We start from the raw sequence: 235,809 nt of genomic DNA, 5'->3' as shown, positions 1-235,809 counted from the left end.
GATAAGGATAATACCAAACACTACTCCAGCCACTCTCATTTCTCTTGGTTCTTAGGCCCATGCACTCAGGCTCCAGGGAACATGGCACCAGATATTGTCCACTGGTTTAAGGTAACTACTTGTAAGGAATTACCTTCATCAGACCATTCCAGTAGTCTATCAAGCCATCTGTTTCTGGGTGACAGGAGAGAGTAGTGAATGCCAAAGTCAAGAGCCTTTTGCCACCCCTCCTTCACCACCAAATAAGTGCCTTAGATGGCTGCAACATTTTGTGAGATACCATGTCAATGGATAGGGCATTTGTAGGCCCATGAGTGGGAATGCCAGCAGAAGCACTTAGAGAAATGAAGGCAAATGTGTATCTGGGATATATATCTATTCCTCTGAGGACAAATCATTGTCTACTTTGGGGAATGGTGTTTTATTAGGACTCAAAGTTGGCCTCTGATGTTGGAAAGTTGGGCAATCGGTAGCAGCTCTCTCCAAATCAACCTTGGGAATGAAAGTCCATGTTAAGCCTCCATCTTTGCCTCTATTGCCACTCTCTACATTAGCTCATTGAACAAGCACCAATGTTGCCAAGGAAGGACAGTGACCAACAGCCACCTTTCCCACTGTCTATCGAGAGCATTTGCATGTCAGTAGCTAAAAACCAGGCACCAGGAGTAATTATTAATTTGCTTCAGTAACGATACCACATCCAAAATCTCAACTGTGATTTCCATAACCACCTCCTTAAGTCTGGGACAAACTACAATTATTATCTAAGACCATCTGGTATTTGCACCTGCCAAACAGACTAGTTAAATGGAAATGCAGTAGGTATAATCACCCCTGCACCTCCTGAGTCTCTGATGATGGCATTAAACTTTGCAGTTCCTCCAGGGATGCCACATTACTTTAAGCTGATTATTTTGGGGCTTCTACTTGGCTCTTCCTATCAATATAATCTTCATTCCACACCATAGGGAACTAATGTGAGTATTCTGCCAGTTGAGTACATCAGTTCTCACTATACTTTTAGGAGTGGGAAAATAACTAGGGGGTGAGAACTGGGTAAGAGGAGACACTTTTGCATGCCAAGGATTATCTGTGTCTTATCCCTTTCCCTCTCCTCCCATCGTGGAAATTATCTATACCCTCCTCAAATACAGGCAACCCAATCACAGAACCTCATTTTAAGAGGCTGTGTCCCAGCGGCACTTCTGTCAGTACTAATTACTATGTAATTCAAGATTCTGGCAGGAAACAAGTAGTACATTCAAATTGGGGTAATTAGAGAGTGTAATAAAGGGACATTTTACAAAGATGTGGGCAGATTTAATAGAAACCAACAAGGGATAGAGAAGAACAACAGGGTTAGCAACAGTGGGAGCACCCCTTGGAACTCAAGGGAGGGAACCTGGAAAGAGCTGTAAACTTCAGTAAGGACTGTAGCCACTGCCAACCTGTAACCTAGCGAGGAGGTAGCCAGAGGAATAAATACCTTGACTTCAATGCACTACCGCCTTCCAATGCCCTGCCAGTGTCATCCTTTGGCCCAACTCAATGGGAAGTCAGAGAGTGAGAGGGCCCATTGGTGCAGCCCATATAAGTCATCCTCCCAGGGCACAGAACAGGATGAAAGGCAAATAATAGATCTGGAAGGGCTAACGGAGACTATCCAGCACATCATCTTCAGCAAGAGACCCACCCTGAGAACTCTAATATATCAATACGTCCCCAAGCCCTGGAATTCCCCCTCCTCTGTATCTTGCTCTTCTACTTTTCTTTTCCCATGGCATCATCAGCATCTACCATATGTGATTTACTTATTTATGATATTTGTGGTAAATTCTCTCACTATCTCTCTGGTAGAAAGTAAGTTCTCCTAACATAGATATCTTCATCTGGTTTGTTCCCTGATGCCTCCAAATTACCCAGAACAATGCCTGGTACAAAGTAGTGTTCAATAAATATATGTTGCTGAATACAAATAATGAGCTGTGGATAATGGGGAAGAGCTAGACAGAGAAGAAGGCAAACCTAAGAGCTGATATATAGTGATAAATCTCTAATCCTCCATAGGTCTTAAAGAGAGGATTTGGGACAAATCTGAGGTATAGAAAGAGGAGAGAAAGAGGGAGGAAGATTTAATTTATGTCAAGAAAAGAGAGAGAGACAGTGAAGAATTTGGTTGTTATTCTAGTAAATCTCACAGAAGTATCAATGTAGTATTTACCCTAAGGATTAATGAGGAAATGTGACCAACACTTGAAATGGGCTCACATGGTCCAGGTGATAAACCTGGGTCTCCCCCACCTTGCTCAGAATCTATTTTTCTACTCTCAGCCTATAGTATTACAGCAGAGGAGGGGGTGAATGGGTCTGAGATTAACTGAGAAGAACTATAACTCCTTTAGGCTCTCAAATCTCTTCCCTCAACCCTAATACATTTATACCATTAAAAAACAGAATTGTATCAAAAAAAAGTTTTTAAAACAGCAGGGGTTGGGCAAACACGTTTGTGTTATGATGAGGGTCCAGAGGAGCAAGTTTGGAGCCATCTGTTGCTCTTGCCTACCTGGAAGCTTTTTCCCCTTCATTTGGTGACAGCAGCACATCTTACTTTGGAGTGTTATGGACTGAATGGTGTCCTCCCAAAATTCATATGGTGAAGCCCTAACCCTCCGGTGCATCAGAATGTGATTGTATTTGGAGATAGGGCCTTTAAAGAAGTGTAATTAAGGTTAAATGGGATCATAGGGTGGAGCTCTAATCCAACAGGACTGGTGTGCTTATAAGAAGAGGAACAGACACCAGAGAGGCCCATACTCAGAGAAGAGGCCATGTGAGAGCACAGCAAGAAGGTAGCCATCTATAAGTTAAGCAAAGAGGCCTCAGGAGAAACCAAACCTTTCAGCACCTTGATATTAGACTTCCAGCCTCCGGAACTGTGAGAAAATACATTTCTGATGTTTAAGCCACCCAGTTTGTGGCATCTTGTTATAGCAGCCCTAGCAAACTAAAACGGGAGGACTAAACTCTCCCATCACCCATGGCATGACAAAATCAACATATGGTTCTTTTTTCCTGCTTTTTGAACAAGGGGTCCACATTTTCTTTTTGCACAGGGGCCTGCAAATTACATAGCTGTAATTTGCAGCTATCCTGTCCATGATTGCTTGGGCCATCTCAAGTGGCTTTGGGATGTTTTGGTTGTGACCTGATGGAGGCAGGAGTGGAGGCTGAGAAGAAGGTGCATGAACGTCATTGAAAGGGATGCAGGGAGAGAGAAAAGGGTCTGGAAGGGAGATGACGGCATCAACCAGTGTCCTTTAGTGGTGTAATCACACAGCCTGCGAGGAACAACAGGGACAGTATCACTAAAGGAGGGGTGCTTAATGTTAAAAGGTACGTTCCTCCTTTTAAGCTGTGTGGATAAGAGCAATTCAGGGCTAAGAAGTGTTGTTGGAGAAAGGTTCTTTTCTCATATGATCGCTGATAACCTCTTATCACTCGAGCCCAATACTGGGATATATTTGTACAGAAAAGCTGAGAGCTTGCTTTCAGGAAACCCAGGGAACAGTGAGATAGATCGATTGATTTGTCAAGCCCGGGCAGACAGAAACAGTTTTCTTGACTAGACTTAGTTAATGCAGATGGTAGTTTCCTTCACCCTTTAATACACCTCATCCTGGGCTTGGACGTGTTCCCAGGAGGATGTCACAGTCTCCCTGGAAGGGTCTGCACTTTTTCTCTAGGCATTTGAAAGAAAGAGGAGGTAAAACAACACAGCAGGAGTCGAGAAAGCTTTTAGCACAAGGTGAGTGTGCCTGTCTCCGTTTAGTGCGTCCAGTCATCCACTGGTGCATCTGAAGCTTTTGCAGGGAAAGAAGGCAAAGAATATGCCAACCAAATGCTGATTCTTTACACCTGGAGCGTGGGCTCCCCGTCTCTGGCCATTCCATTGAGACACTGGATTGTCAGGAAGTGCGTGAAGATGCAGAGCCTAGCAGTTTGGAACCTAAGTGAACGGGAGCCTGATCACCCTGCTTCTTGCCTCTTCTTCCCCGCACTTACTCTGACATCACTGATCTTACTGCTTTGAAGGCAGGGAAGAGAAGAGCAGAGAACACCTCCCACCCACCCTGTACAAATACTCATTTCACTCTTCCCATTAAATGCCCCAACCATCTCTATCCTATGCAAGGCGGAGTTCGGGGGAGAGGGCGGTTAGGGCTGAGCACTGTACCACAAGTTTCCCATCTCTAACCTCTGCTTTCCGCGAACATTTCTGACAACCACAAATGGCTTGTAGTTCCCTGTTTCACCTGTTTTCCCCCTCCATGCCTTCATTTATGCTGTCCCCTCTACTGGAACGCCTTCTCTACTTCTTCATTGACTGGTGTTCATCAAATCCATTTCCTCTTCTTCCTGGCCACACAGGTAAGACTATAATTCCCAGCCTCCCTTGAGGTCAGCTGTAGCCATGCGACTGGGTTCTGGCCAATAGACTGTGAGCAGAAGTGAGGTGTGCCACTTCCTGATCTATAAGAACCTCCCAGACAAGATCCTCCAAGCTCTTTCCCTTCTGCAGACTATTGCCAGGGACCACAGTACCTGGAGAACTGAATGATAAAGGTGATGGGGACACAGGAAGGAAGCAACCTAGGTCCTTTAATCTCCACTTGGAGGAGAAACACCCGCTGATCATCAGAAACACCTATTTTGGAAAGTGAGAAATAGACTTTTATTATGTTCAGGGGTTGTTTCAGCAGCCAGTGTTACCATAACTAATACAACTGACTTCTAATAATAGTCTCCCACCTCCTGAGGGTTATAACACAATTGTAACCCAGATATTAACTGCTCAGATGTCCTCCAGCCAGCTTTTCTTAGCATGGGCTCCCTGAAATCCCAGCCTCCTGGCCTTCCTGGGTCCTCACTTGGACTCTTGGACTCTCCCTCGAGTTGCAAAGAGGCAAAACCTAAAGATTTAGACCAGTGGCTGGCAAACTATGACCCATAGACGAGATCCAGCCTGCTGCCTGTTTTTGTATAACACACAAGCTAAGAATGGTGTTTACATGTTTTAATGGTTGGGAAAACATACAAAGAAGAATAAGATTTCTTGACACAGGAAAATCATGTGACATTCAAATTTCAATGTCTATAAATAAAATTGAACAGAAACACAGCCTACTCACCCGCTTGTGTATTGCCTACGGCTGCTTTCACAGTATAGTGGCAGAGTTGAGTAGCTGCAATGGAGAACAAAGCCTACGAGCTTTTATTTATTTATTTATTTGCAGGATCTTAGTTCTCCAACCAGGGATCCAACTCGGGCCCATGGCAGTGAAATTTCCAAGTCTTAACCACTGGACCTCCAGAGAATTCCCAAAGCCTGCAATCTTGACTACCTGGCTCTTTACAGAAGACATTTGCCTGGCTTAGACACATCACAAGTAGGAAGGTCCCCATGGACACAAACCCTCTCTCATATGACTCTGCACCCTCTGCTTTGTCTTCTGCAATGATACCTGTCTATACCTGCGTTTCCCAAACTCTTCTGCAAGATGGTAATAGGACAGAACACAAATGGTTCTTTAATCTAATGAATAAAATCCTGGGCTCTTTTTTTATTTAATTTTTTAACATCTTTATTGGAGTATAATTGCTTTACATTGTTGTGCTAGTTTCTGCTGTATAACAAAGTGAATCAGCCATACATATATCCCCATATTTCCTCCCACTTGCGTCTCCCTCCCACCCTCCCTATCCCACCCCTCTAGGTGGTCACAAAGCACCAAGCTGATCTCCCTGTGCTATGCGGCTGCTTCCCACTAGCTATCTATTTTACATTTGGTAGCGTATATATGTCCATGCTACTCTCTAACCTCTTCCCAGCTTACCCTTCCCCCTTCCTGTGTCTTCATGTCCATTCTCTACATCTGTGTCTTTATTCCTGTCCTACCCCTAGGGTCTTCAGAACCTTTTTTTTTTTTTTTTTTAGATTCCATATATATGTGTTAGCATATGGTATTTTTTTTCTCTTTCTGACTTACTTCACTCTATATGACAGACTCTAGGTCCATCCACCTCACTACAAATAATTCAATTTCGTTTCTTTTTATGGCTGAGTAGTATTCCATTGTATATATGTGCCACATCTTCTTTACCTAGTCATCTGTTAATGGACATTTAGGTTGCTTCCATGTCCTGGCTATTGTAAATAATGCTGCAATGAACACTGAGGTACATGACTCTTTGAATTATGGTTTTCTCAGGGTATATGTCCAGTAGTGGGATTGCTGGGTCATATGGTAATTCTATTTTTAGTTTTTTAAGGAACCTCCATACTGTTCTCCATAATGGCTGTATCAATTTACATTCCCACCAACAGTGCAAGAGGGTTCCCTTTTCTCCACACCCTCTCCAGCATTTATTGTTTGTAGATTTTCTGATGATGCCCATTCTGACCGGTGTGAGGTGATACCTCATTGTAGTTTTCATTTGCATTTCTCTAATGATTAGTGATGTTGAGCATCCTATCATGTGTCTGTTGGCAATCTGTATATCTTCTTTGGAGAAATGTCTACTTAGGTCTTCTGCCCATTTTTGGATTGGGTTGTTTGTTTTTTTGATATTGAGCTGCATGAGCTGCTTGTATATTTTGGAGATTAATCCTTTGTCAGTTGCTTCGTTTGCAAATACTTTCTCCCATTCTGAGGGTTGTCTTTTCGTCTTGTTTATGGTTTCCTTTGCTGTGCAAAAGCTTTTAAGTTCCATTAGGTCCCATTTGTTTATTTTTATTTCCAGTACTCTAGGAGGTGGGTCAAAAAGGATCTTGCTGTGATTTATGTCATAGAGTGTTCTGCTTATGTTTTCCTCTAAGAGTTTTATAGTGTCTGGCCTTACAATTAGGTCTTTAATCCATTTTGAGTTTATTTTTGTGTATGTTGTTAGGGAACATTCTAATTTCATTCTTTTACATGTAGCTGTCCAGTTTTCCCAGCACCATTTATTGAAGAGGCTATCTTTTCCCCATTGGATATTCCTGCCTCCTTTATCAAAGATAAGGTGACGACATGTGCGTGGGTTTATCTCTGGGCTTTCTATCCTATTCCATTGATCTATATTTCTGTTTATAATCCTGGGCTTTTTAAAAAGGATAAAATTATTTTGTTACTGGAAATGTTTTCAGCTCTTTAAATATGTTTTGTGGCCATCCAATTTGGGGATGTTTGCTCAAGCTTAACATTACTCAAGTTTATTTCATCACTCAACAATTTTTTAAAGAATATCCATTATTCTTTAAAACTATGTTATGTTCCACATAACATAATTTTATCCATGCTACTCTTATACCTTTACCAAATATCAAAAAATTGTCTTCTAAGTTGGAGCAAATAAATCCCCCTTCTTAGCGAATCCCCTTGGTCATTCACTCCCCTCTTCAGGCACAGAAAGTCACTGTGGTGATTGCTCATGCTGCCCCTTTCCTCACCACGGACGTGCTCACTCTTTCACTCCCCGATCTGTAATCTCATTCCCCTCCCCTACACACACATCACCCCCTCAAAGACATGGGAAGACAGGAATTTTCAAGCTGCAAGTTATAACCGAGCAGTGGGTCATAAAATCGATTTAGAGGGTCAGTGACCAGCATTTTTAAAAAATAATAAAATAAAAGAGGATATAAAATATCAGAGTGCATCTCAACAGTACTTGATGACATTTTCGTACCTGTTCTGGGTCACAGCATAAAATGTATTTCTTCCTTTGGGTCATCGTTAAAAATGTTTGAAAGCCACTATGCTAAGGTGCAAACAAAATAAAAGAACACAGCAAAGCCTTATAGCTAACATTTGATTAACAGAAATGTTGTACATCTGTCTTACTATTAATCCTTCTTATGTGTTTCCATTTTAAATTGTAAACATAAGGCCCCAAGGACTGCATCTTTCGAATAACCTCTGTATCTCCTACCCGTCACTGTCTGTGGGACTCACTTCCCTCCAGAGGCTGCATAAATATTTGTTGTTGATAATGAAATGGAAGTAAAAACTAATAGGGAAAACTCTTCGGTTTCTACAGCCACTGTCTGTGTAAAGGATGGAAAGTAACCCTCTATGCCTTGTCCACTTCTGCATGGTCTTCCAGAGCTCCCTACACACAACCTAAGGTGACCGAAGGGGCAATGTTTCTCCTTTCTTCTGCAGAAAATGCACACACACGGCTCTAGATTCTTCCCATGCTGCCGTCTTCCTACATTCCACTCTCAGCTCTGCCCTCTCTTCCTGGGCACCCTACGTTCCAGCCACTGTCTTCAGGAATCCTCCATGCATCTGCATGCAAAGCTTCTCCCTCCACGCTTTCCTCTTACTGAAATCCTTCTTACCTGTACAAGTCTGCATTGCATAGACCTCTGTGAAGCCCCAACACATGGAGTTACTTGCATCCTTTTTTGTGATCCCACAGGACTTATTCATGCATCTGTACAGCAACAATGGCACTGGATTCTAAGTTCTGATGTGCCTATGGCCTCCTCCTGCCCATTGGCTTCTCCAGGACACAGGGTGTATTTTAATTCATCTCTCAGTTGTCCATGACTGGCATGGCATAGCACAAAGTAGGTACCCAATAATATTTTCAGTGCGAATGAAAAAGAAGAGATAGTATGAAATATCAAAGGGATGCAAAGTTTACTTATGGGGTAGACCATATTGCTTCCTCTCATGACCAAGCCCTCTCTAGCACCTGAGAAAAAGCTTGCTTGCCCACAGGTTGCATAACCTTTAGAGCTGTTTGTGGATGGAGGAATGGAGAGCAGATGGGTGCAGTCTTTCCAGGGATCTCAGGTGGAGAACTATCGCAGCTGCCTCTTCTACATGGACCAATCCTCCTGAGCTTTATAGTCAGGCCATTCTACATGCAAGGGGGAAGTTTTAATTGCTCGTGAAGTTCTATGTGATCACAGAGCCAATACAGCTAGTAGGGGGTGATTAGTAACTTGTAGAATTAGCCCAAATGTGAGCTTTATAATAGCTGTGAATATTGGAAACTGCAGAATTAAGTAGCTTTTGTTCTGAATTTCCTGCAAGCTTTTCTGTTCAGAGCCATCCCTCTAACACCCGCTGCTCCACCCACTCACCCAACAACCCCCTCGCCTTTGTTTTCCCCCAGAGTTAGAACACTGTCTCTCTCACCCATCAGCAGCCACAGGATGACCTGCAGCTCCCCGCAGTTGCTGTGTGGCAGTGGCGTTTCATGTCACTGCTGATCAGAGCAATACCTTCTCTAGGGACCGTCTAATTTCCCTGAGGCTGAAAGAGAGTTCACAATGGGTTGCTCCACCTGAGCCAAAGAAGTTGCTGAAGATTAAAAAGGGGCGAAAGCCACTTTTTGGATTCTACCAGGAAATCCACGCAGAGCCATAGAAACACTGACCTTAGTCAGGAAAGCCACACAAACCCCAGAGTAGAAAAAGAAAGGAAACAAAGGCCCTAGGAAGGTCCTGGCCCTCAGCCAGATGTAAAGGGAATGTCACTTGTGACCTTTATTCTCTTTGGGATCTGTGGGTTCCAAAGAAGCAGAACTGAGATTATTAAAATTAGTTGTGAGGGGCTGGCACCAAGCACAGAGGTCAAAAGTCACCAAGGAGGAGAACACCCTACTAGATGCAGGCTGACGATGAGTTCAAGTAAACCCAACCCCCTGGGAAATTCACCACGTGCCAGGGACTGAATTCAGCTGAGGGCTCTGAAGGCCCATTATACTTGGGTGTTGCAGACAATGCAAAGATGATACACTACGTAGTGCTCATCATCTTCCTCCCAGGCATGCTTCCACCTGGTGGCCTTCACCTAGTTCAAGGCATCGCTCTCCACCTCACTGCCTGGGCCAGACGTCCCTCACTCTCACATCCCTCATCTAGTCAGCAAAACCTGAAGACTTCACTCCCGAGATATTTTTAAATCCTTCCCTCTTCAGTAGAACCTCTGAGGTCCTTTGCGTGAGCAGCCAGCCCTTAAGCGAGCTGGCCTGTGCCTGACTCTCCAGCCTCAGCTCTCTCAGACCCTCCTTCCTGCTTTCCACCCCATGCTTGGGGCTCTGCAGTGCTGACCTGTGGTGCTTCATGAGAACTGCAACAGCAAACACAATCCGAAGGCAAAAGACAAACAGGGAACAGTGTCTGTAACATACATAAAAGTGCAATGGTTTCCATATATATAATATATATATGTATATATATATATGTATATGTATATATAAAATATATAAACTGCTATTACAGATCAGTAAGAAAATACATGAGCAGTCCAAAAAGATAAAGAATACATAAACAAGCATTTTTCAAAAGAAAAATATATGTAGAGAGAATAAACATAAAGGGAAAAGTCCCAACCTCAACAGAAAAAAAAAAATACAAATTAAAACAATGACATATTTTCTGCCTTTAATGAGGAGAGAATAAAGACCTATCCTATGCATCTGATGAAGCCCAACTGTCAAAGAATTTCTCATGGGAAAGCTTGCTACCTGAAAAAGTCTTTAAAACAATGTATATAACACTGACTAAGCAATTACTCTGGTATGATTTTATCCTAAGGAAATAATTAGTAGATTGGAAAATGTTTTCACTTTGGGGATGTATAACATAGTGTGGGTTTTAATAAAAAATATATGGAAATAATCCAAAGTTTCAACAATACGGTATTTTTTAAGTAAATTCCATGCAATACGCTGTATGCATTATTTAAAATGGAAGTGTGGACACATAACTGTGGATATAAGACAAATGTTTATTGGTAAATGTAAAGAGAAAACAGTTTATAAAAATGTATGACAGTATTTTTATTTAAAAAATTTATAGGCATAAAATACCAGGGAGAGTATGTACCAAACTATAAATATTGGTTATATCTAGAATAGAACTGGTGAGAAAATTGGTGGGGAAGCCTTTCTACATTTTTTTCATCTTTGAACAATAAAAATGATTTACTTTTATAATAAAAAGTGGTTAAAAAATAACTCAAACAAAATTGCCAAACTTAATGTTATTTATTACTGAAGGCAAAGACTCGGGCAACTTAATTTTAAAAATAAAGCCAACAATTTACTTCAATCTAGAAGACATTTATTCATGTTCTATGAGCCAGGCATGGTTTTGTGCTTGGTGTAGGGAACATGACATTAAAATGGTAATTCACATAGTTGCTTCAATAAACCTCATGAAATTCCAAATCAGGAAAATTCATTTGATTTATGAATCTTGACTACTGTGCCAAAGCTATTTTAGCGTTCATTAAGTTAGGTCATATAAAGAAAAAACATTTAAAAATGAAGTGATACAGTTACACAAATATACATGTGTCAAAACTCACTGAACTGCACGTTTAAGATCTGCACATTTTGTTGTGTGCAATCATACCTCGAAATGTGAAGGCAGAAAAATGAAAACATCCATAAAGTGACACAAAATATTTTACATTTTTCACCTTGAATTTTGAATGGATCTCTGATATTGAATCAATTAAAAACCAAACACAGGAGTACTTCCACTTCTGGCTCTGATGGAGTAGAGAGAAAGCCCCTCTTCCTGGCCACCTCTCACTTTCTCCCCACACTTATCTTCTCCACCCCCTTCCCCTCAATTCTCAGACACCTCAGCACTTATACTTTTATTTATGCAAGCTTCTTAGAAAAATGAATCATTTTGCATCATGAGAAGCTTCTCAGGCTGACCTGAGAACAAAGCAATCAAAATCACATTAAAATTATACTACGAGTTTTTCCATAAGATTCATTAAGGATCCATGAGAAAACCAGTACCCCAACCTGTTGTGAAATCCCAGTATAATGTTTAACCAATTTTCTGTCTTTGGATTATTTCCCCACCATTAATTTCGTTTTCCTCACTGACAGTTTCACTTAATTTCTTCAAGGTGATATAATAAACAAGTGAGAAAAAATGTGCCCGTGGTCCTTTAGCCACCCCCTACTGCTCTGTTTCCTGACTTACCATGAGAGTGCTGACTCTTGCTTTCCCAAGTCCGTGGGTACCGGGCTCTCTTCTGCCCACTGCCACTCCCCTCCTCCCGGCCATTCAGTCTGCGCTCTAGAATCTGCTGAATTCAGTGGCGAGAGTACCAGGAAGGGAAAAGGAGCCTAGCCCCCTTATTCATACCCGGCCCCTCCCCTCCCCTCCCCTCCCCTCTCATCCACAACATTGCTTTGGGAGCGGTTTTGCACTTGATCGCCCTCTCTCCCAGCCAGAGTTGATGGGTCTAGAGAAGGCAGATGAGTCCTTTTGTGGAGAATTGTAACTGAGTTGGAGAGAAACTTGGCTCTGCAACATGTAAACTCAGATGCTCTTGGTGGCTCTCAGGGCTGAACCTGGGAAGGGAAGATAGTCCAAAGTCAAAGGGAAGAATTGAAGGGGAGGCTCAGAGAAAAACAGCGAGGATACCGTTCTGGATTTCTTACAGTTCCCGGTCCTATGTCTTCCTAAGGCCCTGTGGCTTCTCTGCCCTTGGCATCCATGAGCTACTGTAATACTCTTCCACTGAAATTTAAGTTTTGCTCAAGCTGGTTCCCACGAATTCCGGTAACTTATAACCAGAAGAGCCTAAGGAAGGTGCCAGGCTTCTGCAGCTCAGTTTCGTGGCCTCGGAGAGCCTCACTCCCTGTAAGAGGTGAGCACATTCCCTGCCCCCAGTAACTGCACCGCCCCCCTCAGAAAAGCCCCCCTGCTGCCTGAGCTGAGTTAGCCACCTTTTGGCTCTGTGCCCCCCGGCTCTCCTGGCATAATTCCTCCATGGCCTTTAGTCCTTCAGCCTGTGGTCACTCACAAGCCTGAACTAATTGATCTTATTCCAGGGCAAGAACTGGGTCGCCCCATTACAAACCCCTTCATTCTTGTTATCATTGCCGTGTTAACTGGGGTCAAAAATTGCACACACTGGGCTTCCCTGGTGGCGCAGTGGTTAAGAGTCCGCCTGCCGATGCAGGGGACATGGGTTCGTGCCCCGGTCCAGGAAGATCCCACATGCCGCGGGGCGGCTGGGCCCGTGAGCCATGGCCGCTGAGCCTGCGCGTCCGGAGCCTGTGCTCTGCAACGGGAGAGGCCACAACAGTGAGAGGCCCGCGTTACCGCCAAAAAACAAAAAAAAATGTTGCACACACTGCCAGCTTTTGTGAATAAGATACAGCTTCCTTATTTTCTACAAATGATGGAATCTTCCTTTCATCCTGTGGATAATGTGCATTGAGGTCACACTTTAAACGTGCCAATGAGTAAATCTCAGTCTCTGTGAGTTTCAGTTATCTTTCTGGGGTGATCAGGTCTGTTGGATAAACACTCAACCTTCCAGATCCCCCTACCTTCTCCTTTTCAAGATGGCATCTGGGTGTGAGGAAATGAGGAGATTTCAGGGTGGTGGGAAAGAAACTGGGGAATTCTAATTCAGACCTCCTCCCTTGCAGACCTGCTGCATCCCACGTTTTAGTCTGCCACAGTCACCTCATGCAGCTGAGACATTCCTGTGATGGGGTCTTCTCACAGTCCCAAACAGCAAGCAGAGTGAAAACCTCTCTGCTCCCGGCTGCCCCCGCAATCTTTCTAACACCTAGGACCCTCAGTTTGGCTGGAGGGAGAGAAGTTGTATTATATATGTCTGACTGCTTGTTCACCTGTCTCTGCTGTCCTTCTCCTCTACTTTGCTGGCCCAGAAGGGACAGGCTTCCCCTTCTCCTTTTTGTCTGATCTGAAACCCTCTTATGTCATTTTCTTACCTAGGCCAGTAAATCTCGAGACCTGGCTGCCCTAGACAAAGGGTCCCTGGAAGGAGTTACATGCTAAATTCTCTAGGTTTCAATCAATATGAAAGCTGCAGGACAATTAAGAGTTAGAGATTATCAAAAATAAAAATAAAAACATGCCCAGCTAGTACTAACTGAATAAATGAATGATGAAAGAATGGATGAATGAATTTCTACCAAACAACCTAAAGAAAATCTTGATATATCCAAACACTAGTACACTAGTAGAGATAAACAAAACTTTCACTGTGACTTTTGATATCAAGCATTATTCTGTCACACTTTGTAGCTAAAAATAATAGCACTTTCGTATAATATCTCATCTGGTAGTTGTAAGAATCAAGTAAAGAAGAAGAGAGAGAAAGTGCTGTGAAGCTCATTTTACAGAGGGAGAAACTGAGGTTCAAGATTGCATCAAGATGCACAAGCAACACAAGGTAAGCAGACTTCCAGTTAACTTTCTCTTCACCTGCGTATGACATGGCACCATAGTAATTATTGATTGATGTAAAATTACTTCTGAGATGTATATCTAATAATACAGAGCTAACTCTTGTTTATTTGGGGAATGCTTATCCAGAATATCAAACTATTCTGAACATAGATGACAAACTACAGAGCCTTTAGGGTCAAAATTGAGGCCACAGTAAAACCTTTAAAGATCATATGGTCCCTGGGACTTCCCTGGTGGCGCAGTGGTTAAGAATCCGCCTGTCAATGCAGGGGACACAGGTTCGAGCCCTGGTCCGGGAAGATCCCACATGTCGCGGAGCAGCTAAGCCTGTGCACCACAACTACTAAGCCTGCACTCTAGATCCCACGAGCCATAACTACTGAGCCCGCGTGACACAGCTCCTGAAGCCCACGTGCCTAGAGGCTGTGCTCTGCAACAAGAGAAGCCACCGCAATGAGAAGCCCATGCATTGCAGCAAAGAGTAGTCCCCACTCGCCACAACTAGAGAAAGCCCGTGCACAGCAACAAAGACTCAACCCAGGCAAAAAATAAAAATAAAATAAAATTAGAAAAAAAAAGATCATGTGGTCCTTTGATAGATTTCCTTGAGCTCTCATTCAAAGCCTATTTTCTCTTTTTTTAAAGAGAACCATAATTTGTTTGGTTTTTAGCCCACAAAAGAATGAAGGTATCAAATGAGAGCAAGGAAGCATGTACACTGTCTGTAAGAAGTGAGGGAGGAGACAAAAAGACTATGAGAAGCGCACACAAGAACTATGAAGGCATAGCCATCTAGAGTCAGCCAGTGAGGAGAAACAACCACATTCACCTGGGCGAACTCCAGGCACCTTGTAGTCCAGACGTTTTAGGGGACAGAGCCCAAGTGGGTTCCTCAGGAAGGCTGATCTTGCTTCTACTTTACCTCTTTGTTCTTTTTGAATGACATAGTCAATGATTGTATTAGTTCCCTATTGCTGCTGTAACAGATTACAACCAACGGTAGCTTAAAATAACACAAATTTATTGTCTTACAGTTCTGAAGCTCAGAAATCCAAACTGAGTTTTGCAGTTTAAACTGAAAGAGTTGGCAGAGCTGCATTTCTTGTGAAGGTTCTTGGGGAGAATCTGTTTCCTTGCCTTTCCAGCTTTTAGAGGCTGCTTGTATTTCTTGGCTTGTGGCCCCTTCTTCACATCACTCCAACCTTTGCTTCCATTGTCACATCTCCCACTCTTACTTTGCCCTTCGGCCTCTCTCTTATAAGGACTCTCGTAATATGTTGGCCCTATTCAGGTAGTCCAGAGTAATCTCCCTAGTTCAAGATCTCTAGCTTAATCACATCTGCAAAATCTCTTTTGCCATGTAAGGTAACATATTCCCAGATTAGGACATGAACATCTTTGGAGGGCCACACTGAAAAATGAATTTCATAACCAATTCTAAATTAATGTCACCATTTCATCCTCTGAATGTATTTCCTCATGGCAGGGAAAAGGGAGGCAGCCCAGTACCTGTTCTCCAAATGGCCAAGATAAGGTGTTCAACAGATTTTACGAAAGGCAAAAAGAGGAATACAAACTGAAATAAAAGAGCTCGCTCAAATATGTAAAGTAAATATACAAAAGAACTTTGGCTTTACTGTTACAAACCGGAAAGAAGAAATGAAAGCCAGTATAAGGCATCTGGAGTGGGGAATGATCAGCCCTTGGGCTGGGGTTTCCCACACGTTGCCTCATGGCAGCAGCCAGACGCAGGGCTGACGTTGGCTCCGGTGCTCTTGCTCAACAGTAAGAGCTTATATCATGATGCTAATAAGGAAATAGGGGTGCCCCAAACTTTACACAATTTCTCAATCCAAGGGGATAAGTTTAAAGAGGAAAATGTCAGTTCATGGGTATTTCACATCTGTGGAATACGGAATAAGAAGTTGAGAAAAGTAAGATCTTACAAACCGTGAGCTCTTCACCTAGGACCCATGAACCCCCAGAAAATAAATAAATGGGTTTCAAGAATCCATGATGTTTTAAAATTCACATGTACAAATTAGTGTGCTTGTATATGTGCTTTTTTCCCAGGAAGCGGATCCATAGCTTTCATCAGATTCCCAAACGGGTCTGTGAGTGTATAAAATAGAAGATATTTCATATCAGGTGATCAATAAGGAATAGAGAAAAGGCTGCATGTCATTAATTACTCATACAAGAAGTAGTTTCATTTTATCTATGAAATGTACTTAAAAGTCAACATAGGAACCGACCTATGCAAACTCTAGAGCTCTGCCTCAGCACCCGCTCAAGGGCAGAGTAATACAAAGAATGCCAGCTTCCTGCCCCGGGGAACTGGTAGGTTTGTGAATTTCCCAAGGAGGGGCTTTCCATACAGCTGCCTGTTCTATCATGTGACTGAATAATGACAAAAAGCAAAAGTGATTTAACTATAATTAAATAAACTGATATACCAGGTGGCTCTTCGAGTCCCCAGAATGTAAACTCAGAGAGGGTGGGAATCTTTGTGAGTTTTCTTAACTTGATGGCTACAACCTTGCCCGGCCATAAGAAGGTCAATAATAGGTGATCAAGAAATATGCATTGAACTAAAGAATCAATAAAGAGTTTTCTAGAACTCTATGAATATTGTGAGCCTCTCACTGTTGTGGCCTCTCCCGTTGCGGAGCACAGGCTCCGGACGCGCAGGCTCAGCGGCCATGGCTCACGGGTCCCGCTGCTCCGCGGCATGTGGGATCTTCCCGGACCGGGGCACGAACCCGTGTCCCATGCATCGGCAGGCGGACTCCCAACCACTGCGCCACCAGGGAAGCCCTGATTTTTTTTTTTTTTTAACATCTTCATTGGAGTATAATTGCTTTACAATGATGTGTTAATTTCTGCTTTATAATGAAGTGAATCAGCTATACATATACATGTATCCCCATATCTCTTCCCTCTTGCGTCTTCCTCCCACTCTCCATATCCCAACCCTCTGGTGGTCACAAAGCACCGAGCTGATCTCCCTGTGCTATGCGGCTGCTTCCCACTAGCTATCTATTTTACATTTGGTAGTGTATATATGTCTATGCCACTCTCTCAATTCGTCTGAGCTTACCCTTCCCATTCCCTGTGTCCTCAAGTCCATTCTCTATGTCTGGATCTTTATTCCTGTCTTGCACCTAGGTTCTTCAGAAACACTTTTTTGTTTTGTTTTGTTTTACATTCCATATATCTATGCTAGAATACAGTATTTATTTTTCTCTTTCTGACTTACTTCACTCTGTATGACAGTCTCTAGGTCCATCCACCTCACTACAAATAACTCAATTTTGTTTCTTTTTATGGCTGAGTAATATTCCATTGTATACATGTGCTACATCTTCTTTATTCATTCATCTGTCGATGGACACTTAGGTTGCTTCCATGTCCTGGCTATTGTAAATAGAGCTACAGTGAACATTGGGCTACATGACTCTTTTTGAATTATGGTTTTCTCAGGGTATATGTCCAGTAGTGGGATTGCTGGGTGGTATGCTAGTTCTATTTTTAGTTTTATGAGGAATCTCCATGCTGTTCTACATAGTGGCTATATCAATTTACATTCCCACCAACAGTGCAAGAGGGTTCCCTTTTCTCCACACCCTCTCCAGCATTTATTGTTTGTAGACTTTCTGATGATGGCCATTCTGACTGGTGTGTGGTGATACCTCATTGTAGTTTTGATTTGCATTTCTCTAATGATTAGTGATGTTGAGCAACCTGTCATGTGTTTGTTGGCAATCTGTATATCTTCTTTGGAGAAATGTCTATTTAGGTCTTCTGCCCATTCTTGGATTGGGTTGTTTGTTTTTTAAATATTGAGCTGCATGAGCTGTTTATGTATTTGGGATATTAATCCTTCGTAAATTCCCTCTATGCTTACTTTCTGGATGGTTTTTATCATAAATGGGTGTTGAATTTTGTCAAAAGCTTTCTCTGCATCTATTGAGATGATCATATGGTTTTTCTCCTTCAGTTTGTTAATATGGTTTAGCACATTGATTGATTTGCATATATTGAAGAATCCTTGCATTCCTGGGATAAACCCCACTTGATCGTGGTGTATGATCCTTTTAATGTGCTGGTGGATTCTGTTTGCTAGTATTTTGTTGAGGATTTTTGCATCTATGTTCATCAGTGATATTGGCCTGTAGTTTTCTTTCTTTGTGACGTCTTTGTCTGGTTTTGGTATCAGGGTGATGGTGGTCTCATAGAATGAGTTGGGGAATGTTCCTCCCTCTGCTATACTTTGGAAGAGTTTGAGCAGGATAGGTGTTAGCTCTTCTGTAAATATTTGGTAAGATTCACCTGTGAAGCCATCTGGTCCTGGGCTTTTGTTTGCTGGAAGATTTTTAAGCACAATTTCAATATCAGTGCTTGTGATTGGTCTGTTTATATTTTCGATTTCTTCCTGATTCAGTCTCAGAAGACTGTGCCTTTCTAAGAATATGTCCATTTCTTCCACGTTGCCCATTTTTTTGGCATATAATTGCTTGCAGTAATCTCTCATGACTCTTTGTATTTCTTCAGTGTCAGTTTTTACTTCTCCTTTTTCCTTTCTAATTCTATTGATTTGAGTCTTCTCCCTTTTTTTCTTGATGAGTCTGGCTAATGGTTTATCAATTTTGTTTATCTTCTCAAAGAACCAGTTTTAGTTTTATTGATCTTTGTTATTGTTTCCTTCATTTCTTTTTCCTTTATTTCTGATCTGATCTTAATGATTTCTTTCCTTCTGCTAACTTTGGGTTTTTTTGTTCTTCTTTCTCTAATTGCTTTAGGTGTAAAGTTAGGTTATTTTTGAGATGTTTCTTGTTTCTTGAGGTAGGATTTTATTGCTATAAACTTCCCTCTTAGAACTGCTTTTGCTTCATCCCAAAGGTTTGGGTCATCGTGTTTTCATTGTCATTTGTTTCTAGGTATTTTTTGATTTCTTCTTTGATTTCTTCAGTGATCTCTTGGTTATTTAGTAGTGTATTGTTTAGCCTCCATGTGTTTGTATTTATTACAGATTTTTTCCTGTAATTGATATCTAGTCTCATAGCATTGTGGTCAGAAGATATACTTGATATGATTTCAATTTTCTTAAATTTACTGAGGCTTGATTTGTGACCCAAGATATGACCTGTCCTGGAGAATGCTCCATGAGCACTTGAGAAGAAAGTGTATTCTGTTGTTTTTGGATGGAATGTCCTATAAATATCAATTAAGTCCATCTTGTTTAGTGTATCATTTAAAGCTTGTGTTTCCTTGTTTATTTTCACTTTGGATGATCTGTCCATTGGTGAAAGGAGGGTGTTAAAATCCCCTACTATGATTGTGTTCCTGTTGATTTTCCCTTTTATGGCTGTCAGCATTTGCTTTATGTATTGAGGTGCTGCTATGTTGGCTGCATAAATATTTACAATTGTTATATCTTCTTCTTGGATTGATCCCTTGATCATTATGTAGTTTCTTTCTTTGTCTCTTGTAATAGTCTTTATTTTAAGGTCTATTTTCTCTGATATGAGATTAATACTCCAGCTTTTTTTTGATTTCCATTTGCATGGAATATCTTTTTCCAACCCCTCACTTTCAGTCTGTATGTGTCCCTAGGTCTGAAGTGGGTCTCTTTTAGACAGCATATATATGGGTCTTTTCTTTGGTATCCATTCAGCCAGTCTGTATCTTTTGCTTGGAGCATTTAATCCATTTAAATTTAAGGTAGTTATCAATATATATGTTCCTATTACCATTTTCTTAATTGTTTTGGGTTTGTTATTGTAGGTGTTTCCTTCTCTTGTGTTTCCTGCCTAGAGAAGTTCCTTTAGCATTTGTTGTAAAACTGGTTTGGTGGTGCTGAATTCTCTTAGCTTTTTCTTATCTATAAAGGCTTTAATTTATCCATCAAATCTGAATGAGATCCTTGCTGGGTAGAGTAATCTTGGTTGTAGGTTTTTCCCTTTCATCACTGTAAATATTTCCTGTCACTCCCTTCTGTCTTTCAGAGTTTCTGCTGAAAGATCAGCTGTTAACATTTTGGCAATTCACTTGTATGTTATTTGTTGCTTTCTCCTTGCTGCTTTTAATATTTTTGTTTGTATTTAATTTTTGATAGTTTGATTAATATGTGTCTTGGTGTATTTCTCCTTGGATTTATCCTGTACGGGACTCTCTGCGCTTCCTGGACTTGATGGACTATTTCCCTTCCTATATTAGGGAACCTTTCAACTATAATCTCTTCAAATATTTTCTCAGTCCCTTTCTTTTTCTCTTCTTCTTCTGGAACGCCTATAATTTGAATGTTGGTGTGTTTGATGTTGTCCCAGAGGTCTCTGAGACTGTCCTCAATTCTCTTCATTCTTTTTTCTTTATTCTGCTGTGCGGTAGTTATTTCCACTCTTTTACCTTCCAGGTCATTTATCTGTTCTTCTTCCTCAGTTATTCTGCTATTGAATCCTTCTACAGAATTTTTAATTTCATTTATTGTGTTGTTCATCATTATTTGTTTACTCTTTAGTTCTTCTAGGTCCTTGTTAAACGTTCCTTGTATTTTCTCCATTCTATTTCCAAGATTTGGGATCATCTTTACTATCATTACTCTGAATTCTTTTTCAAGTAGACTGTCTATTTCCTTTTCATTTGTTTGGTCTGGTGGGTTTTTACCTTGCTCCTTCATCTGCTATGTGTTTCTCTGTCTTCTCATTTTACTTAACTTACTCTGTTTGGGGTCTCTCTTTTTGCAGGCTGCAGGATCATTGTTCCTGTTGTTTTTGGTGTCTGCCCCCAGTGGCTAAGGTTGATTCATCGGGTTGTGTAGTCTTCCTGGTGGAGGGGACTAGTGCCTGTGTTCTGGTGGATGAGGCTGGATCTTGTGTTTCTGCTGGGCAGGACCACTGGAGGTGGCGCGTTTTGGGGTGTCTGTGAATTTATTATGATTTTAGGCAGACTGTCTGCTAACAGGTGGGCTTGTGTTCCTGTCTTGCTAGTTGTTTGGCATAGGGTGTCCAGCACTGTAGCTTGCTGGTCTTTGAGTGGAGCTGCATCTTAGCGTTGAGATGGAGATCTCTGGGAGACCTTTCACCATTTCATATTACGTGGAGCTGGGAGGTTCTGATGGACCAATGTCCTGATCTCGGCTCTCCCACCTCAGAGGCACAGACCTGATGCCCAGCCAGAGCACCAAGACCCTGTCAGCCACACGGCTCAGAAGAAAAGGGAGGGAAAAAAAGAAGAAAAATAATAATAAAATAAAGTTATTAAAATTAAAAAAATTATTAAAAATAAAAATATTTTAAAGTCATGAAAATAAGAAAGAAAGGAAGAAGAAAGCAACCAAACCAATAAACAAATCCACCTATGATAACAAGTTCTAAAAAGTATACTAAAAAAAAAAATGGACAGACAAAACTAGGACAAATGCAAAAGCAAAGCTGTACAGACAAAATCACGCAAAGAAGCATACACACTCACAAAAAGAGAAAAAGGAAAAAATATATATCTATATATATAAAGAAAAGGAAGAGAGCAACCAAATCAATAAACAAATCTACCAATGATAATAAGCTCTAAATACTAAACTAAGATAAACATAAAACCAGAAACAAATTAGATGCAGAAAGCAAACCCCAAGTGTACAGTTGCTCCCAAAGTCTAGTGCCTGAATATTGAGATGATTTTTTGTCTCTTCAGGTATTCCACAGATGCAGGGTACATCAAGTTGATTGTGGAGCTTTAATCCGCTGCACCTGAGGCTGCTGGAAGAGATTTCCCTTTCTCTTCTTTGTTCGCACAGCTCCTGGGGTTCAGCTTTGGATTTGGCCCCTCCTCTGCGAGTAGGTCACCTGAGGGCGTCTGTTGTTTGCTCAGACAGGACGGGGTTAAAGAAGCAGCTGATTAGGGGGCTCTGGCTCACTCAGGCCAGGGGGAGGGAGGGGTATGGATGCGGGGTGAGCCTGCGGCGGCAGAGGCCGGCGTGACGTTGCACCAGCCTGAGGCACACCATGTGTTCTCCCGGGGAAGTTGTCCCTGGATCGCGGGACCCTGGCAGTGGCGGGATGCACAGGCTCCCCGGAAGGGGGGTGTGGATAGTGACCTGTGCTCACACACAGGCTTCTTGGTGGCGGCAGCAGCAGCCTTAGCGTCTCATGCCCGTCTCTGGGGTCTGCGCTTTTAGGCGCGGCTCGCGCCCGTCTCTGGAGCTCATTTAGGTGGTGCTCTGAATCCCCTCTCCTCACGCACCCCGAAACAATGGTCTCTTGCCTCCTAGGCAGGTCCAGACATTTTCTGGACTCCCTCCTGGCTAGCTGTGGTGCACTAGCCCCCTTCACTCTGTGTTCACGCAGCCAACCCCAGCCCTCTCCCTGGGATCCGACCTCTGAAGCCTAAGCCTCAGCTCCCAGCCTCCGTCCATCCCAGCGGGTGAGCAGACAGGCCTCTCGGGCTGGTGAGTGCCGGTCGGCACTGATCCTCTGTGCGGCAATCTCTCCGCTTTGCCCTCCGCACCCCTGTTGCTGTGCTCTTCTCCGCGGCTCCGAAGCTTCCCCCTCCACCACCACCCGTCTCTGCCCGCGAAGGGGCTTCCTAGTGTGTGGAAACCTTTCCTCCTTCACGGCTCCCTCCCAGAGGTGCAAATCCCATCCCTATTCTTTTGTCTCTGTTTTTCCTTTTTTCTTTTGCCCTACCCAGGTACATGGGGAGTTTCTTGCCTTTTGGGAAGTCTGAGGTCTTCTGCCAGCGTTCAGTAGGTGTTCTGTAGGAGTTGTTCCACATGTAGATGTATTTCTGATGTATTTGTGGGAAGGAAGGCGATCTCCAAGTCTTACTCCTCCGCCATCTTGAAGGTCTCCTAGGCTGACTTTTTAATTTCTTTTACCACTAATAAATTTATTTGGTTTTATTAAAAGCCACATATTGTAATTAAATCAAAATTTTTTATAGTTTATTATAATTGTTTTCATTCTGAATGTCTGAAAGCTGTTCATTGAAAAATTTCATCTTTCATCAATGCAGTATTTCCTTATTTTTTATTAATATTTACATATGAAATAAAATGGGGAGAAAGGGCCACTACCTGATTCTTTGCATTCATAATCATGTAATTTAGGACCTCTGACTCCATGGAAATAAAAGATCTAAGTTTCAGAGCTAACAATGACGGGATGAAAGGCTTCTGCTGTTGCTGGTTGAGAATGAATTATTTCCCTGCATGGAGGAATTCAGGGATGTCCTTCATCGTGCTGTGTGTTAATTGGATTGTCTTTGGTATAGCTGGTTTAAGCGTGGCACAGATCATTTCCACATGGGTATCTTGAGTCAGGCTGGCCTTCTAAACCCACAGGTCTGTTTTAAAGTCTGAGCACTTTCTCACATCAAAGAGCAGAAGGGAAGTTTCTGAATCAAAAACTAAGTGGATTTCTTATCTCATGGCCTGCAGCCATAGGGTGTGCTAACTTCCTGGGAGAGATGTCTCACCAGAGCTTTTAAAAAGAGGCATTGGCTGGGTGCTTTACCTTCATTGGTCAGTTTGCAGGGAGATGCCTTCAAAGGAGCCATGTTACAGGAAACACCCAGTTAGATGGTCTCATTCTTTTTGGCTTGTATGCTGGGAAGGTAGATGCATTGCTGCTATAGAGCAGTGAGGAGGTGGTGTCTCCAGAGAGGCTAAACCACTCCTAAAATGTATTCCAGCAAAGCAGGGAACACCAGGGTAGCAGATGGTCTAATTAATGGCCTTCAAGAGTCTAGTCCCAGGAGAAGATAGAGGGATGAGGGTCTGAAGAAGGGTCACTCTTGGTCAGAGCAAACTGGGCAGGTCTGAAGTCTGCAGGGAAATCAACTTTGCCATCTTATTACAAAAACCATGACAAACTGGAAGAAATTGCACAACTCTAGACTTCACCCCCAGATAACATAAGACTCTCACTTCTTGTTTTCTCTCTGCAGTTATGGGACTGCATCTCAAATTCTAACTTGGATGCTTGGCCCTTATTGCATCCTTTGCTGATCTGATTCCACAGCATTTGCACTAGGATTTAGTACTAAACCCCGAATTTACTGCCTTCAATGCTTTTCCTTTTGCATAATAGTCCTGAGAGCATTTTTAAAAATAGCTTCTTCTGTTTCACTGTACTGCCATAATATATCTTTAAATTTTTCATAAAATTTTTATAATATCTTAAATTTTTTTGCCTTTTGCTGGCTCCTTTCTTTCCCCCATGATCATTTATTGAATACCTGCCATGAGTCAGGTGCATGTTCTACGGTGATGGAGCTAAATAACTTGGATGCTGATGTCGTTAGCATCCAATGGGGGGTGGGGGGGAATCAGGTGCCCACACTAATGGCCATGCCACAGAGGCAAGGGCCAGTGGAGGCTTGCCTGAAGTGTCCTGGGAGCACTGAGGATGGAGCAAACACTTGTGCTTGGCAAGGGACACAGAAGGCTTTTGAGAAGAGGAGAACTTGAACAAAAAGAAGTTGTCCTGGAGACAAATACTCTTATCAGGTGAAGGATATTTCAGGATGACAGCTCATGCAAAGGCACTGAGGCATGAACAGCTGGGCATGTCTGGGGACATCACTGGTAATTTGGTGCCACCAGAACATAGGGCACATGGGAAAGTGATTAGAAATGTGGCTGGAGGGATGAAGTCTCCGGACGATGAGAAGACTTGTGGGCCGTTCCAAGGAATTCACCCTTTATTTGGTGGGCGATAGGGAGCTTTGATGGGTTGTAAGCATCAGGGTAATATGATCTATTGTGTTCTTGACTAAGATTGCTAATTTTCTTCAACTCTAATTTTACCTTTAATTGTACTCCCTGTATCTTTCTTTTTCTTTAAAACCCATAATACTTATTCTGGTTATCTATTTTCCAAAACCTATAAAATTATATTCATCCCCACCCTGTCTTCCCTTCCATCACCCTCCCATTGGAAGCACTTGGCAGGAGTTTGGATGTGGATGTGCATACAACATTTTAAGCACTTGCTCTGTGCCAGGCACCGTGTAAAGCAATTTCATGATCTTCTCTCCTCTCCCCTTACTGTCTGTCCACTACCTCTTAACACAATGACTGGGAATATTGGGGAGAGAGCTTTGAACCGAATGAAGAGCTCCAAAGAAGCCTGTAATATACTGCTCTGAGCTCACCCTGTGCATCTGGGGCTCGTGCAGTAAAATAGTGTACACTCAGCTCAAGGCAAGTTCTTAAGGTGATCTTATATTTAGGCACTTCACCTCTCAGACCATATGACCATGACTGCTCTAGTCCTCTGCAACTGCAACGTCCCATACCTTCCACACGCACCTTGAAGCTGCGTTTTAGCCTTTTGTTCACAGTTAGCGTGAAGCTTAGTTCATTTTACTTAGGCTTCCTCCATGAAAATATCCCCAGAAGAGATTTAACTAATCCATATTTTTTAATATAGTGGCAAACTCCCCAGTAAGTCAGGACCTTGTCTTATTCATGATAGTCCCCTGATCACAGGTTAGCCTGTCTCATTTCAGTCTCAGCTGTGATATTGGTTTTTGCCAATTTGTGTTTCCATGAGCTGTCCAGGACAAGAGTTGGAGAGGAAAGTGCCTTTAGGGAGCATCTGCTGCCCATGATTCAAAGAAAACCCCACTGGGAAGAATAGGACAGGCCAGTGTGCCTCATTCCACCTTCCAAAAACTCATAATGCAAGGTAATCTTACATATTCAATTCAGAAAGAAAAATATTCACATGTATTTATGTATAATATACATGGTAGGCAGTTGCCTCCCAATATTCTATTTCTCCTTCTGTTTAGAACCCTGATTTTTAGCAGAGCATGTTGCCATCAGAGTAAGTGATGGCAGCCTCCCTTAGTTAGGAGTGATCATATGACTCTATTTCCCAGCACCCCTTGTAGCCAGGTGTGGCCACTGAGATGTATGCAGAAGTGTTGGGAGATTTGGGGGAAGAAGCTCTTTATAAGGAAAGGTGTGAATTTCACTAGCCATCTTCTGCTTTCTTCTACTGCTGGCTTGGAACATAGACATGATGGCTGGAGCTCTAGCAGCTATTTTAGCCATCTAAGGTCTAAAATTTTCTGTCCTACTAGTTATAGGATAGTAGGACAGAAAATAAAAAGTTTTGGCACCTGAAGACACCATGGGACAACCATAACAGCCTTGAACTGCCTACCCCTGGACTTCTTTTATCTAAAAATGAATAAAAGAATGAATGAATGAGCTTCAAGCTTATTTCAGCTATGTTTATTTTATTTTGTTCCATATGTGCATTCAAACTCAAGTTTACATGTTGGAGATCTAAGTCAAAGTAGTTTAAGTCTACCTTCCTCCCGGTCTATAGCATATGGGAGTCTAAAGCATATGAGAATCAATCTATGATTGATATATGAGAGTCCAAAGCCCTCCCCAAGATACCCGTGAATCCCTGAGCATGTAAGCTCCTAGTCCTTCAGCTTCTGGAGTTGTTATTACCTGTGCTTCCTTTGCTCTGCCCTGCTCTGATCCAAACATGAAACTCATTTCCTCATTGATTTCCACAAGAATCCATTCAGGACCTTGGCAAAGTATCATCTCTCACATGGCACAGCAAACAACTTACTGATCTATGTTGAACTTCCTATTAGCTCAGGTCTTTTCGCCACCCCACTTCCCAGCACTTCTCTTTTGGCGCTTCAGCCAGGAAGACCCGAGTGTTTCATTTGATCCTGCGTCTCCCTTCTCTGCCCCTACTTCCTTCCTTTTACATCCAAATTCTACTGCCTCACTTATAAAAAGCAGCCCATGTGCCACAGCTCCTTTACCCAAATTTACTCTTAGGTGCCAGGCAGACAAAAGAAGTTCTATTTAATAGAATTCACTCTCCTAAGAAGGCAGTTGTCGTTGTAAATGGCATAGCTCTGCCAGTGAGTGTGAACGTAGCTCTAAAGTCTTAAGAACCTCAGAGTGCACGAAGGAGTGGGTGGGGTGTATGGGGAGCAGGAAAGGAGTGTTGGAGCAAAGATCTGCCTGTGTGTCTGGATCACGCTGCACCCTTGCCATTGCTACATTGTTAACACATTGAGGATCACTGGTTTATTTCCTGGTGCGTGTCTCTTCCTGCTGGAAACTACCAGTGTACCTCTTGGGAGGTGGGTTTCCACATTCTCTCTCACCATGTGGTTATTTTCTACATTACATCTGCAAGTTTCTCTCCTACCAGTGATAATACGCTTGGGTGGCCACTCCTCTGGGGTGTTCTGAATTTCTACTTTGTATCTACTTAAGTGCATTACTAAAATGGACATTCCTTTAAAGATTCCGAGAAAATATATAAAACATGTTAAAATTCCAATACCTGAGAAGGATAGTGTTAATTCATTGTTAGCTTTAAATTTACCTGACATTTACTCTTAGGTTTTTTTTCATTCATGTTGTCTCTTTAATCCTCCTAATTTCCCTATAGTATTGGCATCATATACCCCATTTTGTAGTTAAATAAACTGACACCCAGAGAGGTGGATCCGCTTGCCCAAGGACACACAATTAGTAAGTGATGAAACCATGATGGAGATGAAAGTGTCGCTGATCCTAAGCCCAGAACCCTTTTAATTAGCCGACACGCACCCTTGTCACGGATTAATTTACCGTTTCCCTAGCAGAGAGCAGAGACCTGAGGTAGAATAAATAAACCCTGGCTGGGGAGGAGGGGTCAGCAAAGGATCTGGGCTTGGTGTGAACCGAGGGTCACCGCAGAGAATCCTGGGAAGCCAGAAGCAAGGGGAGGGATCCTTGGTGTCCGAAAGAGGAGGAAGTCAAAGCGAAGAGGCGCTTTTGAGGGAGCACCAGATCTTACAGTATCTCCTGTCACCCAGGTCAGTTGTTTTTGTTTTTTTGTGTTTTTTTTTCTGATTAAGGAACTTGCTGTGAATGAGATGGTTGAGGCCAATGCAGTTCAATATATAGTCAGGAAGCATATTCAAACAGAACAAGCCAGAACCACCGGTGTAACATTTGAGAATTATAAACCCTCAGCCTTCTGTAGCAGCTGGACAGACTGTGATTTGAATCGAAACTCTCCGAGTGAAGTAAGCAACAAAGTGCTCCAAGGAAGAAATCTCATTTCCCAAAAGCAGATTTTGAGAAACTCAGAATTGGAGCATCTGACACAGGTGTCCTCAAGGGACATCGTACAGGGTCCAACAAGTCGTTAGAAACCATTGGCAGGTCCAGGGCCTTTCAGCAAGTTGTACAGAGATTCTAATAGGTCATGTGCAGTCAATGCTCCAGGAGCACAGGTAGCCCTGTCGGGGAGATGAGACCAGGCAGTCTGAGCGATGCCTGTGCAAACAGTAGGAGCCCTGCACCTTTGCCTCGGCGACCGGAGGGACGGTTTGTTAGTGGTACATGGGCTCATGCACTCCCTTCAGCATCAGTTAGTGAAATCACTTCCTGACTTCTGTGTTCCTCTTTTTTTTTCTTTTTTTGCGGTACGCGGGCCTTTCACTGTTGTGGCCTCTCCCGTTGCGGAGCACAGGCTCCAGATGCACAGGCTCAGCAGCCATGGCTCACGGGCCCAGCCGCTCCGCAGCATGTGGGATCCTCCCGGACCGGGGCACGAACCTGCGTCCCCCTGCATCGGCAGGCGGACTCTTAACGGCTGCACCACCAGGGAAGCCCTGTGTTCCTCTTTTGACCCTGCCAAGTAAGAACTCACCTTTCAAGCATGAAAATCACTTCCGTTTAGGGAAAACCTACTATATGTCAAACACTACCATGACATTCCCCCACAGCTGAAGAATCTCAGCCCTGGAAATGGTAAAGGACTGGCTCAGTGCTATACAGCTAAGCCCGGGGTTCCCAGGGCAGCCAGCCCTGCCCGAAGCCCCAGCATCTCAGGCTGCCTCAGGACCGCCGTCCGTGTGGTGCTTGTGGGTGGAACTGCCTGGGTCACGCACACATGACCAAGGGCCTAAAAGTTGCACACAGCCTAACAGTGAGAAATGCCTCTCACCCTGAGGTGTCCCAGTCCTGCTTGCAGCTATAGATGTAGACCAGGAGACCCTCAGGAGGCCCAGAGCCAGGGCCAAATGCTTTTGCCGAAGCTGTGTGAAGATTCCTCACCCACCTATGGGTTAACAAACTAGACTCTGCTCCTGGAGGGCTGCCCTGCACACAGACGGTGTTCGATAAATGCAGCCTTCAGTAAATGCAGCCAGTGTCATTTTCCTATACCTTGGCCTGCAACTACCATGGGCGTCTTAGAATTCTCTCGAAATCTGGCCTGGGGTGCAGATTTCATCATACTCCTGCTGGGATAATAACCAAAGCTTTGATTTACCAAATCTTCTTGCTGGACACACTGCTTTATAGTATGAATACATCGTCTATTTTAGTCCTTCCAGCAACCCTGACAAATATTATTATAATTCCAGTATAAATGAAGAAGTAGAAGAAAGTATAGAAAGGTTCCATCACTGGTCTAATACATGACTCAGAAGTGAACAATGGATAGGATAGTTGAACATGTGTCTTTTTGTCTTTCCAGTCAGTGCTATTAATAACTCTATTATCCTGCCTGCTGAGGAATTCCCTGGAATTTCTCTAGGCCCTGAACCCTCTGTTGGTCGTGGTGACCTCCAGAGCTTCCCTTGGCCACAGGGTCAGAGACCTTGTGAAACAGCAGCTCAGCCTCAAAGGAAGCCACGGGTCCATGGTGACCAAGGACATCCATGGCATTCGCTGGCCTAACCAGTGCTGGACCCTTAAGTAGGGAAATACTCTGGTGTGTGATATCTCTGCTGCAGGTTCAGAGATTTGACAAATTGGCATTTGTTAAACTAATGCTCACCCAAGAAGTCTTCAAACCATAAAAATTGGTATTTCCTACATCCTGGAAAGAATACAACTCTAAAATTCTACCTGCTGCTTAAAATGCTGTTCCTTAAGTAAAAGCAGGAGGAGAAGAAATGTCTACCAATTTTGATAGCTTTTATAATATTCTGTAAAGTTTATCATAAGCTTTCCTCAGAGCCTAAACAGGGAGAATATTAATTGCATGATCCCGCAGGCTTATCTAGATTGCGGCCCTTTGCCCCACTCCCCTTATCTCATCGGAGAATGGCTTGTGACTTTGCTGTATCCTATTTTAGGACAAAGCATTTAGATTATATGTCTTTTCTCTATCTATGATCTGGTTTAGTTTTCAGTTTGTTTGTTTGTTTGTTTTCTTCTTGGAAAAATAGCATTCAATTCTCATCTTCAAAATAGAAAATCAGTCTTAAAAATGAACAAATCTTTCACAGGTGAGGGATGTAAACAGACTGAAATTCTGGAGGAAAGAGATGCATTGTGCACAGTCAAGTAAATATGAATTGGTTAATTTCAGCTCATCTTTTTTCTTATTAGATTGAAAATCCAGCCATTTTGACTGCCCCTTTACTGTCTCACTGTTCATTTTCTGAACACCAATGAATGGCCTCGGGAAAACTTGACCCTTCAAGGAATAATCCAACTTCTCCAGAGGAAAATAACTACTTGACCAGAATATTCTTTAAGAACAAAATAAGGAGCCCAACTTCACCATATAAAACTGTTTAGAGCAAAACTAAACTTCTGAATACAACGGATTATAATTTCTACAGCCTGTGAACAACTGCTGATCAAATTGCTAAAGGCTGCTGTTTTTGTGGTTGAGGCTTTCTTCTTTGGTTTTACTTTTAATGTAGTTTTGTTTTGCAAGAACGAAAGAGGAAGGGCCGCCTAACCAGGCTGCGGGACGATTCCAGCAAGCCTCGAGTTTCCTGGGGTTCACAGCCGCGGACTTCAGCCAGCAAGTGCAGAAGCGCTGTTGCTGCCTCAGCTGCACCTGGGGTTTTCCTTGTCTTGCAGTTTGTAGCTTAGAAGAACGGTGTGCAAGCGACTCCAGCTCTTCCCACACCCAGGCCAGTGTGGCTCTCTCTCAGGGCTCTGTCATAGTGAGAAGTGTGTACGTGAGTGTGGTGTGTGTGTGTGTCAGAAAACGAAAGAGAAGGGGAGAGAGACTGATCGATTCTTCGGCCTCAAGTTCAGCATCCCTTAGTTGTCCGCTTCTGTCCCCAGGCTGGTGTCTTCTGGTGCAGTAGCTCCGAGATGAAGCCACCCTGGAAAATCCTTATGGCCACTCCTCTGTTCTTTCTCCTGACCCTTCACACCTTGGCCTCTCCAGCCTATGACCACCAGCCCAGCACCAGACGCTCCAAAGTCTGTATAGGTACGTAAATATTCTATTTTTAATGTGGATATCATGGGGTCAAATCCTTGACTTGCATAGTAAATCATCTATTTAATGGCATCCATAGCTATAAGATTCCAAGTAAGACACCAATAACCTTACCAGTGTAGAAAAATTTTGCTTCTTAGAGTAAGTGTTCACACTACATGCACATATGTGTGTATAGAAGCATGCTATATAGTTGCTAGTTTGAATTAAAAGTCTTCCACCTCATTGGTGATTGGAATTTTTTCCCCCTGGATGGGCAACTATAAAAGCCTGAAATTCTTACCTGCTTTCGGGACAGTAGACAGCATTACACAGTAGAAGGAAGGTGGACTTTGACCTTTGAATTGCTGCCACCTCCTCCCCCTCTGTTCTGTCCCTTACAGTCTGAAGCTTTGAGCAGCTTAACACTTCCATACCTCTGTGTTCTTATGGATGAAACGAGGCTTATTATACGCACTTCATGGCGATGTGAGAATTGAGATCATGCATGTAAATTTATGGTATTTGCACACAGTAAGGATTCAACAATCTTAGTTTTCTTCCTTCTCTCAGTGAGTCCAGAGATGGCAATAAAAGGACAGTCACCTGGAAACATTGAACTTTGACTGAGCTATGGCTTTCACTTATCTTTTATTGAAGTATTTTACTTCAAAGTAGTTGTTGTTGTTTGGTGTTTGGGGTTTTGTTTTTCGTTTTTTTGGGGGGGAGGGTGTTGTTTTTTTGTTTGTTTTTTTGGAGAGGAGTAAAAGTAGGGTAAGACCTTTGATATTCATGTTATACCTGGAGATTCCTGAACAGGGCCAAGGGCTTTCAATGGGTCAGTCCATGGAGCCAAGGATACTCAGAAGTCTGAGTAGTAATTATTCAATGAGCAGATCTCAAAATAAAATCCTGCTTTAAGAAGCCAGAAGAAGAACTCGAGGGATAAGTATGGTGGCCATCTCTTACAAATGAAAAGTTTGGATACAGATTATGATACATACGAATTATTTCTGGAGACAGTACAGAAGAATATCTGAATTAGTCCTATTTCCTGAAAAACCATGATTTCCAGTCTTTATACATGTTAAGGAGCACATCTCTGGTTTCAAGGTCTTCTTTTAAATTAAAACCTTAAGACCTGGATTCCCTGCGAATCTATTCTCCACAGGCCTGGAAGCAGAGGTGTGGCCCCATTGGAGCCATGCCTGGGAGGTTATCCCCACCACTGTTTGGTTCCATCAGATAACTATTTACCACCTTCTATTTTCTCAGAACAAACACCTAAAGCTTGTCAAGCGGAAATGCACTTGAGAAAGGCTTAAGTGGAATCAGTTCTATTTCTAGGATGGTTGCATCATCTGAGATACTTGGCCCTCCACCCCTATAAAGTAGACATGAGATACTCGTTCCCTTCCCTGCCCCATTCCCACTGAGGCATAGAGAATTAGAAGGAGGTGTTGAGGGGATTCTAGGATGCAGTTGTTCTGGCTATCTATTATTGCATAACAAAATTTAAAATAACCATTTTGTCATACCATGATCTTGTGGGTCGAGTGTGCACTTTTAGCACCAGCACGCCCAGCAGCTGTGGCGATTGGAGGTGTCTCCTGAAAGGGGACCTGGGGGTGCTCTTAGGCACTGGCCAAATGTGGAAGTGTCTTAGGAAGCAGCGAAGTAAGCTTACTCGCAGCTGGTGGTAAGAGGAAGAGCCTCATAGAGGGGCTGGGAGAAGAGGAGGAATTGTCATTTGGACTTCTGTTAATCCCAACAACTTTCAAATGAAAAGCAGGACTACATGACTTCCAACTCATTGGCTCCCATAGTCCAGAGTTTGCACGTAAGAGGTCAACCTACACAGAGAAGGACTTTTCTTCTGGCTGTCATCTAACATCCTGGCACAGAGAATCTGGGCTAAGTCTTTTAGCTCACTGAACAAGAGGCAGGGGAGAGTGAGGAGAGCTCCCAGTGCAGATGTGGCTGCCAGGGTCACGGAGGGAGGGGACAGCTCTCACAGAAGTGGGAACTCTTGTGACTCGAGAGATACTCCACAAGGAGCCACTGTAGAAGTTATTGAGTGATTGAGCCAACATCCCCATCATAAACAAACAACCCCAGCTCCTGTACCAAGAGGAACCTTTGCAGTGGGGAACTAACCAGCAGATCTGGAGGGCCTGGCCTTGAACATATTCCAAAATCAGAACTAAGCTATGCAAAGCCCCAGTGGCCTCTTTCCCAATTTACCATAATTCCTTTGCACTGAACTGTACGTTCATTTGATCACTAAGTAAACTCTGATTCTACTGTGCTGGAACAGCCAGGGCCTCTTTCTGCCACTTTTCAAATGTTATGAAATCAATAATAAGCCATGTTCATTTTTGCAAAACATTATTTTCTTTACATGGCTGATTTAGGGGCAAAGTAATCCTTATGTTTCTAAGTCATTGACATTTAAATTAATTCACTGAATTTTGGTTTTTTTTTTTTTTCAAGGAATCTTTTTAAAGCGCTTAAAAAAATTTTTTTTTCCCTCATTCATGTTTGGTTAAGTATATAAAATGCCTTCAGAGTCCGATAAAACCTCCTCCCCACCGAACCACATCACACACACAGTGGTCAGAGATGACTTTATAGTTTGAAAGATAAAGGGGAAGACGTGATCCTAAGCTTTCAACCAGCATGAATGGTAAAATGACAATGTCGCTGACAAAAATAGGAAAGATTTAGACAGAGCCAGCAGAGATTGAAAATTTATGATCACAATTTACATGTACAGAAGTTTCATTTTCTCTATTTCTCTATATCTGAACACTAGTTCATAAGCCACCACCATTGCTGCTGAGGGCAGCAAACATTTCATCTTTCCACTCATGTGTTTAAATTTAGTCTCCTCTGGATAATTCAGGGCTCTCTTCTTTTTCCCCTCTCTGAGGGTTGCTCTCAGTCCTTGGGGAGGTCTTTTGTATCACCCTGACACGGTTCTCGGCCCTCAGAACTCCCACAGTGAAGTGTCACGGCTGGTGCAGCTCATGGGCTGTTCTTAACAGAATCCACGGTCACTCCCTGCTGACAAGCTGCTCACCTCCACCCTCGTGGGCCCTGCAGACCCTTCAGGTGTAGCCAGATGCCTGCTGGTTCCCAGCTGCAGCTGCAGCCCTCTGCACTTTGTCCCCCACACTTCACACTTGCCCTCTTCTTAATCCCCTACTTTTGTTTTTAGATTATCACAGAATTTAATCCCAACCTTGGCACAGATGGTAGGTTTCTGATCATCTCAATTTTCACTGAACTCACCTTTGCCTTTTTTTCTTTTTTTCCTGGATTGTTCTGGGGCATAACCCTGAAGAGAAGGACCACAAAGGCACTCTAGAGAGAGGTCCACAACTCTGTGAAAGGTCCCAAAGTGAGCAAAACCAGAAGAATCCAAGTGGGCAGTATGCTTTTCCTTAAGGAGAAAGTGAAAATTTTCTTTTTTGGAGGGAAGGGGTGGGCAGTAAACTAGATCATAGTTTAAATGTACTATGAGAAAGAGGGGAAAAAAAGAATGTTACAAAGCATTAAGCAGAGTAAAATCCCCATAAAATTATATATAATGTGCCTATCTCTCTACTTATATAGCTGTCTTCCCAGATAGGATGAACAGCAAAATGCCAATAGTTGGTGTATGGTTATCTATGAGTGACGAGGTTACAAATGATTTGTAATCTCTTTTCAGTGCATTTCTGAATTTTCCACATTTTCTAGATGAGCTTGCAAAAACAATAGTAAGACATGGTGGTTAAGAGCAAAAGAGCTTAAGCTCTGGGGTCAGACTGCCTGGATTGGAATCCTGGCTCTGCCACTCTGTACATATGTGACATTAAGGGCACAGTTTCACCCTCTGTACCTTGTGTCCCCCATCTGTAAGATGAGATTACATGGGGCCTGCATCCTTGGGTGGTGTGGAGGGCTAATGAGTAAACACACATGAAGGACTTAGAACTGTGCTTGGGACATACTAAGTACCCAAAGGGGTTGTGATAATGTATTCTTTTGGAAATCAGGAAAAAAATATTGAAAATGAGCTATGGAAGTCCTGCATTTAAACCTATCATAAGGCAAAGAGGCCTGAGTAAACTGAATAATTACATGGGAATCTACATCTTATGCAAATACAAATTCTCAAATCTTGGATATCTTAAGGGAAGATTCACTTATGAAAAAAGATTTCATAGTGTATTAGCTTTCTATTGCTGTGTAATAACTTGCCACACATTCATCAGTTTAAAACAACATAAATTTATCATCTCACGGTTTCTGCACATGAGAAGTCTGGACATAATATAACCCGGTTCTCTGCTCAGAGTTTTACAAGGCTGTAATCGAGATGTCACATGGGGCTGCGTGTGATGTGAGACTCGGGTTCTCTCGCAAGTTCAGTAGTGGTTGGCAGAATTCAGGTTCTTGGATTTGCAGGGCTGAGGTCCCATGTGCTTGCGAGCTGTCAGCCAGGATCACTCTCAGCTCTGAGAGGCTGCCCCTTTGCAAAGGAAGTTAATAACGTAGCTATTTCTTTCTTGTTTAAGAACTGCTGGAGCAAGCTCTCTACATTTAAAGGGCTCACCTGATTATGTTGGGTCCACCCAGGATAACCTTGAGTAACTCAAAGTAAACTAACTAGGGTCCTTAATTACATACGCAAAATCTCTCTTATCGTAGAACATAACACAATCACAGAAGTGATATCCAATCACATTCACAGGTTCTGCCCTCACTCAGGGGAGGGGATTAAGTAAGGCCTCTACAGCAGGAGACAGTAATCTTATCATTCTGCCTACCACTCATAGAAATACTTCAAAAAGAAAAAGTCTTCAAACTAAACACCAGATAGTATTGCAAAAGAGAATTGATGTGACGTGGTCCCAAAGTGATTCACCAAATAGGCACGACTATATAGTAGAAGTTCATAGATGAAGAGTAAGCTGTGGGTTGAAGCATTTTTTGTTTTATTTTGTTTTTGAGGGAAAGGGGCTTGATATTCAAGATTTTTCTCCTGGCCTTCACACTCAGAATTTGGAAAGGAAAACAAATTACTCCACTACCATACCCTTTCTCTCATATAGTATTTGTTTTTCAATGTTAGTGTAGAGGACAGAGTCCCCACCTGAATCCTTCCCTGGACAAAGTCCATCTAAGACCAAGCATAAAACTGGAAAGACCGTCACAAGCAACCATTTCAGGACACTAAAAATCAACCAATGGCACACAATGAATTGAGGAATGTTTATTCTTGAAAAACTGCTTGAACTTCAGGAAGAACAGACTCTGACCTTTTTGCCTGAGGCTGCTCCGTCTCCACTTGCCCTCAGCTTAGTGAGAAGGTCTAAAAGGGCAAAAGGGAAGATGCAAGGCCTCTTGAGGTCTAGGTTTGGACCTGACATGCTCTCACTTCTATATTCTACTGATCAAAGCAAGGTCACAAGACCAGATTCAAAGCCTGGAAAATAGATATCACCTCTTCCTGGGAGGAAGTATAAAAAGTCTGTGGCCATTTTTAATGTACCACACAAGAGGGCTTTATTTTTCTATTCTGTGGGTGCCAAAATCTGGGTTCAGAGAGTTTAACCATCCTGCCAAATACAACAGCTCATAAGTAATAGAAGCAAGATTTGAATCCAGGTCTGTCTGAACCACAAATTCTTCAGTCTCTGCTGTACCATAACTTCTCCCTTCTCTTTCCTCCCTTCCACTCTCTTTTCTTCTCCTACCCACTCTCCCTATCCATGTCCAGACTGAGAGTAGGATGCAGAAGAAAAAGTGAAGTTTCAGTGTTCATACCTGGGCTGTGTGCTGCCATCTCTGGCTTGATAACTAATATCTTAGGGAAAAAAAGCTGGCTGTAGGATCATTTTGGGTGATTGTTTTCCTACCTTTCTTTCTTATTTCCTTTTCTCTTCACCAACATGAGAAAGATCTGGGATAAAAGTTGTTGATTAGAATTACAACATATAAAACTATATCCTCTGCTCCCACCCGATTAGCGAAATCTGAGAACAGAATTTAGGTGTTTGTGGAGGGGCATTGGGTGGGGAGAGAGGGATCAGGTGAGGAATGCACTTGATAATGTCATGCTGGTCCAACAGGGGTGCAGGGGCCCAAATCCAGGTGTGGTGTGACTCTAAAACCTGTGCTCTACGCTTCTCTAGGGCCCAAACCAGAAACAAGAGTCATCCTTGATTCTCACATTTCTCCTCAATTTATTAATAAATCCAATCGGGTCAGCCTCCATAACAGATTCCAGATTTGCCCATTTTCCTCCATCCCCACTGCCACTCATTACTCTATCCAATCAGCGATCACCTCTCTCCAGGACCAAAATAGCCTCCTTCTTCATCTCTCCGCCCCCAAGATCCTTCCTCCTCATGACAGCCAGCATGATATTTTAAAGACACAGATCACATAGTAGCAGCCCTCTCCACAAAGCCCATTCATAGTTTCCCATTCCTCTCAGGTTGAATCCCTACCTCTTTTGCCATCTACAAAACCCACAGACTTGACCTCCACCTGTGCCTGCATCGCATCTCCTAATGTCAGGTTTTCCCAGTCTCATTGCCGTAAAGTAGGCACCAGTTCCTCCTACCTACAAAGCCTGCCTGGCTGCTCACCCTGCTTGCTCCTTTCCATTATATGAGCCGTTTTTGTGTGTGTTCTTCAGAGAAGCCTTCTCTCTCTATCAGCTCTAGTTAATGTTCATACCACCTCGTCCTTGTTGCCCTCTGTTACTTCACCTTGTTCCTTTTCTTCATAGTACCTAAAATTATTTATAATTGCACGCGTGCTTACGTGTTTACAATCACTTTTCCCTAATAGAGTATGATCTCTGAGAGGGCAGGAATCGTATCTGTTTGTTCTCTGCGTGTACTCATAGCTCAGCATGGTGCCTGGACTCAACACATGCTGTGTTCCAGTCCCAGCTCCCCTGCTCACTAGCTCCATAATTGGCAAGGCATCTGAGCTCTCTGAGCCTCCGATTGCTGGTCTATACGATAATAAGAACAGTAATTCCTGCATCTGTGAGTTGTTCAGAAGTTTGAATGAGATGATAATGTATGCAAAACCCTTTGAAATCTGCAGAGAACATTCTAGCCATGTGATGAATTATTTATGCCCTGACTCAGGGTCAAAAATGGAGTGTAGTCACGCCGACCCTGGTTCTGACAACTGCCAGGTGCTTTCAAGGCTTCTCAATGAAGTGTAGGCTTCAGACAAATGAGAAATCTACTAGACTGCTCTCTGCAGTTGGCTGAATTTCCAGCCAGCACAGATATGATTATAATTAGAGTTTCAAGAGTTCTGTTTCATTTCAAAAGGATTCCGTGGTACAGTCTGCAGTCTACCTGAGATGTGTGTCTAGAAGCTGATTGCGGTGGCAGGTGTTTTTATTCTGGCCTATTTGCTTCTTTTCCTACAATATCAGGGGTGTCTGTTTCTATTATACTCATTATTTTCAGTTGCCAGGTGAGAAGAGATTTTCCATATCTCCATATTTCCATTTCCATAATTTCACTATCTGAAATTTCAGATAGTGACCACTGAGCAAAATACATAGTTCTCACCCACTCTCATCACTTCCTAAATGAACAGTTGCTTGGACAAACTTGCTTTAGCAGACCCAGGCCTTTTATTAGCAGCCAGAGAATAGTCTATAAGGGGAGGAATTACTCTGCACATGCATTTCTCCAAGGAAAAACATTGTTTTAGCCTGTCAAGACAGTAAAAGCTCTTATTAGAAACTATAGCAAAGTCAATGTCTCCATTCTTGCTGCTAAAGGATTCAGGACGCACCTCACTGCAGACCCTAAATTCACAATCCAATGGGAGTTGAGCTCGCTGGAAATGGGCAGGGATGTCCAGGTGAGCAGGACTCAAATCAAAGCTGAGCCCAACATGGGCGTTTACATATTTCAAGCCCCATTACCTGCTTTTCTGCAGGGTCCTTTTGATCATAATAACTCTTCACTAGGCAGAGTGGCGATGGTGGCAAGATCCACCCAATCTTCAGAGACAGCTGACTTTTTCTTGGTTCCTTTTTATTTACCTAATGATCTCCAATTTTAGCCAGCAGTGCTAAGGAGTCACAAAAGTCATGAGTCCTTGTTGGCATTGCTCTGAGTGAAAGAAAAGCCCACGTCTGTAAGTACAAAGGAGCAGGTTGGTCTCAAGCAGCACAATTCTCTTTGCATTCATCCTTCCACTCCAAGGATGAAGATAAATACATACCTGTGTTTCAAGTCCATTCTGGGCGCCAGATGCTGCAGCTCATTGATGAGACTCCGTATGAAGTGATTGCTATTCAAGGTCTCAACCCAGTCTCCACCGCGTTCTTCTTTGATCCTGAGCTACACACCATGACCATTTGCTATAGAATCTGCTGGTTGACTTAAGAGAGGGCGCTGGTTGTTTCACACCAGGATGAAAAGTGGAGCCTTTTCCTGTAATGAGATGGAACAAACAGTAAGCAATGTCGTCAGTGGGATGACCGAGCCAGAACACAAATTCAGTTGCATCCATTAACCGTTTCCCATGGAGGTCCCCAGCAAGTGACAACTGAAGTGTCCCCCGGTTGGTTCTCCAGTCAGTTGGCTTCAAGTCAGCCAACATCTCTCATCTCCTTCCTCCAAACCAGGCTCTTATGTCAGGCACTCAAAGTTAGAGATACTAAGACCCCATTCCTGCCCTCAAGGAACTTATGCTCTAACTCTAAATTCTTAAAAAGAGGCTCCAGAAGGGTAGGTAACTTGTTCAGAGTTACACCATTTTAAGTGACTGATCCAGTATTTGAACCTTGTTTAAAAAAAAAGTTTATTTTTTATTCCAAAGCTTCTCCCTTTTCAACTATACCACATTGCATCCTCTTGTCACATTGCAGTATAATTACTTATAATTATTTTCAATTGCAGTTATTAAAATGTATTTTGCTCCACCTAACTTAGCAGGTGATTAGCAGGGACATAAATCAAGGTGTAATAGTGCATTATAAATGTTGAAAATATTCCCATATATTAAACATATTTTATATATTTAAAATAAAAGTGAAATTGCTTTATCTCTGGGTGATTTAAGTGATGTTTATCTTTTTTACATTGTTGTGTATCTTAAAATTTTTCTGCAATGAGATTGCATTGCATCTATCTTTTTTGAAAAGTTATTTTTAAAATAAAACAAAATAGATATGAAAATGCTTTTTAGGCTGTAAAGTGCTAATAAGTATCAGCTACTGAATTCATTGCAATGTAATAAAACCCTCAATGCATGGATTAGGCTAAAAGCACATCCAATCAACCTTGGTAACTGATGTTGATAAATGTCCCAGAAGTAGGTGCTCCCAGAGCAGTAAGACTATGGTTATCACAGATTTGGTGAGCCCAGCTTTGCCCAGCTGTACCAGAGGGTACAGAACAAATGAGGCCAGAGCCTGCTCAGGTGTTGCAGTGTCTAGAAAGGTGGAAATCTCTCCCTTTTTGTTGCCAATCTCTCATTTTATGGGAGGTTTAAAGAAATGCCCAATTGTAATATTCACATCTGTTATCAGCCACTTTCCCTCAAGGATTCCTAGTGGGAATTTGGCTTTAATGACACTGCATGTGAACTTGGGTCCCCAGCTCCTTGAGCAGGTGGATAGCAGTGAGCTTACTTCTGGGCCAGGCACCCTGGAACTTCTTTACTTTGGATGTAATCCTTCTTTTGCCTCCTTGGAAACCAACCTCTGCCAATAAGTGCTACTCCTCCTATCCAAATGAAGCCTAACAATTTCTTCTCAGGCTTACTTACCTTTGACCAACCAACCTCTTGCGTATAGAAGAGTCCCCTCCCTTTGGACAAAGGAGGTTTGGGCTTCCCTAGCAGTTTAGGAGATCAAGGTTGGTGATAGAAACTTCTAGGGGTATTAGCCTAGCAGTTCTGAGCCTTCACACTTATCATACATCAAGGTAGCTTAAGGAATATATTCCTAATTTAATCCAAGGTTCCTTCTAGACACTTATCATATTGGTACATGCTTTCAAGCCGAGTGCTTTATAGCTGGGAGGTAAAATAATATTTTACAATAGTGTATGATTTCAAAGGACCTTCACTTGCACTTTTATTTCATTTAATCATCACAGCAGCCCTTTGGGAAACTATTTACTTTGCAGTGAGGAAAACAAGGCTTGGAAAGGATGGGTGGTAAATCCAGGATTCAAGGGCAAGACTCAATCCCAGGTCTTCTGACTCCAAATGTTGGGCAATTTCCGCTGCTTTGCTACAATTAAAAATCTGACCGTAGGTCACGGGCTGAGAATGTGTAGGGTGAGAATGATCTTACTCACAGTGAAGCTGTCCTGCAGAAGGGAAGGAGAGGGGACAGGAAAGGAGCCGCTGTCCACTGAGCTTCTCCTCAGTGGTGGCTGTCCTCCATGCACCATCTCCTGTAAATGTCTTCCGTGCACTATCTCCCCATTTACAGGAGATAGTGATCAAAAAGGAATGGAAATAAAGCAAGATTCAATTACTTCCCCGAAGTCACATAGCTTACAAGTGACAAAGGTAAGCTGGTAGCCAGTCTTTCTGACGCCCAAATACACAATCTTCTTACCACACTTCATATTTCACTACAACTCAGTGCATTCACGTACATGGTTGATTATAAAAAGCATGGCAAAGAAAAGTTCTCTGTTTTAGAAAGGTTTGTGTTTTTAAGGACACACGTATATCCCCTTTCTTTCCCCCAGCCCTCCAGCACAGCTTTCTATGTGACGTGGCTGATTTCTGCTCCCTTGCAGGGTGTGTGCTGGTGGTGTCTGTGATTGAACAGCTTGCTCAAGTTCACAACTCAACGGTCCAGACCTCAATGGAGAGACTGTGCAGCTACTTGCCTGGTAAATACAGAAAGGCTCACTTGGCTGTGGGTCTGCGTTTCTTTTTCATTCATGAGCCATCACGAGTGAGTTGATACCCTACATGTGCTCACAGAGGAGAATCTGATTGTGTTATTTCTGTGAGTTGATATTCTTATGGAACTCATAGAAATTAAAAGGAAGACACAAAAAAATACTTGAGGCAGTTGTTTTCCCCTGACATTCATTCTCTCTCATGGCAGAATGAGATTGTTGTGGACATTCAGGGAATAAAATGTAGAATGGCCGATTGTTGTTTTATGTGTCACATTTATAATGATTTGCCCACCTGGTGGTCATGGCCTTAAGTACCGAGAAGGTCAAAATTATGAATAATGAATAATTTTCAATGATTTATGTTAATTTAACCACACACACATTCTCAGATGCAAGCATCTCCTTTCTAACACAGAGCTTTATTTAGGCGGAGGAGACAATGGATCTTAAAACTCCAAATGGGAAAATAATCTGGGGACATTCCATTGATTTGAACTGGATTTCTATAAAATCCTTTACACATCCTGCAAAAGAAGGAAATGATTGGTGGTTTAAACAAATTGTATAGTTTTTTACACTCTCAGCAGAAAGAAAATATTGACGCTCTTTCTCTTATAGAATACTGTTAGGTGTACAATCACAATGAATAAACTTCTTTGAGAGTCAAATTTTCATTCACTTAATGTTAAGGAACTAATTCTTCAAAGATGCCTACATTATTATTTTTAAGTAAGGTAGTTGGACTCATGACGATTTTATATTTGATTTAACAGACGTTGTGTCAATGGCATCAAAACATTTTCAGAAAATTTATTGCATGCAGTCTCAATGTATACTCATAAGCTCATTTTTTTAGAATTCAAAAATAAAGACTGGGAGAGGATAATACACAAATACATGTGTTTGCAATGTCCCAGTTTGACCATTGCTAAGATTTTGACATATTTCCACAGAATTAGAAGGTAACGAATAAACTTGAAATGCCCTTTGGCCTCCCCCACTCCCAGTTACATTTTCCTACCTCCTCCCTAGATGGAACCACTCATAGGAACTTGATGGGCATTGGGTTTGGCAAATTTTATACTTTTACATTCACTTGTATGAATCCATAGACTATGTGTAGTATTGTCTGTGGATAATTTTTTAACCTTTTCTTGATAAAAGGAAACAAATTAAAAAAACACAAAATAAATGTAGAGCTTTATCAGTTATTGAAAGAACACCCTTGTAAACATAGCACAGGTCAGGAAAGAACAGATAGGTAGCTGCTCCAAAAGTCCCATCCACATGCCCCAACCCATCATAAATTCCTCCTCCCCCCTAAAAAAACAACATCCTGAAGATTACTATAATCATTTCCTCGTATTGCTTTATAGCTTTATCACCCAACTGTGTATCTCCAGACACCATAGTCTTGCCCAGTTTTTAAATTTTTGATGTGTCTTTTAAGTCGATTTTAATCTACCAGCTTCCTTTCCATCCCTTCCTTTTCCTTGTAATTTAGCTGTGGAATCTGTCGTGTAGAGTTTCTGCATTTTGCTGATGGCATCCCTGTGGTATGATTGAATATGTTTCTCTGTGCTCTGTATTTCCTGAAAATTGGCAGCTAGATCCAGAGGCTTGATGAGACTCCAGTTTGATTTCTTTGGCAAGGCTATAAGTGATGGTGTTTTCTTTCAACAGGAGGCCATCATAAGTGGTTTTCTCTTTTCTATTTTTGTGATATTAGCAGCTGTTGATGCTCTATGACTAGGTCTATCAGTTCATTGGAGGTTGCAAAATGGTGCTATTCTAATCTATCAATTACATTTCCTTTAGTAGTTGAAATATATTAGAGACAGTTTCCCTCATCATCATCATAGCTTAGGGATGTTTTTCCCCACAGTTCCTAATGGTACTATTATTCATTCTAAGAAAGGCAGGATAAATGCTTGATTCTTTTGTTTTACTTGCCAGTTTTCGAATAACTCATTGCCTTTATAGTATCATCCCAAAGTAGTCACTTGGTTTTCTTTAAAGTATCATTATGAACTCATGAATTTATACACATTTGATGAGTTTCAGACTACTTCAACTATTATCCCTTTAAAGCTCAAATTCTCTCATCTTTGACCAGTAGGAACTTCAAGTTGGCTCCTGGGTCCTTTCGACATAAGTCTAAGTAGTCTTTGTAGCTTCCTCACTAACTAGTGTGACAAGTTGTTCCAGCCTGTCTTGTACATTTCCAACCCCAGGCTTGAAATCAGTCATTTCTTAGAAGCTCTGGTTTCTTTTAGTGGGAAATAGTATTAAGACCATGATCTGGGTGCATAGGAATGTCATTGCTACTCAGTTGGTCATTCTTTCTAGACTTCTTCTGTTGCCAATGATAGAAAATATACATATATACATTTACATATATTATTTTAATATAAAATATATGAGTTCATTCTGACACTTCAAATTCAAATTCAGGACTGCAGGATTTTTTTTTTTCTTAGTTTCTTCTGTATCATATCTGTATCTTCTTTCCACACTCAAAGTCCTAACTCTCAAGGACCGGGGGATTGATAGAATTAAAATATCTCATAATTACTCATTTACCTATCCTTCTTTACACATATGATAGCCTCATTTCTCCATTATTTGAGTATATGGCCATTACGTACAATATATACATTCCTTTTCATCTTCATTTAGTTTTAGTTCCATCAGCAACTGTAAGATTGATGTTCACCACCAGCCCTTATGCAGATGTCTCTCTAGTCGAGGTGCTGTCTAAAGTTCATTCCTCAGGAAGGACTCATGAGAATAATATTCCCTGAATTCTTGCACGTTGATAACAAGCTGGCTTGTCCTTTACATTAGAAAGTCAGTGTTTTTCCGGATATAAAAATCCTTGGCAAGGACTTCCCTGGCAGTCCAGTCGTTAAGGCTCCACACTTCCATTGCAGGAGGTTTGGGTTCAATCCCTGGTCGGGGAACTAGGATCCCACATGCCACAGAGTGTGGCCAAAAAAACCCCCCCAAAAAAACCTTGGCACAGTTTCTTTCCCTAAGTGTCTTAAATATGTTATTTAAAAGCGTAATGATAATCTAATTTTCTTTTTCTTATAAGTCACTTTGCCTAGTTTAAAGGAATTTTTTTTTCTTCTATAAAATTTAGTCATCTAACTAAACTATGTCTTGGCGTCGGCTGTTGTATATTGACATTCTCAGGCATGCAGTGTGCTCTTATTCTCTCATTTTGAAACTAATATGTGGTTTCAAATACATTTTTTATAATTTCAGGAAAGTTTTTAGCATTTGGTCAGTTTCCTTGATTTGGTTTTCTTTGTCTGGGTTTCTAATAACCATATTTTAAATCTTCTTTGCCTGTATTCACGATTTTGCCTATCTCTTGAATGAATACTTTTTATCACTTCATTTATTTTTTATCTTGAAAGTTTTCCTCTTTTTCATATTCTATTTCTCTTAAAACGTCAGCTATTGTATTCCCTTCCTCTTGTGTTCATTCTAACTTAGATTTCATTACTTTTACAATCTTGTTTTCTTCCCTGAGTTCTTTTATTTCCATACCTGCGTTTTTCCAATTCTGATTTCTGTTGTTCTTTCACGTCTTATACCATTTTATTAATGCTTCTCACTCATTTTAAAATACTGTTATGTTTTAATCCTTTTTTTGGCATGATTTTCTGGCATGCTTTTGCTATCTGTAAGGATGTGTCTGTTCCTTATTCTTTTTTTTTTTCTTATAATAACTTTGTATGGGAGTTGACCTAGATACATATCTGTTGCTCATTTTTATGTGAAATTAGTTTTCAAAAACTCTTAGAAAGAGAAGTGGCTCAGGGTAGCTTCTGCAAATGCACAGAGCCCCTTCTTCCATTGTTTTGTGTAGTGTTAAAAAGTAAGTAAAGAAACACATGGCTGCTTGCATTTTGAAATTTTCTGGTTCTGTCCCTCTGCACACTTTTGCCTGGATTTTCTCTTTACTTTGCTTCTATCCAACTCAGTTTTGATTCCAAACCCGCTAGTTTCCCCTCAGTGTGGACCCTGTCCTGGAAGGGAGGTCTGGTAGATCATTTTCTAGAATTTGTAAATGCCTGACCACTCAAACCCCTTAGTCTTTATAACCTTGAGTCCTTTGCACTCATCTGCTACTGCAGTGGGCAAACCCCCTCCCAGTTTCAGCTGATTTTAATATAAATCTGGGGCTGTTCTTCATTGGCCCACCACACTTTGTCGTCAATACCTGTGGGCTATTTTGGAGATTCTGCTATTCATCCCTTGGCTTCCCTTTACTTTCTCCCACACTGATGTTGATAACCCTTAAGTCTCATGATTGTGAGTGTTTTATCGTTGCCTTAATTGTATTCTGGGGTTCGTGGAGATATCTAGTTTTGTTGTAAGTATCGTCCATGGGGTTTTGGTTTTCCTATCTAGAAGCTGTATTTTTTTTTTTTTTTTTGTAGAGATTCAGTGAAATTCCCAAACTCTGCTGCCTCCACCATCATCTTTCCAGAATCCTCCCTTGTGGGGACTGTAGTTTTATATCAATGATTACTGTATATACGACTCTGTAACTTCTGCTTTTCACTCACCATTATGTTTTTGAGATCTATATGTGTCAAGACATATATAGACTCAGGTCAAGCCTCTTAATTACTCTATAGTCCTTCACCATATAAACGTCCCATATTTTATTTATCCATCCCCATTTTTATTGGACATTCAAAATCTATTATAAACCTTGCTTTATATTTTCACATCTCTGAATTAGAGAAAGAAGAATGTTATTACCATTTTACAAAAAGGAAGAAAAATTAAAAAGTCATAATCGTCATTAAGACTTGTTTTGATTGTTGTCATTTCTGTGTAATAGACCACACTGACAGATATCACCATTTTTACCTTGAGTTTGATTTTCTCTTTTTAAGCAAAGTTGTGTTGTTCAAAGATGAAAGGCTGAGTAAAAATCTTATTTCTCAGATGATCCTGTCCCAAAGTACCAGCAAAATACAAAACAACATGAACCAAGATTGCTGGTGTTCAAGGTTCCACCTTGGCTCCTTTTGACTCATAACAGAAAATTTTAGTCTGCTGAGGTAAAGTGAGAGGTTGAAAAGTCAGATGCTGGCAAAAGAGAGGCTAGCACTTTGCCAAGGGAAGGAAAGTTGGTATTTCAGTGCAGAGTTACCTTTTAATTGGAGGCATTTCAAAGGATGAATAAGGCTATTTGGAGTTATTTTCATTTTATTAATTAATATTCACCTCTAGATAGAAATAAAGTACTCAGTTCGGATTAAAGTCTCTTTCACCTGACAGACATCAGGGCAGGGTTGGCGTTACTGTTTCCATTTTGTGGATAGGAAAGGGTGCACAGAATGGTCATGTGAATTGTATAGGGTGACAAAGATAGTCTGACCCTTAGCTAAATATTTCTCCTTCTAGAAAACATAATAGGCCTGGTCCACAGTGGCTGCCTGCACCCAGTATTGCCTTCTGTCTGGTGAGAATGGGAGAGAGGGAAAGCCAAAATGTGCACAGCAACAAACAGTTATTATTTTAAAAATTATTTTTAAGTAGTACTGCTTTTATCTCCAAAGCTAAACAAGTATATAAAACGTAACCTTAGCAGAGAAACCATGCAAGCAACATTCTTGAGAATAATCACTCAGTAAATCATGCAGGCCTTTCTGATGCCTGGGAAGACAATTTTTTCGAATTGTGCAAAGTATTTCTGACCTTCAGTTTCACCCACTGCATTTGCCTCTGGCTCTCACTAGTAAACACCTTGGAAGAATCTCAGAATTGTTAATGGAAAAATGATTAATGGAATCATTCTCACCAGGGGTCAGTAGACTCATATGCCCTCAGATTCTTGCTAGAATTTCAGTTTCCTGGGTCACCTGTGCAGAAATCTTATCTCCGTGGAGTATGATAGCTAAAAACTCATGTCGTCTTAAAATGAGGAAGGCAACTCTCCTCACATTCTGTAGGTTCTGAAAATCTACATGCAGCCCAGAACACATAGCTACAAAACTCTCTCAGTGGTCAGTTCACCTCACTGTGCTGCAAACTTCTAATGAGTAGTTAGTGTATACCTGCCATACCTGAGGTAGATGAGGCATCAAATAACATGTCCTAAGTACGTTGAAATGCATACTACAAATAGTTTGGGCTTTTGGGGTAGAAGACTTTAATCTCTTACTGAACCACAGTGCTCTTGGGCAGCCTTACCTCTCTAAACCTCAAAGTTCCTTCCCATAGAATGAGGGTAAAAATAACCACCCCCTCAAAAGTTTCTTATGAGAAACGAAGTGATGATAAACATAAAAGTGACTTACAGCTTGGGATGTTCTAGATTTTATTTACACCCACATATGTGGATACACCTATCGTTCCTTTTTTAACCTTCCTTTGCCCTTGGGAATAGCCATACTTTTTTTTTCCCTATGCTGTTCCAAGTCCTTTTGATTCTGTAGAAATTAAATGCTCTTGTACCTTCCTGGTTACGGGCAAGGTTTAACTGTATACAATTTATATCATATAGGTTACTAGCACTATGTTAGTGCCAGTCTTTTCTTCAGTTGTAGCAGTAACAGGTTACCATCTGATCATGGCTGACTGGGCCCTGTCTGGCTTTTTCTAGAGACTTTGCCTCTCTCTGCTCTGCACCCTTCTGTGTTGATCTAAAGTTTAGCTCTCAGAGGCCCATCTCTTGTCCCACATTAGCCATCTCTGCAGGAGCCTCTCATTCTTAACCATCACAGAATCTGTTTGAGAAAACTGGTTGTTCAGATGGCCCTGCACAGAGGGTGAGGAGAACATTGCTGCCACTCACTTCAACTTGAGCAAAATAATGTTCTATAAAAAATACACACACACACATGCAAATACCTCTTATTTTACCAGAAAAAAGAAAAATGTTCTCTGCCTTTCAGGCAGCACTGCAAGTATATCAAAGAACACCCTGGTGTCGATTTTTAAATTGCTCTGCTCTCGGCTAAACTAGTTTTACATTAACGATACTGGAAACTCATTTCCAAAGTACTTTGCAAGTTCACGTAATTTTGAATGTCAGTTACATAATCCTCCAAGCTTCCAAGACAGTGAAGGGAACTGAACTGAATCCTACTCCTACATTTTTCAGATGAGGAAACTGAAACCCAGAAGGGGAAGCAACCTGACCAAGGTCAGAAGCCAGCTAGCTGGTGCTGAAACCCTGGTGTCTGAGACTTGGGACATCAGAGCTTTTTTGACACCCCTAAGGAGGAACACCCAAGGGGTGCTGTTTTTATTTTATAACAGTTGCATTGATATTTAATTCACATGCCATACAATTCACTCATTTAAAGTGTATAATTCAGTGGGTTTTAGTATATTCACAGAGTTGTGCATCCATCGACACCATTAATTTTAGAACATTTTCATTAAACTGAAAAGGACCTCCATGCCCCTTAGCCGTCACCTCCCAAACATCCATTCTCGCCAGCGCTAAGCGACCACTAATCGACTTTATGCCTCTGTGAATTTGCCTATTCTAGGCATTTCATGTAAATGGAATCGTAGAAATGCATTTCTTTCACTTAGCATAATGTATTTAAGTTCATCCATGTTGTAGCATGTATCAGAAAGTCATTACTCTTTATAGTTGAATAATATTTTGTTGTGTGTAGATAGCCCATTCTGTTCATCCACTCAGTAGTTAATGGCCATTTGGGTTGAGGTATTTCCACTTCTTTGCTATTTTATATAATTCCTCTATGAACATTCATGTATAAGTTTTTGTGTGGGTATATAAATATTGAATTCTTTTGGGCCTAGGAGTCGACTTATTGGCTCACATAGCAACTCAATATTTAACCATTTGAGGAACTGTCAGACTGTTTACCAAAGTTGCTGTACCATTTTATACACCCACCAGCAGAATATGAGGATTCTGATTTCTCCACATCCTCAACAATACTTGTTATTATCCTTCATTTTATAAAAATAAAAGTAACCACCTCTTTTTTTAATATAAATTTATTTATTTTATTTATTTATTTTTGGCTGCGTTGGGTCTTCATTGCTGCACATGAGTTTTCTCTACTTGTGGTGAGCGGGGGCTACTCTTCGTTGTTGTGCACGGGCTTCTCATTGCAGTGGCTTCTCTTGTTGCAGAGCACGGGCTCTAGGCACGCGGGCTTCAGGAGTTGTGGCACACGGGCTCAGTAGTTGTGGCTCACGGGCTTAGTTGCTCCACGGCATGTGGGATCTTCCCAGACCAGAGCTTGAACCCGTGTCCCCTGCATTGGCAGGTGGATTCTCAACCATTGCGCCCCCAGGGAAACCCTTATCTGTCATTTGTATTCTCACATATCATCGTGGGTATCAAGTGGTATCTCACTGTGGTTTTTATTTACATTTCCTTTAACGGCTGATGTGTTTCATGTGCTTATTGGCTATTTGTATAACTTCTTTGGAGAATATCTATTCAGATGATTTTTGAAAACGTTTGGTACAATTCACCAGTGAAGCTATCTGGTCCTGGACTTTTCTTTATGGGACATTTTTGATTACTAATTTAATCTCTTGTTGTATGTCTATTAAGATTGTATATTTATTCTTGAGTCAGTTTTGGTAGTTTGCCTTTCATTTGCTGCCATGCAGATGTCATAGTATTTCCTTATCGTTCTTTTTATTTCTGTAAGGTCAATAGTAATGTAAGATTAGTTTTAAGTTCCTACTTCAAAAGCATAATGTGTTTGAAGTCTCATGCTTTATTGCAAAAAAAAGTCCCATGAAACTATCTATTTTAATATAAAAGTAATATTTACATTATTTACCATTGAGTAAAATTGAAGTACCAGAGAGTTTTCCCATATTTATCCTGAATAGTGCCTATTCTCCAAGCAACTGGTAGCCCAGTTTGAGGTAAATATGACAAGAAAAATTTTTCTCAGGGAGGGTCTCCCATTTGTCCCCAGGACAGTCCATCCGTCCTAACCATGCAAAAGCCCTCCATAGAATTACCAGGGTTCCATAGTCGGCTGACAAACTGGAGAAACAGGACCAGAGATTTAACAGGTTTCCTTGTCCAAACAGACCAACCCATAAAGCCTTCCTGTATTTTCATAACAGGGGAAGCAGGAGAAGGAGGTTGTCTAGGCCATGGGTTTGCATGTGTGCGTGTGTGTGTGTGTGTGTGTGTGTGTGTGTTCTCTGGTGTAGATGGCAATGCAAACACCTGTGACAGTTAGTATCCTTTTATGTCTGGAATACCAACAGCAACAATTAAATAGCCAAAGTAAAGTCTTTTTTCCCCAAATGAACATCAGAGAAGAATATTTTTAACAAAGCAATAGTTCAGATAATTTACTTTAAAGCAAGTCCTGTTTCTGTCATCATCAACAAATGAGATCCTTTCCAACATTCAGACATTCCCTGCTGTACAAAAGAAAATGAGACTCCAGAATTTAACTATTTTTATCAAAAATTAGTGGTCTTTAACATCTACAGTAAACAAAGTGCCGTTTACATAAACCTGAGATGGAAATGATATTTTCATGCGTATATTAACTGTAACATTCCTCCCAAACCTTTACAATTAATCGCTTGAATTAATAATAAATTAAGCACTTAGCTTCAGTTCCTAGTAAAGATCATTATTAACTCGTGTGTTAAATTCATCATAATGAAAAGTAATTTATTTCCCCTGATTTTTCTTAGAAAAACTGTTCTTGAAGACCACCTGCTATTTAGTGGTAGGCATATTTGGACCAGACATCATAAAACTGTGAGTATGCCAGCACATTAATCTGATTTGGTTGCTGGGACATGATGGGGGGGAAGCAGGAAAACTGGGAGGTAGCTGGCTCCATTTCCAGTTGGATGTACTTTTTGTAAAAGGGCGTAATATCTCTCCAGTTCTTGTTAATAGTGGAAAATTCAAACCTGACTCAGATCCTTTGTGATCCTAGGCAAAGGCTCCCTTTGAATTACAGTGTGGCAACCTGGCTCAGTTTCTCTCCAAGAGGATTTCAGAAGCAATTTCACCAATAATGCCAACAAGTGACAAGATCCTAGTGGCGGGACATGGGAATTTGACCCTTTCTCCCGAGCTTGCCCTACACTCCCTCCTGGGTTCTCAGGCCACGTGCTTCTCAGGTTCTTTCCTTCTCTCCTCCCACCTGCTGGTTTCCCGGCCTTCTCTCCAGCCCCACCCCTCAAGGTCCTGTATGTGCGCCCTTATCATTACCTGTCTGCTTCCTTTCTTTCTTTTCTCTTTTTTGAGCTCAGAGCACTGGATCAGATAAATCATATTCCTGTTCATGGCGCTTTCTCATCAAGGATTCATACATGGCTTTCTTGTATTTCTTCTTTAGTTATTTACCTAGTTACTTTGAATACTGTAATTAGCTTCCAAATTACCACCCAAGGCAAATTCTAGGTCCTTGACAATAACTTACCCTGACCACACGGTCCTTCTCTTCATTCTCAAGCTTTTCTCCACCTGAGTAATAAATCCCATGTTTATCTTTCTCTTGTTTCCTTTTTCTATAGTCTTTATATATATGTATATTTTTATTAATATGATAAATTATAATCATAAAAATAATATATGCTAATACAATAAATAATTATTAATATATTTATTTTATATATTCCTTTAAAGCATATTTTAAAATTCTGGTTATTTCTTTACTTTATGAAGAGGGTATCACATTGTTCATAATCTTTGGGGACTTCCACTTAAATTTGTATGTCTAAGATTCATCCATAGATTTGTGTCACTGCTGTAGTTCATGCACTCTGACTGCACACAATATTCCATTGTGTCTCTACAAGAGTCTATTTCTTCACTCTCCCATTGACGGGTGTTTGGGTTGTTTTCTGGTTTTGCACTGTCCACATGTGGCACTTGTGAACAGTGCTACTGTGAACATTCTTACATGGTTCCTATTTTATATGCCTCATATTAGCCTCAGAGCAGAGTGGCTCAGAGAAGCTAACCCCACAGAAGGGTAGCCTGCAGTTACAGAATTCTAAAGACAAAAGGAACTTAAAATGATACAGACCCGAGGGATGATCAGTGTTCCATCGTGCTGTGCACCTGCCTCTGTTTATATTGCCCTCCCTTTACTGTGGTCAGTGATTTTTCCCGAGCCCTGGACTGGGAGTTTTTGGAAGGCAGGGACCCCTTCTTCTTAGCTCATATCTCTATTACTGCCACTGCCTCCTAATAGGACCCCAGCCCTGCAGGATTGCCCATTGCCTTGCAAGTCCATAATCCACATCCTAGCTGGCTAGATAGCTTTTTAATGCAAAACTAATTATGGCAATCTCCAACATAAAATTTTCACACCCTTTGCAGGATTCCTTAGCCCCCTACACAAAGCTCTTTATGAACTGACCCCTGAGGACATTTTCAGACTCATCCCTGGCTGCTCCACAGCACACCATGCTCCAAACCACTTGTAATTCTCCCCACACATCAGAAGGTTTTTGCCTCAGGACATTTGCATGAGCTGTTCACTCAGCTTGGCACATCCAAAACCTGTACCCCAAAAATATCTTACTTCTTTGGACCTCAGCTCCAGGGTCATTTCCTCTGGAAGCTTTCCTGACCCTCCCTAGGCTAAGATAGATACCCCCAACACACACACACAGACACACACACTCTTCCTATCCTGTGCAAACCCCTAGCACTTGCAAACAGCACTTATCATGTCTGTTTGTACTTTAATTCTCCATTTACTTTTTTGAGTTGATAACTAGATTGAAAGACTTCTGAGAACTAAGACTACACTTATTCATCTTAAGCAAAATACTGAATATGTGGAAGGAAGGAAGGAAGGAAGGAAGGAAGGGAGGGAGGGAGGGAGGGAGGGAGGGAGGAAGGGGAAGCAGGGGGCTTTGTATCTCCAGGGCTTGGTGCAATACTTGAGCATAGAAAGCCTTTAGTAAACATTTGTTAAATTGATTAATTCTTTATAAAAATAAAATTATCACTACAGATGAACTAAAGAAAAGAAAACAATTTAGCCTATTCAATGAATCTGTTTACACACCTAGTCTGAGCCAGGTGCTCTGGGGGAAACATCAGCTTGGCCAGAGAGGTTTTCCTGGGCCTAGATCAGGGAACCAGAGAAGTAAGTGGAAAACAGTCACAGAAAAAATGGGTCTGGCAAGCCACTGAAAGAGGCTGAATAGGTGGTGGGGAGGGGAAGAAAGTTTTTCCTTTGAGAGTCATAAGTGACTAATTCTCATTAGTATGGGGGAGGCCACTTTGAAGAAAGATAGATATAATAAATGATCCCCCTTTGTGGTTCCGTCCACTATTAGTTTTGTTTGTGTGTAATTTTCCAGGACCCATATTAGTTGTTTGCTGATAGCAATTTCTCTTCCTATGGTGGCCTCTTCTTACAGCTTATTTTAATCAATCACATGCAGTTCTGGGCTGATGTAGACCCTGAACATGACAACCTTACGATTTAGTTTTACCTGAATTTCAGGCTTCCAATACTAAATGTTTCCTAACCCAGAGGGCATCCCTCCTCATTATTTCATAGGTCAATTCTCAATGATTCATGGACTAATTATTCAGCAGTTACATTTCCTACCCACAGGCGAACCACAGGATGTTGTTAGGAAGTGGGACACCTGAGTACTCGGGCATTCATTATCCCAAGAACCTGGGTCTGGCAGGGCGGGGCTACTTCCGGGAGCAACCAAGCCTAGCCAGTGACCACGTGCTCGGTCTTCCTTGTCTAGACTTCTGTTGTGCCAGAGGTTGCCATAGCAAAGCTGATGCTGGTCTTCTGTTCATCTCACCTTGCTTCATGGTATCTATTTATGCTCTCAATCATAAAATCTTATATTTCAAACTTAGGGAATATAAGGTTTCAGAAATCAGGAGAGGCCTAAACTACTAACATGTTTAGAAGAAAAATGCAAAACAGGGTTTAAAACAATTTTGGTACAACTTAAAGGTAACTAACGTATATTTAAATAGCAAAAATATAAAGTACAATAATACAACTGAGCCATTGACAAGGTAATGACAAGATTTATAGAAATGATTAAATTCCTAGTACACTCCAAAGTGTGTGGTCCAGAAGTGAGATAAAAGTGTTAAGTCGTATGAGGAAGATCTTCTTTCAATGCTGTGAGTGTATCTCTGTGGTTATATATTAATGTATAAATTCTCCTTTGAAAGTGATGTCAAAGGTCTAAATCTGAGAGCTTCCTTGTGTGAAAGGCTCTGTCCTTGCTCCCTGCCATAAGCTATCACTCTACCTGTCTGTTCAAACTTAACCCTGACCGTGCTCCCTTCTTTTGATTTATGATGATGACAGTCATCAGCATTGACTTCCTTCTACCATGATCCTAATTAAACTTGTTAGTTAGCTCTGCCGAATGTGTTGAAGCTTCCTCCCCACGTGACTCACTCCTGTACAACTCTGTTACCTGTAAAGGTAGTAAAGGATGTCAATTGAAATGTGACCATTTTGGTCTTATTTGCAGTTCCGGGAAAAGGAAGGCAATGTTGGATGGGAATAGTTATTAAGGGTTTGGAGATTTCCTAAGGATTTCACAAATTATGTATAGCCTAAGCCTTCTGTCCCAAGGTTGGTTAAGAGCGCACATGCTACTTTGCCACTTCTTTGCATCTTGCACATTTCATGGTCTTACACTTGTCTGGATGTCTGAGGCTCAGCACTTTCTATTCTTGTGCAAAGGGGTGCTTCTCAATTCCAGTCTTTTGATGATAAAGCTCTGATCTTAGAGGATTGGGGAGGGAAACCACATACCCACTTCCCCTCTTCTATTTTTCAGTTCAGAGAACACAAGTCTCACTCGCTGAATGAGGGGCCACCACCCCCACTCCCATATTCAAGTTCACTTACTTGAAATTTTGCTCTGTTTGCAGGGGAAAGAGAATAGATCTTGGACACCATATGATGAGTTAGCTCTGGTGGTTCTGAATTGCCACAGATGGGATATTGGCCTTAGGTTGAAAAAAAAAAAGATTAAGCAGAGCCCTATTTATTACCCTCCTGAGTCCACAAAATACCAGATCTCCCCAAAGACAGCAGTCATCAATTAAATAAATGAACCATTAAGTTGAGAACAGATGTGTGAAACCAGCCACCCTCTCCTGATTTACTGACCCTTGGTAGGCATTACTTTGGTAATGGACCTTGTGTGTCACAAACTGCTTGTTCCACAGCTTAGTCACCTTTACGTTACCTTCCCCTCCACCTCGTATGAAGGAACCCTGGGGCCAAGCAGATGACTCTCATGATGAGCTCGTTTTCCTGTCTTAACTCAGATGCTCACAAAAAGCTGAAAAGCCATCTAGCCAGTCACATTGTTAGTCTCATTCAGCTGGAATGAAATTTGAAAGCCATGATCCCAGCCTATGTTTTCACATACTAGTGACCATCAAAATATTTTCCCTTTTTTTAATTGAAGTATAGTTGACTTACAATATTGTCTTAGTTTCAGGGGTACAGCAAAGTGATTTGGTTATACATATATTCTTTTTTATTATTTTCCATTATAGTTTATTACAAGATATTGAACATAGTTCCCTATGCTACACAGTAAAACCTTGTTGTTTATCTGTTTTATATATGGTAGTGTGTATCTGTTAATCCCATATTCCTAATTTATCCCTCCCCCTTCCCCTTTGGTAACCATAAGTTTCTTTTCTATGTCTGTGAGTCTATTTCTGTTTTGTATATAAGTCCATTTGTACTATTTTTTAGATTCCACATATAAGTGGTATCATATAACATTTGTCTTTCTCTCTCTGACTTACTTCACTTAGTATGATAATCTCTGGGTCCATCCACGTTGCAGCAAATGGCATTATTTCATTTTTTTATGGCATTGTTTAATTCTTTTTTATTCCATTGTGTGTGTGTGTGTGTGTGTGTGTGTATAGACACACACACACACATATCACATCTTCTTCATCCATTCACCTGTTGATAGACACTTAGGTTGCTTCCATATCTTGACTATTCTAAATAGTGCAGCTATGAACATTGGAGTGCATGTGTCTTTTCAAATTAGAGTTTTCATCTTTTCCTGATAGATGCCCAGGAATGGGATTCCTGGATCACATCAAAATATTTAAAGATCTCTGAGATGGACTCTCTTTCTCCGATAGGCTTTTCATTAATATTGCGGCAGTTCTTTCTGCAAGAAGGTTCATGATATAAATTAAGACTCAAGGCCCCTCCTCGCATTTTTTGCTTGGCAGTCCAAAGTTAAGATTATTAGAGCTTTTAAAGATGTTTCGATGTTCAGCAACTATTAAAAGTGCTACTTATGCACACTAAGTGAAACCAGGATGCGTTTCTGTTTTATTTTGTTTTGTTTGCACCTTGCTTTTGTTTTATGTCTCTAAATCTAGTTTTTTATTCTGCATGTCCAGGTATAAAACTCCCTTGGAGGAGTGGACAACCCAATGGAGGGTCGCTGGAATGGTTATTGGAGGAATAAAGCAGAAATAGGAGTGAAGCCAGGGAGCAGATCCAATGACTTACATCCAGGCCCTGGTCACAGGGCCAAGCATTGCCAGGCTCACCAATGCTTCTCAAGGGCTGGCCCATGCGTGGGCTGTGACTGCATTCAGTCAAAAAAAACAAAAAGACAGAAACAACTTAGCTTTGCTTGTGAAGTAGAAGGAAGAGGAAGAGGAGAAGGGTCAGGGAGAGAAGAATGGTGGTAGTGATTGTAGTAGCTGTAGAGATAGTCACTGTAATAGTTGGAGGGGGAGCGTGTTAGAGTAGATTTATTACAAGGGCACCTAAAGCATGTCATGGAACTTAAAGACAGGAAAATATCCAGGCTTCAGACAGAGCTGGAAACAGGACTGGGAAGTCACCAGGAACAGAGTCTCTTCCTCACTGCACACGTTGGGTTCTGCCGCCTGAACCCCATCCTACAGACTAGCTTTCCAAATGCTCTGTCCTCGTGGCAGGAAATGACATTACAGTCCCCAGTCACTATAGCTCCTGCTATTCTTGGAACAGCCCAGAATGAAGTCAGACTTTTTAATACCAATTCCAAATTTCCCTGAGAGAGAATCTGATTGGTCCTACTTGAATTGCAGTCTAATGAGGACCAATCAACTGGTGGGAGATATGAAGTATATACACAGTTGCCAGGAACCCACCCCTACAAGTGAAGGGGGACAGTTAAGTGATCTTGTGAGTTGAGAAGAAACCCCTCAAAATAGCTTCTAGAATCTATAACTGTCCTTCCAAGATTAGTCTCTAGATATTACCAACGTATGTTTCTGGAGTCTTTGTTTTTGTTGTTTTGATTTGAGTTTGAGTCAGTAGTTTACTTGGAAAAGTTACTAAAGGTCCACACATGACTTGTTCCTTCATTTGAAGCAGCACATTATCCTCATTCTTCTTGGTTTAAGAGTGTTGGGGGTGGCATGTAGAAAATGAATATGGAAGGTTTGTTTTAACCCCTTCAAACCCAGACATAAACCAAAATGTTTGAAGAGCACTATCCTTACACCATACTCAGGGGAAAAAGTCAAAGATAAATATATTTACTTTAAAAGGAAAAGAGGTGATTTGGATTACATCTAAGAAGATAATTTTAGGTGTTTAAGGCTATATCAAAGATTTTTTGCTATAAGGCTCAGTAAACATTAAAATGTTGTTCTGGGATTTCCCTGGTGGTGTAGTGGTTGAGAGTCTGCCTGCCAATGCGGGGGACACGGTTCGAGCCCTGGTCTGGGAGGGTCCCACATGCCTCTGGGCAACTGAGCCCGTGTGCCACAACTACTGAGCCTGAGCTCTAGAGCCCATGAGCCACAACTGCTGAGCCCACGTGCCACAACTACTGAAGCCCATGCACCTAGAGCTCGTGCTCCGCAACAAGAGAAGCCACAGCAATGAGAAGCCCACGCACCACAACGAAGAGTAGCCCCCAATCGTCTCAACTAGAGAAAGCCCGCGCGCAGCAACAAAGAGCCAACACAGCCAAAAATAAATTAATTAAATAAGTAAATTAAAAAAAAATAATGTTGTTCCCATGAAATTACACCTCTGTCCATTTTTCCTTTCTCAATTTTATTTGCGGCTTCTCCGGAAAAGCGTCACAGTGCCCGTGTGAGAGGCCGGCTCACAGCTCAGTGCTGTGAGTCCCCAGGACCTTATTCTAAAAGTAGGAGAAAGCAAGTGGCAGGAAATCGTTATGATCCAGCAGCTGCATGGAACTGGACTCAAAGGCCATACTAGAATTCATTCTGGGAGTTGACCTTCTTTTGAAATAGCTTTTGTTTCCTAATGCCTGAGAGCTTTTAAATATCCTTTGTTTTGCCCTATTTCCCTCCAGGCTCAGAGCGGATGTAAATGCGGATGTGGTGTGTCACACCCTGGAGTTTTGTAAACAGGACCCTGGCCAACCCTTGTGTCACCTCTATCCCCTTCCCAAGGTGAGTGCTTTTTCATTCTGAATGCCAGATTATGGTGATATGCAAGCCCTTTGGAAATCTGGTAAAGGGAGGTTCAGCTTCACTGGCTCAGTGGTCTGGGGACAGGGACTGGAAAAATGACATTTTCCATTACATCGCCTGGAATAATATTCCCAAACTTCAACTTAGATCCCTCCCCCATGCCATCAAAGAACGTCTTTGCTGTTTATTTTAGACTGTAATCTAGAGCTGGGCCGGCAGTACACAGGAAATCTGACCAGCCAAGGTGAAAAGAGGTTAAATCCCTCTCTACCCTTTAAAAATCAAGCAAGTTACTTTTATAGAGTGACCAACTCATGCAGTTTGCCCAGGACTTTCCTGGTATAAGCAGTTGGAAGTCCCACATCCTGGGAAAACTTGGGTAGTTGTTCCCCCTACTCTAAGCTTTATTGTTCTCACCCATAAAATTGGTCTAACAAAATACCTAAAAAACCTCCCTCATAGATTTGTTGGGGGAAGTAGGTGAACTAATATATATAAAATGCTTAGCACAATACCTGCTGCATAGATAAATATTAATAAAAATGGTAGCTAATATAATTATTACCAATATCATTATTATTCAGAGGTAGCTTTTCAGAATACCGTGTGTGCATTATATCATGTTGGACAATTTTTAATTTTTATTTATTTATTTTTTTAAATATTTATTTATGTATTTATTTGTTGGCTGCATCGGGTCGTAGTTGCGGCACATGGGATCTTTCACTGCAGCGTGTGGGCTCTTCATTGCAGTGCATGGACTTCTCTCTAGTTGTGGCACACAGGCTCATTAGTTGCAGTGCGAGGGCTCTCTAGTTGTGGCATGTGGGCTCCATAGTTGCGGTGTGTGGGCTTAGTTGCCCTGCGGCTTGTGGGACCTTAGTTCCCTGACCAGGGATTGAACCGGCATCCCCTGCATTACAAGACAGATTCTTAACCACTGGACCACCAGGGAAGTCCTGACAATTCTGAATTGGAATGCAGATGGAAACAGACAAATGTGGACACAATTTCCTGCTCATGCTATGAATGAGAGTATGATATTAGATCTGGTTAGGCCTCAAAATAATGATTTTCAGAAACTTCCTATAAAATAAAATAAAACAAAATAAGTAAAATAAAAAAATAAAATTCTATGCCCCCTTTCCCAGAATTATAGTCTTTCTATATATAACACAACAGGCTTCTGTTTTATTTGTAATTTCCTTTTTATTCTTATTGAAATAAAGTCATTTTAACACTTTTTGGCCTAACCAATGAACACGATTTGGGTTACTGGTAATAGTAAATATCATAAGGCTGTCTCCTTGAGCAGGAAGAAAGAGATGCAAATACCTGGGGTACATGTGCATTTCATGCTACCTCGATTATTGACTAAGTGCCAGTTAAATTTCCCTTAATTCTACCTGAGAAGATGTGGTCTCCACTGATTTCTAGAAGAGTTAATTTTAATTAAAATATTTTTTCCACGTATTCAAATAGCATGCAAATATAATAATATTCACTGTTTGATAATGTACAGAAGTAACGTGTCTCTATGTACAAAGGCAAGTGATATGGGTTTTTGTGATTTCCTTAAATAGCATCATTTTATATATTTTCACACTCACAGCTATACATAGTCACAAAATGTTCAACTTTAAACTATCCCATTTAAAATGACATTCTTTATTTTTATACTCTGTAGAATTTATACTCGAAATAGCATTTCCTTGTCCTCCCATCACCACCCCCTTTTCAATTCCCAACTTGGGAACATTTCGACCATCATTTCTGGCTGGGAGGAAGTCGGAGGATTTCATCTCAGAAATGTTCAGCTTCCACCCCAGCTGGGCGTGCTCCCTGGTCCCTCCACCCTCCTCCTCAAATCCCATCGCCAGCCTCCATCTCTACGGAGGACACAGAAAAGAGGGGCAGTTGGTGAAAATGTGGACAGCTTCATCCTCTTCTGCCTCCACAATTTCCTTTAATAGCAATAACTGATATTTACTGAGCATTCACTGTACTTACGCTTCATCCTGTCTAGTCCCCCAAATAGCCCCAGCGTGGAAGCACCATTATGACCCCTTTTCTAAGACTGAGGAAACTGAGGGTTAAAAAGGTTACAGAACTTGCTGAAAGTCACTCCCCTGAGAAAGACCAGAAATGGGATTCACATCCCTGTCCTTTGCTCAGAGAGGTTGGTTGGTCTCTCAACCTTTGTGTCAGCGTTTCTTGAAAATACCCTCGGGATATCTCTTCACAGTAGTCAACTGAAATCCCACCACCAGAAATAACCGATATTAAAATATTGGAGGGCTTCCCTGGTGGCGCAGTGGTTGAGAGTCCGCCTGCCGATGCAGGGGACACGAGTTCGTGCCCCGGTCCGGGAAGATCCCACAGGTCGCGCAGCAGCTGGGCCCGTGAGCCATGGCCGCTGAGCCTGCGCGTCCGGAGCCTGTGCTCCGCAACGGGAGAGGCCACAGCAGTGAGAGACCCGTGTACCGCAAAAAAAAAATATATATATATATATTGGATATTTTCCTTTTAATTTTTAAATAAATTATATTAATTTCTTTGAGAGTTATGATAATGTTATATGTACAAATTTTTATCCTACTCTTCCCCCTTAACATTACATTTTGAGTATGCATTTTTTTAAATCGTACATATCAGACCTACTTTTCATTCCCATGGCACACAAATTACACCTACAAAGCAGGTGTGAATTAGAAGTAAAGATACAGATATAATTTCCAGCCTGCCAGAGCCTTCCTCATGACCCTTCCAGTCAATAACCCCCCCGCCAATACAGCCACTATTCTGAAATCTACCACCACAGATTACTTCATTTATATAAAGTTTTACTCTTGAATTTCATGTAAATGGAAGAATACAGTATATTCTTCTTTGTGTCTGGTTTCTTTTGTCTGTGAGAGTCATCTGTGTTATTACAAGTAACAGTATCATTGCATGAAGTTTTCACACAATCATCTTTTGATGTTACTCCTGCTATAGCTTCCCAACTAGTTCAACCAAATCTGCTCTTGACCTCTTTCTATTTCTTTCTTTCTTTTTTTTTTTTTGCGGTACGCAGCCCTCTCACTGTTGTGGCCTCTCCCATTGCGGAGCACAGGCTCCGGACGTGCAGGCTCAGCGGCCATGGCTCACGGGCTCAGCCGCTCCGCGGCATGTGGGATCTTCCCGGACCGGGGCACGAACCTGTGTCCCCTGCATCTGCAGGCGGACTCTCAACCACTGCGCCACCAGGGATGCCCTCCTGACCTCTTTCCAATAAATTTTCCATACGGATGCCAGAAATGTCTTTCTATAAAATAGATATGATCTTGTCCACCCCAAAATCTTTGCCTCAAGGATGAGGAAGCCATCCCTGACTCCTTTTACACACTCTTCTTGTCAAAGCTCCTGTAGCTTCTTTCTTTGAACTTGCCTTGTCTTGAATGATATACCTGCATGATCATCTGTGAGTCTCTCCCACTAGGCTATAACCTCCAGGAGGTCAGATTCTATCTTGTTCATCTATGTATACTCAATGTCTAGGATGGTGCCTTATACATAACAAAGAAATATTTGTCGAATGAATAAACGACGTGCCACTAGTTTCTCATTTGCATTGCTGATGGAAATTCTAATTGTCCTTACTTCATGGCCACACTAATTTTCCTGTTGCATACCTCTAATCATATTATTTCCCCCAGCCTATGACCTCCACATTGCCTGCACAATTAAGTACACATTTTCACTTAGCATTTTAGGATTCTCAAAAAGCCTTCCTGGACCTCTACTATTATCCTTGTGTAGCTCATGCTGTAGACCAAAAGGAGTGATTGGCTCCCCCTTGAACCCATCTCAACCTTCCCAACCCTGCACCTTTGCACCTCTTAATCATTCCTTCTACCCAGAATGCCCCGTCAACACCAAGCGATCCTTCTAGCTCATCTCATTGTCACCTTCTCTGTAAAATAACTCTTAATCCTCTCCACAAAATGTTAACTCTCCTCTCAACCAACAGCATGAAATACCTTTTCAAGTACTACAATGTGCCAGTACTTTTCTAAATGTTTCATGTATATTAATCATTCAGTCTTATGAAATAAGCATTGTCGTCACCCACACGTTATAGATGAGGAAAGGGAGTCACAGAGATATTAAGTTTACATAGATTTCCTTATTAGAATGTAAATATAGCAGGCAGCAGCTCTGCATCTTGCCCATCTCTGTCGCCTCCATCTTGCCGGGCACATATGTGGTATGTGAGTAATGTACCAGGCACTGCAATTTACATACGTGATCTCATTTAGCAGTGCTCTTGGGGGTGTATTTATTTTGCAGATGAGGAAACTGAGACTAAAAGATAAGGAGTTTGCCTAGGTGACACAGCTAGTAAGGGGCAAGGAGAGGATTCAGCCCTGGGTCTGTTTGTCCTTAAAGCCAAGTTCTTACCACTGTGCTCTGTGCCTCACTGATACCCCTGGGGTATTGGTATTCTGAGTCAAACCACTGCTCCTGGGCCAGCTAGTTCCTCACAAGCAGGACTCTGCACCCTCAATGTCCTGCTTTTCATGTGTTTCAGATTCCAGTAAAATGCAGTATGATGCAAGCCATCGTCCCTGCGAAATGCATGCTATGGAGTAGAGGGACAAAGGGGTCTCTCTGCTCCAGGGGCCTGCAGGGGCGAAGCCCCGCAGTGCAGAGCAACAGGTGCCTGACTTTAGTGGGGCCAAAAGCAAAAGGTGGGACAGCATGTAGGGACTGCAACGAACCCGTGTTCATTATCTACAGCAAAGCTGAAATTCCAGCCTGCTTCTCGCCAGTCGTTTAGTCACATCTCCATATCCTTCTCTACCATGCGTTCAAAAATGACAAACTCCTTCCATCATTAATTGAAGCAAGAAACAGTCTACAGTGTTCAGTGGGCACGAGGAGGATGGAGTGGGAATAGGCGGCGTGGAGGGAAGAAGAGGACAAGACAGGGAGAAAGGAGAGAGGAGGGGAGGAGAGAGAAGAGGAGAGGAAAAGGAAAAGTGCAGACTGTGTTGTAAAGACCACCCAGATGGTTTTGTGCTACTTTGGGGGGATTATTTATAGCATTCCTCCTCTCATTTGCACACAAAGCAAGGCCCTGCCTGCTGCCAGTGTGCATGTGCATGAGCACGATCCCGACACCACAGCTCTCCAGCTGAAAACTGTATGTGGTTTCTTCAAGTGTGCCCTGTTGCTTTAAACCTCTCATTTTTAGATCAGAGGGTTACCATGTACGAGCCCTGATTGGGCCTAGTGCAGCCTGGAGCCTCCGCAGTTTTATGCTGCTCCCTCCTGGGTCCCTTGACTCTGAGATCCCCAAGCAGACTCTGTGGCTTTGAACCGACCTCCTTCCTCACCAACCCTGAGCTGGAGGGACGGGCCGTATTTAGCAACATCTCTAAGGCATAGTCAAGACTTACTTCACACCACTTTGATCTACATTACAAGAGAATTATGTTCAGAATGTGTGCGCTAGTGGAGATAGATTCTTCTGTTTCCCTGGGGCCTCCAACCCATTTACACGACTGCAAAAGAGACCTGCTGCCTTAGGAAAGCAATCCAGACTTTGCGACAGCTTTTCCCACAGTAAATCCGATTTCTGCAGGAACCAGAAGCTCTCCAGTGCTGAGTGTGTGGGCGTGTGTGCATGTACACGGAACTCGTGTTTCCCTGGAATCAAACTACCAGGAAGCCGACATAAGGAGAAAGTTAGCACTTTTTATGAGAAAGTGACACAGGACAAATTCTCGTTCAACTGAGGAATAAACAATCTGACCTCAGGAATTTATATTTTTTAAACATTAAGTGTCAGATAAAATATCTGGTGTCTCTTTTAATGGGAGGTAATAGGGTTTAGGAAAAAATTATAGAGGGATAGGAAATTTAACATTTTCTAAGATTTACTAATCATTGAATTTCCTTCTGTACAATGGACAGTGCCTTTCCGTTCATAATGACGTGCTGCGCTCTGTGAGCCTGCAATGTGCTTTACCGTTTAATCGCCCCCAAACTCCGTTTTTTTTTTTTAATAAGATTTTTATTTTGGAATAATTTCAGGTTTACAAAAAAGTTGTGAAGATTCCATAGAGAGCACACCCTCACCCAAGTTTCCCCTAATGTTAACATTTTAACATTACTTGGTCAAAACTAAAGAAGCCGACATTACCCTTGTAATGTACGTGACTAGTAACCAAACTTGTACGTGACTAGTAACCAAACTTCAAAGTTGATTTGGAGTTCACCAGTTTTTCCTCTAACGTCCTTCCTCTGTTCCAGGATCTAGTCCAGGACACACATTGCATTTAGGGTCTCCCTAGTCTCCTCTAGTCTATGATGGGTTTTCATTCTTTCCTTGCTTTTCATGACCTTGACAGTTTTCAGGAGTACTGGTTAAGTATGTTCATTAAATGTCCCTCAAATTGGGATTTGTTTGATGTTTTTATATTGATTAGACAGAGTCTTTTTTTTTTTTTTTGGAAGGAACACCACAGAGGTTAAGTGCCCTTCTCATCACATTTTATCAGGGGTACCTGATACCCACATGACATCCAGGGGGACGTTAACCTTGATCACTTTGTTAAGGTGGTGTTTGCCAGGCTTCCTCATGGGAAAGTCACTATTTTTCCCTTTTCCTTTTCTCTGTTCTTTAGAACTGGGTCACTAAGCCCAAACCACACTCAGTAGGATGGGGGCTCTAAGCCCACCTCCTGGAGAAGGGAGTATATTATTTGGAATTCTTCTGCAAAGATATATCTCCCCTTCCCTATTTATGTATCCAGTTATTCATTTATGTCAATATAGACTTGTGTATATGTATTTCATACTTTGAGTTATAATTCAGTACTACATTACTTATTTTCTTGCTCAGATTTTTTCAGCTTTGGCCACTGGGAGCTCTTTCGGGTTGCCCTGGGTCCTTTTGACACAGCTCCATTCCATTCCTTTTTTTTTTCTTTGCTTGTTGTCTTTCTTTCTTTCTTCCTTTCTTCATTCCTTCTTTTTTTCCTTTCTTTCTTTAGAATTTCCTTACTTTCTGGTAATGCCAGATGATCCAGGGTCATCTTGTATTTTTCCTGCCCCAACCCTACAATCCACCACTTTTGAAGGTGACCTGGTTCCTTTTATTGGAGAATGGTGTTTAGAAACTGAGATCTGGTTGCTGGGTGTGCCTGTTGTTACTAGGATGGCATTGCTTCTAGATCCTCCTAGAGGAGAGTTTAGTAAAGTATATTTGTATGTATGTAAGCCATGAATCTACCCATCTGTGTGTGTGTGTGTGTGTGTGTGTGTGTGTGTGTGTGTGTGTGTGGACATGAGTTCATACTGATGTCTCCAACTTTAGTATAGTATCACAGGGCCAAACTCTATTTTATAGGTATAGTTATCAAACATATTTTACATCTGAGGCTTAAGGTCTTGACCCAGGTCTCATACCTAGTGAGTAGAACCTGAACTCAACCTGCAGCTCTTCACATCAGCACACCTGTGTTTGGCATAAATTATGAAGCACATTCAGAGTAGCCAGTCCTCAGTGTCAGAAAGTAAACACGGCTCTGGTTTTAGCTTTAATGAAATATTATGAAGAGCTTAATTTCCAAGAACCTTGCACAAGTATCCCAACTTTCTCATTACCAGTTAAATCATATAGTCAGTCACTCACATAGTCAGTCATGCCTCAACAAACATTTCTCGAGCACTTACTGTGTGCCCGCCCTGCTGCGAGGCACCCTGAGTAAGCTATCTCTTTTAACCATCACATATCTGCAGGACAGATATGATTCCCCCATTTTATTTATAAATAAGTCTACTGAGACCTAGAGGATTAAAAGACTTGCCTAAAGTCCTGTAGCTTCTACAGAATGATTCTGTTTTCTTTTTTCCGGCAGCAAATATTTATAGAGAATGAATTATGTAGGACAGTATTCCAGCAAATGAGGTGGGCAATCACGATGCAAAGAGTGATTCTAGACAGGGAGACCAACTTGTAAACAAACTATGATGAAGAGACAAGTGTCCCAACGGTAGGTGCAAAGAGGAACAGAAAGCTCAGCAGAGAAGGGCTGGGCCCTCCCTGGGAAGGAGTGGAGGTGACTGTCTTCAAGGTGGAGTAAGTGTTGACGCGGCACTACAGGCCTCGCCTGTCTCAGCACCTTGTTCTTGGGCCCTTTGCCCAGAACACTTCCAGTTCTCTGCACGGTCAGCACCTTCTCCTCCTTCAGCTTTCTGTTGAAATGTCCCCTCCTCACAGGTGCCTTCCCCAAACCGCCCATCTGAAGAAGGTCTCCTTTGCTCTCACATAACACCGTTTCTTTCATAGCACTTGAGGGCAGGGACCATGTCTTTCTTGCTCACCATCATGCTTCCAGGACTGTGCAATGCCTAGAGCAGTGTAGGTGCTTCATAAGATTTGTTAAATGAAAGCTAAGACGGGAAGGGCAGTTCTGAACATGTATGTGCTTTACTTCCTCTCTTGTGAGGATTTATCTGGTCTCAATGGAATATACCAGAGTGTAAAATGTTTAGCTTGTTTTAGAATGTGAAGCAGTTTTCAGAAATATGTGTGGAGTCCCACCTCAGTGCATCTGGTTCAGTATTTCTGGGGTGAGCCTATGCACTTCTACAAAGCTTCTGATGAGCATTAAAGGGTGAGAAGTGTTGGCTCAAGCCTGAAAGCTGCCATCAACAAGCCTGAAAGTATTGTCTCTCCTCCTGCTACTGGCCTTTTCTTTGTCATCTGGTAGCTTCCACGTGTCTCCACTTATCCCCTAGCATTATCCTTGGTTCCTTGATTTCTGCCCCTTTTCTCATGGATTCATTAACAAACTCTGTTTGTGGGTTTCTAGTCTCCAGTCCCCTGGGAATAAGGCCTCATAGAAGGGCTGAGGGAACTGGAGGTTTTAGAAATAATCTATTTAGAGTTCACTCCTTTTTTATGGATTTTCTCATAACAGTATGCTAATTGGGCAAGGTTGCACTGAAATTATCTACACCCAAGGAAGAAAATGAGGATACCTATTAACCTGCTCAGGTCTCTCCCATTCCAAAAATTAAATTAAAAAATAAACCTCCCAGAACCCCCATTCTTCTCCAGCTACAATCACATTTCTCTGCTGCCTCTAATTGAGGGGCAGTTCAACAGGGTGGTTATGAGCACAGGTCTTAGAGCCAGACCACCTGGGCTCAAAGCCTGGCTGCATTTCTTACTCTGTCTCTCCTGAAGCAAGTTGCTCCATCACTCTGGGCCTCAGTTTCTTCATCTATAAAATGGTGATAATACTCAGACTTCATACGGTTGTTATGAATATTTAACAATTTAATATATATCTCTATGTGTATTTATACGCATACGTACATATAAGTGTGCATGTGTATTGTCTGAGGGGGGAGGGGATTGAGTTTTAGGACAGTGCTTTGCTTATAATAAGTACTAATAAGTGTTAGCCGCAGCAGCAGCAAAATCCAGCAACTTTTTAAAAGAGGAGAGCTTTTCTTCACCTCCCATTTGCTTCTCAAGCTACTGCAGGCTGGCCTCTAGCTCCATCACTCTAATGAAACACCTCTCCTTAAGGCCACCAATGACCTCCTAAACATCAAATCCAAAAACCTTCTTACCCATCATCTGCTGCATTTGACACTGCTTGCCACTCCCTTCCCGAGAAACTCCTCTGCCCTTTCCTGGTTCTCTTTGCACTACTCTGTCCCTTTGAGGGTTACCCTTCCCTTCCTAAGCACCAGAACCCACCCAGCCAAGACTCTGCTCACTCTGGGCTTTCTCCCTGAGTGATTAGAGGCAGGACAGCCTGGTGGCTAAGCACAGAGGTTCAGATGCCAGCCTGAGGGCGTCAGTGACCCTGGCTCCACCGTGTACTTGCTGAGTGATTTGAGATACATCACCTAACTTCCTTGTGTTTCTTCATATGTTAAATGGGGAATACAGTAGAGCCTACCTCCAAGGGCTAGTGTGAGGATTACATAAATTAATATGTGTGGAAATTCTTAGAATAGTGACTCATCATTATAAACATACAGAATGTTTGCTCTTGTAAGCCTCACAAGTGAAGCCCAAGACTTTCCTCAGAGCTTCTGCCAGTGCACACAGCTTCCAGATAAATATCCTCATTTGTAGGTCCCAAAGACGCCTTGAACATAACATGTCAGAAACCGGACTATCGTCTTTTCCACACATCAGCTATCCCTCCCATATTCCATATCTCAGTTTTGAAACCACCTTTCACCCACCTAAATGGTTCTTTCTAGTCTATTCCCCTTCTCCATCCTCAATTCCACCCGCCTAATGCAGGGGCTTTTCATTTCTAGGACGGAGTACTGCGACAACGTTGTAACTGATATCTCTACCTCCAGCCTTGGAATCCTCAAATCCAGGCACCAAAGTGATGTTTCCAAACGCAAATCAGACTGTGTTCCCTTTCCTGCTTAAATCCCTCAGAGCCATCCATCAAGGTCAGGACGAAGTCTGAGTTCCATTAGTTAGCCTGTCCCTACCTACCCAGCCTTGTTCTTGGAGAAACTGACTTATCTACTTCTCTCCAGCAGCTCAACACTTCTTATCATTTCCATCACATCCTGCTGGGTCTCACCTCCCAGCCTTGCTCTATTTCCCCCTGTACTTATAATATACCCTTTCCCTGAGTCATCCTTTAAGACCCAGATCAGTTGTCACCTTCTGCTAGAAACCATCTGACACTTATGCTCCCACTCCAGTGAGGATTAGACTCCCTTCCTCATTGTCCCCAAGATATCGTGTCCTAACAGCTATCATTGCACTTTCGGTGTTGCATTTTAGTCATTAGTTTAAGTGTCTGGCTCTATGAGACTGACTGCTGGACTACGAGTTGTAAAGCTGGGACTATACCTGAGCCCGGTCTCTCTCGCCACTGCCTGGTATGCATATAGGAGGCTGGCACACTACCTGTGCACAATAAATGTGTATTGAATGAATGGGCTTACATTTGAACCCAGTTCTTTCTATAAAATAGGACAGTAATGCCTTCGTAATACCCTTCTCTCTACATTCCTTCCCATCACTCGCTGGAGTCTGTACTCCCAGAGCATCTTCTTCTTTATCTTTTTTACAGACCCAACCTAAGCCTTAAGATGTCTTGATCCCATTTTTTTAACAATAAAGTATTTTTTAATTAAAAAAAAAAGATGTCTTGATCCATCTATCTAGACTTGGGCCTTTCCTGCCACTAATCTTGCAGATGATTCATCATGGGCATCCACTCTGTCCTTTCCAGTTCTCCACTCTGACCAAGGCCATAGTTATCTCCCAGAAATGCATCTCTGCATTATTCCCCTATTGAGACAGCCTAGAGTTCATTATAATAGGAGCCTCAAACTTGAATAGTTTGGGAGGCATATTCTCAGAGGCTACCACAGTTCTTGGAATCAAGTATATGTTCAATAAATGGTGATTTTTTTTAATAAAATGAATTAATGAATGAGCAGTGAGGTCGAATTGGCAAGAGGATTGGAGTTTAGCATCTCCTCTGTTTAAAACCAAACTGTTCTCTAGTAACCATCAATTATTCCTTTGTTCTTGTTCAAGAAAAGTAATCTCTGACCCCGAGCTCCATTTTGTTTAACAGTGTGTGTGTGTGTGTGTGTGTGTGTGTGTGTGTGTGTGTGTGTTTGGGTAAATTTCTTTAACCTATCTGTGTTATGACTTGGCTTTTTTTGTGGCAGGTACATAGAAAATAAAAATGGTTAAGTGTTCTCAGTTTAACAGAATCTCTGTGACAAACAAGGAAAGGAAATTTCTTCCTCTGTCATCATGGTTACATTGGAGCCTCCAAGGTTACTACCATGGACAACTCTAGCAAAATAGTAGCTCAAAACCTGAACTAAATAGAAAAAATTAAGCTTCTCTTCTCCTTCAGTTGTCTGGTCAACCTACCCAGCTTGTATTTGCTCTTCTCCTGTTCTCCATCCTAACTCTGTATAGTACGTGAGTGTTTTCTCACAAATCCAGGCCTACGAGAAAACAAATTATTAAATAAGAAAGAAGGCATTTGTGTGATCGTCAGAGTTTTAGGTTAAGGAAATTTCCTTCTTGAATGATAGCTATTCTTCAACTGTGACTTGGCAAATCATTAGAAAATCAAATGTTATTTTTGAAGGGAACAAACATCCAAGAAAGAATAACCTACAGGGCCTCCCTGGTGGCGCAGTGGTTGAGAGTCCGCCTGCCGATGCAGGGGACACAGGTTCGTGCCCCGGTCTGGGAGGATCCCACACGCCACGGAGCGGCTGGGCCCGTGAGCCATGGCCGCTGAGCCTGCGCGTCCGGAGCCTGTGCTCCGTAACGGGAGAGGCTGCAACAGTGAGAGGCCCGCGTACCGCAAAAAAAAAAAAAAAAAAAAAAAAAAAGAAGAACCTACAGCTTTGGAACATTTTTTGTGTACCTTGATATTCTGGAAGACTTAATAAAGTTTTCCAAATTACCTCACTTAATAAACTCATAGCTGTGTCTGGAAGACAACCATCTCTCTGATAACTGAGGCCAGAAATGATACTAAGGTGAGAAGAGCCTTGGCTAAACCTGACAGGCTTTCAAGGCACGGACAGTCATTCTCTTAGTCTCATAATATGCATTTACTAAGCCCCTGTTGTATGATAGGTACACATTAGGGGCTGAAAAACAAAAGGCAATTGACAACCACAATCTGAGTGGCTATAACATACCCGAAGCTGGACTGAGTACTTATCATACATCATCTAAAATCCTCCCACACAATTGCAAAGTTATTCCATTATCCCAATTTTATACATGAGAAATCAAAATTCAAGTAAATTGTTGGTTGTGGAGTTGTTTACTTGACAATATTTCTAAGGTTCCTCTTTAAGCAGCTCAGGAAATTATGAGCAGTGAGATAAATTACAGGGGAATATAGCCATCTAGATGCGAAAAAGTCAGCTTAAAAGCTTAAACTGGAACAGAATATAGTATCTAAAAATAAACCCCAATGCAGTTGAGATTCTTGTTTTTGATTAAAAAAGATAGCCTTTCAGATCAGTGGCAAAATACTGGTTTATTCAGTAAATGGGTGGGATTAAAGACTAGCCATCTGGGGAATAAAATTTAAGCTAGGTGTTTATCTATTCCTTATGGCAAAACACATCCCAAATAAATTAAAGGTTGAATCATAAAGAATGGAACCATAAAACAAGAAAAACCTGAGCAATTTTATTCATAATTTGCCCAAAGTCACAAAGGGAAATATGAATACATCTAACTTATAAAAGCCTGGCATACACAAAGTCAAAAGACAAATGGCAAACTGGGAAATGTTTTTGTAATATGCCATACTACAAATTATTTTCTCCATGATTCAAAGAGCTCTTACAAAATCAAAAAGAAAAACCAGAGCAAAGGCTGCAAAAAAAATTGGTCTATAGAAGAAGAAGATCAAGGGGCCAAAAATGACGGGGGGATATGATGATCCTTTTCTCATAATTAAAAAAGTGAAAACTAAATGAGATTCCATCTACCTCTTATGTATTCTGCAAAACTCTCTGAAGTTCATTAGACAAGAAATTATCACAGAAGGAGAAAGGCTGTAAGTATCAGAGACCACTAAATTAAATTGCTCTCTGAAGACTTGAAGGTTTAAAACTCTAACAGAACTTAGAACAACATTTAACGCCATACTTGGATGTATAGTCTGCTATTCAATAATTTCCCCCAGCATTTCAAAGGATTTGACAAACATTCCAAGCCGTATATTGGTTTAAGTCTATATTTGGAATCTTGGAGAATGTATCTACTCAGACTTATTTAAAGTCTTATTTGGGGGTCATTAAGCTCTTAGCAATCCCAAGAATCTTCAGTGGATAGTACTAACAATGCAAATGTTAAGTTATCCTTGACTTCTGATAAGTAGAAGAAATCAGATAACTCCAAGGAAGGTACCTACTTAGATGGTATTCAAATTTGGAAATGTTTCTTGCCTTCTTTTGAGAAGTTAAAAAATAATGACAACTATATATCTCTTGAGAATATGCTATCTTCCCTTAGCTCAAGAAAAGCTAATGACCCTATTGAATTTGAAAAGTTCTAAAAGATACTTACCTAAGGTATCTAAAAGATATCTTACCTAATTAATCACCCACATCTGAGCTCAGATCAGAAGTCATTTATTTCTTCTAAGAAGTTTTCCTTGATGCCCCAAGTTAAGTTAGGTCCTCTAGGATTCCTCTTCTTTCATGGCATTCCATGCTTCCAGAACTTATCCCAGTTGTAATTAAACGGTTGTACAATAAGATAAATAACTGTAACATTATTATTTAATGTCTGCCCCGTCTGTTAACATGTAAGTTCCATGAAAGCAGATAATCTGGCTGATTTATTTCTCAAGTTCCCTGTGACTTCCCCAGAGCCCGGCACATTTCACTGCATATATTAATTGCTCAATAAATATTTGTTCAGTGAGCAGTATTGTATACAGAATAATGGCCTCCCCAAAGAGGTCCACATTCTAGTCCTCAGAATCTGTGAATGTTGCCTTACATGGCAAAAAAGACTTTGCAAGCATGATTAAGTTAAGGTTCTATAGATGGAGAGATTATCCTGAATCATCTGGACGAGCCCAGTGTAATCACAAGGGTCCTTATAAGAGAAAGGCAGGAGGTTCAGCATGGGAGAAGAAAATGTGACAACAGACGTATTGGTCAGAGTGATGAGGCCATCAGCCAAGGAATGGGTGCGGCTGCTAGAAACCGAAGAGGCAAGAAACAGATTCTCCCCCTGGAAAGTACAGAAGGAACCAGCCCTGCTGACACATGATTTTAGCCTCCTAAGACTCATTTAGGATTTCTGGCCTCCAGAGCTATAAAAGAATAAATTTGTGGGGACTTCCCGGGTGGTCCAGTGGTTAAGACTCCGTGCTTCCACTGCAGAGGGCACGGGTTCGATCTCTGCTCAGGGAACTAAAGATCCCACAGGCTGAGTGACATGGCCAAAAAAAAAAAAGAATAAATTTGTGTTGTTTTTAAGCTACCAAATTTGTGGTAATTTGTTATGGCAAAAGTAGGAAACTAAGATGAAGAAATGGATTAATTGTGTAACATAAGGCAAGACTGATCTAGGAACCTGAACACAAATAGAATAACAGTAAAAAATTAGAATAGCGTGTTACAAAGTACTTGACCCAAGACAACCCAATGACTGAACCACACCCACTATCTGACGAACTCAGTTATTTGCCAGAAATCATGTGTTTAAAGAGTAGGACAATATCAAATAATAAGAAAAACCCATGGAGTCCAGCCATGGAGAACTTGGGCACATGCCCAGGTACTAGGGAAGAAACTGTCAAAATGAAACAAAATTCATCGTGAGGCCTTGGACAATTCACTTAAATAGTACTGGGTTGTGGACTGCTCAACTATAAAGTAAGGTTAAGAACTGTTCATTCCTACCTTGCTGAGTAGGTGTATGGTATATACAGTGCCTGATAGAGAACTTGATACATAGAAGAACCTCTGTAAGTATGTAGTGATGATGGCAGTGGCGGTGGTTAGAGTAAAATCAGTGAATTATATCAGGAAAAGTTGTGGGGTGGGAATAGTGTTATTTAAAATAAGACTTTTTTTTTAATAGGTGTTTCCTATAGAAAAGGATAAAAAGCATGTATCATGTATCATGTACTCATGATACTAATAGCTCCACAGTGCAGAATTGGTCCAGGAGAAGAAAAGGAGGAAATTTAGCTAACGGTAAAATATGTATGAAGAAGAGACATTTAGTGATATAAGGGAATGCATTCAAAAGTGGTGGTGTTTTCTGTTACTTTTACAGTTCTTTCTTTTTCTCTCTCCTTTTTTGGTCTCTGGAAGAAGAAAATGACATGAACAGATTTCATTTTTTTCCACGTATCTTAAAGTCATAAAGCTGGGAAATGTGGGAACATGAAAATCAAATTGGACTTTGGTAGAGCTAAATCCTATGCATTGGAAAATAGCCACTGTAGGTTATGGTGGAATGCAGATAAAATAATAAACCAGCAAATTCCAGCCAGACATGCCACTATTTGATAAAAACTTATATGAGCAAAACCATCATGGGTATATGCTGCTGTGTGCTCTGATGATCACGCAAAGTGTCGACCTCTCCCCTTTTGTAGACTGCTAGGGAGCCATGCCATGTTGTGCTTGGAATTTTCCAAGTCCTTGAATAAAGAAGTGCAATATACATATCCATGTTCTTTGGGCTGTAAGACCCTAGGCTGAGGGCTTATATCTCTGTAAGCCTGTGTGATGGCTTCCTCTGCAATTCACTCATGAGAGTGTTGAATAGACTCTGAAGGGGATTTGAAACTGGAATAAGGAAACATTACAATCAAAGGGAGAAAGTAATGAGAAGCTGAAAAGATTTGACCATAACAGATTGCAGGATCAAATGAGTACTTCCAGAACCAAGCCCCTCATTGTTGATGGCGAATCTGCTTATGCCTCAGATGATTGCTCTCAGTGAGTCAGAAACATCATTACAGATTCGAACTAGGAGAGTTTTCTATCCAGCTCACAATCTATTCCCCAACTTTCTCTCCAACTACTGATTACAGTTGCACCCTCCATTCTGAAGTTGTAATTTTCAGAAGATGGAAGCGTGGTCTTCATACTTTAGAAACAATGGCTTAAACGCTAGATTGTGGACAGTGAAAAGTTACCAAGGAGAGAGAGCGATTATCTTCATTTTCACATTGCTTACAATTTGCCCCCTTTGCCTGTCATTGAGACAAGCAAACAAAATTAGCTTTAACAAATGTCTTTGAGTCCTTCCATCCAATTTTACAGATAGAAAGCAGAGGCTCAGAGGATACATAATTTAACCGTGGCCATCTGCAAGCAGAGCTGGTTGTTCAGGTCTCTGGACTCCAGCACCTTTCCCACCATTGCCACACTATTTTCCAAGAAGGAAGTATGCCTGAAATTTTAATACAAGCCAGATAATATGACTCATGAGGTCATTTAGGCTCAGGGGAATGGCAAGTGTAGCTCTTATGGAGTGTGGATGACTTAATGCAGAGAATCACACGGTTGGGGGAGAGCTCTGGCTCTGTACGCCAAGCACCTGTGCAAATGTGTAGAAATTCATGTAACGTAGGGACAAGTGCAGTTGTAAGCATATGATTGATAACGAAAGGAGAAAGAAATACTCATTCAGCCAGTCATTTCTCTGTGTAATCATTCATTCTATTCATTCATTTCACAAGTACTTATTAAGTATCTATGTCATGCCATGAATTATATATTAGGGATGTAATAGTGAATGACACATAATCCTTCTCATCAAGGGTTTTATAACTTGGGAGAGAAGATTGACAGCAAACTGTGATAAGACTACAATGTAGAAAGTGTTAAGTAATAATTACTATTATCCCTATTTTATAGATGAGGTAACTGGGTCTTAGAGTGGATGCATAACTTGCCCAAAGTCACAGAGCCAATAAGTGGCACAGTCCAGATTCAATTCAGACCTGTGTGACACAAAAATCCTTGCTTTTACTCCCACTCTGGGAGATGCTAATAGGTGTGCTAGAGAAGAAAATTGTTGTTGTTTTAAGTTTTAAAAGTTTGGGAAATCTGTAAACTAAATGTCCTGCTGGGAGAACCACAGCACATATTAGCATATTCAAGGGTTTGAGCCACTTTGTGGTAAGGAATACTATGTAGAAAGGCATTTCCCAAACATTCAAATGTTTCAGCCAAAGCACACTGCACTGTATTGACAACGATGGGAAAACAGGCAGAGAATGTAGTGTGCAGGGGATGCTCCGTTACTCAACACAATGTCCCTCGACTTTTCAGGAGTATTGGTGAATTGGACAGGACACATTCACAAAGTGGGCCTTCTCAGGTTCTGTGATGTTAAAGAATTGAATTCTGGTACGCTCAGGAGTGAAGGAAATAAAGAAAAATTTTTTAGGCATGAGTTTCTACAGGGAATAATTTTTAGTGATGGGGTTATCTGCTATCAATTATAGCAGCAGTAGATTTGAAAATTACAGAAAGTGCCTTTTGTTCACGTGGTACTTTGACAGCAGTGACAGGCTCCACAAAGGAGAAAGCCCCTGGGGCGTGAAATGATTTTAGACGTGAGTTTCTTATTGTCAAAGAGCAGGCATTTATGAGGGGGTTTGAGGGTGGGGAGAAGATCTCTGATCTACTCCAGATCTTTTCTAGAAGTTTATTAGGACAGGCTGTTCCTCTCCCCCAGATTTCATGGCGTAAGTTGATTTACATATGGAGCACGGTTTGAACGAAACCATCCCCATGGACTTGACTGCCCCCTGAAGGCAGTAAGTACATAAATAACTCCAGCAGAAGGCAGCCCAGAAGAGTTAAGAGAGAAGGACAAAAGCGCTTTGAGGCCATTTCTGTTAGGTACAAAGACAAATGTCAGAAGCTCCGCTGCTTCTAATTTTTTATCAGATGGTGGAGTGTCGGGCCTTTGGCTGGAATTTGCTGGTCTATTATTATATCTGCTTTCCACTGTATCCTACAGTGGCTATTTTTCAATACATAGGATTTAGCTTTACCAAAGCATTTTTTAAAAGCACTTACGATTTTTTTTTTTTTAATGTTGGTATTAGTGCACTTAAGCTGTGGGAGACAGTGGTGCTCTGGTCAAGCCAAGACCAGATAAATCTGCCCTCAGCATTCCAGGGAGGACCCCAAAAGCAGCAACTGTGCCCAGCACTAAAGGGATCAGAAGGCATTTGGTGAAGCCCTTGTCACTTCTTCTTCTTCTTTTTTTTTTGGTTGTCTTTATCCCTCACTAAACATTGATCTCCCCTGAGAACTGAGCTGGATTAAAATCAAATCAGTTATCTCGAGGGGATCCAAGTGGCCTCTCCTAAAAAGACATTGCCAATGCCCTCTCTCTGCTTCATCTCACTTCTATTTACTGTATTTACTGTACTAGTTCCTGGTGTCTCCTTGCCAGCCCAGAAGCTATGGGAGGGCAGGCGTGTCTGTTCACCCCCAGATCTCCAGGGTCCTCACCACATCCCTGTGCTGGGAACAAATCATTTTCTTCTTCAGTAAGAAACAGGGCAACATGTATTGAGTTCTTTTTTTAAAAAAAGCATGTATTGCTGAATGTGTGTTCATTATTGAATATTTAGAAAACACAGAAAAGAACCAAAAGGAAAAGTTATCAACAATAGTTGTTATGGCCTATTTCTTTGCAGAATTTGTTTTTGTATGTGTAAAATCTGATAGCCTGTTTTTTTCTTGCTTAGCACAATATCATAAATGTTTTCTCTTACTTTTATTTCTGTATGTATTGAGCACCTACTGTGTAGCAGGAACTGTGCTAGGCCCTGTAGATGCTTGAGATGGACCTTAAAACGCAAAGGGGTATTTCCAAAGCAGAGAAGCAGGGGACCCATAATTAAGGCAGAGGGACTCCACCTTCAATATTGTGGACAATGAACTTTAAGCTAACAAGGGCAGCCAAAAAGGACACCATAATAGAAATTTGCAGCTAGATCTAGTGTCTTATAATGACCCTACCAGAAATACTTACTTGATACAATAGGAAATTTTCCAGGATTTATCAAAATCCCAGAAAAGGACAAAATTGCAGTCAGTAAGGTCAGTGTTTGAATGGGGCCATTTCCTAAGCAGTCTTTCTGTTAAAGACATCGATGTCTTAAAAATGAGGATTGTGATGAACTGTCTTGGCCCTGCTGTCAGCCAATCAGAATGGACACTGGGTGCCATGTTGGATCAAGGTCTGAAGATGCCCACCAGACTGTACCGTGACATTGGTCCCTACGTTGACTGATCACAGGGAGGTCTGGGGAGTCCTAAGGAGAGGCTGGATGGCCAAGGCAGTGATGGGGAACACTCAGGGACACAACTGCTCACCAACTGGAACAGTAGTGCTTCAGTGGTTTAAGAAGCATACACTGTACAAGTGCATCCTGGCCACAAGACCTACCTGGAGAGCAACTTCTTTTCTCAAGTTGCTAACGTGCGCTCTTAGCTGTCAGCGGGCCTGCTGCCTGTGACACAAGAGCCGTGGTTTGCCGTCCTTTGAACTTGAGCAAGTGGAATATGATTTGGGGCAGACACTAGGGAGAGGGGTTCAGAGCCAGTCCATGCAGCTGGCTCTGCCCCCCTCCTTCCTAAAGAACCTCCTGGAAAATTCACTCTAACCCAGGCTCCCACTGAGCAGTCGCACCTCCACTCATGTACACACAACGTGGCTGAGGTCTTCAGAACACACGGGGCTCCATGGTGGAGGAAGGCATCTCCCAGGGTGAAGAACACGCAAAATGGTCATGTAGGGACTCAACTCCTGAAAAAGGCCAGCATCTCCCAAGAGGCCTCTCCTGCTGACCAGCCAGCTCCAAGTCCTATCCCAGTACCTGTATTTTCTGCTTAGGTGAAGGGACAACGTTCCCAGTTACCTGGACTGAGAACTATGGCACTCTCCCTGAACCTCAGCTTCCCTACTGATTTGGGTGAGGGGATAGCTGGGGCTGAAAGACAGTTTTCCAATCAAACTATCAATGACTGAGCAGGGGCTATCAGGGTAGGCCCTGGACTAGAGGCCTGACATGATGTCCTGTAATCCTCACAGCACCCTATGAGGTCAGTAGCTATAATTCCCACATTGCAGATAATGAAAATAGGGCTTTCGTATATGTCAAGGAATTCTGGGGATACTGAGGGGCTCAGAATATAACTTGCTTAAGGATTCACAGCTAGTCAGCAGCAGAGCTGGAGTTTGAACACAGACATGTAAACCATCACCCAAGTTCTATTAGGGCCACACAGGAGACAGCCTGAGGAGGAGTATGGCAGGGTCAGGACATTTGAGGAGGGGGAACCAAAGCTCTGGGAAGCAGTGCTGGAAGCGAATACTTCCCCTCCCCCACCCCCTGCCCCAGGTTACTTTTCTCCCAACCCTCCCCAAAATACACAGATATGGAGCTCCACAACAAAAGTTATTGGTAATAATTAGCTAACCCTTTATACTTGCAACATAAACTCAGAAGATACCCTTGGATGCTCTAGAAATGGGGATGTCAAAGCAGGAGAAGAAGAGGTGAACAAGAGGTGGAGTCAGCTCGAATGGCAGCTGTCATCCGTGCTTCTGTCCTGCAGCACAAGGCACTCAGATTGTCTGTCGACCGCCTCCTGCCCTGAGGCTTTCAGATCCAAAAGCAAGTTACTGAGTTTAGCATAGCGGGCAGGAAGACGGAGGTTCAGATGGCATCTCTGTCGGACACTGGCTCTGAGATCTTCAGACAGCTTCTTAGCTTTTCTGCATCTTAATTTCCTCATCTGTAAAAAGGTCATATATCTCAGAGTTGCTGTGAAGATTAAATAAGATAATATTTGTGAAGTGCTTAGCGTGGCATCTGGCACAGTGCAAATCCCTTAATAAAGAGAGTTATTAACATGAAATTGCTTTCTTGTGAATTATTTTATCAGAAATTTATGGAATAATTCCTTTATTACTAGGTTACGAACTTAAAAAAACCTAACTTTGGAAAACACGGAGAAAGGAAAGATGAGTCACAAGTTGTAATATTGTCTAACTTAATTTTTATAGGAGACGTGGAAATTGACACTAGAGAAGGCAAGACAGATTGTCAAGAAATCCCCAACTCTGGTAAGCAACCAACGGGGAGAATGCCAGCATTTTCCTTGGCACGTTCACCTCCAAAGACCAGGGGCTACCCCGGACGCAAACCCACAACACAACACGCCACAGATGAATTGGGTTGGAATAGGAATATGAGCCCCTACCTCTTTTTTCTCCTCTCTTCTCTCTAGAGCAGCGTTTCTCAACTCTGGTTGTGGGCACCGTCCTGGGCCTTGTAGAATGTTAGCAGCATCCCTGTCCTCTACCCGCTAGGTGCCAGCACCCACCCCCACAATAGTCGTGACAGCCAAAAATGTCTCCTGGCATTGCCAAATATCCTCTGGTACTCACTGTTGAGAACTGCTGCCCTCCGGTAGACCGCATTGGAGGAGGCTGTATGCTCCTGCTTCTCCACTTTCTATATATGTGATCTAGGCTGAGCCTCAGTTTCCCTATCAGTGAGGTAGGGACAATAACAGTGTTCCTTTCTCAAAGCATGGATGTCAGGACTAAGAGAGTTGATGTGTGGGGGGTGTCTGGTATCATGCCTGGGACTTATCAAGCACTCTATATATGCCAGCTAAAATCATCACCATTATTATTCTTTTCCTCTAATTTTTCCTCTTTGCAGTCATAGTTTTATTCAACAGAATGCCTAGTTCAAATCAGTTATCATTAAGTCAAGTATTTGACTTGGGCCCTGGTGGCCAATCAGCCCCAGTTGAAGAGGAAGCAGAAAGGTAAACCTTTAAAGAACACTGTCTCCCTAATGCTAGCAGTCCTGGCAGGAAGGAAGCATTCATCAGAGATGAGAGGGCATGGCCTTCGTCCTTGGCTTCTCTCTACTAGCCCTGATTCCATACATTCAAAGTAGTATTGATTTGGCAACATGGAAATAAAGGGGAGGAAAATTCCTCATGGCTTGGTTTGTCAGACCTAACAAATAAAAACAGAGGATGCCCAATTAAATTTGAATTTCAAATAAATAATGAATAATTATTTAGTGTAAGTATGTCCAGTACAATATTTTATTTGGCAACCCTACTTGTGGTGGGCACATGGGTTTTGACGTACAAGGCTGATACATGTTGCATGACAGTATGTGGCATTTCTGCACAATTGATTAATCAATCACACTGCCTGCATCTCCAATTATTATTTAATTCAGTGAGTAATTAAAGGCCAACCATAGCTGGTTCAGCTAATCTTCTTAAGTTATTGAATAAGAAACTGAAACATCACATGAAACCCTTGACCACCACCTTCAGAACTCTAAACAGACTGGAGAATAATACCGTTTCTCTCTTATTCTTCTCAACATGCATCTAAAAACTTATTCTCAGGACATCGTTTACTTCACTAGTACAAACTGCCTTGGCATTAACTCAAAGACTAATTAGGACTTTATAATTTTTCATTTCTGTCACCAGAATTGTGAGCATAATTCATGGGGCAGGATTCCAATCATGACTTGCAAGAAGCCAAAAAAAAAAAAAAAAAAAATCAACTGAACAATTCACCAATTAAAAAAAAAAAAAACTCCTCAAAAACCTCCTCCAACTTATTTACTCTCTAGATTAAAGCTATCAGGGAAAAAATAATCAGGAAATGCAAATAAGCATCTTGAAAAACTGCTCAGAAGATATTGGCTGCAATTAACTCCATTGTGAAGGTTGATGTAACTGCCGACCTAGCCAGAATGTGGAGAGAAACAGAATAGGTTGCGTGTCATTTCAGCACAGCCTGTCAGATGGGGAATCCAGACTGGGGAAGTGTTTAGTGTTACTGAAGGGAATGGAATGTTCCAGAGAAGATCTGCCTCTCAAGGAGGTCCCGAGAGGCTCCTCGGGGGGTCTTCGTGGATTTGGCAGAACACTTAGCATCTGAGGGTTTAGAACACCTGAGTCATGGCATCAATTTATTTAATTATCACAAAAACTCCTACAAAGTAGATAGCATATTTCTGTTATCAACCCTATTTTACAGATGAGAGGACTAAGGGTGAGAGGTTAAGTAATTCCCTCACTCCACATAGCTAATAAGTGAGAAACCCATCATTTACATCCAGATTTAGCTTCTTCCAAGTTTCTACCCCTTCCACTATTCCAATAGCTCTCAACCAGACCTCCTCAGTACTGAATTTCAGGAAGCACCATTCACATCACAGGTTATGTGAATATTAGAATCTTGTAGTGCACAACCTGTACTGCTGTACGTGATGGTCCTGATTTCCAACCTACCTACTCAACAGAACCATCTGGAAAGCCTTTAAAAATTGCTGCTGTTCAAACTTGCCCCAAGTAAAATAATCCAAGTAAAATTCAAGTAAAATAATACACAGCAATGGTTTAAAAGCACTTCATCACACAGAAATTCAATCTTAAGTTGGCTGTGTACAGAAGAGATGTTATGCTCCCGCTTTGACCCTCTATTTACCCCATTCACCTCATTCCATTTATTCAACCCCTGTTTGTTGTTCTGTATTCATTTAACATCCTGGGGTGGGAAAGCTCCAGATGCAAGCAGAAGCTGGTTAAATAGATGGCAAAATAAAGATGCTGCCTGACTCCTGTGCCCTGGGACAGCCCGGATTTGAGACTTTCATTTTAGATGGGATTACATGCAGTCAGATGTGATGTTTTAAATCCATTGCTGAGTTAATAACAGCCCACATTCTGCCTCTATCTAGTAAGGTTTGAATTGAAAGGAAGGGGCTGCCAAACGTGCAAGTGAGGACCTCTGTGCTGTTGCTCTGTGTCCATCTAAGTTCCCTTTGCAAGTTTATAAGAAGAGGTTAGTCCTTCCCGTACTGTGTGATGAAAAGGCTGCATGATCAAACAGAGGGAATTCTGGGGGTCCCTGGACAAGTTGCATCATCTATTGCCCACATCCTAGATCTAATTTCTGCACAGTGAATGTCAAAGACAGCTGCAGCCTTCAGGCTGAATTTTGACAGTGAACAGCTGTGCAATTATAACATTTTATTCCATTGTATCCCTTGTATAGTAATTATCAGGCTGTTGTATAAATTTTTTAATGTATTGGTTATCATCAGTGTTAAAATCTACATTGCCATTTCGTTCATTAGACCAAGGCCTTCAGACTAAAGTAAATATTAAAAGAAGTAGCTCACACATTCAAATGCAGTCTGACTCTGGGTCTTAGAATGTATCTCTTTCCAAATTGCCACCGATGTTGGGTATAATTGCACGCTGTTGTTTATTTTACAGTGTATCTACACGGCTCATCTCAATCAGTTACCAGGTCTCTAAACACCCCTCCTTTGCACCACCATCCTCCCCCTCCTACCTCACATCTGTGGTTCCCAACCAGGGGCAATGTTGTCCTCCCTCCGCCTCTCCTGGAAACGTTGGCAACATCTGGAGACATTTGGGGGCTTCTGGCATATAGTGGCTAGATGCCAGATATTCTGCTAAACATCCTACAATGCACAGGACAGCCCACGACAAAGAATTATTCAGGACCCAATGGCAGTAGTGCTGAGGTTAGAAACCCCGGGATCACGTCTCGGATCCTTATCTGCCAACAGGTCTCTCTGTCCCATATTGCTTCCTCGAGGTCTTCATGTCACCTGCAGAGATACCTTTCCAAAATACAAATGTGATCCCTCTGCTTAAGACCTTCCAGGATTCCCCACTGTCCTCAAGATAGCATGTAGTGCAGTGTCCTAGGCTTGTCCTAATGTCTCCTTCCTTCCATGGTTCACCGTGTTCTCCCAGTTCCTTATACTCCAGCCAGGTTGAAATGTTTGGCAGTCCCCCAGGACTCCAGCCCAGCTCATGTGCCCACAGCACTGCAAGGGAGCTCCCTCTACCAGCGGCCGTGCTTTTCCAGCTTTGGTGTGTACTCCAGCCACCTGGGACCTTGTTAAAATGCAGATTCTGATTCAGCAGGTCAACTGAATCTGGGGCCAGAGACTTTAGTCCTGAAAGTTCCCAGATGGACTCAATGCTCCTGGTTTGTGAACACACTTTCATCAGCTAGAACCTAGAGCAGTGGTTCTCAAACCTTAGTGAGCATCAGAATGACGGGGAGGCTGTGAAAACACAGATTCCTGGGACCTACCCCAGACTTTCTGATTTACTAGATCGGGGCGAGCCCATGAATTACATTTGTAACAAGTCTGCAAGCTGTACTCGGAGTTGAAAAGCATAGAGCATCTGTCTCTTCCTTCCCACCTGCCTCCTATCTGATTTCTGGGTCCTTGCCTGCCTCCTCCTCCAGTTCCCAGAAAGCCATATTAATGCCTGGACCACCACGGACATCACAGAGCATGCTAAGAGCTGGGCTATTCACCCCGATGCTCCACTAGACAGTAAGCTGCATGACAACAAGGACAGTCTTTTCTGTCTCCAAATCTTGCATGCTAATCAGCGTTTTTCCTCATCCTAGAAAGTTGGGCAGGCATCCTGAAGATCCTTAAAAACCTCATTTATAACCAGAAAAGGTTACCTGTTCACCTTTGCTAGTGTCAAAATATTACCAATGCTGTTAATACCACTCACAGCCATCTGAAGAACTTTTTGGGCTAGAGGGAATCACTACAGGTTTCCCCGCTATCCAAAAGTAAAGCATTCCTATGAAGTCTTTCCTAAGGCAAAGAAGCAATTACCTTAGGACACATCTTGCTAACAGATGCACAAAATAAACTGAGATCAAGCACAGAGGCTCACAGACACAGTTCAAAGCTATGGTGGCCTGATGCTGAGATGCTCAGTGTGGTTTCTGGGGAAGGAGCTGGGCAGTGCCCCTCTCACTGTTCAGGGTCCTCGCTGCCTCTCCACTGGCTCCTGAAAAACAAACGATGAACGTTATTTTTACTTTGTTTTTTTTTTTTTTTGCGGTACGCGGACCTCTCACTGTTGTGGCCCCTCCCATTGCGGAGCACAGGCTCCGGACGCGCAGGCTCAGCGGCCATGGCTCACGGGCCCAGCCGCTCCGCGGCACGTGGGATCCTCCCGGACCGGGGCACGAACCCGTGTCCCCTGCATCGGCAGGCAGACCCTCAACCACAGCGCCACCCAGGGAGCCCTATTTTTGCTTTTGGCATTTTTTTTTTGTGAGAGCAAAAAAACTACTTTGGATTTCTTTCAGTTCGTGAGGAGGTAGTAGCCTAGGTCTTTCACAGAAACAAAGTGGTGTGAAGCGAACTTTTGAAAAGCGCACTATCTCTCCCTTTGCTGATAAATGCTGGTTCCTTACATTTTCTACCCTGTTGATTTTTTCTTTTGTCTGAGAAAAGCATCAAGGGAACTGCAATCTTTCTAAAATCATTACTTGGTAAAAAGCCAGGGCTTTTAATTTATCCCACAAGCTAGAGTCTTATGGAAACTGCTGTTTGAAATCCCTTTGTTCGGGAAGCTTTGAGGGGCTTCATCTATACACCCCTCCTTCCTCTACCCCGCCTCCCCCAGGGAAGGGACCTTCCTTCTTCCTTCTTCCTAAGCCAGTGTCTCTCCCGTTAGTCTTTATTTTATCTCATAACAGGAAGGAATTATTTTATTTGAAAACAGTCTTTATTTTCAAATCCTTTTTTAAAGCCACTGAGGGCAGTGAGGAGAGGAACGTTGTCTGAGTAGAATGGACCAAGATGGGCCAGACCCTTTTGGGAAGAGGTGGAAAAGAGATGAAGGTGGGACTAGCTGGCTGGGGGAGAAGGGGAAGCCTTCAGGCTGAGGAGCCGGCATGAACAAAGGCACACAGGTGGAATGAATATGGAGCGTGGAAACAGGAACAAGAGGTAAATTTAGTTAACTAAAATGACCCAGATTCTGGAGAAAGAAGAGTCCAGAAATCCAAACTGTGGAGCCAAGAGGAGAGGAAGGGCCTTGAGAAGTTGGAAAATCATCCCTTGAACTAAACAACTCTTTTTTTGTTTTTCTCTCCAGACATATTCCAGAAGTGGTTCTGATATTTGTTCACTCCCATTTTTGGCCAAGATCTGTCAGAAGATTAAATTGTACGTATACAAGTTCCCCTTCCTAAGCACTGGCAGGGGATAGCATCTTTGGTTGTCCCTGTTTTCTAATGACTAAAATGAATTTCAAGTTAAAAGGCATCTTTCTGAAAGTGAAAGTGTTTCTTGCTCATGACTTGTACAGAAACTAGAAGACAAATTAGCTCAGAACAAATCATTTTGGAAATATACTGAATACCAGCATCTTTGAACCTCCAGCCTGACTTACTGCCCCGGACTGGAATGCAGCCTGCCTGCCAGTGAGACTTGTGAGTGGCTCAGGGCATGCTCGCACCGCACCTGGGGACAGGACAGCTCCTCCTTGCTGTGTAAGGTACAGACAAGGTTGGCCAGGGACTCTCTGAGCATCTTTAGAACCAGGCACTCACAAGGCTGGAAAAGGACCATTTTTTCACAGAGCCCAACCTATTACCTAGAAAATCTAGCTCTGCTATGTATGAACAGGATTCCTAATACAGAGACACGGTCCAAAGTTCCCAAGCCCTCCTGTCTCCGTTTAAAATCCCATGCTCCCTCCAGCTGCACTCTGAGTCTGAGGTTATGCTGGGTGTTATAGTAATCACCATCCAAAACATTAAAAGGTGGAACAGTCCTGCGAAGCATGTTGGACTAAGCGGCAAAATAGCGTAGGTCCACCTTCCACTCGGCTGCTCCCCGTGCGACTGTGGCAGAGGCTGCTGCCAGGCAGTGTGTGGCACTGTTCTGGGGTCCAGATGCTGAACTTTCAATGCACTTCTGCACTGAGTTCTCACAATTCCATGAAGTAGGGATTATCATTATTTCCATTTTGCAGAGAAGGAAACTGAGTCTTACAGAAGTAACTCCTCCCAGCCATGAGGACCCAAGATACACCCCCAAGTATATTGGACCCCACTTGTTCTTTGGAAACATCCAGTTTCTTGACTCTTGTGCAACGCTGCCTCTTGAGCCAACTTTGAAGACTTGAGCCACTTAATGTCTCTGAGCTTCAGTTTCCCCATGTTGAAACTCAAGCTATAGACCCATTTGGAAAGTTTTTAAAATGCAGACTCCTTGGCCTGAGACCTGGTGGGGCAGCGTGGCATGTTCCTAGGTTCCTGGTTGACTGTGTCCTCCCTAGCGCTCTCACATTCTATTGCAGGAGGCAGACCGCAGATGCTACCTGTACAGATGACGCTTTAATGACTCAAAATAATGTTCCTTCACTGTGAGACATTCACAGAGACCGCTCGGTCTGCCCTGGCCCCGCTGCTTTTATTCTCACTCTCCCATAGGCAGTTCCTAGCACTTGAGTGCATTCCGGTCCAGCCTGGCTCTCATGGTGGGGAGTTAGAGGGAAGAACTCCCCAGAGGTGACAGTCAGGCTGAACATCTGGACTGAGAGGCTGTATTGGTTTCCGAAGGCTGCTGTAATAAAATACTACAAGCTAGGTGGCTTGAAACAACATAAATGTATTCTCTCCCCATCTGGAGGCTGGAAGTCTGAAAGCAAGGTGTTGGCCAGTTCCCTCTGAGACTCTGCTCCCTCTGAGCTTCCCTCGGGGACTCTGGGTCGAATCCTTCCTTGCCTCTTAGCTTCTGGTGGTGCCCGTCCATCCTTGGCAACCCTGGGCTTGCAGCTGTGTCATTCCAATCTCTGCTTCCCTCTTCTTATATAGCCGTCTTCCCTGTGTGTCTGGTTTTCCTTTTGCAACCAGTCATATTGGATTAGGGTCCACACTTATGGCCTCATCTTAATTCAGTAACATCTGCAAAGACCCTTTTTCCAAGTAAGTTCACATTCACAGGGAGCAGGGGTTAGAACTTCAACATTTCTTTCTGGTGAACACAGTTCAACCCACAATAGAGGCCCTTTTCCTATGTTCCTCCATCCTTCATCTCATGAGCTTCATGGACGCTAAACTCATTGAACATCCCCCGTCTGCTTTGAAAGTATCTCAGGAGAGGAGGCGGCTGTGCATCTGACCCACATTCAGAGCCTCTTAGGGATCCAAGAGTTTAAAAACTTTTCCTGGTTCATCTGCCCACATAAGCTCCTGCAAGCCAACTGTGCAAAGTGCGGACTTGGATCCTGGAACATTTATCAATCTCGCTTTTCACGAATAGAAGTGGAGGCAGAGACCATCAGGACATGAGGAGTAGAGGGTAAATATCGGACATGAAAGAAAGTGAAGGAGGCTAAGATGCAGCCAGGTCCCAAGCCCCCGACCATTTCATCATGCTTAACTCTTGTTGAATCGAGACCCCTGTCCCCTCCTTGCTGAAAGCCTCATTGCATTTTCTGTGTCAAACCAAACGTGGGCCCTCAGGACCTAAAACGACAACTCTTCAATTGAACCACCTTTGAAAACCTGAATTCAAGAGCATCTGTGGCCAGGGATTTTCCTGGCCCAATTTCAAAGGGAAATTTTTTCATGAAAAAGCAAAAGCAGTATGTTTTTCTTCTTTCTAAAAATCATTGTGCTTCTAGTATAATTCGTACCGGGTCATGAATTATTCAGTGCTGCATGGGTTATAAAGCACATTTAAATGCAGCCTCGTTTATTCTTTAAAACAACCTGTGGCTCAGTAATAATAATGACAAGTAAAAGTTATCTGATACTGTCTCTGCAGCAGGAACTCTTATAAATGCAACCCTGTTAGACAACATTTTTTTGGTCCCCTTTTTAAAGATGTAAAGCCGTTTGTCCAAGGTCACAGAACTAGTCATGGATAAATATGGTGTTTGAACCCAGCAGCCTGGTTATAAAAGTCAGGCTCAGAGCCACAACATTGCCTGTCCCTTGACTCAGAGCCTCACTTTCAGATGAGCAAGTCGGTTCTAGTTTATTTAATGCTTGACCCACTAGCACAGTCAGCAGGAGGTAGAGACAAAGACCTATGTGTCTTCTATTACATAATCCTTCCCTAAAATCCCCTCCAGTAAGAATGCCTTTTTGGCTCTGTGCCTCTCTTGTCCCCATCCTGTTTGGTCTAATGCCTTCATAAACAAGACGAAAAGACAGCTCTCAGAATGGGAGAAAATATTTGCAAATGAATCAATGGACAAAGGATTAATCTCCCAAATATATAAATAGCTCATGCAGCTCAATATTAAAGAAACAAACAACCCAATCCAAAAATGGGCAGAAGACCTAAATAGGCATTTCTCCAAAGAAGACATACAGATGGCCAAGAAGCACATGAAAGGATGCTCAACATCACTAATCATTAGAGAAATGCAAATCAAAACTACAATGAGGTATCACCTCACACCAGTTAGAATGGGCATCATCAGAAAATCTACAAACAACAAATGCTAGAGAGGGTGTGGAGAAAAGGGAACCCTCTTGCACTGTTGGTGAGAATGTAAATTGATACAGCCACTGTGGAGAACAGTATGGAGGTTCCTTAAAGAACTAAAATTAGAACTACCATATGACCCAGCAATCCCACTACTGGGCACATACCCAGAGAAAACTATAATTCAAAAAGACACATGCACCCCAATGTTCCTTGCAGCACTATTTACACTAGCCAGGACATGGAAGCAACCTACATGCCCATCGACAGACGAATGGATAAAGAAGATGTGGTACATATACACAATGGAATATTACTCAGCCATAAAAAGGAACGAAATTGGGTCATTTGTTGAGACATGGATGGATCTAGAGACTGTCATACAGAGTGAAGTAAGTCAGAAAGAGAAAACAAATATCGTATATTAACGCATGTGTGTGGAACCTAGAAAAATGGTACAGATGAACTGGTTTGCAGGGTAGAAGTTGAGACACAGATGTAGAGAACAAACATATGGACTCCAAGGGGGGAAAACTGCAGTGGGGTGGGGATGATGGTGTGCTGAATTGGGCAATTGGGATTGACATGTATACACTGATGTGTATAAAATTGATGACTAATAAGAACCTGCAGTATAAACAAACAAACAAACAAAAAGACAACTAATACTAAACTTTCTTTGGGTTATTTGTATGGAAATATGTTAATATAAACGTTTCAGACATTACATGAAATTTCTAAAAGTCTTATATGTTCTGGTATGATGTTAAAAGTTATAATTCTAGTTATTACTTTAAAATATATATCTCAGAAATAACTAAATTTCCTTGTCAATTGCAAAAAAAGAAAGCCAATGGAGGTGTCTCCACCCATGGGCAGCTTTCCAGCTCCCAGCCTAGCTCCGGTCGCTTGGCTAGCCTCCTCCATACTCCATGCTTGCTGGTACCTGCTCCTGCACCCTGTTCTTCTCTGGCTGCTTCCCCATCAGTCTCCCACCCCCACCGACAGCTCTTGGAGAGCAGGGATACCATTTCTTGGTAAACTTTTTATCCCTGGTTCCTACCACAGTGCTTAGTTTTAGTAGAGACTCTGTAGAAACAAGGGAATAAATAAAGAAAAAGCACTACTTTATTAGAAAAACAAATGTTTAGGATACCAGGCTACTACCATGGGGCAACCAAGTTTTTGGTTGTTTTCTTTTGATCAGAATTCACAGTGCCTATATACTGCCTATTTTCTATTGTAGCAGTGGTAGGACAGGAGGGTCCCCTCTTAATAATTTAGTCTTTTTATTGAATTTCCAAATGCATGAACCCACATATGTATTATTTCACATAAATTCACACAGACTTACCTTAACTGTGGTTTGTTTTTGGTTTTTTTGCGGTACGCGGGCCTCTCACTGTTGTGGCCTCTCCCGTTGCGGAGCACAGGCTCCGGACGCGCAGGCTCAGCGGCCATGGCTCACGGGCCCAGCCGCTCCGCGACATGTGGGATCCTCCCGGACCGGGGCACGAACCCGTGTCCCCTGCATCGGCAGGCGGACTCTCAACCACTGCGCCACCAGGGAAGCCCTAACCATGCTTTTAATTCGTCATTCTTTACCTTTTTTCATTTGTTCCTTCTTGCCCCTGCCCTGCTCTTTCCTCCCACATCGTCCTTGTCCCCACCACAAGGTGAGCCGTGTAAATACGTCAGGATGTGTCCTTCCATGGTTTTCTCTGCTCTCATTTTATCTTACAGGGATGCACGTAACGCATCCACACGCATATGAAACAGAGTCATGCTGGCCCTGGAGTACTGCCTGGGACTCAAATATGAGGCAGATACACATGGACATTTTATTCTCCCTAGTTTTCTTTTGTTGTAATGCCCCAGTTTCATGACATAATTTTAGGCACTTTGAACTTGAATAGCTCACCATTATGTAACGAATGCCATTCAGCTGCAATCACAATTGCTCCCTGGGTCAAGGCTGCTAGCCCAACCCCAGATAGTCATAGGGCAGGAGCAACAAGCAGGTGATTAGCTGCACCAGCCAACGTGGTAACTGGGGTTCTAGGTATTTTCACTGTAAGTTTCTCTGCCTTAGACAGCCTTGCTGCCAAAAACATTTTTGCCACGTAACTAATTAGCCATGATTTTGCTGTAAAGATAAAACAATGAAAAATAAAAGAGACATTAAGAAGGACATCATGAAACATGAAAAATGAATTACAAAATTAAAGAGACTTTATTGCTAAATACAGAACATCTGAATATATTTAAAGTGTGTGTATATTTCATGGCGATACTGCGCAAATGACTGATCTTATTTCGTGACTTGTACATAAGCACTTGTCTTCCAGGTTTTTCATTCTTAGTATTTTACACACTGTTTTTTCTTGTCGATTCTTCTCCTCGTTTGGCATCACACTTTTTCTTTTTTGCTAAGATTTCTTCCTTCGTTAGGAGAGGTATCAGTTTCCAGATACTAGGATGCATGTTTATACCTAAGCTTTGTATTGTGTTGTGAAAGCCTCTACACCGTTGTGTTCTTGGCATCTTGTAACATGTCTGTTGATACACATTCCAAAGTTCTATGGGAAATGTGAGTTCAAATCTGCAACTTTCAGGCCCTCAACCTCTTTCTCCTCCATTGTAGTGTGCTTCAAAATCAGAAACCAATTCCTGGGGCAAATCATCATCATCTGTCATGACTTTTGTATGATATATATCAAAACAAACTATCAACCAGTCATTTTACCTTTTATGGCAAAATTGTCTTATGACCAATTAGTTATGCAGTGAAAATGTTTACAGCAAAAATGCTTGCTGCAAAGGTGCTTACGGTAAAAATACCTAAAAATAGTGGACACGCATAACTGGACGGAACATTGTGTGGCTGGGAACCTGAAAATCTGAAGAGAGTCCATGGATTGGATTCGAGATGTCTCCAGAAACTAAAATGTCATAAGAGCAGACACCTGATTCCTGTTTGCCCAACCCTAGAAACCATCCTTGGAATAACTGTTACCATTGCACATAATAATGAAAAGAGCTAATATTTTGTGAGTACTTATCACATGCTTGGCACAGGTCTTCCTTGCTTCATACGCAACAATGCTATTAGTCTTCGCAACAGCCCTAGGAAGCAGGTACTGACACTGGCCCTATTTACAAATGAGGTAACAGTTGTACAAACAGATTAAACAAGTTGCCCAAAGTTACATACCAAGTAGATGGCAGACCTGGGATTCAAATCCAAGGAGTCTAATTTCAGAACCTAGAGCTATGTTAGGGGGCTTCCCATACTTTTCCTTCCTACTAGAGCACCCACACCCATCACCCAATTACTTGCTTTGAAAATGCTTTCTCATCCTTTAGCTTCCACCTTAAGATCACCTCCTTCCCTGTGTAGAGTTAGGAATGTTTTCCCTCTGGGTGCACAACCCTCTTATAGAATTTTCTCCATAGCACTGTGGTTATCTGTTGATGCCTTGTTTCCCGCCACCCATCATTAAGCTCTTCTAGCATAGGAAATGCATCTTATATTCAGCCCTGATATCTAATATGATGCCTGGCACATGCAAGGACTTCAAAAATGGCTGTGGAATGAATGAATGAATGAATGAATGTTTCAGCATACAACCAGATACCTGTAAGGATACACAAGGTATCAAGTTTAGATCCAATTTTGCAGAAGTAATAGTAGTGAAAGTCAACAATGCTTTATCCAAAACAGAGCCAGATGTGATTTCGAATTCAGATTTTAAGAAAGTAACATACTATATACCATAACTCACCTAACACTCCCAGCACCTCCTAATCAGACAAATTTATATGTCAGCAATGAAATATATGGATAGTCACACTAAATAAGGTATAGCTTATGAATTGCCTTAGACCAGTTTGGGTCAAGTTTTGCCACCAAATGTGTTAGCTGCAAAGTTGAAAATAAGAAACAACTCTTGGTGTTCAGACCTGTTTGGATCTGGGGGCTATGAATAAGGGATTGTGGAGTTTATGTAAATTGCAATTTATGTGACTTATGATGACCAATCTACCCTCTCGTGTCTAGAATGTATGGTTTTGGTTTGTCACTCTGAGCCTTTAAAATAAGCAGGTAAAGGTTAATTTAATGAACTAACTTTCTAATTCTAGAGACAACTCATTGTTCCTTCCTTCAAGGACAAACTCTCATCCCCGAGATGGCAAAGGTGGAAAGGGGTAGCTTTGTCATCCTCAGTGAGACCTTTCGCCCAGAACCTTTTCTCAGACTGAAAATATAGCTCTTTGGGTCTGTTCGTCCTCTCTTTCTCTCTCTCCATCTCCCTCTCCCTCTGTGTCTTCCCTCCTTTTCTCATCTAGAAACATAAAATAGCTATCCAAGAGGTCAAATATGTACATGGGAGAAAACTACCTAGTCTTACAGGAGATGTCATCTCTCAAGAGGTCTATTAATGTGGACTTGTGGTGGGTCCACCATCTCAGAGCTCATAAGACAGGCTCCATACCACCAGTTAGGCTCCATGCTGGCTTTGGCTGAATTCACTTGACTTGAGACTCTCAGAACTGCTGAGAAGCTCTTGATTCAAAAGACCATTTACTAAATCCTATAAAGGGTCATGTGACTCCATCTATATTCTAGGCTCCAGGAATAACCTCACCCTGCCATATGATGGCACTTCCCTGCTACTCCGTAAGTGATTTTCCTAGAGGGAAACAGCATTTGCCTGTGGAAGCTGGGAAAAGTCTGGTAGTGAGATCTCAGGGGAAATCCTCACTCGGGGGTGTGTCCATGGTTTTGGCATGAATTGCTTGGTCATCAATCACAACAGAGCCCTTGGTTCCCCAGGCTCTTGAATGGGAGTGACAACTAAATTTTCAGATTCTCAGAATAAGTGGTTTAAAAGAGGAGAATCTTAAGAAAAGATTTCCATCACAGAATGTGTAAACTGTGTAGTACTGAGCTCGTTGACTGGACCAAAAACGTAGGTTCTTTCCTGAGGACCTCAACAGCCATATCCCGTGCCCTCTAAAACTTGAGTTCATTATATTTTAACTCCCCGTATAGGTCAAGTAAAAAGTCAGAGAGAAAATAGTTCTGTTGAGTGGAGAGCAGGGATGAGCAAAGTTTGACTGGTACTCTTCATTTTATTTTTATTTTATTTTTTAAATTTTTATTTAGGTCCTTAATTTTATTTTTAGAATGGGGTTCTGTCACATAAACTCAACACAGCCATATCTAAAAATGTCTCTATTTGTTTTCACAAACACCATTTGTTTTTTCTTAGCTCACCAGGTGTTTCTTTTCTTTTAGGGCTATACAAAATTCTTTACCATTCAAAGATGCAGATTCAGACAAATACAGTGTTTTCCCAGTAAGTATCATTAAGACTAACCAGATGTTTGCTAAATATTGCGTCGTTTCCTATAAATTTCTTTCCTTTAATAAGACAAGATTGAATGCCATTTGAATGTATTATTAATGTGATAATACACCATTTTATGATGTTTACAGACTTTTTGGTATCTTACTAATACATGGACCATCGAAGTGGATCTTAGTCCTAGACTGTTTTCATTTCCTAAAGCCATTCCCAGCTGGAATTCTCCACGGGGATAAGTTATCTTGAAATGTGTTGGGAATTGTTTTCAAAATTCTTAAACGTATTTTAACTTAAAGTGTGTGTGTGTGTGTGTGTGTGTGTGTGTGTGTGTGTGTTTATGTCTGTGTACACATGTTAGATTTAGAACAGTTAGGATGTCAGAATGTTCTCTGCGAAATTCAAGCAAGCAACAGATGTCACAAACTCTCCAAAGTAGGTGGGATCTCAAATACTCTACCTGGGAATGTGAGAAATAAAAACATTGTTTGACATTATCATGACTCTTGATTCTTTCAAATCAGACATGTCAAAAATATAATAAATCCACACAACTAACCAGTTTGGCTAGAGGTCTTTTAAATTATCCAGCAAAATGATTAATCACTGGACCAAATAAACCAATTGTTTTGGAGCCTTTGATAGAGAAAGTTCAGGGAGTTGGACGGTCCTGCTCTTTGTGGAAGTGCACATAGACGCATACACATGAACACACATGTACACAGACACGTGTACAAAACATGCATTCACATAACAACCCATGTGAATGCACACGTGCCCACGTGCATGCACATTCACACACATGCACCCCCATACACTCACATATCAGCACGCACCCAACAACACATATACACACGCATACACACACTCTCACATACACACACACTTCATCTGTGATTGGCCCTGGTACCATATTACATTTCACCTCACACAGGAGGTCTCAGCATATCATCTTAATTTTCTTAGTGATCTCTAGTGTTCCTAGACTGTATTTGGATTTAAAATGGCAGATGTCAGCACCCCTCAGACAGCTCTGATTGGCCTTCACTGTGGATAACGTCAAAGCAGAACTGACCCTTCCTGTGTGTGCTCTTCAATTTCAGACACTGCGGGGCTTTCACTGGCGAGGGAGAGACTGTAACGACAGCAACAAGATGGCATACCCAGGCAGAAGGTAACGGTCTCTGCTGGTCACTGATGTTGAAAATTACCTTCTGAAAGGGAGGCAGAAGGCATAATTATCTCCCTCAGCCTAGGGGATTCGTGCTTACAGAGAGAAGGGACCTCCATGTCCTAATTGAAGTAAAGCGCAATGAAAAAACAGTGTTTGTTCATTCATTTGCCCAAAAAATGCTCATCGAGCGTTGCCAAGCCCTCTGCATCATGCTGGGTGGTAAACCAATAGAAATAGGCCTCCTCTCGAGGAGTTCACAGTCTAGTGGGAGAAACACGTGAGCAGACAGGTTATTGTGGACGTTTATCCAGCCTCCTGCACGAGTTCTACAGGCAGCCCTGGGCCCAGAAAGAGTAGCCTCTTCCACCAGGAGGAGGGCGACGGGGGCAGAAAGCAGAGCACAGGTCACATTTTAGTCCCAGGCTGATCACATCTCAGACTTCAGACTGGGTATGCCAGCCTTCATCTTAGCTGTGACTACAGTGTGGAAGCGTTAACCAGATGTTTGGGACTTTAGAGGCATAACTTTAATGGTGCCACCTGTCTAAATGAAATGGACTGCAGATGTGTTCATTATTCCTATCAACATCATTCCACAATAATACCTCCCATGAATATAGTCAATTGTGAAAAGACTGCATTTGGTCCACAGTTCCCAGCAAACATCCAAAGCCAAGAGAATGGCAAAGAGGCCACGTGAGGCTTCTGTTGCCACAACACGCAATGGTGTGCATCACTTTTCCCTGAAGAAACTGTCGTCTATCGAAGACACTTGGTGTAGCACTCATTCATTCGTTCCTTCATTTGTGAAGCTGACATTCAGAGTGATAAATACATGCCAAAGACCAATGTTGATGTTTTCTTCGTAGGCCAGACAACTGGGATACACATCAGGATTCAAACTGTAATGGCATTTGGGTAAGAGACTAAATTCAAATTTAACCCTGTTCTCTTGCTTTCCGCCCTCCTCAAAAGCCCATTGCCTGTTTGCTTCAGTCAGACCTAAGGAAGAAGATGGTAGATTACAGCAACTCTTTTTCTGCTGTTGGAAGAGGGGCATAGAATCCAATCACATGTGAAGAGTGTCCATGATGTAATGAGAGTTGAGGCTGTCTCTGTCACAGCCACTATAAGTCTTGCTTAACGTAATTCACATCTAATCCCTTTATTCTGTTTGGAACAGTGTGAAATTAAATGGAGAGTGGTGTTAGCAAAGTTTTACAGCAACACAAAGAGCTATTGGAGCAAACCGCATGCTGTCACCATTTCATTGCAGCTATTTTTTTCTATTTCATAAGGCTAGTCAGGCAGAGCGGCAGTTATCTGTAGTTACCCCACTACCCACATCCTGAGGCACCTAATGCTGGTGCCCCAGTTCTCTATGAATAATAAATTAGCAGCTTCCAGGTAGAGAAAAGGAAAGGAAAGAGAAAAGCCAAACACTTAATCTTAGCACGGCAATGGCAGCAGATCCAATTTTGTGAGGTCTTGAGCTTATAGGAGTTGAGGGGTCCTCATGAAGAAAAAGAATACCAAATACAAAATCAAGAATAAAAGTATAATTAATTAGAACAATAAAAGAAATCTTAACAAATTCCTGGAGTCTTGGAAATTTAGGTCTCTTTCTTCTGAGATCTCTTTTCCAATTTACCAGGAGTGCTTATGTAGAAATATTGTTCTGCGTGCAGCCTGGCTCCTCTCCACCTAAAACACTCTATAGCTCCCAGCTGCTCCCAGCACTCACACAGGCAGGGATCGTACAAACAAGGAGCCTTGAAGTTTAAGATTCTCCAGCTTCAAGATAAATTGCCTCTGAATGGTTGCCTAATTTGTCTGCTTGGATGAAGAGGAGAAAGTTCCTGTAAATAGTTTCCTCTCTCCAGGACACTGACAGTCCATTTCTTCTGAGATATGGAGAGCAAGACAGATTGTATCCTGGTATAGCCCTACCCACCCACCCTATCATCAGTCACACTGCCTTTTCATGAGGAGGGGAAGACATGTCCCCTAGATCTTAAGGTGTTAAGGTGTCAAGACCCCCAAGGCAGCTCTTGTTCGATAAAGTCAAGCTTAGTTGTCATGTTGGAGGACATGGGGGGTTATTAGTGTGTGAAGCTGCTGTCTTGGTTCCATGACCCCATCCCTGCCTCTGACATGGGAGCCCACCTACATAAGGAAAGCCAATAAGAGACTGTACTAGACCAGTGGAAATCCACCAGGAGCCCAGGGAGCCAAGACTCAGCGTTTATCATCAGTAATAGGAGAAAGACACACGACCTTCATACCTATCCCTTTCCATGGAGGAAAAACGACTCACAGAATCACAAAATCATAAACTCAGAGAGGACTTTACAATCACTAAGTCCAACATTTCCCAAACTGTGTCCAAGAACTCCAGTGTTGAGTGGGAGGTTAAGAGGTAAGGGAGGAGGGGTGCTATAGCAAAGTTTGGAAAGTACTGGGTCAAATAAGCCTGAACAGTTTTCTTTACTTCCGAATTTCTCAGCACCTTTAATGTTTTAATGCATGTTGGGAGTCCCCAAGACCAAGACAGTGAACACACTGTTTCCAGTACATCTCTGACCATCAGCTTCTTTCTTCCTAAAATACTGGTAATACCATTAATATCTAGTGGAATGCCAGTGCTCTCCAGACCAGAGTTTGGCAAACAAAAGAAAAAAAATTATATATATATATTTTAACTTTTTTAAAGTTATCCAGACTCTGCTCAAACCTTCCAAGGACCAGCTGCTCCACTAAGGCACAGACTTAGCTTTAAGTGTTTGGAAGTGCCCTCAGCTGTGGTAACTCTGTCCCACTCACAGGCTCAACCTCACTTCTGGGTTTCTCAGTCTCATCATATCAACATTTGGAATCATTCTTTACGGTTTGGGCCGCCTTGTAAATTGTATGATGGTCAGTTGCATCCCTGCCTCTCCCCACTAAATGCCGGTAGCTCCCCCTCCCCACATTGTAACAACCAAAGATGTCTCCAGGCATTGCCAAATGTCCCTTTGGATGGCTGTGGGGCAGGGGTGGGGGAGGGGTGCCTCAAAAGCAGCCCTGTTGAGAATCTCTGCTCTAGAAGCATCAACCCTTAGGCACCAGAGGTGTCAGGACACTTAGAGCTCCAACTCAGAGACTGCTGAACCCAGTCTACCCCTGTGTCCCAGTCACTGAATGGACCCTCAATGCTCCCTCCGGGTGATACTACCAGCACCCAGAGCCCTGCCCGGCATCCTTCTGAACAAGATGGCCCAGTTTCTGGATCTCTCCTTATTCCTGCCCCCAGTTCCTTAAAGCCCAATTCACTTACCTAGGATGTTGCTATGTTGGATTAAGGGCTCAAGAGACTTTAAAGGATTTTATCTACTGATTTGTTTTTGTGCTTTTAAAGCCATTTGGGAAGGATTTCGTGTTTGTGTCTCATAAATTTAAAAGCAAGCTGCTAATTTCATCATTTCTCTTAAAGGGTGTTGATCCAAAAGATGGAATTCCATACGAGAAGAAATTCTGTGAAGGTATGGATTGTAAAAGTCAGTGTACTTATTCCAATAGAATATTCTTTTCTAGTCTGAGTCAGATTGAAGCAAACAGACCATCCAAGTGAGGAAGTGCCTGATGCTACAACATAATGTTGACCAATTTACATTTATTTTCGTGACAAATTAGAAAATGACATGAAAAAGATTATAGACAAATGAGGCAGAATCAAGACAAAGCAAAACTGAATTTGTTTAATAGATTCCTTTTTTAGGGAATTGGAAACTTTAATGATAATATTAGAAAAGGCTGTAAGATAGATAACAGGGTAACTGAAATCCAGCACTTCTCCAAATAAGAAAATAAGTGGAGGTGATAATTTTCAGTCTTCTCTGTGTCCTCCTCAATACACTACAAGGTCAGACATCTAGACTTGTACTGACAGAGTCCTTGTGTTGACTGGGCTAAAGACTCATATCTGGGTGACTTGACGGAGACCTCCAAGCAATAGCCATTGAGAGTTCCCAAAAATACCTGAGCAAAAGCTCTGTATTCTAAATGCCCAATGCCACATACACCTGGGCTACCAGTGTTCTTAGGAGGAACCTATTACCACCCACATAGTACTGAAAATATGGTCCTGGTGATGCCCGAAGAGTCTCAAACAAGACCCTATGGTAGCATCACTGTTTTATGTTTAGACAATGCTTTCCCCTAACATTTAGAAGCATTTCATTCATTCATTCATTCAACAGATCTTTCCTGGACACCTATTCCTATTATGCACCAAGGGCTATACTTGGCTCTGAGTTTTTATGAGCAGACACGATACAGTCCTTGCCCTCAATCAACTTAAAGTCTAATTGTCTGTAAGCTATTAGAAGGACAGGATGGAGGTAGAAAATGTAAGGACCTGACACATAGTAATGCAGTTTAGAAATGCTTGTTGGATGATAAAGGAATGCATTAACAAATAGACAAATGAATAAGTAAACTCAGATCTAAGTGAAATCCTGGTGTGAGGCTCTGGGTTCACTGTGGGAAGCCTCTTGGATTCCCCAAATCCCAACCCCTCCTCAATGTCCTGGGCCTTCTCAGTCCCCGTGTGTGTGGCCAAGTGCTAGCTGTCACAAGGTCCCGAGATAGGGAGCCGCTGGAGTGAGGTTGGGCCATCCTCAGCTTGATTTGGGGCCTTTGGAGGTGGAGGAAGTAGGCTCTCCTCTCTGACTCTGAGAGGCACTGATTGATTCTTTCAGGATCTTAAGGGATTTGGAAGAGTTCATGCATCACCCGTGGATGAATGATTCGTGTAGATGGGCCTTAGAATCCGATTAAGTGATTCTTAACCTCCAAACATATAGGGCTGCTTAGAGATTTTATCTCTCCATCTCCCCACTAATCAGCCATAATTGTCCATCCAGTGCTTTTGTATATATAGATTAAGGACGTTAAAAGACCATAACATCTTTGAAAAAAATCAAAATTGCTCCATGAGATTACTAATTCCTAAAGTGGATATTAACAGAAATGAGTGTGTTTTCCAAGGAAGCAATTTTCAGAACCAAAATTTAGGGCATATTTCTGAGTTCAGATAAAGTTTTGATGCTTTTATTCATCTATCATTCACTCAAGATGTTGCACAGGAGTTTGTTTTATGCTGAGCTAGGAAGCACACCTGCATCTGCATAGCTTAGCTGGCAAGTTTCGATGGCCTGGAGATCTCATTCAGCTCCTAAATGCTATGCCGCTCACTCTCCAACACTAGAAAAGTGGCAACGCATCACTGTTACGATGCTCTATGCACAGAATACACACCAGGGTATGTGCTCACCTAACTACCCAAGCTGGAGGCTCCAAACTACTTGAGTGCATAAATAATGCAAATAAATTGTGCCACCTAGGTTCACAGCCCAGGGGAATCATTTTGCTGGGAGACTCAGCTGGGGCTCATTTTCACATCCCTCCCGATTGGATCACAGCTTCACAGATGTCTTTGGTAAGTAATTTGGGCAGTAATCATGTGGGATGTGCTGGCCTCTGTGTTTGTTTCCCCCTTGCTCTCTATAAATGTGATGCCAGATCCAAACAGGTGCAAATTTCCCTTCTCAGCACAATCTGCCATCAAAGGCGCATGCATAGCCATTTCAGTTCAGTTCAGTTCAAGCACTGTGGTAAGAACAACAGGCTCATAACAAGAGCTGTCTCGTCCATTAGAGAAGGAGGATGGTGCCCCTGCCGGGTGGAAAGGAAACCTGGGCATAGTGGGGAAGCCCTTGTTGTACAGCCACCTCGGGATGTAGTTCTCTCTTCAACCTCCTGTAACATGAAAACGCTGATCCAGGGAAGTTAAACTACAAGAATTATACATTCTTCTTCGATCCCTTTACTCACACTGAAGAAATCAGACATGAACCTGAATACTCTCTGATGGAACCTCTCCCAAGTTCTAAAACTGGGCAAACACAGACCTCCCTTGTAAAATGAGCAAACAGAGAAACATTTGAACATAGAAAAAATGTTCATGGTCTCCAAAGAAAAGAACTCTTGAAAAAAGCTTGCTACAGGAAAGTGAATTTTGTAAGATATTAAATCCAGATTCTCAACAATAAAGTGAGGAGATTATACTCATGAAAAAGGAACAATCTGAGGTTAGGGAAGACTACTTTTAGGTGAAACAATAATGGCCTGATGTAAAAATGCGATGGCCATACTGACTAGCAAGTTGGACAATGTAAAAAACAGGGTGAGAAAACCAGTCAGCCAAATTCTGGAACTCACATAAGAGGCATATAGGATAGGTTCAGGAGATTGAATAGGAAACCCAGGGGAGGAGAACACATCAGACAGAGAGGAAGTGGTGACCAAATAAACAACAAAAGATAATTTTCTTGAGTTGAAGAAATCCTTGACTTTAATCCAAAACCTCACTGAACTCCAGAGAATATAAGAGACTCTCCTTGTCATGTCTTTCTTTTCCATTATATTCCAAATATAAAGAAAAATCTTGTAATCATTCAGCCCAACAAACAACCAGGGGACATACTAGGAGGAAAAATCCTTTTGACATCAGACTTATCTTTCAATGATAAATTTCAGAAAATAGTGGAATGGCCTCTACAACATTTTGACGATAGTGTGTCAAAACTGCTCCAGCTGCCAAGATATGGTTCCTACATAAAGGCCACAGAAATGTATTCTCAGTCATTCAAAGATTCAGAAAATATAACAGACTTATGCTTTCCTGAAAAAGATTATTTTAAGAAGTATTCCAATCTCTCTGAGCATGGTATTATAAAAGCAAAGCCAAAAAAAAGTATTACTGGATTTAATTACATGAAATCTTCAAATGTATACGAAGTCCAAAAATTCATAAAATTAAAAGACAAATGAAAAACTAGAGCAATATTTATAACATATAAGACAAGATTTAAATTCTCTAATAACAAAGTGTTCCTGCATATCAATAAAGAAAAAACAATTTAATTTTTTAATGATCAAGAACGCGACCAATAAATATAAAAAGTTTCATCTTCAGTAGTAATCAAAGAAAAACAAATTAAAACAACAATGAGGTATCATCTATCATCTGTCAAATAAGCAAAGTGATAAAGGCCTACTTTTAGCAAGAATATGGTGAAAGGGACATGTTCCTTCACCACTAATGAGAGTTTAAGTTGCTAGAACTTCGCTGACAGGCAACTTGACAATACGTATAAAGTGACATTATAATGTTTGTGATTTTAACAAGTAATTCTGCTTCTGAAAATTTCTCTTTAAAACTAAGCAGTCATTTGTTCGAGAATCTATTTACATGAGTATTCATCAAAGAGTTATTTATAAGAGCAAAAATGAAAAAAGAAATTCAAAAAACAAAATAGGGGATTAGGGGTGGAGTCAAGATGGCATACTAGGAGGATGCGGAATTTGCGTCTCCTCACAACCAGGCACCTCACAACTACCAGGCACCAGTGGGGGACCACAGACACCTAAGGAGATGGGAGGACCCCCCAGCAACCGGTGATCTCTCCTTTTGGCTTGTTGCCCGCCCCCCTTTTTTTTTCTTTTTTCTGCTTTGGTTTTATTTTACCTTGTTGCAGTTGTTTCAATTATAGTTTTGTTTTTCCTAATTTTTTTTTTTTTTTTTTTTTTTGTGGTACGCAGGCCTCTCACTCTCATGGCCTCTCCCGCTGCGGAGCACAGGCTCCGGACGCGCAGGCTCAGTGGCCATGGCTCACGGGCCCAGCCGCTCCGCGGCATGTGGGATCCTCCCGGACCGGGGCATGAACCCGTGTCCCCTGCATTGGCAGGCGGACTCTCAACCACTGCACCACCAGGGAAACCCTCCTAATATATATTTTATCTTTCTAACTTTATTTTGTTTTTTATTCTTTGATATTGTACTGTTCCTTTCTTCCTTTTTTTTTTTTTTTTTTACCATGCCACGAAGCTTGCAGGATCTTGGTTCCCAGACCAGAGGCTGGGCTGGAGCTCCCGTGTTGGGAGCTCCAAGTCCAAACCACTGGACTAACAGAGAACCTCAGACCCCAGGAAATATCAATTGGAGTGAGGCCTCCCAGAGGTCCTCATCTCAGCACCAAGACCCTGTTCTATCTAACTGCCTGCAAACTCCAATGCTGGATGTCTCAGGCCAAACAACCAGTAAGACAGGAATACAGCACCACCCATCAAAAAAAAAAAAAAAGAAAGAAAGAAAGAAACGACAAAAATAGTTACAGATGAAAGAGCAAGGTAAAAACCTACAAAACCAAATAAATGAAGATGAAATAGGCAAGCTACCTGAAAAAGAATTCAGAGTAATGATAGTAAAGATGATCCAAAATCTCAGAAACATAATGGAGAAGATACAAGAAACATTTAACAAGGATCTAGGAGAACTAAAGAGCAAACAAACAGTGATGAACAACACAATTACTGAAATTAAAAATACTCTAGAAGGAATCAATAACAGAATAACTGAGGCAGAAAAAAGGATAAATGAGCTGGAAGGTTAAATGGTGGAAATAACTGCCAGGGAGGCAAATAAAGAAAAAAGAATGAAAATAATTGAGGACAGTCTCGAGACCTCTGGTCCAACATTAAGCGCACCAACATTTGAATTATAGGGGTCCCAGAAGAAGAAGACAAAAAGAAAGGGACTGAGAAAATATTTGAAGAGATTATAGTTGAAAACTCCCCTAACATGGGAAAGGAAATAGTCAATCAAGTCCAGGAAGCACAGAGAGTACCGTACAGGATGAACCCACAGAGAAACACGCCGAGACACATATTAATCAAACTATCAAAAATTAAATACAAAGAAAAAATATTAAAAGCAACGAGGGAAAAGCAACAAATAACATATAAGGGAATCCCCATAAAGTTAACAGCTGATTTTTCAGCAGAAACTCTGCAAGCCAGAAAGGAGTGGCAGAACATATTTAAAGTGATGAAAGGGAAAAACCTACAGCCAAGATTATTCTACCCAGCAAGGATCTCATTCAGATTCAGCAGAGAAATTAAAACCTTTACAGACAAGCAAAAGCTAATAGAATTCAGTACCACCAAACCAGCTTTACGACAAAATGCTAAAGGAACATCTTTAGGCAGGGAACACAAGAGAAGGAAAAGACCTACAATAACAAACCCAAAACAATTAAGAAAATGGTAATAGGAACATACATATTGATAATTACCTTAAATGTAAAAGAATTAAATGCTCCAACCAAAAGACATAGACTGGCTGAATGGATACAAAACAAGACCCGTATATATGCTGTCTACAAGAGACCCACTTCAGACCTAGGGACATATACAGACTGAAAGTGAGGGGATGGAAAAACATTTTCTATGCAAATGGAAATCAAAAGAAAGCTGGAATGGCAATTCTCATATCAGACATAATAGACTTTAAAATAAAGGCTATTACAAGAGACAAAAGACACTACACAATGATCAAGGGATAAATCCAAGAAGAAGTTATAACAATTGTAAATATTTATGCACGCAACACAGGGGCACCTCAATACATAAGGCAAATGCTAACAGCCATAAAAGGGGAAATCGACAGTAACACAATCATAGTAGGGGACTTTAACACCCCACTTTCACCAATGGACAGATCATCGAAAATGAAAATAAATAAGGAACACAAGCTTTAAATGATACATTAAACAAGATGGACTTAATTGATATTTATAGGATATTCCATCCAAAAACAATAGAATACACTTCTCAAGTGCTCATGGAACATTCTCCAGGATAGATCATATCCTGGATCACAAATCAAGCCTTGGTAAATTTAAGAAAATTGAAATCATACCAAGTATCTTTTCCGACCACTATACTATGAGACTAGATATCAACAGCACATTAAAAGGATCATACACTATGATCAAGTGGGGTTAACCCCAGGAATGCAAGGATTCTTCAATATATGCAAATCAATCAATGTGATAACCCATATTAACAAATTGAAGGGGAAAAACCATATGATCATCTCAATAGATGCACAAAAAGCTTTTGACAAAATTCAGCACCCATTTATGATAAAAACTCTCCAGAAAGTAGGCATAGAGGGAACTACCTCAACATAATAAAGGCCATAGATGACAAACCCACAGCAAACATCATTCTCAATGGTGAAAAACTGAAAGCAGTTCCTCTAAGAACAGGAACAAGACAAGGTTTCCCACTCTCACCACTATTATTCAACATAGTTTTGGAAGTTTTAGCCACAGCGATCAGAGAAGAAAAAGAAATAAAAGGAATCTAAATCCAAAAAGAAGGAGTAAAACTGTCACTGTTTGCAGATGACATGATATTATACATAGAGAATCCTAAAGATGCTACCAGAAAACTACTAGAGCTAATCAATGAATTTGGTAAAGTAGCAGGATACAAAATTAATGCACAGAAATCTCTGGCATTCCTATACACTAATGATGAAAAATCTGAAAGAGAAATTAAGGAAACACTCCCACTTACCACTGCAACAAAAAGAATAAAATACCTGGGAATAAACCTACCTAAGGAGACAAAAGACCTGTATGCAGAAAACTATAAGATACTGATGAAAGCAACTAAAGATGATACAAACAGGTGCAGAGATATACTATGTTCTTGGATTGGAAGAATCAACATTGTGAAAATGATTATACTACCCAAAGCAATCTACAGGTTCAGTGCAATCCCTATCAAACTAACAATGGCATTTTTCACAGAACTAGAACAAAAAATTTCACAATTTGTATGTAAACACAAAAGACCCCGAATAGCCAAAACAATCTTGAGAAAGAAAAATTGAGCTTGAGGACTCAGGCTCCTGGACTTTAGACTATGCTACAAAGCTACAGTAATCAAGACAGTATGGTACTGTCACAAAAACAGAAATATAGATGAATGGAACAGGATAGACAGCCCAGAGATAAACCCACACACTTATGGTCACCGTATCTTTGATAAAGGAGGCAAGAGTATACAATGGTGAAAAGACAGCCTCTTCAATAAGTGGTGCTGGGAAAACTGGACAGCTACATGTAAAAGAATGAAATTAGAACACTTCCTAACACCATACAAAAAAATAAACTCAAAGTGGATTAAAGACCTAAATGTAAGGCCAGACACTCTAAAACTCTTAGAGGAAAACATAGGCAGAACACTCTTTGACATAAATCACAGCAAGATCCTTTTTGACCCACCTCCTAGAGTACTGGAAATAAAAATAAACAAATGGGACCTAATGAAACTTAAAAGCTTTTGCACAGCAATGGAAACCATAAACAAGACGAAAAGACAACCTTCAGAGTGGGAGAAAATATTTGCAAACGAAGCAACTGACAAAGAATTAATCTCCAAAATATACAAGCAGCTCATGCAGCTCAATATCAAAAAAACAAACAACCCAACCCAAAAATGGGCAGAAACCCTAAATAGACATTTCTCCAAAAAAGATATACAAATTGCCAATGCACACATGAAAAGATGCTCAACACCACTAATCATTAGAGAAATACAAATCAAAACTACAATGAGGTATCACCTCACACCAGTCAGAATGGCCATCATCAAAAAATCTACAAACAAAAAATGCTAGAGAGGGTGTGAAGAAAAGGGAACCCTCTTGCACTGTTGGTGGGAATGTAAATTGATCCATCCACTATGGAGAACAGTATAGAGGTTCCTTTAAAAGCCAAAAATAGAACTACCATATGACCCAGCAATCCCACTACTGGGCGTATACCCTGAGAAAACCATAATTCAAACAGTCATGTACCACAATGTTCACTGCAGCACTATTTACAATAGCCAGGACATGGAAACAACCTAAGCGTCCACTGACAGATGAAAGGATAAAGAAGATGTGGCACGTATATACAAAGGAATGTTAGCTATAAAAAGAAATGAAATTTAGTTATTTTTAGTGAGGTGGTTGGACCTAGAGTCTGTCATAGAGAGTGAAGTTAAGTCAGAAAGAGAAAAACAAATACCATATGCTAACACATATATAGGGAATCTAAAAAAAAAAAAAGTGGTTCTGATGAACCTAGGGGCAGAACAGGAATAAAGATGCAAATGTAGAGAATGGACCTGAGGACATGGGGAGGGGGAAGGGTTAGCTGGGACAAAGTGAGAGAGTAGCATTGACATATATACACTACCAAATGTAAAATAGATAGCTAGTGGGAAGCAGCTGCATGGCACAGGGAGATCAGCTCGGTGTTTTGGGACCACCTACAGGGGTGGGTTAAGGAGGGTGGGAGGGAGACTCAAGAGGGAGGGAATATGGGGATATACGTATGCATATAGCTGATTCACTTTGTTATACAGCCGAAACTAACACAATACTGTAAAGCAGTTATACTCCAATAAAGATGTTTAAAAAATAGGAGATTAGATATTTAAAAATATATTGCATCCACAAAATGAAATATTATGTAACTGTTAATACACATATTACAGACACATTTCTTAGCAAGAAAATATGTTTATGGTAATTTGTTAGGCGGCAAAACCAGGTTACAAGATAGTAATATATGGGCCAGTTTATATGAATATATGTGTGTTCATGTGTACAGACAAAATAATTTGAAGGTTATAGATCAGTATGTTAACTTTGGACTCTAGAATTCTGGATAACTTTTATTCTAATTTTTCTTCAATGAATTTTTGTCATGTATGTACCAAACACTTGAGGGATTGTTTTGTTTGGTTTTTAAGCAAATAGCTAAGGAAACCAGCTAAAGAATACTAAAGCATTACTTTTTTAATCTTCATAAAAGCCCTCTAACGTAGGTGTTATTACAACATATCCTCACTTTCCAGACAAGTACTCAGAAATGTTGAGTAGATAGCCTATGGTCACACAGCTAAGAGGTGCAGAACCACTTCCTGTCAGTATCATCTTGAACAAACCACCTAACCAGAAACTCTGTAGATGATGAAGGAAGGCCATGAGCTTCAGTGAGCTAAGGTCTGTGAAAAAGCTTTAGAAACTGTATGTTGGATTCAAACCAGACAAAAGTAGATTGACACACAGCTCACGTGGTACAGTGGTGGTAGCTAACCAGGCTGGTCAATGTCCTCATGCTTGACCTTCCTATCCCACACCTGGCCTCTGGAGACTGAGGTGAGGGGTGCCTCTCGCTTTAGGGTTCCCTTGGGGAGGGCAGCCTCTCACTGGAGCTGGCAGCTCTCTCCGCAGTGTGCTAAGTCTCTGGGGAAGAGAAAGACCCATTGAGAAGATGCTTTAAAGAAATCATTCCCACAAGCCCAGTAGCCAGCCCCGTCCTGGAATCCAGACAATTGGAATTTGGATTGTAGCAATTTTTTATTTGCTATTTGCAACAACAAATGAATTGAAATAACTGCAGATCAGCAGTTGTTGGTTTGGGTTTGGGTTATTTCCCACCCCACACCCATCCCTTTTTGGCAGTAAAGTAGTAGTTCTGAAAAGTGACTATGAGAATGGCAATGAGGAACCCATATTGGTCATAATGGTAATTGGGATTCTTTAGTATCATCAATATGTCAATAATGCTATTGATGGTAGAGACAACACTACAGTTTTAGTGTTAGTTTGTCATCTGTTTCAAGCCTTTGATGTTCTAGGATTCTTAAAATATCTCTCCAGGGGCTTCCCAGGTGGCGCAGTGGTTGAGGGTCCTCCTGCTGATGCAGGGGACACGGGTTCGTGCCCCGGTCCGGGAGGATCCCACATGCCGCGGAGCGGCTGGGCCCGTGAGCCATGGCCGCTGAGCCTATGAGTCCGGAGCCTGTGCTCTGCGACGGGAGAGGCCACAACAGTGAGAGGCCCGCGTACCGCAAAAAAATATATATATATCTCTTCAGGTTAATATTCCTCTCCAAGCTAAAAGTTAGCCTGGGCACTCCCAGCCTGGGCCACTTCTGTGGGATACCATTTGATAAGAATGAAAGATGGGACAAGAAGAATAAAAGACAGAGATTTTGTTCAGAAAGTTGATGTTGAAAATGAAGATTTATCACTGAGTTATTGTCAAAATAATGCTGTATACATCACCCAAGTCTCAATGACTTAAAACAATTGTCGTTTCTTCTCACTCACACAGCTGTTCTAGGCTGGGCCCTGTTGGTCTTCGCTCCAAGCTGAAGCTTGGGTCCAGGTCTGCTCCACGTGTCTCTCATTTTTCCTTGGTTGGGCAGTCTATGCAGAGCAATGCACTTTTCATGATAATGTCAGAAGTGCAAGAGGGCAAGGCCCTCACACAAACATATTTGCTACATCATGTGCACCATCAACCCACAGGCAAAGCAAATCACATGGCCAAGACCAATAGGGAAGAAAGTAATCTGCCCAAAGTGAAAGAGGGAAGAGAGGGAATGTTTGCGCTGTTGCTTTTATCTAATCAGATATGTTAAATATTCAGTGGAGAAAAATAAGCAAATACAGAAATTATTAAAATTTCCCTTGTGCTACCACCCAGAGAGAATCATTTTAACATTTTGGAGTATCAGATTTGTTTTTTTGTTTTTGTTTTTGTTTTTTGCGGTACGCGGGCCTCTCGCTGTTGTGGCCTCTCCCGTTGCGGAGCACAGGCTCCGGACGCGCAGGCTCAGCGGCCATGGCTCATGGGCCCAGCCACTCCGCGGCATGTGGGATCCTCCCGGACCGGGGCACGAACCCGTGTCCCCTGCATCGGCAGGCTGACTCTCAACCACTGTGCCACCAGGGAAGCCCATCAGATTTGTTTTGAAATATTCTTTTAATATTCTTCTTATTGGGGAAAAAAGAAGATGTAAAGTCAACATTAGAACCAATTATGAGAATATTAAAAAAAAATTATCCCCACTATCTTAAACTTTTCTCTTCCCCAGTACTCTACCCTCACTACGCATGCACGCACACACACGCGTACACACTATGTAGTCACAAGAGTAGCAAGTAAGCAATTGGCAATGCTCCTTTTTTTAAAAAATTAGTACTAATCCTAATCATTTTTCCACATTGCTACTTAGTCTTTTTACTCATTATATCTGTCAGTGTTTCATACTATCCTTTTCAGTGTATAAGCCATAATCCACGACTGGATATTAAGCTGATTCACGGTTTCATTTTCTGGCCAGTATAGATCATACTCCTTTTTTTTTTACTTATTATTTTTTATTGAAGTAACATCAGTTTGTAACATTATATATGCTTCATATGTACAACATTATATTACAACTTCTGTATACACTACAGCATGTTCACCACCAAAAATTTAGTTTCTATACATCATCATACAGTTGAACCCCTTTACCCAGTGCCCATCGGCAGGTGCATGGATAAAGAAGATGTGGCACATATATACAGTGAAATATTACTCAGCCACAAAAAGAAACGAAATTGAGTTATTTGTAGTGAGGTGGATGGACATAGAGTCTGTCATACAGAGTGAAGTAAGTCAGAAAGAGAAAAACAAATACCATATGCTAACACATATATATGGAATCTAAAGAAAAAAAAAAAAGGTTCTGATGAACCTAAGGGCAGGACAGGAATAAAGGTACTGGCATAGAGAATGGACTTGAGGACACGGGGAGGGGGAAGGGTGAGCTGGGACAAAGTGAGAGAGTGGCATTGACATATATACACTACCAAATGTAAAACAGATAGCTAGTGGGAAGCAGCCACATAGCACAGGGAGATCAGCTCGGTGCTTTATGACCACCTAGAGAGGTGGGATAGGGAGGGTAGGAGGGAGATGCAAGAGGGAGGGCATATAGGGATATATGTATACGTATAGCTGATTCACTTTGTTATACAACAGAAACTAACACAACATTGTAAAGCAATTATACTCCAATAAAGATGTTTTAAAAAAAAGAAAAGAAATGGAAGCATAGAGAACTTAAGGATCCTGCCCAAGATCGATCAGATAATAAAGATCAAAACCATGATTAGGAAAAAAAAGAAGATGTGATATATATATACAATGGAATACTACCCAGCCATAAAAATAAAAAGATGAAATCTTGCCATTAGCCACAACATGGATGGACCTTGAGGGTATTAGGCTAAGTGAAATAAGTCAGATGGAAAAAAACAAATACCATGTGATTTCACTCATATATGGAATATTTTTTAAATGCTCCTTTTTAAAAAAGACTTCCAGTTTTTAAAACATTATCTATAGAGTCTCTTCATTTGCACAGAGAATCAGGTTAGGTATAAGTACCATGCCTAGCGGACACCCATGATGTATGTTGAGCTCAGATGTCTCCTGTTTTGGTTATTTGGGTTTTAATGTTTGTAAGCAAAATATCACTAAATCCTAACCCAGGACCTACCACGTGCCAAACACTGTTATAGGAGCTAATGACACAGAGGTGAAGAGGATGGGAAGAGCCCAGGTCCTCAGAGAGTTTCAGGCCTTGTGGGGAAATGCAAGTAAGCAAATAGGCAATTCCAGAGTGTGAGCTGCTGTGATGTACGCGTGCTTCCTAAACTGGGAGGAAGGAGGCATCGGAGGCATCCGTCCCAGCAGACCTAGGAAGGAGTGTCTTAGGGGCTGAAAGAGCACATGCAAAGGCTCACAAGTAAGAGGGTGCAGAGTTATGAGAAGTTTGGTGGGGCTGAACTGACATTGATCCAGGACAAGGTCTGAATGTAAGAGAAGAGCCTAGGAAGGTGCATAGGAGCTGATCTCAAAGGACATCAAAGCCACATTAAGGAACTCAGAGTTTATCCTGAAGGCAATAGGAAGCTGTCAAAGGGGTTTAAACTAAGAAATAGCATCAGTCTGACTTGAATTTCAGAAAAATCACTCTGATTTCAATGTGCAGGATGGATTACATTGGTGGGGGGCGTGGGGGAGGAAGGGGGAGCAGGCCAGAAACTCAGCTAGGAGTTTGTTATTATTCTAGTAAAAGTGTCCTAAGCTAGAAGAGTACCTTGGGAAGAAAAGAAATGGACAGACTCAGAAGTTATCTAGAATCAACAATGGATATGTAGTTTTCTCACACCCTGCCTGCTCTGTGGACTTTACATCCAGTTTCTGAATAGACCACCCTCCTCCAGCCAGATATCTCAGGCTGCGGTTAACCCAGGGCTGTTCCCAGCATCCTTGCATCTGGGGAGGCTGCCTGGACTTCATCTCCCCAGTGCATATCTTCCCTGCAGGGTCTAAGCCAGGCTTTGGAGACTCTACTGGAAGAGTCTGCCCTCCTACAAAACTTCTGGTGCTTCTGGTTCCTCTGCACCAAACTCCCCTAACCCTAGAGGTTGTGGTGGTCTTATAATTTATTGCCCAAACTTGAGAGAAGAGGGATCATTACTGTTAATTATGTGAGGACAACAGGCATTACCCTAGACCGGCCCAGACATATTGGGATATATAGCCACCCTACTGATGGCACGGGAGCCATTTGTGAAACTGACACCATGAGCCCAGAGGGGAATTTCAAGCCCCTAAATTATCTCTGTATAAAATAATCTTGGACTTTGAATCAGACATACCTGTGTTCAAATCCTGCCTTAGCCACTTACCTTTACTTATTTTCTCTGAGCTTTACTTTCCTTCTGTATAAAATATAAATAGATATTTCATTAGAAATTCAGGATGATTTTATAACAGATGTTAAAAACTGGACTATTTATTTCTACCTAACTTTCAAGTGAGAGCCTTAGACAATGTGGGCCAACTAGTCCCACCTTCCACAGTCAAATATTAGAAGGACTTCAGCAGGACCTGCAGAAGAAGGGAGTGAAAACCATTTCTGCAACCTGTAGCTTGAGGCTGAGAATCGCTAGTGTCAGTATGGCAGCGGGGTTCCGCTGTCCCTGTGGGGGAAGGGCAGGGTGCTTCCCCTCACTGTAGGAGGCCACTAAGAGACTTGGACAGGTGTCTTCGGAGACTGGGGTCAAAAAAGCTGGAGTCTGACACTCTTGTGAGTAATGTAAGGGTGGTGACTGAGTTATCAGGACAGAAAGAGTGTGTGTCCTGGGGCAAGGATATGGACCCCAGGAAGGGAAAGCCAACCTGGGCCATTGAAAATCCTGGAGAGGATTGCCTGGACTTGACCTCAGTGTGGGGATTAAACTCCAGATGACCAGGGGCTGGAGCATGAAACTTAAGTGACTAGTGAGGGTGAAGGGAATGTACCAACTCCACAATGGGATTTATTAACTCATTAGAAAATAACAATAAGAAACACATTAACATAAATAACATATTTTTATAACAACTTTATTTTCTGAAACAAACAAACAAAAAGGCTAAAATAATAGCATTCTTTTCTACTTTTGTGAATCTCCTTGATATCTGGATAGAAGACAGCTAAATTCCCCTATCCGCTTCTGCCTTCAATCTATTTCTGTATCCATGTATGTGGCCTTTTGAAAACTCCATTGTACACTTATGAGTGAATTAAAATAAAGATAAATCAAGTTTTAGTATTATGATGATAATAGTGATCTCATGAACCCTCTCTGAGGGTCTCAAAGATCCCCAGGGGTCCCCAGACTTTGGGGAGAACCACTGTCATAGCGTTTTCCCACTGCCACCAATGTCCAAACTTTGAGGATTTACAAAAGAAAGATGTGGTTGTGGGATACTGCAGTGTAGTTTTCAAAATTCTTCACATGTCAGGGAAGAGCTTGTACTCTAAGACAGACCGCTGCAGGGCAAAATGGGGAAGCCATCAGCATGGTGTGGGCTAGTCCCTCAACCAAAGTATTTCTGGAGCACATTGGAATGTGCGAGGTTCCCAAGAGAGCATCTCCGCCCATCAGACTATCCTCAGTCCTCACTCTGCCCACAGGTTCCCCTATTTGAGAGCCTTTTAGTGATGTCACCGCAAAGAGAGAAAGCCTCCAATATTTTGGCTAATTCAGCATGTGGAACCCTTTTAAACTGGGTTTCTTGTCACTGTCAGAGTCACCATTTATGAGGGGTCAGTCAGGAAAATGAAAGCATTCCAACAGAGGGGATTTAATATAGGGGATTGGCTACCCTGGTAGATTTAATACAGGGAACTGATTACACAGGTATTAGAACAAAAAGGGGGATGCTGAAGTTATCAGAGATTAATCATTGCAAAAAGCAGCTGCTGACTGCAGGGCTAAGGAACAACAAGGAAGAAGAGGTGTTACCGGAAGCTAGAGGGAGGGGTGCAGCTGGTGTTTGGACTACTGCACAGCCTGTACTCTGACTGCCAAGGGCACACAAACCAGCTGCTACTGAACCACTGAGGAGTGTGGAGAGGAGCTGGAAGTAGCATAGAAGGCTGGAGGCTGGAAGCTGCTGGGGGATGCCGACCTCAACTAGACGCCAGAAAATGGTTCCTCCTCTCCTTCTCTCACCCCCACTTGCCCATCTCCCACCTGCACCTCTCATTGGCAGGGAGACTCAGAGGAATCTGGGAAGTGTAGTTTTCAGAGTCCAGCTCCATAGCACAGAGCAAAGATTAGAGGGGTGGGCTTGGAGCCCAGAGGCCATTGGTGTTTACCCAGCACATGCCGCTCAAACCCTTTCAGATCAAGTCTGGAATCAGTTCCAGCCAGCAGTGGGCACCGGAAAGCAAAGATGTCCAAGGGCATTGAAGTGCAGCAGAAATCTTATGTGTTGGCTCAAGGCTGGGTGACTGAAGGGAAACAGCTGTCAGAGGCCAGTGCTGATTACTCAACCCCAAGGGCCCTGTGGGTTCAGAGGCCTGGTTGGTGGTCAGCATGGCCTCAACCCAGTAAAGCCTCGTTTCTTTACGTCCTTATTAACCTGGGACCCGCCTCACCCAGGGAGCACGCACACTGGTTGTTATTCAGTTAATGCCAGATCGTCCCCTCCTCAACTGCCTTTAGGAATCCTTCCCAAAATGACAGAAGAGGGCAACAGCCAGAAGTTGTCTTTTAAAATGAAGCTGTGTGACCTTTTTCCAACCTGTTCAGCAGAAAGAGGTTCTGAATTTGGATTCTGTACCACTGACTGTGAAACTTGAAAGTACCCGCTGACCCCTAACCCCACCCTATAATCCCTCCACGATCTCATGTTCCATGAGGAATAGTAATGGGACCACCTCTTCCAAAGTGAACATTTGGCTGGGGTCTGACCGTGGGAAGGCGTATTATCAACCAAGACCCTTCAGGAAGCCCCAGCGTGTTTGGTGCCATTCCTTTGCTGCACCAAGTAGTAAATCATATTCTGGGAAGAGCAGTAAGTGCTGTAGAAAAACAAGCATTCATTGTTCATAATAGGCCATTCTGCCCTTTATGAGACTAGTCAACATGTCTTTGCTTTTGTCTCCCTATAAGGCAGAAAACACTCCTGCCGATACATCACCCCATCCCAACTGTGCCCATCGAAAAGGAATTCACAGTCTTGGGTGTCTTTCCTGCACCAGCCCCCCTCCCCTCCTGCTCATGCCATCCTCTAATTAAAGCATTGCGACACCCAAGAGGCCTGTTTACAGCTAATGAGATTAGGAGTGTGTTCATCTGGAAAGATATCTGTAGTTCAATAAAGAGAGTGTGAAGAATCACCCTCATGGTTCCACAGAAACTAAGGGTTCTGAGCCTCACTCTGCCCTCTTCCTCCTTAAAAACACCTTAGCGTCTCTCCAAGATGTCCTTAGCAGTCAGGTTCAACATGAGCTTCCCATATCACACAGAAGACCTCAACTTAGAAAGGTTTCAACAAAAAACAAATCTGAAAACACTTTCATGCTGTCTTATTTTTTTTTTTCCTTTCAAAGGAAAAAACAATCACTGCTTGAGTTGTTTTGTTGCAGAAGAAGGGGAGGTAGAGAGATCATCAAGGCCAGCAGTAGATGATGCCTTCCTGCCTCTTCCCCATCTGCTTGAAAATTATTTCCAAAATATTAAATGCTGCATTTCACTGAACCAGAATTGCATGTCGAGTTGCGGGGAGGCGGACAGGAAGGAAGGAGAAGTGATTCTGAAATACAATTTCCCAAATGTTTATTTTGCTAGCAAAGGCTGTTGCCTGTACTATTATAAAATCTTAGCACGACCCCTGGCAAGCTGTTGTCTGTAGGGTAAATAGGCACAGATTGAATTTCGTGCTGTGTCAAGGACAAAATGTACCCTTAATCTGGCTGCAGAAAATGCATATTCACCTGAGAGCAAAGCGGCTCCGATCTTCCAGGCCCCTATGCATTTTTTTCCTCTCTTTGAGATGATTTTGTAAATCAGCCTAGGCTACTCTTTATTAGCCCACAGGTGACACAGGCAGTATCTGAGCTCTCACCCTGCCTCTCACTAACCCGCCCTGCCTCCGCTCTCTGGATTTAGCAGTGAGCATAAGCTTCCATTAAGCATAAAGGCTGACTTTCATGGTGCATAATAAAATATGGAAATTCTATCTCTGCTAACGTCATGTCAACTCCAGAAATATTAAGAGTCAGAGTACTTTTTAATTATTTTTTCCGATGAGGAAAAGCTGTTGTTTAGTAAAACTGGACAAAATTACATTTTCTGCTCCTCAGACATCTTGCAGGCTGGCAGATTAAAGATGCTAAACAATGAGGAGAGAAGCCCCAATCCTAGTTATTTCTCATTTATTCTGTCAGAAAAAGAGAGTTGTATGCCCCATGGTGAATCCTTTTCTCCAATAGCAATCAGGCCACAGGAGACAGAATGTTCTTGTGTTGCCTTTCCCTGTTCACGGGCACAGGCCAGACGGGCTGTTGACTTGAGTCCTAATCAATTCAATGCCCTTTTCTTCTTGCTCAAGGTGAGCATCTGGGTCTCTTACCTGCCAGCAAAGTCAGGGGCTCTTGCAGGCTCATTCTTCTGAAAACATCAGTGATCTTAGCCCTCGCTGCCTTCTGCAAGAATTAAAAAGACATAAACACTGGTTGTTATGAAAAACTACAAGAGGAAATTATTTTAAGCTCCATACTTCTGAAAGGCATTTATAATTACTCAGCCCACATGCCTGTTCCCCCAGCACATTAGATAGACATCTCCGCATAGATAGTGTGTCAGTAAACACCTGTGCAATCCAGTGTGTTGCTAAGACCAGAGAACAATCCCTTGCCCTCTAGTTAATTATATCTACCATTTTGCTACACTCTCCCTCAAGTTCCTCAGCCATAAAATAGGTTTCATGGAAGTGACTCTTCATAGGGGGACATTTAGAATCTCAAATCAGTTGGCATGTGGGAAGAGGACAACCCTAGCATTTAAAAATAATTTTGGAAAGTTGGAATTGATTGCTACATACCGTTCACTCATTGGTTCCTTCAACTAGTTCCCTCCATGCCACTCCTGGGGAAATGATGAGGACAGCAATTACCCAGCCCAGCCCTTGCCAAGGTCTGGGGGTCAAGACTGGCTTCTGTGTGATCCTGGGGATTTCCTGCTTAAGGCAATGACTGGAGGATTGGTCAGAGGTAGGAGCTCAACCATCATTCCTAGAGGGAAATTATGAAATACAAGGTCCAAAGATTCCAGAAGCAGAAATTGAGGACAGCGTCACCAAGAATTTAAACCCTGATTGATAAAGAACCCAAAGGTAAGTAGATCAAGAAGAACCAAAGGGTATATATACACAATGGAATATTACTCAACCATAAAAAAGAATGAAATCATGCCATTTGCAGCAACATAGATGGACCTAGAGATTATCATACTAAGTGGAGTAAGTCAGAGAAACACAAATATCACATGATATCACTTATATGTGTAATCTAAAAAATGATATAAATGAACTTATTTACAAAAAAGAAATAGACTCACAGATATAGAAAACAAATTTATGGTTACCAAAGGGGATGAGGGGGGCATAAATTAGGAGTTTGGGATTAACATATATGAACTACTATATGTAAAATAGATAAACAACAGGACCTACTGTATAGCACAGAGAGCTTTATTCAATATCTTGTAATAACCTATAATGGAAAAGAGTCTGAAAAAGAATATATATGTGTATATATGTATATGTATGTATGTATAACAGAATCACTTTGCTGCACACCTGAAACTAGCACAGCATTGTAAATTAACTATAATTCAATTTTTTAAAACAGAAGCACCGAAGAGGTCATGCTCTCACGTTGATAACATATTAGCCAGCAAGAAGGGAGGGTAGGTCAGCACTTCTTAAAGGACTAATTATTAATCAAGGAGGGTATAGTCTCAGCTGCTGTGAAAGAAAGCATCTCCAAATTAGTGACTTAAGATGGAAATGTGCTTTCCTCTCATATAATAAGGTGTGATGAGAGTCGGAGGAGGGTACCTCACAGAGGAAGGGCAGGGCAGTCAAGAAGGTCAGCATTTAGCTAATGCTTGACTGATGAGCAGCAAGTGATCAATAAAGACAGTGAAGGAAGAGGAAGAGCTTGTGACAAGCCTGGAGGTCTGAGGGGCTGCAGGTGGTTGAGTGGAGGGAGAGACGGGGCCGGGAGAAGAGGCTGGGGCACTTGGAGGATGATGTTGAATAGCGGCTGTAGTCTGTAGAGCAGCCTTTCCCAAACTTGGCCAGTCACTGCAGCCATTTAGGGCACTTCTTAAAAATAAGAAGTCTAGGGCCCCACCACAAACCTACCCAAACAGGATTCATATTTTAAAGAACCTCCCCACGAGATTCTGGGATACGCCGCTGAAGACGGCGGCACTAACTCAAGTTGGAAGGATAGAAAGAGCGAGGTTTTGTGACAGCTTCTTGGTAGAAGGTGAAACAGAGGAGAGAAAGAAAATGAGATCATTTTTATGAGTGAGACAGTGGGTTGGAGAGCCCAGCTCAGGCCTGGTCATGAGGTGGCCCAGTAACGGCTTCCCATGTCCTTACCTCCGTAGCTTGAATGTGGACTTTGGGCTTCTTCTAGAATCTAAGCCTGGATTTTAGCTCTCAAAGGAAAACTACCCCCGCTTCAGACAAATAGCGGCCTACTGCTTCAGGAATGACTAAACCTTAGCAAAATCCGGTGATGGTATCTTGAGTAGACTTTTATGATAAGCACCCTTTGTTGCTGTTTCTGGCCCTTAGAGGAGTTATTTTTTCTGTTTGTGAAAGAATTTTTTCATTGACCCCATGAAAGACTGATTTGTGAACATGACATTTTTTTAAAAATATTGACTGATTGATTGATTTGGTTGTACCGGGTCTTAGTTGCAGCAGGCGGGCTCACATTTTAAACTCTTGTTTTCTCACTTTTATGAATTTGGATACAGTTCTCCAATCCCTCTGGAAATGATGATGGAAGGAATTGAATTTGTAGAAAAAGTCCAACTACACGATGCATTTTCACTGGATATGGGGCAGTTAGATAAAAGCATCCCTCCACTCATTCATTGAATAAATAAATCATGGGGTTAGAAGTTAAATAGTAAATAATAGAAAAAGGAAAAGACTAAGAGGAGCTGACAAGGTAAAAATAAAAAAAATAAAAAAACCTATTTTCAGGCAAAATGATGAAAGATTGTTGCCTGCCATTCTGTCCTCTTTATATTTACTGGTCATATTTGCTAGAATTCTTTATTTGACATTATCTTCACTGCTCCATAAGTTTTTGGACGGGCACAGGGTCAAAGATGAAATGCTATACCTTTTCCCTGAAAATCACTTATTTAGCTCAAGTCGAAGTTTAAATGTGCATTGAATAGACCTCATCCCTGGGGCTGAGCAGTTACTGTTACTGATCTGCTTATAGGTAGTATGTTGTAGGCTGCTGAATTCAGAGGTAATTTGTTACATAGCAATAGATAACTGGCCAATGTTGTGTTTGGGGTTGGTCGGAGTGGGGGAGTTCGTTGGTCTTCCTTGTATATAATATGATGGATTTAGCCTTGTGGTTTTACCTATGGCATAGCCAATGCTTAAACTCTGTTTCCCTACCCCTCTTCTGCTGGCTCCCTCTTACTAACCTTACAGGACTTACACTGGATAACATTTCTTTCAAGATTCCTTCCCCAAATCTCCACCTGTGGAATAGGGATCTTTTCTATTACCCTGGACTTCTTAGGAATACCACTAACAGCTAACTTTTATTGAGCACTTACAATTCTAAACTTTAGGCACAGATTAGCTTTTCTAATCCTCTCAACCACCCAATGATATAGGTGCTGTTATTTGTCCATTCTATAGATAAGAAACTGAGTGAGACACAGAGGAGTTAAAGAAAGTCTTCCAGGTTACTCAGCTGGGAAGTGTTTATTTCCTGTGCCCCTCTAGACTGTGAGCTCCACGAATAAGGCACAGTGGCCAACAGAATGCCGGTCTGACACTTGCTGTGTTTCTTAATCTCCTTCTCTCTCTCTCTCTCTCTGAATGTAATGAATCATAGGGCCACAGGGACCTCAACAGCAGACTCGTCTCGCTGCACATGAGTTGCTAAAGTTTACAAATCTAACTCAGAGTTACATTATGTTCTTAAAGTTGTCTATATCAAAGCCTTAGCTGAGTGAACAGTGCTGCCTGCTCTAGTTAAGCCTGAGATTACAGAGGCAGAAACCCAATGATTTGTTCTCTCCTTGTTCTCCCAGAACTTCATCTGCCAGGCCCCGCTGGAAGCTAAACCTCCAGAGCAGCAGAGTGCACTGTTCTCTGTGGCTGCCTTTCCCCAGCATGTGTCAGGCCAGAACAGGCCCTGGAACGTGAGTGGGGTGTGTGAGTAGGTGTCTGTGTAGGGTCCACGTATCATTTCAGTACTTATCCCCAGAACACTCATTCTGCATTCTTTATAAATTATGCATGGCTTCCATAAAAGAGAAACACAGAGGAGGAAAAGCTGGAGACAACTCTAGAGATATCTATAGGCTTCTGAACTTCTTACCCGAAGCAGTGTCTGAGAGACCGTCCCCTCAGCAGGCAATCAGGAAGCCTCATTTTCAAAAACTAGCAAACCCAGCTTAGCCAATGTTGTGATTCCAGGAGATCTGGCAGCTTAAGGGAAAAGCAAGGACCAGGTACAACAGGGCTATCAAAAGCTGAGCTTATGAGGACCCCTGCCTGTTCCAAGCCTCTCCTTTCTTAGTTCCACCAGAACCTGGGTTCAAATCCCAGCACCACTGTTTACCAGCTCTGTGACTTTGGCAAGTTATCCAAATTCCCTCTAAGTTCCCTTCTCAGTAGTTTTTCTGGGCCCTGCTGCCCAATGTAAGGGATTCTTCCACCAACAGAAAATACAGAAATCCTCCGTGGACCAGAATGAGTGATGGGAGGCGCCGTCTTAAAAGGGCCTTTTTCAGTATCTCAGTTGGGTTGAGGCAGGGTCATTTAATTTACTGCTGTTTGTATGAGACCTGGGTACTTGTTCTTTTTTTTTTTTTAATTTATTTTAATTCATTTATTTTTGGCTGCGTTGGGTCTTCGTTGCTGCATACAGGCTTTCTCTAGTTGCGGCAAGTGGGGTCTACTCTTCGTTGCAGTGCACGGCCTTCTCATTGTGGTGGTTTCTCGTGTTGCGGAGCACTGGCTCTAGACGCGCGGGCTCAGTAGTTGTGGCACGTGGGATCAGTAGTTGTGGCTCGTGGGCTCTAGAGCACAGGCTCAATAGTTGCTGCACACGGGCTTAGTTGCTCTGTGGCATGTGGGATCTTTCCAGACCAGGGCTCGAACCCGTGTCCCCTGCATGGACAGGCGGATTCTTAACCACTGTGCCACCAGGGAAGCCGTAGACCTGTGTACTTGTTCTTTTTTAAGAGGTAATATCCAGCTTCTGATACACAGTGGTTGCTCAAAAAGTGCTTACACAAAAAATGGTATATACTTGCCAATTATGACATAAAACATTTTTATGTCATTGATAAAATCAGAAGAAAACTTGAAGCAATGCAGTAGTTGATTTAATACTCATTGAGTTTCTGATGCTCTTTACAAGCCTGGAAAATTTTTCTTGGTAAATATAAAGTCTTTCCACATATGCACATTTAAGGTACATTTAAGATGAGTTTCCTGAGAACATAAATGCTTAAGAGGAATAAGCAGGAGTTCATGAGGGAGATCTTAATTTGCATATTTCCTGCCTTAAATGCCTGAAGTATCTTGAGTATAATGTTGCTTAAATAAGGCTTTTAGTGTTTAATGTGATAGGACTTAAACATTCTCTTTTTGCTAAGGTCTATAAAACTTTGGCTGTTACCTCTCGTTTTTAGCTACCAAATTTCCTAAGGCAGAACAAATAGGTAGAGGCTTCCATTTGTCTGCTCAAGTCTTTTCTATTACCTGTCAATAAACTTTATTCTTCTTAAAACCTGGGACGATCCACTTGGAAAGGGAGAGACTAGGTGATCCATCCTAAACATGATGCTTTACATAGTGTAGGCCTTCTGCTTGTCAACCTGCTTCTCTCACTGTCTTTTGATCCTCCCAACAGTCTTATTGAAGTGGATAGGATATAATGAGAGACGTCAGAGCTGGAACGCTGGTAAAGCTACATTTTCCTTGATTTTGCACAGTTAGTAGTAGTAAAACCTTGCCGTAACACCATAAGTGAAGTCGAAAATATTTAACCAGGAAAACACAAATTTGCGTTATTTCAAGGTTAATCAAATAACCAGGATACACCTATGCAGTTTACCTTCCTGGGCCTTCTAGGGCTCAAACTATGGAATGCAAACCCACCCTGATCCCAGCTATAATTCAGCACCTGGTCGGGATGATTCCACAGATGGTGGGGGCTTCTTGAAGAGCAAAGGGTCCAGGATTCTCCCAGGTAGTTGAGACCATTTCTTCAGGTTGATCCAGAAAGATTGAGCTGGGAGAATGCTGGGGACATGGAGACCCCACTTCTCAAGACAGGGTGGCTGGCCATTTCCTCACTGGTCCTACCCCTTTCTCAACATCTTTTCATCCCCCACCAGGGAGATAAAATTTGTTTACCCGCCCCTGATTGAGAATGGGGGCTGTGTGAAGTATGGAACCTGTTTCCAGAGTGTCATATCCAAACCATGAAGTTTTGCTGTATTTGTAGAGCCAGACATAGAAGTCAGATCTCCTAATTCCTAGAGCAGAGCCCTTTCCCCACTTTGCTGGCACACTTCAGAACTACCATCCCCGCCATTATTATTCCAGGCTGCACACCTCCCTATGTGAGCAGAGTTCTTGCCTAACAACTTCTTCTGAAAGAGAGAGCAGACCCACCCAGAATCAGAAGCCCAGTTCCAAACCCAGTTTCCCAAATCTGGGCTTGTCATTGTGCGGATGACTGAGAAAAATGTGAGAGGGTGGTGTGGGGGAGTGTTGTATCGTTCTTTTAAGTTTTAACATGTTTTTACAGGTTGCTAACTTACTTAACACAGCGCATAAATTCTGCCTGCATCTCACAAACCACTTGCCTGCTCACTATCTCGACTTACCACAGCTTATGATTTTCATCTATTCTATGTGTTTTTCTTGTCTTCTCTAGCAGAATTGAACATATAAGCACACATTATAAGCAGAAAGGCCTACAGAAAAAAATAAGAGAAAACATTTGAGTTATAGTGCCAGGAGGAACAAAAACTAAAAGAGAGTTCCTGCTCAAAACTCCACCACGGTGGGCTTCCCTGGTGGCGCAGTGGTTGGGAGTCCGCCTGCCGATGCAGGGGACACGGGTTCGTGCCCCGGTCTGGGAGGATCCCACATGCCGCAGAGCGGCTGGGCCCATGAGCCATGGCCGCTGGGCCTGCGCTTCCGGAGCCTGTGCTCCGCAGTGGGAGAGGCCACAACAGTGAGGGGCCCGTGTGCCGCAAAAAAAAAAAAAAAAAAAAAAAAAAAAAAAAACTCCACCACGGTAATGTGGTGGGTGCTTCTTGCTAAGGGGGAACAAAGTGTCAGTCACTGGAATTGCACGGTGCTCCGAGGCTTATTGGAAGCCACCTTTCCACGAGTTTGTTTCTGCTCCTTTGACGGGGATAAATCATAACGAATACAGATGTATCCCAAGAAGCCGTCCTTCCCAACCACCTCCCATCCACTTCCAGCCCCTACTGTGCTGGAAATCACACTTGGGATAAGAATAAGGCTGGGGACCTTGGGATTGACATGTGCAAGGGGGAGGTGGTTGAGGAAAGGGGAGTGAAGGAAGCTCACAGAGCCATGGAAAAGAGTGCAAGGCACCATGGGATAACCAGTGCATGTGGAACGTATTTATTATATGACTTACTTTGAGAAGTCAGCATAATAGAAGGGTTTATATCTTGGACCCCTGAATCATAAGAACTATAAGCAAATTGTCCAATTCAGGCCATGTCCTCATTTTCTAGGGTTACCACAGCAAAGTACCACAAACTGGGTGACTTAAAACCAAGGAAATTTACTCTCATAGTTTTGGAAGTTGGAAGTTGGAATTTGGAGATCAAGATGTCAGCAGGATGGTTCCTCCTGAGGGATCTGAGAGAGAATCTGTTCCATGCCTCTTTCCTAGCTTCTCTTCTTCCTCTTCTTATAAGAACCCCTAATCATATTGGACTAGGAACCCTTCCTACTCCAACCTCATCTTCACTTAACTAATTACATCTGCAATGACCCAATTACAAATAAAGTCACATTCTGAGACGTTGATGGTTAGGCCTTTAACCCAACTTTTGTGGGAACACATCCAACTAGTAGCAGTCCAAAACTGAGAAATACAAATTTTATTTTATTTCTTTTGAGTACTCATTCTCTATAGGATAGTAGGGACTATCACACACTCTGAAGTAGGAAGAATGAGTAGATTCCATTATATATTATATACATATAAATAATACAAAGTGTTAACAGTGGTTATCTCATAATAGTTATCTCTTAAGGAGAGGTGATGGGGGACTTTCATTTCCACATTGTATGTTACTATGATGTTTGAATTTTTATAAGAAGCATGTACTACTTTGCAATCAGAAAAAACAATAAAGATACACTTTTGAATGGTTAAGGAGAGAGAAATGTGGCTTTTCCTTCCCTCACAGCTTCCATATTCAGAGTCTCTCTAGGAGACAAGGCAAGGATGATCATGGGTGAGAAAGTGAGCAGGAGGCAGGACCATAGGCCACTTGAAAAGTCCTATTCAGTGCTACAATTGCTTTGATGTGATTTGTCTTAGGTATTATCTGTCATTTCTTTTCCATTTTAAAATAAGATTGAAGGTGGACTCAAGACTTTCATGTTCATCCAAAGGGGGCATGTGTTTTCAAGGTTGGGAAACACAGAGAACATGGAGGAGATGACATTATTTCCTGAAATAAACTGCTTCCTGCAACCAGGCACTGAGTTTTCCTGTCAGCCAAGGCAAAAAGGGATCATTGGCTTTCTGAGATTTTATCCAAACTGGGATTCCCAGGTAAAATTCAGGACACCCACTTAAATTTGAATTTAGATACACAACAAATAATTTTTTAAGTATAAGTATGTTCCAGGACATACTAATACTAAAAATTATCCCGTTTAATTTCAATTCAACTTTTTGCATATTCCTGTTTTAAAATTGTGGTAAAATACACATAACATGAAATTTGCCATCTTACCTTTTTTTTTTTGCGGTACGCGGGCCTCTCACTGTTGTGGCCTCTCCCGTTGCGGAGCACAGGCTCCGGACGCGCAGGCTCAGCGGCCATGGTTCACGGGCCCAGCCGCTCCGCGGCATGTGGGATCTTCCCAGACCAGGGCACAAACCCGTGTCCCCTGCATCCGCAGGTGGACTGTCAACCACTGCACCACCAGGGAAGCCCCATCTTACCATTTTTAAACGTACTGTTCAGTAGTGTTAAGTATATTCATACTGTTATACAACCAACATCCAGAACTTTTCATCTTGCAAATCTGAAACTCTATACCCATTAAATAGCAACTCCCCGTTTCGTCTCCCCCCAGTCCCCGTCAACTACCATTCTACTTAATGTCTCTGTGAATTTGACTACTCTTGATAGCTCATACAAATAGAATCATGCAGTATTTGTCTTTTTGTGACTGACTTCTTTCACTTAGCATAATTTCCTCAAGGTTCATCCATGTTGTAGCATGTGTCAGAATTTCCATCTTTTTTAAGACTGAGTAGTATTCTGCTGAAAGTATGTACCACATCTTGTTCATAGGAACTCAAATTTAACTGAGCATCTGTATTTTTACTTGCTAAATCTGGCAACCCTATTCTGAACACATTAATCTAGATAAGCCTTTTCTAGGAATTAGACCAGAGGGGAGGAGGAACAATCAGGAGACACAGCTGGCAACATTTTTCTTCTGTGATTTTGCACAAGTCATAGAATGTGGTTCAAAGGAATTCTAATTTTGTCAACACTCTATGTCAAGAGTTCTTGAACAGGAGTCTATGCAAGAGTTGCAGGAGTTCTGTGAACCCCTTGAAGTCATAGGCCATGTTGAGTATATGTGCATCTTCATGAAGAAAGGAACCATAATTAGATTTTTCAAAGGTGTCTGAGGACCCTCCACCCACCCAAGGAGATCAGGAGGCACCATCCTAATGACTGAAGGCATAGCTTTGAACTCAAGGAAGGCATATTTGCTGGAGGCTTGGGTATTATTACTTTCCAGACAGTCAATTTTCTGATTATCTAGCCTTAGAAATGGAGAAAATCTCAGAAATTAAAGAGTGGAACGTTTATCTGTCTCTCAGAAGAGGGATGAATAAGAGCTGCCATGCGTTCTACATTTTTCCCAGGAGCTGAATGGAAGCAAGTTCATGAATAATGCTGATCCTTGTGAATTTTCTGATGATGGTTAACCTTAAGAGGTATAAGCTTTAAATGCAAAGGCCCTTAAAGAAAGAGATTAAGAAAGAGAGTGAGAGAGAGGCAGACAGACCACAATGCCTGAGCAATAGATAATCTTACTCCTTATAGAAAACACGTGATCATTTTGATAATTTCTACTTTATTTTTCCTTTAGAAATCCTTCTTCAATTTACCAACAGCTCTTACCAATGAGCTCGACTGGCCCCAACTCTCTGGCACTACTGGATTTCTGGACTCCACTAGCGGGTATGTGTGTTTGCACACCTTCAAACATTTCAATATGTCTATGTAAGGAAACAACAGGAGATGAGATTTGTCCCCAAGATGTTGAAATGAGAATTATTAGAAATTGCTTCTGGAACATGAGTGACAAACAACAAACCCACCACTGACATAGAGTCTACCGTGTGGTGGGGCTTATGCAAATTAGACTTTACCCCTGCTGGCAAGGAGGGGGTGTTCCTGCTCAGGGGCTCTAGAGTTGACCTCCGATGAAAAATTCTCAAGCACAACACTGAATTTTTCTGCCTCAAGAGACAAAGAAGTTTACTTGCTTATTTACTCTCATATATTAACATTTTAAAAGGCAGCAGGCAGTTCTATTTTTAGTTTTTTAAGGAAACTCCATACTGTTCTCCACAGTGGCTGTATCAATTTACATTCCCACCAACAGTGCATGAGGGTTCCCTTTTCTCCACACCCTCTCCATTTATTGTTTGTAGATTTTTTGATGATGGCCATTCTGGTGTGAGATGATATCGCATTGTAGTGTTGATTTGCATTTCTCTAATGATTAATGATGTTGAGCATTCTTTCATGTGTTTGTTGGCAATCTTCTTTGGAGAAATGTCTATTTAGGTCTTCTGCCCATTTTTGGATTGGGTTGTTTGTTTTTTTGATATTGAGCTGCATGAGCTGTTTAAAAAAAAAAAGGCAACAGGCAAGTCTCAATGGCTTAGAATCATCCTGGTTTTAATGCTCTGGAGTTGAAAGTAGAGAAGATGCATGGCGAGTCTGAGTGAACACAAACCCAGCGTGCTGTGTGGGATTGGGTGTTTTCTTGGGGCCTGGGGACAGCCATTTAGAGTTTGAGCACCCCATTTTTTAATTTAATAGACGACCTCGCATATCCTATATAACTTATTCTTATCTTTACTCACTCATTTTAAAAATACTTATTAAATACTTACTACCTAATAAGGCACAGATGCCGTAGCTATTTCAAAGATAAATAAGGCTCATCCTGCCTCTGCAGTCAACTATAATCAAGGAGGGCAGATGAGAGAAATGTGCAAACATTGTTAATATGGGTTAAATGTGCCAAAAGACAACTGTCAACACAGAGCTACAGGGGTCAATAATGAAAGAAGAATTCATGGAAATGGTCAACAGCCACCTCCTTTTGGGGTGTTTGGCAAGGGGCTCAAACCTGAAAGGATTTAGGAGATGGGGACAATGAAAAAGGTAGAGAAAAGCTAGAAAAGATAACCAAACTTCAGGAAATGGCACTCATATTTATATAGAAATCATAATTTCCCTTATATTCGTGAGTATAAGGGAAAGTAAAAGAAATGTGTCTTCAAGTTTAGGTGTAGATTTTCACATTTAATCATGTAAAGAAAATTAGGTCAGTCCTTGCCATTAAGTGTAACAATACTTACAGTATGATTAATAGAGATAATAGGAAGTAACCTTCATAGGCATTCCCTACATACCAAGCACTGTACTGAGTGTTATTTAGAGGTTTTCTCATTTCATCTCTTTGTGAGGTAGGTGGTATTATTTTCTGCATTTCAAAGTTGAGGAATCTAAGGGCTAAGTTGATAGGCTAAGAAACTTGACCAAGGCCACAGGTGAATAAGAAGTGGTAGGATCCGCGGTCATGGAACCTTGTGAATAATGGAACCAGAGAATAATTTGGTGAACCAAGGCACTCCTAGGTCACAACTTCCAACTTTTATGTGCTGTTTTTATTCTACCTGTGGGAACGTGACCCCCTTTAGCCATTGTCCCTGTGTTTGAGAGTGTAGCTCTAGGATGAGGAAATGACCAAGAACCAAAAATGCCCTCCCCACGTGAAGAGGTGGCATGCATTGTTTCAGACGTTGATCATGTGCCCATTGTCCCTTCCTAGGGCCCCCATACTCCCAGTGGTCTGAGGCCCCTGACAAAGACCAAAGGTGGTCTTTGTCACCTGGAACACGTCCAGAGATAGCCTGCCTAAAGCAGCATTGAGGACAACAGTCTTGTTTATCTCCCCACTGTCAACATCAAAATTGAGAAAATATTATTTAAGTACCCTCCACGCAATCCAGCTATCTATGTATAAAAGTACTTGGAAATTTCTCTAAATCCAGGCCTTTATGACAAACAAAAAGAATTAGTTATGACTGAGAAATGGACACAGTTTACCATACTTTTAATGGAAGCTTAAATTTACATATGAACCCCACCTTTTGACCTAAAGCCTCATGAAGTTGCCATTGAAGAAATACTAGTCTGATGTTTAAAATTAATTGTTAAATAGTTTAAACCTTCACTGGAGACACTCAAAGAATGAAAGGGGAATCCATTCCCGTGTGCAGCTAAAATGATGAAAACTTGTTTCCTCATCTTTTTCCACTTACAGCTCATACCCACCAATAGTTGCCCCACATGTCCTAAATGTAATTTTCCTAAAACCTCTACCCAAACTTAGTGCCTGCTCCCAAGCAGACTCTGTTCAGTTGTTTTCAGTTTTTGTTGGGCGGTGGGAGCGGGAGCCAGTGTCCCTCTTTCTTTTCTGCCTCTATTCTGTCCTCAGACCAGGGGGTTCCTCCGTTATCAATGTGAAATCCTGCTAGCTCGCCAATCCTATTGCAGTTGCCAGCCATCATCCTATGAGAGCCCAGCAGGCAGATAGATCTTCCTTAGGAGAGAGGCAGCGGAGGAAAAGGGAGAGGAAAAGTTGTAAGTCATCAGACACAAATGGTTTATAATTCTTATGAAGGCTATGCAGAGGAAAAGTTGTAAGTCATCAGACACAAATGATTTATAATTCTTATGAGGGCTATGCAGAGGAAAAGTTGTAAGTCATCAGACACAAATGGTTTATAATTCTTATGAGGGCTATGCAGAGAGATTCTGACCACATGGCACGAAGGAGGGAACCGTCTAGGTGCAGCTTATGTGAAAATCGTCTCTATCGTGAGCTAGTCTGTGCTGACATAACACCTTCTTGTATTAGGCTCTGTACTGCTATTTACAAAACAGTCTGCTCATGCAACTTGCTCAGTGTTGACTCTAAGCATTATCCTTACCAGCTGTATTTCTAAGGAGATGCGCACCTCAGCTGGTTGGCCACCTGCCCTGCAGGGGTTTTTTCTCTATGCTTTTGTGGCCCAAGTTTTCTAGTTATCTCTCTCTTAGTGCTCTTTTGCCACCTGTTTCTGTGTACTGTGCCTGTGTTCTCTGCCGTTTAGCTGGAATGGAGAAGAATATATTTAACTCCCTTTGATAAAAAAGGAAATTATCTGTCTGGAATCAGAGTTGCAATGGATCCCCCATTAAGCAAAAACACAGCAGCATGACAGTCCCTGTGTGTCACCATCCGGTATGTCCCTTGTAGCAGTAGCTCCTATTAAACTCTCATATACTCTCATGTAAATTATACCTGCAGGTAACCTGTGCTAGTCCAGTCTTCTTAAAAGAACGAAGAGTTATCAAGTGTGTAACAATTACTAAAGAGAGATCGGCATAGGATGGGGGTCCTCTTCTGGTGGAGTCAGGAGAATAAATAGAACACTGACCTAGAGGCAGTGTTTGTGAGAGATGTGGCAGCTGCCATAGGCATTTTGAGCAAATGTCCTTTTAAGTCCAAATGCTTATCAACATGGGGTAGAATTTATGGATTTCTCTATTCAACTGGATCTCTAGAAAGTGCCTCCTATTATCTGTGATCAGCCTCATGCTTTGTGTATTAACAATGTTCTTTGGAAATGTACCTTTGAAAGCAAAAGTTTGGAAGAGAAGATGGTTGCTTTCCTTTCTTCTTCCATTATGCCCTCCACCCCCTCAAAATTTAGTATCTCCTGTATGAGATGAATATAACTCTAATTGAAATTACATGCATGTATTAAAAGACAAACATAACCGCTTAGTTTTACAAATCTTTACAACCTTCAGTTGAGTCAACATTAATGAAATCTGTTCTCTTGACTCTCAGGCTTCAGAAAATTCAAAAAGTTATATCCCTTAAAACCATGTGTTTTCTGAAAGAAATTGAGTAGTTCAAAGGCGAAAGCAAAAAGCCCTCTGTGAGGTTGGCAGCTTGGGGGCTGGGACCCTGACAATAGGGAGAACTCTAACAGTAAGTGAGAAGAAAAAAGTATTTTTTAAAGATTAAAAATAGTTATTTGTGTTCAGATCACTTTCAAAAGCAATTAATGTAACAGGAAAATCCTATTTAGGTTAAAGAAGCCAAGGCCCAGTAACCCATGTAGAAGGATAAAAAACAATACCAAAATTTCAGGAAGGAAGAACTTCTTGCTTAAAAGCAATACATAAATAGATAAGGGAGATTAGGAGGTACAGACTTCCAGCTGCAAAATAAATGAGTCTCAGGAATGAAGTGTACGGTGTGGGAAATATAGTCAATAACTATGTAATATCTTTGTATGGCGATAGATGGTAACTAGACTTATCATGGTGATCATTTTGAAATGCATAAAAATATCGAATCACTATGTTGTGTATCAGGAAGAAACAGAGTGTTATAGGTCAATTATACTTCAAAAACAAACAAACAAACTCATAGAAAAAGATCAGATTTGTGGTTACCAGAGGGGAGGGGGAGGGGGAATTGGATGAAGACAATCAAAAGGTACAAAGGTACAAACTTACAGTTATAAGAGAAATGAGTACTAGGGATGTAATGTACGAAATGATAAAATAATTAACACTACTACACATTATATATGACAATTGTTAAGAGAATAAACCCTAAGAATTCTCATCACAAGGAAAATAACTTTTTACGCTGTATCTATAAGAGATGATGGCTGTTCATTGAACTTATTATGATAATCATTTCATGATGGATGTAAGTCAAATCAATATGCAGTACACCTTAGACTTATATGGTGATGTGTGTCAGCTATATCTCAATGAAACTGGAAGAACAAAATGCAACATCTAAAATTCCAGAGCACTGTGAGTCCGTGTGGTAGAGTAGGAAGAAGTTTGTGTCTACAGGTGAAAGGGTTCTGGTTCTGTGTGGCTGTTAGGTGGAACATTTAGCATCCCTGGACTTCATTTATATGATGAAGTGGAGTTGCACCTGCCGATCTCTGACGTTCTCTCTGACATTCAGGTTTGGTTGTTGTAGGGCAACATGATGTTCAGGTCCACATCCTACTTTATGCTGCTGCTTGATTTAGAAGCATTAGGGAAAACTGCTGGAGAGAGATGCTCCTGCTTCTCTCCACCAAATATGCTTTCTCCGACCCTTAACTAGCCGTGCCTTGAGAAAAGATATGACTAAGTTTATGAGTCAGAGCCTGAAATGTTCTAGGAACCATGTTTCTCTAGGGCCAGGGATACTGTGCAATAGAAGTCAAGTTCATACATAGTAAGCCCTGCATTAGGTGTTTGACCAGCTTATTAGTTAAAGCGGTTCTCCATTATAATCCTTTATGCATACTATTTCTTCCAAGCGACCCCCAGAGAGGGAAACAGGTGACTCCAAATCCTTAACAGAAATAACCACCTGAACCCAACGCCTCTAACCTGAGAATTTATGATTATCCAAATCCCCTTCTGAAAGTGAGGCCAGGAGTCGGTCCAGACAGTGGAGTTCTGCCTGCCGGGGCTAAATGATAGAGAAGTTCTTCAAAGCTGGGAGTAAGAGCAGGGCAACAGACACAACTTAAAAAAAATAAAGTAAGCCTGCAGTTAGCCTTAAAAAGTCACAAAAGCCAAAAGAACCAAAAACAATGACCAAAGTTACCATATCAAGCTAGAGAGTTAAGAGTGAGACCAGTGGGTCAACATAAGTGGGTGCAAACTAGATGGAATTTTCTAGGGTAACTTTCTCCCTCTGCTTCTGACTTAAATTTGCTATTTGGGGCCAGAAACAGAGCAAATGCTTAGAAAGAAATAGACAAAGCCATTGTTATAAGTGGCACAGTAATGCTATTCAAGGACATTTAAACACACATCTTTGATGAGAGGTGTCCTAGAATCTGAGTGTTAAAGGTTATCTATTCTCTCCAACCCAATAGACATTATATGAGAGAACAGTTTTGAAAAGCAGTGTATAACTCCAAACCAAGTCACTTGGGGCATTAAAAACATAAAATTGGAGAGAAGGGATTTGCAGCTAACATTTGCCAACCTAATTTCCTGTTTAAAAAAAAAAAAAGACATGTAAGTACTAAGCACTAATAGGCTTAATAACCTTATTAAAACCATTATTCAAAATTTACATGTGATATAATTGCAAGTGATTAGCCATCTTATAATTATACTTTGCAAAACAAATAATTAGCCAAAGAGTTGGTCACTTTGAGGTTGGGTGAGGCTGATTGGAGTGAGAGATAGTCTACATCAGTGATTCTCCAAATGTGGTCCATGGACCCCTGGGGTGGGTCTCTAAGACGTTTTCAGGGGGTCCACAGGATAAATCTATTTCACAACAATGCTAAAACAGTAGTTGCCTTTTGCACTGTGTAGCCCTTTGAACTGATGGTGAAAAAGCAATGGTGTGTAAAAAACTGCTGACATCTGAGCATGAATCAAAGCAGTGGCACCAAACTATATTAGTGGAGTCACTGTGGTCTTCACCTCCACACCTCCTGGATTAAAGAATAGGGGGGATCTTCCCTTGAAAATGTCACCTATAAGGTAAGAAAAAAAATATTAATTTTATTAAAGTAAGTACATGATTTTTAATGATTTCATCTGATGAAACGGGAAGTATGCATAGGGCACTTCTGCTGCATAACAAAATATGATAGTTATTCTAAGGAAAAGCACTTGTGTGAGAGAGTTGAGAACTGAATTAGTCAGTTTTTCATGGAACACCTTTCTTACTGAAAAAGACTGGAAAACAAGTTATAGTTATTTAGACTTGGATATATGGCAGGTATTGTATCTAAAATGAATGCAATGAGCTTGTCACTTCAGGGAAAACAACTGACAGTATTGATTACCAATCATAAAATTTGAGCTTTCAGAGAAAATTTAGAATTTTTGAAAAGTTGTGTCTTCTACTATAAACTTGACAGCTTCCTAATACTCCAAGTCCTTTCTAATGAGATACGTGGTGCTTGCAACAAGTATGATTTTTCAATATTGTATCATAAGATGCATCAACATTTGGAATATCTGCATAACTCAGTAAACCAATATTTTCTAAATGACAAGTTTGTGATACATGAAATCATGCCTGGGTGAAAGATCCATTCAAAGTACAAGCTAGACCAATGCACTTGAATGCAACATCATGCAAAAAGTCCATTTCAGATTCCATATTGCAACTAATCACCCTTTAAGAAACAACTGCTTGCTGAGTTTTGGTGTAGAATCAAAGAAGGCTATCAGTTGTTATCTAAAAAGGATATTAAAATGTTATTCACTTTCAACCTAAATGTATACTTAAGACAGGATTTTCTTCATATAATTCCATTAAAAGAACATATCACAACAGACAATGCAGAAGCTGATGTGAGAACCTAGCTGTCTTCTATTGACGTTAAGTCAGACATTGAAGAGATTTGCAAAATGGTAAAATGATGCTTTTCTTCTCAGTAATTGGGGGAAGGGTTGGAAAAATTTTTTTTTCAGAAAACAAATATTTCATTTATGTTAACATGTAATGGGCTTATTATTATTATTTTAAATGATTAATAATTAAATGATCTTTCAAATTTCTAAGTTTTAAGTTCCAGTATATAAATATTGGCAGCTATAACTCACATAAACAAAAGCTCTCTGGTTTCTTCAATAATTTTAAAAACATAAAGTGGTCCTGAGAGAAAAAAATTGAGAATTTCTGTTACAGGGAGTGAGTGTAGAAAAGAGATGTGGCTGAGGAGAGTGGTTGGGGGATGTCAACACGTAGAGGTTAGGGAAGAGAAGGAACGGCCCTCAAAGGGGAAAGAAAACTAGAAGCATTTAGTGTCCTGGAGGCCAAGTGAAGAAAGTGTTTCCAAAGGAGAAGTGCCCATCAGCCAGATGGTGCCTGAGGAAGAGGAAGATGAGAACTGAGAAGGACCACTGGGTGTCCAGGCAGTGATCAAGGGGACACTTTGACCAGAAACGTTTCAGTGGGGCGGAGATGGAAGTCTGATTGGAGAGAATAGGTTCAGGAGGTGATGAAGTAAATGCAGGTGAGCATACACAACTCATAGAGTTTTACTATCAAAGGGAGCAGAGAAGTGAGGTGATAGCCGATGGGGAATAAAAGATGAGGGAGACATTTTTAGATGAGAAATCCTGCAGCATGCTTGTGGAGTTAGGAAGAGCCAAAAGAGGGAGAAAGGCGGACAAAGGAAGGAACAGGTCTTAGACAAGGCAAGAAGGAATGGAATGCAGGCACAGGAAGGCTGCCTGGGGCAGGAAGGACCACCTGGAGACCCCGACTGCTAGCCCAGGACTCTTCCTGCTGTGTACTGACAAATCTCTCCACTGCGGTGATGTCCCCTTTGACCCTACTTAGTTTTTGGGGGTTCTTTTTTTTGACCCTACTGAGTTTTTAATTTTATTTTTTAATTTATTCAAATCATGAATACATTTTTATTTTACAAAAAATACTGAGCTATATAATATAAAAAGCCAAAGCCCTCTCCCAATTTCATTCCCTTTCTCAGAAGAAAGTCCTGTTATCAATTTAGTGTGGTTTCTTACAGACCCTTTCTATGTATTTGTACATAAAGAAATAAATGCTTTGTTGGGGTTTTCCCGTAAATGACATCATACTATGCATAACATACTATAAATTAATGCTTTAACAATACTTCTTGAAACACTTTCCATTCTTGTGCAGAATGGTATTTCATAGTATGGTTGTTTTATTCTCCTACTGATGGACAGTCAACTTAATTCCAAGTTCTCATTAATTCCAATAATGCTGTAATGAACATTCTATGGTTCTCTTTATGACTACATGTAAGGATGTCTTTAGAAAAAAATTACTGGATCAGAATGTATACATTTTTAATTTTTTATAATCCTTCCAAAATGGCTACACCAATTTACAGTCCCACAAATATTGTATAAGAATACTTGTTTCGGGCTTCCCTGGTGGCACAGTGGTTGGGAGTCCGCCTGCTGGTGCAGGGGACACGGGTTCGTGCCCCGGTCCGGGAGGATCCCACATGCCGCGGAGCGGCTGGGCCCGTGAGCCATGGCCGCTGAGCCTGCGCATCCGGAGCCTGTGCTCCGCAACGGGAGAGGCCACAGCAGTGAGAGGCCCGCGTACCGCAAAAAAAAAAAAAAAGAATACTTGTTTCCCCACACCTTTGTCAATACCGGCTATTGACAAATATCTTCTTAATTTTTTTCTGATCTAACAAAAAATATTTTATTGCTCTTCTAATATGTAACCTCTTGATTACTAGTGAGTTTGAGCATTTTTCATAGGTATTGAACCTCAGCTTTGTCTTATCTAGTTACCCCCGTTCATGCTTCAACAACCACCAGTCAGGGGTCAGTTCCTTTTGACGGCCTCTCGGTACTAACCCCCATCTGACTATACGAGTCTCTCCTGAGCTCCTATTTTGCCCCTTCAATACCAATGTCGTCTCACTTGTCATAACTGTTTACTCACTGTCTCCCCACTCCACCCACCCCATACCAGACTCTGAGCATCTCGAGTGCCAGAATTCGGCTTGACTTCGCTCTGGGGCCCTAGCCCCTGGCACAGAGTGTGGCACCATAGCAGGTACTCAATAAAAGAATCACTAAGTTTATAATGGCATCACTTTATATTTGCAGAGTGTGGTATGATCTACAAACATCCTTCCCTTGCATTTACTCAGATTGCCTAAATCAAATCAGATTTGCAGGAATTAACATTTCAGGGAAAACACCAGGAACATGGGAGGAGGAGTATAAACAGCATGAATTTGATCACCAGCTGCATAACGGGACGCATATAAAAATAAATCAGTGTAACTTAAGCCCTTGGACTTCTAAGTGGGTTCGATAATAAATGTTCTACAAGAAATTAGCAAAATTCATCATAATATTAAAGTAAATACACAGTCAACAAATTGGAGAAAATAAGTTTAAAGTAAAATTACCAATTCAGTAGTCAGGTAGAAAGAATAAAACAAAGGAGAGATCTGCTATTTGGTCAATAATAGATAAATTAAGCATTGATGTGATTTTTTTGTCCAGAATGATATAATTTTACAGCAGTCTAGATTGATCAAAGTAAATGTACAACCTCCAAATTTTTCTAGTAGAATTCTTGTAACCAACTGAACTTGAGATTTTAGGTCATCTCATAAAGCTCAAATATAGATCACAGAGATAGTTCATCAGTATTCTACAAAAACTGTTTCTGTGAAACGCTAGTTCCACAAGATGTTAAAAGGTATTATGCACACTTTTTAAAAAGATTCCTAGGTCAAATAAGTTTTGGAAATGCTGGTTTAAATAAAGGGAAACAGGTTTATTCAGTGTAAGGCTTATCAGAGCCTTCAATAAGCCCCAAAAGTTTTGTATATAGCTCCAAGGTATAATATGAAACATTTCTTAAACTAATCTGACCACAGAACCATGTAGAATGTGTGTGTCGTTTATGAGAAAAATATGTCTCAAGAAACTAGTGTTGCACAGAGCATGCTTTGAGAAATAGTGTTGAGATTACTAAAACGATCTTCTTCTATGCCACAAATGATCTTTTCAGATTTATAAGCATCCACAGGCTTAAATCCCTCCGTTTTATCACAGTTTAAAGTTTTCCCTGATACAGTGGCCTAGAATCAAATCTGAGGCTGGCAAAAGCCAGGATGGAGAGAGTTATAATGCCACAAGCTCAGAGAAGGGCAGAGGAAGGAATCTTAGTGGAAAGTTAACAGGTAAGAAGCCTTGTGTGAGTATAGCAGCTTATGAATTATTGAACACGATGCCCCTGAAGTCTATTTCCCTCTACTATTTTGCTGCTCCAAATTCAAAAATCTATCATGCTGTCTTGCTAATCTTTTCATGTCTGAACTCCTGGGACCTCCTCTGCAGTCATCCTCACCCTGCAAGCCCCCCTGCATAATTAGCCCATTGCCAGGCTCTTTGAATACACAACGAGTCATATTCTGCATGTTTATCTCTCTCTGAGGCTGAAATCTTGGTTCTCCTGTGATGCAGTGAATTAGGGGCTACACAGGGCTCTGGGATGTGGCTAGTATCAAAGAGCTAGAAGGAATTTTGAAAGTTCTTTAATCCATCTCCCTGGCCCCATGCTGGCCTGATCTCCATCCACATCGGAAAGCAAATTATCCACCCTTGTCTTAAAACTTCCTAGCAGTAGAGGTCCCTGAATAAAGCCTGTCTAGTCTCTAAATTATCCAACTTTATCCCAATCCACTCCCCTGTCCTAACCGTTCACATCAAATGTTACCATTTCTCTCTCACTCACCTTCCAAGCCCCAGTCTTTTTTGTGTGACTTATTCCCATTCAGCTTCACAGGGTCTCAGAATTTATACCCAAACTAGCTGTGCTGCTAAAAAGAGTCAGAAATAGACTCAGAAACAGGACCTGATACATCACTGCTGCTTGAATAATATTTCACTCGGTTTATCCCAAAAACCCTCTGATATGCTAAGCCCTTTGGGAAACTGTTTTGTTGCCTCTCTCCAAGTGGGTTCTGCTTGGAATCAACATAGGAAGTGATAATTTTTTCAATTTTAAAACAACCCTTTTAATTTGTCTGCATTATTCTTGAGTCTTGTTCTTAATTTTACTCTTTCTTTTGTTTTGTTTTTCTTTCAGCCATAGCGAAATGAGGTGGGGAGGGGGGGGTCATTAGAAGGCTCTCAGAGAAAGTGAGTTTGTGTTACCTGAGCCCATGTTGGGGAAAGCAACTAGTAGACATTCTGAGATTTATCTGTTTTGAATTTTGGTATTAGAAATCAAAATATGACTAGTGTGTCCTCAGTGGAAGGGCTATACTTCCCAGGCCCTACAACAGATGGAGCTGATAAAACTGGGAATTTAACATGGTGAACCTCCAAGCCTACTCTCAATGCTGAGGGCACCCCTACCTTAGACACTGGGGAATGTGTGAGGAAGAGAACTTTCAAACACTCCTTCTCTGCACCCCTCAAACTACAGGACTGAAGCTATTACCTCTTCTACTAACCCGTTGGACTGGGTTTTGATGCACAACAGAGGAAAAAGAGAAATAAAGATCATACAGGAGGGCTTCCCTGGTGGCATAGTGGTTGAGAGTCCGCCTGCCGATGCAGGGGACGCGGGTACGTGCCCCGGTCCGGGAACATCCCACATGCCGCAGAGCGGCTGGGCCCATGAGCCATGGCCGCTGAGCCTGCGCGTCCGGAGCCTGTGCTCTGCAACAGGAGAGGCCACAGCAGTGAGAGCCCCGCGTACCGCAAAAAAAAAAAAAAAAAAAAAAAAAAAAAAGATCATACAGAAAACTGGAGTCCAAGTAGGGAGAGGGGAGTGAGAAGAGGGGAATTTGAAACCAGAATGGTGATCACCGTTAACCTTACTATGCACGGTATCCTCAGTTTAGCCTATTAATTCAAGTTTCACTGACCCTGTATGTAAATAACTTTCTATTAAGCAATCTCCTCCATTTATAGGCATCTCAAATATTGTATTACAAGCTTCTCAACATATTGTACTGATCCCTCTATCTTCTCAGAATTCCTGAGCACTGCATGAGAAATTCAGTTCCTAAGATTTATAAGAGAGGTTATGTATTGAGAATGGGGATGAATGAAAATAGTAACATTTTAGGTGAAATAGTTTCTAGTACTTAGTATTACAAAACCTTAATCCCAAAATTCTAGATGCTATTTCTGGTCAGAAATAGTAATGGAGCTATTTGCCTATTGATAAAGATTTCTATGTTCTTTCTGTAATGTGTGACTAACTGTATCTATAATATTAATATCCACACTGTTTACTCTCTATGAGCAGGTCAAGAACAAAACAATATTTCAGTACATAAATTCCATTTTTAGAATTATCAAAAATACCTTTCTGGCTAAATATTGGTAACCATTACTTTCCCAAAGGAAAATAACCCCTCTTTATTGACTGTGAAATTATTTTAGTATTGAACTCAGATCTAATGTCCATTTCCCATCTGTTTTTTCAAAATATAATAAAATAGTCATGGCAGAGGGCGTAGATGATGCAGTGTATAAAGTATTCATTTCAGGCTTCTGGGTAAGATAGCAGGTTGAACAAAGCATTTACTTCTCTTCCTTGAGAAACCCCACTAAAATGACAGTAAACGAATTTGTCCACAAGGACAAAGAGAACAGGAAGACCCAACAGCCACAAAATGTTGGAAGCCAGAAAGCAGAAGGACAAGTGGTAACTGACTTAGTCGATTCAAGGAAGTTGCGTCCTAAACTAGGAGGAGGGACAGCTGAGAAGCAACCCAGTCTACACCACAGAACCCCAGAGGCCTTGGGAACTGGCTCCTTATGGTAGCTCTAGAAATGAAAGTGAGGCTAAAAACAAGTCTTGGTTGAAAGATTGTTGAAGTAGTTAGATCCTCGGATCTCTTCCCCTCCCTTATTCTGATATAAGACTAGGGTTTCTTCTCCGGAGATGCTAAAATCAAGAGCTTCTGGACTGGAAGACAGCAGACAAGGGGAGGTAGGAGCACTGTGCTAAAGCACAGGCATGCTGAACCTGAAGTCCACCCACCCCTGGACCCAGAGGACTGGCAACCCAGCTGGACACTAGAAGACCCTTCTCTGGGGAATCTGCACATCCTCAGAGGAAAGCCCCAAAGACTCGGACAGCAGGGGTTCCCTGAGAAAGGCCCAGCCAGTCCACCCTCTAGTAAGGGCCGTAGACAACAAGCCACACCCAGCAGGCCCACTTTCCTATCAGCTTTTGAGTTTTCAGCTAGTTTCCACTTTTACACATAAGCCAACAACCCAAGATCATCAGATATCTGAGACCAACCTCGAATGTGAAAAACAACACAAAAAACAAAGAGAAAAACAACTTCAAGATAACAGAGACAGTGCTCCAAGGGGAAATCTTTTTTAACTTTAATTAATATCCTACTTATAAAAATAATTAAAATGATATCTTCAAAAAAATAAGAGGAGATATTACATTCATGAAATTAAAACATTATACTAAAATTAAAGAAATATTCAGAGACCAACAATGATCATTGGGAGATTACACTAATGACATAAGATGAATTTCATGGATGTATTGAAAACTCATGTTGAGGATATCATCCAGAAAATAGAGCAAAAGACAAAGAGATGGAAACTAAGATAGAAAAACTAGGAAAATTAGAGGACCAGTCTAGGTGACCCAGTATCCAAATAATAGGAGTTCTAAGAAAGGAAGAAATCATCAATGGAATAATTCAAGAACACCTCTCAGAACTGAGTGACATGAATTTCCAGGTTGAAAGTGTGTCTAACACTGAATGGAAATAGAACCACACCAAGCCTGTCATCATGACACTTCAGAACACTTGGAACAGATGCTACTCAGGTTCTCAAAGGATTGAGGCACAGAATGGCTTCAGACAACATCATAGGTAGGTCAGGATCCAATGGATTGATTCCTTCAAACTTCTGAGGGAAAACGATATTAACCCAGAATTCTATAAGCATCTGTTCTGCACATCGACTGTTGTGTAAAAAGTACTCCAAAGTTTAGTGGCTTAAAACAAGGCATTTTTATACCTCACAGTTTGGGAGGTCAGGAATTCAGGCAGAGCTTGGCTGGCCAATTCTTCCTCTCCATGTAATATTGACCATGGACACGACAGTATTCACTTAGCGCTGGGCTGGAGTGTCCAAGATGGCTTCGCTCACACGAAGTGGGTGCCTGACAAGTGGTGACCAGAAGGTTGGGTTTAGCTGGATCTCTTTTCCTTTCCAGGTAGGGTTTGTTTTTTTTTTAATAAACTAATTTTTGAGCAGTTTTAACTTTACAGAAAAAATGAGCAGAAAGTACTGAGAGTTCCCAAATAATCCCTCATCTCCTCAATTCCCCCTATTATTAACATCTCACATGAGTGTGGTAGATTTGTTATAAATGAAGAGCCAACATTGATACGTTATTCTTGACCAAAGTCTATAGTTTACATTAGGGTTTACTCTTTGTGTTGTGCATTCCATGCATTTTGACAAATGCATAATGACATATATCCACCATTACAGTATTGTACATATTAGTTTCACTGCCCTAAAAAGCCCCTGTACTCCACCTGTTAATACCCGTCTCCCTCCTCTTAACCCCTGGAAACCACTGATTTTTTTATTGTCTCCATGTTTTGCCTTTTCCAGAATGTCACATAGTTGGAATCACACAGTATGCAGTCTTTTCAGATTGACTTCTTTTACTCAACAATATACACTTAAGCTTCCTCTATGTCTCTTCATGGCGTAATAGCTCACTTCCTTTTATTGCTGAATAATAGTCCTTTGTATGGGTGTACCACGGTTTATCTATTCACCTATTGAAGGACATCTTTGTTGCTTCCACTATAGGGCCTTTTTAACATGGTGTCTCCAGAAAGATAGTCAGACTTCTTAGGTGGTGGACCAGGGCTCCAAGAGACCAAAGTTGCCAAGATTCTCAAAAGCCAGAGGCCAAAACTGGCATAGTGTCGCTTCCACCATATCTTTTTGGTCAAAGAAGTAACAAGACAGCCAAGATTTAAGGGCCGGGGTGTCAAAGATAATGAGGCTATTCTTAAATCTACCACACCAGTCAACAAGAGGCAAACTGATAATTCTGGAGACCCATTTCCTCTTTCCTATCGGTACTTAACAAGAAGCTGATTCATCCTGTTTGGAACGCCTCCTTTTTAACAAAACAGTTACCTATCCCTGAAATTTATTATTATTATTATTATTATATAACAACTTATAAACACCAGAACCTGCTTTCCCTAAAAATATATAGGGTGTCCCATATGTGTCCAGTCTAGCTATGTCCTGTCTAAGACACTTTTCTATGAGACAATGAGAGTTCAGGGACCAGGTGAACGCTGCTACTTCTCTACTTGAAGTTCATCCCCAACAAGTCCTATTAACCCTTATTTGTGTTTGTATTTATGGTGCAAGCTGTGTTTCTGGGCCCGCCCTACACCTCACCAGCAATACCTCACCACCCTACACCTCACTAAGTCAAAAATAAAAACATTTTCAGATGCTAAAAAATGTAATGTTACTTCACACACATCCTTCAAACGTTACGTAAAAGTACTCTCCATCAAAAATAAGAAAAATGTGGTCTTCCAGGAAATAGGATATCTAACAAGTCAGGAAGAGGTGAAAAGGATCCCCAGGGTATGAAGAAGGAGGCTCCCAGGATATCTGCTCTGCAGCAGAGTGAGAGGGCAACAAGTCCTGATTAAGCAGGGCAAGAGGACCCAGGAGAGATTTCCACAAGGAGATGAAATTAAAAAACTATCTGATACATCAGAGCATATTGAAAAGAGATCAAAAAGAGATCAAAAAGATGATAAACAGTTAAGAAAATTAAACAAAGAAACAAAGGCAGCTATTAACTCCAGGGAATTGAAAGTGTTGTGAAGAGAAGAAAAAGCAATCATAGATCTGCTGTGAATAGCTAAATCCTCCTCTTGATAGTGAGAAGTGAATAGATAATGCCAAAGACTAAAAATCAAGAAGTAGCCTTGAAAGTATGTTATTTAGAGATAAGAAAGAAAATACGAAAAAACTCAGTCAAATAAGGTTGAAATTAATTGCCTCTGGGAGTGGAGAAATGGGGAGGAACGGGGAGTGTGAGCTTGCTGTTTATCACTACAAGCCTTATAGACTAAAATAGTTCAACTATTTTGTTCTGTAAGGCTCACCACTTCAAGTCTTTGCTCACATCCACCTTTTCAATAAGCCTTGTTCTGACCACTCTAATCCTAGCTCCCCTGCCTCCCTTTTTTCCATAGCATTTACTGTCTTCTAGCATGCTCCATAATTTGCCTATTCGTGATGTTTAGTGGGTTTTTTCCCCTGCCAGAATGTCAATGACACAGGGGCAGGGATCTTCGTCTTTTTCATTTACCAGTAGGACCCAGGTGCCTCGAATAGTGCCTGGAACATAGTAAGGCCCCTTAAACATTATTCAAGTAAAATGAATTTGATTTTTAAAACTATGCACATGGGTAGCTTTGATTTTAAAAAGTAAAATAAATCACTCACCTCAAAACTCTACCACAAAGCAATAATTCCATAATTATAATACTGTTCAGAGATCTTGGTCTTCTATTAAGAAATGTTACTAGTAGTTTCTTTTTTGGGGGGGGTTAATTGAAGTATAGTTGATTACAGTGTTGTATTAGTTTCTTTATTACATTCTTTTCCCTTATAAGTTATTACGAAATAACTTATAAGAGAAAAGAATGTGCTATACAGTAGGTCCTTGTTGGTTATCTATTTTATATATAGTAGTGTGTACATGTTAATCCCAAACTCCTAATTTATCCCTCCCTCCCCCTTTCCCCTTTGATAACCACAAGTTTTTCTTTCTATTATTATTAGTTTCCTCAGACTTCAGAAAGAACAATACTTACAGTGCATTCTAAGTGCCCAAACCTGAAGCACTGAGACAGTAGGCAAGCACTATAATACAATGAGTGAGACTTACATAACACTTAAAAATAAGTGATGATTTATGTAAGGTTGTGAGATATGAAGTTTATTATAATGAAGAGAAGATAAAATACATTTGAGGAATAATCAAATATATCTGAGTTTGATTATTATTCATTAGTTTATACCTGGTCTTGTTTCAAAATGGATTTTAGGAAGCCTATAAAAGTATAGAGAACATAACATTAAATTCCATTTAAATTAAATTAAAGTTTGGCAAAAGAAGATAGAAAATCAAAGATGGGACAAAGAGAAGCCAATAAAGTGACTTAAAATATGTGCAGTTACAGCCTGATGCTGGTTGAAAATTTGTCTCTAAAATCTGTGTCCATTAGTATTAGATTCAGCTATAAGTAACGGAGAAACTCAATGTATGGGTGGTTTAAATAAGATGACAGATGAGTTTATTTCTCTCACATGTGCAGTCCAGATCTGATATGGGAGGTCAGCTCCACTGGTCCTCAGGGATCCAGAGCCCTTCCAGCTCATGCCTCTGTTTTCTCAGTGTAGAACTTACCCCATAGTCCAAGATGACAGCATTCCTATTGTGGGCAGCAGAATGGAGAAAAAGGACTAAGCAAGGGTCACCTGCCAATTGTTTCCTGAGAAACAGTCCCAGAAACTGTCACTGGATACTTCTTCCATCTTATTGTCCAGAATTTAGTGAAGTGGCCACTCCTAGCTGCAAGGGAAGCTGAGTAAAGCAGTCATCATTTGGGGCAGACACATGTCCTACTGAAACTTCTATTAAAATGGATGAAGGGGGGCTTCCCTGGTGGCGCAGTGGTTGAGAGTCCGCCTGCCGATGCAGGGGACACGGGTTCGTGCCCCGGTCTGGGAAGATCCCACATACCGCGGAGCGGCTGGGCCTGTGGGCCATGGCCACTGAGCCTGCGCGTCCAGAGCCTGTGCTCCGCAACGGGAGAGGCCACAACAGTGAGAGGCCCGCGTGCTGAAAAAAAAAAAAAAAAATGGATGAAGGGGGAGAAATGGATCTGAAAGACAACAGGAGCGTCTGCCACAGCTTCACAGCAACCAAAAGAAGAAAGGGAACATGATCAGATTCAAAATAACCGAGTTGGTAAAAATGACCAGTTGCTCAAGAGACTTACAGCAGCTCTTGGTTAAAAGGCTAGAAAGGGATGACTGGAAGTCTTCATAAAAAGAAGAAAAAGTTTGATCTTATCACATCAGTGCAACCCATTTTGTAGAACTGTTTCTTATAACAACTCCTAATAATGTATTGACAGTTTAGAGAAAATGTGCCTGCAGAGATTTGATTTTCTGAGTTCATTTTCACATTTAAAAAATCATAATAAAACCATGTTTCTTTTAACTCCATCATGTGAATGTCCTGTCATTAAATATACACATATATATTTCTTTCAGAGTTAAAGAAAACTCTATTTACCTTCGTTTACGGAAAAGAAACCACTGCAATCACAGGGACTACCAGAACATTTCAAGAAATGGTATGTAGTGTTCCATTGAAACTTTCACCAATGTACCTTTAATGATTGGTTTCATTTCATAAGTACCACAAAAGCAGAGGATTAGATAATAATGAACATAGAATAAAATGAACAGTCCCCCTTTTCAATACCATTTCCTTTTCTGAGAGAGGGGCCCTTTTAAGGCCTTTTACCCATAGCAAAAGAGAACAAGACAAGATGCTGTTAAGGTAGAGACCACGGGAGCACCTCAGTCATCCAAGAGCAAAGCTCTAGAAAGGCCAAGGTGCAGGGCATCAAGGCTCAGGAAGCAAGACCAAAGTGAGCATTTGCAGAACAAGAGCTGAGTGAAATCAAGGTCATTGCAAAGACTCTGCCCTCCCTGATGGTGCAAAGTCTCCCACATTTCTACTGGGGTTGGAGTTTTATGAAAAATAGCTAAAAGTTTGTGGCTGAAACCCCCCAAAGCCATTTTAAAAAGGAACGTGTTTTCAGGGTATTGTCTCCATCAGCTTCCCATGTTTCCCAGACATCTGTGTCTTCTGGGCTTGTTTCTTACCTGTGTGGTTCTCACCTCCCACCTTGGACCCAGATTCAGTCCACAAGATTTTGATGTAACTCCAGATTGATTAACCATGGCGTGGCTAGTACCTAATGAGCTGCTGAGTAAGGTTTTGTGACACATAATGCAGAGATGGCACTTAGTCTGTGTGTTGCCACTCCATCTTCCAAAGTCTGGGGAAGATATTAACTAACCCACCTAAGCACTCCTGTCTGCTATTCTGCTTCAGCCATTCTCACAACACAGCACACCTGCCAATCATCATCAACAGATTAGACTTGGCACATAAAGTTAAACCTATTCGCCATCCCTATGCCATCTCTAATCAACAGAGCATTAAGGAATTTTCCAAGCAGTACAAGTTTTATCTAAATATATGACCTACAAATAATGTATTGTTTATTATATATATTCTATGCAGAACAAATGTTCTATTCTAAGGACAACATAGTTTTTTTCTTACTAATAAAATAATAGCTGATTGTTGATCTCTTCCAAACGCTAAGAACAATTTATGTATAATATTTCACCTAATCCTTTCAACAAACTATAAAGCAAGTATTTATTATATGACATATTATATTACTTCAATTCTAAGATAACATTGATTGTATTAGCTCTGGGGAGTGTTAACGGTGGAAAAAGGAAAGAAAAATGGCAATGTACACATTGATTGCAGTGCTCAACCCAGTATCAAATGTATTAAAATGCGTTTCTCAGAATTGGGAATTTTTAATGATATCTACACTGTTACAGCTGAGAAAACAGAGGCATAGAGAGAACAAAGAGTCCTGTCCAGGTCACAGAATAGAAAGTTGCAGAGCTGGAATTTGTACCCAGCTTATCTCACTCCACTCAGACACCAACAACGATAATACAGTCACTGGTCTGTGATCCGAGATTGACCCACAGAAAGAAATCAACCTTGTCTCTCTGCGTATGAACATGACCAACAGTCTATTGGAAAGTTGTCCTGCAACCTGCCTAAGAATCATCATAGACACAAAGTGAATACTGACCCCTTGTTGCTCTCTCTCTTCTCCTTTAATGAGATATTCAAACAGTCCCAGTGCTGGCAAAAGCTCTCTGTCGGTGTAGACTGTAAAAACAAAGAACACAAAAACACCATGTGGAATATTATGCAGCTCTAGAAAATGAGGACTAAAAGTCCATATACTTTTATTTAGAAAGACAAAACACCGCCAAAAGAAAAATTAGCATATAAAATTGGATAGTATAATTTAATTTCTACTGTATTTTGAAAAGAAAAGAAAAAACTAGCTGTACATAAGAAAATTGGTAGAAAATACACCAAAATCATTATGTTTGATAAATTATGGGTGATAGCTTTCATTTTTTTTAATATTTCTGTTTCCCACAGATTTTGGTTTTATATAGAAATAACAACCAAAAAAAATCTAGATGGAAACTGAAGGAACAGTAAAGACCTTGCCCAAGGTCCGCAGCCAAGAGTCCATGTTAGGGTGCAGAATAAGGAATAGGATTTGGCTAGAAATGCAGGCTGGAAGCTGCGCTCTCCCCGTGTGCCTGTGACACCAGCATTTCTCTCTCACAAGACCCAGACGTGTCATCTCAATGTCACTTTGCTCCCACAATGAATGCAGCCATCTTCTGTAAAATCTAAAAGGCCAAAGTAAAATTCTCTGAAAAGTACTCAGTACAATTTATAGTAGACATCTCTCCTTTTGTGGTACACTGTCTTGACAGCATTTCTTTAAAATTCAGATCGTGGAGATAAAAAAGGAGAAAGGAGATGGGAGGATAGCCTAATCACGAAAAAACATGTATGTCAAAATTTTGATTGACATCCATGGCTTCTGTCAGACTTTTATCTAATGAATAGATGCTGGGGTGGAGTTGGGGGTGAGGAGTGTTTCTGTTCTTTTCTTTAAATTCAAAATCCTTAGAAATACAGAGAGTGTACACTTTGTCTAGTATAACTTCTTTGAAGATGCTTCTTGACTATTTTTCTAAGGATGTAATTATAAAAAAAATTTTTTTAAGTTTCTCATAGTTACTCATTATTTAATGTCCTGGCTTTATTCTCCAGCACATCTTCCTGTTTTCTGCTGCTTTCCTCACTATGGATTTTTCCTTTGATTATTATGCAGCGTGTAAACTGACTGCCAGTGCCAAATTATTTCAATTACTCCCCAAGGTTTTTATTAAATATAGAAAAAGTCGGCTTTCTATAGCCTGCATTTTTATGTCTACACTTATTTTTCAGAACCAGTGAGAGAGAAAGGAAAAAGGGAAGAAAGAGTTGAATGGAATATGAAAGTGTTTCTTAAAAATTGTGTAATAAGAATTAAAGAAACAGCTCCTATTTTCCTCTTGAGTTTTATGTACAAGATCTCAAAAATTTCTATAGATAGCTCTCCCATGAACCATTGCCAGTGATTATAAGGTACTTTAAAATGTAAACTGTTGAAGTCATTTTAATTTGGGTACTAATTCTCTGGCATAGAGGGTTAAGCGTAGGAAGTTTCTTGCTAAGCCTTCTTTACAATCAGCAAAGGAGATGGGTTGCAGCAGCCCTTACAGCTCCCAACATGCCAACACGGCTCGGGTGGGGAGCAGAAGGGAGTGCGGTGAAGGGGGAAAGGGTCAAAACACCAGGGGGTTGGCTGGGTCCTCACAGAATATCACCTCACTTCTCAGGATACAAGGTGAAGCCCAGAGAACAGAGAGCAGAGGTCTTCCCCTCCTTGTTACTTCATAAAGTCTTTTTTCTTTGTGTATAAAATAGCAGACTGGTTTTGAATTTAGGCCCTGGAAATGTTCTGTGACTTGGACAAATTGTTAAATTTCTCTGGTCCGTTTCTTCATCTATAAAATGGGGATCATGGTTGGATGAGCACAATTGCCCAAGGCGATGCCAGGATCTCATTCTTTGTTGCCATTGCAACAAGCCAGCTCCAATGGGATTCTTCACCCCACCCTCCTGGGGGAAAGGCTGCACCCAAACTCAGCGGGATGATGGGGTTCAGGGGACAAGCCCAGCCTTGTAAGTTTGTCCTTTCCCCAATAAAGCCAATTCCTTAAACTATGTCACATGACATGAAGGAATTCATCACAGAACCCAGATGGGTCTCCCTTTGCAAAGTGGCGGTGATAGCAGTCCATACTTGAACTTCACTGGGCCGTGGTAAGGTTGAATGGGGAAATACAGTGCTTCCTGATCTTCCATCTTTGTTGCTACCTTCACCCACCACCTGTCCTGTTATTTACTCAGCATTTAAAAAAAATCAGTCACTTTTTCAATATAAATTTTTGTTTAAAGAAGCAAGTAGATTTGAAAAATCAAAAATAAATTTAAAAAACACATGTCCATGTTGGGAAGGCCTGTGGCTCCCAGAGTTCAAGGACAGAAAGAGGGACATCTAGCATTGAGTTTCCCGGCCCCTGGGAACAGTAGCTAGCAGGAAGGTAATGGGGATAGGGGAGGGGCTGCCAGCCCCATCGGGAGAATCTGGCAGAAAGAAAGGGGCTTCCTCTGGGAGGAAGAAGCTGGGCTAGGGATAGGAGTGGGCAGTGATGGAAACTGGTAGCTGGCAGATCTAAGATTGACAGAGGGGATCTGGGACAAAGGCTAGAGGAGAAATGAGGGGACTGCAGAGGGAGCCCTGGGGAATGGGAGGCAAGTGCAGCCTGGGGAGCAGGCTCGGGGCTCCCCTAGAGAGGCTGGAGGAGACAATGGGCAAGGGCAGGGTTAAGGCGACGGTGTGAGAACTGAGGGTGGGGCAGTGAAAGACCCCTGCTGATGGGTGAGGCAAGAGGTGGAAGCTGTGGGTGGAAGGGGCTGGAGAACAAGCCTTGGCTGCTTGAGCTGGAAGCTCTAGAACATGTTGGAAGGGGCAGAAGCAGATGAGGGGTGTCATCTTCTACCCAGCAATGATCACCCCTCAGAGACTAGTGCTTCAGGCGTGGACGCCAGTCAATATTCAGCTGGGGAGGCCAACACAGCAAACATGGACCCCAAAAGCACCTGCTATACCCGTGCTGCACATTCCAATCTTTGGGACCTCATCAAAGGTCTTGGGCCTTAGGCCTCGTGCTCAGAGAGGACTCAATAAGTATTAGTTGTTTTTTTTTTTTTTTGCGGTACGCGGGCCTCTCACTGTTGTGGCCTCTCCTGTTGCGGAGCACAGGCTCTGGACGCGCAGGCTCAGCGGCCATGGCTCACGGGCCCAGCCGCTCCGTGACATGTGGGATCTTCCCGGACCGGGGCACGAACCCGTGTCCCCTGCATCGGCAGGCAGACTCTCAACCACTGCGCCACCAGTGAAGCCCAGTATTAGCTTTTATTCAGCCCTCACATAAGCCCTTTGTCCCTGCCTCTGTTGTTGCATTTCTTCGCCTGTAGCTGAGCCATTTGCTTTAAGTCTGGCTTCCCAGTCTGACGGTGAGGACAAGCTGCATGGGAAACAAATTTGTACTCCCAGCCCTGAGCTGAGCTTCTGCTGCACATAGTAGGGACTTGTCAAACTGACACGCTTTTTTTTAAACTAAATAACTCTCAGGAGTTACATTTAACCTTTGAAGAGAAGAAAAGCACACACAGTAATCTTTTGCCAACCTGAATACCTCCATGGTGGGCAAAAACCATGAGTGACAAGATTATGCTTCATCTAAAATAAAGGGTAGAAGAAAAGCAAATGTTAACATGATATTCAATATCAATATGTATTTTAAAGTAAAGAAAAATTCGTAAGGCATCTACTTCTAAAATAAACAAAACTCATCTGCTTATGAAACAAGCAAATCCCAGCCCTGAGCCTCCATGGCCACACAGCCTGCAGAGGAGGGCACTCTGATGGTCTTAGAGGCTGCACCACGGATCTCTTTACAGTTTGCAAGCAGGACTTTACTGGCTTGAAACAGAATGTCTTTTTCACCTGCAGCCTTCCTCATTTTATTTTTGCAAGTTTAGCAAAACCTTGGTGTCAACACCTGTTTGGGGTTGTTTTGTTTTCAGAAAGTCAAAAGTGCCGAAGAGCATGTCTTCTTGGAGGGGCCCATCCATACAGTGAGAGGTCGCCCCTCTCTGTGCACCCATGTGCTCACCCACTTAGTGGGAGAGTGGGGAGTAAGGGACTAACTGCAAGTATATAGATATGAAAAAGGGAGAATTTTAACACTTGCCAAAGTGCATGTGTTTGCAGCCTCACCTACCCAGCCTCACCCCAATCCCTTTGCCACAAACCAAATTCAGTCTTGAACTTCTTAAATTGTCTACCCACCCTCCATCCCCCACACCCCCCAAAAAACAACTTCATCTTGCTGGTTCCCTTGTTTAGCCTTTGGTTAAACCATCTGAAGAATGGGAGAGAATCTGACAGACCAGGAGAAACTAGAAAAAAAGGGGCAAAATTCAGGCAGCCTGTGGAATTCATACTCAGACCATCTACAGGATAAAGTCTCAGGAAGTCTAAGTGGGTGGGGTGAAGAGAAGGGAAAGTTGGGCAGCGAAGGGGTGAGGGAAGAGTTTCTAAGGCAAATGGAGGAGGAGGCCTTGGAGCAGAATCAGAGTGAGGGGAGGGGATGGCAGAGGAGAGGGGGTTTCTACATGATGCGGGACATCACATCGTGTCCATGACAACTGTGAGTCCAGCTCAGGGCTCCTTCTCATGACTCTTGGACTGTTTCTCCTACACATCGCTGCTCTGGGATGAATCATATGAGATTCACATGTGAATCACGTGAGCAAAGAAAACAACCTTATTCATATTCCACACGATAATGCGACTCTCTCCTGTTGCTCTGCAGTGAAAAATCAGGAGAGGCGAGCTCCAGATTCATGAGAATGATCCTTCATGCCTTCATTAATTCTACAGTTATTTTTGAGCACCAGTCGCTGTAATAGACACAGAGGATAAAAAGACTAAACGTTAATGCAAGCCTAGACCGTGTTCAGGTTCTGACCCCTCAATGGCTGGTTCTATAACCTCAGTGAGTCCCTTCCCCATTCTGAGCCTCAGTTTCCCTGAAATAAAGGGCTTAAACAGGATAATCAACGTCCATCCAAGCTCTATGATTCTGAAATCCTAAATCAGAGTGTCTTAGACTAGCAATCCTCAGACTCACTCCATGTTTAAGTTTTTGGTTTTTTTAATGTGGTTTATTGCCGATGTTTAATAATCAAGAGATTTTACATAAAAATCCAATTTCCTATTTCTCTTAGAAAATCAGCAGTTCTGGTAAACAGCCATGCTCCTGCCTGACAACAATGGGTTGGCACTGAGTAGTGGCCTCCCCTTCAGGTGGATCATGGGCTGTGTGTTTGGCCGAGGTTCCCACTCTGTTCCATTCACACGTGGACTTAGCTACCTGGCCCCTGTGGCCATTTGAGAGTTCAACCCCGTCCCAAGTCTAATGGTCAGCTATTCAAGGGAAAGTGAACTAGGACTTTGATGCACAACAGGTCAGAGGGTGCGAAAGTGAGGAATAGCTCTTGAGAGTTGACCAGGCCCTGGGCGTCCAGCAGAGGGACAGAAGCTGCCGCTGGGAAGTGTTCTAACAAGACTAGACACGGGGGAGAAATCCATCCTGCTCTTAAGCCTGACTGAGAGGATTTTGATTCCTCAACAAGCACAAGAACTGTCGAAGGAGCTTGTCCTGGGCACAGAGACACCACTCTTCAGGCCTTACTCCAAGCCAGAAGGAACAGGTTGATGTCCTTCCAGTCTCCAGGCAGCTAATCGTGTTTCTCTCAGAAATGCTGCAAAGGACCGTTGGTCAGGGCACAGCCCTCTACGGCATCTGTTAGCAGGATGGGCAGATTCAGCTGGAGAGTTGTTTGAAGTGGCTACTGTTATTATTACTTTTATAGACTTTAGCTAATACTAAGTACTGCTTAATTAGTTCAGATTGCTTTAACCAAGTACCACAGTGGGTAATTTATAAATGGAAATTTATTTCCCACAGGTCTGGAGGCTCAGGGTACCTGCATGGGCAGGTTCTGTTGAGAGCCTTCTTCCAGGTTGCAAACTGCTGACTTCTCGTTGCATCCCCTGGCGGCATGGCAGAAGGAGAGTGAGCCAGCTCTCTGGCTTCTTAGAACGGCATTTTTTCTTATAAGGGCACATATTCATGATCTAATCACCTCTCAAAAGCCCCACCTCCAAATACCATCACAATGGGGATTAGGTTTCAATGTATGAATTTTGGAGAGAAACAAATATTCAGTCCATAGAAAGTACGTTCTCTAAGCCAGACATTATGCTAAGTACTTTACATACTCGATCCCCATTTAAACCCCACAGCAAAGTTAAGTAACTTGCCCAAGGTCCATTAGCTTGGTAGAGTTTAAACTCGTGTCCGTCTCCTACCAGATACACCAGAGCATGTCTGTCCCTGCTCCCCACCATGCCATACTGTCCCCCTTTTGGATTCTAGCTGCTAAAACCACTATCTTGCTGTCTAGGACAGCCAGTACCTGCCCTGGAGGCAGGTGAATGTCAGAATTAGATACCTTGATCCAGCATTCTGTGTCAGCCTTCTTTATCAAAAGTGGTCCTCTCAGAAAGGGATAGAGGCAAGGAAAAAGTAAAAGAAGGATGAAGAGAAAAACTGCAAATGAGTATTAATCCAGGCTTAGCTGAATTCAATTATACATACAAGGGCTTATTATTTTTATACACCCTCCCACCCCGTAAGATCTCTGTATTGGAAGAAAAAATGTTTTGTACCTTAAACTAACTGAGCAACTGCTACTGTATTCTTGCCTCTATTCAGTCATAACCTGAATTAAATCATGAAGAAACATAAGACAAACCCAAATTGAAGACATTCTATAAAATAATTGGCCATGGGCTTCCCTGGTGGCGCACTGGTTGAGAGTCTGCCTGCCAATGCAGGGGACACGGGTTCGTGCCCCGGTCCGGGAAGATCCCACATGCCGCGGAGCGGCTGAGCCCGTGAGCCATGGCCGCTGAGCCTGCGCGTCTGGAGCCTGTGCTCTGCAATGGGAGAGGTCACAACAGTGAGAGGCCTGCGTACCACAAAAATAATAATAATAATAATTGGCCAGTACCCTTCAAAAGTGTCATGGTCATGAGAGACAAAGAAGGACTAAGGAATCAGCCCAGATTAAACGAGGCTAAACAGACACGAAACTACACACATGTGATCCTGAATTGGATCCTGGCCCTGGTCATTAATGGGGCAATAGTGAAATATGAATGAGGTCTTTAGTGTAGACAACGTATTGTACCAATGTGAATTTCCTGATTTTGATCATTGCACTATGATTATGAAAGATTCACATTTAAGGAATCTGGATGAAAGGGTATGTGCAAATCCTTTGTTCTATTTTTGCTACTTTTTGTAAATTATTTTGAGTTTTGGAAATTATTTCAACTTTTTGGAAATCATTTCAAAATGAAAATGTTAAGACAATATTTTCTAAAGGCACGGAGCATTAGAAGAAGCAAAGAAGTCACCTTTGCCAAACAGAAATAGGCCTTCAGTAATTATTTAATGAACCCAACCACTGGGTAGAATATTTGGTCTCAACCCAAGATGTTGACAGGACATAACAGAAATTACTTATAACAAAACAACTAGGACATTTCTGTTTGCGAGCCATGATCCAGTGTGGTTACAACAACAAAGAAAGACTTTAATACCGATATTTGAGATGCTTGATCTAAAAGGAAAATGCTTACAGGGCTACAGGCATCAAAACTTGTTATCTCTCTCAAAGACCAAAAGTATCTCCAAGGTACAATGTTTAATTATAATAGAAACTTTTGAAAGAGAAACATTTCAGTGTGACACATTTTATACAGAGGGACACATTTTCCTCCTTTTATTAGAGGACATCATTCCAATTTTTAATACTTTCTGGAATTCCAAAGAATCATTAAAGCATGGAGACATTCTGATTCCAATGGGACTATTTCTTAGGACTTATTTATGCAGCCCTTCCTGGCTTCTGCTTGTTCCATGCAACTCATCCAAGTAGGAGCAAGGCATCTGACAATGATTATAATATGAAGAGTGCGTGCTTTCTATTCTTCTGTTAGATCAAGATTTTCATCCTGTACCTCTTGAATCAGCACACCTGTAGAGGGCAAATTCAGAAGCAAATATCTTACACTTTTGTATGTAATTGTCAATGGCAAGGGCTCCTGAAGTCCTAAGGGGTCTCCTTTCAATCGATCCCTTTTGTTTAGGACTTGAGATAAAGGACATCATAGGGAAAGCTCACTGCTACTTGTGTGGATAGCTTAAAGGAACTTGCCGGGGTTTTGTCAGTTTCAAAGCATCTTGGGAGGTGCCTTTTACCTCTGGTCTTCTCTTTTACTTCCCTTCCTCTCATTTTCCATTTGATTTTGCCCCACCACTCCCTCTCTTTCCTCTCCAATATTGCAATAGCTCCTAGAAACAGAAAGGTGAACAAGACAAAGTCCCTGCCTTTAAGGAGATCATAAGTAAACAGAAAAGAGAGACAAAGAAGGAAAAAATTATGGTTCTTGTAAAATAAATAGAGGTAGGTTGAGGTCTCTGGAGATGAGAGACACAACTCTGCCTGGAGAAGGAGTGGAAAACTTCAGAGAAGATACATTTGAGCAGAGAGCCTTGCAGAAAAAAATAGCAATCCAAAAACCATGGGGAGATGGTGACTCAGTGCATTGATGCTGCAAGGGCAAAATATCTTTAGGGAAGAGCGAGAGAGAAGTTCAGCATGGCTGAAGGCTACTTGTGAAATTATGTCAAGTTTTGAGACCAGGAGGTAGATTAGAGCCGCTTTGGGAAGACTGTTATATTCTTTTAAAAATACATGTTTGGGGAAATCATTTATCTAGTTTGTCACAGAAATTCAGAACCACGCTTGTGAATTTGAAAGCATTTTTGGTAGTAGAAACACCATCAGAAATTGTCACCACAAACAGTTATTAAGTACCTACTATTTTGAGCTGAAGGTCAGTGTATTAGTCTGAATATTTCTGCTTATTGCAAGCAAAGATTTTTAGAGAAAACAAGGAATTTAAATTTCTCATGGCTGATTTTTTAACTGGATTATACAAATCGCACTCTTCAAAATGCTTCCTAAATTTATAAGCAAAATCTGCATTATTTAAAATCTAATTAGAGTTAAATGGCATTATTAGATTGATTTTAGGTCAATGTGTGACGCCACATTTTTCATGAACTATTTATACTCTCTATAATGCATTTGGTTCCTGGTTCCGGGTATAATGGAGTAAGCAGACTCCACCCTGTCTGTCCCACGGAATGCAGCTATAAAACCTGGACAGAAGATATGGAAAAGGTATTGGAGGAGGTATTGGAGGACGCTGGAAAGAAAATAGTAGCCGACTGAAGAAGCAAACCAGAACGAGGAGTACAGCCAAACCAGCAGTTGACATTTTGTTGTCCTCTGATATCTCCCAAGCTAGACTCAATGCTGCCCCAAACCCTGAAGTGGACAGTGGCATGGAGAGATGGCATGAGAAGAAACCCTCTAGTTCTCACTCTAGAAGTGGGAAAGGGGTCTCTTTGCAGTGACAGGGCAGCAGTGAGGAGGTGTCTAGAATTCTGGGTGGGGGGACAGTCCCTCCAGTTAGAAGAGCTGTGCTCCCAGGAGGGTGGAGCAGATACCCTATTGCTTATTTTCTCACTCTGTCCTCTCATCTCTAGTTAATTTGTGAGACGTGCACAGGAGAGTGGGGGAAAGAAAGTTGGGGCTTAAGGACCAAAGAGGGGCGCCCAAGGAACTAGAAAGGACCGAGGAGCTCCTAGAGAGGGAGGAGCTTGGGAAAGCAACCCCAGAAAGTTGTGTGTGAACTCCTGGGCTTCCTCTTGAGCTGCACATGCACAGATCTGATCCTTAATTGCATACCAAAGACTCTGAGACCTCAACTTGGACATAGACCACTGCCCAGGTCACAGAATGGCCACTCAGTGGCACAGACATGAGACAAATCAGAATAACACTACAGAGGGTTTGAGAGTGGAACTGACATTGAAACCATAACCTCCCAGAAGGCTAGTTAGAACTTGCCACCTGAACCTAACTGGGTGGATTGCCTAATAAGACAAAAGTATAAGGCTCAGAGTCTTATAATATCCAAGATGCCCAGGATAGAATCCAAAATTACTCAGCATATACGGAACCAGAAAAATCTCAACTCACATGGGAAAAGAAAACTAACAGATGTCAGATGTTGGGACTATCTGACAAAACATTTTATAGCAGTGGCTGCAAAATGCACCTCGAAGTCCTTTTTACGGGCTCTCACATAAGAGCCAGGTCTTGTAATTCACATATTCTCATTTAAGAACGGAGATAGTCTGTTTCAGCCACTACTAATGTGTAGTAATTGGCACCTGAAATGGGTTACTAGCTGAGATGCTGATTGCTAGCTGCTAGACCTTGAGCAAGCCTCTTTCCCTCTCTGGGCCTCATCTGTAAAGTGGGCTACCTGATCACATGCTCTCAAAGGTCCCACCTAGCACTGATGCCCCAAGGCTTTGCACTCGACGTCTACGGAGTGCCAAGAGGCAGAGTTATAAGGCTAGTGACGCTGAAGCCTGAGGGCCCCTCACTTGCCTGGTAACCATATGGATTTGTAAAATTTACCAACTTGAGATATTTAACCACAATTGATTAAGACTTGTGTCACTTTGCACTCTGGCTTCTCTTTGTGTCAGGTCTCATTTTTGTGTTTTGTGTTCTTTTCCTTAAAGAGGGTCCTCCAAATTATATAATCTTCAGAACGCAAAACCTGGATCTGCCCCTGTCCTATTCAGAGAGTTATAACAAAGATGGCATTAAACTAGACATTTGTTTCTGAGTCGTGTCTAGAAAGCATCCAATATTTTATTGGGAATTAGTTGCCAAGTTCTTCTCTTAGGACTGCAAGAGAAGAAGCACCTACTTTTCTTTCAGTGCTCAGCTTAATACCGCTTCTTCAGGGCTTCTCAGAATCCCTAACACTTGATGTTCATTACTTATGAATAACTCTAAGCCTCACAAAAACAGGGACCATATCTTTTCTATTGACTGATGTGTCCCCAGCATCTATTACAATGCCTGACACATAGTAAGTACTCCATAAATGTTGCTGAATGAATGAATTAAGTTAAGAAGACCTATTATACTTATACTTAAATATACCCCATGAAGAAGTTGAGACTGAGCTCTTACTCTGGGCCAGGCACAAAACCAAAAAATTCCAGGCTTATTTAGAAGACCGTTAAGAGTATCTTACCAGTTGATTCAAATGTCCAGAATATGAAGCACTTGCTGCTGTGGTCAACACTGATCCAGCAGTGGGAATGTATGCTGAAATTTACTCATGAAAGACAACCAGTGTTGAGATTATGGGAAACGCTTCTTTACTTGCAATGCACTATGCCTTATGTAAAAGGGACTGAATGAGCCAGAGTTCAGACTTTTGTGGGCAATAAGGACCCTATTCTTTTCTTAATTGGGGACAGGTAGATTCTCCATTGTACCACCTTGACAAATAAATTAAGTGTCCCTATTTCAGAGTCAAAACTTTTCCATTTCTCTGAACTATTATTGTAGAGACCAGGTATGGACCTCTTCAGGGTAGCACCAGCTCTTCAAATGCTCACCTTGTTTTGCCTCATCCCACAGGCTAGAAGCTATCTTTCTCTCCTGCTTACATCTTCCTGTTCCAACTACTTTATTAAGTATTTGCTGTAATAGTAGCAGCAGCCGCAACAAAATCGGCAGCCGAGAGGAAGTCTATGCACAGGAGGAGAGAGAAAAGAGCGCTTGGGAGGGAGAGAGACAGTAAATGATGGGGCTGGCAAAGGGATAGCAGAACAACAGGAAAGGGGGACTAAGAAGAGAAAGTGACATGGGAATTACATAAACTCATTACATAATCTCATAAAACTGACATTTCCAAAAGGAAATGGAAATCGTGGAAGGTGCCACAACTCTGGAGCAATGAAAATTCTGGGCTCCTGTTATAAACACCCACCAGAAAAAATAAACATTTGGGTAAGGAAGAGCGGGCACTTCCTCTCTCCTTGGGTGGACGTTTGTGATTGCTACTTTCAGGTCCACCGCAAGCCGTTGCCATTGGCCTGCCATCTTTGCCCTGAGCATCAGAGGGATGTAGGGATGTGGGTCCAGAGAGGGGCTGCCCATGTGGCATGCCATGACAGGTTTTCATTTCCATTTTCCTCAAGCTCTGTGGGTGCTCCACACCTCACATTCCCAGTTGTACTCTGGGTAATGAGGAAAATGATTGGCCTGACCTGGTCCTTTAATTTTTTTTCCCACTCATGGCTTGAGCTTTCATTAGTTTTCAGTTCTCATTAAGAGAAAAATCAAAGAGTGAGAATTAAACACCTCCTGATTTATTAGTTTACTGAAAATGGGAAGATGAGAGTCCTGGGACTGGCACTGGGTGAAGGGCCCGGACGATGAGACGAGTGAGCCACCGTAGGATCCCGATGGCTGTCCTCCTTCTCTTCCCTCTTGGGAGCAAGAGGGAGCCATCTCACACCCAGAAATCCTTTGAGTCTCTATGTTTATGACTCGGTGTTGTGAAATCTGGCACCGTCTCTGAGCCGAGATAATAGGCTCAAATCACATTGAGTTTTCTGGGTTTGGTTGCCTTAAACCTTTCACCAGTGCTCGGTTATAGGTCTAACCCCACAGATGCTAATCCTCAGGTATAGAGGCTGTGTCCAACTCATCTGCTAATTCCCTACTATGTGCAAGGCACATGGCAAATGCTCAACAAATGACTGGAGAGGGTGAATGAATGCATGCATGCTGAGATGAAATGCCCTTAACTTGTATGTCTGTGTGCATGTTTAATACTACCCCACCTCACTACAAAAAGGAAACAAAGACAGTATGATGATTCCTAAACAAAAATTAACCATAGCATTACCATAGGGTCCAACAATTTCAGTTACCTAAAAAGTAGGGACTCAAACAGATACTTGCACACCTATGTTCATAGCAGCATATTCACAATAGAAAAATGTAGAAACAACCCAAATGCCCATCAGCAGATGAATGGATAAACAAAATGTGGTATGTACATACAACGGAATATTAGTCAGTCTTTAAAAGGAAGGAAATTCTGACACATGCTGGAAATGGATGCACTTTAAAAACATTATGCTAGGGCTTCCCCGGTGACACAGTGGTTGAGAGTGCGCCTGCCGATGCAGGGGACACGGGTTCGTGCCTCGGTCTGGGAGGATCCCACATGCCGCGGAGCGGCTGGGCCCGTTAGCCATGGCCGCTGAGTCTGCGCATCCGGAGCCTGTGCTCCGCAACGGGAGAGGCCACAACAGTGAGAGGCCCGCGTACCGCAAACAAACAAACAAACAAACAAAAAAATCATTATGCTAAATGAAAGAAGCCAGACACAAAAAGGCGAATATGGTATGATTCCACCTATATGAGGTACCCAGAATAGTTACATTTATACCAACAGAAAGTAGAATGGTGCTATCAGAGGCTGTGGGAGGGGTATTCTCTCATGGATACAGGGCTTCAGTTTGGGATGACAGAAAAATTCTGGAGATGGATGGTGGTGATGTTTGCACAACAATATGAATGTATTGATACTTAATGCCACTGAATCGCACACTCAAAATGGGTTAAAATGGTTACGTTTATGTGTTGTATATTTTACCACAATAAGAGAGGAAATAAAGCGATATTCATCTATCGAAATAACATTCCTGAATCAGCCAAGAGAACATCAGTGCTGCCCATACAGCTTGCATCTAGCTGTACGTGGAAAAGGAGGCAGGCCCTGCATGGTCACACGGTTTTGAGGGGCCATGGGCCAGCACGCTCCTCATGGGTGTGCACTGCCCTTTTTCCCATGTGGATCTGCAGGAACACCCACTGGCCTTCCCCACAAGCTTCCAAAGCTGGAAGTTACAGGAAAATCTTCATTGCCCCTTGAATTGTACCACCCATCTGAGGATTACTCACTAATTGCTGCAGACTATCTTCCAAGGGACAAAGAAATACTAAACCTATTTGGGTTCACCCTTTCTAGATACCCGGTCTAGATAAGCACTGTCACACAAGGAACCAGAGCTCAGCCTCACAGAAAGGACTGAGTTTGAATTGCAGCTCTCCGAATGATTAGTTGTGTGGCTGTGGGCAAGTCACTTTAAGTGAGCTTCAGTTTCCTCATCTATAAAATGGGAATACTACTATGCCTACCTCGTACAGTGGTTGTTAAGGTCTAAATGAACTAATAATATAAGTGCTTAACAGAGTGTCTATAATAAAATGAGTACTCAATAAATATAATTTTCATATAGGAGATGCATGACAGGTGGTAACAAGGGTGGGGGAAGGATGGTTATGCATGTCACTACAGGAGCTGAAATATTTCAAGTCTACAATCTAAACCTTGCACAGGCCAGCCAGTCAGGAGGAGCCTCAGGAGTGAGCAGGAATACTGGCAGGCAATAAAATGGGGATTTCTAGGGAGATGGGCGGTTCTCAAATAATCCTTTTTATGGTACCTCTCATCCCTCAACTCATTCCTTAATCTTTGGGTAGTTTCTGTCTTTGCTGATAGATTTATACCTTTTTCTCACATCTACTAGAAAGTGTACCCATTCATGCTTAGGAAATATCTTGAAACCTGTGAAACTAAATATTTTAGGATTATGTTAATTATAATGCCAAGCAAACAGAAGACCCATTAAGGAGAGTTGCAGGATGAAGTCATTCCCATCAGCATGATGGTTTGGATGAACTTTGAGTGTACAATGATGCTTCTTCCACGATTTCAGTCAATAAATCAAACTCTCATACTGGGGGCTTCCCTGGTGGCACAGTGGTTGAGAGTCCGCCTGCCGATGCAGGAGACACGGGTTCGTGCCCCGGTCCGGGAAGATCCCACATGCCGCGGAGCGGCTGGGCCCGTGAACCATGGCCGCTGAGCCTGCGCGTCCGGAGCCTGAGCTCCGCAATGGGAGAGGCCACAACAGTGAGAGGCCCGCGTACTGCAGAAAAAAAGAAAAAGGAAAAAAAAAAAAAAACTCTCATACTGATTGTGCTGAATTGAAGTTACTAACTTTAATTATTTTCTTAATTTTAAGGTGCATCTTCCCAAAGCCTGGAGAGATTTATAGAAAGGTAAGTGGAAGAGGGAGGGATACAAGAAGTTGTTTTTAAGTTAGGTTTCTATTTTGAAAAATGAATAAAAACTCTCTGTTGTTACCCAGTAACCACTTATACTGAGCATCTATAACTTGTTAGTCACTTTCCATACACTGGGAAGGAAGTGACTAATTTACATGTGTCCATAAAAATGCATACAAAGTGGGTAAAGCTTAGGTCTGGCCAAAGTATTGCTTCTTAATCCTGCTTTATGAACAAGAAAACAATTTTGTGCTTGTATTGGACTTAAAATTCAGAAGCAAGGCCTTGGGCGTCCAGAATAGAAACCTTGATAAACCCTTGATTTTTCAAAGTTGACCACAGGTCCACAGCTGTAATAATGTCCTACACGTCTGGACACAAGTAACTCAGATAACTCACCTGTGTTTATTCGTGACAACTTCTGTGAAACATGCTGTAAAGATAGTAGTGTGTCCTCCTATGGGAGACTTCAATCTGCTCTTTTAGTTCTATGCATTTATGGGGTCTTTTCCTAATGGATAAGTGGGTTAACATTTATAGAGAAGAAGAGGGAAATGGGAATGAAAGAAAAATAGCAAAATGTTACCAAGAAGATGGTCATACAAAGATTCACAGCTAGGCTTCCAAGTGTTTGACATTCAGATTCCATCTATGGTTTCTCAGTTTGTCTAGGAACCAGCTGTTGGACCAACCAGCCATTGTCATATACGCCATGATTGGAAATGATGTCTGCAACGGGTGAGTTACTGAGAAAGGTTTGGAAAATTCTTTGACTCCGAGTTTCCCTGTCCTCTCAACTCGATCCACTCCATTACAGTAGCCTGCTGTGGAACTGAATTTCCCTATCTTAGCAAGTCCTAGACACATGTGAAATCAACAAAACCAAGCTGCAAAGCAGAAAGACTTTAAGAATATCTGACCCATTAATTCTTTGCTCTGATTCATAACAAAGGAGTGTGTCATGATCAACTCTGAGTTATACCGCAAGAAATATGTTAGTGCTAATCAAAAATCCAAGATTGAGAATCACTGCTTTTTAAATAAAATAAGGCAAAATCACAGCTCTCTCATAAGAACAGCTTCCTCACTCATATTCTGATTCACTTACCCACGTGGTCGAGACAGCATAGACCTGGAACTTTGCAGAGAAACTGCACGTAATTCACAGCCAATCCTATTTACGCCCATGGCCCATCGTAAGAAAGTAGTTTTGCTAAACTGCTAATATCAGTAGTGATTTCAAAATGTTGAATGCCTTCAGTCCCCCACAACATTTTGGAAGGCTTCTCGAAGTCTGTGCATACCCCTGAGAACACGCCGCACATGTGAATGCCATCTGTCCTGTGATCATGGCCAAAAAGAAAAAAAAAAAGATAGGTGAGATCAGCTCTAAAACAACTCCCCAGTCGCCACCCACCCATCATGTTAGTAAAATAGAAAAGCAAAGCCAAGAGAGGTGACACGACTTGCCCAATTAATCAGCTGATGGCAGAGCTGGACTCCAACCCAAGAGGTGTTAGAAGCAGGCCACCCTGTTCACTGCCCACCTTTTGCTTTCTCGTACTTCACTCACCAAGTTTCTGAGCCTGTGCTAAAAACATGGTTCTGTATTATGAACGTGTGTTTGCCCTCATGGATACCTCCATGAGAGCTCCAGAGCTCTTACGGTGAAGGAGGTGTAGGCCTAAACGGTGAAGTGAGTTCAGGGCAGGAGATACCACACTGCCATCCAGAGATACTGATATGCCCTGCCTTGGCAGCCCCTAGACTGGTTTACCACTGTCCGCAGAACCCCAAGTCTGCCAAGACTACATGCTGAGGACCCAAGGTATCTCTGTAATGACCCACCTGGAACTCTGCAGTAAATAGCAAACAGCCCCAAAACCTTCCATAAACCAAGAGCCACACCTGTCTCTATATCAGGTCATCCCCAGAGCAACCCTAAGAAACAAATGTGATTGTCCCATTTTACAAATGAGGAAATTGGGGTTCAGCAAGGTTAGGTAAGGAACTTGCTTCTGCTGTTATTGAGCAGTAAAGCTGAGAGCCCATCCGGGTTCTCTGACTAAATTCTGTACTCTTTCTACAGTCCACACTTGCCTTATTTGCTTTCTTCTATGAATTCACTTTTAAACGTACGTATTGACCACCTATGAAATGCCAAGCTGTGTGCCTGGCTTTGGGATATGATGGCAAAGAGGCCACCGTCCCTAACTTCAAGGAGCTTATGGAAGGAGAAGCAATGAGCTTCAACCCCCAGTCCCATCACAAAACAGAACAAACCTATGGTCAGGTCAGCCAGTGCCCCTCCAACCTCTGGATCCTGTCCCGCTGGAGGGGACAGAGAACAAGCTGGTTATACTGCGTAAAAAACACCTGCAGAAAGAGCCTTTTAGTCCAAGAGCCCAAAATCCCTGAAACTGCACTTTTTCAGCAGAAGCTGTACACGCAGAGGCCCCTCCAGCCCAGTCCTGCTCTTCGTTTTCCAAGGAGCCGAAGGGCAGGCAGACATCAGTCAGAGACCCACGCCAGCCTCTCTGCCCTCTGGGGATCCGGGCAGAGAAGCAGCAAGCATTTGGGTGAAAGGATGGAGTTGGCAGTGTGGGATGTCCCCGCAGTGCCCACTTTGCAACGTCCTGTGGAGGGGTTAGAAAAATAAAGACAGATGGCAAGTATACCTCCCCATCTGCCAGAATGTCGAGGTGGAGGAGATTACCCCAAATGAGCAAAGTGATTTCATAAAAGCCCAAGCCAGCAACGAATTGCATAAGTCCATCCTGAAAAAACTTTTAGGGTATTTGCTTGACTTTTCTCTTTTTTTGTTACAACGATGCTCGCTTTTAGTAAAATAATGCAGCTATGTGCTTCTCTCTCAATTCTCTAAACAAACGTAGATAATAAATACTTGTTAAATGAATGAAGGTCATGATTGCAAGATAGATTTTAGCATCAGGAATTCAAGAAGAAAGGTGAAATAGACAAACCTAGCTTTCTTGTTGTACCTCTACTCAATTTGGTCTAAGCTAACCCAACTTCTTTGCGCGTTTCCTATCATTGCCTTCAAAAGCTATAGAGTGTGAGTGATACAGAAGGAGAAGAATTCCTGGAAATAGGGCAAGTATGAGTGAGCTACAGCAGCGGAGGCTGGGGTAGCAAGGGCAGCAATGAGAAATGGGAATGGCCTCAAGTCATAAAGGGCGATGACAAACCTTCCCCAATATCCGATTACAACATCCCTGAAAAAAACATTGTAATTACTGGAAATGTATAAAAAAAAAATAGAAGCATCTAACACTAGCCACAGAAATGGACATGGTTCCATTTTTTATAGTGGACCTAGACATTATAAATTGAACATTTTTCACCTAATGGAGAGAGCCAGAGCCGCCCTACAGAGGTTGTCTGTGTCGCCAGCTCCCAAGTGTTTTTCAGCAATGCCGATGTTTCAGTTGTCACCTAGGGCAGCTGGTCAGCACTGCATTAAGAGGAAGCAGTCAAGATGCTGATAGATCACAGACTCCAAGGAGCTGAACTGCCAGGAAACAATCCATTCTATCCAGTTAAGTGTAGAAAACCAGCAGAGAAGGGAATGGATAGAACTCTGCTGCTCAGAGGAGTCTTCTCTCCCAGCCTCCTCAGTGAAGGTGTGGGTAGCCAAGGGAAGAATGAGCTTCTCTACCAGCCAGCATGTTCCAGGCCATATCCTCTTTTAGGGGACCCAGGATCTCTATGCATCGGGTAATGTGGGCCCATTGAGACCCCACCCCATTCCCAGTCTATGTCAAGATGCCTCCTCATGGAGGTTGGGTGGGAGGTCAATAATGTGATTACAACTGGGGGGCCTGAAACCAAGGGCTACCTCTATTACCTGGATGCTTCAAAAATACGAAAGCGAGCTGTGAGTGAAATCTGAGCACTCAACCACAGCTTTGGGCTTTCACTCTGGTTCTGGGCAACGTTTTCTGCAGAGGCTGTTTACCTTCCTCCTTGAGAGGGGGGCACCCCTGCCGTCAGCCATCAGTGAAATCTGGCTGGAACACCCGCCAGGGTAATGGCCCTGCACCCAAGTCATGAGGCTTACCTTGCGTGATCAGGCACAATTCATTAGGACAGGGACAGACTCTGAGCCACCCGAAACACGAGGCTCTTTATCTGTTCCAAGCCCACCACGTGTTCCTGACGTGTGAGAGCGTGGCGCTGGGCACCATCTTCTCTCCCATTATTTTCCTGGAATGAGCGTCATGTCTCTCAACCTGGCTTTCATAGTTCTCCCCTGTAAGCCCTGCACCCTCAACCCCTCACCTCTCCAGGACTGACCAGCGTGAGCTCACCGGTGTGTGAGGAAGGGTGCAGGGCACTACCGCGGCAGGCAAACACGGGATGGCAAAGTGAACCTGACGTGGGCTCCAGAGCACCTGCGTGAAGAGGTTTAGACACTTTCAGCTCAGCCCATGCAGCCTTTGACAGCAGGGCAGGCCTAGGAGGTGTTTCCCAAACCACTGGGACTCTTTGGTCCCAAAATACTAGTGCTAAGTCCCCTCAAATATTACCGGAGGAGAAAGAGTACACAGGTCAAAGGGTGTTGAGAATTTTTCAGGGACAGGGTCAGAGGGACCATCTATGGCATCCAGAGGAGGTGACCCACCACCTGTCACTCAGACCCTTTTGCCTTTGCCTGAACTAAGAACTGGTTAATTTTGCTATACACACTACAGGGTTTACCTGGCGATGCGCGTATGTAAATTATCTAGCTGTACGTGATGGAGCAAAGATGACTGGAGAATGTTCCAGCAGAAACACCAAGGCTTCCATTCTTCTTTTTTTTTTTAACTTTTTATTTTATATTGGAGTATAGCTGATGAACAATGTTGTGATAGTTTCAGGTGCACAGCAAAGCGACTCAGCCGTACATATACATGTATCCATTCTCCCCCAAACTCCCCTCCCATCCAGGCTGCTGCATAACATTGAGCAGAGTTCCCTGTGCTATAGGTAGGTCCAGCAGGACCTACACAGTAGGTCCTTGTTGGTTATCCTTTTTAAATATAGCAGTGCGTACATGTCAACCCCAAATTCCCTAACTATCCCTTCCCTCCACCCGGGAACCATAAGTTCTTTCTTTAAGCCTGTGTGTCCGTTTCTGTTTTGTACATATGCTCATTCCTATCATTTCTTTTTAGATTCCACACATAAGCGATCTCATAGGATATTTCTCTTTCTCTGTCTGACTTACTTTACTCAGTATGACAATCTCTAGGTCCATCCATGTTGCTACCAATGGCATTATTTCATTCTTTTTGATGGCTGAGTAATATTCCATTGTATATATGTACCACATCTTCTTTATCCATCCCTCTGTCGATGGACATTTATGTTGCTTCCATGTCTTGGCTATTGTAAACGGTGCTGCAATGAACACTGGGGTGCATGTATCCTATCAGACCATGCTTTTCTCTGGATATACACCAAGGCTTACATTCTGATTTCGCTTAGCAATTAGCCATTTTAGTGATGCTTGCTTAATTTGTGAGGTGCCCTTTCATAAATGCAAATGAGCTGAGATTCTTTGTTTATCATCAGGGTTGTGTCTCTAACTAAAAAATAATCATTAAATAGGGAGTATGGGAGAGTTTGCTCCATCTTAACTCATCTTGCCTTTAGGTGGTTGGAGAGTCTTAGCTCAGCATCATTGCTTTGTGCCAAAGCATTGTATCAGCAGAAGAAAAAAAAAAAAACAAAACCCTGAGATGCCAAGGCGAAAGTTAATAGCCGTGCATTCTAGCTTTACCAATGACAGAAGACAGGATATAGACACCCAACTTGCTTTGTTTCACCCCTGCTGTCACACTCCAAACACACAGTGAAGACAAAACCTGGTTACTCTGAACCTCGTTCTCCCGGTCTGAACAAACGCATGAGGCAGCCTGAATCCCCTTCACAAACTGGGGTCCTTCTAGGGCTTCTGTGCATCTGCAAATCAAGCCAAATCCTTAACCAACCTTTGGCCCCTAGTAGGTAGGCAACCTATTCTCAAATCCTTCTGAGTGCTTTTTATGCAGGCTGGAGAGCTTCTTATTCATAAAGTCGTATAATTTTCCCCAAAGTAATGAAAAACATGAATATAGCATTTTATTCTACATGCTGGGGTTTTGTACAATGGGACAGCTCTTTCTCTTTCCTCCGATCTCTCTTTCTCTCTCTCAGAAAGTCCAAGGAACTCATGACCCAGTGCAGAAGCACATACACCAACCACACCGAACGCCCCGAACGTCAGATTTGCTCCACCTTTTCCTCTGTGCAGCGACATATTGCCCCTCACAACCTGGCCTGTGTGACCTTCACACCCATGGTCAGCCTGTCACCCTCTGGACAGCAACAACGTGAAAAGTCATTTTATTTCACTAAGTGACATAGGTGGAGGGGAAATGACATAAAATTACAATGTTTTCTGCCCCTCCCATTAATATTTAGCTTTCTTCCTCATTTTAGAAAGAATAAAAATGATATGAGAACCCCTTTCATTTTGACTGTTTCTCTGATTACAAAATAACATGTGTTGTGAGAAGTTCAAATAATACAGGTCTAGGAAGCGAAAGTTTCTCCAGAATCACTCCCTACTGCCCCACCACCACTGCTTAGAGCTAACCAATAGAGATGTTTCCTGTATTTGCAGCCAGATTTTTTCTATGTAAGTTCTAATTTACAGACTGATTAATATTCATTGAAATAAAATAATATTATGCTCACTGCTCTGTAATTTGTTCTCTTCGCTCAACAATACTTTTTAGCAGTCTTTTCCATGCTAAGACATACAGATTATTCTTTTAAAAAAAATTGTGTTTTATTGAGGTGAAATTCACATAATGTAAAATTAAGCATTTTAAAGTGAACGATTCAGTAGCATTGAGTACATTCAAAATGTCGTGCAACCATCACCTATATCTAGTAACTTCGTTCTTTTTAATGGCTGTATAGAGGTTTACTGCATGGATCTACTATAATTTGTATAGCCAGGCTTTTTAGCTTTTCCCAATTTTATTCTATTCCAAGAACTGTTGTCATACTTGTATGTACATTTTTGCACATTTGTGGAAATGTTATGATAGGACCACTTCCCAAAAGAGAAATGTCAAGGTCAAAAGTTAAACCAACTTCAAGTTTTGACACATTCTGAAAAATTCCTTCCAAAATGACAACACCAATTTCCATTTAGGAACAGCTCCCTTAAAAGTGACAAGAGTGGACACCCCTAGGGGCTTCTTTCTGTCTCCTCTTCCCATGTCTCTTGTTTCTCGGGTCCAGCTCGTGAGTAATGAACTTACTTTTTCTGGTTTGGAAGCTGTATCAAACTCCCTAGGGCTGCAGTGACAAAATATCACAAACTGGGTGAGTTCAAAAAACAAAAATTTATTCTTTCACAGTGTTGGAGGCTAGAAGTCCAAAATCAAGGGGTCAGCAGGGCCATCTCCCTCTGAAGTGTCTCGGGGAAATCTTTCCTGTCTTTTCATCCTTCTCGTGGCTCCCTGCAATCCTCGGCATTCCTTGCTTGTGGCAGCATAACTGCAATTTCCACTTCCAGCTTCACATGGCCTTCCTCCCTATGTGTGTGGGTCTCTCCTCTTCTTAAAAGGACACTAGTCATTGTATTTAAGGCCCAACCTAATCCAATATGACCTCATCTTAACTGATTACATCTGCAGAGACCCTGTTTCCAAATAAGGTCACATTCTGAGGGAGGCTATTCAATCCACTCCAGGATCATTAGGTAAATCTGGAATTTTAAGGACTTAAAATAGAAAATAACTTATAGCATGATTCCATTTAGGTTAACAACAGGCAGTTTAAAGCCTAAAGAGAATTCTGTTTTCAACTCCCAGGTTAATGCAGGTTAGTATCTTAATTCAAATTTGATATGTTCCTGAAGGCTTGTACAAAAGTCAACGGTGCAAAAAATGAACAATAATAGACTTACATATTAAAGCCAAAAAATATTCTAGAATCCCTATTTATACCTTGCCTTTTTTTCCCAATAAACGTAAGCTTATTTGTTCGATCCTTTAATCATTTATTCAACACATAGTTACTACGTGCAATGTTCTGCTCCAAGCACTAGAAATACAGCAATGAGCAAAACAAAACCCCTGCCTACATGGAGTGTAGTTTACCTACTACAACTACTAGTATAGTTCACAGTACTGAGCATTTGGCCAGGTAGCAGTTTCAAAAATAAAGAAAATGGGTAACATGAGGTGTGGTCATCTACATACACTGGCATTAACAGTTCATCCTGTCCTGGGAGAAGCAAAAGAAATGAGACATAGGGAAGAGCAGACAGTAGAGGGTCTCAGTGCTAAGCCACAGAGTTTGAATTTCATTCTGTAGTAGATAAGAGTCATCAAAGTGTGTTTTAATGGCAGGGAAGGAGGAAAGGTTGTATTAAACAGTTCAATAGAAAGTATGTTAGTATTATGTTAAACTTGTCAGTCACTTAGGTTCTGGGCTTCAGTGTGATAGTCTTTATCATTGCCCTCTGAAATGCTATTATGTAAATTAATTAACCACTCCTTAGTTTTCTTTATTCCCTTAAATCATTGTTTGTTTGTTTGTTTTGTTTTGTTTTGTTTTTCGGTACGCGGGCCTCTCACTGTTGTGGCCTCTCCCGTTGCGGAGCACAGGCTCCGGACGCGCAGGCTCAGCGGCCATGGCTCACGGGGCCAGCCGCTCCGCGGCATGTGGGATCTTCCCGGACCGGGGCACGAACCCGTGTCCTCTGCATTGGCAGGCGGACTCTCAACTACTGCGCCACCAGGGAAGCCATGTTTTTTTGTTTTTTGAATTTTATTTTATTTATTTATTTTTTATACAGCAGGTTCTTATTAGTTGTCTATTTTATACATATTAGTGTATATATGTCAACCCCAATCTCCCAATTCATCCCACCACCACCATCACCACCCCCGCTTTCCCCCCTTGGTGTCCATACGTTTGTTCTCTACATCTGTGTCTCTATTTCTGCCTTGCAAACTGGTTCATCTATCCCATTTTTCTAGATTCCACATATATGTATTAATATACAATATTTGTTTTTCTCTTTCTGGCTTACTTCACTCTGTATGACAGTCTCCAGGTGTATACCTTACCTTTTAAAGATAACAAGAAAGAAAGGAGGAAGGAAGGAAGGAAGGAAGAGGGAAGGAAGGAAGGAAGGAAGGGGAAAGGAAAGGAGGAAGGAAGAAAGGAAGGAAGGATGGAAGGAAGGAAGGAAGGAAGGAAGAAAGGAAGGAAGGAAGGAAGGAAGGAAGGAAGGGAGATTTAAATGGAACTTTCAATGATGTATTTCTAGTATTTTGTACAGTCCTCACTTTTGTTCTTTTCCAAACCAAATGAAAATAAGACAACCAGCTTAAATTCAGTAAATGTCTAATTGAAGCTAAAGATTTGCTACTTTCACTTATGATTTACATCTTTGTCTTAAATTCTTTGATTTTAGGACTGTGCTCTTATAACTACTTTCAGCACTTCCTTTTTCTGTTTTCACTAATTTTGTGGAACAAGAAGATAAAAATATAATTAAAAATTTCATATATCCTCTATAGAGCACACGCACTTCTATACAGAGAAAGGCGGTGATGCAAATTGGAATTATCTGTTGACAGATATTGTTGCAGGGGTATAGCCCGGAATAGCAGTCTATCAGGAAATTCATGAAAGTTCATATTCATTGTAGAACGGAAAGATGTAATGTGGACACATAATGTCACTTCATTTCTCAGTGAAATTTCATCTCCTTGACTGTTATATATGTGAAAAGTTTTAAAGACCAAGTTGCAGAGCTCAAAGTGTCAAACAAATAATAAGCAATACCAGACCCCTTTGATTCTATTAACTGTGTGTAACAGTCAGGATAGGTGAAGTTATGCTGCAGGAACAAACAACCCCTAAAATCTTAGTAGCATAAAGCAATAAATATTTATTCACTCGCACTACATTGTCCATCAGGGATCACCATGGAGCTCTGTTCCAGGACTCAGACTGGTGAAGCAGCTGTTTTCTAGAACATTGCTCAGACTCATGGCAAAGAGAAATAGCATCCTGGAGGCTCTCATACAACCAAACATGACACATGTCACTTCTGCTCACAACTCATAGGCCAGACCTGGCCCACGCAACAACAAGGGAGTCCAGAAACCAGAAATATTTTTCAAATAACACCAATAACTACTGTGTGTGTGTGTGTGTGTGTGTGTGTGTGTGTGTGTGTGTGTGTGTTTTGGGGGTGGGTCTTATATTTGCGTGCATTTATCCTATAATATACTAAGATATTTTCTGTTTCTTTTGTGAACAGGAAGATTGATCCCGTCCCAGGAATGACCACTCCTGAAAAATTGTACTCAAAGGTCATGCAGACTCTGCAGTATCTAGATTCTCACCTGCCAAATGGCAGCAATGTTATTTTATACGGCTTACCAGATGGAACCTTTCTCTGGGATAATTTGCACAGCAGATATCATCCTCTCGGTATCAGTTTGAAGATGTTTTTACTCTTTAACAATGTCAATGTATTCGTAGTTCAAATATATGTAGTTCAAACCATATAGGAATACACCTAAAATGCCACCAGAACGATGAAGGGAAGAGCACCCAGGTACAGGATCTAAAAGGTCAGTATCCAAAGGTGGCCAGAACCAGATCCAAAGTCAGAAAGGGCAGATGTATTTGGCAAAGAATTAGGACAAACTGAAAGGTAAGAGTTTAAAGCTCCTTCACTGAAGGTGAAATCTAGAAGGAGCCAGTGAAGCCCAAACAAGAGATAGGAAGGAGACAAAGGGAAGGATTTCTCCAAACCTCAGTGGTGAGTGCCCCCTAGTGGCCAGGATTCTAATGACGTCTGTGCACCCTGGTGGCCAGTTAGAGCTCTGTAGAACAGGGTCCTCCAGAGGGCTTGCTCCCTGCTTCTACACTCTCTTGGAGTCCTTGGCTCTGAAATGCTTTAAAGTTCCAAGAAATTTCTAATAGGATCTCTAGCATGCCAGATGCTTCACAAACATTGTGAAAGTAGTAGTAATTCACCTTGGGAAGGGCTGCCATGCTGATCCTTAAAACAATTCTGTGAGATAAATGTTTCTATTAATTCCATTTGATAGATGAAAAAACTAAGGCTCAGAGAAGTTGTGTAGCTTGCCAAATGTTGCACAGCTTATTGTATATGCAAGCTGGGTGTAGCAGGGCTCTCTTTCTGTGTTTCAGGGAAGAACGTCCTTCCAAAAATACTTATTATATGCCAGGCGCTGTTCTAGGCACTGTGTAACCATCAGTGAACATAATAGTCAAAAATCTCTGCCAACATAGGCTTATGTTACAGTGGGAGAAAGACTCCAAAAGTCAGAGGATGATAAGTGTTACTACAGAAAATTAAGCAGGGAGGGAGGATGGGCAGTGCTGGCCTCAGGCCTCTCTGACAGGCATCTACAAGGATGCCTGGTATATATCGACAGCACCTGTGCCAGTCTCTCATGGAAAGGGGCTGCCCTTTCCCTGGTATTGCCATAGCCACCTCCTTAGACCAACCCAAGCGACAGTGCCCAGGTGCTACAGTGTCCTGGAGGTCCAAGCAGTTCCTTATGAGTCAGGTGAGCAGTTCAGAGGGGGAAGACCTGAAACTCCTTCCTTTGCGCCCTCCTTAGTGGGTAGAGGTGGAGAGCTTTCCCTTGCATACATAACATCCTTGTGTCTTTTCAATCCCCTCTTGTCCTCCTCCTGTAGTTCCTGTTTAAGCCAACCTCCCTACCAGCTCCCGCAGGAAGTTCTACACCACCCCACATAAGAGCAGGGACCCTTTAACCAGCTCTCAAAGGGCTCTGACCCCTTCACTGCGGTCCCTTCACTGGACAACAATGGAACATGTCCACATTCCAGGCTCCCCACCAATGCGACTGAAGTCATTTTCCTCTTCAATTATGAAATGTGCCACAAATGTTATTATTCCAAGGAAACACTGTCCAGCCTCTCATGAGGAAAGCATGTTCCTCCTATTCACACGGCCTTGACCACGCCCTTTAGAAATGATAACATGATCACACAGTGAACTTGACTCCATTCTGGGCTGCCTTGGACATGTGAAGGACAACCACTTGGGCTGATCATGTCTCTTTGAGCCATTTGGGGATGAAAAGTTCAGTTCCCCCAACATATGTTCTCAGACTCCTAGACTTCTCCCGTGCTAAGAAATGCTTGGGGAAGGGGAGTTGGGAGTAGGGGAGATGTGCTCCCAATTTACTCTGTCACACCAATAGGGACTTGACTTTGGGTTTTCTGACTTTAAATCCCATTCCCTTCCCATGAACTGCAGTTAGACTGCCTCCATAAATTTTCTCAGATACGCCAGGCCGTTCCCTTGACTCAACCATAGTATGTAAAAATGACTCCACGTAATTTGGAAGAGAGCAAGGGAAGGAAAAGGGTGATCGATCAGGGGACTCTTCAATCACTTGGTGGATTCTCTTGGCCGGTGGTTCTCATCCAGGGGCAACCCGCCCACCCATTATCATATCACCCCTGGAGATGGAGTGCTACTAGCATCCAACGGGTAGAATCCAGGAATGTTCCTAAACATCCTACAATGCACAGGACAGCCCCCTACGACTGAGAATGTCGACAGCACCAAGGCTGAGAAACCCTGCTCTAGGCTTTGCGTTATCCTCAGATGGCCTCCCTCCAGCCGCTGATCTAGACTAGCACTTCACAGCACGAGAGCAATAGGTGGAACAAGTGTGTTCTATATAAACAACTCTAGTTTGGGGGTAGGGGGAGTCCAATGAGGGAGAAAGTTATAACCACCTAAAATTTGTTGAATGTTTTTCAGTTATTATTCACATCCTAAATTATCCCTGCTGCCTGGTTGCCATGAGAAATAAATCATAAATTCCTCAACGAAGCATCAGTGTCCTTCCTAAACAGACTGGGGAAGTAGGTGGGATTTACCCAGCGTCCTCATTCGTCCTCTGGCAGGCTGCTAACTCACATAAGGTGAGAAGCTTGAACAGGGGGCTGCTGCCCTCTCATTGCCTCCGTTCTGCCCTGCTCCACATCCAATCTTTGAATCTTTGTTCCCAGACAGGAACCGGCCGTGAAGCAGGTTAATGCTAGCTCAGCCTCAAGGCTTGGTCGCTTTGCCCAGGTTAAGGTGGATCTCAGCTTAATCCATAGCCACACACCTGAGTCCGGTTCCTGGGGCACTGTGCTAAGGGTGGGGCAAGCAAATAAAAGGGGGTTTCCATTTATTCTGCCTTTGAGCCAAGAACCATGATGATGATAATCTGTCGACTTGACTTTAGCCACCCCTTAAGGATTAAGAAAGAGGCCAGGGAGCAAAAGGGGTCAGGGGAGAAGCCCTGAGTCAGTGATGACATTCTCTGCTGCCTCAGTAAACAGGTGGGAATTCAGCCTGACTATTCAGGAAAGAGAAGGTTAAATGCCACAGCATCAGGTGTGCAGGTAGTGGAGGCCCAGAACAAGAATGGGTGTCTTGCTGACTCCTGCTGGGGAGGAAGGGGCTAACATCATTCCTCTTAGCCTTGTCTGTGAGTCACGACCCAGTCACTGCCTGACCGCCAAGGGCTGTGACAGCCCCACAGGCTCTACCAGCAGTTAAAATTCCTGGTGAGAATGTCTTGTCTTTTTGAGGAATTACCAGAAAGTAAGTCTCACACATTAGGATTATACATTCATAGATCTTTCAGGTAAGTTTATGTTTGATCAGGGATGAGTCCTCTCAGGCACAGTCTGTAAGGAAGGCAATCTTTCCATTAATATGTCTGAGATAATGATTATGTGCTTTGAGGGTAAAAATGATGCAAAGATGAAGTCCTTGTCCTCTAAGGAAAGGACAAATAGTATATAGATCCTGACAGTGAAATTAACGAGGGCCAACGACACCTCTCTAAGCCATATGCATTCAGGGAGCTATCCAAAGGGTCAGACTATGATCAGGAAATCTGAGAGCGCTGGCTACAAATAAGTCTGCGAGGCAGCCTTCTTTGAAGGGCCTCTGCCACAAAATAGCCGCAAAAACTCCGTTTTGCCCCAATTACTCTTAAACTTGAAACCTAATGTATTTTAAAATACCTTGTAGCATACCTTCAGTTTTATTACTGGCTTCCTCCCTGTCTAAATTAATGTGGTTTTACCAAGGTTTAATACACTCAGATGGTATTTCATGAAGGTGTGCCTGATCTCTGTTAGCACTAAGCTCTTACGGTAGCTAAAATTTCAACTGTGGTCCCAGCGTTAAATAAATGCCAAAGACTCTGCCCTAAAGAACATACACATGACTGAGACTCGAGCTGCTACTCTAGGAGCTGGGGTAGATCCCTTTGATCTTCAGAGGGAGCATATGGTATCAACTGGGCCAACCCACAGGCTCCCACCCCTTACACACACACACACTGATGGTTCCTGGCCACTGTGGGACAGCCCTCTGCCCCTGTCCTGGGCATTCATGACCACCTTTCTTCACCAGACTCACTTTCTAACCAGGGATTCACAGACACCACCTCTTTGCACGTAGGTACAACATGTAGGTAGGATGAGTCTTTATACCAGGGCTTCTCGATATGGAAGAATACCATTAAAGTAACAAGGATAAAAAGTCATACATAAAAAGAAAGAGCGAATAACTGACAGTTCCAATCAGTGGAGAAAAGCATAAGAACCGTTTTCCCTCTTCGTCATAAACCCATCACAGGCACTCCCAGCCAGCCTTCCACATGACCAGCCCCAGGGACACGCTGACATTTAATAGGCAGGAATACCAGAGAGAAGGGAAACCAACCCATTATACCTTTCCCAGTTTTCTTCTAACTACAGCTAATGTGTGCTTATCCTGTCCACAGACCCACCTACTCACCTAAGAATTTCCCCTCCATCAACCTGGTCCAATTAGAGCCAGTGCCAGAATAGCAAGGACATGAAGGGGAGGGGACAGGGATTGGTCCAGAAGGAGGATATGCCTGTGGTCTCATCCTAATGTGTTCCGGGACCTCAGCAGTAAGACAGTAGGAAGAGGGGAGTAAGCTGGGATGCAACGAGGCTACGGCTCAGCTCAGCCCCCAAGGGGGAGCCAGCAGATGAGCTTCCAGTATCCAGGGGCAGGATAAACGCCAGTCCCCCTGGATATCAGAGCAGTCCAGTCTTGCAGGTGGGGAGGGAGAGGGTGCAGGAGTGGTATTTACGGTCAGGCATGAGGTACCACCTCCAGCAGGTTGAAGACACTTCATCCACTGGGCAGGGAAAAGAGAGAGGCCACCAGGTGAGAGTCAGGGCCAAGCAGGGCGTCAGGGCCCCAGCCAAGCTCCCTAAGGTTTATTACAAGGCCCCCCGTCCCAACAAAGAAACAAGATGGCAGAGGGAAGGCTGCCGCTCAGCAGGGGGCGAGGGCCAAGTCCTCTGGGCAAGTGGAGGATTGAGGGTGGGGAACGCAGTTTGAAGGTGTCAGTCACTGCAGCTGGGCTGGACTGAGACAGGCAGGGACACATACAGAAAGGAGGTAAATTACAAAAGCACACACCAAAAAAAATAGGGGGAAAGCAGCCTCTGTGATGGAAAGCAGGATCTTGGAGAAAGATGGATCATGGAGCTCAGAGCTCCATGTGGAGCCCATAAAATGAAAGTGAAGACAGAAGCCAGTGGCTTGGGATTCATCTAAAATGTGAAAATGCAGACACCTCTGGAGCACAGAGAAGACCCAGCATGTCACTGTGACTTTAATGGCGATAATGAGCCTGTGGTTTTCCAGTCCTGGGATTCACTCACCCACACAGAGAGAGAATATATTTTTCCTGTATGACAAGAAAATTGAATCTATCTTTCAGTCTAACTGATCTGAGGTATAAGTGAAAAATAAGACTGTGTTCTATCACCTTCAATCTTTCTCTTCGCTCCGAGATAGGCCCTATTATTTTCCTTTATTTTTTCAAGCATGAGGGAAGTGTTAATGGATAAGACATCGGTCATTCACCCCTGAGATTTGGGAGAACCTGGATTTTGGGTCTCAGCCACAGTATGAGACTTGAATTGCCTGGATTCGGGGGTGGGGCGCACAGTGCGGTAGAAGGGGCGGTGGTGGGAGGCGAGAAGAGAGAATAAATAACGCCCCCGGATTCTGGGTCCACAGCTGATATTTGGAAAGGCTCTGCATGAACTCACATTTGGCGTTTACCACTTCATGCGTGTGTACTTCTTTAACCTGCACCAAAAAATAGAGCCTATCTACTAATGACGGCTCAAATAAGATAACCGCTGGGCCATGAAGGGATAGAACGAACGTGCCAGCCTCCCCAGTCCGATAGCCACACAAGCACTTGTGGAAAACCAGTTCACCAAACTGCAGGACAGTGCGTGGTCAGACCTTCAGACCCTCCAGAGTCCCGCCAGGTCCTCAGCATGGGATGATCGGGTCAGACCTGAGTGTTTCATAAACACAAAAGGAGGAGGATTTGGTCAACTCCCACCTTCCATGCTCCCTGGACCCCACAGGGACTTGACGTTTCATACCATTGCCAGGAGAAAGCCACTGCTCTGCCAGTCCTTTGTTAGTGGTGTTCTGGTCCATACGGTGCCCTGAATCCCTCTACCTGGGGTCCAGATAAGGTCAGGCCCCTCACACCCTGCCCTAGCCCGTGTGAAGAGCTCGAGAGAGGAGTAAACTCCTTGGGGCCGCTCCCCAGCCCCAGGTCTGAATTTCTAGGGGGCTCAGAAAGAAGGAAAGCACAGGCATCTTCAAGAGCAACGCTAAATGCATAGGCAGGGCAGGTCCCTGGAGGCTCCAGCCTTCTGCAAGAGAGGCAGGCTCACCCACCAGGGTCCCTAGGCGGCCGCTCTATCTGAGTGAATGCAACATGCCGGACCTCTCTGTTTTCCAGGCCAGCTGAACAAGGACGTGACCTACGCGCATCTCTACTCCTTCCTGAGCTGTCTCCAGGTGAGCTCACACTGACTTGTTCCAAAGCTATGTTCCCACAACCAGCACTGTTCTTCTGTAATCAGTGTTTTCCTGTTCTCAGGTCAGCCCCTGCCACGGCTGGATGTCTTCCAATAAAACGCTCCGGACTCTCACTTCAGAGGTAGGGCTGTCGCATGCCCTTTGATACTGTCTTTGATCATTCTCTCCCTGTGTTTGCTGCAGGGTTTTCACTGGGGCTGGGATTTTGGCAGGGTGATGGCCTCCAAACTGGTGAATAAAAGAAACAAACTCCCGGATGCTTGAGGAGTCAGGAGAATGCGGGGTGCCCTGTCTCCCTCCTTCTGCCTCGCTGAGTCTGTAGTTCTTGCTGGGTTTCTCGATCACTGTCTCTATGTGTGCCTGTCTCTCTTGTACACACACATGCGTGTACACGCACAAACACACACATGCCTTTGAAAGCTGGTCCTAGGCATATTTGTAGAGTCAGAGAAGTGATGAAGGTTAGGTGTACGCAGGGCTGGAATTCTCCCAAGGTAGGGGAGGACCAGCTGCCCCAGAGCCTTCCTTTCTTCTCTGAGAAAGTTTTCCACATTTCTTTCACAGATGGTAAATAATTTCTTTGTAAGGAATTTAGTAAACATTTTTTACAAGGGAAATATATTTCAATTTTTAAAAAACCTTAGAAAATATAAAAAATACAAAAAAAATAACAAAAATCACTCAAAATCCCACCACCCAAAATTAATATATATGTATGTCTTTCCAATATTATTTTCATAGATAGTTATTTTGGGGTTTTTGCCTACATAGTATCAGAACACACATATTGTTTTGTGCCTTCTGATGTTCATAATCATTCCTCCACGTCATAATTTTTTTTTTTTTTTTTTTTTGCGGTATGCGGGCCTCTCACTGTTGTGGCCTCTCCCGTTGCGGAGCACAGGCTCCGGACGCGCAGGCTCAGTGGCCATGGCTCACGGGCCCAGCCGCTCCGCGGCATGTGGGACCTTCCCAGACCGGGGCACAAACCCGTGTCCCTTGCATCGACAGGCGGACTCTCAACCACTGCGCCACCAGGGAAGCCCTCCACATTAGAATTTTGTAATCATTTTAGAAAATAGAGCATATGAATATACCATGATTTATTTCATCCCTTGGTGTTGGACATATGGATTGTTTCTAATTTTCCACTATGATAAACAGCGTTGTGATGAACCTTTGTATATATGAAGATATATGTCTTTGTGTACCATGTCTATTTCCTTAAGACAAATTCCTAGGAAATTATTGGGTCAAAAAGTACGTCATGTTTAACGATTTGATCCCTATCACCAAATTGCTCTCTAGAAAGGTTAAACAAATTGACATTCTCAATCACATATCCCATGGCAATACTCTTTATTATCATGATTGTTCATCTTTTCTTTGCCAAACCCATGGGGAGAAAGTGGTATCTTAATACTTTAATTTGCACTGATTTTGTTCCTAATGAATTTTAACAGTTTTGTATGCTCGTTGGTCATTTGTGCATGGATGGAATTTAATATGCAGAGCTGCTCTCTGCTGGTGACTTGCAGTCGGGGTGGGCTGGGGACTATTGATTTCTTTGTTCTGCCTGAATTGTCTCCCTAAAGCCCAAGTCTAGGTTTCATGAAATTCTCCTTGTTTCCTTTGTATTCAGAGAGCAGAACAACTCTCCAATATGCTGAAAAAAATTGCAACCAGCCAGAAATTTACGAACTTCAATCTTTTCTACATGGATTTTGACTTCCAAGAAAGTAAGTTTTGCTTGGTTTAGGTATTGACACAAAACAGAAGCAGCAGCTACCATTTAGAGCCTACCTGGGCAAGGCGTTTGTTTACAAGCCAACAGGCAGTATATTGGGCAGGGTGGCTTCTCCCCATTCTGACGCATTAATAGCTCTGAGTATTGAAAAAAGATAAAGTGTGAGACTCCTTCTGGAAAGATGGAAGCTTAGCATCACCTCCTTACTTCACCATTATTTTAGAATCCCTGAAGCAATAGAGCCAGTGACCAGCTGGAAACAGCTTTGGGCTGGGAGCCAACAGGTCAGTGGAATCATCTAACTTATTCTTGACAGTTTAGCAATGCCCCTCTTACGGCTGGGTTAAAGATGAGTGTGACAGGAATGAGGGGTAAGGCAGTGCCTCTCCTTGGGGCCACTGGATTACCCAAGGACTCAAAACAAGGCAGATTCCCAGACCTCACACATGATGAAACTAATGAGTCTCAAAGGGAGGACTTCAGATGCCTATGGCAAAGTGGACACACCATATCCCAGCTTTCTGGAAAGAACATTACTGCTGCTTTTCTAGCATTCTATCCAAACATTGGGGTCACTGATGAGTGGCCACAAGAAAACAGGCATGATTACTAGATTTATCCTTTACATCTTGACTCTGAAAAATTATTATCTATTGACTTTAATCCTTCCAGTCCCCTTTTCATTGCTAAGCAACTGTTATGCAAGAGAAAAGTCTCTGTTGATCGTCTGCCAGCTGAGATGATGCTAATGAAAAGCTTTGCAGTGTATGCAAAGAGTGGACGATTTCTCATACGGAGTTTATCATCTCTGTCTCCCCACCACCAACTCCCCCAGCCCAAGCATCTGGGATGAGACAGATGGCCGTCATGAATTATCAAATATTACATTAGCTGACACGTTTTGCATTGTAGACTCTAGTACTTCAATTCTGAACATCTTTTCAACAAGACTGATCTCCGTTAACTAGATTTCCTGCCTCGGTGATATATATTTCTCTCATGGGGAGAGACATTTTGATAAATAACCTGTCATTAAAATGCAGAGTTAAAGCCTCATTAATGAATTCCTGGTGTAAACAAATGCACCACCAAGTGATCTTTGATCATCACCCACCCTGAATAGAGATAAAGTTTTTAAAAATATAATATTGCCTAGTATTCACTGGAGACTTTTTCATTTTCCACAGTAATCTCTAGCTCTGTCATTTATTATCTTTGGGACTGTTGGCGATTCCTTGACCATTTCTAAACCCTCCTTTCCAGACCTGGAAATGGAGACACTATATCCACATAAGAAGTCTTTGTGATGATTATGTAAAATAATGTGTAATCCTCCCAAATGCCATGCCTGGTACATAGCCAGCACCCAGGAAAGAGCACCGTTCCCTCACACCCTTGCCACTCAATACATAGCTCAAAATGAGCAACATCTATACACCTGGGGACTGGTTAGAAATGCAGAGCCCCAGGCCCCACTCCTAATTAGGACATACCTAATCAGAGTCTGCATCTGTACATAATCCAGAGATGATCTATTAAAATTAAAACACACATTAAAATTTAATAAATGGGGCTCCTGTAACGCTCCAAGATTAAGAACTTAGCCATTTAGTCATCAGATTTTTACTAAGCCCTCCTGTGTGCTGCGTAGGTGCTGGGAATATAGTTGTTAACAAAACAGAACAGTCCTCTCTTCGTGAAAGATACAGGGAAAAGAGCTTTCTCCTGGACCCCCATACTGGCCAGCATTCCACATGCTTGGAAGCAGAGGTTCCTCAGCACGTTCTTATCCTCAGAGCAACAATAAATGCAATAAAAAAGCAAGAAGTTCAGTTAACCTGAACACTCTACATCAGCATGACAGTCAGTCGCCTTACTGAGAAACCTCCTAGGTATCGCTCCTTGTTTGGTACTTCTCATCAGCAGTTCAAGGAATTTGCTGACACTTTGTAATTCCCTGACGTTTCTTAAAAACGAAGGTCCAGTTTTGGTCCAGGGCCTTCTTCGCCTTCTCCATATGAAGTTAGTCTCCACTAGAGAAGATACAGTGGGAGGGAGAGTGGAGGCAGAGGAAATGGTACTCTGGGATCTGCCTCCAGAAACATCCGATACAGCATTATGCATTTAATGGCTACATGCTATCACGTGTGCTTCTGAGAGAGCTGGCGTTTTTATCTAGTTTTCAAGAACTGTGGTAAGGTCTTAACTTACGCTCAATGTTAGACTACTGCAAAGGGCATGCCTACCTTGAGATTTTAGCATTTTCCAGAGTAGGCAGAGGGTGCATCCACTCCCAGATCCATCTCTGTGGATAAGCTCCCCGACCTGGGCAGCTCATCACCCTGGAAATCTGCCCTAACTCATGTAGGTGAAAATGTTATTATACAAAGAGCCCAGAATTTACAACCAGATAGACCTGTATTCCTATCTCAACTCAGACATAGAATAGCTGTGTAACCTCGAGCAAATGAAATAACCGTTCAAGATTAGTTTCCTTTTGTGCCCGGTAGCAGTAACTAAACCGTGGGCTCTATGTAAGGGTAGAGACAGTGCTTGTCATGTAGTAAGGACTCCGATACCTGTTAGCTGACACCCTCCCATCACCACCACCATCACTGTATGTGAAGCACCTACTACATTCTTCCAGGGCTTATGATAGATGGATAATAAATGTTTATTCTTTTTCAGTGTCTAACCCTCCCCATCACCAACTGAGCCTGTGCATCACTTTGAGTTCCTCACAGGAAGCTATGCTAGAAATGCATCTCCTTATCACAGTTTCCTTTTATCAGAAATTAAAAACCCTATAGAGTCACTGATTAAATCTGCAGTCTCACTAGTCACATGAAAATCTCTGCTCTCATTTCTATACTGTATTTGAGCTATTGCATCACAAATATCACTTTTCATATGAGATTTGCAATTTTATACCCTGTGACAGAGCAAATGACAGTTGAGGGTCCCTGTCCCTTGAGAGTAGACGCGAGACCTATCTGTTCTCTACTCTGACAGCCTCAGTCCAGCACCAAGAGATGACTGCTCACCTCAGAGACTTTTTTCTCTTGCTGACTCATCCTCCAACTGGTTATGAGCTAAACAGAGGCAGCAATTTTTTTTCCCTTCAGGAAATGCCAGCTTGAGCAGGTGATATCCTTTTTCTTCATCTCCACCACACCTCCCATACAGAGGAAGGAGCATGCCACTTGGCTGACAAGGCCATTTTTTCACTGACACTTTACATATACCACCAGCTCCCCTCAGCTTCTAAGACAACTCAGTTAGAGTTTTGGTTCTTAGCTCCCCTCCCCTCAAGTGTACACTTGTCAAAATGACCAGTGACTTCATAGTGCTGACCAGAATTCAGATTTCTCTTTTTAAATATCTGCTAATCATCAAGGAGCTACCAAATGTTCTATGAAACGCCTGTGATTTCTATTGCATCTCTGAAAAACCGGTCATTAGCAGAGCTTCTTTGACTTTACAAATAAAGGAAGTACATTACGTACCAAATCCAAAGAGATCACTCACGATCTTTCAAGAGCTTTAATTCAAGTGTTCCAAAGAACAAATGGCGATTTATTTGCCTATTTTTAATTATGGCCCCAGGCAGGAAGGGAACTGACCAATCTACCATAATAACCTGCTTGGACCACCCAGTCTAAATCAGGGAAGAAGTAGAGACCACTGTCTGGTATTGCATTTATTCTAAGAAAGCAAAATTTCACCCTGAGATAATCAAACTAAAAAGGGTCACTCTGTCTAGCACTCGTCATAATACAGGTAAGACCTTAAACTCTTGCCTGTGAGTTACTGACTCTTCCTGTAAGTGTTATAATTCTTATGTCTACAGATATTCAGTGACTGGTAAGCCTCAGAGACACAATAATCATATGAGAAAATATCCTACGTTATGGGATCAAACCTCCAAGGGGAGTAGAAGGAATCACCATTCCTTCTCACTTTGAAAAATAGTCACTAATTCTGATGACTAAGTTATGTCCATCTGTTCCATGAAGTATAATATCTATCACCACCTCTCCCTTTCTCTAAGGGCCATAATTTTTAGTTTGGTAGTTAGTAATGCACATAAAATTCAAATCAAAATGGAAACAGCCTAGACTAACTTTAAGTCTCGTTAAGACTAGCATTGAATCACACTAGAGGAAACACGGGTATGAGAAAGTCTGGTGTTTTTAATATGGAGCTCTTAACAAACATTCCTCTCCAGGAACACGAGCTTGGCTTAAACCGTTTCATTTATAAGCTCAAATTTGCTTTCCACTGTCGATTTTCCAGATCTCCGGATCACTGTAATTCCTTTCTGAACATTCTCTTGGCCAGGGAAGGCACAAGTTTAGATTCAATTCGTTACTCAAACTTCTCGGCAAATGTGAAGAGTCTAAAAGTGTTATGAGGGACTTCCTACCCCCGCTGGGTCAGAGGATGTGTGAGTGGTCCAGGTCAGGCCCACGGCTTGCTGTCTATCTCTTTAATACAACCCTTTCTCAGGTCTTGACTGGGCTTGGTTCCCATTGTCCAACAGGCCTGGGAATTACTTAACATCTGATTGAGATTTTCTTTCATTCTTTCTTTTCTTCCTCCTTTTAACATTTGTATAGCATAAGGTGAAACCAAACTGAAAATAAGGGAGAAGGAGGAGAAAGAATTGAAAAGTTCATTGAGGATTTACGTGAAGGAAGCGAGGTCACCTCTGAAGTTACAGAGGAGCTTAGGAGGCTGACATCTTGCCTGGGCTGGACCTTTCTGCATCAGTGTTGATTTCTGTATTAGACACCCTGTGGGGCTGCAAAGTAGAGATGAGACAAATAGTACAAAAGAACAAAAAGCGCTGAGGGGGCTCAGTGGGGGCGACATTGACTTTGTATTTGAAGAAACCCCTCCAATGCCTGGTGCTCCATTAAGGGTAATTGGTTGGATGTTCAGATTGGAAATGGCTCAGAGAGAGAATCAGCATAAAGTTAGAAAGTAGAACAGCAGGACCCAAAAAACAAGTAGGAAAGTGACCCATTGTCTCCCGACCAAGGGGGAGAAAGAAGAGTCTGAACCAAGCATGGGGAACGCATGACAGGTGAGCCAGGATGAGCAGGGCTGGGCTGGGGCAGCATGGTACACCCGGAAAGACAGGAGGGACCCACAGGTGCTTCAAAGTGTCAGACCCAGAGGGGAAGGGGAAGCACCCACAATTGAACCTGAAGCAGAAAATCCGGTTCCGAGGTCATGCCTAAAAAACAGGACAGCCAGGTAAACTGAAGCTAGAGCCAGGCAAGCTTCCCCAAGGCTCTGTCTTTCACGGGGTACCTAGGGCCAATGGCAGGAAACTGTGAGGTCTGCAAGCTGGTTCAGCAGAAGGAATAAGGCTTCATAAGGGTTAGTGTGGTTTCAGTAGCATTGTAATTCTGAGCTTCCTATCAGAAGAGCAGATACATACCATTCCTTCAGAGAGATACACGGTTTACCAGCATGAAGCAATCTCTCCCTTGTGACCACAAGTGGAGGACACAGTGGACAATATCCTTGATTGGAGATTCACAAGAAATGCAAAGGCCACTTTCCATTAGCTGCTGCTTCTAGCAACCTCCAGTAAAACCCAGGCATAAAGCATAAGAGAGTGGCTCAGTGGTGGCCGTTCTGGCAGGGACAAAGCCAACAGGAATTGGTGATCTAGTATAGGACTCCAAAGCACCAGCAGGAATTGTTTCCTGTGCTCTGAGAAGGACAGCAGTATTTAAAGCCCCTCTGGGGACAAGAATTGGGTAGCAAGTGTGGACGGCCTGGCGTGATATTAGGACTAATTACAAAAGCAGCATAGTATTGATTCAGCTCTGGGAAAGTCCAGCTTCTCTCACCCAGTTAAAGCCCCTAATAGCATTTCCATTCCTTCCCTTGGGGCAAAAGAGAGATAAACAAAGAGGGCAAGAGGGAACATCTCCCTGCCCTTGAGTTTTTGTGAAGTGAAGAGGAAAGAACTAGAGGAATCTCAGCTGTGCCGGCTCCCCTCTCTGGACACCAGGGAATGAGGACATGGGCTACACTGGGAGTGGTTCGTTTCACATTTTTCTCTCTGGAGGCTGTCTAGGGACTTGAAGTTTCCTTGAGGAGTTCTTATTGACTGTATGATATTATAATGTAGAGTTCATTATGCCTTTGCCTTGGAGCAACTGACATTCCTGGTCTCACCCCTGTTGAAGGACAGTATTATTGCTGTTCATCATTTTGGGGCTCATAACGTTTTCTCTGTAGCCATACTCACTCTAAATGTGATGTCCAGATCATTTTAGGTAATTATATTTCTGACAAACTGTGAGTTTTAATGATGATTGCTTGACATATGCAGGCAGTGTCTGGAAATGGCAGCCAATGAAAGGAGATGTTAACAAAATGCTTAATATTTTCCTCCTACCCCTGAAATTCTGTCCTCCTGGCCACTGAGAAATGAGATGGACTTAAATCGATGTCGAATATTTTCCAGCCCACCCTTCCCCACCACCCTCCTCACTCTACAAACCACATTCATCCAACACTCTCACACATTTGTCTTCCTGAGTTAGAGAAAAAATAATGACACAATGGAAAGATTATTTCTGTTCAGAAAGCCCCCGGCAGAGGCAGACGTGGCTGGGTAAGCATGGGCCCAGGAGGAGCCTACTTCACAGCCCTTGCTCTTGGGTGTTAACTGTTGCTCAGGAAAGCATGCCTCTAACCCTCTGTGTGTGTATGTGTGTGTGTGTGTGCACGCCCCGCAGTCACGGAGGAGTGGCAGAAGAGCGGAGGGCAGCCCTGGCAGCTCATTGAACCCGTGGATGGATTCCACCCTAATGAGGTAAGTGCAGTCACACGATGGTTGCTGAGGGCAGTCTGTTACGTTATCTTTGTAATATAATTATGCACACATGCATTCGTTTTTATCCTATTTTATTCCAGAAAGAATTTGAGGTGATGTGCACACATGTGTAAGATAGAAGATAAATAAATATAAATTAAATTGATAAAATATAAATAAAATAATAAAGTGAAAATCAGAGTAAAAAGAAAATAAGGTAGAAATGATACCTGAATTCCTGACTTAATGTCTACAATTCACAACGTGTCCCAGGAAGTTCTAAGAAACAGCCTGCAAGGGCCCACAAAATCAGCTCCACGCTTCCTACGCGGCTGATGCAAAGAAGGGCATAAGTCATAGCCTTAAGAAGATAAAAAATAAATTAAGTACTCAAAAAAAAAATCAGAAGGACTCCTGGAAGTGAGCCCTGTGAGAAATTTCTTCTATGGATCCTTCTAGAAAAAAAGGAGAACCATACAAGAGGAGAACAGTGTCCCTAGCACTATCCTGCAGTAAGAGCTGTTTCTCATTTAGAATTCCGAGGAACAATCTGGAAAGTAGTTCTACTCTGGCCTCTTCACAGAGCAAGGGGAGCTAGACGGTGGGATTCTGTCCCCTCTCCCTCCCCCGTCCATTGTCCTGGCTGCAGCCAGGGAAGTTCCACTTTTATCTGTTCTACCTACTGGATTTGCTCACGATATTTCTTTGTATAAAAAATAGAAAAAGAAGTGGGGGAGTAGCTCTGCTGCTTCTAACATTTTGAAAGCCAGTCCCCTGCAAGAGAGATGGGCCATTTACCCACAGGCAATCCTCTGTGGCTCTCGTCTTTCTGATGCGGCCTTTGTGGCATTGACAAGGGTCCAAATGTGAGAAGCACTCCTTGTAGCCTTGATCTCCATGGCCAGCCAGGCCACAGGGAGGGCTGATCATCCCCTAAGAAGCATGAAAGGAATCATAGTCCTCCCTCCCCCTGAGCTCTAGGTGCCATGAATACCCATGGGCAGGGCTAAGAACTGTCTCAAAAGAAAAGGAAGAGGGACTTCCCTGGTGGTGCAGAGGTTAAGAATCCGCCTGCCAATGCAGGGGACACGGGTTCGAGCCCTGGTCCAGGAAGATCCCACATGTCGCGGAGCAACTAAGCCTGTGAGCCACAACTACTGAGCCTGCGCTCTAGAGCTGCGAGCCACAACTACTGAGCCCACGTGCCACAACTACTGAAGCCCGAGCACCTAGAGCCCATGCTCCGCAACAAGAGAAGCCACCGCAATGAAGAGTAGCCCCCGCTCGCCACAACTAGAGAAAGCCCGCATGCAGCAACGAAGACCCAATGCAGCCAAAAATAAAAATTAATTAATTAATTAACTAAAAAGAAAGGGACGAGTGCCATTCCACGATCAGATGGATGGACAGTAGAGTCTCAGAGATGCTGGGTAAATTTTAAAGTGAGTATTAAATGCACATACTGTGTTAAGTAACAACAACCCAAACGATCTAAGTAATGCGCCTCAGAATACCTGTTTCCTGTGTATCACGTGGATGGGTTGATCCAAGAGAATTATTGGCTAGAAGCTGGTTAAATATTAGAGTTTGCTCCCCCACCAAAAAAAAAATGATGTCTTTGGTTTTAGAATAATTAATGTGGAGACCTGCTTTCTGGCAATAATTAGGTAGTAGTTCTTGTCATTCTTTGGACATTACAGAATTTTGCCCTTCTGATTCTACAGAGAATGGGGACAAGAGGAGACGGTCAGAGAGGGAGCAATGAGGAACAAACTAAAAAGAAGAGGGTCAAAGACAGCTTTGTTGTATCCCTCGGGACATATTTGTCTGATCTATCAAAAGCCAGTTCTGTCCCTGACTTTTAAAATAGTATTAGGGTTAGAGGTCTGTCAAATTGGGGCTCTTCCTTGCACTCAAACAGCTTCGCCGTTAACTGATTGTTGAGAACAGAGTCAAAAGCTGAGGGGCTTCCCTGGTGGCTCAGTGGTTGAGAGTCCACCTGCCGATGCAGGGGACACGGGTTCGTGCCCTGGTCCAGGAAGATCCCACATGCCGCGGAGCGGCTGGGCCCGTGAACCATGGCCACTGAGCCTGCGCGTCCGGAGCCTGTGCTCCGCAACGGGAGAGGCCACAGCAGTGAGAGGCCCGCGTACCGGAAAAAAAAAAAGCTGAAAATCGGTGTGTCATAATCTTATGTTATTCCTGAGAGATTTGTTCACATGCTGAGAGTGGGTGATAGAGTGGGCAACAGTGGTGGAGCCACATCTAAAGTGGCTGACAATGGATAGATATGCCTAAAACCTGCCTAGTTATCATGTATGTTGAGCTGAGCAGTCTAGATGGCAAATTCCCATCCTAGAATGTCTATTGAGTGCCTATGCGGTATCAAACACAGTGAGAAGGGTGAACAGGAAACCACCCCTGCCGGTTAAGGAGATTATAGGGTAGAGTGGGAGAATGACAAATAAACAGATAATTAAATGTAAAAAGTAGTCAATGCCTCCAACTGTGCAAGCACAGATGCTGTGGGAGCATTATGGGGGACGGAATGGGAGAGAGGGGTGCAAGAAAAGAGTTTCAGAGGAGGGAACTCAGAACTAAGACCATGAACTAGCCAAGTGAAAGGAAGAGGGGAGGGACTGCAGAAAGTGTTGAGCTGAGGAAAGTGCAAGGGCAAGGACCTGAATACGAAAGGAAGCATGGCACATTGGAGGTAATAAAAGTGCTTCAGTGTGGCTGGGACATAGAACATGAGAGTGGAGTGGAGAGAGAAGGAGCAAGAGAGATATTCAGGGACAGGTCACATAAGGTCTGAATAGGGTTCAACCTTTTCAACTGTGGAGAACAGAGAGCCGTTGATGATTTTTCAGCAAGAGGGAAAAATACCTAGACTTGTTCTCTAAAAGGATACCTGTGGAAGCAGCATGAAGAATGGTTTGGTCTAGCAGGGGTGTGGACACTCCTGTGCACAAGAGGGTGATGGCCTGAACAGAGGTAGTGAGGAGAAAGAAAGGCCTGTATTGGAGAGATTCGGATAGTTGAATCAACAGAACATGGTCATTTATTGAATGTCGAGGTGAAAGAGAAAGAGATGCTGAGCATTACACTTCTTTTGTGACTTGGGAAACCGGATAGATGATTTCATTGACTGCTGAGGTCAAGAACACCTTTAGGGGGATAGGGTGGTTTGAGGATGAGTTTGGTACATGTTGGATTTAAAGAGCCTCTAGGATGGGGACATCCAAATGGGGATCCAAATGGGGATGTCCCCATTTGGTCCAAATGGGGATGTCCCTGCAGCAGATAATATACGAGCTTAGAGCTCAGGAAGGGATCTGAGCTGGAGATACAGATGTGAGCACCATCAGGACGGGGTTGTGACTTGAAGCCTTGAAGAGGGGCCGCTGGCTGTCCCTGCGTACTCGCCTCCCGATGGTGTGCCCTACAGCAGAAGCAGTGTGAAGGGATCCTTCTAGACCATGGGGCAGCTATGGGGGTCCACATCTTTTCCATCTTGAAAGAGTCAGATGGGCAAGGCTGAGTCTCAGGGCCTCATCCTTATGGCACAGACATAATACCAACCAAAAGAGTAGACTCGGACCTTTTTCAAGTGCCCCCTCACCAATCCTGTACATCTGAGCAAAAATAGTTGATACCGGCCCCTCACCACCAAGGGGTGAGCAGGCTGTATTTTATTGGCCTGTTTCTTCCTAAAACCCTGCTAGAGAAGCAGGGGGGAGTGCGTAACCACTATTGATTCAACTGCTCCAGTTGAATGGGCTATGTTGAACAGCCCATTGAAAAATATGGGCTATGTTGAACAGTTCAAATTTATGATTGATAGATATTAATTTTTGAGCCAGATTATATTCACCATCTAAATTCTTTACTTATATTTTAATGGAAAATAAATAAGCATATAAAAATTCCTGTACATCAATAGACTGAGAACCACTTTACTTTTTCATCTCATTTCCAAAATGTAGAACCAGAATTTTAAGAAATATATATAATGCTAGACTTGCTGATTGATTGGATTTGGTGGGTGGGAGTGAGACGACTCACAGGATTCGACAACTGGATGAAGGGAGGTGAAAATAAAAAGTCAAGGAACTCAGAAGAAGGAGCAGATTTGAACATTCTGAATTTGGGGTGCCTGCACAGTATCCAGCCATTAGATCGTATTTATGGGTTCTGATCTCAGGAGACACAGGTTTGGGAATCACCAGCTTCTAGCTGAGAGCAGGAGACACTGGCAGGGATGAGATTGGCCCAAGGGATCAAGTTATGAAGAAAAATAAAGATCAAAGAGAATTAAGACTGAGAAGGTATTTTAGTTATCTATTGTTGCATAGCAAATGACTTAAAAACCACACAGATTCCTTTTTCTTTTTAACTTTTTATTTTTTATTGGAGTATAGCCAATTAACAATGTTGTGACAGTTTCAGATGCACAGCAAAGGGACTCAGCCATACATATACATGTATCCTTTCTCCCTCAGACTCCCCTCCCATCCAGGCTGCCGCATAACATTGAGCAGAGTTCCCTGTGCTATACAGTAGGTCCTTGTTGGTTATCCTTTTTAAATATAGTAGTGTGTACATGTCAATCCCTAACTCCCTAGCTATCCCTTCCCCCCACCCCCACCCCGGTAACCATAGCTTTGTTCTCTAAGTCTGTGAGTCTGTTTCTGTTTTCTAAATATGTTCATTTGTATCATTTCTTTTTAGATTCCACATATAAGCGATATCATACGATATTTCTCTTTCTTGTCTGACTTACTTTGCTCAGTATGGCAATCTCTAGGTCCACCCATGTTGCTGCAAATGGCATTATTTCATTCTTTTTAATGGCTGAGTAGTATTCCATTGTATATGTGCCACATCTTCTTTATCCATTCCTCTGTCGATGGACGTTTAGGCTGCTTCCATGTTTTGGCTATTGTAAACAGCACTGCAGTGAACATTGGGGTGCATGTATCCTTTCAGACCATGTTTCTCTCCAGATATATGCCCAGGAGTGGCATTGCAGGTTCATATGGTAGCTCTATTTTTAGTTTGCTATGGAACCTCCATACTGTTCTCCATAATGGCTGTACCAATTTACATTCCCATCAATAGTGTAGGAGACACATTTCTTGTGGTTTTTTGGTTTTTTTTTTTCTTGCAGTACGCGGGCCTCTCACTGTTGTGGCCTCTCCCGTTGCGGAGCACAGGCTCCGGATGTGCAGGCTCAGCTGCCATGGCTCATGGGCCCAGCCACTCCACGGCATGTGGGATCTTCCCGGACCTGGGCAAGAACCCATGTCCCCTGCATCGGCAGGTGGACTCCCAAGCACTGCACCACCAGAGAAGCCCTGGAGACACATTTCTTATCTCACAGTTTCTGTGGCCAGGAATCCAGACACAGATTAGCTGGGTATCCTGCTCCACTGACTCTCCCAAGTTGCCATCAAGGTGTCTGCCAGGGCTGGGTCTCATCGGAAGGCTTGACTTGGAAGCTCACATTTGTTAGCAGAACGTAGTTCCTTGAGACCTGTTGAACTGAGAGTCTCAGTTCCTAATCAGTTGTTGCTCAGAGGCCACCTGAGCAACCTGCTTCATCAATGGGTGCAAAATGGCAACAGAGAGAGTCTGCCAGTTATGTCAGTCACTACTGTACGTAACCTAATCACAGAGTAACGTTCCATCACCTGTGCCATATTTTAGAAGTTAAAAGCAAGTTACAAGTCCTACCACACTCAAAGGAGAGGGATGACGCAGGTGTGACTACCACAAAGTGGGAACCATTGCCCATCTCAGCAGGACCCGCTGGAAAGAAGTCCTAAGAGATCGCTAGATGCTCCAGAGAGAGCAGGTGCATCCGAGAGTTGGGAATAGCAGTCAAACTGCTGACAAAATGCAAAGGAAGTTTTTCTTAGAAAAGAAATGTCATTGCAAAGACCTGAGACCCAGATTTGTGACCTGTTGAAGCTGTAGCAATTCTATCTGTTTAAACACCCACTTTTTAACATCTTTGCGAAGTTAAGTATCTGAAAAGGTACGTAAAAGATCTCTGGGCCTAAAATCAGACAATAGTAAACAGAAAACGTTGCAAGAGCCACGAACATACATCAAGTCTGCTTTCCTTGGCTATGCTGAGACCACCCGGCTAAACATTCCTAACACCTCCTGCCTTAGAAGCTTCGCGCAACAAAGCTCTCTGCAAAACAGCCTCCTCTCCTCTCCTCATGGAAGTAGCAACTCAAACCAATCCTCTTAAAACTCTTCCTACAGGCAGTGAATTTTCCATGACATCAATCCCCTCTTCTTTCTTGAGACCTGACCCTTATACACTGCTGGTGGCAGCCATCAGATATATAATCAGTGGATTGGCTTTAAATAAGTTAACAGTCTCTAGGTCTTTATTTGTCTCAACATGTAAGCCCCTGGGACCCAAGGTCGTTGACAGACTGGTGCAGCCCCTCAAAAAAGGCAGTTAAGCTGGCAGTGGGGAGAGAGAGGAGGGAGGGCCTCCTGGGCCAGGGAACCCTCAAATAACAGTCACTTAGGCTGGCCCTCCCAGGCATCAGGGACCATGTTTGTTTAGTTTGCTTTATACACCAACTGGCAAGCAGTGGTTTTGGTGGTGGCAGCCTGAACCAGCACAGACAGGCTCGAGCTGGAAATGTAACATTTTTCCTTAAATGTTTTTAAATACCTCTTACACCACTGTCATGTTGTAAGTTTACAAATGTAAAATTAATTGGGACCAAAAGTAACCAGGTCCAATAGACTGTGTTTCTGGACAGATTAAGAGGCCAGAGAAGTAAAACTGTGCCTTCCCTGTGGTGAGGGCTTCCCTGCAGGTGTTTAAAAGCAATCTTACAAGACAGCCTGGAGTTGTTCTCCCTTCAAGAAAAATAAGTTCACAGTAGATTTTTTACTTTGGTCTGGTAGAAGCCCAGAGTTAAATTTAGCAAGAGTTCAACTTAAAAGGTATCAGTCATGCTAAGTTGTTGGTGAAATCTATATACTCTTGCTCTGGATTGCATTTATTCTTTAAAAATATTACAAAAATGTAGTTACTGGTCAGGGTTTGTTTTTATGATTGTCTTACTAAAGAGTTCCATTTTTGTAGCAAAATACATACAGTTAGCTTACAAAGCGGGAATGTGGAGGAATCACAGATGATGTCCAGCTATGACCACTGCTGGGCTTCTATCATGTCTGGATATGCGAGCAGATCATGAGCATGTGGGCTGGATCTGACATGGTATATTTTCTTGGAGGACCCGGTACTCTCCTGGTGAAGAACTCATCATAAATAAAAATGTGGTTAGGCAAAGAAGCGTGGCGCAATTTTAAATTGTCATTAGAAGGGAGAGAAATTCTAGAAGCCATATGGTGGCTGTCACGAAGGGCTGAATGAAGAAATGGCACCAGGTCCCTACCCTCCAACTCCCCTCTCTGTGGACTCATGCCTGAATCCTAGGGAGATCAGGGGCTGCAAGTAAAAACTGAAAAAGCTGCTTCACCAAAAACTTATATGACAATGGAGTGTTAAGTTGCCCTACTTTGTCACCCCTTCTATGAGAGTTTCAAAGAGAAAACTTCACAGTGGACCAATGACCATCACATGGTTTTGCCACCATGAGGGCTTCTGAGTAGCAGCAGTAGACAGATGGGTGGGTGGCAACGCCCCACAGAAGCACTGGAGCTGCAGGGATGCCTGCAGAACAGCACCAGTGCCCATCGGATGTGGACTTACCCAGAGGATGGGCCACACCTGCTAGAACTGAGTGGCACCTAGACAAAAGCAGCACCGCCAATGTGGCAACCATCTGGGCTCTGCAGGTGGGGCCCTGCAAGAGCTCAGGCAGCTGAATCAACTGCAAAGGAAGAGACAGGGAAGGGCCTAACCCTGTTAACCAGAATATTCCACTTAACCAGAACTCCACATTCCCTAGCGTTCTGCTGGACCAGATTTCTTTCCGTGCGCATGTCTAGTAGGTTTAGTAAATGAGGCAGCCTGTGAACCCCTCCTGGGCTGCAGATGTTGGGCACACTGGCAACAGGAAACTGTCTCCGCCCCTGTCCGGAGGACAAATGTTAGGGAGATGTGTGCGAAAAAAATGCATTGATGAAATAAATTAGCTTGCACGTATCTGATGGAATATCATGCCGCAAATAAAAACGATACAGATCTACTTTTAGTGGCAAAGAAATATGTTTGTAATGTAGAGCAAAGTAAATAAAAAGCAGATTAGAGGTTGTCGCGATGATTACGCAACTGAATGCATTTGTCAACACTCATGGAACTGTTTACCAAAAAGAGTTCATTTTACTGTGTGTGAATTATCCCTCCAAAAGAGCAGATTATAAAACATTTACAGAGGGATCAAATGTACGTGTGTGCCTCAGAAAGGCTCAATGTTAACAGTGACTATCTCTATTATAATTAAGATAAATTTTATTCTGTTTTTCTTTTTGCTTAATTGTCCTTTAATTTTTTCCCAAATGAATAGATATTGCTTTAACATTTTTAATTGTGAAAAGGGAAGCACAAAACATATTTGTGTTCAAGGAACACCTCGCTTGGAGTAATGAGGATGACTGGGCCTTGCCCTGTGCAGAGCATCATGGGAGTTACAAGAGGAGGTTGGTTATAAGAAGCTCACAATAGGTGCTCAGTAAATGTTTCTCAGACGAATGAATAATTATAGTAGGTCATTTTATCACAAGTATCTAGTTTAATAGTAACAATACCATTCTCATTTTAGATCCAAAATATTGGCAATGCACACATGAATATTTTAGTCTCCATTAGAGTGATAGCCAACTAATTGCTTTCAAACCAAATAGTTACCACATGCTCAAATCTCAGCTCTTTTACTTTAACTTTCCTCTGCTTATCCTTACCCCCATCTCCTCCTTTATTAATTCACATTGGGAAATAAATGACCACAAATGAATTGATACCACATAATTGTTAGGAAGACTGCTTAGGTATATCGAAGTGAAAGGCAAAAAACAAAAAAGAAGAACCAGTAATTTTCCACGGACTTGGAAGCAGCCTACTTTGTTGAGAAGTAGCAGGAAAAACAGCCCAAACTCAGTCCTCTGTTTTTGAAGACGTGACTGCTTATAGTGTGAGAGATGATCAGACCCTTCCTGGAAACGTGCTGGCTTGACAATCAGCCTCTTTAGGTCTGAGAGGTGTGTGTGTGTGTATGTGGTATGTGGTACGTGTTGTGTGTGTTGGTGGCAAGTGGGGTGTGTATGTGTGTTAGACACCACATGGATATGATCAAGATTACATTGTTGGATGGATGGAATTTGGGGTCTACCTCAGAAGGCTCAGGAACATATTAAAATACTGGGGATATTTAATGTATCGACTCAACCAGTTCTATTTTTTTCTAACAACTGCTAAAATCTTACACACAATTTAGACCCAGAAGAGTCTTTAGATCATTTATTCATTTTGCAAATGAGAGGATTTCAGCCCAGAGAAGAAGGCTGAAGAGGGCTGGCCAGCATCACACAGGGAGCTGGCTGCACTGCTTGCTGGAATGATGAACAGCATGTGCCCTTTGAAGACAATGTCCATGTGCTTCTGTTTATAAAGTCAGGGACATCCCTGAGCATCTGCCCTGAACAATGTGTTCCCCTCTGAGGCCTTCAGCAGTCACGTTTCTCTATCAGTCAGCATTAACCCCCCCACACCCCCCTCCCATGGAGATGTAGCCATCTGGGGTCTGAAGGCCTGTCCAGGGCCCATTTGCTAAATGAGGGCATTATCTGCAGAGAAAGACTCCTCATCAGAGGCATGTTAATGACAAGCCAGAGGACCGAACAACCAAGAATGGATCCTGCTGCCATTGTGAATAAAGGGACATACGACAATGCAACCAGAGAGTGGGCATCAGGCCAAGAGAGAGAGGGACAAGCCTATTGTGCATTAAGCCTGTACATTCCACAGCCTGGCACTCCAACCACTCTCTCCGTGCCCACAGCCTCCTTCAGGAGCCCAGCCCTGCAAGGGGACCGGTTCAGCTTCATCTCCCAGGCACCCATAGTCCCCCTCCATGACTTTCTCTTCCACATCTCTCAGCTTCTGCATGTGCTGCGTCCTCTACCACATACCCTGCCTTCCTCATGATCCATCTGGTGAATTCCTCCTTGAAAATTCAGCTCAGCCACCACACTCTTCAGAGAGGACCTATCCTTTCTTCGCACCCAGCAGAGTTGCCACCTCTTCCCCTTCCAGCCGTGTGCATCCCTCACAGTCCTCCCTGTGGGTTTGGTGGTGTCATTCTGCATGTCTGGGTCCCTCACTAGGCTGGGAGTTCCTTCAAGGAAGGATTCATCCTGTTCACCTCCAAAACCCAAGCCTTAAGCCTGCAGTAAGTGTTAGCTATCCACAGGTAAGTGAATAAATGCCTTTCTGAGAAAGCATATTTGCTGTCTGTTACTAAATAACAAATTACCACAAATGTAGCAGCTTAATACAATACACACTTGTTGTCTCACAGTTCCTGTGGGTCAGGAGTGCTGGCATAGTTTAGTTGGGTTCTCTACTTAGAGTCTCAGAGGCTAAAATCTGCATTCTCACCAGGAGACTCAACTGGGGAAGATTTGATTTCAGAGTCACTTGAGCTGTTAGCAGAATTTATCTCCTTGTGGTTGTAGGACTGAAGACCCAACTCCTTACTAGATGTCAGCTGGAGGCCACCCTCTGTTCCCTGCCATGTGGGCTTTCCAACATGGCTTCTTACATCATCAGCCCATCAGCGAGTCTCCAGAGCAAGTCTGCCAGCAAAGCAGAGCCTTAGATAATGTAACATAATCACCGAAGGGACATTCTTTCACCTTTACCATGTTCTATTGCTTAGAACCAAGTGATAGTTTCCATCCACATCAAGGGAAGGGGATCATACAAAGACCCAAAGGTAGGAATCCTGGGGAACCATCCTAGAGTTTGTCCACTGCACAAGGAATAGAGTAAATCTTGCTGGTAACTTCTTTACTTTGTTTTAATTTCCCTTTTACTCCTCCTTTGGGTTCTCTCTTGCAGGTGGCTTTACAGCTGTTGGCAGATCGCTTCTGGAAGAAGGTGCAGCTCCAGTGGCCCCAGGTCCTGGGAAAGGAGAATCCATTCAACCTCCAGATTGAGCAGGTGTTTGGAGACCAAGGGGGGCACTAAGTCCTCAGGGACACCTGCTCCTGGGGAGCTCAGGAAGGCAGAAACTTGGGTAAACTCATTCAAGAAACGGTTATGGGAGCGGCTGTGTCACAAGCTCACAGGCCCCTCTTCAGCAGCATCTTTGCAAAGTGCTTTTCTCCCACTTAAAAGCCTAGTGTCACTCTCTTCACTTCCCCTTTCCCACTTTTGGGGATGGCTTCCCAAATAAACCACTGGCACCCAAATCTTTGTCTCAGTAAAGACAAAATTATAATAAGTGTGTGTATAATTGTGTATGCTTTATTATTTTATTACTTCTAAATTTATTTATTTATTCCTGATAGGGAGATATTAATACTTCTATTTTGGCTAGGCACCAGCATGAACCAAATCTCCCACTCATCGTATCAATGATTGGAAGACCTTACCACAGACTAGCTTCTGGCTTTGCGCATTTCACACCTTGTTTCTCCTCCACGATCCACACACTTCCTGTGCTGGGAGCTGTAGGACACTCTCTCATACTGTGATCTGACCACTAGCCCTGAACCTTTGCCAGGGTGCTGGTGGACAACAGGGGCGTACCTGGAAGCCCTTTCCTGCACCAGGATGGCTAGCGGTACCTTAACTGTGCACAGAAATGACAGCTAACCACATAAATAGTCCAACCTAAATCCAGCCTAAACAGATCTCCATTTCAACTTCCCCAAAATTCCCATGGCTTTTCCAGAGCCACTGGATATAAGGGAAACTGTGACGGAGAGGAAGCGATAGTGTTTAAAATATCTTACTTTTGCAAATTTTACAAAGCATAGGACCCTGTGAACTCATTGTTGGGGCCCCTTCCAGGGCTTTGGAAGGAACCCTAACATTTAATCTTTCTTGGACTTATGGTACATCCACCTCTACTCACAAGATGAACTGGCCAGATTTGTGTGAGCTTCAGTCTGGGGGGCCAACACACTTAAAAGGTTGTGAACCCATTCATTTCTGTCGCCTGGGCAGAAGCCTTGGCTCAGCATGGCCAGCGCATGTCCCCAGGAGGCAGATCAACAGAGGACCAACAAGCCCCCAGGAGGCTGCTTGTTTCAACCAGGAAATACAAACTCGGAGTATAGACTGAAGGTGTGAGGTGTGGAGGTGTGGGGCTGTGGACACCTGGTATATCCACCTCCTGCTGGTTTTGGTGTTCCAACATCCCATCTTATTTCTAAGGACTAAAATACCAATACTTGTTGTAGTGTTGTTTTGTTATTGGTTTTGTAATCTGAAATCTTAATCATTCAGTCTCAAAATATACCCAGAGAACAGTGCACTAAAATTTTGTATTCCTTTAGAAAACTCTATTCAATCCCCCCGTTTAAAATGCTTCCAAGTTATTGCTATTCTAATTTTTATTTCCAAGTACTAGTGAAGTCAATAATCTTGTATTGCTTTTGATGTTGTTGGGGGGGACGGAGAATTCATTTTAGGCCCTGATCTATTTCCAGAAGGCCCTGAAGGAATAGAGTTATTTTAAAAGTTGGGGGAACATAGAGGGAGTGTCTAGGGAGATTTGGAAGGTACAGGGAGGGGGCTCCCAGGTTGGATCCTCTTGAGCCCGACCACCTCCCAAGCCCGACCACCTCCCGTCTCCCACCCTAGACGTCATCTCTGTCCCTGCCACTTTTTCCTATTTAAATTCTCTTAAGACTGAACCCCCCACCTTGGGGATAATTTAACCAGTTCCATCTTCCTCATTCTCCACCTGAACAGGTTCAGATGGGAGGATGGAGGTACCTGGGTTCTGAGCCCTGACCTCATTCCTGGGGCAAAGCACCAAGAAATCAAAGGGTGGGAGAAGATGGTGCTCCCATCTCAATTTTTTTTATAAAACACTAACGCTGCACGAAATACTAGGTATCACCGTTGTCTCCACAAGAACTGGAGTCCCAGGCCAGGCCCACTTCCCTGGATTGGGAGCGCATGGGTGAGGCCTGTCCACTTCTGCCTCCATTTTCTATACTCCCATCCAGACATGTTCTTTCTTTGAGATTCCACCATGTCTTTCTCTCTGGCTTGGGGATATTCTGTCTCTGTAAGGTGTTATATATACTTCTGATAGCATCTGAGTGTCCAGAATTTATGGTAGAGCCCTGGGGGACAGTTTCTATCCCGTATTTCTGCACTGGTGCCCCTTGAGCTACTGTCTTCAGCCTCTGGTTTTTCAGAATCATAGTGTATGAGTGCTGTCCTTTGACAGGCACCTGAAGGGCTTTCTTGGGGTGGCTTGCACCCCTCTCCATCCCCTTCCCCAGTTCCTGGACTGGTGTCCTGGAGAGAAGAGCCAGAACCTGAACAGAAACTCCAGGAGATGAGAACCAGGCCAGTCAGGTTCACTCCTGTATCAACAGCCCTACAACAATGCCTGGCCCATGAGAGGTGCTCAGTAAGTAGTACTGATTGAATGAATGAATGACTATTAGAGTTGCTCTCCAGGGCACACTTCCTTATATCTTGCTATTTAGGGGGAAAAAAAGAAGCCTCTTTTTGACACATTTGAATTAGCCCCGTTGAATCATACTCCTTGTGGTGTGAAGGTTAAGAAAGAAAAGCAATCAACACAGGGGATGCTTTCCTTTCTGGGAACCCTTGGTCAGAAGACATGATTTTCATCTAAACGCCCCAATACTATATTGTCATTTGTTTCTCCTATTTTCAGATTAAAGACCTCTCTTACCCTTTGCTATTGGAATGGGACTCCTCATTTTCCACATGAATAATTGTCAAGAACTTCTATCATAGAGCCTTTTGGGTTCAGGACCTGGTGGAAAATATTTCAGACCCCCCAGCAAGAGCAAATCAGCTAAAAAATCTTATCTGAGACTTGTATTGACCCACAACATAGCAGGGACTGGAGCCCCCAGGAATTTTCACCAGCTACCCCACTTTACCCTCTCCTGAGTTAGTCCCACTAAAGAAGGGATTCTGAACTGTAATCTGTGGGAACTACCCTCTCCCAGAATTAAGAGTGCCTATGAACTTGAATAGGAAATATTGTCTTTACTACCCTCTAAGTAAAATTCACCATTGCCTTTAATTATGAACATAGGCAACAAAACACTGTATTTTTTTACAAAACACTGTATGTTTGCAACTGTATTCATAGCTGTCTGTCACAGATATTTTCACATCACATTACATTTGTTGCAGATACAGTCAGTTCTCATTACTCAGGGCAGTTATGTGCTATAGTCACCTTGAATACTGAATTAGCAAATGCTGAACCACTGCGCCTAGCGGAAAAACGGGCTTACATTCCTGTGAGCCTCTGGTCACAACGTTATCATCAACTAATCAATACACAATCCTTTTTTAATGTGTGGTTTTGTTTAAAGACACCTTATTTAATTTATAGTTGATTAATTAATTTTGAAGTCACAGCCAACAGCACGACAACTCACATCTAAATGAAGCTTAACTACCCATCTATTTTCTTCACAAGGCGCGTCACAGTCTCCTGCACTTAAGCACACAAGGTGGCACTTCAGCACTGCACTCAGAGACCGTTTTAAACAGTGAAGTCCCCAACGAAAGGCATAAAAATGCCCAAAATGTGGCAGTAAATACACCGTGAAAAAGACACCTTTTTTTACAGGGCGCTGCCTTTTTCAACCTCAGCTGGGAACGTGCAGGTCAGGTGATTGAAATTTCTCACTGCTCAAATGACCACAAAAGTGCCATGAGTATTGATTTGGGGGTTACAGATAAATTTTAGCAAGTACACGAATTCACAGATATAGAATTTGTGAATAATAAGGAATGACCTTATCCTGAAATATCATTTATGGCCATGAGTACTTGAAACACCTGTAATTATTAGATCCATTAAAAAAGAAATACATATATTAATGCATGCCCATTTTTAAATATTTCAAAATATTTTTAGTAGTGTGATATTTGGTTTTGATACAAATGGTTTCCTTTGTAATCCTATGTGTTTTATTTTTTGCACTTAAAAACGTTATTCTGAGAAGGGATCCCCAGCTTCCCCGGCCTGCCAAGGGGGTGCATGACACACACAGAGTTGTATGTTCTGGGATGTGTTGCTTTGAGAAGGAAGAACTCCACAGTCTAAAGAGAACTCCACAGTCTAAATAGTCTGGAAGCACAGCATAACTTCTCTGCTTCCTGGAAAGCCACAGGGTGAAAATTCTGCAGTAGAGAAGTGTGTTCAGCTCATTATTTACCCAACATTTTTGACCTAGAGGCCCTTCTCCTCCTATGAGAGGTATTAATACTCTGTGGTCTTCATGCTCTACAGAAACACCTTGGGAGATGCTGCCTTTGTCATTTTTAGTTCTACCAGAAAAGCTCTTGTTGCAGTGAGAAGAATTCCAAAGACATCCTGTTTCATACAAAAGATGAGGGGTGGGGATTCTAGTCTGAATATACCTGGGAAATTCCTCACACTGCCGGTGAGTGTGTTAGAGGCTAATTCCTCTGGGGATTACACTTTTGAAGCTCTTGGATGGATAGAAATGCAGGAGAGGTAAAGAGCACACAGAGGCTTGCTAAGGATTTATCTGGGCATTGTGCTCCCGGCTGGCTGCTTTGTTTATAATTAATTACATGGAGTATTTATAGGAACCCTTTGGGCCTCAGAATGCTGCAAATGTAACTCACAGGTTCACAAAGCTGCAGTCAATAAACTGCAGCAGAAAGATGGGCAAGAGGACACACCAAGGGCTTCCATGGCAGCCCACGCTCAAGGCAGCTTCAGACCCCGGAGACTTCCAGTCTCCCCTGAGGACTCTCCCCTCTGAGAGGCACACTTTGCACAGGCTCAGAAAAACACCAGGTGTTAGTATTTTTACAGTGATTCCCCCCATTGTACCTCTGCAAATATCAGCGAGAGCCTGGACGTTGTACAAGGCTCCTAGGGGAGCAGAGAGCTTTTGAGAAATAAGAGGTGGGAGAGGACAAAACTCTGTCCTGCTGCCTCCTGGCTGGGGGACACATCAAAGCACAACCAGTGGGAAATTCAGGAAGCAACAGGTTTTGGAGTCACTTGTCTGGGTTTGAAACTTGTTTAAGCTCCTGGTGCCTCAGTTACTTTCTCTCTCGAATGAGAGCAATAATACCTGTTTCCTAGCGCTACTGGGAGCACTAACGACAAGAGCTGATGTTTACAGAGGGCTTTGGGACGTGGATTATCTCACTTACAACAACTACATTAGGCAGGTCTGCCATGATCGTCTGCTTTTACAGACAGGGAAATAGAAACAGAGAGCAGTTAAGTAACTTGCTGGAGATTGCACAGCTAATAAACGATGAATCAGGAGTTTGCAGCCAGGCCGTCTGGCTCCAGGCTCTGTGCTGTTAGCCACGAGGTGACGCCGCCTTTATTATGTAAGATGATGCTAGTACAACGTGATGAGTGATGGACCAACACTTGCTCTCATTGTCTCTACACCCAGGGTATAGTTTAGCCACCACTCAGGCTGGAGTCTGCTTTGTCTATAGAGTAAAACCGGGACTCATCAACACCCACAGCCTGCGCCTCTGCAGGCTCACTCTTTCCCTGCCCATTTCTTTTAGCCTACATCCTGGCCACAGGAAACTTGTCATTACTACCAAATGTAAAATAGATAGCTAGGGGGAAGCAGCTGCATGGCACAGGGAGATCAGCTCGGTGCTTTGTGACCTGAGGGGTGGGATAGGGAGGGTGGGAGGGAGGGAGACGCAAGACAGAGGAGATATGGGGATATATGTATATGTATAGCTGATTCACTTTGTTATAAAGCAGAAACTAACACACCATTGTAAAGCAATTATACTCCAATAAAGATGTTAAAAAATAAATAAAATAAAATAAAAAAGATCCATCTCACCCCGTTGTTGTCAGGCATGGGAAGACACAGACACACACAGTCTGTCAGAGGGCGTAAGTGTCTCTAGGATTAGGTTCAGCTGCTTATGAGTGAAATCCAAAAGAGCAAGGCTCTAAAAAGAGAGAAGGTTATTTTTCACAGAAAAGACTTCCAGTGGCAGGTGGTGCAGGGCTAGAAGGAGACTCCGTGTTGCCAGGGACCCAGGCCCCTTCTATCTCGTTGCCACCACTTTCAGCATGTAGCTTCCACTTTGTGGCTCAAGAAGGCTTCCTGGGCAACCACTGCCTTGACTGCACCTGGGCCTGCGGGAAGAAGGGCGGGGAGAGGAGTGGCCACAGCCCCTCCCAGACAATGACTTCTACTCACACCTCAGTAGGCCAAGCATAGGCACAGGACCACCCAGCTGTAAAGGAGGCTAAAAATTCTGTCTAGACAAGTGTGCAGCTGAAAATAGGAAGTTCTACTACCAGGAGAGAAAGGAGGATGGATATAGTAGGACAAGTAGCAGTCTCAACTCAGCGTAAATTAGAAGCCTCCCGGAAGGCAATTGAGCTGTAGCAGTAATCCACACGTCAGCCACCTCCACCCCTTGCTACTCAAAATGTGGTTCTCAGCGTCATTAGCATCACCCAGAAGCTTGTTAAAAATGCAAAACCTGGGCTTCCCTGGTGGCGCACTGGTTGAGAGTCTGCCTGCCGATGCAAGGGACACGGGTTCGTGGCCCGGTCCGGGAAGATCCCACATGCCGCGGAGCGGCTGGGCCCGTGAGCCATGGCCGCTGAGCCTGCGCGTCCGGAGCCTGTGCTCCACAACGGGAGAGGCCACAACAGTGAGAGGTCTGCGTAGCGCAAAAAAAAAAGCAAAATCTTGGGCTGCCTGCTAATTAATGATTTGTAATTTGTATTATAACGATAGCCTCGGGTGATTTATTTGCACACTTCAAATCGTTTGGGAAGCACTTCAGTTTGGGAGGAACTGATCTAAAACAACGGTTTTCAACCCTGGTTGTACATCAGCGTCACCTGGGAAACTTTCTAAAGCCTCCTGGTGCCTGGGTCCTACCTACAGAGCACCTAATTTAATTGGCCTTGGTGAAATCCAGGCGTTTGTGATTCTAAAAACCTCCCTCCGGCGATTCTAATGTATAACCAAGTTTGGCAAACTGTGGCTCTAGGCTTTTTGGGGGAAAGAATTTGTCTCAAAGTAACTCCTGAGTCACCCAGGCTGCAGTGCCTCATCTGCATCTCTGGAAATGTGTTTGGGGCTTCTGCTCTCTTGATCATACCTCACCCCACTCTATTTTGGCTGTGTCTGTGCCTACTTAATAATGGTTTGGGAGTAATGCAGGAGGTTGCACTGTAGTGCAGTATAGAAGACGACATAAAACTGTGCAGCCCACATCCCTGCCTTTCAACACTCCCCCGCTACCCCACCTGGAAATCCTCCACTGGGTGCCCTTCTCCAGGCTCACTGCCACCTAGTGTGATGGTCAGTTCTACTCTTCCTCAGCTCCTCCCCTGAGCCCCTGTCTGAGGTACTCCTGGAAATGTACCTATTCTTACTTCATTATGCAGTGCAAATTATTTCCCCTCTCTTTACCTTACTCCGCTGAGGTCTGTCTTTTCACGTTACAGGATTCATTAGGGAGATTGCCAAAAACTCTCCTCCGAAGAGAAAGAACGTCACTCCCTTGGGAGACAGAAGTGGCTATGGAAGACGATGTTTTGAATAATAATCGTAAATAATTCCTCTTTACCATCATGCATTTCAAAATCTTTTCGATTCCATATCTGTCTCAGATTCTAGAAACCACTGACATATTTATAAATTTACTTCTTGAAATAAAAAGCTTTGTAAGGCAAAAATATACCATAAGTAGAGTCAAAAGGCAAATGGAAAAATGGAGGAGGGGGAATACAACTCATTTCACAAAGAGCTAATCATCTCTCCAACGTATAAAGAGTTCTTGAAATAAAGAAGGAAAAACCGATAATTCAAGGTTGAAACTGGCAGAGAATATGAATGGGCAAAGTTCACAGAAGGATCAAATGCCCCTTACACATAGGAAGATAGAAAAATATGCTCCACTTCAATCATAATTAGATAAATACAAAATAAAACTGCACTGAGAGACTTCTGGTTTCTGGTCTGGCATATAATGAGTTTGTGAGTTGTCACTCCATCCTAATAACAAGTAAAAAACAGAACAAACTGAAAACCAACAACTCCTCTTGTATGTGTCAGAAAATTTGAGGTCACAGAGCAAACCACTGCCCCCAGAGTTGGAGAGATAGACAGGCAGATACAGAGAATCACAACTTACTGGAGCAGAAACCTCCACGGAAACTAGTACTGAGTGCGTCATGTCTGGATTTCAAGCAAAAATTAGAAGACATACTAAAAGGCAAAAAAACCTGCACAGTTTGAAGAGACAGAGTGAGCATCAGACAAACCTCAGATATGACAAGGATGTTGAAATTATCAAACTGGGAATTTAAAATAACTATAATTTTAAAGTAAAGGCTAAAGAAAAAAAAAGAACAGAATATCCAAGAACTGTAAGACAACTACAAAAGGTACAATATACACATAATAGGAATACCAGGAGAAGAAAGAGAAAGAGAGAACAGAAGAAGTATTTGAAACAACAATGACTAAGAATTTCTCCCAAATTAGTGTTGGACATCAAAGCACAGATCTAGGAGACTCATTGAACACCAAATAGGATAAATGCCACCCCCCCACACACCAAAAAAAGCTACACAGAGGCATATCATTTTAAAATTGCAAAAAGTAAAAGATAAAGAAAAATTCTGAAAGAAGCCAGTGGGAAACAACAGCACATGGTGCTGGAATAACTGGATACCCACATACAAAAAAATGAATCTAGACACAAACCTTACATTCTTCACAAAAATTAACTTGAAATGGGTCATAGACCTAAATGTAAAACACAAAACTGTAATACATAACATAGGAGAAAATCTGGATGACTTTGGGTTTGACAAAGACATTTTAGATGCAACACCAAAGGCACAATCCATGAAAAAAACTGTTGGTAAGCTGGACTTCATTAAAATTTAAAATGTCTGCTCTGTGAAGGACTCCATGAAGAGAATGAGAATACAAGCTACAGAAACTATTTACAAAATACATATCTGATACAGGACTTTTATCCAAAAGAACTCTTAAAACTTGACAGTAAGAAAAAGAAAAACCCAAAAATCGGAACAGACACCTCTGCAAAGAAGATACACACATGGCAAATAGCATATGAAGAGAGTCTCAACAACATATGTCATTAGGGAACTGCAAATTAAAACAATGTGATAGGGCTTCCCTGGTGGCGCAGTGGTTGGGAGTCCGCCTGCCGATGCAGGGGACACGGGTTCGTGCCCCGGTCCGGGAAGATCCCACATGCCGTGGAGCGGCTGGGCCCGTGAGCCATGGCCGCTGAGCCTGTGTGTCCGGAGCCTGTGCTCCGAAACGGGAGAGGCCTCAACAGTGAGAGCCCCGCATACCGCAAAAAACAAAACAAAACAAAACAAAACAGAACAATGTGATACCACTGAAAACCTATTAGAATGATAAAAGTCCAAAACACTGACAACGCCCACTGCTGGTGAGGATGTGGGATAACAGGAGCTCTCGTTCATCGCCGCTGCTGGGAATATAAAATGGTGCAGCTATCTTCGAAGACAATTCGGCAGTTTCTTACAAAACCACACACAATTCAGCAATCCCACTCCTTGGTATTTGCCCAAAAGCGTTGAAAACTTACATCCACACAAAAACCTGCACATGGATTTTTATAGCAACTTTATTCATAATTGCCAGAACTTGGAAGCAAACAAGATGTTCTTCAGTAGGTGAATGGATAAATAAGCTGTGGTACATCCAGACAATGGAATATTATTCAGTGCTAGAAAGAAATGAGCTATTGAGCCATAAAAAGCCATGGAGGAAACTTAAATGCATTTTACTAAGTGGAAGAAGCCAATCTGAAAAGGGTACTTTTTTTTTTTTTTTTTACTGTACGCGGGCCTCTCACTGTTGTGGCCTCTCCCGCTGCGGAGCACAGGCTCCGGACACGCAGGCCCAGCGGCCATGGCTCACGGGCCCAGCCGCTCCACGGCATGCGGGATCTTCCCGGACCGGGGCACGAACCCGTGTCCCCTGCATCGGCAGGCGGACTCTCAACCGCTGCACCACCAGGGAAGCCCTGAAAAGGGTACTTTTAAAAAATTAATTTATTATTTATTTTTGGCTGCGTTGGGTCTTTGCTGCGCGCGGGCTTTATCTAGTTGTGGCGAGCGGGGGCTACGCTCTTCGTTGTGGTGCGCGGGCTTCTCATTGCAGTGGCTTCTCTTGTTGTGGAGCATGGGCTCTAGGCACATGGGCTTTAGTAGTTGTGGCATGTGGGTTCAGTAGTTGTGGCTCATAGGCTCTAGAGCGCAGGCTCAGTAGTTTTGGCTCACGGGCTTAGTTCTCCGCGACATGTGGGATCTTCCCAAACAAGGGCTTGAACCCGTGTCCCCTGCACTGGCAGGTGGATTCTTAACCACTGCACCACCAGGGAAGTCCCTGAAGACGGTACATATTATATCATTCCAACTACATGACATTTTGGAACAGGCAAAACTATGGATATCAACAGTTGCCAGGGGTTGTGGCGGAGTAGGGAGGGATGAATAAGTGGAGCACATACAGTGTACTTAGGGCATGAAAATACTCTGTAACTAAATACTAAACAAGGCATGCAGATGGTCAACAGGTACATGAAAAGCTGCTCAACATCACTAATCATCAGGGAAATGCAAATCAAAACTACAATGAGATATCGCCTCACACCTGTTAGAATGGCCATCATCAAAAAGACAAGAAATAACAAATATTGGCGAGAATGTAGAAACAAGGGAACCCTTGTGCACTGTTGGTGAGAATGTAAATTAGTGCAGCCACTATGGAAAATGGTACGGAGGCTCCTCAAAAAAATGAAAACTAGAGCTACCATATGACCCAGAAATTCGAATTCTGGGTAATTATCTGAAGGAAATGTAAACACTAACTTGAAAAGATATCTAGACCCCCATGTTCACTGCAGCATTATGTACAATAGCCAAGATGTGGGGAAAATACTAAGTGTCCATCCACGGATGAATGAATAAAGAAAATGTGTTATATATACACACAGTGAAACATTATTCAGCTGTAGAAAAAGAAAATCCTGCCATCTGCAACACATGGATGGACCTTGAGGGCATTGTGCTAAGTGAAATAAGTCAGACAGAGAAAAATATCATATGATCTCATATGTGGAATCTAAAAAAAAAAAAAAAATTGAACTTATAGATACAGAAAACAGATTGTTGGTTACCAGAGGCAAAGGGTGGGGAATGGGCAAAATGGGTGACGGTGGTTAAAAGGTGCAAACTTCCAGTTATAAAATAAATAAGTCCTGGTGCTGTAAGTGCAGCATGGTGACTATAGTTAATAATACTGTATTGTATATTTGAAAGTTGTTGAGAAAGTAGATCTGAAAAGTCCTCATCACAAGAAAAAAAAAGTTGCAACTATACGTGGTGATGGATGTTAACTAGACTTATCGTGATCATTTCACAATATATATATATATATTGAGTCATTATGTTGTACACATGAAGCTAATATAATGCTATATGTAAATTATATCTCAATAAAAATATACATATAATAAAGCCCTAAGTATATTTTTTAACTGAAATAAATGGAAACTTCCTTCTTTTGCACTTTTTTCACTTTTTATTCTGTTTAAATATTTATAATAATTTCCATTTTAAAATTTACAATTCAGTGGCATTAAGTAGTACATTCACAATGCTGTGCAACCATCACCACTGTCCATTTCCAGGACTTTTTCATCATCCCAAACTGAAACTCTGTACTGATTGAACAAGAACTCCCCATTTCCTCCTTTCCCCAGTCCCTGGTGACCTCTACTGTACTTGGCTTTCTGTCTCTATGAATTTGCCTATTCTAGGTGCCTCATATCAGTGGAATCATGCAATATTTGTCCTGCTTTGTCTGGCTTATTTCACTTAGCACCACGTTTTCAAGGTTCATCTATGTTGTAACACGTATCAGAATTTTATCCCTTTTTAGAGCTGAACAATATTCAGCTTGTATGCAGGTAACCACACTTTCCTAATTCATTCATCTGTTGATGGACATCTGGGTTGCTTCTACCTTTTGGTTATTATGAATGATGGTGCTGTGAACATTGGCCTAATAGTATCTGTTTGAGTCCCTGTCTTCAATTCTTTTGAGTATATACTTTGGAGTGGGGAATTTCTGGATCATATGAAAATTCTATGTTTAACTTTTTGAGGAACCACCAAACTATTTTTCACAGTGGCTGCAATATTTTACATTTCTACCCGCAATGCACAAAGCTTCCAATTTCCCCACATCTTCAACCAACACTTGTTAACTTCCATTTTTTCTTCGTTTTAAGTAACAGCCATCCAAATGTGTATGAAGTTGTATCCTATTGTGTGTGGGGTTTTCAGTTTGGTCGAGGAATAACTGACAAATAAAATTGTAATATATTTAAAGTACAATGTGGTTTGTGCACTTCACTGTAGGTAAATTTTATGGACAGGTAGGAAGCTAGGTGTGAAGGCATAAATACCTGTATCTGCTATTAACATTTATAAAAATAAGTCAAGTGTGATTTTTTTAATATCTTAAGGATGACATATAGATATATGTACACCTATAGATGAATTATTTTTCGAACAAATCTTGAAAGTCTATAAAATGTCACTGGAAGAATCCGTTAAAATGTTTCACAGTTTATTGTGAACTGTAATATTTTTACAGGCATATAAAAAGAGTTTTGTGTTCATGCAATTGCTAAGCTATTGGTTCAATTACAAGAAAGAAACAGCAGAGAAAAAAAGACTGTAAGCTCCTAAACTTTAGAGTATAAATGGGCTCCTAACTTGGAAGAAGGAAAGACATAAGGGAAAAGAGAAAAAAGGATAATTAGGATGCGAAAAGAGGATAATTACGACGCGAAAAAAGAACATGGCTCATGAATTACCTTGAAAGCAGTTTTAAAATACAAGTCTCTTAATTCATTCCCATCCTGAGAAAATGTACAGAATAAAGCCAACAGTTCTCCCTGGCCTGCTGACAACTTTATTAAACCAAGTGACTTCTGAAGTCTCCGTTCAAAGAAACAGAATACCTTTATGGGAGGCCAGGGTGGTGCAAAATTTGCAAAAGAAGGCGGGGGACGTTAATTAGATGCTGGATTATATTGCAGACAACGTCAAGGCTGATTAGCTGTGTGGACCAAGGGCACAACAGGAATCTCTAACCACTGGAGAATCTGCCATTTGCAGTGTTGACTGTTTGCTTTTCAGCATCGCAGCCAGGCAAGGCTGCTCTGTGAAGATGCCAGGGAGGGGCTTTACCTCCATCCATCATGGTGGAATAATTCACTATGCCTTCATATTCTCTGTCATGGACCCCAAAGAAAATAAAGAAGAGTGCAAAATATGGGTGAAAAAAACAAAATTGGCAAAGAAGTTAAAGTTTTTTTAGTATTTTAGAATATTTAGTATTTTTAGTAAATGTGGGAGATAATGCAACATTTTGCCTTTTGGAATCAGGCCAAGGTTTGAATGTTGGCTCTGCTGTGTGACATGGGGAAAGTTACTTAACCACTCTGATCCTCAGGTTCCCCATAGTCTTATATCCTTATGGTTAACATAGGACACCTGTGAGGATTAAATGACATAGCACATGAAAATCACCTAATATAGCTCCATAATACCTTATCTGCATTCCCCAAATCCAAAAATCTCCTATAACCAAAGGTTTTTCCTAGCTCATTTGGAGGCAAAACCTGACGTGACATGACATGAGGCCATTTAGTCTTCATCCCACTTAATGTGAATATTCATGTTTCTCTTTAGAAGTAGTAATGTTTTGTTTATGGGGGGTTGCCCTAGACCCTTCTGGAGTATTACATAATATGCGGTCTATACACTGGATTAAATTTATGAATTCAAAACATTCTGAATTCCAAAGCACATCTGACCCCAAGAATTTCAGATAAAGGATTGTGAACCTCTACAACATCCTCATTTTATTAGCACTTTATAAATTCACTGTTCCCACTTCATGGCACATCAAAACCTCCCATGTATGGATTCAACTTATGTTAAAAGAGTTTATGTGAGTTGATTGTGGTTGTTTTTGAGTCGATTATATAATATAAGTGAGGTTGGGGTCATCTTCCCAAAGAAAAGCACAGTCTCTGAGCAAAGACTTCTACTACCTCAAGACAGCTCTTGAGTCTCCAGGATACAAAGTTTAAGGAGGAAAAATTATGGTCACTCCTGTTCAGAAGACACCATTGAACAAATGAGGGGAGTCAAGGAAGAGGAGACCAGAAAATGACCATACCTTTGGTTCAAGCCAGGGAAGCCGAGAAGACAGACCGGCGACTTGCACTCTCCCTCTCAGCTTAGGAGCAAACAGCTCAACTAAGGAATCACCTGATGAGCTAGTGCGTGCGTTAAAGAGCACAGCTTCTGAGCAAGTTTTAATATTAAATGGCTGATCTACAAAGCAGCAGATGGCAAGAAAATGGAAATTTTGAAAGATCTGACTTGTAAAAACTGGTTTTTGAAAGTTGTATAAATTAAATATAAAGTGAGAGTACAGTTACAGGAAATAAGTAGCTTTCCATTCATTTCAGGCTGCTTTATTCTTTGGCATAAATTGTTCTGAAGATGTTATAGACTTATACTCATTTTTAACTGCATATAAAGCTGAATTAATAATAAAATCCTTAATTTGGTTAACAGTTTAGGTAACCAGTCTTTAAAATGTCTCTCAGATGCCGCTTGAGAGGATGCCGAAGCATCCTGGCAAAACCTATCAGAGAAGTATGGGCGCCATCCTCTGGTGAAACTGAAAACTGCAACTGTGCATGTACCACTTTCAGCTGCTACAAACTCAATCCTTAAACTGAAAGAGGTTACTGATCAACAAGCCAGTGTTATTTCCTCCAGTGCTGACCTCTTTCCAAAACGTCTATAATCAGCTCTGTAAACTCACACCAGTAGACTGAGGTATTGTCATGTTTACATTAAAAGAAAACATACATGAAAAAAGTTTTATGAGGAACTATTTTACAAGAATCAAAATACAGACACACGTGTATATACTTCCAGGTTCCCATCACTCAAATACTTTTAATCCTTTTCCCCGGCCTCAGAAAACTTTAAAAAATATTTACATGTATTAAGTAAATAATAAAGACATAAATATTTTGAGTAATCATTGTTAGCCTTCAAGTGTTGCCTTTGGGTTAGATGTGAGAATTCGGGAGATTTGGAAAACTGTGGCAATCGTGGAAATAAACAAAGGCTGCCCAAATGTGAAACAGGCAAAGGCAATTTACTCAGGGATTGCTACAGCAAGGGAGTCAGCCACCATCTCTCACTTGTGTTGGCTGAGACTCAAAAGCAGGCAGAGGAGTGGGAGAGCTTTGGAAAAAGGGGAAGTCTTCCAGCGTGCCCTGATTGGAGGTGGCTGGCATGGGGAAGCTATGGCAGGCTACCTAGAAGCACAGCCTCTTACGATTGGTTAGAAGTACGTATTTCACTTTCTCGGGTTGGTCCTAAATTGGAAGGGGGGACAAAAATTAGGGAAGCTGTCAGTTATTAATCAAGTCCTGGCCATCTGGGGTCAATTGTTACAGGGCTTACTGTTTGGCTTCCTGGAGCAATTACTAGAGATACGGCCTGACTTTCTACAAGTCTGACTCATAGATAGCAGACTGGCTTCCTGGGCTGCTTATTGTAGATAATGAGCTGGTTTTCTCCGCTGGTTGCTGCAGATTGTGGGTCAGAGTTCTATTCTTATGTGTAGTCTGACCAGTGTCTGTTTTGTATATTCAGGCTCTCACACCGAAGGCAACAGCCAGGAAGGGGGACCTTGAGAAGCAGGGGCCCTGTCATGAGTGAAGAGCAATGCCCAGTCCTGGGTTTACATCCCTGCACTAGGTTCCCCTTGAGCAGACAAGACTGGAGTCTGTTAAAAGCCTGCTCTGGATCCTTCTTTGAGACAGTGAAGAAGGATGTGATGAACTAAGGAAGAAACAACAAATAGGATGTAGAATGAAACATACAATATTTAAATGTGCAAAATAGCATAAAAGCCCCACCCCCCCAGCAGTGTTACTCTCACCTAGAGCAATGGTAACAACCCTCTACACCACCAGCCCTGTTAAAATTCTAGCTTCTCCTCTGAGGAGCTTAACCAAGGAGGCTCGGGCCCCCTTCCCTCTCAGAGCAGGGAGACTCAGGGTCCTTGTGTAGGAAGGAATTCATCAGACCAGACGTGCTCCTACTGGCCGCCCCTCCTCTCCATGCTGCTTTGAGTCCTAGGGAAGCAGGAAGCGGCATCCCTTGGAGAAACTGGTCATTGTCCTGAGTTTCTGGGTCTCAGTGGCTCCCTATGTGCTGCTGCCAGCAGCCTCCGCCCAGGATGGGGGCGCGGACGCCCCAGAGGCCTGGGCTGGGAGCTGCCGCCAAGGCAGTGGCCGGAGACCCAGGCTTCCTGGATACAGTCCTACTCCACCCACTTCCCTCAGGCCTCCAGAGGCCCCTTCTGGGGCCCTGGGTGCCAAACAGAAGTAGCCGACTCCCCTGCAACAGTGGTTTTCTTGGAAACAGGGGAGTTCTTTAAGTCCATGTTCTCAGCCAAAAAGGCTGTGAAGAGGCTTTTAGAATCCCCTAGAGCAGCTCCTCGTCTACGTAAAGGACACAATTTTATTCCGATATTCAGTCATGCTCGGTGTTTGCTGCTGCAGAAGAATCAGAATGAAGGAGACTATTTGTGTTCTCGGAGCTTTTTCCTGGCTCCCAGCCCCACCCCATGCCGAGAGGAAACCAGGCCCTGGGTTTAGGAGAAGCTGCTCAGAGGCCCCCTCTTCTGGCCTCTTTAGGAGATTGTGCATGAGCCCCTGGGTGGAGAGAGGGTGCGGGGAGCTTTGAGGAGGGGAGAAACGAGACAGGACACGGGGGGGGGGGGGGGGGGGAGGGTCCCAAGACGGAGGGGCCGAGTGAGGGTATAGTGCAGTCGTGGTGTGCCCAGGAGCCCCGCGCTGCCTGGAACCTGGGTGAGGTCAGAGATTGCTCCCCAGTGGTAGAACCGCCTGCCCTGGCTTACAGAGGTGCTCATTTTATTGAGAGTTCCCGGGCTCAAACCACATTTTGGAAATCAGTTTTCTTTTATAATATATATTGCTTCCTTTGAGAAATAAAAATGGAAAATATTATGTTAACTTTTAGAAAAAATAACATTTATTTTTAAAATAAAAATGAAAAACATATACCTATATTTTTAATAGATAATACATTCATGGAGTTGAAAAATAAAAATAACATACAAAGGTATATAACCTTGCTCACATCCCCAAATAAACAAAAGTAATAATTTCTATTCATTTTTTCCAATCCTTTTTTTCAAGTACAAGCAAATATGAATCCATTGTCTTTTCTCCCTCCCTGCTCTGTAGCTTGCTCTTATGTTTAACATTAAATGTCGAAAATCTTTCCACATCAGTTCATAGAGAACTTCCACATCTTCTTTTACAGCTGCATGATATTCCATCGTATGGATGTACCCTAACTTATTTAACTACCTCTTATTGATGAACATGTGTTGTTTTCAATTGTCATTTCAAAATTGCATTGTATATAGTTTGTTTTGCAATTGTACAAGTTCATCTGTGCAATTCCCAGAAGTGGAATTTCTGAGCCATAGAGTACACATTTATAATTTCGATAGACTTTTTGGCAGGGAGAAGGAAGGATTTATTACTTGCAGCAAGTAAGGAGAACGCCGGGAACATTTCCCAAAGCAGCGTCTCCTAATTTTGATAGATGTTGCCAGCTTGCTCCATAGGGGTTGTATTCATTTGTATTGTTATCAGCAGTACAACTATATGCAGAGTGTGGGACAAAGTGCAGTGAAGACCTGCATGCTATATATAGAAAAGTATATGTAAAACTTATCAATTAAGGTAACAAGCTGCTAAATAAAGTGTGTACATTCTATTCTACTGCCATGATAACTATACCTTCATAAGGACCTGGACTTCCAGGCTGAATTTAGAAATCATGGGTTCCTCAGCGTTCTGCATCAGAAGATGGGGAGCAGCCTCCAGCCTGCAGCTGCTCCTTTCTCTCTCAATCCCTATCTCAGTCCCACACTCAGGGGGCTTTGCACTCACACATGCAGACACCCACACCTCTAAGCTCTATTCATGTCACCCTATGAACAGCCACCCCTCAGGGTCAAGGAAGCACAGGCATCATGGTCAATCCTTGAGAGGATGACCCAGGAGAAAGTCCCGCACAGCCCCCAGAAGCAGACCCTGGACTTTTGGGTGGGGATTTTGAGGACCTGGAGGCCAGGAGCATGGTCTAGAAGGGGAGGTGCAGGCTGTGGGTGGGCATGTCCCCTTGGCCTCACAGAGGAGGTGCATGGTTGGAGGTGGACCAGGGCAAGAAGGGACAGGTGTCTAGAGCTTGGAGCCCAAGAAGGAGCCTATTGTCTGGAAAGCCACTTTCATGAGTCTTTGTAATCTCAGGAAGCAAAGTAATCTCAGAAGCAAATCTACTATGCTCTTTTCCCACTTCCTAACAGCCTCCTTTCTGCAGATTCTGGAGCGGGATTTTGAATACTCCCTTGGCTAAGAGAGGTATTTGTCTTCTCCAAAGGCCTGTCCAAGGACAAAATAGAAATATTACAGGCAACTCTTCAGGCAGTGTCCTGAATTCAGATTCTTAATGCTCTTAGCAATAGTCACAAGCCCTTCTTTATATAAATCCAAAGCAGAAGAGAAGCTAATGTCCCAGTTTCAATTAGTCTGTCCCCACTGGTAAACCAATTGTCTGAATTTTTAGTTCCAGGGATATGATCGTTGTATGTGCTTGTATTGGCCATCAGGAATAAGTTTGGGATCTCATTATGCCTTAAGATAAATATGGGTTATAAACCATAGATCTAAGAAGAAGGAAGGAAGGAAGGAAAGAAGGAAGGGAGGGGGGCAGGAGGGAGGAGGGACGGAGGGAGGAAGTCCTCTCTGGGAGTCCTTTGTTATTTACCTTTTATAAATTAATTTGCAATTGCCAGTTATTCTTTGCCAAGATCAGCAATAACAGTATCTTCCGACCCTGTTACGTTATGCATTTGAAAACACGTCAAGAGCCACCACATGGAGATAACTTTCCTGTTTTGCTGTCAAACCTCTCATTTAACATTTCAGCTCTTTTTGCTGCTGCTCTAAGATAAACAGTAGAATTCAAGAGTTAGCTTTATGACGAGGCCTTAGATTTTTCCTAAAATACTTTCAGCCAGTAAGCTCAAAACATTCCTTTTCTTAAAAACAGAATTTCTTGTATGCAATCTTATCGTGACAGCAGAAAAAGTATTAAAATTAAAATTCAGAAGGAGCCTTTATCAAGCACAATCAAATAATTGAAAAAGTCAATTAAAGTGGGAAAGCATTATAAAAGATTACACACACATCTCAAATATTCATTTTCATTCATCAAACGTATTGTAAGGACAAGGCCTTTCGTTTTAACTGAAGTGCAGAATGAGCTATACAGCTTCTTCCTTACATAAACAACCAATGTGCAATGTTCAGGTCCCTAAAAAGAACCAGAATTTAAAGACATTGTGAAGTAATCTCAGAGCAATATCCTTCTAGGTTTCTATTATTTTCCTCTTTTCTACTTAATATGACAGCACTTTCCTTATAGAACGTCTCCTAGTTCTCATAGGAAAAAAAAATTCCCTTTTCCCACTTTCAGTTTATGTAATATTTAACTATGTCATTTACAATAACATTTACAACTGGTGTGATCAGATTTGGGAACAAACAACATTGACTCTTCTGCCATTTGCTTGTGGAAGCAGAAATGCACACACATATTGGAGAGCAGCCTACTGGCATCTGGATGGTTATTAGTCAATAGATTTTACCAGGGGAATGAGCAACTTAATATAGTGAGATGGTGAAGTGAAACTTATGGTCTGTTTCTGATGCATGCATACACACACACACACACACACACAAACTCTCTGGTTTCTCAGAAGTGTGGTGCTAAGGAAGATCCTTTAGTTTTCCTGAGAAGGGGAAGTTTACGGGGATGCAAATGAAAGAAGCCAAGAGAACAAGAGGGTTTTGCTCTGTAACAAATTAACCCAAACTAAGCAGCTTGAAACCTCACCCATTTAGTATCTCACCGTGGATTTATCTCACTTGATCTACTCACAAAGGATCAAGTCCAGGCTGGCTTAGCTGGCTTAGGGTCTCACCAGCTGCATCGAGAGCCGGTCAGCTTCCGTTCCTTCCTGGTACTTGGGGGCCTTTTTTGAGCTCAAGTGGGTGTCGGGAGCATTGAGTTCCTTGTGGTGATGGGATGGAGGCCCTTAGCTCCTCGAGGACTCTGCCATTTTCTGCCATGTGGCTCTCTCCATAGCCAGTTCACATAATAGCAGCTGGCTTCTTTGAGGCCAGTAGGCGAGTCTCCTTCCAATCTGCTAAAACAGTCTTAGATAATGAAATGAAATCACGGAATACATCTCATCACATCAGCCATATTTTATTGCTTAGAAACAAGTCACAGGTTCCTCCCACACTCACCCAAGGAGAAGATTATAAAATTCAATGTCATTCAGTGGGGGTCGCCTTAGTGTATGTCTGCCAGAGGAGGGGAGAGAGGTGAGAACAGCAGAGCCTGGGGACTGTGGGGACTGGAAGACTGAGCTGGGAGAGGGACAAACAGAATGTAGGCAGCTACTTACGTGTCTGGGACTTCGGGGAGACAGAGAAACTTACAGGGCACATTTTAGCAGTTGGGCATGATAATCGCCTCCACTCTGTCTCTGGGACTATTCGGTGAAAATCTGTGATGTTCTTCCAAGATTCTGGAATCAAGTTTGGGTTGTTGGGTTTTTTGTTTATTTCTGTTTAGTTTGTTAAAAGCTTAATTTTCAAACTGATAAAAGAAAACAACCTACTTCTAAAAAAACCCAACTTTTCATACAATTAGAAAACATAAAGCTTTACTTAACTACTTAATGAGGGGATCAGCAGAAAGACAAAAGAGCCGGCAAGAAGAGCATTTGAGAAATAAGGCTATAATAGTGAGAAAACGAATGCAAAAATGAGAATGTCAGATTAGATATAAAGCTGATTAACTTCCTTTAGAGCAATAATACCATAACATTTGGGGTTATCTTCTGTCAGGTCAAACACACACACACACCATATCAGCTTTTATAAGTTAACCTCTAACTTTATGGGGAAGTTAAATGGATGGACCCTCATCAGCTGTGGCTAGTTGGTCAAAGCAGTTATATGCCCCCAAGAAGATCTTACCAGAAAATAGCATGATATTTAAAAATCAAAATGGTCCAGTTATATTTGGTTAAATATTTTGCTACTTATGATACAGAGATAAAGAACTCTTAGTAATACTTTGAAACTGAGGAATGCATGTGGTGTAGAATTATTACCAGTTTAGAGATAACGAAACTAAGGTTCAAATAAGTTAACATAACTGGCAAAAATCAGAGAGTCCAACTCTGGTCTGTCTTTCCACTATAACAGAGAAATCTAATTAGGTAAATACTAGTTGTCTAATATAGGAAAAGATCTACTTTTTGTCCTTAGAATTTCAATTAATTAGAAATTCAGTGAGTTACTACAAGAACATAAGACTTTTCGGGTAGTAATCACATAATGTTTCAAAAGTCAGTTTTCTTACCACATGTGAAGGCTTTTCACAGCTTTATCTTTACATAAGAAAGCTGATGACAGATTTCTTGCAGGTTTTGAACTAGCGTGTGTATTACTTGTCAACAATAGTAATGTATCAGATATCAACAATCATAATGGCATAAGAAAGGAAACTCTACGGTGTGTAAGGAGATTGGCCCAAGTACCTTCTTCCTTAAAAGGGAGAAAAAGTTTTTTCTTATGTATCTGTCAAATTCAATCAAGAGTCATGTTTGAAAGACCGTCTGAAATTATCTGAAACGTGTAACTAGGCAGAAAAGATTACAAGGTGTTCTTAGACTGTGGTGCTGCGCTTGACCTCCTATTCATTGAACTATTTCACAAATCTTTGGGGACAGAGGTTAATTTGTAGAATTTCGTTCAGTGGAGATGTAAATAATTTATGTTCACTAGAATAGATAACCTCAAAGGCAATAGTTTGTTGTCCTGTTGGACATGGACCAGTTTTACATCTAACCCAGCAATCTTACCAAACACTGCCTCAAAATATCTTACTTCTTCAGTGCTCTTTAAACTGGTTTTAGTGTCTTACCAGTTCCTCATTAATTAGTGAGTTACAGAACACCTTTGACATATGTTCATTTTATATTTATACGAGTCATGATTTTTTTCCTTCTTGAAAACCATACTTTATCTGTCATCATGTCTCCATTGTAAAATAGGAGAAACTTGACGGAATGACCACTGATTTGGGAAATAAAACACCTAGATTCTATCATTCACGTGCTGCATGATCTTCAGCAAATCACATAAGCTCCTTGAGGCTCAGCTTCCTCATCTGTTAAATGGGAGTAATAGCAGTGCCTTGTCTGCAGGGAATAATAATAGTTGTGAGAGTCAAACAAGGGCATGGAACAGGCTCAGTGAGTGAATATCTTTGTCCCCAAGCTGTTTACTGACAGCACGTAAGCTTTTGTAACAAAGGCTGCTGGTTTCCATGAAGGGGAGCTGGTAATAAGATTCCTCAGAGGTTTTTGTTTTTGTTTTTGTTTTTAAAAAAGACACATTTATTCGGCATCATGATCAGACTATTATATTTAGCAATCAGCAGCATGGGTGCAAAACAAAAAATCTACATTAAAACCCTTTGTTGAAATGCTTTACACTTTCCACAGAACAAAAACTAAAATAACCTATTATACAATTAGTCACAAATACAGTCCTCGAGTTTTTTGCACATACACATGAGTATTGTCTAAAACATGTCTTCTTTGTAGCAGCTAGGCCCTGCCACCACTGTGCTTGGCCGAGTTCACAAATCTGTTGTAGCCTGTAGCTTCCCCGTCACTTCTCTGGCTCTCCTCTCCTGCTAAGCTTTGTTTCCTGGCAGTAATTACAGCCTCCTGCCACTGCCGTAGCTCCTGCTGCTGCTGGAACCGCCACAGCCACCTTAGTTTTGGGGTTTGGCAAAGTATTGGCCTCTACCACCATAGAGGCAAGAACTTCTGTCTCCAAAGTTTCCTCCTTTCACGGGTCCAAAATTTGCAGATTGATTGTTGTAACGGCCAAAAGCATTGTAGCTTCCACCCTCTCCAAAAGTGCTTCCATCATTACCGAATCCATTATAGCCATCCCGCTGCCACCATAGCCACCGCCACCACGGCTGCCACCAAAGGCATCTCGACCACTGACGTTTCCTCCACGAACAAAGCTGCCATTCCCACCAAAACCACCGCCACGACCACCATCAAAGTTTCCAGAACCACTTTGACCCCTTTGGCTGGGTGAAGCACCAGCCATCTCTCGCTTAGATAGGGCTTTCCTTACTTCACAGTTGTGGCCATTCACAGTGTGGCGTTTCTGAATGACAACCTTGTCTACGGAGTCATGGTCATCAAAGGTTACGAAAGCAAAGCCTCTCTTTTTGCCACTGCCTCAGTCAGTCATGATTTCAATCACTTCAATTTTTCCCATACTGTTCAAAATAATCTCTTCGGTGATGTTCTTCAGTGTCTTCTTTAATGCCACCAACAAAAATCTTTTTCATAGTTAAGTGGGCACCAGGTCTTTGAGAATCTTCTCTTGAGACGGCCCTCTTTGGTTCCCCAACTCTTCCATCCACCTCGCATGGCCTTGCCTTCATGGCTGCACCCACCTCCTCCACAGTGGCATACGTGACAAACCCGAAGCCTCTGGAGCGCCTGCTGTTTGGATCCCTCGTTACCACACAATCTGTCAGCACTCCCCGCTGCTCAAAGTGGCTCCTCATGGGCTTCCCTGGTGGCGCAGTGGTTGAGAGTCCGCCTGCCGATGCAGGGGACACGGGTTCGTGCCCCAGTCCGGGAAGATCCCACATGCCACGGAGCGGCTGGCCCATGAGCCATGTCCGCTGAGCCTGCGCGTCCAGAGCCTGTGCTCCGCAACAGGAGAGGCCGCAACAGTGAGAGGGTCGCGTACTGCAAAAAAAAAAAAAAGTAGCAAAAACAGTGTTTGGAAGGTTGGCTGCAGGGCAGAATAAGGAGTTAGAAAGTGATCAAAGGTGATTCACAGTGTTAAATGGAAAATATACCCTGGAGCTTACCTTCACGTGGTCCAAGGTGTTTCCTGAGCAAATGGCATCACTTAGAGAAGTGATGCAGGGCCAGAGAGTGGGGAGAGAGGGTCTACAGTGTGCATTTCAATGACAATGGGAAATAGTCACTCTGACCAATGCTCTTCTTTGGGCTGATAACTAAAAATCCACCCTACAAATGCCAACTGTATAGCTGTAAGTACGGTACTTTACTAAAGTTCCAAATGTCACGAGAAATAAAGGTCTTTATGGTGCTATGAAACGCTTATACCTGAATGTGAATGAAGTCACTGACAGCTATTTCGTGGAGTGCAGGAGAGAGATTATCAGGACGCTGGGCACCAGTGGGGAAAAGTAAAAAACGCAGAGGCTGAGGGCAGAAATAGATCAAGGGGAAGCCAGGCTGGCAGCTACCCATGGTGCCACCCCATGATGGGCACCAAGACATCACTGGAATAGGAGGAAATGTTGTGCCAGTTAGCTCAGATTTCCACATGTAATTTCTTGCTTTATTGGGAAACTAATGGGTCCTGCTCTCACCAATTCCCCAAAGTACAAGTGGGCATTTGAAAAGCCATCCTCCCATAGGCCAACTGCTTGGTGCTGTTTCAGCCTCTCCATCAGTGATGGAACGTGGATAGGCTGACCGTCCTACAATGAGGACAAAGTCAACCTAAGCTCTGGCACCTGGTGAGTTTTGACCTGGTGCAGTCAACAAAGAATGAGGGTTCTGCTTTACTGTATGTGTCTTAACCCTCTAAGAGGCCTCCCAAAACATTGTCTGGTTCAGGAAAAAATAAAACGGAATGAATACAACATCTACCAAAAAAATGAAAAACGTTTGCCATTGTGAAAGTCATAAAAAGGCTTTAAACATATTTTAATAAAACTTTACAACTACATTCATTCGTTCTCCCTTATCATTAGTGAACATGAATAATGCTATGGAAGAATTGTGAAATAAAAGACATTTCTGGGACTTCCCTGGGGGTCCAGTGGTTAAGACTCCATGCTTCTACTGCAGGGAGCACAGGTTCAATCCCTGATTGGGGTACTAAGATCCCACATGCCACATGGCGTGGGGAAAAGAAAGACATTTCCTTTTTTTTTTTTAATTTTTATTTATTTATTTTTGTCTGTGTTGGGTCTCCATTGCTGCACGTGGGCTTTCTCTAGCTGCAGAGAGCGGGGGCTACTCTTTGTTGCGGTGTGCAGGCTTTTCATCCTGGTGGCTTCTTTTGTTGCGGAGCATGGGCTCTAGGCGCGCGGGCTTCAGTAGTTTGGCACACGGGCTTAGTTGCTCCACGGCATGTGGGATCTTCCCGGACCAGGGCTCGAACCTGTGTCCTCTGAATTGGCAGGCGGATTCTTAATCACTGCACCACCAGGGAAGCCCCAAAAAAGACATTTCTAAGAAAGTTAAAATATAATGCTACATTTATTCTAAATAACAAGCCCTTAATTCGAAAGAGATATACAATTTTTTAAAGAGAAAATTCATTTCTTCCCTTCAACCACCAACTAAATAAATGTTGAACAAATATGGGAAGTCCATTGGTTTGGGGGAGTTCCATATTGCTACCCTACTTTGGGCACCACATGTCTATAACCAGCCCTGGCTCACCATATCTACCCCCCCCACCCCAATATAGGTATATATTTTCTTTTGGTTTCGCGTGAATGCATTTGATTCCTTTATTCAACAAGCATATATTGTATGTCGACTACATGTCAAGTACTGTCCTAAGTACTCTCGAATATTATCACATTTTATCTTTATAGCAAACCTTTCAGGTTGTTTACAAATGAGAAAATTCATTTCAGAAGCTAACATCCCAGACTCCCAGACGCAATATTAATTTAGTGAATTGATCTTTTTTCCTCAACACATTCCAAAAAGGATTTAAGTCTTTTCCATTAAAAATAAAATCCTACATCTAATGTATGGAGTTTCTGAGTAATGATGGTGCATTGGACAGATGTGTTTACCTTGGCTCTCTCATGGAGGCCCACAAAAAGCCAGCAATGGAGTTCTGTTAAAGAGACTCATAATTTACACAAAGTCAGTGGAGAGGAAACAGCAGCAACAGCATGTGGAAAGTGGTAAAAAGCATCTGGCTTGGTCAACTCAAGAGAGCCAAGAGCCAAACCAGAGGAGGGGAAGCCCAGAAACCACCAGCACTGCCTTGCAGAATTTCACAAAATCTCAGAAACAAGCAGCACCAGGTACCCTCTGAAATCGAGGGTAAAATCAGAGTCAAAAACAGGACGGTGGCTGGAAAAAATCTGTTAAGAAGCAGTAGATCGCTTCCCCAACCTCAGCAAAATGGTGTACGTTTATTCTGAGAAAATGGTGAGCCGGAGAGACTCTGCCCCAGATGGAGGTTTGAGGTACCACACTGGAAACAGGAGGCTTTGGGAAGGCTGTCCGTTGAATCTGGAGCTGCTCCCAGGCTCCTCCCTCACTGGCAGCCGGGTCCTCCACCAAGGACTGGGACATTCTTCTCTGGTCATAGAAAATAATCCCACATATACTGACACTATAGACCCACAGTGAAATGTGCCACCCCACGATACTTAAGTGGAGTCTGCCACATACAGAGTCTGCAGTCAGCATTTAGTCCCTCATTCGTAAACATGGACAGAGAGCCACGGACTGAAATTGAACACTTGGGGAAAGCTTCTAACGTAAAGAAAGAAAGCCCCAAACTAATAAACAGAAGAAAGAAACTTAGAGGAAAGAGAAAATATGAGGGGAGGGGCAGGGGGAGACTTAAAAGAAAATAATTTCACTAAGATCTTCAAAGGAAGAGAAGATATTTTCCACAGGTCCCAAGAACAGAATGTTATTTAAAAAAAAAAATTCAGGAAACAGGAGCGCTGCAATATACAGTTGAGGAGTGTCATGAACAGACTTCTAAAAATGTCCCCACAAGATCCCCACCCTCCAGTTATGCAAACACTAATCTTAGTACTACTGTAAAGGGACTTACATGTGCAATTAAGGTTACTAATCAGCCAATCTTAAAGAAGGGAAATGATCCTGGATTACCAAGTAAGTCCTCAGAGAATGCAAGAGAGGAGATTATTGAAGAAACAGAGAAAAATGCCCTTCAGTGGGGGGGTGGGGGGGTGGGGGGTGGGAGATGGGGGGTGGGGGGGGTGGGGGGGAGGGATAGCTAGGGAGTCCGGGATTGACATGTACACACTGCTATATTTAAAATAGGTAAACAAAAAGGACCTACTGTATAGCACAGGGAACTCTGATCAATGCTCTGTAATAACATAAATGGGAAAAGAATTTGAAAAAGAATAGATGCATGTATATGTAGAACTGAATCACTTTTCTGTACACCTGAAACTAACACAACATTGTTAATCAACCATACTCCAGTGTAAAATAAAAATAAAAAGACAAGAAAAGAAAAATGACCTTCATTTGAAGGACGTGAGTTCTCACATTACAAAAGCCCAACACAGTGGATGGAAAAAGACCCCAGAAATGCCCATTATTTTCCTGAAATTTCAGAACACTCAGAACAGAAAGAAAACCCAACAAAGCTTCCAGAGAGAAAAAACAAGTCACATCAAAGGATCAAAATCAGAATGGCTTTGGACTTCACAGCTGAAATGCTGGAACCTAGAAACCAATGGACCAAAGTCCTCACAATCTAAGGAAAAACTATTTCTAGACTAGAATTCTAGAACTGGCCAAATTATCAGTGAAGTATGATGGTAGACTAATGACATTAGACCAGTTAGCTCTCATGAATGTACCTCCCAGCATCATTCTCAGATGCTTCAACAAAACTAGGACTTTAACTGTGGGAGAGGAAGAGACAGGATTCAGGAGCCACGGGGCCGGGGACGGGGGAGGCAGGAAGTGCTGGTCTTATAATAAACTTTGTAGAAATATCAGACCCTTAAGGTTTGGTTAAAATAAAAATGGAAAAATAGGCATATTGTAAAAACAGAAGAATAAATAAATGAGGAAACGGATTGAAGAAAACAACCTGGGGTAAACTTAATATCTCAAATGCATACTGTCTGGCCTCAATTAATTCCAAGAACTAGACCACAGATTTGGCTTCATTCTTCCAAGATGCTGAGATACACAGTCAGTTACAAGATTTATAGTGTCCATAGGACAAACACACCACAGCTGTTCAACAGAAACGCAGCTTTTCCTAATACCTGAGACAAATTTTTCCCGTAGGTCCTCATAAAAAGGACACTGCATAATGTTGTAGTCGGTGTACCTGAAACTATCCCAAAGATGTATACAACAGTAAATTTTCCCATTGCTCTTTCTTATCATGTCCATCAAAATAGGCGGATGGCAAAAAAATGGAAACACAATTTAGAATAAGTGCCTGAGCTGAAAGTGCATGTTCCAAGGGTAACATTAAAAATGCTCGTCTTTCAATCAGTCCTCGATGAGCATTGCTTCTTACAACCTGGGATTTTATTTTTTCTTGCATCTCCATATTTACCCCAGGTTGGGACTTAGAAACATGAGGCAGATCAGACAAACTCAGGTAGGCAAAGGGTCTGAGATTTTTATCTTACTTGCAGGCTAACCATTTAGCCGGCCACAGTTTCATGTGTGCTGACAGAAGACAGTCCTGGGTTAGGGACAAAGGACTGTATTACAGCAACAACAGTAATCAGAGTATCAGCATTTGTGCGGGTTCGCCAAACCTCAATTCCCATAGGACAATGCAACGAAGACCAGATGACACCTGCACATACTCTGGGTTGAAATACTCTGTGTTTAGGAAAACTGCATCTTTTATAATGAGCAGTATGTCTGCCTTTTGCTCTCTAGAAAGACTATCTCTAGCTTCCAAGGTTGTAAGCAAACCTGTTCTTTGCTCCAGAGGCTGAGACTTCATCTTCCAAAACCTTTCTACATCCGTGAAAAGATAGTCTAGAACAAATTTGCAAGATAAGTGCAAGTTGTGCAGAAACACAACAGAACCGTGGAAAACTGCCTGCCAAGAGTGAGTGGGTAGGAGGAATGACAGAAGGCAGATTTCAAGAGGAAACCTCAAGAGAAGGCTGTGGAGTCCCAAGAAAAAATGTATCCCAAGCCTCAACAAGATACGAAGTTCAGATCGTAACAATAGTTGCCACTGGCACAAACAAATGGAGCACCTTTCTGCTCCCAAGTGGCTCTACACCCTAGGGCCTGGCTCTCTTCCTCCAGCTGGCAACTGGAGGAAGGATGGAACAGAGAAGTGCAAAGGGCACAGGCCAAGTGTCTCCAAAGGAAGTTTCCCAAAAGCTACTACAAACTTTGCACTACAAACTTTGTGCTTATATCCCATTTGCCAGAACTCAGTCCCATGGTCACTATGACCTGCAGGGGAGGCTGTGAAATGTAGTCTTTATTCTGAGCAGCTACATGCCATGCTTTGAGCTCTATCACTACAGAAAGACGGGGTCACTACAGTCTCCGCCACAACTTTCAAGGCATTTTCCAAAACAAGGAGTTCCTTTGGGGTAGCAAGAGTTCCTTTGCTACCCCAAAGGAACTCTAGGCCACTGCTAAAATACATTTTTTAAACTTGGCACACTAGAATTCTATGTAAAGACCCTTAGAGATCTCCTGGTGCTACCTGCTAATATTATAGGCAAGATACATGAGTGTTATTTATGCCAGATTATATGCAAATTAGCAATAGATTTTAATTGGTTTAATGCACATTCATTTGGCAAACATTTATTGAGCACCAACTGTGTACCACACACCATGTTCAGTGTGATCATCTCACTTAAGGAGCAATAACTTTCCACTGGGACTCACAGCTGTACACCCCAGGCCAAGCTTCATAAAGAATTTTCATATCACAATACGTTCAGAGTTTTGTTTTCATTTTACTAATCAGGAAGCCAGAGGCTCAGAGTAATGAAGTAGTTTGAAAAAAATTAAGCATAGAATTAGGTTGTAGAAAAGGAACGTATATCCCACGTCTTTCTTTTCTTCCCTAGCCTGGTGTTCTGTGCCAAGGTGTGTTCTTCCATTATGCTATTCCCTTCTCAACATACTAGCCAAAAAGCGGATAAATGATTTGATCAGTTTGTGTTTTTTCTTTGGTTTTTATTCTCAGAAGATTTCTTATATAAGATTTCCTGAATTTCTAAATGTTTTCGTTTGACTGCCATGATTAAAGCTATGGTAACACTTTCTCATCAACTTCAATATTGGCTTTGATTTAGAATACATTGTTTGGGGCTTCATATTATTTTAAGATTACATTAAAAATTTCCACAACAATCTGTAACCAAAAGATGGGAAGATGCTCTCCCTACAATGCTTATTTCAAATGCACTGCGGGAAGTGGAGTCAAACAAACTGGACCTTGTTTATCAGTCCCAAGGGGCACATAACATTTCTAAGAACTGAGCAAAATAATAGGTAATACGAAGCATCTACAGTATTCTCATAAGAATAAATTTTCTATACCCTCTAAGTCTTCATCTTTCTGGCCTGGAGTCTCCCATTTCGTTAAACATTGTATACTACACCCAAACCTCTGAATTTTGGGAAGTACATATTTTTTTAAATGACTTCACTCACGTAAAAATCTAACTTTTGGAAGAAAGCAGATTAAGTCCACTTTCCACTTTTATAGAAGTGAAAGTTGTTTTTACTTCTCAAGGAAGTCTTGAAAACAAGAAAAAGATGTTATATTGAGTAGAGGCAATTCTAAAATCATATCATTACTGTTATTTTCTCTGTGACAAAACTTCAATAAATGCCGTAAAGTGCTATTCATTGCCAAGGGGATTTCTAGACACTTTTAAATTCCCAGCAACCTCTAACTTCAGATGGCAAGAATAGAAATCTTGGTGTTGGGAAGACAGCTGGCCCAATCAGATTTATATCTGCCTCTGTCCAGACTTTCTTGGGCATCTAATTCCACAGTAAACAATCACTACCACTTCTCAGGAATTTACTCTTGGCCTTTTTACTGGTCTGAGGCCTTAATAGTTATTGTCTTATTTAATGTTCCCAATAGATTATGTGGTAGGTACCGTGTGGCTGAAGGTACCATATTCAACCTGCAGCTGAAGAATACGCAGCTAGTGAAGGAACTGAGTGTAGATGCAGCCACGTACAAATGAACGTTAATCTCCCTAACATATAAGCTTACAAATCAAATAATAAGGGCAACTGAAATGTGGACAAATGACGAAAATATGGAATTCACAAATGAAGCAATACATGGGACCAATAAACACATGGAAAGATACTCAAAGTCAGTTGAATCTATCAAAATTGCCTAAGCAATTTAAAAAACTCATCAGTTTTGGGCACTTGATAGAAATAATTAAAGAAAAAATTTTTTCCATAATAGAGAGGATCGTTTAAATTAACATAATTAAATTTCACAAGATGTGCTTGAGAACTCTGGAAATTACAGACTGTTAAAACTGCATCAGTGGGGGCTTCCCTGGTGGCGCAGTGGTTGAGAGTCCGCCTGCCGATGCAGGGGACATGGGTTCGTGCCCTGGTCTGGGACAATCCCACATGCCGCGGAGCAGCTAGGCCCGTGAGCCATGGCCGCTGAGCCTGCGTGTCCGGAGCCTGTGCTCCGCAACGGGAGAGGCCACAACAGTGAGAGGCCCGCATACTGCAAAAAAAAAAAAACAAGAAACTGCATCAGTGGGACCAAGATGCAATAGATGCATTTCTCCCTATTCCTCCTTCTAAGTACAGTCAAAGCCCTGGGCATTATATATAAAACAAACACCAGAAGACCTGAAGGGTGGAAAGAAAAAGGTAGCCCATCTAGAGAACTTGAGACCCAAGGAACAACACGATGGTGAGTTCTCTGGTTTTTGTGTGATATATTCTGGACTGGATGCTAGAGAAGCTGGCAACCCAGAGAGGCCAATGGCAACAAGAAAAGCTCCTTCTGGCTGAAGTACTAGAAAAGAGGCAGGCTAGCGAGACAGAAAACTTTTAGACAATAACCACCCTATCCCAGCCAAACACCACAGAAAAAAACATGGCCCCACCACCATCCATGCAAAGGTCAACTGGGGACCCGGACTTCAACCCTCGAGCAGCTGTAACAAGACACACTGTGTCAGTAGGGTCCATGTCATTTTCCTGGTACGTAAAAACCTCCCAAACTAACAGAAAAGGGACAATTCAAATAGCAGCTTTCTTGGACTCTCAAGGCAGAATAACAAATCCTTTTGCAAGTCAGGTGGCTCTCATATCTCTGCTTTCAACAAAAACAAAGGAGTTAGAAGTAGTGGCAGGGCCTGCTGGTGGTCCCTGCAAATGGGAGGGGGTCATACAGTCTTTTAGGGTTCAGACTCTTTTTAGGGTATAAACGGTTAGGGTTTAGGGATTACTACCATAGAGGCCTGTGCAGAGTCTCCTTCTCTGCTATAGCTGGTCACGCTCTGACTTCATATTTGAAACCGTTGTGCAATTTTCCACATTGCAGTTGCCCCAGCCTCTACAAGGCTCCCAGTAGCCAGCATATTTCATGAATAAGGAGTAAAACCTACAGATCGCTGTCCAGTCCTCCATGATTGCATAGTTTGGGTGCCCCAATTCTACCATACTTGTTCACAAAGTTCCCACGAACGTGCTGACTGGGATGGGGTCTAAACTGCACCTATCATCTGGGTCCTATCACCCTTCACCCTGCTCCACAAATTCCTCCTCCCCCATCTCTTATATTCCTTTTTACCACTATCCTCGGGGCCTTCCTCACCTTTGGCTCTTCCCCATCAGAGCAGTAACAAATATCCTGCCTCAATATTTCCCCACCGAACTATTGTCCCATTGCGCCTTTCCCGTCTCAATCCAACAACCTGTAGTCTCTATTCAGTCTACCACTCACTCAAAGTTTCATTCCAATTTTAAATGTTAAAGTGTTCATAAGTGCACAAACACAAGCAAAATGAAAATATTTTCATCGTAAACATATCAAATATTCTAGAAATAGAGTCAAAAGTCAAAGCATTTCTCCACCCAGTACTACTCCCAACCTTTCCATTACACTTTCCCATATAAAATTTGGTGTGGCTCCTTCCACACTTTCATCTAGGTATTTACACACAGGTCTGTTACGTATATAGTTTCATGTTGCACGGCATATCCCTCTTTCCCATGAGTTGTTCTGAAAAGTTATACATATATGGATCCCTGTTCTTTAACATTGCATGGTGTGTTGTAGAAAGGGTGCGCCATGATTTCCTATTAATGGGCTTGAGATTACTTCCAATTTTCTTTCCTGTTGATGGACTTTCAGGTTATCTCTATTTTTCCCCTTAAAAACAGTATCATAATGGTCAGCCTTCTATGTAACTTTGCTCACCTCAAAGTTCATCTGAGGAGAGTGGGGAAGAAGGAGTTAAAGTACCTGGCCTTTTGTTCTGAGGAAGGAAGGCAGGTGACACATAAACTCCTTGTAAATGTGCTGAAAACTTGACCTCCTGCCTAATAGACTAATGATATTTGCTAGGAGATCTCTTATCTATGGAATGCTCTTAGTAGGATATGGCTGGTGAAGAATTGTTTATGGTAAATAAAGTTAGAATTTATGGATTCGTGAGGCAAGGCTCCTGAGAAAGTCACACAAGCTGTATAACTATATAGGGTACAAAATGGTAACGTTGCCGTACCTCCAGGCTCCCTGCTGTGTGAGATGTCCCACAAACGTCATGTGAGATCTTATCTATTACTTGTCCCAAGTAGGAATGAAAGACCCAGGAGGTATGCAGGATTTTGTAGACTTCCTGCTTAGCCAGTGCCTTGATCACTTGTGTTCTTGAAATTATGAGTAAAGCTCTATATGGATAAAACCTCTGACGCATGCAAGTCTGATGCGACAGTCTGATACTGTGTATTAGCTC

At 42.3% G+C, this 235,809-nt stretch overlaps 1 protein-coding gene, 2 long non-coding RNA genes and 1 pseudogene across 7 annotated transcripts; 1 reads left to right on the top strand and 3 right to left on the bottom strand.

Annotated features, from left to right (window-relative positions):
* The first annotated feature begins 28,050 nt into the window (after window positions 1-28,050).
* Window positions 28,051-201,822, top strand: AOAH (acyloxyacyl hydrolase). Of its 4 annotated transcripts, none has more exons than XM_067746725.1 (22): window positions 28,051-28,111; window positions 31,338-31,488; window positions 42,276-42,371; window positions 52,083-52,149; window positions 59,727-59,826; window positions 81,467-81,526; window positions 87,409-87,479; window positions 96,061-96,121; window positions 97,231-97,301; window positions 98,171-98,219; window positions 100,774-100,822; window positions 102,686-102,780; window positions 129,068-129,159; window positions 148,138-148,220; window positions 164,863-164,899; window positions 165,569-165,643; window positions 175,251-175,423; window positions 181,825-181,883; window positions 181,966-182,025; window positions 183,547-183,643; window positions 190,416-190,492; window positions 201,552-201,822. In XM_067746725.1, the coding sequence occupies exons 2-22, from the start codon at window positions 31,368-31,370 to the stop codon at window positions 201,678-201,680; spliced, it is 1,722 nt and encodes a 573-aa protein (XP_067602826.1). In that variant the 5' UTR covers window positions 28,051-28,111; window positions 31,338-31,367; the 3' UTR covers window positions 201,681-201,822. The 4 variants fall into 4 exon arrangements, with proteins under 4 accessions (XP_067602826.1, XP_067602827.1, XP_067602825.1 ...); XM_067746726.1 differs by lacking the exon at window positions 28,051-28,111 and adding an exon at window positions 31,051-31,220; XM_067746724.1 differs by lacking the exon at window positions 28,051-28,111 and adding an exon at window positions 31,051-31,224.
* On the bottom strand, window positions 35,781-56,371 carry LOC137229188 (uncharacterized). 2 transcript variants are annotated; one of them, XR_010945585.1, is made up of 5 exons: window positions 56,264-56,371; window positions 39,736-39,947; window positions 39,434-39,646; window positions 37,386-37,429; window positions 35,781-35,995 (listed from the first exon to the last, which is right to left on the bottom strand). It is a non-coding gene; the product is annotated as an uncharacterized lncRNA (long non-coding RNA). The 2 variants fall into 2 exon arrangements; XR_010945584.1 differs by having other exon boundaries at window positions 35,781-37,429.
* Window positions 146,843-166,460, bottom strand: LOC137229189 (uncharacterized). The gene is made up of 3 exons (XR_010945586.1): window positions 166,014-166,460; window positions 149,781-149,860; window positions 146,843-147,700 (listed from the first exon to the last, which is right to left on the bottom strand). It is a non-coding gene; the product is annotated as an uncharacterized lncRNA (long non-coding RNA).
* Window positions 201,823-224,745: 22,923 nt separating the features above from the next.
* On the bottom strand, window positions 224,746-225,621 carry LOC137228715 (heterogeneous nuclear ribonucleoprotein A1-like; annotated as a pseudogene).
* Between the last annotated feature and the right edge of the window lie 10,188 nt (window positions 225,622-235,809).

The sequence above is a fragment of the Pseudorca crassidens genome, chromosome 8 (genome assembly GCF_039906515.1).
Source record: "Pseudorca crassidens isolate mPseCra1 chromosome 8, mPseCra1.hap1, whole genome shotgun sequence".
In the NCBI taxonomy this organism is placed as follows: Eukaryota; Metazoa; Chordata; class Mammalia; order Artiodactyla; family Delphinidae; genus Pseudorca; species Pseudorca crassidens.
The sequence above is the reverse complement of the archived record's forward strand: the minus strand, read 5'-3'. Positions and strand labels throughout refer to the sequence as shown.

Excerpts from the sequence above, each read along its gene's own strand:
- AOAH (XM_067746725.1), top strand. The coding sequence starts at position 31,368 with ATGAAGCCACCCTGGAAAATCCTTATGGCCACTCCTCTGTTCTTTCTC. Across the intron at positions 87,480-96,060 it reads ATCTGTCAGAAGATTAAATT|GGCTATACAAAATTCTTTAC; the intron begins GTACGTATACAA and ends CTTTTCTTTTAG. Across the intron at positions 98,220-100,773 it reads CAAACTGTAATGGCATTTGG|GGTGTTGATCCAAAAGATGG; the intron begins GTAAGAGACTAA and ends TTTCTCTTAAAG.